We start from the raw sequence: 288,358 nt of genomic DNA on the forward strand, positions 1-288,358 counted from the left end.
AACGATAGGAAAAAAAAAATAAAGCACGCACTTTCTGTTCTCCATTTGTTTTCCGACTAACAAAAGTGTGGCATCAATGTCCTCCCACAACTTCGCTGTGCATGAGGATGATACTGATAATTATATTCTCCTAGAAGAAGTGGAAAAAAGACCAGCACTTTTTGAAAAAAAAATTGGAGTGTTCAGAAATAAGTCTGAAAGTTAGAGAATAGGTACAAATCATTATAACCATTCTAATAATATTTTCAAGTTTTTATGTCAGTGCAGGTAAAATGCAAAGTAGTTCATCAAAACTTTCAACATTTATTCGAAAATATTGAAAAAATTATTTTCATTTTGTCTAAGTTCATGAAACATTCTTTAAAACTTAGCCTGAAACTCCGAAGGTGGATGTACCATAGTCCACTTGCGAATTTGACTATGAGTTTACCCAATACTCTTCTTTATGATACTTTCTTTTACGTTTCATGAGTTCGCAAATAATGGCCGTCTCTTCAAAATCCATATCAACAAATGACACTTATATTTAAAAAAAAAGTTTAGTGACTGTTATCCTTAGTGAGCGCATTCCGCTTTTATGACAAGTCGTGACGGTGAGGGAAACTTTTTTATCACGGTGACAAAATTCACCTTTGTGCGCTAGCCCACTACGCTGAGGGGTATTCGTGGAATCAAGTTCCGCCAAAGATGCTAACACGGATAAACAAACTGTCTAAGTGTTAGTAAATAGTGAGAAGGGGAGCGTGTTGCTGTATGTATTTACGTGTGCTACCCCCGGTAACAAGGACAAATGGCAGGTAAACTCGACGAAGTGTTGGTTTCATCTGCAAAATTATTGGAAATCCTCGCAGGTACCACAGATGGCGAAGAAGAAGAAAAGTTGGTCGCAGACTATATAAGGACATTAAACAATCATGTTCGACTGGAAGATTTTAAAAATAGTGAGTCTTTATCTGTAATAAAATTTAATCGACAGTCACATATTTGGACAAACATTTTATTGTTTAATTTTGAAGATATTTTGTTGCAGTATATCATCAGAACATCTTCCATCATTTATAGTTTTTCCGCGCTTTTCTTTTAGATAAGTTTTGTTTATTATCCAGTTTCATCATTAAAAAAATTCAGTTGATGGCGTCTTTTGTGTCATAAACAATTACGCAAATAACGTGGACGATGTAAAAGATATTTCAGATCTTTATTGTCGATCAATATACAAAACTGCCCATCATGCAGCACGTGATATAGTCATTATTGTCTCACACATAAATTTAATCAAAATCGAACTATATTTGTAATTACGATCATCGTTAGGACGCTTTTGAACTCTATATTGTAAAAAAAATCTTTTCTCTAAGGCATTTCTCTGTGGTGCTTGTAAATGGACTCGGTGACCCAATGTGTGCCTGTACTGTCAACATGTTAAATAGCTTTATCCCCTGCATCTGTAACTATCTTGTGTTTAGCAACTGTGTTGTCAATCTGCTGTTTTAGGCATTTGTTATGTTGATGAACAGAGTGTCGTAGTTTGTGACTGTGTTTGTTTTCTTTTGTATGTATTAGACAGCTTAGTATAAAGAGACATGTAACTCTCAGTGTGTTTAGTTTTTTGAAATATGGTCTACAAGACTATTTCTGACTCCACAGATGCATCTGATTGCCTTCTTTTACCAAGTCAGAACTCTTTTGATGCAGAGGAATTCCCCTATAACAAAACTGTACATGTCCAATGGGATTGGAAAAATGCATTGAGCAGTAAATTATTACTAATACAGGATCTTAATTTACCTAAAAATTTGTCACATGTATAACTTAGTGCCGGTGTAATTGGTATGACTCTTCCAGTTTCTTTGTGACGGATCCCAAGAAGTTTAACTAATTGCTGTCGTCTTTAGTACATAAACTAAACAGGATAACTGTGGGCACAATTTATTTCATGATTGATATGCAATTCGTTGATTTGGTACCACTTAATTGTTCGAATAATTTTTAAAAAAGTTTTTATTAGGCTACTAATTTAATCTAAATCAGTTAAATAAAGCAACAAAATACTTTTCAAATTTTTCTGGTCAACATATTGTTCAGAACATGGTGTTGCCATATGGCAGCATTAGGTCATTACACTAATTGTTCAGTAATATTCAGTTTTTGAGGGGAATATACATGAAGAATACACACACAAAATATCAGTTTGTGTGTGAAGAAGTAAAAATATTTTCTCAAATCTACTACGTAATGTTTGTGTCCTCATTGCAGTTGAAGGAAACGCAGAAAACATTGCACACATAGCCCAACATTACACTTTGACTATGTATGGTTGACTGAGTTGCATCCTTGCCCTGCACACCTCTTCTTTTTTTCATTTTCTGTTTCTTTATAAGATGATCTGTTCTGTCACATCAAATTTCATCCAAGACACAGTGGTTGTTTGAAAGCGATGGGGGGTGTGCAGGACATATTTATTTTGACCCGTAACCAGTAAGATGTTTCAAACCAATTCTCCAGAATTCTAGTTGTGCCATATCATGTCCTGAGTTCTTGTGTAGTATCCAAGCATTGTGGATTATCCAAGCATTGTGGGTGCAGACATCTAATAGCCACAAGAAAATAGGCCAGTACCACTTATTGTTATGTATTCTAATTCTATACTTAGCTGTATCTTCATTCATTTGCCCAGTTCCACCCATGTACTTGTTGTAAAACCCAGTCAGATATGGACATTATACAGTGATTACTTTCTTGTGTCTCTGTGAATAATGCTTCACTGAATGTGAAGGTTCCTCACTATGAATGTGTAAGGCTACAGTAGTGACTGAATTGTCCATCCACGCACTTAGGAACACACCATCTTCCTTTGAAATTACTTTTTTCATAATGCTACTTGTAGCTAGAAGAGTGCAATCTTTGGCAGTTTTATTTTACATAATGGTTTCTGTTGCTCCAAACCCCTGTTCTCTAAAATAACTCAAAAGGTCAAGGCTCTTGAATAAATTGTCAAAATAAAAGTGGAAAGGGGTTTGTCTACCATTTGTACTAGGGAAGCAGCAGCTTTTCTGAAATAAGACTCATAATACTTGGAGTTTTCAATACCTTTCCCTTGATATACTTCAGAATCGACAAGATATCCTTGTACAGAGTCCAAACACCAAGCTTTATAACCAAGTCTAATCAGTTTTCCGTGAATAAACTGTTTATAAGAATGTCTGCCATAATATTTTACTATACATTCATCGTATGATAGCTCACGTTCTGGTTTGAAGTATTTTCAACAGTCAATTTGGACACAGGATAGAAAAGGCCCTATTTTCCACAACTTGTCATTGTGGTCAATATCGTAATTTTCCTTGCAATGTATGAATCTGAGAGTTTGTTCAAATATATTTCTCCTTATGGATTTTACAACTGACTTGTTTCTTGTGTCTTCGTGGTGTCCCAGAACAACTGTTCTGTGGCAGTTCATTGTGCCTGCTCAAAATGAGAATCACAGGAAAACAACAAATCTCCTCCTTCATTATTTCAGGATTAGGACATATACAGAGAAATACATGCCTCTTTGTTTTCTCCACCAGCAGTTGAAAAATATTGTTGTCTATAAATAGTTCAAAGATTTCAGCTGGTGTCAAGTGTGAAATATCAGAATAATTTGGTTTGCAAAATGAGTTGCTTAGGAAAGTTGTAAATTCCTCCTCAACCTATGTTCTCTCACTTGAATGTTTCTCTGGCAATGTGCATTCTTCTTGAGTGTCTACTGAAGTAGTGAATCTTTTTTCTGCAGGAGCCAAAAGTTGATTCCTGTCATTATTGTCCAGAATTCTCCGAAATCTTCATCTGTAGGAGTGCCAAGCTCCAGAGGCTCTATGAATATACCCTCAACAGAGAGAGCAGTGTGCTCCACAGTTTGTCCACTCACATCACTGAACAGTATATCAAGAGCTTCTGCTAGCATTATGTTGTAGCTAACATGCTTCACAAAATCTCTTAAAAAACAGAAAAGAAAAAAGGGTCCCTGAAAATAGCGTATACTGTACGTAACAGATAAAGAAATGTCTCAGCATTGCCAGGTGGCAACACAGAAATACTGAAAGCAGTGTAGACTAAATTTTATCCTGAAATAAGTTTTTTTATTGTTGGCACAAAATAATAGAATTTAATCGAACAGTATACAGCATCATGGAATTGCATGTAAAATTTTAGGCTATATAACATTAAAAAATTATCTTACATTGTTATCAAGTCTGACATATCCATTTATTCTTTGAAGAGTATTTACATCTTAACTCTGAGACATAGGAGTGCAGACTTAGAGTCAAGTGAAAACTACATTACCAATTGTTCTTAGTGAAACGAGTGAAACAATGTCTTGAAATGTGTGCAAATGAGAGTTAAAGCCAGTATTGGCCTACAGCAACAGTAGGTTATAAAGTGTTAATAGCTGCTCTGAGAAGATCCCTACTTTTATGCTGTAATGTTCTAAGTCTTTCTCAGCTCTGTCATCTGCTGCATAGAGAGTGGATTTACACAGCACAATGCTGGGGAAGTCATTTACATTTATTATGAAGAGTAAATGTCCAAACACAGAATGTTGTATCGTGTCCTGTGTGATATCTAAGACATTTGACCTCATGTTGTTGGACTGCACAATTTGTTTTCTGTCACACACATAGGATCTGATCACATATTGTTCTGACCCTCATAGAGCTTTTTAGTAGTATTCAATGGCTGACAGAGTCAAATACCTTTTTGGGTTCCACAATGATAGCAGTAACGGATAATCTTGATTCAAATGACGATAGTGTAAATGAAACAAAATTTTCAACTGCATTTACTGTTGATAAGCCAGGCATGGAGCGATATTGAGAGTCACTAAGGATATTATTCGTAGACAGATGGTGACTGATTTTTTACTGTTATGTTGCACTACATTTGATAAATCATGAATAGAGTATTTGATTCAGAGAGTAAGCTCACTCTAAAAACTGATAGTTGCTGTGGTATTTTCGTACAGAAACGTTGCTTGGAGTAGACACTAAGTTTAAGATGGTTGTTATCAGCTCTAATAATATGTGTAAATACCTTAATGCTTTCCAGCTGTTGTCATAAATGACATAGTTGCTTATGTCTACCTCCAGTTAGTGAACTTGATTTGATTTATTTATTAATCCAGGGATCCTTTCACAATGACATAGGTTTGTCATAATACAATTGTAATAAATGGTTCAAAATGCAGACACACGCACACACACACACACACACACACACACACACACACACACACACACACAGAGAGAGAGAGAGAGAGAGAGAGAGAGAGAGAATATATAAATATGTTTTTATGCGAATAGGACATTTGTACTTTATACAGGTGGAATACCTACAATTAATTTTGAATGTGGCCAGCATTATGACTTGCTACCTTGCCAGAAGGGTAGCTCACATTAAGTGCCAAATAAAATTTTGAGACATTTAGTGGTCTTATTTAAATGGATTTCATAAGCTTTCATTTCTAGTTCCACCACAGTTATATGCAGCATGCACTGTTACTGTAATTAAGCTTCTACTGAAATACGGAAGTCTTTATATGTTCACTCTGTGCTTTCCTGCAATTTATGTATTTTGATGTAATTAATTCCCAAAAGATGTCTGTGATCGTGAAAAGATAGTCTATCACCACAGGTTATTTCTACTAGAGCAAGTCCCCTACAATGTTACTCCTTTAATAGGAATTTAAACCTGGCCATGTTTGTGTGTTAATGGAAACTTATCAGACTAAGTTTCGTCACCAGAAGGGTTATGTTTGATAGGGAGGAGTAATTATTTTAGTGGGAATCAAACAAACAGTATTGAAGTTGGGATATATATATATCAGTGATCATGCAAATGGATACACTCACCAGCCTTATTAGGAAAAGTAATTCCAATTAAATATATGGGTAACAAAGTAAACTAGCTGCTGTTTTAACTTTGCTTGGAACAGAAATCTGTTTGGTAAATTCGACACGAAAACAGCAGCACATCTTAGCATGTAATAGGAAAGTAAATAGTCATGACCAACACAGATAAGTTTAAATTCCCAGAGGATTTTGAAATTAAGAAGGTTATTTACACATACAGTGAGACTGTAATTAATTTGCTAGGCAACAAATTACAGGCTAATGGTATAATCTGTGATCTGCCAAGGATGTTTGGCTGTATAAATCAGAATATCTTTTCAGCAAATAAGGATATTATGATGTAGCAAGCCAGTGCTGCAAAATGGTTCAAATAATCTCTCTTTCTGGATTGTCAGTAGGAAAAAGTCCTATAATAAGCCATCAGTCATCCAACTAGAAAGCAATTACAATGGTTTCTCACAAATTTTAGAAAGACTGGTTAGTGAAATTTTCATTGGCATTGATAAATGTTTCCTAGGCAATTCTTTGTCACTAAACTATGAAAAGGCTGACTATTTGGGGCCGAGAACTTGTAAGAGGTTCACTCCCAGTACAAGTCTAAAATTTGATAACAGGTAGATAGAAGAGGTTGATGATGTTACATTTTTGGGATTACAACTTGAATTTACTATCAAGTGAGGGAAGCATACCATAGAACTGCTGAAGCATCTAAACAGATCTTCATTTGCAATGCTGATGTTGTCAGATGTAGGTAATATAAAAATAAAAAAGCTGACATACCTCACTTACTTTCATTTCATAAGGTCATACAGGATCGCTTTTGAGGGAACTCATCAAGACGACATAATTTTTTTAAAATCCAAAAGCATGTAATGTGAATAATCTGTAGTGTGAACTTAAAATGTCCTCTAGGGGTGTATTCAAGGAACTAGGGATAATATATTTATTCTTAAATGAAACTTCCTGGCAGATTAAAACTGTGTACCGGACCGAGACTCAGACTCGGTCCTGAGATTAGTTTAGTTTACAAGGAATCTAAAGGATTTATTGGTACGTAGCTCCTACTCCACTGACAAATTTATTAATAGAACCAGTTAATGTGTGTATGTTTTTAATATCAAATAACATGTGTGTTGCATAAATCTTGTATGTGGGGTGTTCCACAGCTTGTATGTGTTTGATAAAACACATCTTCTTGTAACTGTGAGCTGCATTTCAAAAGCGTGTATGTGACACTTGACAGACACGTTGTTCAATGTAGACATGCACAATATATGCCAATATGATGGGCTATACGTCCAAATACTGGTCTTGCAAATAAATACTTTTGAAGTGCAGGTCTTAGTGTACAACACATCTTTTATGAAGTGTGGGTGTTGTGTAAAATCTGTCTTCCACACATCTTCAGTGCAGTAATGTAATCATTGTAAATAGGTACTACAAACAGTTTTTCCGTTTAATTCTGCATTACTACAGTGACCTAAAACTTGTCATCTGCATCACAGTGTATTACATGTGTAGTGAAAATGTATGTAACATTTTATTATTTCACATCCATGAGGACCATTCCACTTTGGATCAGTTCCACATCTTTGAGGATATCACTATGAATTTGTGTAATATTGGCCTTGTAGGTTTCTACTGGCACATGAACACCATTTGAGCATCAGGAGAGTTGCCCCATAGTTTTAATGTATGTTGCAGATGAATCTGAAAGAAGGTGTAGTAAGAAGATAGTGGTTGTTGTTTGCTAGGCCTATATAACGTTTTTAATTTGCTTAACAAATGACTACTACAGATAAGTTGGTACATAATTGTGGGTGTGGCTGTTCCAAGTCAGTTTGGGCCAGGTGGATACCGAGAAGTCTAACAGTCACATTCATTTACTTTTTCATTTAGAGTGTGCAGGAAGAAATACATAGTTTCAGTCTTGCTATTGTTTTGGATAAGCTTGTTATTGTGGAGCCATATGCCAAAGTTTTCAATCATTGCTTTTGTTTTTTTCCTCATGTCTTTCATGGTAATCATCGGGTAGTGTCATTAATAGATATTATGGACTTGTGAGACAAGAACATAGGCAAGTCATTCATGTACACCAAGAAAAGGAAGGGTCTAAGCACCAAGCTTTGTCGCACATCTCTAAAAATTGGTAGACGTTTGATCGACAGCTATTTACCATAACCACTTGAGTTAGTTAGTCAGCTATGCTCTAATTAGTGCCAGTTCATTGTTCTTAAAACCATAGCGCTGTAGCTTATTGATTAGTTTTTAGTTTGACACGATGTCAGATGCTTTGCTCAGATCGACTTTATGACTGTCATGCCCCAAGAAGTCATACCAAAATTATAAATACAGAAGCATTAAATTCTTTGCCTATCCTTGCTGCCAATAGAATTTAATTATGCTTCCAAATGGGCAGTCATCCAGAAACAAAATAGATTAAATACTTGTATTCCTGCACTCACACATGTCACTTTTTTTGTGTACGTGAACACTGGCTCACACCTGCTGAGGCTGCTCTGTATATCCTAGAAAAATTTCGTTTAGCAAATTCATACTGTAGACTCAAAATAAGACATGGAGTATTTGCTATTTTTGTAAACAAAAAGTCTAAACTCTGAATATGTAACACAAGAAATTGATCAGTTTTGCAAGGAACACCTTTTTGAAATGTTTGCGATGTTATTTCCTAAACCGAAGTTAGTGTTTATCTCTGTTTATTGCATCCCAGTCTGTGATATTAATTGGTTTATTGATCAAATTGAAACGCCAAGTACTGCTGGCAAAATACGGCACCACAAGATAACATATATTCATCATTTTAATAGTGACATCACACATAAAATATCAGCTGTCACCCATTTTCAAAACCTGCTAAGATTCAACAACTTGTACTGTGTGGGTGACAAGCCAACCTGATTAGATATGTGCTCAGACAACATAATCTCCAACATGATGAAAGATGAATACCAGTATGGAGTATTCTGACCAGAATGGCTGGAGATAACAGTCATGTGTGCTTGTTTATGTGAATGTGTATATTTTTTCTTTTCTGATAAAGGCTTTGGCCAAAAGCTAAATGTGTAACAGTTGTTTTGTTGTGCCTGTTTGCAGCTCAGTGTGTCATATTTACAGCGAGCACCAATCTATCCTTTTCAGAATATTGGTGATAAGAGTGTGGGATGATAGATCCAGTGTTATCTGACGACCACAACCTGTGGCTGAGGGTCAAGTGTGTAAACTACCCTATTCAGCATCCCACACACATTAAGAGGATCAGATTTTTGTATCCACACAACATTACACAGTTAACAGTGAGACAAATTGTATCAGAACTCAAGGGGAATAGGGTATGTGATTGTGATAACAATGATAACACTTTTACAAGCTTAGTTCAAAGCTGTTGTCCTTAACTAAAAGGATGATTGGAGAGGGTGCACCAAACAAACTTCTGAACTCCATGACCTGAGAAACACTGTTATTGCCCTACTTAAAGTGTCTAAAACTTGTAACCTAGAATTGAAGCAGAGGCACAAAAAAGCCGGAAGAAGTACAGGACAGAATACAGACAGCAAAAGCAGAGAGTCACTGATGCTTCCATTGAAACTTGCAGCAACAAATGCAAAGATGCTTAAAAGATAATATACATAATACCAGGAAAACATAAAAACAAACAAGAAACTCCAATATTTCCAAAAGCAGTAAATGAATTCTTTATAAACAGCTTTATGTGTGAAGCTCCTACCACCTCCACACCAGATAATGCAACTTCTGGAAGTACTTTCCATAACATAAAACTAAAAAACTTAACTCCGCCTGACCAGACCATGAAGGCCCAATGGCACCGACTGGCTGCCGCGTCATCCTCAGCCCACAGGTGTCACTGGATGCGGATATGGAGGAGCATTTGGTCCCCACACCACTTTCAGTTTACGATACTGGAACCGCTACTTCTCAATCAAGTAACTTCTCAGTTTGCATTACAAGAGCTGAGTACATTCTGCTTGCCAACAGTGCTCGGCAGACCAGATGGTTACCCATCCAAGTGCTAGCCCAGCCCAACAATGGTCAACTTCTGTGATCTGATGAGAACTGGTGTTACCACTGCAGCAAGGCTGTTTTCCATAACATACTGGATCTAAATAAATATTTTTTAAATGGAAACATGTTACCTGTCAAACTGTATACAAAGTGGTCACAAGCCTATGTAGCTCTTACAGTGCAGATCTGTGTGGCATCTCAAACACAATCCTGAAACAAACAGTACCCATTATTGTTGCCCCTCTTACCTTTATGATCAGTAATACTTTTTAAGTCTGGAAAATTTCCTGAAGTCCTAAAGGCTGCAATAGTTATACCTACCTATAAGAAGGGAGATAAAAACAGACTGAAAATTGATGCTCTTCACGAGTATGCAATAGTTTAACTGGCCACCAGGTGAGATTGTAGGTGCAAAATCATGCTGGAACTGAGGCAACATCAGATGTGGTGGCTCCTTTATACCCTTGGAACAGTTTGGTGTACATGTGCAAGAAACAAAGAGAAGAATTGCAGCACCATCATTGGTAGAAGCTAACAAAAGTGATGAATCGCAAATTAAGATGCAGCTGGTTGAAAACCAGATCATAGTTGTTTTAAATGTGGTAAAACAGGAAGCCACATGTTGCTTAAAGGAAAACCTTTATCTCTATTAATAACATCATCAGATAATCTTAGTTCAGTGGATTCCTTAAATACACAATCCTAGTAACAGGAAGCTGCGGCAATAATTTCTGTCTCTTTAAATGACATATTTTGCCCTTCATTGAGACATGTTCAGTGACAGCAGATATTTCAGGTTGGAGCAAACATGTGTGATGCTGATGTTCCTCACATTGTTCGTGAACCATGCATATAGTCTGTCCAATATTAGCCTTTCTGCAGTGACAGGGAATTTTATGTACCCCAGGCTGCATCAGTCCCAAATCATCTTTAACAGATCCAAGAAGGGCTCTAGTTTTGGGCAAAGGCAAAAGGACACTTATGCTGGACAGACTTTGTCGAGTTCGTAAGCGATATGTGGAACATCAACATTATGCCTGTTTGCTCTAGTCTGAAAAATCTGCCATCGCTGAACATCGTCTCAGTGGAGGGCATAATATGTCATTTAAAGAGATGCAAATTATTGCTCCAGCTTCCCGTTACTGGGATTATTTATTTAAGGAATCCATTGAAATAATGTTATCTGATTACTAAGAGAGGCAAAGGTTTTTCTTTAAGCAAGATGTGGCATCCTGTTTTATCAGATATAAAACAACAGTCCAGTTGCATCTTAATTTGTGATTCATCACTTTTGTTACTTACTACCGCCGGCAATGATGCAATTCTTCACTTTGCAGAGGGCAAACATTTCACTTCTCGCACATGCATGCTGACCTGTTCCTGGGGTATAGATGAGCCACCGAATCTGATGTTACCTCAGTTCCTGTATGACTGTGTAACTGCAAGCTCACTTGGAGATGGCAGCTAGTTAGATTGTCAAAATGTCATACCATCAGAATGATAAAATACGCCTGCATCCCCATGAAGAGCATCAAGAAGCATTACACTGAAAAAATCTATGTAATCACAGACCAGGTAGTTACTGTCAAATATCCCTCATACCTCTAATTTCCAGAGTAATAGAAAGTTGCACTAAATTGCAACTTTGCTTCTATTTTTGAGGATCACAATCTGGTTTCCTCTTTGTTCTTTGGCCAGGTTTGTCTACAATAAATGTGTTAGAAACTCTTGTTGCAGATATTGTTGATGATTTTGAGAATAATTCCTTCACTTGTGCCTTATTACTGGATCTAATAATTGATTACCCCATAATTCAGTAAAATCAGAATCACAACTTTGAACATATTCAGAAATGCTTATTTCAGGTACTGACAGAATAGGTAATGAAAGAAAAATGTGCGTTTTGAACTTATGATGTGGTTTCCTTGAACTTGTCACAACTGTAGACCGATGTCTTTTCTTCTCATGTTCACAAAAATTCTTGAAGTGGTAGCTTTTTCAGAACATTAAACTACATTTCTAAGAATAGCCTTGTGGTAGCTCAGTTTGGATTCTTAAAAATCTTCTGTGCTGATAAACCAATATGATACTAACTCAGTTCTGGTAGAAGTAAAGAAAACCAGTTGCTATTTCCTGTAGTCTTGCAAAGGCCTTTGATTGTGTAGGTTATAAGATTTCAGTATTGAAACTGAAAATTCGTGCTGTTCACTGCTTTCTGCTTGCATAGAAGGAGTCATATATTTACAGTAGAAAATAGAAAGTTGCATTAATAAATGATATGAAAGAAACTAGTGTTAATTCAAATTGCATAAACAGTAAATATGGTATGTCACAGGTGATTTGCCCTTGATTCCCCCGGCACACTGGAGAGCACTTCAAAAACTGTGTTTGCTGATAAGATTGATTATTTTCAGCTATTGGACTAAGTCTTGCATCAAACCTTTCCCAGTGACCAGCTGACTCCAACCTAAAACCTCCTTCCTGCCTACCATGATCACTCACCCACAATATTTCTCCTTTGAAGGTATCACCTGCAAACAAATATAGGGTACTGCAATGGCCACCTACATGGCACCATCCTATGCTAAACTATTGATGGAATATGGTGAGGAACACTTCCTACCACCCCATAATTCCTAATCTGTCACCTGGTTCAGATTCATTGATAACACCTTCATAATATGGACTTAGAGTAAGGACACATCATCCACATTCGTCCAGAGCTCAACAGCTTCTCCCTTACCTGGTTCTCCTCAACCCAATAATCCGCCCCGTAAGAACCCTGCTGCTCTCTATTGTCTCTAAATTTTGTGAACTCTGTGAGTGATTAGTCTCATCTGCTAAGCTTTGTGACCTTCCTATAACGTGTATCTGTTATCATGGTATAATCTAAGCACTGAGAAAGGTTAGCAAAAATTACATTCCAACACCTTCGAAAACTTCTTTTACTGAAACTGAAATTTTTAGATAAAAGCTCACTATATGTAAAACCTGTTTGACTGTTATTAAAGCTATTGTTAATATTCCATTGTTTTAGTACAAATGAAGGGGGGGGGGGGTGTCCTTGGGCACAGAAACAAACATTTATCATAATTATCATTTTGATAACTCGGTATTCACCAGTAAACCAATATGCCTATTTTTATAAGTGGGTCAAGGACCAGTAGAAACTCATCTTGAATATTTTCTTCTGGGAAAACAATGCTGCCTACAGAAATGATTCACCAGTCCTTAAGGGACAAATATTGAAAAGTGTTCTTTTAAATAAACTTTAAATAAGTATTGAAATTTGTCATAAAAGAAAGCAGCTTAAATTTTAATACCACAATGAAACTAGCAAAGTATTTAGTGTCTATTACTTTCCCCTGGTTCAATGGTTGATGACCTCAGGAGAGGAACAGACATTTACCATTTGGATTATTGACAATCATTATACATAGTAAGTTATAATGCAATGCATTGTTAACATGAAAATACTTATACAGTAACCTAATGTCAGCACAGAGGCAAACTATTAATATAATCAATATTAGGTTGTGACTGTTACAAATAACATGTTACAGAAAAGTAAACATAATGCTTTTCCATTACAACTTTCCGCTCAAGGATGGCTACATCAGTAACCTGTTTGCATCAAACCTACCACCCACAATCAATACCTCCACTTCAACAGTTCACACCTTCCACACCAAGAAGTCCCTTCCACATAACCTAGCCACCCATGATCTCACTGAGGCCTTCAAAGACTGAAATTACCCTCCGCACATTGTTCAGAAAAAGAACTCCCATGTCTTGCCTGCCCAGTCATCTACCATTCCCCATATACCCCCTGTCCAGCCACAAAGGAGCACCCCAGTATCACCCACGACTGGAACAGTTGAATCACATTTACTACCTGTTGTCATGCCCTGAAGTGAGAAATACTTCTCCATTATCCTCCTCCCCTCTCTGTGACAAAGCAAGCTGGGATATTTTTAATTTCCCTCTTGTTTTGCCATCTGCCTCCTTAAAATTCATTTTTTCACTTTTAACTATTTACCATTAGCATACGCGAATACAATCTAGATTTTCATAAAAGAGAAAGGTCCACAGTTTTAAAGAATATAACACCAGATCTAATTTTGTGCTTAGTTTTATGTGTGTAATTGATTTTCTGATTTATTTTGACTATTCCTAGTTAGTATCTTTTGTTATAGAACAAAATCAGTAATTGTTTCGTAACTTAAATTCTGTTATCAACACATAAACAAATATAAATTCTGCACTAATTATAAACATTTGGAAGACAAAATGCTAGTAATCTCAAAGTATTTATTTGGCTCTATCCGAAAACATGTTAGCAAAACCAGCCCGTAGTTAATTCCAGAGTAATTAACAGTTTTGTCAAAAGTATTGTTTGTGTAATGATAGTTGTTAATTTCATGATTTAAACAAATAATTTGGCCTAACTCTTGCAGTAGAAGAAACTGTTATAAAGACGCAATTTTTTGATGTATTCAGTTAATTTAATGAGTTAAGTTTTAATTGTAATTTCTGTAAATTTAGCTTTGAACAATGTGTAGTTTTAGCACCTATTATTGTGATTATATATAAGGGGCCAATTTTTGGTCACGAGACAAGTCAGTCAATGGCCAAGTTTCAGATGAGAAACTTGTGTTGGTTAGAACAACAACAATGCCTCAACTTAACTGTGGAATAAGTGTTAAACAATTAGGCCATGTGTAAAAACAATGACAGTGTCTGCTCCATACGTACCTGATTATTCTTCAAGAACTGTGAACTTTGTGGTTATAGGAACCGATGGCGTCACCAGTTTAGTCCCATAAGACCTTATGACAAATTTTCTTTGTGGTTAGGTTTTACTGCTCGTGGATGTTCAACAGTAAACTATTGTAGCAGTATGTGGAGGTTTGCCTGCAAACTATTAATGAGGCTTATGGAAAGTTTAAACAATAGTGCCATGGCCATACACATATAAATGTCAATATGGGGGGTTGTGAAAAAGTGATATTAAAGTACTTTGAAATGCAACTGTGCATTTGTCGGCTACATTATTTACTGTAAAAATCCTTATCCATCCCTACTCAACCCATGCCCCATATCCCTGAAGTAGATCTAAATGTAAGATCTGTCCTATATCTGCCCTGTACCACCTACTCCAGTTCTGTCACAGGCATATCCTACCCCATTAAAGGAAGGGTCACCTGTGAAAGTAGCCATGGGATCTACCAAGTCTGCTGCATCCACTGTGCAGAATCCTACCTGGCATGACTACTAATAAGCTGTCCATCCATATAATTGACCTTGCCAAACTGTGGCCAAAAGACAACTGGACTACCCAGTTGCCCAACATGAAGCGATTGATTTCAATGACTGCTTCACAGCATGTGCCATCTGAATTCTTCCCACCAGCACCAGCTTTTCTAAACTGTGCAGGTAGTAATTCACCCTGCAACACATCCATAATTCCTGTAACCAGCCTGGCCTCAACCTTTGCTAGTCCGTTTGCTCCCCCTGCCTATCCCCTTACCTGCTCGCTCTCAATCCAGTACTTTACGTGCCTTCTGTCACCAGCACACCTGCATATGGCTTTCCCCACTTGCATATTGCTTTTCCCTTCTCTATTTCTCTCCTCTTCCCTTTGCCCCAGCCCCCCCCCCCCCCCTCTCTCACTCATCCCATCACAGCCTCCCAATGCTGTACCTAGTAGTCCTATCCTGTCCCCACCACAACCCTGCGTGCTCCCACAGCAGAGCATCAGCATCTTCCTTCAAGCCTACCCTGCTATCCATCCCTACACCACTCTTCTTCTGTACTTTCACTAAGTACCCCAACCAAGATTACTGTTTGTCACAGACACAGTCACAGTTGGACTTTATTGCCCAGAGACAACAGTGGCCATGTGATTTGGTATGGGACTTATGTGGTTTTTGGTTATGATGATGTCCACTCTATATACGATCTGTTAACTTTCAGACTTGTGTGTCATCTTTGGTTACCATTCTTGAAATTTCTCATTGTAGTGGACTTGTATGCAGTGCCACTGAATCCCGCCATTGGACTTCGTGACCTTGTGATTTTTGGGTGCTAGAAGAAAGCTCTAAACTATTCAGGCTACTAAATAATAAACTCACTTCTGCATGAACTCTTCTGTATCTACAACAGAATCTTAATACTGTACAATCTTGATTATAATTGGCAGTGAACAGATCTTTCGTAATGTTTAGCTATCAATAGATCACAACAAGTATATGTATCAACATGAGATGTCAAAGTGAGAGACAGATCTCCTCCCCATCTTCAACTGTTTGGGCATTTACATTGTCAACTGCACACTTTACTCTGTGACCTCCAAGGCAACACCAAGGCACGGTGCCCAAAGAATAGGCACTCTGCTACTGCAGGTGGAGAGGTTTATTTGCTGTCACGTCTCGTCAATATGCTGAGACGACTTCTGTTAGACGCAGTCTGCACTTATAACAAAACAGATCCTACAAGTCTTTCGTCAGCCTGAGTGCTCAGACTTGGAAAATGTTATCCTGTTGGATAGACGCATTACATGACAGTGTGTGAGTTGTGCTCCTGTGAGTGTGTGTGTTTTTTCTATGTTTGGTGTAGGTCTTAGTCCAACAGCTGAATATACCTTGCATTTGTTTTCATTGTGCCTGTCTGCCATTGAATGCCTCCTGTATGTGGTGAGTAGCAATCTATCCTTTTCATATTTTTGTACAGATAACAGAAGCAGAGATCAATGGCCACATATTGGGTGAGTGTACATATGAGGTTCCATGCCGTACAAGTGAATAATAAACTGAAGTGGCACCAGCGTGTGGCTGAGTTACCAAAAAAAGCTCAGTTCTGACTGCATTGTACTTGCATACCTCTCTCATTGCATTAAAATACAGAGGAGATTAATAGCATTCTTGGCATACTTTCATTCAATACTGTTATGTGGCACAATCTTCTGAGACAATGCAGCTGAAGTCAGAGAGGTATTTATTCCACAGAAGGGTGCAGTAATAGTATTGTGTAGAATTGATAACTAAACATACTGCAGTGACCATTTCATGGACCTTCACGAGTTCTTGTACTTAATGTGTCAATGTATAGACTCCCTAAAAGTATTTCAGTTTGTAACAAGAGTGAATTTAGGTTTGAACTGTGCAATTAGCAACTGCAATACTAGAAGTAAAAATAATATCCATGTAGACTCCCTATCTGGAGTTGAGAATGGGATTTTATATCCTGGTTGTAGGATGAATCAGACAGGAAACTGGATATCCTGAGGTATTCAAAAACAAAATAATTATTAGTCATGCCTATGAGGTATGAAAATACTTGGACATGGAGATAAAAACAGCCAGCTGTAATGTTTATGTAAAACAGATGTCCACTTTGCTAGAATATAGACAGCTGGCAGTTTCATGTGGAGCCACATAATTGCTTTATTTGAAATAATAGGAAAAAGAGCAGCAGAATATTTTAAGATAAGGAACAGTGGCCAATTTCTCTCCTAATATTCATGTAAGTCAACCAGAAGTAATTCCCAAAATTAACATTCTGAGTAGATAATCACTTGTCATGATTTGTTGTCAGTATACTTTAGAGAAGCAGCCTGCAGTTGCTGCTTATGCCTTTTATTACATAACTTGACTCAGATAAACTGTAGTTTGCATCTGTTACTAATGTGTCACTTATAATTTGTCTCAGTCCATGTCCTTGAAGACTCTGCTTCATTATACAATTTACAAAACAAGATGTGTTAATGAATGAAAGGATGAATGAATGAACAAAGAAATGAGAGACTGTGGGGAATAGGGTGTGAGTGCGGGATGAGAGAAGTTAACATCCTGGGGCTGGGGCAGAGTTCGTTCTGGGACAGTAACTAGCAGAGATTGTGAGGGCAGGAGGATTACAGGATTAAATGATGTGTTGAAGGACAACTTCCATCTACCTAATGTCGCGTCCCATGCGTGGGTATTGCAAGGGATTGAGCGACACAGTTCGTGAAAGGGATTTAGCCGGTTGACCTTAATGAGAGGGAGACTTTTTGATCTGGCTAAGATGTAGAAATCCCCAGTGTGAAGGTACTAGGCTAGGAAGTGGGTAGAATTAAAGTCTTGCTAACTTTAACAAATTGCAGTTTATTCCGAATAATTACAACTCACCCTAACTGCGTGGTGATTGCATTCACAGGAAGGCCAAGTCTAATACAGAGAAGGTGACTGATTCCACCGTTCCGACTGCTTACCAGAAGCTCTGCAATACTTCCTAGCACCCTACGTTCGAGTCCCGCAGCTACGCCCTAACGCTCTTCAGTGACTATCTCCGGCTGCCTGCCTACAGCCCGTTCCTCAGCCCAAGTTGGCTGCTGCTATCACGCTGACTAACTACTCGACCAGACAACACTCCCAGAGTGGCATGCTCTCGGATTTTGTTAGTATTCCCCCTTCGACCCCGCCAGTGCTTGACATGACGTAGCGTCGAAGGCAACTTGTCCTTATTTGGTATCGTTAAAGCATTGTTGTTGCTATTGTTCTTCAGAGGCTGAGTTGAGGGATAGAGGCGCCTCTCCCTATATGGTCACGCACTGCGTCCTGAGCCCTTCATTGGCTCCTCATGACGTAGCACTGTCCCCACCAAGGGCCCTCTTTCTTTCTCTCTCCACTCCCAGACCTCTCTAGCCAGGAATGCTTTCTGTTGATACTCTTAATTGATTGCTTATCATGAGTCCCTACACAGAGCTTCGTTTGTATCTGCTGGCTGTTTGCTTTCTTATCAAGTGCCGCTGCCCAACAGTTTGACTTCCGCCTCAGCTGACCCTTCGGCCACGCCAGGCGTCCAGCACTACAATTTTAACTTCTTCCTACGTACTATTCTTGGCGTACTGCCTGAAACGATTGTAATTAGACTTGGCTTGTTCCTGCGGTTACAACACCTCCCCCGCCAGGGAAATTGGCGTTACTCCTCAGAGTAGCGTCAATTGTGATTCTCTCATTTTATTTGGGTTATTTGCTTACATTTTCTTTGTTACATCAACACTTCACATGCTTTTTTTCTTTCGTATACATTCGGTACACTTATTTCCATTAAGTTCTCTTGTTAGATTGGCTAAAATTTACAGACGTGCGAAATTTGCCACGGACTTCAATGCGAGATGCCTTTAATAGGTTCCACAACGAAACATTGTCTCGAAATTTGGTAGAAAATCCGAAGAAATTCTGGTCGTATGTAAAGTACACAAGCGGCAAGACGCAGTCAATACCTTCGCTGCACAGTGCCGATGGTACTGTTACCGACGACTGTGCCGCTAAAGCGGAGTTATTGAACGCAGTTTTCCGAAATTCCTTCACCAGGGAAGACGACTGGAATATTCCAGAATTTGAAATATGAACAGCTGCTAGCATGAGTTTCTTAGAAATAGATACCTTAGGGGTTGCGAAGCAACTCAAATCGCTTGATACTTGCAAGTCTTCAGGTCCAGATTGTATACCGGTTAGATTCCTTTCGGATTACGCTGATACAATAGCTCCCTACTTAGCAATCATATACAACCGCTCGCTCATCGATAGATCTGTACCTACAGATTGGAAAATTGCGCAGGTCGCACCAGTGTTTAAGAAGGGTAGTAGGAGTAATCCATCGAACTACAGACCTATGTCATTGACGTCGGTTTGCAGTAGGGTTTTGGAGCATATACTGTATTCAAACATTATGAATCACCTCGAAGGGAATGATCTATTGATACGTAATCAGCATGGTTTCAGAAAACATCGTTCTTGTGCAACGCAGCTAGCTCTTTATTCGCACGAAGTAATGGCTGCTATCGACAGGGGATCTCAGGTTGATTCCGTATTTCTGGAAAGCTTTTGACACCGTTCCTCATAAGCGACTTCTAATCAAGCTGCGGGCCTATGGGGTATCGTCTCAGTTGTGCGACTGGATTCGTGATTTCCTGTCAGGAAGGTCGCAGTTCGTAGTAATAGATGGCAAATCATTGAGTAAAACTGAAGTGATATCAGGTGTTCCCCAAGGAAGCGTCCTGGGACCTCTGCTGTTCCTGATCTATATAAACGACCTGGGTGACAATCTGAGCAGTTCTCTTAGGTTGTTCGCAGATGATGCTGTAATTTACTGTCTAGTAAGGTCATCCGAAGACCAGTATAAGTTGCAAAGCGATTTAGAAAAGATTGCTATATGGTGTGGCAGGTGGCAGTTGACGCTAAATAACGAAAAGTGTGAGGTGATCCACACGAGTTCCAAAAGAAATCCGTTGGAATTCGATTACTCGATAAATAGTACAATTCTCAAGGCTGTCAATTCAACTAAGTACCTGGGTGTTAAAATCACGAACAACTTCAGTTGGAAAGACCACATAGATAATATTGTGGGGAAGGCGAGCCAAAGGTTGCGTTTCGTTGGCAGGACACTTAGAAGATGCAACAAGTCCACTAAAGAGACAGCTTACACTACACTCGTTCGTCCTGTGTTAGAATATTGCTGCGCGGTGTGGGATCCTTACCAGGTGGGATTGACGGAGGACATCGAAAGGGTGCAAAAAAAGGGCAGCTCGTTTTGTATTATCACGTAATAGGGGAGAGAGTGTGGCAGATATGATACGCGAGTTGGGATGGAAGTCGTTAAAGCAAAGATGTTTTTTGTCGCGGCAAGATCTATTTACGAAATTTCAGTCACCAACTTTCTCTTCCGAATGCGAAAATATTTTGTTGAGCCCAACCTACATAGGTAAGAATGATCATCAAAATAAAATAAGAGAAATCGGAGCTCGAACAGAAAGGTTTAGGTGTTCGTTTTTCCCGCGCACTGTTCGGGAGTGGAATGGTAGAGAGATAGTACGATTGTGGTTCGATGAACCCTCTGCCAGGCACTTAAATGTGAATTGCTGAGTAGTCGTGTAGATGTAGATGTAGAATACATTGATCAAGATACAATTTTTACAAATCATTGATACAACAACTATTTATCAAACATATATTTATCAAGGTACATTTTTAAAAGCATTGATACAACTAACATTTTCATTCAACGTTAGTCATTACAATTACATTGTAGGTACAGTTTCATAAATCATGGACAAAACACTATAATTGATTACACCTTTTTTATAAGACACTTTTAATATATTTTATCTTTTGATTTTACTTAATACCTGTTTTTGAACAGAACTGACTCTTCTTGGTTTTTCCCACATCCTTCATATATTACTACATTTTACTATAGTGTTTCTTATACATACTTTACCACAACAGTCTCTATTGTCAAAGTACTTCCATAAGCTTTTGAAGCATTCTTTACAGCATCTACAGTTTTTACAACAACATGTTATTACAATAAAAATGACTATCGCTATAGCCACGTATGTAGTTATTGAGTAATTCTCTGGACATCATTCAGTCTTTTCCCAGCGACTTTCAAATCGTCTAATTGTGTTACTACCTGATCCAAAGGTAATTCTAATGTTAGCATTGAGACATTTTTCTTTTCTTCGTTTACAACACAACAGTCAAATTCTGAATTAATCTGAGGTATTATATCTTTCTTTGTTACATTACTATGAATTACTCTATCTGTTTGTATGAACACTCTCTTTACATACCCTTTACATTTACTATAAAAACTTATGTTTCCTACCCTTTTCATTAATAAGTCCTTTGGGGGTTCCTTTCCACATAATACTGTTAGTCCTTCTTCCTTAGGAGCTACATATAGCCATTCGTTACTGTTTAGATGGGTCCAAAGGCTCTGGTTCAGTGCGACCATTTTTCGCACACAATCTTCCGGAATTTCTCTTACCGGTTGTAACAATTTGGCTTCACATTCCTCATGGTAGAATGTCGATAGCAATGCGAATGACTGTCTGCACAGTCGCCTATTCTTACTGAGTTCTTTACACTTTAGGTCATCCGCAGAAAGTTTCGCGTACTGCCTTTTGGATTCATCCATCAGTAGAAATTCTTTCTCTGGCTGAATGTATACGTACCTTCCTTTCATATCTGGGATCTCTTTTGGTAATGGTAGAACTCTGTACAGATTAAAATTAATATTATCTATTAAAGGAGTGTTAATTACGTACCCTAGTATGCTACCGGAAATGAAAACATCTAAATCAATTATTCTTAACAAGAGGTAGCCTGAAGACTCCGCGAGAGGAACAGGAAACTTCACGTCTTTTAGTTCGTCTCGTATTAAACTTAGATACTTCACAATTTGGACTGGATTAATGATGTGAGGCTGCAGTATTCCCTTTTGAGCATTTACAATGGCATTTATCATCTACTCATATTCCTCTTCAATTTGGCCAAACACTGCCGCTAATTGTAATACTTGTTCCGTTACCGTGGCAATAGATGCTACTCGTTTAAAACCCATATCTGTTTCCTTCACGTATTCCTTCATGAACCTTTCTAGTCTCTGCATGCCTGTCCTTAGAATGTGTTCATTTGATTCTAGTGTATATACTGTTCTGTTTATTCCTGCTAATGTGGCCCTTACTACTGCCACCTGTTCCTTAGTTAAACTCAGCAGCCCTTCCGAGTTCCTCTCCATAGCGTCTATTCTTTCTTTATAGTACGCTGCATCCGCTTCGTCCAATGTTCCAAACAGTATCTTACTTACCTGTCCGATGAAGTTGAATATTCCTCTCTTTCTTCTGGTTTCGTGTTTTATGAGTTGTTGTACGAGTTGCTGCAGACCTGTAATCTTTTCCACGTGATGTGTAACTTGCTGATCTAATACTCTACATTCTATTAATCCTACATTTAATTGTTTCAATGTTTCTCAGCACCTCTGTATTGCTGCCTTACCGTACCTCTCTGCTTTCTGAAATCTTTCAGTTATTACATCTAAGTTAACATATGTGACTATTCTCCATGTGGTACTGTATATTTCTACTTGTCCTAAGTTATCGTAATATAGTCCTGATGAGCTTGGAATTGGGGTCACTTTGAACTCGTTCGTTTCATACCCTGATGTAACGAAGCTGTATGTTGTTACCACTATGATGAGTTGCACAACTTGCCACTTGAGTGCCATACCTGAAATTTAAAAGAACTGTTTCAGCCTGTTGGCATTTACTTTGGTTTCCTTATTTCTCTTAACTCTTATGACTACGTTAGGACCTTCCACTTTTAACACTTCAAATGGACCTCTCCATTGTGAATCTAGTTTCCGAGATCTACCACGTCTCACTGACTCATCGTGCAATAACACCTTGTCTCCTACATGAATTCTTTTGGGTTCTGTTTCAGATCATACTGTCCTTTACTGATTACCTTATTCCTTATAATCGAATCCCTAGCCACTCTGTGGGCTTCCTGCATTCTTGCTCTTAGCTTATTGACATACGAATCATAATCGTAACTTACCTGCGGTGTTTCTTGCTGCAGTACTCCTGGTATGTTAACCTTCCTTCCGTAAATTAACTCGAATGGTGTATAACCTGTGCTGATGTGTGGTGTAGTGTTGAATACAAAAATTGCATACGGCACCCATTTGTCCCATGAACTTTGATCTCCTGTTACAAAGTGTCTGAGATATTCTACAATTGTTCTATGACTCCTTTCTAGAGCACCATTTGACTCAGGGTGGTATGCTGTGGTATTTATACATTTTACCTTCAACAATTTACATACACTTTTAAACACGTCACTCAGAAAATTCGATCCTTGGTCTGTTAACAAAACTGATGGAATCCCATATCTTAGTACTATGTTTTCTACAAATGCTTCCGCTACAGTTTCAGCATCTTGCTTGTCAATCGTGACTGCTACGGTGAATTTGCTCAGGTCGTCTTGGAATGTTAACATGTATCTTTTTCCTGTACTAGATACATCTAATGGACCCACTATATCCATTGCGCATTTTGCAAATACTGTTTCAGCTGTGTCCGTAATTTCTAAGGGCATCCTGGTTTTCACCTGTGTGTTTTTGTTCTTTTGACATGATGGACACTTCCTAATGTAATTTTCAATGTCCCGCTTCATTCCGCGCCACTGCTTTCTTCAGGGCTAATTTCCTCACTGCTATTAGTTTCCTGGTCTATCTCACCTGACCCTTGTGCTTGCCGCACGTTTACAGAACTTTGTTCCGCCTTTGCTTGTGCTACGGAGGTCCTTTCTGCCTCCACATTTCACTTTGAACCTATCTCTTCCTTTCCTTCATGCCTTATCCTGCTTAACGTGTCCGCATTACTGTTTAGCTTTCCTGACTTATATACTACCTTGTAGTTGTACTCTTCGAGCTTCAGTCTCCACTTTAGGAGCCTCGAACTTGGATCCTTCACACTAAATATCCATGTTAGTGGCTTATGGTCTGTCATTACTGTGAATTTTCGCTCATACACGTATGGTCTAAACTGCTTTACCGCGTACACTATAGCCAACAACTCTTTTTCCGTTGTACTGTAGTTCAGTTCTGCTTTGTTCAGTGCTCTGGATGCATATGCAGTAGGCAAGTCTTCGACAATCTTCTTCCCTTGCGATAACACAGCGCCCAATGCTGTGTGACTCGCATCCGTTGTGATTATAAACGGTTTCGTAAAGTCAGGGTACTGAAGTAACCAAGGATTCGCTAATTTCTCTTTCAGTTCTTCGAACACATTGTTCTGTCATTCTCTCCATTGGTACTCTACTCCTTTCTTTAAGAGCTCATGGAGAGGTTTTGCAATTTTGCTGAAATTTGCAATGAAACGTCGGTAATACCCTATCAATCCTAGAAACCCTTTTAGTTCTTTCATTGTTCTCGGCTGTGGGAAGAACTTCACCTTCTCCACCTTTGCCATATCCGGTGCTATTCCCTGGTCAGTGATACAATGACCTAGGAAGATTACCTCCTTCCTCAGGAATTCACACTTGTCTGGTTGCAGCTTCAAATTGTGCTCTCGCAACCTGTCAAATATTTCCCGGAGTTTATCATTATGCTCCTGCAGGTTTTTCCCATAACATACTATGTCGTCCAAATAGACAAAACATTTCACACCTTGCAAACCTGCCAAAACTGTGTTCGTCAGTCTCTGGAAACATCCTGGGGCTCCCTTCAGTCCCATCGGCATTCTTTTGTATTCGTAGTGTTGATAATTTGAGCTGAATGCCGTTTTCTTTCTATCCTTCTCGTCCGTCAATATTTGATGGTACCCGATTGCGAGGTCAAGTGTCGAGAAGTACTTGGTTTGCCCTAATTGATCCAGGATATCGGAGATATTCAGTAGTGGAAATGCATCGCCTACCGTGATGTCATTTAATTGTTGGTAGTCCACTACGATTCTCCATTTCTGCTTGCCACTGGCATGTAGCTTCTTTGGAACTAACAGTAACGGTGCGTTCCATGCGCTCTTGCTTTCGACAATTATGTCGTCCTTAAGCATCTGTTCTATTTGCTCTTTTAGCACTTCCTTTTGCGCTTCAGGGATCCTGTATGGTCTAGCGTTCACTACCTTCCCCGCGTGTTCCGGCGCAATCGGTATTCTGTGTTTCACTGCAGAAGTATAGGACAGTTTGTCCCCTGGTAAATTAAATACATCTCCATATTCCGTGCAGACCTCTGCTAGAGCACTCTTTTCTTCGACGTTCAAATGATCCGTTCTGAGTTGCCTTCACAACACACTAGCACGACTTTCCGTCTTACCCACTACATCAGTGCTACATTTTACTTCACGTACTTTCGCTATTCTTTCTAATTCTTCCGTTATTAACCTGACGTTTCCTAGTCGAACTCTGTCCTCTGACACGTTCAATGCACTTACTATGCATTTCCCATTTCGCACTTTTACTAAGGACTCAGGTACATGCACCCCTTGTGCAAGCTCCTGCCTTGGTATGATCATTTCTTTTTCGATTCCCCGTGGTACCTTTCCGTCCACTTTCAACAACATTATTCTTTCTTCACGGGACCCTATCTCCCCGCCTATTTCTGAATCTGCTTCTATCTCTTGTCCCTTTGGTTCTTCCTCTACTACTAAGGGTATATCTCGCCCTTTTAGCCGTATTACTTTACCTGCATAGTCCAGCTTGACTCTATGCTCTGTTAAGAAATTTCTTCCTATCAGTCCGTCGTACGGAATGTCTAGTCCTCTACCGTACACGTGAAATTTCTGTCTCACCTTTTCGGATCCGTCTATACTTAAATGTATCTGTACTGTGCCTATTGTGCTAACGGCTTCACTGGTAACACCTTTTAACCGAAACCTTTCTGCTTCATTGATTCCAAGCATACTCGTTCTCTTGAGCAAACACAATTGTGCTCCTGTGTATATTAGTAGCTTCAAATATTTCTTTAACTCTACGCAGTACAATATTAGCATGTCGTTTTCTGTTGCAGAGTCGATTATCCTCACTGTGGGTTTACCTATCGCAACAAGGCCCGACTGCGCGGCCTAGCCGCCTCTTAGTTTCCCTGTACCACCTTGCCTGTTTTACTCGATACTGGCACCCTGCCTTTTCTCCAGGCGTGCCATGGTCCTTCGTGGCAATCTTTCGCGTAGTGGCCCTGCCGCTTACACTTAAAATACGCTACATCCTTTACTCTCGTACACGGAACTCTGCAGTTCCCTGGTAGATTACACTGTGGGCATCTCCACTCTCGTAACCCTCCATTGGTTTCTCTGTGATTTCCTCTGAATTTACTTACATCTATCGGATGAACTTTTCTTAACCGCACCCGGCATTCCATATCCGTGTGTCCCGGCGTGTCGCACCCTTAGCAAAAGTTTGTAAACTCTTTGCCCGTCATTGCCCGTACCTTATGCTCTGACCTGTTTTTTCTACACTTGCTTGCTATGTGGCCTCTCAACCCACAATTGAAACATTTCAATTCTTTAATTTCTCTCGAGCTTTTTACCGCTTCCTTACTTCGAGTGTGCATTACCCTCGGGGCTAGTCCCTGCTCTTTCATGGACAATATTGCACTCTCTTCCTGCAGTGCCAACTCCACTGCTGCTGCCAACGTAATTTCGTCGCCTCTGCTTCTCACTATTGTTTGTATTCTATCATTGCTTAATCCCTGTATAAAGCAGGCTCTTTCTAACGTATCAACCAGTTCCATCGCACCCTTCAAGTTTTCTCTGGCCGTAACTCTGTTTACTGCTTCTCGAAAATCTCTCTGCATTTAGTCTATTCGGCTTGCCCACATTGCAATTAGTTCTCCCTGTCCCTGTCTTGCTTGGAAAATCTTACATGCGTAGTAGTCTATTGTATGCTTACTCACGTAGTTTTCTTCTAAAACGCATTTCACCTCTTGCCACGTCCCGGTGTGCTCACGCACTTGCAGTCTCGACCTGGCCTCACTGGTTATCTTTGCTTTAACGAAATTCAGTAACGTTTCGTGTTCCTCTGGCATTTACTAATTCAAATGCCGCATCTACATTTTTGATAAATTCCCTTAAATCCTTTTTATTCCCTTCGAACACTTTCGAAACAATACATAAGGCATCCTTCACTGATATCTTACCATTAGTGGAGGATGATGCAACTTCATTAGTTTGGGGCATCTTAACTATGTTAACACTTTACACAACAAAGATACAGTATTCTTAAGACAATTTTATAAGTAACGCTTCTCTTGTGGTGCGCCGTCTGCTCTGTTGATCCGCGTCGTCCCGCGCTGCTGCGATGCGTCGGCCGCCACTCTACTGGGCTGTGCCGACCCCGTCGCTCTCCTTGGCTGCTGCTGCTGCTACGGCTGCTGCTGCGTCTGCCGCTGCTCGGCCCGGACCCTCGGTCTCGAACGCTGGCTGCTTAGACACCTCTGTGCCTCGTCGCTCTGCGTCACGCTGCCGCTGTCCTGCGTTGCCCTGCACCCGCGAGGACTACCTTTCTGGACTCTGACGTAGTGGGGCTATTAATGCTGAAAGTTGCGAGTTGCCACAACTTCCTGCCAATTGCCACAGTCGCTGTAGCAAAATCTAATGGCTCCTACCTCCTATTTGCCTATGCGCCTTTGTGATACCCCACACCTGGCACCAAAAGTTTTATTTATGTCGCGTCCCAAGTGTGGGTATTGCGAGGGACTGAGCGACACGGTTCGTGAAAGGGATTTAGCCGATTGACCTTAGTGAGAGGGAGACTTTTTGACCTGGCTAAGATGTAGAAATCCCCGGTGTGAAGGTACAAGGCTAGGAAGCGGGTAGAATTAAAGTCTTGCTAACTTAAACAAATTGCAGTTTATTCCGAATAATTACAACTCACCCTAACTGCGTGGTGATTGCATTCACAGGAAGGCCAAGTCTAATACAGAGACGGTGACTGATTCCACCGTTCCGACTGCTTACCAGAAGCTCTGCAATACCTCCTAGCACCCTAAGTTAGAGTCCTACGCCTACATCCTAATGCTCTTCAGCGACTATCTCGGGCTGCCTCCCTACAGCCCGTTCCTCAGCCCAAGTTGGCTGCTGCTATCACACTGACTAACTACTCGACCAGACAACACTCCCAGAGTGGCGTGCTCTCGGGTTTTGTTAGCATTCCCCCTTCGACCCCGCCAGTGCTTGGCATGACGTAGCGTCGAAGGCAACTTGTCCTTATTTGGTATCGTTAAAGTATTGTTGTTGCTATTGTTCTTCAGAGGCTGCGTTGAGGGATAGAGGCGCCTCTCCCTATATGGTCACGCACTGCGTCCTGAGCCCTTCATTGGCTCCTCATGACGTAGCACTCTCCCCACCAAGGGCCCTCTTTCTTTCTCTCTCCACTCCCAGACCTCTCTAGCCAGGAATGCTTTCTGTTGATACTCTTAATTGATTGCTTATCATGAGTCCCTACACAGAGCTTCGTTTGTATCTGCTGGCTGTTTGCTTTCTTATCAAGCGCCGCTGCCCAACAGTTTGACTTCCGCCTCGGCTGACCCTTCGGCCACGCCAGGCGTCCAGCACTACAATTTTAACTTCTTCCTATGTACTATTCTCAGCGTACTGCCTGAAACGATTGTAATTAGACTTGGCTTGTTCCTGCGGTTACAACACTAATTCGGAGAAGTTGGTATTGGGAGGAAACATCCAGATGGTACAGGTTGTGAAGCAACCATTGAAATTGAGGATATTGTGCTCAGCAGTGTGTTCTACCAATGGTGGTCAACTCTGCTCTCAGTCACAGTTTGGCAGTGGCCATTCATATGCATGGACAGTTGGTTCGTAGTCATACCCATGTTATATGCTGTGTAGAAATTATAGTGGAACTAGTAAATGACATAAACCTTAATACAATACTGCAGTCCCTGTGTTATTAAGAAGAATGATGCAATGTTACCTTGGGCATGCATGCATGTCCCTTTAACAGGCACTGTGGTGAGTACAGCCATTATGAAATACATTAAATGTATTTGCATTTGTAAATACGAGCAACCATCAGATGTATGAGGGAATGGTGTTGATGAAAATTTGTGCCAGGCAGGATTTGAACCCAGATTCCCTGTTTTACATGAACAGTAATTTTACCTGCTTTGTCTATAGCCACATGAGTCACGGCCAGACCCAAACTTCCATATGTCATTGTTTCACCGTTACAGCCTGTACTCATACATGTATTATGCAGTTATACAAAATTTCAGTGCCATTGGTGAATGGCAGTGTTCCTTCGGAGGAATGACATATGGACATTTGGGTCTGGTGGCCATGAGTTGGCACATGCATGGATAGCTGTAGTGGATAAGGGGACCCTCCCTGCCCCCCCCCCCCCCCCACACCACCACCCCCACATAGAGTGGGGAAATCTGGGTTCAAGTCTTGGTCCAGCACAAATTTTCATTTATTTATTTGTGTACAGCTGATGGTTGTTTGTATTCACAACTGCAGATACGTTTCATGTATTAACTTTTCCTTCAGACTATATGGGAATGGTTTCTTAGTGTGAAAGGCGTTGGTAGCTATCAAAACAGCAGATTCTGTTGATTCTCAGTGGGCTTGATTTGAACAGAGTTTTGGATGGAACCATCAGTCAGGTGGAACTCAGTGCCCAGAAGGCGGCAGAGTACTTGGAGAAGCAAAAGGGGGAGAAAGTGTTGAGACCATGAAAGAATGAGGATAGGGTGTCTTGCCCCTGGGCATAACTGCCAACAACCTGTCCATGTGAATGAATGGCCATTGTCAAACTGTGACCAAGACCATTATTACCTCCTGTGGTAGAACATGCTGCTGAGAATGATGTAATCAATTTCAATGTCTGTTCCACACCCTTGCTATCTAGATCCTCCCCCCCCCACCCCCCACCACCCCCTACCCCTCCTCCAGTAACACCAGCTTCTTTGAATTATATATATGGAAGTTGTCCTTACAACACATCCTTTGATCCTCCTGGCCCAGCCCCCCCCCCCTTCCCCCCATTCCATTCCTGCCCAGGATCCTAATGCTGCTTCTCCTGAACCCACAACCTCATTCCTGCAGTCTCCTGCTCCTTTGTTCTGCCTCATCCCCCCCCCCCCCCCAATCAATCTCATTGTGCACTGTGCATACTCCGTCTGCCTCCAGTTGGAATGAACTCACTCTTGCCATATTGATATCTGATGCCCAGCTTTCTCTCTCTCTCTCTCTCTCTCTCTCTCTCTCTCTCTCCCCCCCTCCCCCCCCCCCATTTCCCCCCCTCTCCCAGGCTTCAGCTGCCTTTAGAAACCCCTCTCCCTCCTCACAACCTTCGTTTTCCGCTTCATCCACTTCACCTGACACAAACTATCACCTCAGTTGATCTGTAGTGCCGGCATAATGTAGTCAGCTGGGGTTAGGTAGCCGTGCAGACATATATATATTTGTGTGTGTATCCTGCAGCTCTAAAGAAAGATTAGTCCAATAGCTAGCAAAATTCTCTTAATTTTCTATGCTGTCTCATTGTTGCACATTGTATTATCTTCCAGGTATAATAAAAACCACAGTTACATAGCTATATTCATCAGGTTTAATGTTTAAAAAGCAAAAATCTGGAGTGAATAACAAATTATGCAATTAGCATGTGCATGATCTGTTTACTATTCTGACAATTGGAAGCACTGATTAAAATATAGTTATTCTTGTGTATAATGTTTACTGTAATGGCACTCTGTTGCTCCTCAAATGGTTTTCAATGGATATGGTTTGTGTCAAATTAAATCAGTTGTTGCTGAGGGAACTAGATTAGAAAACAAGACACCAAAAATAGTAGATGAGCTTTGCAATTTAGGCAGTGAAATAACTGATGAAATCTGAAGCAGAGAGGATAAAAATGTAGACTGGCAATGGTAAGAAAAGCAAATATGGATTTAAGTGTTGGGAAGTCTTTTCTGAAGGTATTTGTCTGGAGTGTAGCCTTGTTTGGAAGTGAAATGTGGATGATAAACAGTTCAGACAATAAGAGAATAGATTTTGAAATGTGGTTCTACAGAAGAATGCTGAAGATTAGATGGGTAGATCATGTAACTAATGAGAAGGTACTGAATGGAATTGGAGAGAAAAGAAATTTATGGCACCCCAAAGGTGGGATCACTTGCCAGGACACATTCTGAGACATCAAGAGATCATCAGTTTGTTGAGAGAGATGAATACAATAAGCAGGATCAGATGGATGTTGGTTATGGTAGTTATTCAGAGATGAAGAGTCTTGCACAGGATAGAGTAGATAGAGCTGCATCAAACCAGTCTTCGGACTGAGCACCGAAAGAACAACAACAGCAGCAACAAAAACATTGTTTGTGCCTAATACATATTATGGTGTTCTTTTTCAGACCTTGAGTGGTTCAATACCAGCAAGTCACTATCATTGTATGATGACCTGAAGGGAAAAGTAGTTGTACTTGACTTCTTCACATATTGTTGTATTAACTGTTTGCACATACTTCCTTATTTGAAGACCCTGGAAGATACATGTTCTGTAAAGGATGGCCTGGTGATTGTAAGTAAATGCACTACCTATAGTAATGATTAAAAAATCTTAATTTCCTTAGATCATATGTGTGCAGTTAGATTTTGTTTACTTGTTTGTTTAGTTATTTAACTTGAGGAAATGCCTATGTTATTCTTTGTATATATTCCAGTTATTTAAATTTCATAAATAACTCTCAATCATTTCTGAAGATATTGTTGGATTTATTGACATCTTAATAAATGGGAATACCACTACATACCGAAATCAATATAATCACCAATAGCATCCCGTGTCAGCTGTTCATGACCTGTATACCCTTCTATTCCCAGCTGTTTTGCCCACCACAGACACAGAAATCCCTGCTCTTATTCTGTGTTGCTCCACTGAACTTATTAAAATTCTCCTTTCTTTCAGTTGCTCTTTATAACAGGAATATCCCTTCCCGCAACTAAAAGCGTACAAAAGCAAACTCTAAAACTACCCATATCCTGTTTATACCTTTATCTAAGAAGTGAAATTAAATTGTAAAAACTTCTCTGTAAAAATTGTTATTAATTGTATATTTAATGTCTAAACCTGTTCCTCTGTAAGTGCTCAATGGTGAATAAAGAACTGAATTGAATTAATCTAACTGAGTGCTCTCCATCCCACTTATCTACTATCTGATAATCTTCAAGGAATCTCTTGACTCTCACATTCCTTCGCTAAACCTGAATATTTGCAGACTTGCATATTTCCAGCATTGTATGTCCATTTTGTTGTGTCTTTCCTTCCAGTGTTCCAACAATTCCAGTAATACTGAAGCTATAATTTTGAGATTTAATTTATCCATGAAAAAAGTAAGCATTAACATTTCTGTATTAAATTTAAACATAATACAAGCAACTTTATAGTTCTCTCTTTTATAACTACCATTCACAGCTATTGATTAGTCACCACTTACTGTGTACTCAGAAATTTTACATGGTGTAATTATTGATGTGATGTGCATCAGACCCTGGTGCTTAAAACATCTATCAGGATTAACCGAAAGAATTTAATTAAAGTAACCGGACAAAAGATGAGAAGCAAATAAATTCCATTTGTCTTGCTTTCTGCAATTCAGTATATCACATCCATCAATAGAATACGAACAGATATGAAAGGAAAAAAAAAACACAGTCAGACTTTTTATAATGCTCACCAGACCATAATTCTCTTGTTGTACATGTAATGCCTTTCAAGTTAAAAGTTGCCTGTCATCTGGATTCTGAGCTCATTATGGATGATTCCAGCTACTCGCAGAAAAAGATTTTTAGCAGAGTTCACTAACTGCAGCATTGTCCCCAGAATTGATCATGTTCCCCTGGTTCTGAACCTGTGTGACTTAAAAGGTTTTGCGAGAAGCTAGGCTGTGACTTCCTAGATGTGTACTATAGGCTTAACAGGTGCACTGAAAAACACAGGTACTAGTGCTGACACTAACAAACTCCATTTGTATAGCAGCACGGTTTTCTGAACTGGCTGTTTAAGAACTGAAGCAAAGAAGGTAGGACGATGGTTCAATCCTGTGTCCGGCCATCCTGATATAGGTTTTCCGTGATTTCCCTAAATCGCTCCAGACAAATGCTGGGATGGTTCCTTTGAAAGGGCACGGCTGACTTCCTTCCCCATCCTTCCCTAATCCTATGAGACCAATAACCTCGCTGTTTGGTCTCATCCCCCAAACAACCAACCAACCGAAGCAGGTAGCAAATGTAGGAGTTGTCTGGCCTTATAGATCTTTTTTTCCTCATGATACAAGATGCACCATGTTGTTTTAATCTCCTGCATCTTCCTTTCCTCTTGGGACACACTGCAGTCCCTAATTCAAACAAGGTGATCCCAGAGCAATTTAACACTTTAGAAGAGATGAACAACTGACTCCTTTGCATGTGGCTTCATCACATTTGCCCCAAGTGGCTTCTGCCTTACATCCTACAGTGGTGTGCCCACAGCATTGGCATTTAAAACGGCACGTTGGGATGAGGGACATTGGATCACAAGTTTAATTTAAGAAAACATGCCTTGACATGCTCTGGGAGTTTTGTGTTATTGAAGGTAAGGATAAAGAAGTCAGATTTTACCAGATCCAAATCCATCCTTTTCACAATATTTTGCACATCCACAACACCTTCCAGAGCCCACCCACTTTTCAATTCTTCCTTCAGAATATTGACAAGACCTCTACATGACACTACACCTTTACTGTAGTTCAATGCATTGTATAGCTGTGTTTTGATTCCATATTCCCTGAGGCATTTAGCTTTCTGAAGGTTCTTCACTTGCTGGAAACTGGAAGTTTCAAGCAACAGTGTTCCTTTACACAATCTCTTGACAGATTTTAATATGCCAGCAATGCCCTCTAAATGATTTTGAGTATAGAGTGGCGAAACTTTGTCAAGGCTGTCCTTTGTTTTCTTAACTATTTAAACGCCATTGCTGTGGGCACACCTCTGTAGGGTGTAAGGAAGAAGTCACTTGTGGCAAATGCGGTGAAGCCACACGCAAGTGTTAAGTTGCTCTGGGGATCACACTGTCTGGATTAGGGACTGCGGTGTGTTCCAAGAGGAAAGGAAGATGCAGGAGATTAAAACAACATGGTGCATCCAAGAGGAAAGGAAAATGCAGGAGATTAAAACAACATGGTGCATCCTGTATGATGAGGCCAAAAAGATCTATAAGGCCAGGCTACCTCCTTTGCTTCAGTTCTTAAACAGCCAGTTCAGAAAACCGTGCTGCTACACAAATGGACTTTGTTAGTGTCAGCACTAGTACCTGTGTTTTTCAGTGCACCTGTGCGGTTGCTGTTATTTCGAAGAACATCAGAAAAGAGTGGAGCTCCCTGTCCCTCCTAATGTTCAGTCTCGTCCACCATCCACAGCTGCCACTACCACTGTCACATTTGTGGCTCCCAAACCTCCCCAAACCAAAAAAACAAAGGTAAAGTGTCAACTGCTGATGGATATGGGCAATAAGCAGTGTGATGACGTCAACGTCACTCTCTCTGACATCCCTCACAATTTGTCCAGAGCGCCAGTGGACCTTGACGTCAGCCTGGGGCACTCATCTCACCCCAAGACTTGGCCTCCATCCATTGCGGGCTCCCCTCCCCAGCAGAAAGATGGGGTGAAAGTACTATCCCCTTGACCCCTTGATAAATGGCCCTCATTCTACAGTGGAACGGGAATGGGCTCAGGACACATGTGGACAACTAAAACTCCTAGCACTGAAACTCCCCATGTGCTTGTGTTTGTAGTAAATGCATTTTAAAGCATCTGATGCCTCTGTACTACAGTACTAAAACCTTCTTCACCAGGGTGACCTGACTGGAGAAATGGCCAAGGGAGGGGTTGCTGTGTTTGTCAATAAAGCCCACCACTCCTCTTCTCTCCCACTGGCTACTGACCTGCAAACAGTTGCAACTGAAATTCATGTGTGTTAGAGGAACACCGTTTGGTCACTTTATTTGCCTACACAAGATGCGATAGACTCTTCAGCTCTCACAGACCTTACAAAACAACTCCCCTGACCATTTCTCCTGCTGGGAGACTTCAATGACAAACGTGTATCATGGGACTCAACCCCTACTTGCCCCCAGTATTAGGTTTTGGAAAGTGTTATGACATCTCACGAGCTGTCGATCCTCAACACACATTTCTTTGCTGCTACTGGATCATCCTTCTGCATATTCTCTCCTTCCTGCTTTTGCTCATAGGTCAACTTTATCAGGGAACGGTACTGCTAGGGTAGTGGAGGGGGAAGTGCCAGTTTGGAACACAAACCAGCAGTCCTCTGTGTGCTTTCAACAGTGACCTTGGGGTGCTGCTGTTGTAGAGGAGGCACATGCACATCTACTTAGTTTGATCTTAAGTGCTCAACTGCCATGACATTAGCAAATCTTATCACAGATTGCCATCATGCTTTGAGCATGCTCAGGGTTCGGTACCAAGCATTACTTAGTTGGAAACTACAGCATTTATTTATAACTCTCTATAGATTCTTTTAAGAGGCAATCCCAGAATATGTTAGCTTGTGAAACAAACTTGTTGCCTTCATAATTTGTGGTACTTCCTATAGATATGCTGTGCACTGCAACAGCTGACTTTGTCAGTTGGTCTTTATCCAAGTGACTCTGATGTTCCATGCATCTTCCCTATACCATCCAAATGGTCTGGCCTACTTATCTTTTCCCTCATTGGCATGGGATATGATAGGCATTCAGTTCCCGAAGTTGTAGCTCATCCTTAACAAACCGCGCAAGACTTTGGCTTAGGTTGTGGGTGAAATTCACACTAGATATTATGTTTCTAGAATGTTCTTTTCATTTTAATTGATGTGTTCCTGATATAAGAAATAAATGCCATTGCAACAGGTTTCTCTTCTTCCTCTGAAAATTGTGGGCTATGGTTCTTTAGTTTTGGACACATTGGATTTCGTGGCTGCCGTAACCATTTTTACCAAAAATGTCTATAGATGCCTCAGCCCCACTGCTAAATACTCTTGGTTTGAGATTTTGCAAGCACTGTGCATTAATGTGCTTATGAAGGCTTCTTGTTATGAGGGTGCATGACAGCTGGTGGCATGTAGGTGTACATCTGTATATACTTGTTTACGGTAAAACTTGTGTCCTATGTGTCATCTGACCTTTGCTTGATGAGCACATCTGGAAATGGAATTTCATAATTTTCTTCTGCTTGTATATCCATCATGTATCTGATGCTTTGGTGCAACTAGTCCAGGTAATGAAAACATCTTGTAGACGGAGTAGTGTGCGTGGCTAGATGTCAAATGTATTGTCTTCATATTGGAAGAATCATGAGTACTTGGAGGCCATTGACTTCAGCCCCTTTTCTTCAAATGCCTCCATAAACTGTCTTGTGAAACAAAATTGGTTCTTTATTCACAAAGATTAAGTGCTGTCAACAGAATATATCAGGTTGATTCCACATTTTGAGATTCCTAAAAGGATTTAAAACACATTCCACACAAGCACTTCTAATCAAGTTTCATATCTGTGGAGTATTATCTCAGCTGTGCAACTGGATTTGTGATTCCTGTCAGAGAAATCATAGTTTGTAATAAATGATGGGAAGTCGTGTAGCGTAACTGGAGTTATGTCTCCCACAAGAAAGTCTAAAGATCCTCTGCCGTTCTTAGCCTGCATAAATGATTTAAGAGACAATCTGTGCAGCCATCTTAGATTGTTTGTAGATGATGTTGTCATTTACCATCTATGTGGTTAGTAGCAATTATCCTTTTCATAATATTGTCCCGTAAATCTCTGTTATGTGATAAATCAGACAAATGTAAAGGCTGTTGATTCAACTAAATACCTAGAGATTACAATTACATATAACTTAAGTTGAAACCCTCACATAGAGTGTGTTATGGTGAAGATGAACTAAAGACGGTGGTTTAGTAGTAGAAGACTTAGAAGACGCAATAAATCTGTTGACGAGACTGCCTCTGTTGTGTTCTTCTGTACTCTTCTGGTGTATTGCTGTGTTGTATGGGATCCTTACCAGATAGTATTGACAGAGGACATTGAAAAAGTTCAGAGAAGGGCAGCTCATTTCCTATTGTCATGAAATAGGAGAGATGATGTCCGGATATAAGTTGGAGCGGCAATCATTAGAGAAAGTCTTCCATTGTAGAGAAATTACTATCACCAATTTTCTCTACTGAATGCCAAAGCATTTTATTGACTACCACCTGCATTGGAACAAGAGACCATTGTGATGAAATATGAGAAATCAGAGCTTGCATGGAGAGATTAAGATGCTCATTTTCTCCACTTGCTATTTGAGTGTGGAACAGCCAAGAAATAGTCTGAAAGTGGTTGTACAAACCCTCTGCCAAACATTAAGTGTGAATTGCAGAATAATTATGCAGATGTAGGTTTTTTTTCTTATTTTACTTTTAGATGATCAGAAAGGAGTATTTTTGGTACCTCTGTGATCAACGGAGTTTACTGAACACACTAGCCCTATAGAAATCGATATATAATGTAATTTGCTGTTAAACCTATAAAACTTGAATATATTTGCTGGGACTAACTATTGTGTTTAATGGACTGCTTAGTAAAATCATGTCATCTTAACTGAAGAGAATGAATAATAATTGTCTCTGTGGACTAACAATGCTTTGAACATAGCTCATTCCATTCATATTCCTCTGTATGTGCGGTTTGGATGTTTCCTCTACCATGACACACACTATAATATATTTTCTTCATACAACAATTTAAATCAAGTTAAATGGCATTCATAGTAATTATCATTTTTTAACAATAACTAGTTGACAAATCAATTTTCTTTTCATATAGCAATGGTTGTGTCATCATGATTTGTCACAGGCCATACTTCATCAGGAAAGGTACATGATGACAATTATTGAACTGTATGAAACAAAATCATCATAACTTCTGAATAGTTTGTGTTAAGATGTTCAAACTGCACGGTTGGTACAGGGCATGACAAGAATTAGTATGTACATGCTTTTGATGTAGTGACACAGTCCACTTTCATTTGGATGAGTTCATCAATAAACAAAATTGGTGCATTTGGGGGACTGAGAATCTGCATTTTGTGATCAAGAAGTCTCTTCACCCACAACAGATGACTGTGTGGTGTGCATTGTCCAGTCGCAGAATAATTGGTGCAATATTTATCAACGACACAGTGACTACTGAATGGTACAGTGAAGGTTTTGGAAGATGATTTCATCCCCATTATCCAAAGTGACCCACAAGATGTGGTTCATGCAGGACAGAGCTCGACTCCATCGAAGCAGGAGAGTGTTTGATGTCCTGGAGGAGCACTTTGGGGACCGCATTCTGGCTCTGGGATAACCAGAGGCACTGGCATGCACCTCGATTGACCGCTATATTCTCCGGATCTGAACACATGTGTCTTCTTCTGGTGGGGCTATATTAAAGGCGTGGTGTACAGCAATAATCCCAAAACCATTGCTGAGCTGAAAACAGCCATTCAGGAGGTCATCGAAAGCATCAATGTTTTGACACTTCAGAATGTCAAGCAGAATTTTGCTATTTGTTTGTGCCACATCATCACCAATGATGGCAGACATATTGAACATGTCATCATCTAAATCCGAATATCTGTAGTGATATCTACATGCTGAATAAAGTGTGTGTACAATGTAGTTTGTACCTAATTTCTGTTTTCTTTTGAGATAGTCCAACAATTGTCACCCTGCATGTTGGTATAAGGAACACATGTACCTCAGCAGCTAGAGACACTGGCCATGTGCGTGTGAGTTGCATTTGCGTGAAAGTAAGTGTGTGTGTGTGTGTGTGTGTGTGTGTGTGTGTGTGTGTGTGGTCTAATTCAGAAGAAGATGTCTGCAGCTCGTGGTCTAGTGGTTAGCATTGCCGCCTCTGGATCACAGGGTTCCGGCTTTGATTCCCAGCCGAGTCAGGGATTTTTCTCCATGCGGGGACTGGGTCTTTGTGTTGTCCTCCTCATTTCATCATCATTCAGGAAAAGTCACATGACTGGACTGTGAAAAGATTGGGAATTTGTACGGATGCTGATAACCATACAGTTGAGCACCCTGCAAACCAAATATCATCATCTCCATTGGAAGAAGGCCCATTTGCCGAAAGCTTGCTTGTTAAGTCTTTTTCTTGTGCCTGTCTGCGACTCAGCTACACCATTATATGGTGAGTAGCAGACTATTCTTTTCATAATATTGTCATTACCATTGTCTGGATTTTCCATTGTTTGAACACTTATCCAATATTGATAAATTTAAATCATTTTATGTGTGTTAGTTTGTGATGGCAGTTGAGTGGTCACATCTTATGCAGCCCTTCCTTTTGCAAAAATGTTTTTAACCAATGTTCTAATCTATCGTACTATAGCAAAATAAGAGAAAAATTCTATTTCTCTTTGCATGCAAATATTTTGAACAGTACAAAGTATTTTGATATTTTTATTGTATTTCAGGTTGGTGTACACAGTGCAAAATTTAATAATGAAAAAGATTCGGCAAATATTCTTTCCGCCTTGCAACGTTATGAAGTGCATCATCCTGTCGTTAATGATTCTGAAGGTATAATGTGGAATGACATTGCCATTCCATGCTGGCCTACACTACTTGTGTTGGGTAAGACTTTGGGAAAATAAATTTAAAAGCTAATCCTTTGATGTTTTATAAGTGTGCATGATTACCACTAAAATCGTAACTACTCTGCAATCTAAATACTTAGTTTCTGACTGAAGTTGAAGTCATGCTTAGGAACTAAAGAGAAAAGCAAACTAGAAAATTATGGAGAAGGTTATGTTCATTGCATTTTACTTCTAGAAATACATAAGTGGAAAGTGAACACTGTAGTTTAGGACATCGAATGCAGCAGGCACAGTGAATACCTGTGAATTAATAATTCACTGCATAAGATTAATATAGTAATGGAAGGTCATGAAAGGTGTACAGACTAGGAAGTAACTACAGACAACTGCATACATTATAAATGAACTATTTATCTTTTGGAAGTGTTGAGAAAAATTGAGCTGACTTATGAGAGTAATGGCCACTATTTCCAGTAGACTGCAGAACAATTCCACTACCTCCAATGATCACCTCACGTAACAACCCTAAAGACAAAATGAGGGAGATTTTGGCTTGTTTTCTGCATACCATTTGAAAGTGGAACACGGAAGGGAATAATTAGCATCGGTACAAAGTACACTTCATTATGCATTTTAAAGTGATATACTGAATATGTATCTAAATGTAGGCCTAGATTTGGAATGCTGTCTGCCAGCAATGACACAGTAGTTTATCAACATCATTGTTTTTGTGGTTTCTAAATAAAAATGACAAATATATTTTTAATGAAACATAATATTTTAAAGGTGATCAAACTTTTTTGTTATTATTAATATAAGGTACTGCTTGTCATTAAAGAATCCAGCTAACATTTCTCCCTGTAATAAAAGTTGTGCTCTTTAATATTTCACTCTTTTCATATATTTTTTCATGAATTAATGGTTTGTTTATGTGCACTCATCCTCACAACTGGCGAATCTCTCTCAGCTTGGAGTCTGAGCGACCTGCCTCTCTTGTCTAGCCTTCCCCAATGTACTCTCTTTGCTCCCTGAGGAACTGGTAGCTCTGAAACCTAGATATAGTTTTTCCTGCTTTTACAAGATTATCTATCAGCTCCAAAAGATACGTATATGCCTTTCTTTCTCTACTTTCAAATACATTTCAGCAATACTTGGAGTTCAGCCTCCAGAAGATAAATAATGGCAAGCCATTCTGTCTCCTTAAGCCATTCTGTCTCCTTATAATTTTATAACTTTAAGAAATATATTTTTTATGTTTTTATAAATAAAACTATAGATGTCATGAACCTGAAGGTCGGTTTGAACATCACAGTGCTTTACCAGGTCTGGTTGTATTGGAGGGATTAAAACAAGTGACAGGTGACAGATACAGTTTTAGGACTGATTGGGGATTATATCCTAGACCTTCACAATCATAGTGTGGGACGTACCCCTGGAGCCCTCAACAGAAAACTATTTTAGGTTGGTTGGTTGGTTTGGGGAAGGAGACCAGAAACTATTTTAGGTATCCCCTTAATCATCCCAGTTACTTTCCTTGTAATTGCATTCCCCGATAAAAATATCCAGTTTGGTGTTATTATTTTAGTCATAGTTTTATAGCTTTTATTTCATCGTCACAAGTAGAACTGGTTGTATAATGCTGAGGAATATTTTTCAAGTGTAGACTATAGTCTGGCAGATATGGTTACATGGTGCAGTAAGGGTAGACAACTTTTTGAACACATGCTTCCAGACCTTTTCTGTAGTGAATATGACATGGTGACTGCTACTTATTCAGTGAACTAAATGAAAATTGACAGTAATCTATGAACAATCAATGCATTACACTGTCATCCAGCCTCTCTTTGAGTGACATATATTGAGAATAACAGTTTTCATCATATTTTGTGTAATGTCATCTTTCAAAACCTTAAATGGTTTGCGATTAAGCATTTATTAAGTCTGTTATCTGTTGTAATTGTGCCACATTGTTTGTAAGCAGCATTTGCAACTTTCATTTACAGGTCCATCAGGTGAGCCCATTTTGCTGCAGGTTGGAGAGAGTGGTGTCGCAGTAGCACTGAAATTTGTAAAAAATGCGTTGAAATACTTCAGAGAGAAAGGATATCTATCAGAACACACCCTGCCTGTGACACCAGCGGCACATTTACGCCCAAAGTGTAACAACTCACTATTGTTCCCAGGAAAGATCACTGTCTGTCACTGCTGCAAGGAAAAACCATGTGGCACCATTGCAATTTCAGACACTGGCAACCATCGTGTTGTTATCATGTCAGACTGTGGTAAAGTTGAGGTGAGAGACAGTTCTGTCGGTTAAGATACTTTTTTTATTTAAATATTTTTCCCCGTACTTTTATTGCCAATATGATATATATCATTACATCTAGCATTAGAACCCTTACAAAAACTGAAGACAAGCGAGCACTCATATACAGGTATCATGGAAAGCACATCAGCACACTTGCAGCTTTTGAACTTTTGTTCTCCTTGCTATATACATTTTTATGTATATCAGTGTATGTGCACAGAAACACACACACAAATGAGATGTTTTACCTTCATGGCTTTAAGGAAAGTGAAAGAAAAAGAGAGTGAGGGTTTGTATTGTGGAAAAAGAATTAAACTTTGAAAATTACAGTTGATTATCTACTCTTTCTGTTAGCCTTTGTGCCTCCCAAAAATCATTTGTAGGTGGATGGTCAGCTGATGTCGTTTTTTTTGTATGATGTTTCCTTCCAAGAATTTTCATTGTATGAAAACAATATAAAAAGTGGCCCTTATTAAACTAAGAAATGTGTGTTTTTGCATAGTATATGCTATATTGATGTTTATTAACAATGTCATTTAAATGTAAAAAAAATGTTAGAGCTATTGATGTGAAGTAGTACTTCCCTCCCTCCTGCTCCTAGTGAAAACTGTATCAAAATCCTTACAGTAGTTCCTGAGATTAGCCTTCATGTATAGACAGAGAAACATAATGGGAGACTTTAATTTGCAATACATATAGAAGATGAAGATGTGTAAAGATTCTTTTAATAATAATTTCAGGTGGTTCAATTATCTGATACAATTTTTCAGTTGAGCACCACCTTGGTAGCTTATGTGTCCTTAATCTACCCCAGCTATCCAATGAGGGAAAGGGGACGTACAGTTAACATGAAATCCAATGTGTCATTTCTGACAAAACTCTATATCAAAAAACAAAGATGATGTGACTTACCAAATGAAAGCGCTGGCAGGTCAATAGACACACAAACAAACACAAACATACACACAAAATTCTACCTTTCGCAACCAACGGTTGCTTTGTCAGGAAAGAGGGAAGGAGAGGGAAAGACGAAAGGATGTGGGTTTTAAGGGAGAGGGTAAGGAGTCATTCCAATCCCGGGAGCGGAAAGACTTACCTTAGGGGGAAAAAAGGATGGGTATACACTCGCACACACACACACATATCCATCCACACATATACAGACACAAGCAGACGTATTTAAAGACAAAGAGTTTGGGCAGAGATGTCAGTCGTGGCGGAAGTGCAGAGGCAAAGATGTTGTTGAATGACAGGTGAGGTATGAGTGGCGGCAACTTGAAATTAGCGGAGATTGAGGCCTGGTGGGTAACGGGAAGAGAGGATATATTGATGAGAGATGACTGCTAGGTAAGCAGACTAAAAAATCTGTGGTCCAACTGGGGTTCAATTCCATGATCTTCTGGCTTCCAGGCACATGTCTTACCAGTAGACCAACAGGCCAACATAGATTTCAAACAAGATTTATTGCTCTCTTGAGTTGCCACAGCTGTCTACTTTACCGCTTTTCCCACCAGATACTGCCTACTCTGTAGTGACCAGCTTGTACCTCCCATTGTTGATATGAGATGTCACTCCAAATGTCAATTAAATATGAAACTGATAACAATACATACATTACACACTTGTAATTACTTTGCAGGAATAAATTAAATACGCAAACCTTCCTTATGAGTCAGCTTATATATTAGTGAAAACCATGTCAAAATCCCTATATCAGGTCCTGAGATTATCCTGAACATAAAGACAGAAATCCAACAGTGAATTAAATTTATAACATTTAGAAATAAATATACACTGATGGGAAAAAATATACACTGATGGGAAAAAAATCACAACCAAGAACGAGTTGTGGGACATAAACGAAAGATTACAGGTGTGGTTCTGCATCTGAAAGATGATAGCTATTCAAATTTTGTGCCAGGCGCATAAGAGTGGCACTAGTAGCACCACTAGGAGGTTGCAAATCAGGTTTGCTCTAAGTACATGCCATAACAGTCACGAAAAGTACATGCCATAACAGTCACGAACATTAGTTACCTTTGGCATTGGATGTAGTGAGTTGGTGTTAGACAAGAATGCCTTTAAGGTGACAAAGATGCTATTATCAGCACCTCACACAATTTGAACGAGATCATGTAATAGGGCTATGAGAAGCTGGATGTTCCTTCTGTGATACTGGAGAAAGGCTTGGCAAGAATGTAGCCACTGTACATGATTGCTGGCAGTGGTGGTCACAAGAATTTATGGTCACCAGAAGACTGGGCTCCAGACGGCCAAGCGTCACTACCTATAGGAAAGGCCACCGTGTTCAGCAACGCATTGTACTGCATCTGCGTCAGCATTTGAGTAGCAGCTGACACCGCAGTGGCACAGTGAACTGTTACAAATTGGTTACTTCAAGGACAGCTCAGACCAGAGGCCCTGTAGTGTGCATTCCATTGACCCCAAACCACCTCCATCTGTGACTTCAGTGGTACCATATGAGAGCTCATTGAATGGCAGTGTGGAGGTCTGTTCTGTTTTCTGATGAAAAGAGGTTCTCTCTCGGTGCGGTTCGGGGAATGATTTTGTATAACAGCAGGAACACTCTCATGGTCATCCCACGCGCTGACTGCAAATCTGTATGTCAGTCTGGTGATTCGATATATTTTGCTGCCTTTCATGAACAGCATTCCAGGGGGTATTTTCCAATAGGATAACACTCAGCCACATACTGATGTTGTAACCCAAGATGCTCTACAGAGTGTTGCTATGTACCTTGGCTTGCTCAATCACCAGATCTGTCTCCAATCAAGCACATATGGGACATCGTTGGACGACAACCCCAGCGTCATCCCAAACAGCTTAACAATCCCTGTATTGAACGACCAAGTGCAACAGGACTGGAACTCCTTTCCACAAACTGACATCTGACAGTTGTAAAACACAGTGAATGGACTTTTGCATGGTTGCTTTCAACCAGTTGTTAATGTACCAGAATTTCACATTTATAAAGGCTTATCTTGCACTTACATAACCTGTTAATCACTTAAATATGTTATATATCTAAAAACAAAGATGATGTGACTTACCAAACGAAAGTGCTGGCACGTCGATAGACACACAGACAAACACAAACATACACACAAAATTCAAGCTTTCGCAACAAACTGTTGCCTCATCAGGAAAGAGGGAAGGAGAGGGAAAGACGAAAGGATGTGGGTTTTAAGGGAGAGGGTAAGGAGTCATTCCAATCCCGGGAGCGGAAAGACTTACCTTAGGGGGAAAAAAGGACGGGTATACACTCGCACACACACACATATCCATCCACACATATACAGACACAAGCAGACATATTTAAAGACAAAGAGTTTGGGCAGAGATGTCAGTCGAGGCAGAAGTGCAGAGGCAGAGATGTTGTTGAATGACAGGTGAGGTATGAGTGGCGGCAACTTGAAATTAGCGGAGATTGAGGCCTGGTGGATAACGGGAAGAGAGGATATATTGAAGAGCAAGTTCCCATCTCCGGAGTTCGGATAGGTTGGTGTTAGTGGGAAGTATCCAGATAACCCGGACGGTGTAACACTGCGCCAAGATGTGCTGGCCGTGCACCAAGGCATGTTTAGCCACAGGGTGATCCTCATTACCAACAAACACTGTCTGCCTGTGTCCATTCATGCGAATGGACAGTTTGTTGCTGGTCATTCCCACATAGAATGCATCACAGTGCAGGCAGGTCAGTTGGTAGATCACGTGGGTGCTTTCACACGTGGCTCTGCCTTTGATCGTGTACACCTTCCGGGTTACTGGACTGGAGTAGGTGGTGGTGGGAGGGTGCATGGGACAGGTTTTACACCGGGGGCGGTTACAAGGGTAGGAGCCAGAGGGTAGGGACGGTGGTTTGGGGATTTCATTGGGATGAACTAAGAGGTTACGAAGGTTAGGTGGACGGCGGAAAGACACTCTTGGTGGAGTGGGGAGGATTTCATGAAGGATGGATCTCATTTCAGGGCAGGATTTGAGGAAGTCGTATTCCTGCTGGAGAGCCACATTCAGAATCTGATCCAGTCCCGGAAAGTATCCTGTCACAAGTGGGGCACTTTTGTGGTACTTCTGTGGGAGGTTCTGTGTTTGAGAGGATGAGGAAGTGGCTCTGGTTATTTGCTTCTGTACCAGGTCGGGAGGGTAGTTGCGGGATGCGAAAGCTGTTGTCAGGTTGTTGGTGTAATGCTTCAGGGATTCCGGACTGGAGCAGATTCGTTTGCCACGAAGACCTAGACTGTAGGGAAGGGACCGTTTGATGTGGAATGGATGGCAGCTGTCGTAATGGAGGTACTGTTGCTTGTTGGTGGGTTTGATGTGGACGGACGTGTGAAGCTGGCCATTGGACAGGTGGAGGTCAACATCAAGGAAAGTGGCATGGGATTTGGAGTAGGACCAGGTGAATCTGATGGAACCAAAGGAGTTGAGGTTGGAGAGGAAATTCTGGAGTTCTTCTTCACTGTGAGTCCAGATCATGAAGATGTCATCAATAAATCTGTACCAAACTTTGGGTTGGCAGGCTTGGGTAACCAAGAAGGCTTCCTCTAAGCGACCCATGAATAGGTTGGCGTATGAGGGGGCCATCCTGGTACCCATGGCTGTTCCCTTTAATTGTTGGTATGTCTGGCCTTCAAAAGTGAAGAAGTTATGGGTCAGGATGAAGCTGGCTAAGGTAATGAGGAAAGAGGTTTTAGGTAGGGTGGCAGGTGATCGGCGTGAAAGGAAGTGCTCCATCGCAGCGAGGCCCTGGACGTGCGGGATATTTGTGTATAAGGAAGTGGCATCAATGGTTACAAGGATGGTTTCCGGGGGTAACAGATTGGGTAAGGATTCCAGGCGTTCGAGGAAGTGGTTGGTGTCTTTGATGAAGGATGGGAGACTGCATGTAATGGGTTGAAGGTGTTGATCTACGTAGGCGGAGATACGTTCGGTGGGGGCTTGGTAACCAGCTACAATGGGGCGGCCGGGATGATTGGGTTTGTGAATTTTAGGAAGAAGGTAGGGGTGCGGGGTGTCGGTGGGGTCAGGAGGTTGATGGAGTCAGGTGAAAGGTTTTGTAGGGGGCCTAAGGTTCTGAGGATTCCTTGAAGCTCTGCCTGTACATCAGGAATGGGATTACCTTGGCAAACTTTGTATGTGGTGTTGTCTGAAAGCTGACGCAGTCCCTCAGCCGCATACTCCTGACGATCAAGTACCACGGTCGTGGAACCCTTGTCCGCCGGAAGGATGACGATGGACCGGTCAGCCTTCAGATCACGGATAGCCTGGGCTTCAGCAGTGGTGATGTTGGGAGTAGGATTAAGGTTTTTTAAGAAGGATTGAGAGGCAAGGCTGGAAGTCAGAAATTCCTGGAAGGTTTGGAGAGGGTGATTTTGAGGAAGAGGAGGTGGGTCCCGCTGTGACGGAGGGCGGAACTGTTCCAGGCAGTATCTCCGCCTACGTAGATCAACACCTTCAACCCATTACATGCAGTCTCCCATCCTTCATCAAAGACACTAACCACTTCCTCGAACGCCTGGAATCCTTACCCAATCTGTTACCCCCGGAAACCATCCTTGTAACCATTGATGCCACTTCCTTATACACAAATATCCCGCACGTCCAGGGCCTCGCTGCGATGGAGCACTTCCTTTCACGCCGATCACCTGCCACCCTACCTAAAACCTCTTTCCTCATTACCTTAGCCAGCTTCATCCTGACCCATAACTTCTTCACTTTTGAAGGCCAGACATACCAACAATTAAAGGGAACAGCCATGGGTACCAGGATGGCCCCCTCATACGCCAACCTATTCATGGGTCGCTTAGAGGAAGCCTTCTTGGTTACCCAAGCCTGCCAACCCAAAGTTTGGTACAGATTTATTGATGACATCCTCATGATCTGGACTCACAGTGAAGAAGAACTCCAGAATTTCCTCTCCAACCTCAACTCCTTTGGTTCCATCAGATTCACCTTGTCCTACTCCAAATCCCATGCCACTTTCCTTGATGTTGACCTCCACCTGTCCAATGGCCAGCTTCACACGTCCGTCCACATCAAACCCACCAACAAGCAACAGTACCTCCATTACGACAGCTGCCATCCATTCCACATCAAACGGTCCCTTCCCTACAGTCTAGGTCTTCGTGGCAAACGAATCTGCTCCAGTCCGGAATCCCTGAAGCATTACACCAACAACCTGACAACAGCTTTTGCATCCCGCAACTACCCTCCCGACCTGGTACAGAAGCAAATAACCAGAGCCACTTCCTCATCCTCTCAAACACAGAACCTCCCACAGAAGAACCACAAAAGTGCCCCACTTGTGACAGGATACTTTCCGGGACTGGATCAGATTCTGAATGTGGCTCTCCAGCAGGGATACGACTTCCTCAAATCCTGCCCTGAAATGAGATCCATCCTTCATGAAATCCTCCCCACTCCACCAAGAGTGTCTTTCCGCCGTCCACCCAACCTTCGTAACCTCTTAGTTCATCCCAATGAAATCCCCAAACCACCGTCCCTACCCTCTGGCTCCTACCCTTGTAACCGCCCCCGGTGTAAAACCTGTCCCATGCACCCTCCCACCACCACCTACTCCAGTCCAGTAACCCGGAAGGTGTACACGATCAAAGGCAGAGCCACGTGTGAAAGCACCCACGTGATCTACCAACTGACCTGCCTGCACTGTGATGCATTCTATGTGGGAATGACCAGCAACAAACTGTCCATTCGCATGAATGGACACAGGCAGACAGTGTTTGTTGGTAATGAGGATCACCCTGTGGCTAAACATGCCTTGGTGCACGGCCAGCACATCTTGGCGCAGTGTTACACCGTCCGGGTTATCTGGATACTTCCCACTAACACCAACCTATCCGAACTCCGGAGATGGGAACTTGCTCTTCAATATATCCTCTCTTCCCGTTATCCACCAGGCCTCAATCTCCGCTAATTTCAAGTTGCCGCCACTCATACCTCACCTGTCATTCAACAACATCTCTGCCTCTGCACTTCTGCCTCGACTGACATCTCTGCCCAAACTCTTTGTCTTTAAATATGTCTGCTTGTGTCTGTATATGTGTGGATGGATATGTGTGTGTGTGCGAGTGTATACCCGTCCTTTTTTCCCCCTAAGGTAAGTCTTTCCGCTCCCGGGATTGGAATGACTCCTTACCCTCTCCCTTAAAACCCACATCCTTTCGTCTTTCCCTCTCCTTCCCTCTTTCCTGATGAGGCAACAGTTTGTTGCGAAAGCTTGAATTTTGTGTGTATGTTTGTGTTTGTCTGTGTGTCTATCGACGTGCCAGCGCTTTCGTTTGGTAATTCACATCATCTTTGTTTTTAGATATATTTTTCCCACGTGGAATGTTTCCCTCTATTAACTTAAATATGTTATCTAGACAAATATATTCCCAAAAAATCATTCTCTACATTAATTATTTTTTGAGATTGCAATTTTTCCTGACAATGTAGAAGAAGATATAGGTGGCATATATGACTTATTTTAATCATTATTGCATGGACATTGCTTGGTATTAACTAATAGCATGTGCTTTCTAAACTTCTTCTAATCAATTTATTGCATATTTATAATCTGTTACTTGACCTGGTGCCTAATCACTGTAGCAGGTTGTGTTATTTCTATCATTACATTGTAATTTTTAAATGATTACTCCAAACAAGGAAAACACCCAGCTATGTTATGTTTATTCACAGTACGACACGTATCATCCATCACCTTTGCGACTGGGATATGGGTTGGAATGGAAGAAAGGACAGATTGTCTGAAAGAAAAGAAAAATATGAATTTATGTTAAAATAAACAATCTCTGAACTATAAAATGACTGCTGTACATATGTATATTGTTCTCTACAGTAAAAACATTGCAGTAGACTGCATAGAAGCTGTTATTATTATATATAGCAATACTTTATAGTATGTATATACTGTACTGTGCATACAGTACATATCTATGGATCTATGGTACTTTAAAAATCAGAGGAAATTCTAGACTTAGCTGCAGTGTTCTTCCATTTCTTGATCCACAAAATGTCCGTAGATTTGTGGTTAAGTTCTGCTCAATGTACTGAAGGGTAATATCAAAAGGGTTCTGGCATCAGTGTGTGAATCTGGTTAGGCGGTTCTTCATTATCACCATCCATGTCCTCATTCACAGTTTCTTCACCAGTTTTTTTCCAAAACAAGGACAATAATCTGGTTGTCATTGAGCTCTTCACTGGTTTCACAGTCTTTGTCATATTGGATAGTTCACTCCTCAATTTCACTGGCACAGATGTTCGGTAGTCATTGTTTTGTTCATTTTTGATCTGGTCACTTTCGGTCATAACTTTCAGCATATGCAAAGATTTTCACAGCGTGTCTGGTTTTAGTTCCTCCCATGATTCTGCAACCATATAGACAACATCTTTGACATTTCATAGCTTCAAGTATGTTACAACCTTCATGAGAATTTTCTAAAATTGAGATTATGTTCTCTCTGTGATACCGCCTCTTTAACCATTCTACCACTCCTTGATCCACTAGTTAGATAAGTGATGTGACATTTGGTGCAAGGAAGATAGCTTTGATGTCACCTACACTAAATCTCCTCAGATAGATATGATGGTGCGTTATCGAGCAGCAGTAGAACATGAACAGGGAGCTTCTTTTGTTTCAAGTCTGTTTCAACAGATAGAATGAACTCACCAAAAACCAAGATTTGAAAAGATTACAGTCAGTTCCAGCAGATTTTTGATTGCAGTAATAAACCGGCATGGAAGATAAGTTAGTAATATTTTCAAATGCCCTTGGCTTCTTACATTTGCCAATAATGAAGAGGGGAAGCTTATGTGTACCATCAGCATCGCTGCAAGGACCATTGCGTAGCCTATCTTTGTTCAGTTTCATTTAATGCAGTGAGTGTTTTGATTGGCAGCGTTTTATAGTTTAGGTCTGTCTCATCTGTATTATAGACTTGGCAAGGTAACAGTTCATTTTCTTTGACAATTTCTTGAGGCTTCGCAGAGAACTCTTTAGCTGCCTTAGCATCAGCAGAAATTGAAACAAATCTAACAGCATAAAAGATTTTCCAGTGATGACTCCAGCCTGCACTAGCTGCGAACTCACTTTTTGTGCAAAGCTATTTTTTCTGTTATAATGGGACCAGATATTGGGGGTTCCATTCCTTCTTTCATGGTTTAGCCACATCCACAATGTGTTATCAGGCAGTTCAAGTTTAGGCTTTTTGAATGTTTTGTGATTCGTAAGAGCATTTTTACCATCTGTCATCATTATATGTGATTCATTGTCTTTCTGATTTCTTCTCCAATCTTTTATTGTTGTAATGCCTACACTGAATTTCTAAGCAATTTTTTGGAATGATTCCCAGTCTTCATGGTACTGCTAGTTTGCCATTTAATGAAAGAGTAACATGTTTACGTTTCACTCCTGACATATAGAAAAAAAACATACATACAACTGTGTAGTGCCCACAACGTAAAACAAATACATACAATACTGTGGCGAGCACAGAAGAACATTGTCGTAAAACTGCCGAAAGTGAGCACTAAAAACTTCACTGTGCAGTACTGTACAATAAAATGCAGACAACACAGAAACAGTACAAGAGATGACGGAGCAAGCAATAACAACAGTTACCTGTAAACCACAATGGTGTGACAGGTGGTAAGTCACAGCCACAACTCAGGCCGAGTTAAACTCGTGCACAGTCGGATCAACAGGGGCAATGGACCAGCCGAGGGCAGATGAGAGAGGTTCTCTGTAACAGTATGCTACAGTTGTGGCATCCATCTCATCAGGCATTAGGGACAGGATTAATTGAATGGTCCTTCAGCAGATATCCTCGATCATCAAGGGTCAGCGCATGAGATGACACAGAAAGGACACATTTCAATTGACATTTTGTGGTACTACTCACTCAAAAGCTTTATCATTACTGTCTTTTGGGAACTAAGTGCTTTGTTTACTTTGTTGTTCAACAGGAGGGCAGAAATGAATCCACTTTATGGCCAGTACATATATTTACCCAAATTTGTTACCATTCATTGCCCACCTTTCATTGTAATGCATCTCTAATATCCAATAAATTTCCAATTTCCACCTGCATTTTCTCTGTACTTCCTCTTTGAAGTCGGTGCAGAGTTCTTATCCTTCATATAAGCATATCTATAGTGTAGCCATGTATGGAAGTGAAACATGGACGGTAAATAGTTTGGACAAGAAGAGAATAGAAGCTTTCGAAATGTGGTGCTACAGAAGAATGCTGAAGATTAGATGGGTAGATCACATAACTAATGAGGAAGTATTGAATAGGATTGGGGAGAAGAGAAGTTTGTGGCACAACTTGACCAGAAGAAGGGATCGGTTGGTAGGACATGTTCTGAGGCATCAAGGGATCACCAATTTAGTATTGGAGGGCAGTGTGGAGGGTAAAAATCGTAGGGGGAGACCAAGAGATGAATACACTAAGCAGATTCAGAAAGATGTAGGTTGCAGTAGGTACTGGGAGATGAAGAAGCTTGCACAGGATAGAGTAGCATGGAGAGCTGCATCAAACCAGTCTCAGGACTGAAGACCACAACAACAACAACAATTTTAAGGCTTGTTCAGAGACTGCTTTTATGTGTCCTTTAAATGTCGATCCCTTGTCAAGATAGAGGCCAAGATACTAACAAACATGTTGCCTCTTGATTGACATGTTTTTGTCCTTATGGTATAGTCACAATGGTACAGGACAAGTTGGTTGTTTTAAGAAATGTCACAGTAAAGTTTCAGTAAAAACTCACAAGTAAGATATCTCAAAAACATTGATTGTGATTTATTTATTTGAATAAGTCACCATTTTCAAATGTTTCTGAAATGATGACTGATTATATCAACAATAGGAAAAGAATAGATTGCTACTCGCCACATAGAGAAGACGTTGAGTTGCTGACAGACACAATGAAAACAATGCTAAACATTTAGCTTTCAGACAAGAAAAGTCCCCCATTAGAAGTAGAGAACACACACACATTCACATAAGCATGACTCCCACACCTGCTTCTGACGTGAGCAGCAGTCTGAAGTGGGTGGTGAGGGTAAGGAGCAGGCATGGCATGGGGTAGGGAGGGATACCTGGTAGGGGTTGGGGAAAATTTTGTGCTGCTGTTGAAGCAAGCAGGAAAATGGTGGAGACAGAATGATGCCACTAGATGCAGAGATGGATGCTATGCTAGGGTAGGGGAGAGGAGAGGTATGCAGAGTCCACCAGAAAAATGTATACACTCTTTGTCAGGCTCTATTGAGATATCAATATTGTCATTCAATTTGAGTTATGAGTGTCTTGTAGTATGGTCTTTGGCTCAACAGATGTTTTCATTCCTTAAAGTTTGTATACATTTTTCTGGTGGACTATGTAGAGAAGGGGAAAAGACTAGTAGATGCATTGGTGCATAAAAGGCATGCATAGTTCTGGAGTGGGACAGGGAACTGGGTAGAGGTCAGGGATTAGCAAAGGTTGAGGACAGGGTGGTTACAAGAATGAAGGATCTGTTTTAGGGAGAGTTGACACGTAAGCAACTCAGAGAAGCTGGTGTTGTTTTAGGGATCCATATATAATGATCCAAATGGTGCAGACTGTGAAGCAGGCACTGAAGTGGGTAGTGAGGATAAGGAGGAGACATGGCATGGGGGCAGTGTATTCAGGAACTGGATGGTCCAACTTGGCCGTGGTTTGGAGGTGGCCATTCGTGTGGACCGACAGCTGGTTAGTTGTCATGCCCATGCAGAAAGCAGCACAGTGGTTACAGCTTAGTTTGTACATCACATGGCTGTTTTCATGGGTGACCCTGCTTTTTATGGGATAGGGGATGCATGTGACAGGACTGGAGTAGTAGTGGGAGGATGTGTGGCACAGGTCTTGCATCTAGATCTGTCGCAGGGCTATGAACCATGAGGCAAGAGGCAGGGAGCAGAGGTGAAATATGGATGAAAGATACGCCACAATCTGTGAACAGTTTTGTCCACAGACAACACACGGCTATGTGGATTATTGGTGTGGCATCTCATGTCCCACGTTCTTCCCACCGATATAGTTATTCCTAGACCTCCAAATTCGTCCCGTGTCCTCCCTTACCCTTGCATATTTTCATGTGTTATTTTCTGTACCCTCCTGTGCTACAGTTACTCCATTGAAACCCTTACCCAACCTCCCTCTCCCCCCTCCCCCCCTCCCCACTCTCTCTCTCTCTCTCTCTCTCTCTCTCTCTCTCTCTCTCTCTCTCACACACACACACACACACACACACACACACACTGATTGTCTTTTATTTTTATTTATTTTTATTTTTTATCTCATTGGGTTTTCATATTTATTTTAGTTTGTTTCATCTTTCATTATCAGCCCTACTTCCTCAGGTCTCATGTTTTCCTCATATCTCACTTGTTTCGTTGTTTTTGTGATTTTTTTTCCCCCCACATATTTTGTACAAGTTTTCTTTATACCCCACTATGGGTCCTTGTTTCTTCAATGTGCTCCACTACAGAAAAGTTTCCGTATCCCTAGCCAGAACTCAGTCCCACATAACTGTTCCTGTGTTGTTGCCCAGCTCATGGAATCCCCCAAATGGCTTGACAGTCAGATTACCAATCTCCAGCTGCAACCCCCTCCTTCCACAGTAACCCCTATCTGGTCAAATTCTGTTGGTCCATAGCAGTCACCAATCTTGTCCTACAAAACCATGTAAATCAGGCCAAAACATCCATGCAATACCTCCTATCTGTCCTTAAAATTCTCCTGCTCTGCAATCCCAGACTCCTACACCCCGTCTCCCATAGTGAAGCTCTTTCTCTCCAGGAGCTAGAGCAGCATGTGCGATGCCACCTCAAAAAACTCTCCAACCTGTTTACCTCCTACTCCCACCTTGAGCTACCACTACCTGTGCAGGAGCTTCCATCAAACCTTCCCTGGATTCTGTCATAGCTGACAAACCCTATTTTGGAGACCTACTACATGTACTACATCCTATGAAATGCTCTTCCACCACAATGCAGTATCTGAAATCCAAACAGAACTGAAACTCTTGTCATAAACCTGTCCTCCAAAAGTCCCAATCTACCAGAAGCACCAGTCACTTCCAAAGGCCTTACTTTTTGTCCCACTCCCAAATTCAGTCATGCTGGACGTGTTAAAGATTTTCTCTCCTTCCCCACATTCCTACAGTGGAAACAGTTTTGCACCACCAATCCTACCAATCAGAATCAACCCAAAACCAAACTGTACCGTGCCTAAGTCAGTTCTCTCCTCCATCCAACTGTGATCCACCTTCGCTGCCCCTATATCACCCCTCGTTAACTTTCCAGAATTTCCTAACCTTGAACCTTGCCTCACCAGCACTCCCCAAATCCCTAAACGTGGAAACCAACCTTACATACACAGGAAGAACCACTCTTCACCACCTAAATACTGATCTCGACCTTGTAATCCTACCTGCTGATAAATACACCACCACTGTGTTTATGAACTGTAGGGATTACCTCGCGTGGGGTCTCTGCACCGTGTGTGTGTGTGTGTGTGTGTGTGTGTGTGTGTGTGCGCGCGTGCGCGCGCTGCTGTGGCCAGTTAGTATGCTCTTATGGATTAACTATTACCTTATTACCTACAGCCTGCCCTCCTATTTAAAAGGTCTCATAGACTCTCCATAATTCTTGTTCGTTTACCACTTGGCATCCTACTCACCACAGTCAATTCCACCTCTCTCTACACTGACATCAGTGCTCATGTACTTGCCGCTGTTGAACACTAACTTTCCCAGTGCCTGACTGATTCCAAACCTATAAACTCCTTCCTAGTAAATGTGACCAAATATGTCCTCACTCACAACTACTTCTCCTTTGAAGGCATCAACTAGAAATAAATTTGTGGTACAGCATGGGTGTCAGCATGGCAACATCCTATGGGAAATGGGGAGGAATCCCATACCCCTCAGTTGTTTCAGATTCATTGATAGCATCTTCGTGATCTGGACCGAGGGTGAGGACACCCTACCCACAATCCTCCAGAACCTCAACACCTTCCCCCTCATTTGCTTTAGCTGGTCCTCCTCAATCCAACAACCCACCTTCCTTGATGTTGACCTCCACCTCAAACATGCTACCCACTCCATACTAAGAAGTCCATTCCACAAAGTAGATCTCCCATGCCTTATCTCTCTGCAACTCCCACATGCCCCCTCTCTGACCACAAAGGAGAACTCCTCCTGTCATGACTCACTACCACAAAGGTCTGGAGCACTTGAATGGCATTCTCTGCCAGAGTTTAGACTACCCTGTCATACCTTGAAATGAAGAACATCCTACCCACTCTTTTCCCCATCCCTCCCACAGTGGTATTCAATGCCCACCAAAACCACACAATATCCTTGCCCATCCCTACTCCGCCTCAGCTCCCATCCCCTTGCCTTGCCTCATGGCTCATATCCATATGGTAAACCTAAATGCACCATTTGTCCCATACATTCTTCCACTACCACCTATTGCAGTCCTGTCACAGGCATCTCCTATCCCATCAAAGACAGGGTTACCTGTGAAAGCAGTCATGTGATCTACAAACTAAGTTGCAACCATTGTACTACTTTATATGTGGGTGGGGCAACTAACAAGTTGTCTGTCTGCGTGAATGGCCACCCCTAAGCTGAGGCCAAGAGAAGTTGGGCCACCCAGTTGCTGAACTAGCTATCCAACATGATGTGCTTCACTTTAATATCTGCTTCACAGCCTGCACCAACTGGATCCTTCCTACCAACACTGGTTTTTCTGAAACTGTGCAGGTGGCATTTCTCTCCCTATGACACATCCTTCATTCTCACCCCCCCCCCCTCACCCCCCCCCCCCCGACCTCAACCTTCCCTAGTCCCTGTCCACAATCCCCTTCCCAGCTCCCACTCCAGCACTAAACACCCACCTACTAGTCTTTTCCACCTCTCCCAGCACAGCCTCCCGACTCTGCATCTAGCACCCCTATCTTGTGCCCACTATGTTCCTGCTTGCTCCGACAGCAAAACACAGATTCCTTCACTCCTACACTGCTATCTGTCCCCCTCCCCACCCTGAGCCACCTCCTTACACTCACAACCCATTCTGGATTCCTGCTCATGTCAGATGCAGGAGTAAGTCCTGGAAAGAAAAACTTACAAGTTTTCACCTCCTAAATACATGTGCTATATCACCATAAACCTGTCCATCACTGCCTTGAATCATGGGAAAGCATTATTCATTCAACCAAAGATCTATCTGAGCCAGCTCAGCAGACCAGACATTGATTAAGGTCAGCATGCTACAGTAATCTGCTAAACTACTTGTTGGTGTCTTCTGAAGAATTTCCACCCGGACAATAAGAGACAAGGTCAACACGGATCTCACTGAATAGATTTCACACAGGAATGGTTAGATCTAGGGCTGGAAGTATAAGGTAGAGCTTTCCATGGGAATCAGCAGTGTTTGAACATAGAAAAGAACAAACAGCAATGAATCTTCGCGTGGTGATTGTAACTTACATAAAATGGGAAAAGAACTGCAGGTATATATAAAAGAAAAAACATCTCCATGATAGTCATCAAAGATAGTAAAATACTTCTTGGTGACATAGAGAAGAAAGAGATATGAAAAGACTATTTGAGGAACCTCTTTTCAAATGAACGACCAGGTGTTGAGATTTCTAGGAATGATAATCTAACCCAACCTTCAATTACGAAAGAAGAAACTGAGAAAGCCATACTTAACTCAAAAACCAATAAAGTAGCAGGACCTGATGAAATTACAGTGTAACTCATTAAACTTCTCATTGGAGAAGATATCAGAGTCTTACACAGAGTCTTTGTAACAAAATATATGATACAAATCATTACTCTGCCCAACTACTATTATCAACTTACCAAAAAGGAAGAGAGTGAGAAAATGTGAAAATCATAGACTCATTAGAATTATGAGCCATTTGTTGAAAAGATATCTGAAAGCCATCCCTCAAAGGTTATAGGAAAAATTTGATGAGGAATTAATTGGTGAGACATAGTTTGGATTTAGGAAATGTGTATAGATACAAGAGAAGCAATAGTTGCACTACAATTTCTAGAGCAAAACTGCCGTGATCAGGATAAAAGTGGAGGCTTTCATTTTATTTATTTTGAAAAAGCCTTTGGTAAAGTACAACATCGTGTTTTTACAGAAAATCTCAAGAGAGTAGATATAGATCAGAAAGACATCCATTGTGTAGAGAATTTATATTGGAATCATAGAGCACATGTTAAGTTTGATAATGAGGTCACCAACTTGTTAATACCTGTAGAGAAGTCTGACAAGTATGCAGCCTGATACCGCCACTATTCAATTTGTATTCTGAGAGTATTTTTGAAGAAGCACTTGGTGGTGTAGAAAAAGGCTTAAAGGTTAACGGAGTCTTCATCAACGACATTCACTATGCTATGCTAATTTAGGAGATCTTCAACAACATGTCAACATAGTTGGAGTTTACAGCAGTAAGATAGGTCTGAATATGAATGTCAAAAAGATACATTTTATGACTGTCACGCGACAGCCTGACCTTTTTGCGAATGTATTGGGTGGTTATAATTAAACTTTCACTACTCGAGAGGGCTTCCATGAAAAGCAAGTGGTCATAATGCAATGAAAATTTGTGGAAACATGTGTAAGAACATACGGAAGAGAAATAGTGAATAAACCATTGAAAGAAACATTTTAATATCCATAAGAGAGGATAAAAATTTTTAATTGCAGATCATGTTTACATTCCAACTTTCAAACATTGCTCAATGTGATAACAGCCTGGAACTGCACTATAGGTTGCTCTACTGAGGCTGAAACATCTCAGGTGGAATATTGGTTATCTTTCTTGCTATGATCATTTTCAACACACAACATGTGTTAGTGTCTTGTTGATAAAACCTGTTCTCCTGTTAACCCCACCCCTAGAAATCACAAGGGTTCAAATCTAGTGATCTTTGTGGCCACACAGTTTTTAATCATCAGCCAATGATTCAGTTTTCTCAAAACATGCTATAGATTAACTGAGTGACCTCACGAGCATTGTGAGCTGGAGCTCCATCACTCATCAAAACATCTGAGTCAAAAGCACCTACCTCCTCTGGAGCAGGGATCACATGTTGATGAAGCAGATCACAGTAGTGTGTGCTGTTCAAGCTGCATGTCCTCAGTCCTTGGATCTGAATTCCTCAAAGAAAAATGGACCAATCATGAACTGTGCTGTGAATTCACACCACACAGTGACATGGTCACTATGCAGGAGAACTTCATGAATGTTAATTGGTAGTGCTGATTCCCAAATGCAACAGTCCTGACTGTTGAATGCCGCAATGAGGATAAAGTGTGCTTCATCATTCCACAAAATGTTCCTAGGCCATTTGTCATCAACTTCAACTCTTGCAAGAACCATAAGAGCAAAGTCTACTCAAATGTCTGTGTCACGTGGCACAAGGTGGTGAGTAGGGGCGAAGTTTGTAAGGATATGATTTCACTATTGTTCACTCACTTTTCGACTGGTAGATCATGGAATGTTCAGCTGTTGTGTCACAGCTCGTACACTGCTTTAAGATCACGCATTGCGTCCGGCAATCTCAACCAAGGCAACAGTAACTCCTACAATAATTTGTGGTGCAGTTGGCCATCAGCCTCCTCCAGGAGCAATTTCCAAATCACCTGTTAATTCAAATGACCAAATCATGTTCTTCAGTCTCTCCATATTTCTTTACTATGTTGATACTCGTAAAGATCAGCAGCACTAATGCCAGTGTAGTGTCTTTCAGTGTGGCTTTGTGAAGATTGGAGAACAGTCATAGAGGTAAAACGTCACGTAGAGAATGCTCATAATGCCTTCATAAAATTTAAGAAAATTCTCACAAGTACAGACATAGGCCTAAAACTTTGAGGTTGATTTGTAAGAAGCTGTATCTGATCTGTATTTTTACATGCTTCTGAAGGATGAACGCTAAATATAACAACAGTAAGGAAGATAGAAGCCTTTGAAATGTGGATTTACCACAGAATGCCTAAGATACCATGGACAGCAAGAGTAAATAACAACAAAGTATTGCAGGGAATACACAAACAGCAAGAAATATTAACAATATTCAAAAGAAGAAAAACATCATACCTGGCACATATATTACAAAACTCCAAATAAATGCTCCTACAGTGGATAACAGAAGGAGAGATTGAGGGAAGAAGATGAATATCCTGGTTAGAGAATATAAAGCAGTGTACAATTTTACAAAATGCAAATCAACTATTACACACTGTGTTTCTTAGAATAAAGATGCATTGTGTGGTTGCCAATATCCATTAGTGGATAAGAAGAAGAAGAAGAAGAAGAAGAAGAAGTCCAATAATATGCTCATTTGAAGACCTGCTGCTAGCAATGCCAAATATTGTTGACATAGCTAACTTCATGTTGAAAAGAATATAGTTATATAAATATATACAATATTTCATTATGTCTTTCCATTATTGCTTGCAAGCGATGTAATATGTTTCACTTCTACGTGTGCTGTATGTACTTACAGTTTCATAGTATGTAATGAATATGTATAGCTTTCGTGGTACTTCTGAACTTTTCATCCTGTGATCTCTGTTATTGCAGTTATAAATACTCTTCCCATTATTAGTCACTATATATTTGTACATTAGAAACTTTGAAAACTTTGTCTCTGTTTTCTAAATATTTCTTTATATTTGCAGTCTCTGTCTTGCAAATATTTCTGTATACCTGTAGTCACAACTGAAACAAGTAATATCTAGGTCATAACATTTGCAGCTGTAGTATATTTAATTTGACCCAATACCTTCATGGATTTGGAACAATATTCTGTGTACGAAATGATTTTCTATTCACAAAAACATCTTTTGAAGGAGTTGATGAAACATTATGCTATCTGTGAAATACAAACGGTTCAACTTGTCACTAATTAGCTGTAATTCACTAACTAATGACAAAGGCGATGGAGTGAAGAATAAATTCCATGAAAACTTGTTGACAATTCTGCAGATTGAATCTTATGCACAAGTCTGGTCTGCTTCTCTTTCAGTTGCTGGAATGACCCAAGAATGACCTCAAAGCCCATACAACAGCCATCATTTGTACCAACGTGCGCCACCGTCTGCAGTTGGTTGCACCTTGTTCCTCATTGGCTGCTGGAATAGCTTCTTCAACATGTTAACTGAGGCCCCCAGGCATATGCACTGAGTGCACCGGTATCCTTTCCTGTCCTTTGCTGCCATTTCCCTAAGGGGTAGCATCATTCGCCATACATTTGAACTGCTGATGATTAATAGACTCCTACCCTTTTGCATTTGCCTCCTCTTGACATTAGACAAAACTTGTTTCCCCAAAACAGGAGAAGTGAGTCTCACTGGCTCAGTTCCAGTTTCAGTGAGAGACAGCACCTCAAACTTATTGGTTAATGTGTTGGTACAACAACCTGAGTCCTCCTTGGTCCACACCCACCGTGTACAGGATGCTTAGATCTACCATTGACATGGCATTCACACTCACATAGACAAGTGGTGACATCCTGAACTTTCTGCAGAGGATAGAACATCCGCTGGAGAGGACAGTACTTGAGGGACCTCTGGTACAGGTAACACAGGTACACGAGTCTCAGGAGCTCTTTCAACACATTGATTCACAGGAGCTGCCAATTGTTTGGTAGTAGTCAGTGTGATTTCCAGTTGCTTACGAATGTCAGCTGATTCATCCCATGTTCAAGAACAGCATTCACAATGGGGCTGCATTTTGGCTAGTGCAGTGTATTACAAGACAGTGAACAAGTAACTTTAAATTAAGACCACTGATTATATTTTAATCTGTTGAGTTAAAAAGTTACTAATTCCCAATAAGAATTGAGACAAATATACAAAACAAGATTTCTGTTAAGGCAGTACAAAAACCTGTGGTAAAAATTACTGGTTTTCTAAAATGTTTTGAGGTTAATTACAGTTTTTAGCAAATTTGAAAACAGAGTTAATTTACAATAAATGCAAATAATATGTAGGGCTACTTCTCTTTATGGGAAAACTAGATGTAACACGATACATTAGTTAGAATATCTGCTACAGTAACCAAATCACAAACACTAATTTATTACAGATTGCTTGTTGATTATGCAAAGGACAATGGTAGCTTCCAAATATTCTAAAAAATGGATGTTTATTTGTGTTGATATACAATTTGCTACAAAATAAATTATGTATCCAAAACACTTGTACTGGTAACTTACAAAAATATAGTTTTTTTAAGTGTCCAAAAATTCTCAAAAATAACCTATGTTTCATGTAATTTTACAGTGAAACTAGAGAACTATTGTTTTATGGACTAAAATATCAAAACATGATGTCAGTGTAGTAATAGGGAATTTTAATGAAAAAATAGGAAAAGAGGATGTTTTCAAACCTACTATTGGAAATGAAAGTTTACATGAGGAAGCCAATGACAGTGCCATTGGGGTGTATCAATGGGCATGATTATTACCAGTACTACCTTCCATCATAAAAGTGTGGATAAATAAAACTGGAATTTGAGTGATAGACCAGTAAATCAAGTAGACCCTGATATCATAAATAACAGACACAGAAAGGCAGGTAGAGATGTATTATCCTTCTGAGGAGTGGATCTGCGATCAGACTGCAATCTAGTAAAAAATACAATGAAAATTAGGTTGAAGGCAGCACTTAAATGAAAATGAGACTTGGAACATGTAACAGTTTTCTTGCTGTGTTTACTGCATGGTTATCTCTTACAGTTTGACAACAGTTAGGTAACTGTTGTTTTGTTCACTTTGTTGTAATTTACTGCTTTTGACTGGCTTTCACATCAACACATATGACATCTTCCCCTTCCTCCTTCAGCTTGCTTTGCAGCAAATTTTTGCTTGATATTCCGTCCCAGAATACCTCCCATGTCTGAAATCACACACTTCTGGAGTCCTCTAATATTTGTAGCCCTTTCTTCAATGTATAGTTTCATGAGTAGTAGTCCCAGTTATGTTGCTTATTAGATTTTCTCTTATTCCCACTTGGAATGTATAACTATTTAATGCTGCTATGTCCACAACAGCATAGAAAATAGATAGTGGCCAACTTCTTGTAGTTCTCTTAGTTGAAAATTTACTCACTGATTGATTGCGTGAATGCCTTTTTTCCATGGGAGATACAAGAAACAATTGTGATTGTGATATTTCCAGCACTAGACACACAGAAAGTGAATTTACTGGAATATACTTCTCTTCTTGAGACGTCTTTTAGTTCTTGAGGTATCTGCTCACCATTAGCTTGTAATATTCTCATGGGAGTTACCTTGCCTAAGTCCTCCACAAATCTTCAGCCAGATCAACTGAAGTGTAATATCCATCTGTGGTGACATTGCGACATGAATTTTGTATAGGAACAACCAAGCAGTTCACTATGGCTGCGGCCGTGCGGTTAAAGGCGCTGCAGTCTGGAACCGCAAGACCGCTACGGTCGCAGGTTCGAATCCTGCCTCGGGCATGGATGTTTGTGATGTCCTTAGGTTAGTTAGGTTTAACTAGTTCTAAGTTCTAGGGGACTAATGACCTCAGCAGTTGAGTCCCATAGTGCTCAGAGCCATTTGAGCCACTATGGCTGCAACTGAATTGGATTGTTGTGCTTACGCTCTATACTGAGAACATAACTGGTTTTAGAGCCTGTGAGCATCCATGTAAGTATACCATACTTTCCAGGTGTTTTCTTCACAAAGACCTTGAAGATACACCTGCCATGGAACAATGACAACATTTCATCAGTAACAGTGTACATCCCAGCAGAATTATGTTTTGGCAATAATTCACTAATTTTATCAAATACTTCTTGTATTGCAGAAAACTTGTCATGTTTCCTGCACTCATTTCATGTCTCTCTATTATCACATCTCACTATTTTAATAAGATGACAGAATCTAATTTTATGCATACTAGCATTATAAAAAAACATTTCTGGAATTTTGGATGATACATCGGGAATAGGTGACTTACTATCACCCTCCTTCCCCATAATAATAACTAATCCTATATATGCCATGAATTCAAGTCTGTCTTTTAAGGCTAAAATCTGTCTCAATGCTTCTTCATTGGCATGCTTTATTATGATGTTAATAATTTCTTAAGAAAAACCTCTTCAAATGATTCTCTTATTGTTCTTATTTTACCTCCATTTCTTATGTCTTCTCGCTCTTTCAATATGTTTTGTGCTACTTGCCTTGTGATATGGGGGGGTTTATATGTAAGAACTTTTCCAGTGATTGTAAAATACTTCTCACAGACCTCACCAGCTGTCAGCATCTGCTGCAAGACCCAGAGTCCATCTTCAGAGTCTGTCTGCACTGTCCACATTCTTGCACACAATTCATTCCTCTTCAGTTTCACTCATCACTATAACCAAATTCAATTTCAGAATCTGTAGATTCTTCTACGGTATCTAATACTTCTCTTTCAGTAAGAGAGCGACAATACATCAATCACAGTTGTCTCGAACACTGGACAAAGTGGCACTGAATAAGAAGGAACTCAAAACAATCAGAAACCAACGAGAAATGAATCATTTTTAAGATCATTGTTGCTACCCACACAGAGAAATTTAATGCCAAGAGGGTCTACACTGCCGAAATGTTATAATTTATGAAATAAGACATTCATTGTCAAGTCACATCTACTATTAAGGTGGTAGACTTTATGACGACTGCCATTAGACTTAAATTAACAGATTAAGTTTAGCTGAAAAAAGTTATATATGTATAAAACCTGGTAGAGGAAATAATAAAAAACAATAAATATTTTTATCAGACTTTTAAAATATGAAATGCCAATCTAAATTACAGTATCTATATAAGATGGGCTCAAAGTACCCCCACCTCCTCCTCCTGGTGCTGTGAGGGTTAATACGAGGATAATCCCAAAAGTACGGTCTTCTATTTTTTTATGAGTACATAGACCTGTTTATTTCTACATCGGTTTACAGTTTGAACATTTAGCTATTTTTCGACATAATCACCATTTCTTTCGATGCATTTTTGTAGACGCTGTGGCAGTTTTTGTATGCCCATGTCATACCAGCTTGCCACCATGCTGTTCAGAAAGTTATGAACCTCTTCTTTCACTTCGTCATCGGAGCTGAATCACTTTCTGGCTAAATGTTCTTTTAACCTAGGGAACAGGTGATAGTCACTGGGCGCCAAGTCAGGAGTATAGGGTGGGTGAGTGATTATGTTCTGCTGAAACTGTTGCAGGAGAGCAAGGGTTTGTGGAGTGATGTGTGGGCGACCGTTGTCATGGAGAATGTGTACGCCCTTGCTCAACATTCCTCTTCTCCGTTTTTGAATTGCGCGTTTGAGTTTTTTCAGAGTCTCACAGTACCTGTCAGCATTAATTGTGGCCCCAGTGGGCATAAAGCCAACCAACAATACCCCTTTCCAATCCCAAAAAACGGTTGCCATGACTTTACCGGCAGACTGTGTTTGTTTGAATTTCCACGGCTTTGGCGAAGAAGGATGCTGCCACTGGTGTGATTGTTGTTTGGTCTCAGGTGTAAAGTGGTATGCCCAGGTTTCGTCGCCTGTGATAATTGAGTCCAGAAAGTTGTCCTGTTCGGCTGCAAGGTTGTGAAGAAATGCGCAGGAAGCATCAACTTACAGCATGTGGTCCTCAGTCAGCATGCGTGGCACCCATCTTGCTCACATCTTCCGGTAGTTCAGTGTTTCCGTTAAAATTCTGTGAGCGGTGCTTCTGGAAACATCAGGAACCAACATGCAGAGATCATCCAGGATGATCCACCGACCTTCACGCATGCTTTGCTCAATCTTCAAAACTGTCTCCTCAGAAAGTGACAGTCTCCGGCTCCTTTGTTCATCGTGAATTTTGGTCCGACCAGTTGCAAACTCTCTACACCACTTACAAACATTTTTGACATCCATGCACAACTCACCATACACTTCCGTCAATTGGCAATGGATTTCAATCTGCACAGTGCCCTTTGCGTTCGAAAACTGAATAACTGCACGCAATTTGCATTTGGCGGTAACATACAATGGGAGCTCCATTCTCAATGGCTGCCAAGCCAAGACTGAGCACCTCAGCGTGGCGTGCGCATATTTACACACGGCGCATGAAACATTCTTCATAACAGTGTGACCAACTGCCACACCAACAGAGTTCTGTGCTTATAAAAAAATAGGAGACCTTACTTTTGGGATTACCCTCATAAATAGCCCTAGTGGCAAAAAGAGATAGACATCTCACTCCTAGGCAGATCACTGCAGACCTTGCAACTGCTACCGATACAAGTGTCTCTTGCCAGAACCATTTGTCAGTGATAAAATCAGGCTTGTTTGTATGCTCAGAAGCCTGTTAAATGCACCCTACTTCAACAACGCCATCGTCAAGAAAGAGTTTGATGGTGTAGGAGCACATTATTTGGGATCAGCAACAGTGGTCTTGAATGATATTCTCTGATGAACCCTGCTTCACTGTGCCAGGTGATTCTGGCAACCTGTTAGTGTAGAGAGAGAGAGGGGGGGGGGGGGGACACATTACACACCACACAATGTTCGTGAAGTCATCGGTATTGCATAAGCATTATGGTGTGTGCAGGCATTGTACACAATGGCCAAACACCTCTGCGTATCTTTGCATGCTGCACCATAACAGCACAGTGGTATTGCAGGGAGGTTATTCTGGATCAAGTCCATTTGTTTTGGGGTGCAGTAGGTCACAACTTTCTGTTTATAGATGACAATGCCCACCCACACAGGACCACTGAGCTGTTGGAGACACTGGAAAGTGAAGACATTGAACGCATGGAAACCCTATAGAAAATGCCTTGGATGCTCTTGGCAGATGTGTTTCTCAAAGGACACCCCTTTCCAAACCATGCAAGAACTGAAAACTGTCTTGAAACAGGAGTGAGAGAATATCCCTCAAGGACTCCTCAACAGTTTGATAGCCAGCATGAGTAACAGATGCAAAATGTGCATTAGTGCCCAAGGAAGGCACATTCCTTACTGAGAGTCTGGTATCTACCTTTATGTTGGGAGTCTGACATGGGTCAGACATTAAAGTTATTTATGTCTGTTATCCTGCTTTCTCATGTGGTGAAATCTGTACCAATTTTTTATTATAAATGTACCAGTCCACCTCTATTATATATGTACTGTTTCATGTAGCCAATCATTGCCTGCGATTATTCTTGTCCAGCAATGCAACGGTGTCCCTTTTCCTTAGCAGTTGTTAAGCAGTGTATTTCTAATGATGTGAATTGACATATTTATTGAATGTAAATTCCTGTTCATTTGTGAAAACATTGCTTCAGTCTAGAATGCTGTGTCAGTAATACTTTAGTTTCTTACAGCGCTTTGTGACTGAAATACGAATAATAATGTTAATATTTACAGTCTGTAATTGGTGGAACAGAGAAAGGCTGTTCTGATGGCACCTTTACAGAAGCCCGATTCAACGGCCCTCAAGGATTGGCATTTCAAAGCTGTAAACTTCTGTTTGTTGCAGATACAGAAAACCACTGCATCAGAAAAGTGAGTAGAAAATCCAACTATATATATCCACAGCTTGAAAGAGTGATGAATGACTTAATCTGTGCAACCAGTTTCAATCATAAGAGGTCATTATCAGGCAACTGTGCCTTTTTGTTTGTATTACTAAGATGCCTGATGGTTAAGTGTTAAATTGAAAGTGGTTGCATAAATAGGTTAATTCAGCATAGTAGCTGATAGTGTCTCGATATGACTTTCACTATGTTTTTTGTGTTTTATGATTTTTGATGTTTTCACCAGGATAATTAACACTCATGTACGGGAAAGTATCATCTCTTTCTTTACTAACAAAGGAAAAAGAGCAAGAGAACATACATCACCTGAATACACGAATTCAATTTAATAAATGGGATAATTAACTCTTGTATATGGGAAAGTATCATCTCTTTCTTTACTAATGAAGGAAAAGAACAAGAGAACACACATCATCTGAATTCACGAATTCAATTTAGTAAATAGTAATATAATAATAATAAAGATGGGTGAAGTAAATCTGTCATCAGCCTGAAGATTGGTTCGAATTCCGCTGTGCTTTATTAAGCACAGTCCTGTCGGAAGTGGTATGCCCTTGCTTGTCTTCCTAGAATCTTTGAGTTGCCTTACTCGAACAGTTATAGGGGGACATATAGCTTAACGTGGACTCTGAACCATGATACAACTCAGCATTTTTCAAATTAAATAACATTGAGAGAGGTGAAAAAAGCAATAAGTGACACATAAAAATCTTACGGCTGGCCAGCGATCAAATCCCAGACAATTGGGTTTATTGCACTGAGCCACCAAGCTGGATGATAAAGAATGAGAATGATCTTTTTATCTACATTCTTTTCATGCATTAGGGGACATCCATTAACTATGTAAGCTCAAAATGGGGATGGAGGGGAGGGTTCTAGCAAAATCTCACCAAATCTCATTTAAGGTGGGGGGGGGGGGGGGCTCTCAATGAAAATCTCATGTCAGCTTCTTAATGCAGAGAATATACATTAATGTTTTGTTGTGTATAATTAATAATGAGCATAGGAGTTATTAAAGTACCCACCAATACTTATGGCCTCTCTGAATTGAACTGAATGTTATACATGTGTGGTTGATTTGAAACAAGTGCTGCACAAGTATTAGATTTCATTTGGGGAGTTCTCTGCTGTGCCGGTCGAAATCACTGTATGTCAATCAGTCGGTCATTCGTGCTATCCTGCAAAGCATGTAAAGCTTCTGTTATTGTGTTCAACATGAATTTGCATAAAAACTTTTACAATACATATGTTAAGCGACATGCAGGCAAGTCAACGCATATATGTGAGCAAGAAGTTAATAATTTGTGGAAGAAAACCAAGCTGAAGTTCATTGACAAGAATTCTCTTAGCGATCACATAAATCAAAAGATTCATAAACTACATAATCATATGGCTCAAACGAAGGTATGAACAATGTTTTGTTTCATCTGCAAAGTAAACAAAGGTTCAGTGAAATTAAATTTATATAATATACCAACATAAGGCCATTTCTTTAGGGATCTATCAAAATGGTTAATATTATTTTCATGTAGCCTTCTTGTCCATCTTTTGTGTCTGTACATCCTTATACTACCAAGTGTTGACATACTTCAAGTGTTTTTAATCATGTTTTAAAAAATACTGTTTAATACATTTTATAAATACAACATGGTTTTATTTCAGCATTTTAATCAGTGTTTTAAAAAAATAAAAAAGAACTCATTTTTACCTGACTATGGGCTAAATCTCACATGAGGGGGATGGGATGGGAAGGGAGGGTGGTGGTCCTTCCACATCTCACCAAATGTTTCCAAGGGGGAGGGGGGATCCAAAGAAGAAAGAAGGAAACCCCCTCATGTAATTTAATGCGCATCCCCTTACCGGGGGTGAGTTGTTTGGAAAACCTGGCAAAGCATGAATTTTCAGGGTAAATGAGTTACCTAGAAAATTCAGGGAAATCTCAGAGAGGGACTGTAAAGAGAGTTGACTTTTTGTTGACAGAAAGAAATGTGCTAAGTATTTTTTATCACAAATTACTTTGAGATTATGCTGTGGAAATAGTTGTTTTTGAAGCTGTGTAAGGAAAGGGGGAAGAAATGTATTGAACTGATATAATGTTTTTTGCTCGATGAATCCTCAAGTTCCAGGTCTTGTAACTGTGAATTCGTCATTGGCCCAAAGCAAGGTAAATTTTTTCAGGTTTTAAAAAAAATTGAAACACAGATCCATATTTGAACACACATTTTGTAGATCAACAATGAATATTCATGCTTCAGTTCCATCTTTATTAGATTGGTGCATAAGTTTGCACCATATTTGTTTTACATGTTGGTCTTCCATTTGCTATGGGTTTATTTATTGACTGTCTTTTTTTATTTGTAGTACACTGTTCGTATTTGATTTTCATATTTTCATTTTGCCATTAGGATATAGTGAGTGGAGCTATGGACATTAGAAAGTGGAGTGCCAAGTGGAGAAATCAGAACTCCAACTCATTCTTCTGTGTGAGTTCAGTAGAGGGGTGACAGCAGCGGAGGCAGCCAGAAACATTTGCGTCACATATGTGGTTAATGTCATAGGGAAGAGCACAGCAAGAAAATGATTTTCTCATTTTAAAGAGGATTGTTTTGATGTTAGTGACCATCCACGTTCAAGAAGACCTTTGGAGTTTGATGAAGATCACTTAAATGCATTAATCCACAATTATCCATGTCATTGTACTTGAGAATTGGCAAATATGATGAACTGTGTGACGTTTGCATGCAGTGAGGAAGGTTCAAAAACTAGACATATAGGTACCAAATGCTGTAAGCGAAAATCACACAAATCAGCTGGTGGCCATATGTGCATTTCTGTGCTGGCTTGTCATCAGTTGGCTTGTGAACAACACCAACCATTCCTATCCCGTATCATTATTTGTGATGAGAAAGGGTATCTTTATGGTAACACAAGAAAAAGACAGGAATGATTGAGCCCAAACAAAGTTGCCATTCCTTGTACAAAGGCCTTGCGCATCCATAAAAGATAATGTTACGCATGCGGTGGAACAGTGACGGTGTGTTGTACTATGAATTGCTTCCCCAATGTGCAGCCATCATGCTGACATTTATTGTCAACAGCTGATATGTCTTGCAGATGCACTTTGAGAACAATGACCAGAAAGACTGCGTGAAGTGATACTGCTCCATGATAATGTCTGCCTACATTCTGCTAGACTGACAAAAAAACACTGTACAGGAGTTGAGTTGGGAAGTTATTCCACACCCACCTCATTCACATAATATTGCGCCCTTAGATTTTTGCCTTTTCTGCTCTCAATCGAAGAACCTTCAAGGAACTTCCTTTCTGGATGAAAATGCACTCCTAACATGGCTTGATGAGTTCTTCCCCTCAAAACCAAATGATTTTTGCTGTCACAGAATCAAAAGGTTACCCCAGTGTTGGCAGACTTGTAAATAGTGAAGGAGAATATATTATTGATGATTAAATTCACAGTCAGGTGTATTGTTGTGTTTATTAAACTCAGGCAGAAACACTTCTAATTTATCCACCAGCCCAATACTAAGTTCAGTCATATTAGTACTTTTCTGTCTTTCTCACAATGTCATGCTTCAAATTACAAATGACTACAGTTTGAAGAGAGTCTGATTTTAAACATGATGCATCTTTGCTACCAAAATCTGTTGATGTCACATTCCACTGACAAGGTTTCAAAGCATCTTCCTACAAAGACTTCTCATGTACTTGAGGTTATCACACAGTGACATGGCATGGCACAGGGGTGGTAAAACCTTGTAACTGATAGAATAGTTGCTATAATTCTAAATTGTAGCTGAACTAATAAGTCATGTGGCAGCTCATTTAATTTCATTTATGGCCAGAAAAGGTTGTTGTTGTTGTGGTCTTCAGTCCTGAGACTGGTTTGATGCAGCTCTCGTAAAGCTGCATGCCCTAGGGAAAAATTACGGCCGTAGTTTCCCCTTGCTTTCAGCCGTTCACAGTACCAGCACAGCAAGGCCGTTTTGGTTATGTTACAAGGCCAGATCAGTCAATCATCCTGACTGTTTCCCCTGCAACTACTGAAAAGGCTGCTGCCCCTCTTCAGGAACCACAAGTTTGTCTGGCCTCTCAACAGATACCCCTCCGTTGTGGTTGCACCTATGGTACGGCTATCTGTATCACTGAGGCACGCAAGCCTCCCCACCAACGGCAAGGTCCATGGTTCATGGGGGGGTAGTAAAGTAAAATAAAACCTAACATGCAACAAAACTGGATCCAGGAAAACTTGGCTTTATCTTCTTCTTCTTCTATAATAATAATAATAATAATAATAATAATAATAATAATGGAGGCCCGGGAAAAGAATAGGCCTCCGGTATGTTCTGCCAGTCGTAAAAGGCGACGAAAAGAACAAACCACTAATAGGGCTAACCCCCCTTTTAGTGTGATTAGTTGGTTCAGGACAGAACTAAAGAAGCCTCGGACAAGCGCCGTCATGGTCGGGGACGACGCTTGAACCCTATGCGGTAACGACACTGCTAGCCAACTGGAAAATGATTTAAATCCAAATAGAGGTGTTTTGCAGGATATGCTTCCTGCAACCACCCTAGAAGGAAAACAAAGACAGAGGATGAGATGGTCAGATGAAGTTAATCGACACCTCATGTTCTGTTATTACCAAGCAACAAACCTAGGAACCAACACAACTGGATACAGATCACAAGTATACACAACATTTATTACCAGATACCCAGAATTAAAATTTTTAACAGAACAACGACTAGCTGATCAGATCCGTGTAATAATAAAAAATAACAGGATACCCCAGTCAGAATTGGAAAACATCAAACAACAAGTACAACAAATACTGGAACAAAATAATGTGCTATCAGAAGAAGAAGAAAATACAGTAATGGACTCAAACATCCCAGAGCAAACAAACAAAGAACACCACGCATCAATTAAACAATCAGAGGAAAATGAAATCTTAAGACAACCACCAGAACAAGCACAAATAGAACACAAAGTGACACACATGTTAGATATAGAAGAAAAATTTCAGCTGACATATATAGAATACAAAGACACAAATACAGACATTAGACCATTCTTGCGTAGACCACCAAATAACCCACAAGTCGAAACAACAATAAAAACTATCAACACAATCATACACAACAAAATAAATGAAAACACAATTATGGAAGAGTTACAACTACTGGTTTATATAGGAGCACTCACTACACTAAATATACACACTAGGCAGAGATCAGAACCAACCAACACACAGAAGAAACCCACAAAACCAGCATGGCAACACAGGCTACAGATCAGAATAGAAAAACTGAGAAAAGACATCGGGCAGCTAACACAATTTATAAGAAATGAAATGTCAGGGGGGGGGAGGGGGGGGGGGAACCGAAAAAGGTTAGGTAAAATCTCACAAGAAGAAGATAGTTAAATATACTCGTAAGAAACCTTGTAACAAACCATGGCTTACTAAGGGTATAAAAATATCTTGTAACCGGAAAAGGGAAATGTATCTGACAGCAAGAAAGAGTAGTGACCCAGAAACTATCAAAAATTATAAAAACTACTGTGTTATATTAAGAAAAGTTATTAAAAAATCCAGGAGTACGTGTATCTGAAATCAGCAACTCTGATAATAAAATTAAAACAATTTGGAATATTATTAAACGAGAAACAGGTCAACCAAGAGCAGAGGAAGACAGTATTACCATCAAATTGAATGAAAACTTTACGAACAAAAAGTCAGAAGTGGAAAATATTTTTAATAATCATTTTCTAAATGTTGTGGATATAGTAGGATCCAGGTGTTCATTAGAAGATGCTAGGCTGTTAATGGAAGAGGCCATAGCTATGCAATTTGATACAATTGAAATCTCACCCACTTCTCCCTCTGAAATTAGGAAAATAATAAACTTGCTTAAAAGCAAAAACTCACATGGAATTGATGGCATTTCCAGCAAAATACTAAAAGCTTGTTCTCAACAGATAAGTAAGATTCTCAGCCACCTGTGTAATAGCTCTCTGCAACAGGGCATTTTCCCTGATTGACTGAAATATGCTATTGTTATACCTTTGCATAAAAAGGGGGATAGATCTGATGTCAACAATTACCATCCAATCTCCCTTCTAACAGCTTTATCCAAAATTTTTTAGAAAGTAATGTATTCAAGAGTAGCTTCATATATCTGTAAAAATGAAGTACTAACAAAATGTCAGTTTGGTTTCCAGAAAGGTTTTTCAACAGAAAATGCCATATATGCTTTCACCAGTCAAATTTTGAATGATATGAATAACTGAACACCACCCATTGGGATTTTTTGTGATCTCTCAAAGGCTTTTGATTGTGTAAATCATGAAATTCTGCTAGACAAGCTCAAGTATTGTGGCATGAGTGGGACAGTGCACAAATGGTTTAATTCGTACCTAACTGGAAGAGTGCAGAAAGTTGAAATAAGTAGTTCTCATAACATGCAAAGATCAGCACATTCCTCAAACTGGGGAACTATCAAGAATGGGGTTCCACAAGGGTCAGTCTTGGGTCCTTTGTTGTTCTTATTATATATTAATGACTTGCCATTCTATATTCATGAAGAGGCAAAGTTAGTTCTCTTTGCTGATGATACAAGTATAGTAATCACACCTGACAAACAAGAATTAACTGGTGAAATTGTCAATACTGTCTTTCAGAAAATTACTAAGTGGTTCCTTGTAAACGGACTCTCACTGAATTTTGATAAGACACAGTACATACAGTTCCGTACAGTGAATGGTATGACGCCATTAATAAATATAGACCTTAATCAGAAGCATATAGCTAAGGTAGAATATTCCAAATTTTTAGGTGTGTCCATTGATGAGAGATTAAATTGGAAGAAACACATTGATGATCTGCTGAAACGTTTGAGTTCAGCTACTTATGCAATAAGGGTCATTGCAAATTTTGGTGATAAACATCTTAGTAAATTAGCTTATTACGCCTATTTTCACTCATTGCTTTCATATGGCATGATATTTTGGGGTAATTCATCACTGAGGAATAAAGTATTTATTGCACAAAAGCGTGTAATCAGAATAATAGCTGGAGTCCACCCAAGATCATCCTGCAGACATTTATTTAAGGATCTAGGGATATTCACAGTAGCTTCTCAGTATATATACTCTCTTATGAAATTTGTTACTAACAACCAAACCCAATTCAAAAGTAATAGCAGTGTGCATAACTACAATACTAGGAGAAAGGATGATCTTCACTATTCAAGATTAAATCTAACTTTGGCACAGAAAGGGGTGAATTATACTGGCACTAAAGTCTTTGGTCACTTACCAAATAGTATCAAACGTCTGACAGATAACCAACAAGTATTTAAGAAGAAATTAAAAGAATTTCTGAATGACAACTCCTTCTACTCCATAGAGGAATTTTTAGATATAAATTAAGAAAAAAAATAAATAAAAAAATAAAGAAAAATAAAAAACACAAAAAAAAATAAAGTTGTTATATTAACTTAAGTATGTTGTTAAATTAACCTAATTATGTCATGTATTGGAAAATTCGATGCGTTCCACATCATTACGAAATATCGTATTCATGATCCATGGAACTTGTATTAATCTAATCTAATCTAATCTAATTAGATGAAAAGAAGCAGAAATTACAAGCATTGGCCAAACGACTTAGAAGATACAAAAAAAGTGAAAATAGAAGGAAACAAAACCAAACATTCAACACAAACCAAAAGAAATTTTACCAGACAATAGATAACACACAGATTAAAATAGACAATCCACCAAACATAACAGACATGGAACACTTCTGGAGCAACATATGGTCAAACCCAGTACAACATAACAGGCATGCACGGTGGATACAAGCAGAAACACACACATACAAGATGATACCACAAATGCCTGAAGTGATAATTTTGCAACATGAAGTCACCCAGGCAATTAATTCTACTCACAATTGGAAAGCCCCTGGAAAAGATAAAATAGCAAATTTCTGGCTAAAGAAGTTCACCTCAACACATTCACATCTAACTAAATTATTTAACAGTTACATTGCAGACCCATACACATTCCCTGATACACTTACACAAGGAATAACTTATCTGAAATCTAAAGATCAAGCAGACACAGCAAACCCAGCTAAATATCACCCCATAACATGCCTACCAACAATATACAAAATATTAACTTCAGTCATTACACAGAAATTAATGACACATACAACACAGAACAAAATTATAAATGAAGAACAAAAAGGCTGTTGCAAAGGAGCACGAGGATGTAAAGAGCAACTGATAATAGATGCAGAGGTGGCATATCAAGCTAAAACTAAACAAAGGTCGCCACACTACGCATACATTGATTACCAAAAATCTTGTGATAGCGTACCCCACTCATGGTTACTACAAATATTGGAAATATACAAAGTAGATCCTAAATGGATACAGTTCCTAAACATAGTAATGAAAAATTGGAAAACCACACTTAATATCCAAACAAATTCAAATAATATCACATCACAGCCAATACAGATTAAGCGTGGAATATACCAAGGAGACTCATGAAGTCCTTTCTGGTTCCGCCTTGCTCTGAACCCACTATCCAACATGCTAAATAATACAAATTATGGATACAATATTACTGGAACATACCCACACAAAATCACACATTTGCTATACATGGATGATCTAAAACTACTGACAGCAGCAAATCAGCAACCCAACCAATTACTAAAGATAACAGAAGTATTCAGCAATGATATAAATATGGCTTTTGGAACACACAAATGTAAGAAAAATAGCATAGTCAAGGGAAAACACACTAAACAGGAAGATTACATGTTGGATAACCACAGCGACTGCATAGAAGCGAAGGAAAAAACATATGCCTATAAATATCTAGGATACAGACAAAAAATAAAAATAGATAATACAAATATTAAAGAAGAACTAAAAGAAAAATATAGACAAAGACTAACAAAAATTCTGAAAACAGAATTGACAGCAAGAAACAAGACAAAAGCTATAAATACTTACGCTATACCAATATTGACCTACTCATTTGGAGTAGTGAAATGGAGTAACACAGACCTAGAAGCACTCAATACACTTACACGATCACAATGCCACAAACATAGAGTACATAACATACATTCAGCAACAGAAAGATTCACATTAAGCAGAAAGGAAGGAGGAAGGGGATTTATCGAGATAAAAAACCTACATTATGGACAGGTAGACAATTTAAGAAAATTCTTTCTAGAACGAGCAGAAACTATCAAAATACACAAAGCAATCACTCATATAAATACATCGGCTACACCACTACAACTTCATAACCACCTCTACAACCCTTTAGATCACATAACATCAATAGATACGAAGAAAGTAAATTGGAAAAAGAAAACACTACATAGCAAGCACCCGTATCATCTAACACAGCCACACATCGATCAAGATGCATCCAACACATGGCTAAGAAAAGGCAATATATACAGTGAGACGTTAGGATTCATGATTGCAATACAGGATCAAACAATAAACACCAGATATTACAGCAGGCATATTATTAAAGATCCCAATACCACAACAGATAAATGCAGACTTTGCAAACAACAAATAGAAACAGTAGATCACATCACAAGCAGATGTACAATACTAGCAAATACAGAATACCCCAGAAGACATGACAATGTAGCAAAAATAATACATCAACAGCTTGCCTTACAACATAAACTTATAAAACAACACGTTCCCACATACAAGTATGCACCACAAAATGTACTGGAGAATGATGAATACAAATTATACTGGAACAGAACCATTATAACAGATAAAACAACACCACATAACAAACCTGACATCATACTCACCAATAAAAAGAAGAAATTAACACAACTAATCGAAATATCCATACCCAATACAACAAATATACAAAAGAAAACAGGAGAAAAAATTGAAAAATACATCCAACTGGCTGAGGAAGTCAAGGACATGTGGCATCAGGATAAAGTTGACATTATACCAATTATACTATCAACTACAGGAGTATACCACACAATATCCACCAGTACATCAATGCAATACAGCTACATCCAAACTTATATATACAACTACAGAAATCCGTAATTATTGATACATGTTCAATTACCCGAAAGTTCCCTAATGCAATATAACATATACCGTACAGTTAAAAGGAAGTCACACTTGATCAAGGTCCGCGTCACTTTCCGTTTTTGACCAGACATAACGTCTGAGAAAAGAAAGAAAGAAATAATAATAATAATAATAATAATAATATATCACTCTTCACTGTTATATCCTACTCCTCCAAAGACAGCAACCAGTATTTAGACAGGTCATGCACTTACAGAATTATTTTTGCTGTTTGTAATATACTCTGCTCCAGCAATGAGAATTTACTTCTCTATGATGAATGAGACTCCATAGCAGTGAACATTGGCTTATTAATGACTCTGTCAGCCTGATCTTAACTTAGGACTGGCTCCAAATGTTACCTATTTTTCCGCCGTAGTGAGGTTCCTTTTACTAGTGGAATCAAATGTAGTGGGATGTTGCTCAGTACAAAACAACTGCATGGCTCCTTGTCCAATGTACTTCTTACCCATTCAACTGGTTGTGTACCATCACCTAACATCCAGGAGCCCCTGAAACATATGTAAAATCACAACAAGTACCAAGTTTGTACCATACCGAAATATTAAGATATTATATCAAGCCACACTCGATCATATACTGTGACACCGTAAGTGCCAATCCTCATGATATATATATGAAACGTGATTATTGTTCTGTAACAACATGACTATGTATACCATAGTTTTGTCATTGCTGGTAATAAAAATTATACTTATAAAAAAGAAATGAATGAGAAATTATGAAACTGAGAATATAAAAATCACCCTACTAAATTTGGTCAAGCTTTTCAACAATCATGTCACACACCACACAGCTGGATGTTAATAACTTCTATTAACATAACTAGTTTCATTTAGATTACAGATAATCTTTAGGTACATAAAATTAGCCCTTCAACCAGGAGTCGTATATTCATACATAATTGTCGTACTAAGTGACTGTTATTTACTATACCATCTTTGGTAAAGCAACTCCTTGCAGTCCATGAAAATTTGCTACTTTTTGTTTTTCAGGGTCCTGATTACAAATTTCAACTTTGCAATCTCAAATTTTTCATGGATATAAACAGTGCATTTATCAGGTAACTTCATTCAAAATTAGATTCCCTGCAATTTTGATCCTTTTTTCCAGCTCATTGTTTTTTAACAAGCAAGCATGAAAATACTAAGCTGTAAAACACTCATTGCAGTCTGCCTTGTTGGTTTTACTGTTTTGCACTCTCACTCACTCCCTTCACTTTCTTTCACTTTGTTTCTGTTGGTAGCCTGTGTATTCGAAGCCCTTACTAGACCAGCAAGTGGAATTCCTTTCTTTGACTCTCCTTTCTCCCACTATCTACCAGCCCCATCTTGTTTCAAGAGGCTTTGTCAGTTATTCTTATCCTCTCACTCTCCATTTCAGTTGTTTTGGAAAAAAAGTGTAAGTTGAAAAGTTTAATTTGTGATAGTGCAGGGGATGATGGAGAAGTGCAGTGACAGAAAATGGCTTAGAAATAGTGCGTATAACAAGTCAGAAACGAAGGATTGAAAAGCTGGCCGATCAAGTGGAAGATGTCAGTAACAGTTGACGGAAGTGCCAGAAATGATATATCAATGATTAGTTGATGTAAAGAATGTTCAACAAGAACGTCAGGCCCACAATCCATCTATACCTGCCTTCTCAGTCAAAGCTAGTTGTTTTTTGTTAAGACTGACAATAACACCACAGTTTCTGGCCGACCAAAGCTGACTTGCCAAGACTAAATGTGTTTCATGTAGAATGTTCAAAAAATACAAGTGCTAGAAAATCGTAAAAGTAACTCAGAACATTGTTGAGTCTGGACCAATTTTAATACAATATGTTCAATCCTAGGTCCAGCTTTATAGGAGGAGTTGGGTGACATTACCTTTTTTGCATGGAAAACGATGCAAGGTGAAGTAAGGAAAGAACTGGTTTTGAGAATGCTGTCCATATACTGGATGGTGCACTAAAACCAACCCCAAGTTCTAAGGTGCTCATTGTCACCAGCCAATTGTCATGTATTGTTTCGAAGCTGTTGTGTATTGAAATGAGTGAAAGCCATTACAACTTGGTTAAATATGTGAAGTAAATATCTCAGCAAGATGTACCCTTGTCAAAAAGGAATTACAATACATGTTTAGCAATTCATTTAAGGAAACTTGGGACATTTTTGCAAAGAAGTTTCGTGTAATTTCCATGCCAGAAAAGAGCAGTACACAGTATATGGTGACAAAGTGGCGTACTACAGGATAAGTTGCAAACACTAAAAGGAATCAAGCAACCTACTGTGATTGAGGATATTCAAGCACAAATGATGCAGAGTCCAAATGAGTGGACACATGAATTGTTGCAACAAGTGAATGTTTTGTGTAGGTCTCATCAGCAAGTTTTGCACCATGTATGGATTAAACCTGACAAAATGACATGTGTCCAGGAAGGAGGAGGATAAAGAAAAACATGTGAATTTCTGTTAAGTGGCCCTGTCAAACAATTGAGAGCAGAATGTTGGTTCTGCTGCTGTATGTCACGACTGATGAAGCCTGGTTTCATCTAACAGCATGTGCGCCAACTATGTTGGTACACTGGGGCTCGAGCACTACATAAATAATCTTAGGGGGCACCGTATCCACAGAATTTTTAGTTTGATAAAAACAAAATAAAATAAATGTTACTCATTTGCCTTTATCAGCAAGTAATGAACTATTAAAACACTGAGATGAAAGTTAAAATTTCTGAATCCAAAACACATGTTTGTTTCAGACGTCTTTGTACAAAGGCAACCATGCAACACACTCCCCCATTCCTTGCCTTTCTGTGACCAAGTCAAAGGCAGTCCCCAGAACAACAGTTGCACTATACTGTGAACGGAATCCCGTCTTTTCGGCTTACTTTCGTGTTTCCGTACAAGTGACATGCTACAGTACCCCCACTCTATTCATCAACAATTGTTTTAAGACATCTTATTGCTAATATTGAGCAATAACAAAGAATAATCTGAGATACAAATAAGCCAATTGTTACAGACTACCTCAGTAGTTAGTTAATGATAGGTTATATGTTTTAGGTTGGGGGGATCAGGATTTTTATTTTTACAGGGGAGCATGTATCACATATCTTACACCTCTGGACTTTTGGGTTCGTCCAAGTATAACTGAATCTGAGTTTGATCTCATTTCTGTTGCTTTTAAGTCAGCTGTGTTCCTGACTCAACATATGCTTATAGTACCGATATATTTTATTTTATCACAGCGCAGATCTTTATGACACAGGGAGTGTTCATAAACGATTGTAAATGAAAGGTAATCATTTTTAAAAAATAATGAAACTCCACAAAATAACATACACCACATTTCGCCGTTGATATGCACCCACAGAAATTTTGGATAGTCGGCGTCCTTGTCTGACAGGACATGTTAATTCCCAGAACACCAAATACTGATTGATGAACAGTCACTATAAAATTAATAAAGAACCTCTTGAGGGTAAAAAAATCTAAGTGTGTTGTGTAGTGTCAGCAAATCAGATTGTGGATTTCCATATTTTTAGAAACAACAGAGCTTCTATGTATATGCAAATCTGTAAAGAATTTTATGCACAGTTGATTCCCATGAACGTACATATGCTGTCTTTCAACAGGATGGGGTGAACTGTCATACTTCATGTCAGTAATATTACAAATTCATGAAAGATTGTCAGAAGAAAGGACTGTCAGAAAAATAAGGTGCCCGCCACATTCCTTGGACCTATCCACTTGTGACTTTTATCTGTGGGGTAGTCTAAAGAGAAAAGTGTATGCAACTAACCCAGTAATATGAGAAGACTTGAAGGACAATATTTGTGATGAAACTTTGAGGACTGATGCGGCAGAGTTGCACAAAGTGTATATTAATGCAGTAGGACATGTGCAAAAGTGAACTGAGACACAAGGAGGCCATTTGCAGCATCTAATGCAGTGTGATGTGAAAGACAAGATTAATTCAGTAAATATAGACCTTTGCATTAGCTTATCTGTTATTTCTTTATTATCTAATTATTACATGTTTAACTACTTTTTATTGCATCTGTTAGGGCAGGCAACAATTTATGCCTAATTAGTGAGCAGTCTGTACTCTGGGACAGTTTTTCGTGCACCACCCTGTATATCTGCTACCAGTTTCATTTGAATTCTGTGTTTCCAGAGAGATTCTACTGGCCTTTTATGTCTTTATTTTGTTGGTAACAGCATTGCATTCCCAGATGACTTGTTCATTTCCAGAGTAATGAATGACTGATGCCAATAATATTGTACATCAGGTAACCTAGTGCTTGTTTTGTCACTAACTAGAAACAGTTTTGTTATGAATGTAGAGGTGTTTTTAGCTTTCCCTTTTGCTGTCATCATAACATGAATTCATGGTTAGAATTTCATCAGTATGGGAATTTACATCCATTGTATGCTCCCATCCTTTTACTTATTTCTGTGGTTAATTATTTAGAAATGGCACTGATTGTGTTAATAGAATTTGAAGGAAATGGTGGGATGAGATAGCCATAGCAGTTTAGAATCAGGTCATAACCTGATGTACCTCCACTGATGATGTGCGCGATTTCAGAGATTGCGCGTCCATACAGTTCACAGGCCTGCTTATAGAGGCGACCTGGGTCATACTCCTGGCGTGCTCTGGTGAGCTGCGAAAGAAATAGTGTTATTTGCAATCACAAACAGGTGCTCAGCCTTTTCTGTAACCTGTATTACTGTTGTTCAGTCAATGCGTTCAGTGCTATGCGTAGCCTGTACTTCAGTGTATCTTAGGTGTTTCTCTGTAAAGCACTATGTTCCATAAATCACATTTTTTCTTGCTGTAGCGAACTTGATCCCATGCTCGTTGCCAAGTTTGCTATAGTAAGAACAAATGTGATTTCTTTATAGAGAAATACGAAAGACACAGTGAAGTACAGGTTTGTAAGCTCTTAAATAATACTGTTTCTTTGGCATCTCATAAGAGCATCCAGGGGGCCAACCCAGGTTGCTCCTATAAGTGGACCTGTGAACTGTATGGCTGCACAAGCTCTGAAAACACACGTCATGGGTGAAGGTACGTCATAACCAGTATTTATTTCCTCCTCTAAAACATATTTCTTGATGATATACACTGTGTGATCCAGACTGCTTGAACTCTTCTGGGGATACGTTCAGTGAGATGTCTGAATGTCTGTGTAGGAATGTCAGCTCATTCTTCCTCAAGATCCAAAACCAGAGAAGGTAGTGATTTGCACTTTGGGGTGTGAAATGAGATGACATTCTAACTCATCCTGAAGGTGTTTAATTGGATTCAAGTTAGGACTCTGGGCAGGCCAGTCCATTTCAAGAATGCTTTTAATGCCCACGAACCATTACCTCACAGATGTTTCATCACATTTCTGCAATACTTACAGTGACCGAATGAACAGAGAAGCTATAAAATTGACTCGAACAATGAGATTACTTCCTCTAAAATGATAACTCAGTTTTGATTGTGGTAAATTGTGTTATAACATTAAATAATACTTGGCATTCAAGATTAAATTGAAACTAGTGGGATTATCAATTACATAGACTGTTACTGACAGAGAAGTGCTTTCAGAATGTGAGTACTGCTTACATGGCCGAGTTACAGTCCGACAACGCATTTAGTAACAGGCCTACTTCATATGAATAAAATGGGTAAAGTGTTCCATTTTATCAGAACTTATCAAATCAGCAGTTGTTAATAATTCAGTGTGCAGGTTGTGCTGAATTACCAGTTTTGTTCCATCCATAATTTGGTTTCCTTATTTCTTTAGACATTTTCATACAATATTCTCTGTGCTTTCTTAGTTAATTTCCACTGGATACACACACACACACACACACACACACAGTGCATGTGTGCACTCTGTGCTTTCTTAGTTAATTTCCACTGGATACCCACACACACACACACACACACGCACACAGTGCATGTGTGCACACAAGCACTGTGTTACTCATACAGTGATGGTTTCATGGCTGTATGTCTTAGCTGCTGGTGAGTCTTCCATGTTGTATGGTCATGTTCATGAAACTTTTACATTTAGCGGAGATGCTGAGACACAGATAAGCCCAAGAAAAAGACTGTCACAAATAAAGCTTTTGGCCATTAAGGCCTTCGTCAACAATAGATGACACACACACACACACAGACAGACACATACACACAACTGCAGTCTCAGGCAACTGAAACCACCAGGTTCAGTTGCCTGAGACTGCAGTCGCATGCATGAGTTGCATTTTTGTGTGTGTGTGTGTCATCTGTTGTTGACAAAGGCCTTAATGGCTGAAAGCCATGTTCCTATTTGTAATATTGTTACATTGCATCCTGGATTTTCCATTGTTTGATTTGAACTTTTACATTTCTAATATTTTGTCCAGAACTACGCTGGACATCTTCTGAAGTATTCCTGTTTCCACTAAGTCTTGGTGATTGATGGGTGGGATGTTTGACAGTGACATAAATACTGTGAAAAAGGTTACAGTGAAAGTTTATACATGATCAGCAGAGGTAAGCATGTGTTACTGTTTATGCATGTGTTTGGAGGTTTTTGTGCTCCCATTTGTGGTTTACCGTATTTTTATTAGTCCTTCATACTTAAGCTACATCTTTTTCCATTGTTTCTACCTCCAGGCTTATTTCTGCCCGCTACACTTACTTGGGACTAAATTTTCTCTGTTTTCAGGCCCTGATCGTGATTTCTTGTTCAACATTGTTAATCCATTTTTCCTGTATTGTTATACCTTATCACATTTGTCTATTAATTTTTTTCACTTAATTTTGTGCTTTTAGTTTAATTCTTCCATCACTTTTTGGTGTGATTCTTCAACCCTTTCTGCCTTTCCCAACTAGGTTCTTAAAATTTCTTGGTTTCTTATTGGACCTGGTTAAGATTTGTGTCATGAGTTGCTATAATATATCATTCATATTTTGTGCGAAAATTTCTCATTTTTCTTCAGTTTCTTCATTCACTGTTTTTCCATCTTGTACACTAAATGTGCTACACTCAACCACATCTGCAGTATATTCCAGCATGCTAGTTTCAGCAAATCCTGATTCTCCTAACTCATCTTAGCTGCTGTGTTCAATTTGAACATATTAAGAGTTTTCCCTTTGACTAATTCACCTTATTCTGTGATACTCAGCACGAGGTTGATCATTGACACAGTAATTCAGTGTTGAAACAAATACTAACAAAGAGATAGAGGGGCTGGCCAGTACTTACCTCAGCTCAGTACAGCCGATAGATACACAAAAAACAGAACCGAAAATTTACGTTCCTAGCTTTCGGAACAAATGTTCCTTCATCAGGGAGGAGAGAGGGGAAAGAAAGGGAAGAAGGGAAAGTAGATTCAGTTACTCACAACCCGGGTTATGAAGTAACAGGGAAAGGAAAACAGGGAGTGTAGCAAGGATAGAGGCATGGTTGTCAGAGGGAAGCCAAAGATATTCTACTGTAAGTACTGTGCCAGCTTCAAACCAAAGAGGATGCATACAGAAGTAAAGAGGTATATAGTATAAAGATAAACACAACTATGTAGGATGAAAAGATGCGTGATTGGCTAAAGAGGAAAGGGAAAGAGGAGAAGACTGAAGAGTAAATGGGAGTGAGGTTATTTAACGTAGGTTCAGACCAGGGGGATGGCGGGATGAAAGGATGTGTTGGAGTGCAAGTTCCCATCTCCGCAGTTCAGAGGGACTGGTGTTGGGTGGGAGAAGCCAAATGGCACATACGGTGTAGCAGGTTCCTAGGTCCCTAGAATTATGCTGGAGGGCATCCTCCGCTACTGGGTATTGGACATCTCCTAGGCGGACAGTTCGTCTGTGTCCGTTCATGCGCTCAGCCAGTTTAGTTGTTGTCATACCGATGTAAAAGGCTGTGCAGTGCAGGTATGTCAGTTGATAAATGACGTGTAGTTTCACACGTGGCCCTGCCTTGAATTGTGTATGTTTTACCAGTAGTGGGGCTGGAGCAGGTGGTTGTGGGGGGATGCATGGGGCAGGTTTTGCAGTGGGGTCGGTTACAGGGGTAGAAACCACTGGGTAGAGAAGGTAGTCTGGGAATATTGTAGGGTTTAACAAGGATGTTACGGAGGTTTAGGGGGGCGATGAAAGGCAGCTCTAGGTGGTGTGGGGAGAATTCTGTCAAGGGATGATCTCATTTCAGGGGTTGACTTGTCCCTGGTGGAGTAATTTGTTGATATTTTCGAGGCCAGGATAATATTGGGTGACAAGGGGGATGCTTCTGTGTGGTCTGGGGGTAGGAACATTGTTGTTGGATGGGGAGGAATGTATTGCTCAGGAGATCTGTTTGTGGACAAGGCCTGCAGGATATTTGTGGGAGAGGAAAGCACTGGTCAGGTTATTGGTGTAATTGTTGAGGGATTCGTCACTGGAGCAGATACGTTTGACACGAATACCTAGGCTGTAGGGAAGGGAGCGTTTGATGTGGAATGGATGGCAGCTATCAAAGTGAAGGTACTGTTGTTTGTTTGTGGGTTTGATATGGACAGAGGTGTGGATGTGAGCTTCAACAAGATGAAGGTCAACATCCAGGAAGGTGGCTTGGGTTTTGGAGAAGGACCAGGTGAAATTCAGATTCGAAAAGGAGTTGAGGTTATGGAGGAAATTAAGGAGTGTTTCTTCACCATGAGTCGAGACCACAAAGATGGCATCTATAAACCTATACCAGGCCAGGGGAAGCAGCTGTTGGGTCTTCAGGAAAGCCTCCTCCATGCGGCCCATGAAGAGGTTGGCAAAGGTCGGAGCCATCCTGGATCCCATGGCCGTTCCCCTGATTTGTTTGTAGGTCTGGCCTTCAAAAGTGAAGTAATTATGGGTGAGGATGAAGTTGGTAAGTGTGATTAGGAACGAGGTTTTTGGAAGATCTTCAGGTGGGTGTTGGGAGAGGTAGTGCTCAAGGGCAGAGAGACCATGGGTATGTGGGATGTTTGTGTAAAGGGATGTAGCATCTATGGTGACAAGAAAGGTTTCAGGTGGGAGAGGAGTGGGAATGGATTTGAGGCGTTCTAGGAAGTGGCTTGTGTCTTTGATGTAGGATGGGAGTCTGCGGGTGATAGGTTGGAGGTGTTGGTTTTGTTTTCCTTTCCCTGTTGCTTTATAACCTGGGTTGTGAGTAACTGAATCTACTTTCCTTTCTTCCCCCTCTCTCCTCCCTGATGAAGGAACATTTGTTCCGAAAGCTAGAACGTAAATTTTGAGTTCTGTTTTTTGTGTATCTATCGGCTGTACTGAGCTGAGGTAAGTACTGGCGAACACCTCTATCTCTTTGTTAGTATTTGTTTCACATCTTTATATGAGATTTTCCATTAATCATTTAGATCACCTGTATGGTCCACATCCTTCATTGTTTTGTCCCTTTTGTTAGCTATCACTTACATCTGTCATCTTAACACTTTCTCTTCTTCAGTGTTTTATATATACATAAATAAATGTTTTCGTCACCAACTGTGCTAGTTTCATCTTCCTCCTATTATCTTGTTCCGTTTATAGTCCGCTTCTCTTTTTTATTTATTTATTTAACATTCCATAGTTTTAACGTTCGTTATTCGCTGTTTTCCAGCCAACAGTCACTGCCAACAATCTCTTCCACACCTACCAGTATCATCCATTTCCGTCGATTTCGTGTTGGTGGCGATATTTTTGTGTCATTGGCTATCTTTCTCTGCCCCAGGAAAATTTTTTTGGGACATTTCTGCGCCACCCGTGATCTTTTTTGCGGCACGCGTGATCTCTTTTGCGGCACGCGCGACCTTTTTTTCACCACTCGCTATCTCTGTTTTTGAGCAACGTGTGTTCTTTTCCCCTGATCTGGACATACTTGCTTGGTCTGGTCAACTTTTTCCGTATTTTTCTTATTTAGTGGTCTTCCTTTGGTATTGAACATTACCAACACAATTTCTTTCTTTCTCGTCCTTCCCTCTGTGTTTCATTCCTTCTTATGATTACTATTTTAACTTTAGTTATTTAATTTCCCTACCCACCAGTTACCCACTATGTACCCTAATCCTATACCACATTATTTACATTCATTCCGGAAACATGCATTCACCGTAGCCAAACTGCAATCCCACATACTTTTCCTCCGGTCCTGCTTAACCTTTGGAACTACCCCTAAAGGACTTACCTTCAAAGTTCCCATCTCTGGGTGCAATTCCTCCTTCCACCAGTCTCTCCTGGACTTCCAGAACCTTCAATCCTTAGCCCTTACCCAACTTGTCCTGAATCTCTACGCTACTTCATGTAACCACCACTCCCAACAGCTCCTATCTTTCTTCAAAGTCCTCCACCTCTCAAACCCTTGCTTGGAGAGCACACTCAGGAACATCATCCTAGAAGCCAGCTGCAAACTTGAGTTCCATGCCACACACCACTTGAAAAAACTATCCACAGGGCTAGTGCAACAACTAAGAAGTGGGGTCCCTCTCCCTATCCCTCACAAATACCAACCACAACAGAACCTTCAACAAACCCCCCTCATAGCCAACAAACCTAGCCTAGCCACCCTACTCAATCTCCCCATCCCAGCACATACCCCACACAGACTAAATCTCAACTATAACCACAGTCAAATGCCATATATCACCAGTCCCAATTCAGTTCTAAACCTCTCATCCAGATCCCTCTCTCCTCCAGTGACATCTGTTCTATCAAAAGGCTTAACCTTTAGCCCCACGCCTAAATTCAACCACACTGCCCTGGTTAAAGATCTCCTCTCATTCACCCGGAACCTCAACTGGAAATATCACTTCTCTACCCAAACACAGCCCCCAAATACTAGACCCAGTGTTGAACCCTGTCTAGAACAGTTCCGACCGCCTTCTCAAAGGGACCCTCCTCCCCTCCCCCAAAACCATCCCTTGCAGGCATTTCAGGAATTCCTGACATCCAGTGTTGCCTCCCAGTCCTTCTTGAAGAACATCCCGACAACCCCCAACATCACCCCAGCTGAATCCCGTGCCATTACGGAGCTGAAAATATACCGCTCTATTGTCATCCTCCCGGCGGATAAAGGCCCCACAACTGTCATACTTGACCGTGTGGAGTATGTGGCAGAAGGACTGCGTCAACTCTCTGACACCTCAACCTACAAAGCTGTTACCCAGGATCCCATTCCCTCCATCCAGACTGAGCTGCAGAAAATCCTAAAAATCCAAGGTCCCTCACAAGGCCTCACAACGGCTTCCATAGACTTACTCACTCCACCTGAGCCACGTACCCCTACCTTCTACCTATTACCCAAAATCCACAAAGAGAACCATCCTGGCCGTCCCATTGTAGCAGGCTTCAAAGCTCCAACAGAACGTATCTCAGCTCTGGTAGACCAACACCTCCAACCTATCACCCGCAGACTCCCATCCTACATCAAAGACACAAGCCACTTCCTAGAACGCCTCAAATCCATTCCCACTCCTCTCCCACCTGAAACCTTTCTTGTCACCATAGATGCTACATCCCTTTACACAAACATCCCACATACTCATGGTCTCTCTGCCCTTGAGCACTACCTCTCCCAACACCCACCCGAAGATCTTCCAAAAACCTCGTTCCTAATCACACTTACCAACTTCATCCTCACCCATAATTACTTCACTTTTGAAGGCCAGACCTACAAACAAATCAGGGGAACGGCCATGGGAACCAGGATGGCTCCGTCCTTTGCCAACCTCTTCATGGGCCGCATGGAGGAGGCTTTCCTGAAGACCCAACAGCTGCTTCCCCTGGCCTGGTATAGGTTTATAGATGACATCTTTGTGGTCTCGACTCATGGTGAAGAAACACTTCTTAATTTCCTCCATAACCTTAACTCCTTTTCGAATCTGAATTTCACCTGGTCCTTCTCCAAAACCCAAGCCACCTTCCTGGATGTTGACCTTCATCTTGTTGAAGCTCACATCCACACCTCTGTCCATATCAAACCCACAAACAAACAACAGTACCTTCACTTTGATAGCTGCCATCCATTCCACATCAAACGCTCCCTTCCCTACAGCCTAGGTATTCGTGGCAAACGTATCTGCTCCAGTGACGAATCCCTCAACAATTACACCAATAACCTGACCAGTGCTTTCCTCTCCCACAAATATCCTGCAGGCCTTGTCCACAAACAGATCTCCCGAGCAATACATTCCTCCCCATCCAACAACAATGTTCCTACCCCCAGACCACACAGAAGCATCCCCCTTGTCACCCAATATTATCCTGGCCTCGAAAACATCAACAAATTACTCCACCAGGGACAAGTCAACCCCTGAAATGAGATCATCCCTTGACAGAATTCTCCCCACACCACCTAGAGCTGCCTTTCATCGCCCCCCTAAACCTCCGTAACATCCTTGTTAAACCCTACAATATTCCCAGACTACCTTCTCTACCCAGTGGTTTCTACCCCTGTAACCCATCCCGCTGCAAAACCTGCCCCATGCATCCCCCCACAACCACCTACTCCAGCCCCACTACTGGTAAAACATACACAATTCAAGGCAGGGCCACGTGTGAAACTACACATGTCATTTATCAACTGACATGCCTGCACTGCACAACCTTTTACATTGGTATGACAACAACTAAACTGGCTGAGCGCATGAACGGACACAGACGAACTGTCCGCCTAGGAGATGTCCAATACCCAGTAGCAGAGCATGCCCTCCAGCATAATTCTAGGGACCTAGGAACATGCTACACCGTATGTGCCATTTGGCTTCTCCCACCCAACACCAGTCCCTCTGAACTGCGGAGATGGGAACTTGCACTCCAACACATCCTTTCATCCCGCCATCCCCCTGGACTGAACCTACGTTAAACAACCTCACTCCCATTTACTCTTCAGTCTTCTCCTCTTTCCCTTTCCTCTTTAGCCAATCACGCATCTTTTCATCCTACATAGTTGTGTTTATCTTTATACTATATACCTCTTTACTACTGTATGCACCCTCTTTGGTTTGAAGCTGGCACAGTACTTTCAGTAGAATATCTTTGGCTTCCCTCTGACAACCGTGCCTCTATCCTTGCTACCCTCCCTGTTTTCCTTTCCCTGTTGCTTCATAACCTGGGTTGTGAGTAACTGAATCTACTTTCCCTTCTTCCCTTTCTTTTCCCTCTCTCCTCCCTGATGAAGGAACATTTGTTCCGAAAGCTAGGAACGTAAATTTTCGGTTCTGTTTTTTGTGTACCTATCGGCTGTACTGAGCTGAGGTAAGTACTGGCGAGCCCCTCTATCTCTTTATTAGTATTTGTTTCACATCTTTATATGAGATTTTCCATTAATCATTTAATTCAGTGTTGAGTATTACTGTTATACTCAATAATAAGTACAGTGTCCTGTATCAGTACAGTCATATTTGAACTCCTCAAAACATGTGCAAATTAATATGCTAATTTTTGTGAAACTTTTTTTTTTTGTGTTCAGCATCAAGGGGCCTAGATACTGGGTGATCTGATGCTGGTGCATGGTGAATCATATCTACTGTGAAGTCGATGATTGGAAGTTCCACAGAACTGCAAACCATTTATTGGCATTTATCTGTCTTGCCATCACATGGTTTATTTTCATCCTGTAATATTCGTCCCATACGCAATTCACATTTGCAGACACATACATGTGACTCTTTTTCTCACTGCTGACATTCATAATTGCCTTCCAATATCTTATATATAATTGTGTGTATATTTTTTTCTAATTTGAATGTGAAAATTATTACAGTGGATTATTATTTAGTTAAGACATTAGTTGTGTTCACAGTATTTGTATTGGGTGCACAACTTATCCAAGGTTATAATAAATTATAAATCAATTTAGATTTTACTGTCAAGGCTAGTTTAACTGATGTGGCAGTTATTCAGTTTTAAACATTCACTTCCAAGTGTGGGATTAATTTGTGTTCTCTTCTTGAAATATGAAACATTATAGTCTTGCATGCTAACGCCATGAGATTGTGGCAGGTATTCACAGTTATTAATATTCAATTCCCAGCAAGCCACCATTTTAATTGGTGTCCTCCTCTTGAATTAATAAATATTACAGTCACATGACTTAAGAGCGTGTTCAACAATGGTTGAGCTTTTGTTGGGGTATCACTGAAATATTGATGAATCACTCAGATAAATTCTATCCTCAATAACCTTACATGTTTCTCATTCTTTAATCGATACATTCTCTAGTTAAGTTTATCCTTCACTAATAAATCACTTAGATGCAGCCGCAGCACCAACTAGTGAGTGTATAAATTAATGCATCAATAAAACTTGACCACTCTCATGATATTCCTCTCCCACATACTTCAAAACCTGTTAATTCACCCACATCATTGTTCAGCAGCTCAACAGTACCTTAAATCAAATAAGTGTTCATCAGCATTATCCAAATACCTCAAATGTACACTGATGCTATAACCAAAGAATATTGTGGTATGTGACACTATACTCAGCTTGTGCATAATTACAAACTGTTCCAACCTCATCCTCATCTTCCTCATCTTTTTCCTCCTCCCTTTTTCCTCCCTCCTCCATTTTTCCTCCCTCCTCCCTCCCCCTCACACCTTACCTACGGACCATGCAGCTTCTGTGATCTGATATGACTTGTACATGTTTTAGATAGATCTCACTGCATGCCAAGTGACAACTGTGGCAGGAACAGGCAAGCAGGGACACGATACAGTTGGAGGTGGCCTGTGGACACAGCAGTCCCTATCATCTCCCTGGGACCTTTGTCTTGTTCCTGGAAGAGAGGCAGATGCAGAAAATGATCTCAGCGTACTTCTTATAGCAATGGCAGGCACTCACCAGTTATGGGCTCTGTTTCTGAGGGACACTGTGTGGTGGAAGCAGCGGTGAGTACTCTAGCATTTTCACTGATTTACAGTCATATTAATATTGTTAAACACAAAACAGGTTTTCATTTGTTAAGTGTGGGAGAATTGTGGAGATTCTCATCCAGCTCCAGAGTTAGATGCTGTGAGGTAGCTATGTATCAGAGATATTTGCTGTTAATTTTATGGAAGCATCATTTTAAAGAAGAATCAAGTAATCTCTTATTCCCCTCACATGTATACTGCGAAATGACCATGACAGTAAAATCAGAGAAATTCAAACATATATGGAAGTTTATTGATAATAGTTCTTTCCACGAAACATATGAAAATGGAACAGGAAAAGATAGGATGATAATGTATGTGAGGTGCTTTTTACTGCTCACAGGAAGGAGCATGTGGAGTGTAGATGTAGATGTGCTTACACTTCCTGCGCAAATCCTACACTACTACTGCAAAAACTCTGAAATTTATCCCAAGTTCAGTACTATGTAATGCAGTTATCTCCACTATAAAATTCCATACAGACAAGAAATACTTTGTAATTTCTCACCAAGGAGAAAAATACCTTGAACTTATCATGTCATTACAAAGTTTTGTTGCCTTTAGTGTAGTTGCTCACAAGAAGCCAGAGCTAAGTAATAAATCATAAAACAATGTGCTACTGATTAACAAAAATTTAAATCTCCAGTAATAAAGCAAATATGTTGTTTTATTAACTATATACCATAGAAGTAAATACAGTTATATTCATCTCTCTCTTTTCTGGCACTAATCTTGTGTTTCTGCTCTGCACCTTATGGACAATTACCCATCCTGAATTTATTAATTATTTTATTTCTGTGGTTGGGTGCCAATCTTTTTGTCACATCCTTGGCCTCTTTGAGATGGGAGGGGAGTCATATACGTGAATAATGTAAGCTGTGTTCTGTGTATTTTTCTGTCTTAACTGTTTTATGTTGTGTTTCTGTCTGAAGGAGTGATGAGGACTCAGCCTGACATATACCTCTATGAGTGTGGGGAATCTGCATCAAAACCACATTCGGGCTGATTGGTGCACCAGACCAGTAGACATTGATCCAGTTGGCTGACCCTCTGTCATGCAAGATAGTGCACTATTTGTTAAACTACATGAGTATATCTCATCATCTTGTCTAACAAAGTATGGAAATCCTGATATTCATTCTCCATTTCTTTATTTACTCTTGTAAAAAATAACAGCATTGTTGTTGTCTTCTGAAGCAGCCATTTTTTAAAAGAATCATTCAATCTTTTTTATATGTTTTGCATGCAGTTATAAGTCCCTGATGGTATGGCTGGAAAAGTAATGTATTTTTTGGCCAAGTACATGAGACAGTAGTTACATTTTGAGCTCCTTTCATTTATGTCTCTTAATAAATAAACAATTACTTCCTCTGTTTATGGAAGATTTCTCACATCAAAAATTTTGATAGTTTCTATGACTCATAATGCTGCACTGTTAAAGCACTAGCCTAGATTCTACCTCTGTTCTAAAAGAAATTAATATTTCAGTCAATTCCTCCAACATGTAGAACCTATTGTTGACTGTTCATAATATTATAAAGAGACAAAATATCTGGTGAGTACTGGCCTTCACAAAGTGAAATTCCTGTATCCATGACAGACACATTTAAAAGCAGGTAAAAAATTATTTTTAGTTTTTGGAACTGGCAGTTCATTTCTTAGGGAGGAAAGAGCAGTGGGTGACTCAGAATCTAGGATGAGAGGGACCACCTGTCTTCATAGCTGAACTTTTCTGCCATTAGTACACTTACTTTTTTTCTCTATTTGGCCCAATTAGGGGTACACTTCCTCTTTCTGTACAGAAATATTGTTACGGGTTTGACACATTCCCTGGTTTGTATGGGAGAGTTTAATCATTGTATTTTCTATCTCAATTCCTTCCTCACCACTTTCTCTTCAGTGGTAACATCATTCAGTTTTTCTCATACCGACTCTACTTTGTCCTCTGTGACTTCTAATCAGTTGTTGATCTCTAGCTCTTCCTGAACCTCACTGACAATATGCTGTTCCAACTGGTCCATACTGCCGTTTTCTTATTATCCTGCCTGATCCATTTTCTTATCCAAAATGCATTTACCTATTTAAATTATAAATTCACTTATCTACATGTTCAGTGACAATAACATGCACAGTAGTTCCAATGCTCAGACCTATTGCAATGTTACAAATACTAATGGAAATACTTATGTCAGGGTGGTATCAGGTAAATATTTATAATGTTATAGTTTAATGCATTTATGCTAAATTTATGTCAATATATTCACACAAATTTATTTCACTTTATGTTTTGGGTGGGATTTATAAGATTTGTATTGTTTTTCTTAACTGACATGGGGGTTTCCAGCACTTATCAGTGCTTCGTTTAGCCGATAGACAGTGACCACAAGAACATGGGATCCATATCATCAAGAAGCTTGTTATACTTTTATTATAAGAATTGAAAATAAATGAATGAGAACATGTTGTAATTTCACCGTCTAATTCATTTTAAAACAACATTTAGTTATTGTGTGGCTGTTGATAAATGGAGTTGTCATCTGGCTGTCAAAATAGGTTATTAAGTGCAATAGCACAAAGTCGCAGGACAACCAACATCTGTATCCCGCATTCAATAAACTGTGGTACAAAATTTTTATTGGGAAGAAATATTGTGGGATTGAATTGTTTCATTTAAAGTGCAATTATTTATTTGCAGCCGTGAGCTGTAAGTAATTTGTAAATAAAACAAAATAAAAACATAAAGAGAGGATCTAAAAGTAAATATTTGAAATTTCAGTATTCAGAACACGTAATGCAAATCCTTTTATTATAGTCGTGAGTGGTAGTCACATGTGGCTTCCTAACTATACTACAATTAAATTGACTTTATGACTGACAAAATGAAGTATCAGGGGACAGTGTTGCTGGTATGCAGTCTGCCATGCTAAACAATGCTCAACATGTACTTGTAAAAAGGGACAAAAATGCAAGCTCGTGGCAGTCGAGACAGAACTGTGATTGTCTGGCCGCTGGCCCCTACCAATCGACTCACTGAAACATCAGTCACAAAGTTATATTTATTGAAGTAAATGGACATTTTTATTAAGTGCAAAAAATTTAGCATTGGAGTTGTATTCCATTTTTGATGGAAATTGAGAAAAGGTTTAAATTAAGTAAGGAGAAATATTACAAACCTCTGTTTTTTGTATCTTTGCTATGAAAAGGAAATATAATAATGGAAATTCTTGATTGGAAAAATGCCTAAAGTAAGGGAAAGGTAACCACTTAGCTATGGAGTATTGGTGTGGTAAACAGAAACACTTATTAGAAAACAGTTAACACTAGCTTTTGAACTCTTCCACTTTTTGTAGTGAGAGTGCGCACACAACCACACAGACGCCCAGTGCTTACAGTAGCAGCAAGACTGATTAGTTAGTGAATGTTGATTATTGAAAGCAGTTGTCTGGGTAGATGGAGGTGGGGAGGAGGTAAGGGAGGACACACTTGGCAAGGAGATGGTACAGGGAAGTGTGAGGCAGGTCTTTCGCCATATGACTCAGAAGCTGCACAACTAAATGAAACGAGTTCAGAGGGTAGAGCATATAAGGGTTAGAGAAACGGATGGGGGGGGGGGGGGGGGGGGGGGAAGGAGAGGTGGTATTGAAGAGGGAGACAATGAGCAGAGAGAGTAAGGAAGGGTGGCAATAACCGAACAAAGCTTGACAGAAATGAGTCCGAAATACTAAATTCAGTCTTCTGAAATTGTTTCACTGCAGATTGTAATATACTTCCTTTGTTCAATCACCGCATGAAGATATTCAGATAAGCGATCACAGAATAGAAAATCAGGTCAATAGTGGAAAGGCAGCTGGATTCAATGAGACATCTGTGAATTTTTATAGAGATTATAGAAAAGAACTTGTTCTTCTTCATGGAGTCATTGGTCACTGGCGCAAACAAGGGTACCTAGGAATTGGAAAAAAGCGCAGGTCATTCAAGAACGGTTGTCAGACAGATGCATTTAATTACAGGTCTATATTGCTAACATCAGTCTGTTGTAGAATTATGGAACATGTTTTATGTACACACATTATGACATTTTTGGAGACCAGAAAATATGTTCAATAAAAATCAACATGGATTCTGCAGATACACTCCTGGAAATTGAAATAAGAACACCGTGAATTCATTGTCCCAGGAAGGGGAAACTTTATTGACACATTCCTGGGGTCAGATACATCACATGATCACACTGACAGAACCACAGGCACATAGACACAGGCAACAGAGCATGCACAATGTCGGCACTAGTACAGTGTATATCCACCTTTCGCAGCAATACAGGCTGCTATTCCCCCATGGAGACGATCGTAGAGATGCTGGATGTAGTCCTGTGGAACGGCTTGCCATGCCATTTCCACCTGGCGCCTCAGTTGGACCAGCGTTCGTGCTGGACGTGCAGACCGCGTGAGACGACGCTTCATCCAGTCCCAAACATGCTCAATGGGGGACAGATCCGGAGATCTTGCTGGCCAGGGTAGTTGACTTACACCTTCTAGAGCACGTTGGGTGGCACGGGATACATGCGGACGTGCATTGTCCTGTTGGAACAGCAAGTTCCCTTGCCGGTCTAGGAATGGTAGAACGATGGGTTCGATGACGGTTTGGATGTACCGTGCACTATTCAGTGTCCCCTCGACGATCACCAGTGGTGTACGGCCAGTGTAGGAGATCGCTCCCCACACCATGATGCCGGGTGTTGGCCCTGTGTGCCTCGGTCGTATGCAGTCCTGATTGTGGTGCTCACCTGCACGGCGCCAAACACGCATACGACCATCATTGGCACCAAGGCAGAAGCGACTCTCATCGCTGAAGACGACACGTCTCCATTCGTCCCTCCATTCACGCCTGTCGCGACACCACTGGAGGCGGGCTGCACGATGTTGGGGCGTGAGCGGAAGACGGCCTAACGGTGTGCGGGACCGTAGCCCAGCTTCATGGATACGGTTGCGAATGGTCCTCGCCGATACCCCAGGAGCAACAGTGTCCCTAATTTGCTGGGAAGTGGCGGTGCGGTCCCCTACGGCACTGCGTAGGATCCTACGGTCTTGGGGTGCATCCGTGCGTCGCTGCGGTCCGGTCCCAGGTCGACGGGCACGTGCACCTTCTGCCGACCACTGGCGACAACATCGATGTACTGTGGAGACCTCATGCCCCACGTGTTGAGCAATTCGGCAGTACGTCCACCCGGCCTCCCGCATGCCCACTATACGCCCTCGCTCAAAGTCCGTCAACTGCACATACGGTTCACGTTCACGCTGTCGCGGCATGCTACCAGTGTTAAAGACTGCGATGGAGCTCCGTATGCCACGGCAAACTGGCTGACACTGACGGCGGCGGTGCACAAATGCTGCGCAGCTAGCGCCATTCGACGGCCAACACCGCGGTTCCTGGTGTGTCCGCTGTGCCGTGCGTGTGATCATTGCTTGTACAGCCCTCTCGCATTGTCCGGAGCAAGTATGGTGGGTCTGACACACCGGTGTCAATGTGTTCTTTTTTCCATTTCCAGGAGTGTATATCTTCTGAAACTGAGCTTGCTCCATTTACCCTTGAGATCCAGAATACCATAGACAAAGGTGCCCAGGTTGATGCAGTGTTCTTGGACTATTGGAAACTATTTGATACAACTCCACATTGTCATTTAGTGGATAAAAAATGAGCCCACCAAATGTCAGAGCAGACTTGTAATTGCATTGGTAACTTTCTTGCAGACAGAGCTTAACACATCATTAAGCTACATTAATGAGCTATAGAATAATGTTGAAGGCTCCATGAGGCTATTCACGGATGATGCTGGTGTCTAAAAGAAGGTTTCAATACCAAAAGACTGTAGCAAAATGCAGGAAGGTCTGCATAGGATTGACATTTGGTTCAGGAACTGACAGTTGTTCACAAACTTGTGTTGTAATTACAATTGGTGCAAAATAAAAATGTTTAAAATTTAAGTTTAGAATCCTTCAAGATTCTTAAGAAGTTAGTTATAATTCAGATCCATGTAACATGCCATTTGTTACAGTTACAGAGTAACCTGTCGAATGTGGAACTGAAAGTTCTGTGTCATAACTGTAGTTGAGGTGGGGTAAGAAGATCTCTGACAGCTAGTAGTATTGTTGCCAGCTTTCAGCTGTGTAGCTGTCCTTTGAGCTGTGACAACACTGAGGCATTGCCACAGAGATGTTTGCAAAATCGTTACGTTGTTTGAGGTAGGCCCACAAAGCTGTCATGCCCAGCCCACTGAAACTGTCAGGAATCAACTTATGCCTACTCAACCATACCATAAACTAGTCTGCTGCAGCTTCTTCTTCTTCTTCTTCTTCTTCTTCTTCTCTCTCTCTCTCTCTCTCTCTCTCTCCCTCTCTCTCTCTCTCTCTCTCTCTCTCTCTCTCTCTGTTTCTCTTAGGAAACCTGATTAATGCAATACCTACAGCTCTGAAAAGCACTCTTTGCTTGTAGAGTGTGGATTGATGTAATTCATGAGAAATGCTGCTAAGTATAGCATAAAACATTAAGCAGATTCTAAAAGTGCTAAAACATTTTTAAAAAAGCTTTATCAATCAATTATCAAAAAGAGAAATTTAAGACATTTGATAGGGATCCTAACTGGTGCCAAGTTTGTACCACTCAAAAGTGCCATCTGTAGACTGACGTAATACATAAAAGGTGTTACTGAATGAAACATCAGTGAGGACATTATTATCATTAACAGCTTTACACAAGCTTTAAAATGCACCAAAAACATCTTCTCCTCCTTCTGTTTGGCAGTGGCCCTCTGCGGACTGAAATAATTCATACATAAGAAAATTTCCTAAACATCACTTACAAAATTTAGGGCTTTGATATCTTTAAACTTTAAAAGACACATAGAAAATTATGAAGTTCACTTCTCTTCCTCTTATTTGGTGGTTGTAAAGCTGCTACAGTACTGTGCCAGGCTGAACACCAAACCACACTGAAGTTTTCTCTGCCATGTCCAATTCGTCACCACTGGTTTGCTGAGGGCTACTGCAGCTGATGTTTGGTAGAGCATCCCACCTCATCCCAAAGCAAGTCATTAAAAATTTTGTAATAGTTACTACGCATGAAGTCATTTTGCTTGTTAAATAGTTTCTCTCGGTCTTTCACTTGGTGGGCATAAATTTCTAGTTTCTCCAGCACATTCAAATTAAAACTTTTTGAGCTGTGTTGCGTTTCCATTTGCTCGCTTATTGCAGTAAACCTTATGTTTGCTATCTTTCACACACATTCCAAATACTGTCATTACTGTTACTGAATTGGACACAGCAGAGGAGACTTCAGCACGGTGCGGTTTTCAGCCTGGTGTGTTTGGTCTGGTACGCTAGTAAAAAGATCCTCCTAATCCCCCGGATTGATTTCAACCAAAGTTAGTACACATATACTTACTATCTGGAAATAAATCCTGTAGGTGTAAGAACCAGCAACTTCCTCTTGGGGTGAAGTTGACAAGGTGGAGAGAGAAGGGGAGGAGAGATGGACAGAGAGAGAGGCACGTGGAGATGGACCAAGAGAGGGAGGACATGGACAAGTAGAGTGGGGAGGAGAAGATGGACAGAGGGGGAACAAGCAGATAGGCAGCAGAGGGAAGGAGCAGATGAAAAGAGAGATGGGGAGGAGAAGATGGACAGAGAATGGGCAGGAGGAGATGGGCAGAGAGAGGGGCAGGAGGATAGGCAAGGGGAAGAGAGAGAGAGGGGAGAGGAGAAGATGGACAGAGAAAAGAAAGAGGATGAGGAGGTGGACAGAGAAAGGAAGGAGGAGGAGATGAACAGTACAAGGGAGAATAGGGAGTGGACAGGGAGAGGGGAGAGGAGGAGATGGACGGGGAGAGGTTGAGGAGTAGATGGAAAGAGAGAGGGGGAGAAGGAGATGGGCAAAGTGAAAGGGGAGCAGGGGATAGAATTAGAGGGTGAGAGGAGATGGACAGAGGGGTGAGGAGCAGGTGGACAGGGTGTAAGGTATGGATCAGAGGGACAGTGAGGGAGGGGGGAGGAGAAGATGGACTGAGAGAGGGGCAGGAGGATATGGACAGGAAGTGGGGAGTGGAGGAGGTGGACAGAGAGAGGGGGTGGACATTTTGGGCTAATAGAAGATTGAAATAAATATATACCTGAGCAACACTGGGTAACCAGCTAGTTGTTTTATGAAGTTTATTTAAAATATTTTAGTGATATTAAATTCCACATTAGTGTTTTCTGCTATATTTAGGAGCATTTGTTATGAATCATGTCAGCTCCTCTCGCTACATGTAGATGACACTTTTCATAACTGTAGATGCTGCACCAGTCTGGTTTCTTAATAATATTTGTATAAAATCGCAGCAGGCTAGTGTGTGGCTAGTTATGACAGTGAACTTTCAATTCCACATCCAAAAGGCTGCGCTGTAACTATAACATATGGTGCACTGCCCCAAATTGTATTATAATTAATTTCTTAAGAACCTTTGAGCTTTATAAACTTAAATTTGAAACCATTTTTAATTTTCACCAATTATATTTATAAGACAATTTTTGGTAATAGATATGAAGATGGGCAGCTTGCCCAAAATTGGTCATGTGGAAATAAAGGAAACCATGCTGGAGACTGAATTTGGACAATTTTTTATAAGTAACTATTGCAGTAACTACACGAAGATGAATGCATCTAATTTTGATGTCTTGTGTAAGCCTCTTCATCTTGCCAAAAAATGAGGTTGACAGTTACTTTGTGTCTCACAGTGTGTCCTATCAACCAATACCTTCTTTTAGTCATGTTGTGCCATAATTTTCTTTACTCTCCAATTCCATTGCGTACCTCCTTGTTAGTTATGCGATATACCCATTTAATCTTTATCACCCATTTATAGCAACACCTTTTAAAAGCTTCTCTACTCTTCTTCTCTGAACTGCTTATTGTCCATGTTTCCCTTCTGTTCAAAGCTACACTCCAGACAAAAATCTTGAGAAAAGACTTCCTAATGCGTAAATTTATATTAGATGTTAAAAACTCCTCTTTTTTCAGAAAGCCTTTACTCGCTATTGCCAGTCTACATTTTATATCTTCCTTATTACAATTATCATCATCAGTTATTTTGCTGTTCAAAGAGCAAAATCCATCTACTATTTTTAGTATCTCTCTTCCTAATCTAATTCATTCAGCATTGCCTGATTTACTTCGACAGCATTCCATTACCGTTTTTTACTTGTGTCGATACTCATATTGTAAACCACTTTACAAGATACTATCCATTCCATTCAACAATTGTTCGTAGTCCTTAACAATGTCATTGGCAATCTGCAAAGTGCTTACTAGTTCTCCCCAAACTGTAATACCATTTCTAAATTTCACCTTGGTTTCCTTCGCAGCTAGCACTTTGTACTGATTGAAGAACATCGGGTAAGCTACAACCCTATCCCATTCGTTTCTCAATTATGGCTCCCCTTTCACTTTCTTCGACTCTTTATAACTGCAGTGTGGTTTCTGTAAAAATTGTAAATAACATTTCGCTCCCTGTATTTTACCCTTGCTACCTCCAGTGTTTTGAAGAGACTATTCCGGTCAACATTGCCAAAGGTTTCTCTAATCACAGGTGGGCGACTGGCAGCCTGCAGGCAATATTCAACCCATGATGGGTTTGAATCTGGCCTGTGGAAGATATTCATGTATGAGAGACCGAGGTGCTGCAGAATTTTACAGTGAAAGTTCTTAGGACAGCTATTGTAAAATGTCATAAGTAAAGAAACAATGTTCATGATGCATAAGTAAATGTAAACATCTGAAGGTGAGGTGAACATAAAATGAATGTGCTCTCTAAAATGCTTGTTTTAAGGTATGCTTTGTTGGCATGGTAGGTGGGGAAAGGGGTGCCATTCATATCAGTGCATTACTCCATAAACATTAACACCACTGATGCTATAGTTTTGACTTAAAGTGCTAAGTGTGCTACTGCGCGTCATGTGATGAAGTGGCCTGCGAGCTTAAGTAAGTATGTGAATCATGCCCACAGGTCACCAAAGGTTGGCCATACCTGCTCTAAATCTATCAATGCAATGAATTTAGGTTTGCCTTTCTTCAGTCTGTCTTCTAAAGTAAATCATAGGATCAGTATTGCCTTACATGGTCCTACAATTCTCTGGAACCTGATCTGATGTTCACCAAAGTTGGTCTCTACCACTTTTTCCATTCTTCTGTAAATACGTTGTGTCAATATTTTGCAACCATGACTTATTAAACTGATAGTTGGTAGTATTCACATCTGTCAGCACCTGTTTTCTTTGGAACTGGAATTATTACATTCTTCTTGAATTCTGAGGGTGTTTTGCCCCTCTCATATACCTTGCACACCAGGTGTAATAATTTTGTCATGGCTGGCTCTCTTAAGGATCTCAATAATTCAGAGGCAGTGTCACCTACTCCAGGGTCCTTGTTTCACTTAGGTCTTTCAGTGCTCTGTGAGAGTTGTCTCGCAGTGTCATGGCTCTCGTCTCTGCTTCACCTATTTTTTCTTCTCTTTTATAATATTGCTCTAAGTTTGTTCCCCTTGTATAGAACCTCTATATATTCCTTTCAGCTTTCCCTTCTTTGTTTAATATTGGCTTGCCACTTGAGCTATTGATATTAATACTGTTGCTTCTCTTTTCTCTGAAGTACTCTTTAATTTTCTTGTAGACAGCATGTATCTTTCCTCTAGTTACGAATGCTTCTACAATCTTGCATTTGTCCTCAAGCCATTTCTGCCTAGAGTTTTTGCACTTTCTGTCAGTCACATTTTTAAACATATGTGTTGCCTTTCCCCTGCTACATTTTTTTCTTTTCTTTTCATTGGTTAATTTCAGTGTATCATGAGTTATCCAAATATTTCTACTGGACCTATGCAATGCTCTGTTGCCTTCCATATTTCATTCCTCAGTGCTAGTCACACACACACACACACACACACACACACACACACACACACACACACCTCTGAAGCTCTAAACAACCTCTGGTTCAATCAGTGTATCCCGATCCCATCTCCTTGATTGCCTACCTTTTTGCAATTTCTTTAGTTTTAGTCTGCAGTTCATAACCAACAAGTTTTGCTCTGAGTTATCCACAGCTTCCTCCAGAAATGTTCTACGGTTTAAAATTTGGTTTTAAAATCTCTGTTTTACCAATGTATAATCAGTCTGAAAACTTTCAATGCCCCCAGATCTCTTCCATGTATACAACCTTCTTTCATGACTCTTAAACCAAATGTTAGCAATGATTAAATTATGGTCTGTGCAAAATTCCACTGGATGACTTCCTCTTTCATTCCTTTTCCTTAGTCCATGTTCTATTATTTTTCCTTCTCTTCCTCTTCCTACTATTGAGTTCCTTTCATTCATCACAATTAAATTTTCATCTCCTTTAACTATCTGAATAATTTTGTTTATTTCACAATACATTCTTTCAGTATCTTCATAATTTTGCAGGGTTAGTTGGCATATAAACTTGTACTAGTGTGACAGGTGTTGGCTTAGTGTGTATCCTGGCCACGGTAATGCATGTACTACACTGTTAATAGTAGCTTATCCCCATTTCTGTTCTTTTATTCATTGTTAGGCCTGCTTCCTCACAACCCCTGTTGGATTTCATGTTGATAACTCTGTATGACTTGACCAAAAGTCCTATTCTTCATGCCACCATATTCTGCTAATTCCGACTATATCTAACTTAAACCTGACCATTTCCATATATCTCTAAGGGATGTAACATACCATGGTCTGACTTGTACAAGGCCAGTTTTGTTTTTCTTGATGACAACATCCTCCTAAGTAGCCTCACCCAGAGATCCGAATGGGGTCTGTTTTACCCAAGAAAAAGCCACCATCATTTAACCATCCAGCAGGCTGCATGCCTTGTAGTTTCCCCTTGCTTTCAGCCATTTGCAGTATCAGCACAAAATTGCACTACATCCCTTCTCCCAGCAATGCTAGTCCTGCAAGTTTTGCAGGAGAACTACTGGGAAGTTTGGAAGGAAGGTAGGAGGTGAGGTTCTGGTGAAAGTAAAGCTGTGACGAGGTTGTGTGGTGCTTGGGTAGCTCAATTGGTGGAGCACTTGCCCAAGAAAGGCAAAGGTTCCAGGTTCAAGTCCTGGTCTGGCACATGGGTTTAATCTGCGAGAAAGTTTCTTATCTGCACAAACTCCACTACAAAGTGAAAATTCATTTTGGTTTTTGCCATAGTTTTAGCTGATATATCAACTATCGGTGTTGCGCCCGCCCACCTTGTACGTCTGTCACTGGCTGTGAATAAGTCTGTGTATCTTTCTGATAGTCAAGGGTGGGGCACCAGGTCAACATGAACATGGGCCTAGAAAGTTACTGATATCACTCTGTACATTGCTGCCCACTTTATTTTGTTGGCGGCACAGAATGCAGAAACATGTCCATTCATGTGCGTATTTTTCACAGAAGTCCACACAAAATGATCATTAAGTAATCTGATTGTAGTGTTGGTTCTAGGATGAGATAGGTCTTGGATGCTGTCTTTCAGAACTTCTTCAAAAAGCATGGGTGTGGTTTGTCTCGAGAAACTTCACAACACAGCTTCAACTTTGAGTTGGGTACTGGAATTTGTTCTAGTTTTAGTCCTGTAGGTGAGTCACCTAACTGTGGGTCTTTGGCTTGCTCCACAGCAAGTTCTCCGCAGTCTGTTACAATCTTCAACACTCCACAGATATGGTAAAAAGAATCAGCCACTAAATTTTCTGCTCCTTTTATGCAGCTTACAGATTCTGTATATTGAAACTCTTTAGTGAGCATTTGTTGCTGACATTTTTGAATGCAGCGGTAATGGGCTTATGATTTGTAAAAACAGTCACTGGTCAAAGTTCTGTTTGCAGACAGAAGTATCTGACTGTCTCATAAATTGCCAACAGTTCCCTAGTTATGTGCACTCCACTTCTTTTGGGCCAGTTGCAGCATCCTAGAGAAAACCTTCAGTGGTTGCCAGTGTTCTCTACTTGTTGGAGTGCTGCACCGGTTGTTACTGACTTGCATCAACAACAACTGCTGTTTGTGTGTAGAGAATCGGATGACCGAGTAACAGTGCCTTGCTTAAATTCATCTGGAGGTCACTGAATGCCTTGCCCATCTCTGATGTCTACTTAACCACTCAGTATCTTGTGGTGTCGCATGCTGTTAGTGCATCTTTGAGTAGTGTCAGCACATCTGCTGTTGCCAGTAGGTGAAGTCAACAAAACTTTATCATTCCCAGGAAACACCTCAGTTGTTAGTCATTTCCTGGTTTTGGCAGAGATTTTAGTTTTATAACTTCTTTTGCCAATGGGTGGATGCTGTAAGCTGAAATGATATGGCCCAGGAAGGTGACTTGAGTCTTTCCCATGATACTGTTTTTTTCTCTCTTTTTTTGTTTATCACCACACCGTGGTCATGTTGTTTATGCACTTGTGCATTAGGAGAGAACACTAAGTAGGCAAAACAAAGTGAAAGTCAGTAATTCTACGATTGTTTGGGAACATGGTCATTTAATACTATTTAAATGAAAGTTCTGCTATTTGACTGTATAGACCATGTATTCTGCTGTACAATCATGATTCCAGGCTTTGGCCACTTTCAAGTACCACAATTTTGGGCATTATCAGACTTCTGTAAAAGAAGTTGTTGTATATTAAACAAATGTAAACCAATTTTAATATATTTGACAGTGACTTCATTTATAGAAGTGTGATCATGCCCAAAACTGTGGTGCCTGAAAATGGCCAAAGACTGAAATCATGACTGTACAGTAGAATAAATTATCAATGCAGTCAAATAGTGGAACATTCATTTTAAAACAAACTAAAAGTTCATTAAGTACCTCATTGATAAAACATTGCCATGTCTGGATAGCATTATTTAGGTTTAAAGGCATGAACAAAAATTCAAATAAATCAAATGTAGTACGGTAATCACCACCCTCTTTAAAATGTTGCTAGTGGCTGATGGTATCTGTTTGTATATCTTTTTACAATTGAGAACATTAAAAACATTTGTGCCAGCCAGTGCCCACATGAAGTCTTGTATAGTGGTGCAGTCTTCCTTTGGAAAACTTTTTATTTGTCAAGATCTAGTTCCGATAAGTTAAAAACGCCAGCTTCAAATCTGAGAATATAAAAAATGCTACTGGCCAGTATTCATAATGTAAAGAATAGACCAAATTAATTGTTCTATTATAGATGTGAGGGTACATACCACGTAATAAAAAGCAGTGTCCACATTGGTTATTAAAGTGAGATGCTCTGTCACAATCATGTTTACAATTCCAGACTGTAAATAAAGTCCTTTAAAGTACATAGGAATAATACACAGTCGTCGGTAAGAAGTTATACATAGAAGATTTTTAGAATACATCTACCTCAAAATTTGTAGTTACAATATATACAGGGTGTTCAGAAACAGTCTTGAAAGCTTGTAAGGATGTTGCAAGGTAGGTTGTGCTGGGAAATAATTGTTAAGAAAAAATTCAATATTTTGCACCATTTCCGAGTTAATTAGAATTGAAGTTAGTCGGTCAGCTGTTGCACGTGCAAATTCAAGCAGCCCACCAGAAACAATATTGCTGGACATGTTCTTCATTTGATTTCCTAAAACTGAACAAGACAGTGAACATGGGATGGTAGTAAGGATCGAACCTGAGCCAAAGTCTGAGCAGTCGTGTGCAATATCATCTACGCATGAGAAAAACTGAAACTAATTGCATCTAGGAGACCACTTGAAGTTGCCCGCATGATGGTCTGATCGGTTAAATTTAATGCTAATCAACTCAGAAATGACACAACATATAAAATTTTTTCTTAACTATTATTTCTCATTGCAACCTACCCTACAACACCCTTACAAGCTTTTCAGATGTTTTCTGACCACCCTGTTGCACTATGCTCTATTTTGTTGTACGGTAGCCTACAACAGATAAATCGTAATGATATAATGAGGCAACATAAGGAGCCATCTTGTCTGTTGACAGTATCAGAAGAAGCTATCCAGCTGACAGCAATATGCAGACTGACCAGCACTGTGTATACTTACTTTCGATTCACTGAAGCTGCCACCAAAAGGTAGTTCAATAAATATACACAGTAAAACAATAAAAAACATGCAGTAGTTTAAAAAATGTATGTAGAGTACATTACAATATTTTGTATGTAAAAAATATGAAAGCTGCACAATTAGTTAGAACCAATGGATGATAAAGATTTGACATTCCAATAACAGTGCAGTACATCTGACTATACGTATACAATTTAACATAAAATGCCAGACACTGCGTCCTTCAGTAGTACGTTTAAAATTATAAATCTGATATAAAGTATGCTTGTACAAAAATTTTAAGTATAGTTTATCATGGACAGTCCTATGCAAGTAGTGGACCATCATCATAGTTGTGATGTAAACTATATAAAAAAAACTAATTTTGACTGATGTTCAGGATACCTAAGAGAACATTCAGTTATCGGCTGCTCTTAAAAACGTGTCAATGATTTTGCCTGAAAAACAGCAGAAAATATACAATACTAAAGGTTCCAACTTCTTCTATGTTGGCGACCAGGTACCTCTCTGGATTGTTCTTGCATTTAAGGCCAGCTAATCGTCTTATGGCGTCCACAAGCCATCTTGCTTGAGAACTAGGCATAGGGGCGAAGACCATTAGCTGTTCTGGCTGTAACGGCTCAAAATTTTTCTTCATCTTTATCAGCCTTTCGTGTGTGATTCTGCATGTTCACAGTGTCCTGGTGTGGTATGGATGTATTGTGCTGCATTGTGTTTGATTTCATCACAGTGAACCTGCTCTTTCAGCACCTTCATTAATTCTCCTGAATGGTCCTCTGAAGGCTTCCATGTTTCAGCTACATCTACATCTGCCGATGGCCGTGCACAGTGGTAACACTGGTTCCCATCAAATCACCCCAGTTAAGTGATATTGGGCTTGGCTAGCACTTGTATGGGTACCATCAGGGTCTGCCAAGCGCTGTTGGCAAGGAGGTTCCACTCATCACTTGTGAGGCCAGTTGAGGAGCTACTTGACTGACAGTTAGCAGCTCCAGTCACGAAAAATAACAATGGCCAGGAGAGTGATGTGCTTTGACCACATGCCCCTCCATATCCATATCCAGTGAAGCCTACCGGCTGAGGACGACATAGCAGTCAGTCAGTAACGCTGAACTGTCCGAGGCCTGTTCATAAGGAGTAGAGTGGTATATCTATATCTGCATGGATACTCCGCAAGCCATTGTACAGTACAAGACAGAGGATATTCTGTACCACTAATAGTTGTTTCCTTTTCTGTTCCAATCACAAATAAAGTGAGGGAAAAATGACGGTCTATAAGCCTCCACATGAACACTAATTTCTCATGTCTTATCTTCATGGTCCTTATGGGAAATTGATGTTGGAGGCATTAGAATCGTTCTGGAGTCAACTTCGAATGCTAGTTCTCTTAATTCTCTCGGGAGTGTTCATCGAAAAGAATATCGCCTTCCCTCCAGGGACTCCCATTTGCGTTTCTGAAGCATCACCGTAATGCTTGTGTGTCATTCAAGGCTACTGGTAACAAATCTAGCTGCCCACCTCCTAATTGCTTGGATGTCTTTCTTTAATCCAACCTGGTGCAGATCCCAAACACTCAAGCAGTACTCAAGATCAGGTTGCATTAGCATCCTACATATCGTCTCCTTTACAGAGGAACCACACTTTCCCAAAATTCTCCCAATAAACTCAAGTTGACTCTTCACCTTCCCTACCACAGTCCTCACATACTCATTCCATTTCATATCGTTTTGCAACATTATGCCCACATATTAGAACAGTGTGACTATATCAAGCAGGACACTACTAATGCTGTATTGGAACATTACAGGTTTGATTTTCATACTCATCTGCACTAACTTACATTTTTCTACATATTGAGCCAGCTGCCATTCATCACAGCAACTAGAAATTTTGTCTAAACCATCTTATCCTCCTACAGTCACTTAACTTTGACACCTTCCCGCTATGCTATGTTCCTTCAAGGGGAACACATTGTCAGTTCTCTGCAGCACACTGTAAGTCGGATGACCTTTAGTCCCTGACATTACACTGTTGTCTACTGAGCTTAACTATGTACCCAAAATGTGTCAGGAAATCAGCGCCTAATATTGTTTCTGAGATATCAGCGATCAGAAAAGTCTACATAACTTTTGGAAAAACCCACATCAACAGTGCATACTTTCTGTCTATGAGTATTGATCAATGAGTTATTAACTGCCTTCAAGGCTTGGATGAAAATCCTGCTTGTTGCATGGTGCATGATTAACAGGGAGTGTCTACTAGAAATGTTGTACCAGTATGTTTGCCTGACACCTGCAGTCTTTTCAATGTGGTAGAGTATGCACATAGGGATGGCTGTTGCCAATGGCATGTAGATACTGCACTGTTACCGTAGACACCTTGGTCCTTTAAGTAAGTGCATGCTGACATGCATTTAAGTGCATGGTGACATGCATTTTGCATCATCTCTGCCAAAATGTTTATGATACCAGCACACTTTGTGTAAGTCCTTCCACTGGCATCACGTTTCATATGGTGGTGGTGCCAGCTTGAACTGATCTTGATTTTGGTTACTGACGCTATGTCATAACCGCTGGATGCACAGCTGCATAGTCAGTGCTTCCACTGAGGCTCGTAGGTTCTTGATCTCATCTGAAAAGCTGAGTTGTCATCATGGCACACACCCACACAGTCCGGAGTTGTAGTTTCTGTTGAGTTCAGCTGACCATAGACGATTTCACTCAACAGGTCTGACAATGCCATTTCAGCTGTCGCAGTTGACTCGGGTGTCACATAAACCTTATCTGCAGCCTGCAATAATTTGTTGGTGATCTCTCCTCATATACGGCCAAAGCCATCTGCTCTTCAACCGGAAGTTGTTGCTGCTAATCATGTGACAACAAATTGTCAGATACTGCTGAGCTGTTTACTAAGTTGTGTCGGTGCCACCAGAACTCCAACATGTCCTGTCACCTAGATTCTTCTAATATAGTACCTGCTTGACTGTAAGTTCAATAGATTTTGTGCGGGCTTGCTGTAATCTCCATGTGTCAACGAGTTCATTATAATGTTCAGTATCGCATTGTAGTTTGATGGTCTAAGTTACTTATCACCAAGGTGAATCACTCATGATTGTTGACCATCTTCTGTTGTCAGAACATGTTTTGCATCACCACAAAGCACTTGTGCAGTTGAGAAAGGATGAATGGCAGCACCTACTATTGCAAGTTCTGTGGGGCTGAACTGCTGAATACCTCATTGCCTAACTAGATACCTTGTTGGCTCTGACTGTTTCTATGGATTCGCTAGAGTATTCGCCGTTGCACCTGGTTGTGATGCAGGATGTTTCTCTTGAGTCAGCAGATACTTTAAATCTTGCTTAACATCAGTCTACACCCCACTGACAATATCCACTGTGTAGCGATATATGTGCATTGTTGAATTAATGCTGTTTTCGTTCTCCTATAGGGGTTTCATGCTCATATTTTTTGGAATGGCAAACTCCAAAGTCTTTATTTCATTCTAGAGGGTGGTAATTTCACCAGCAATGGCATGGAATAGCTTGCCATTGTTACTCATTATCCTACGAATATCTCATCTGCGTACTACTTATTGCCATTTGCCGCAGTCTACAAAAATTCTTGGATAGGGACACAATTACAGTGGCCTGGCATTAGCTATCCACATAAATGATAATACATAATTACAGAATGTACATAATTAGTTTTTATTACCAGTAGCATAAGTTACAGATTGATAAGAATATATGACACTAAAAATTAACTCACAGAATTATTAATAAAACGGCAAAGATCACAACACAAAATGTGTCAGAGAATTTACTTGAGCAACCTGTTATTCTTACAATGCACAAGTACACAATAAGGTATCATTGCCACAAGTTGATTGGATCTGATGTTGTTGTTGTTATTGTCTTCAGTCCTGAGACTGGTTTGATGCAGCTCTCCGTGATACTCTATCCTGTGCAAGCTTCTTCATCTCCCAGTAGCTACTGCAGCCTACATCCTACTGAATCTGCTTATTTTATTCATCTCTTGGTCTCCCTCTTCGATTTTTACCCTCCACGCTGCCCTCCAATACTAAATGGGTGATCCCTCAATGTCTCAGAACATGTCCTACCAACCGATCCCTTCTTCTAGTTAAGTTGTGCCACAAGCTCCTCTTCTCCCCAATTCTATTCAATACCTCCTCATTAGTTCTTCTGTAGCACCACATTTCGAAAGCTTCTATTCTCTTCTTGTCTAAACTATTTATCGTCCACGTTTCACTTCCATACATGGCTACACTCCATACAAACACTTTCAGAAACGACTTCCTGACATTTAAATATATACTCGATGTTAACAAATTTCTCTTCTTTAGAAACGCTTTCCTTGCCATTGCCAGTCTACATTTTATATCCTCTCTACTTCGACCAACATCAGTTATTTTGCTCCCCAAATAGCAAAACTCCTTTACTACTTTAAGCATCTCATTTCCTAATCTAATTCCCTCAGCATCACCCGATCTAATTCGACTACATTCCATTATCCTCATTTTGCTTTTGTTGATGTTCATCTTATACCCTCCTTTCAGGACACTGTCCATTCCGTTCAACGGCTCTTCCAAGTGCTTTGCTGTCTCTGACAGAATTACAATGTAATCAGCGAACCTCAAAGTTTTTATTTCTTCTCCATGGATTTTAATACCTACCCTGAACTTCTCATTTGTTTCCTTTTCTGCTTGCTCAATATACAGATTGAATAATATGGGGGAGAGGCTACAACCATGCCTCACTCCCTTCCCAACCACTGCTTCCCTTTCATGCCCCTCGACTCTTATAACTGCCATCTGGTTTCTGTACAAATTGTAAATAGCCTTTCGCTCCCTGTATTTTACCCCTGCCACCTTCAGAATTTGTAAGAGAGTATTCCAGTCAACATTGTCAAAAGCTTTCTCTAAGTCTACAAATGCTAGAAATGTAGGTTTGCCTTTCCTTAATCTGTTTTCCAAGGTAAGTCGTAGGGTCAGTATTGCCTCACGTGTTCCAATATTTCTACGGAATCCAAACTGATCTTCCCCGAGGTCGGCTTCTATCAGTTTTTCCATTCGTCTGTAAAGAATTCACGTTAGTATTTTGCAGCTGTGACTTATTAAACTGATAGTTCAGTAATTTTCACATCTGTCAACACCTGCTCTCTTTGGGATTGGAATTATTATATTTTTCTTGAAGTCTGATGGTATTTCGCCTGTCTCATAGATCTTGCTCACCAGATGGTAGAGTTTTGTCAGAACTGGCTCTCCCAAGGCTGTCAGTAGTTCTAATGGAATGTTGTCTACTCAAGGGGCCTTGTTTTGACTCAGGTCTTTCAGTGCTCTGTCAAACTCTTCACGCCGTATCATCTCTCCCATTTCATCTTCATCTACATCCTCTTCCATTTCCATAATATTGTCTTCAAGTACATCGCCCTTGTATAGACCCTCTATATACTCATTCCACCTTTCTGCTTTCCCTTCTTTGCTTAGAACTGGGTTTCCATCAAAGCTCTTGATATCCATACAAGTGGTTCTCCTTTCTCCAAAGGTCTCTTTAATTTTGCTGTAGGCAGTATCTATCTTACCCCTAGTGAGATAAGCCTCCACATCCTTACATTTGTGCTCTAGTCATCCCTGCTTACCCATTTTGCACTTCCTGTCAATCTCATTTTTGAGACATTTGTATTTCTTTTTGCCTGCTTCACTTACTTCATTTTTGTTTTCAGTATTTCTTGTTACCCGAGGGTTTCTACTAGCCCTCGTCTTTTTACCTATTTGATCCTCTGCTGCGCTACCTTCACTATTTCATCCCTCAAAGCTACCCATTCTTCTTCTACTGTATTTCTTTCCCCCATTCCTGTCAATTGTCCCCTTATGCTCTCCCTGAAACCCTGTACAACCTCTGGTTCTTTCTGTTTATCCAGGTCCCATCTCCTTAAATTCCCACCTTTTTGCAGTTTCTTCAGTTTTAATCTACATTTCATAACCAATAGGTTGTGGTCAGAGTCCACATCTGCCCCTGGAAATGTCTTAAAATATAATCTGATATATTACCTCATAATCATACAGGTCCCTGTTACTTAGCTTTTCTTGAAAACAAGGTTCCTGCATTGTTGGATGAGGTTCCTTTGGCCACAAGGATGTGTGTGTTCTTCCAGCATGATGAGGCCCCTGTGCTTTCTAATTGTCAGGCTACAAATCATCTAAACATAACATTTCCTGGAAGATTGTTCAACAGAAATGGTCACATTTCTTGGCCACCAAAATTTGCGGGTTTTACCTTTTTAGATTTTTGCCTCTGGGCTGGTTGAAAGGCAAAAGCTGCAAAAACAGTAAACACAAGAGATGAATTGATCATTCAGTTTATGAATAGTGCTGCCCTTATAAAAGAATGAAAAGATGGCCTCAGAAGAACTACACTTGGTGTTGTCAAGATAAATAAAAGTGCATTGGACATGTAAGCATATTTAGGTTATTCAACATTGAACATAGCCATTACCTTTGCTTAACACCCTCTGTGAGTATTTGTTTGGGTTACTTTCTAACAGCTGTTCCTCATAACCAGTAAAAACTGGACACATGTTATACGGAATGTTTTATTCAAAGTACACTGAAGAACCAAAGAAACTGGTATAGGCACGCACTTTCAAATACAGAGATATGTAAATAGGCCGAATACAGCACTGCAGTCGGTAACACCCATATAAGACAACAAGTGTCTGGCGCAGTTGTTAGCAGTTACTGCTGCCACAGTGACAGCTTATCAAGATTTAAGTGAGTTTGAACGAGGTGTTATATTCGGCATATGAACAATGGAACACAACATCTCCGAGGTAGCAATGAAGTGGAGATTTTCTCGTACAACCATTTCACGAGTGTACCGTGAATATCAGGAATCCAGTAAAGCATCAAATCTCTGACATCGCTGTGGCCAGGAAAAAATCCTGCAAGAACGGGACCAACGATGATTGAAGAGAGTTGTTCAGTGTGACAGAAGTGCAACCCTTCCGCAAATTGCTGCTGATTTCAGTGCTGGGCCATCAACAAGTGTCAGTGTGTGAACCATTCAATGAAACATTATTGATAAAGACATTTGGAGCTGAAGGCCCACTCGTGTACCCTTGATGATTGCACAATATGAAGCTTTACACCTTGTCTGGGCTCTCAACACTGATATTGGACTGTTGGTGAGTGGAAACATTTTGCCTGGTCAGATGAGTCTCGTTTCAAATTGTATCGAGCAGATGGACATGTACGGGCATGGAGACAGCCTCATGAATCCATAGACCCTGCATGTCAGCAGGGGACTGTCCAAGCTGGTGGAGACTCTGTAATGGTGTGGGGCACATGCAGTTGGAGTGATATGGGATCCCTGATATGTCCAGATATGACTCTGACAGGTGAAACACACATAAGCATCCTGTCTGATCACCTGCATCCATTCACGTCCATTGTGCACTCCGACAGACTTAGGCAATTCCAGCAGGACAATGCAACATGCCACATGTCCAGAATTGCTGCAGAGTGGCTCCAGGAAGACTCCTCTGAGTTTAAACACTTCCACTGGCCACAAAACTCCCCAGACATGAACATTATTGATCATATCTGGGATGCCTTGCGATGTCCTGTTCAGAAGAGATCTCCACCCCATCATATTCTTACAGATTTATGGACAGCCCTGCAGGATTCGTAGTGTCAGTTCCCTCCAGCACTACTTTAGTCATTAGTCGAGTCCATGCCATGTCATGTTGTGGTACTTGTGTGTGCTTGCGGGGGCCTTACACAATTTTAGGCAGGTATACCAGTTTCTTTGGCTTTTCAGTGTAGTTAGCGCTACCACCTCACAAAATATTTACCCTGTATATCATGGTCTGCCACTAAACATGGCAGCTGATTAAAAAATCCTTCTACTTCAAGATTACTCTAATGGTTTAGCAAACAATGGATAAAATTAGTTCATGGTTTTTAGAAAGCAGATTCACACTAACTGTAACAAAACAAAAAGTGGATACAGTTTCTGACATGAAACTCTTGTAGAAGTGATATTTTGCTCTCACAGTGTCATCAAGTAATCAGTGAAGTTGATAATTTTAAATTCTCATTGTTAATAACAGATGAAAAATTCCCTTGGAGCTATTCCATCATGATATCTTGTAGAATTATAAAACTACTATAAGAATAATCACCCCCCAAGAACCATGGACCTTGCCGTTGGTGGGGAGGCTTGCGTGCCTCAGCGATACAGATAGCCATACCGTAGGTGCAACCACAACGGAGGGGTATCTGTTGAGAGGCCAGACAAACGTGTGGTTCCTGAAGAGGGGCAGCAGCCTTTTCAGTAGTTGCAGGGGCAACAGTCTGGATGATTGACTGATCTGGCCTTGTAACACTAACCAAAACTGCCTTGATGTTTTGGCACTGCGAACGGCTGAAAGCAAGGGGAAACTACAGCCGTAATTTTTCCCGAGGGCATACAGCTTTACTGTATGGTTAAATGATGATGGCGTCCTCTTGGGTAAAATATTCCGGAGGTAAAATAGTCCCCCATTCGGATCTCCTGGCGGGGACTACTCAGGAGGACGTCGTTATCAGGAGAAAGAAAACTGGCGTTCTACGGATAGGAGTGTGGAATGTCAGATCCCTTAATCGGGCAGGTAGGTTAGAAAATTTTAAAAGGGAAATGGATAGGTTAAAGTTAGATGTAGTAGGAATTAGTGAAGTTCGCTGGCAGGAGGAATAAGACTTTTGCTCAGGTGAATACAGGATTATAAATACAAAATCAAAGAGGGGTAATGCAGGAGTTGGTTTAATAATGAATAAAAAAATAGGATTGCGGATAAGCTACTACAAACAGCATAGTGAACGCATTATTGTGGCCAAGATAGACACAAAGCCCATGCCTACTACAGTAGTACAAGTTTATATGCCAACTAGCTCTGTAGATGACGAAGAAATTGAAGAAATGTGTGATGAAGTAAAAGAAATTATTCAGATAGTGAAAGGAGACGAAAACTTAATAGTCATGGGTGACTGGAATTCGGTAGTAGGAAAAGGGAGAGAAGGAAACGTAGTAGGTGAATATGGATTGGGGCTAAGAAATGAAAGAGGAAGCCGCCTGATAGAATTTTGCACAGAGCACAACTTAATCATAGATAACACTTGGTTCAAGAATCATAAAAGAAGGTTGTATACGTGGAAGAAGCCTGGGGATACTGACAGGTTTCAGATAGATTATATAATGGTAAGACAGAGATTTAGGAACCAGGTTTTAAATTGTAAGACGTTTCCAGGGGCAGATGTGGACTCTGACCACAATCTATTGGTTATGAGCTGTAGATTAAAACTGAAGAAACTGCAAAAAGGTGGGAATTTAAGGAGATGGGACCTGGATAAACTGAAAGAACCAGAGGTTGTACAGAGTTTCAGGGAGAGCATAAGGGAACAATTGGCAGGAATGGGGGAAAGAAATATTGTAGAAGAAGAATGGGTAGCTTTGAGAGATGAAGTAGTGAAGGCAGCAGAGGATCTAGTAGGCAAAAAGACGAGGGCTAATAGAAATCCTTGGGTAACAGAAGAAATATAGAATTTAATTGATGAAAGGAGAAAATATAAAAATGCAGTAAATGAAGCAGGCAAAATGGAATACAAAAGTCTCAAAAATGAGATCGACAGGAGGTGCAAAATGGGTAAGCAGGGATGGCTAGAGGACAAATGTAAGGATGTAGAGGCTTATCTCACTAGGGGTAAGATAGATACTGCATACAGGAAAATTAAATAGACCTTTGGAGAAAAGAGAACCACTTGTATGAATATCAAGAGCTCAGATGGAAACCCAGTTCTAAGCAAAGAAGGGAAAGCAGAAAGGTGGAATGAGTATATAGAGGGTCTATACAAGGGCAGTATACTTGAGGACAATATTATGGAAATGGAAGAGGATGTAGATGAAGATGAAATGGGAGATACGATACTGCATGAAGAGTTTGACAGAGCACTGAAAGACCTGAGTCGAAACAAGGCCCCGGGAGTAGACAACATTCCATTAGAACTGCTGACGACCTTGGGAGAGCCAGTTCTGACAAAACTCTACCATCTGGTGAGCAAGATGTATGAGACAGGCGAAATACCGTCAGACTTCAAGAAGAATATAATAATTCCAATCCCAAAAAAAGCAGGTGCTGACAGATGTGAAAATTACCGAACAATCAGTTTAATAAGTCACGGATGCAAAATACTAACGCGAATTCTTTACAGACGAATGGAAAAACTGGTAGAAGCTGACCTCGGGGAAGATCAGTTAGGATTCCGTAGAAATATTGGAACACGTGAGGCAATACTGACCCTTCGACTTATCTTAGAAAATATATTAAGGAAAGGCAAACCTACATTTCTAGCATTTGTAGACTTAGAGAAAGCTTTAGACAATGTTGACTGGAATACTCTCTTTCAAATTCTGAAGGTGGCAGGGGTAAAATACAGCGAGTGAAAGGCTATTTAAAATTTGTACAGAAACCAGATGGCAGTTATAAGAGTCGAGGGGCATGAAAGGGAAGCAGTGGTTGGGAAGGGAGTGAGACAGGGTTGTAGCCTATCCCCGGTGTTATTCAATCTGTATATTGAGCAAGCAGTAAAGGAAACAAAAGAAAAATTCGGAGTAGGTATTAAAATCCATGGAGAAGAAATAAAAACTTTGAGGTTCACCGATTACATTGTAATTCTGTCAGAAACAGCAAAGGACTTGGAAGAGCAGTTGAACGGAATGGACAGTTTTATTGATTGGCGACTCCATGTTGTCTTGTGCACTACGACCAGATAACAGGTATACTTGAAAAAAGAGACAGCATTGGTCGTATATTTTTTACTATTGCAAAATCGATTTTCTGTCACTGAGTGACCATCTTCAGTGCTATATTGTATAACTTAAATTGGGATGCACTGTTGTCACTAAGCTTACGGCGATCACATAGATCTATGTGATCGCTGTAAGCTTAGTGACAACAGTGCATCCCAATTTAAGTTATACAATATAGCACTGAAGATGGTCACTCAGTGACAGAAAATCGATTTTGCAATAGTAAAAAATATACGACCAATGCTGTCTCTTTTTTCAGGAATGGACAGTGTCTTGAAAGGAGGATATGAGATGAACATCAACAAAAGCAAAACGAGGATAGTGGAATGTAGTCGAATTATGTCGGGTGATGCTGAGGGAATTAGATTAGGAAATGAGATGCTTAAAGTAGTAAAGGAGTTTTGCTATTTGGGGAGCAAAATAACTGATGATGGTCGACGTAGAGAGGATATAAAATGTAGACTGGCAATGGCAAGGAAAGCGTTTCTGAAGAAGAGAAATTTGTTAACATCAAGTATAGATTTAAGTGTTAGGAAGTCGTTTCTGAAAGTATTTGTATAGAGCGTAGCCATGTGTGGAAGTGAAACATGGACGATAACTAGTTTGGACAAGAAAAGAATAGAAGCTTTCGAAATGTGGTGCTACAGAAGAATGCTGAATATTAGATGGGTAGATCATATAACTAATGAGGAGGTATTGAATAGGATTGGCACAACTTGACTAGAAGAAGGGATCGGTTGGTAGGACATGTTCTGAGGCATAGGGGATCACCAATTTAGTATTGGAGGGCAGCGTGGAGGGTAAAAATCGTAGAGGGAGACCAAGAGATGAATACACTAAACAGATTCAGAAGGATGTAGGTTGCTTTAGGTACTGGGAGATGAAGAAGCTTGCACAGGATAGAGTAGCATGGAGAGCTGCATCAAACCAGTCTCAGAACTGAAGACCACAACAACAACAACAAAGAATAATCTTCCCTGTCTCTGCCACTGAAATATTGTTTACTTGGCTTACCTTCACTCTATTACATTCTATGGTATCATTTTCAGGTACCAAACTCCGTGCATTCTTACAGAGTCTTCTTCATAAAAGGGTGATCCGAATGATATGCCATTTACGTTTGCGAATTTTGTGCATGCCGTTGTTCAACCATCACACAAATATAACTCCACCATTCCCATACAGATACTCCTCCATGGGATTTTTGGTTATAATATGAACCAATTCAAAACGAACTGTCACATTCCGTCAGTAAAGACTAGAAGGAAAAACAGTTTGTTTTTGGATAACACTTCCTTAATGTAGTATGAAAAGGTATGCACTATTCAGCAGGTTTGTGGCAGGACTAAAAAATTTGAGTGATAATCCCCAGATTTTCAAAAGTAAGTTGAAAGGCTTTCTTGTTGTACACTTCTTTTATTCTGTAAGCAAGTTCCTAGCAAAAGCTTAGATCTTAGTACTGTGACATATTGCTTTACTTTACACAATCAGGTGCAGCTGTACGTGGCTACAAGGGTTCTCTTCCTGCTTTCTGTTGCCAGTCACACTCTAAGCTGATCTGAGGCAAGTCCTTATGGACTACATCTCTCCATTTTTTCTTTGGTCTTCCGCAGGGAGTGAAACCCCTGGATTACAAAGGCCATTGGTGTTTATCCATATGAGTGACATGTCCTGCCCATACCAGGTGTTTGCTTCTCAATAGGACTTCAATGTTTGGTCTGTTGTAGATTTCATCCAGTTCACTGTTATGCCAGATCCTCTATTCTCCAGATACTCTTATTTTTGCCATCATACAGCCTTATGGGTTCCTTGAAAGACTGTTTCATTTAAAAAACTGACTCAGACTGAAGTACGATCAGTTTGCGCCTTGTATCCTCATTTTGATTCTGTCTCACAAGATGCAACCTTTGTAAAGATTACCCCCTGATATTTAAAATTATGAATCATTTTGTATGGTTGGGTTCTGACTGTCAGAGGCTGGAGTGGATCTCTTGAATAGACATGAGTCCTACTCATCACTAGGTACTCAGTCTTTGATGCTTTCACAATTCTGATCACTGCCATCTCTAGGCTGTCGCTCATCCACATAAGTTTTTACTTATATCTGGACAACAGGGCCACATCGTCTGCAAATGTGTCATGTGTGATTTTCTCACCCTCTATCTTGATCCCCCTGAAGTTCTTATGGAAAGTGTCCCACATTATCTTTTTGACTGCCACATTAAACAATATCTGTGACACACCATCTCATTGTCTCAACCCTTTGTTTATGCAGAAGCTCTTGGTGACTTGGTTCCCAAGCTTCACTTTGCCTTTTGAATCAGTGAGACAACCTCTGACTAGGCTGATGAGTTTCTTGGGTATTCCAGAATTGGTTAGGTAATTCAGCAGGCTTTCCATGTGGATGCAGTCATATGCCTTCCTAAAATCTATGAAGATCACATGCAGCTCTTTACCACACTCTTTACCCACTCTGAGTGAGCTGGCTCTGCACATAGATGTTGTTAACGTTCGATTAGCACTTTCTAAGCCCTCCTGGTTTTCACCATTCACTTCTCCTGCAAAAGGTCGGTTTCTATCAAGTATTCAGTTGGACAAGGTCTTATAGCAAATATTCAGGAGGGTGATTCCTCCGTAGTTTGTGCAGTCCATTTTGTCACCTTACTTCCAATCTTCTAGGAAGTCCAGATCCTCTTGATTAGTGGCTAATTTTCTTGTGGAGTTTCTCTCCACCAGCTTGAATGACTTCTGCCTGGATTCCTTCTTCTCCTGTACTTTTCTTCTTCTTGAGCTTCGTTACCTGATTCTTTATTTCCTCTAGTGTAGATAGCAGATAATCGAAATCTACAATAACAGGAGCCGGCCGGAGTGGCCGAGCGGTTCTAGGCGCTACAGTCTGGAACCGCATGACCGCTACGGTCGCAGGTTCAAATCCTGCCTCGGGCATGGATGTGTGTGATGTCCTTAGGTTAGTTAGGTTTAAGTAGTTTTAAGTTCTAGGGGACTGATGACCTCAGCAGTTAAGTCCCATAATGCTCAGAGCCATTTTTACAATAACAGGAGTCTGAAATTCAAACAGATCTTTAAGTTCATCACAGTTGAGGAGCTCCCTGAAGCATTGTTTCTGTCTCTCACCAATGTTGAACTCATTGGTGAGTATGGTCTCATTATTGTGCTTGACAAATTTTTGGTAGCTCTGGTATACCATCTTAAAGAAGTTAACTTTATGGTACATATTTTGTGCCTCTTTTCCTGAAGCAATCTTGTTTAGGCTCCTCTATTGTTCCTTTGCTGTACATTCTCTTTGCTCTCCTCAGGGTCGCTTGGGTAGTACTTCTTCAAACAGTGCTTTGCCCTGTGCAAAATCTGTGCCTTGTAGCCAGATTTTATTGGCTTCTCTTATCTTGGCTAATGCCTACTGCATTCATCCATGTAACAAATCTTCTTGCCCCCATTTCATTTCTTGATTACTGCATTTGCAACCTTATTTATTGTAGCCTTGACTTCTTTCAACTCTTCTGGGTTCTGTTGTGAATCCTCTTTCTGCAGAATTTCAAAGCAGTTACTGAGCTGGAGCTGAAATTTGTCTTTCTTTCTGGTATCTGTGAGTAAAATGATGTAGTGCACCACCTTTTTCTATCAGTGGGTTGTACTTGTAGCCAGCTTTTTACAAGGACGTGCTTGCTCCTGGACTCTACACCCCATGCTGTCGTTACATCCATCACCCACTTCTTTGCTTTGATGTCAGTTGCAATGTGATCTAATCTGATTAACCATGTGACAGCACCGAAGTTCCCTTATGTATGTCCTTCCATTGGAAATTTTCGCTGCTGATGAACACCACTTCCGATGTTACTAAGCTTATGAGCCTGACACTGTTTCTATTGCTGACTTCATGCAAACTATATTGTCCAGCTGTTGAACAGAATGTCTTGCTATTGTGGATGGCATCCACGACTCTGTCCAACTCCGCACAGAATTAATCCTTTGCTTGGGATGTATATACTTCTGTGATCATATGGCAGTTCACAAATGACATTTTACACATCTTCATGTCTGTTGTTAATGCTATTCTAGGGGGCACTGACGAAATCCCAGAGACATTGGCAGCGAGAGCCCTGCTTTCACAAAATCTCATACCCAATTTGTGTCCTGTCCCACAGGTTCCTTAAAAGGAAAGCAACTAAATCCTTCCTGTATTTTTCAATCTCCTTGACTAGGCTAGTTGAGGCACTTGTTTTATATAAACTACAAATGTTTCATATCCCAAATCGTATGCGTTCTTCTCACACTTTTTGTCTATTTTGTATTAGCGAATTCCAAGGCTCCCTTGTAATCTGTTTACTGTTATGTTAACAAGATTTCTGTAAAGGTATGATAGCCCATTGCCAACCCACAATCTGGAGAACCAAGTTTTTTGATTTTCGGGTAACCCTTCCCTAAATGAATTGCTTTCTCTACAGCTGTCGAAGTTCATCTCCCGTTTTCTTAAAATTGTGAAAGGATGAAGGACAGGGAGTGGGAAGATAGGATGTTGTGAGACGTGCGTCGTCTGATTCAAGATCTGACTGGTTTTGGGAGATCCTGCCAGTAGCTCTGCCATTGCCGGCATAGCCGTTAGTAGTATACCAACATGCAAACTTCTCCATCCACATGGACAGAGCTGCTTTAAAATGGTATCTTTTTGGAGACAAACTGTGACATATTATTTATTATATATTGTATTGTACATTTTTCTGTGTATCTTTTAATTGTTACAGCCTTCTATTTTGGTTTTTAAATTTTCTCACCAGGTATCTGTGAAATATGCAGTGACTCGTTCCATGAGAAAGGCATTGACTCACAGGGTCCTACGGAACCTGATGTATTAAAATTACTCTGATTTTCTTCTGTTTTTAATTGACTTTGAGATCCATATCTTGTGTTTTAGGAACATAAATATATCAGTTAAATCAGTTTGGTTTTCGTTGTTAAAAAGTGTGGATATTATTGATCCTGTATTCTAGGTTGGTGCATGAGGTCATAGCATTTTTGTTTCATATGTTAGTATTCCAGTTGCTGTGGGTTTATTTATTGATTGTCATTTTTTATTTGTAGTTCACTGTTACTGTTTGAGTTTACATATTGTTACTTTGTCATTTGAAGATGTGATTGGAGCTGTGGATACTAGAAAATGGATTGCCAAGTGGAGAAATCAAAATATTTCTGACATATTCTTATCTTTGAAATCAGTTGAGGGGTGGCGGCAGTGGAACCAGCCATAAACATTTGCTCCACATATGGGATGATTCCATTGGACAGAGTATTGCATAAAATGGGTTTTTCATTTTAAGGAGTATTGTTTTAACATTAGTGGTTCTCCACATTCATGAAGACCTTTGGAGTTTGATGAAGATCATTTAAAGTACATTAATCCAGAATGGTTCACTTCAGTGTACTTGAGAACTGGCAAATGTGATGAACTGTGACATTCGACCATTGTGCGACATGTGCATGCAATGAGGAAGGTTCAAAAATCGTATATATGGGTACCGCATGCTCTGGGCCAAAATCACAAAAGTCAGTGGGTGGCCATATGTCCGTCTTTGCTTGCTCATTATAAAATAGACTTGTGAACAGCATCGACCGTTCCTATCAAATATCATTATTGGTGATGAGAAATGGTCTCTTTCTGCAAATATAAGGGAAATAAATGACAGCATGTCCCTGGACAAGGACCTATGCGCATCCACAAAAGTTTATGCATCTGGTGGAACAGTGACAATGTGGTGTACTACAGATTGCTTCCCTGAGCACTGCTTACATTTATAGTCAACAACTGAGATGTCTTGGAGAGACATCCCAAGAACATTAACCAGGGAACCGGAATGAAGTGATGTTACTCGACGATAACACCCACCTGCTAGGATTACAAAAAACACTATTGGGGTGGAAAGTAATTCCACACCCATCTTATTCACTTGATCTCGCTCCCTCATATATTCACCTTTGCCACTCTGTATCGCACAGCCCTCAACAAACTTCATTTCCTGATGAAAATGCACTCTGAACATGACCTGATGAGTTCTCTGCTTCCCGCATTGGCATACTGTTGTAAATAGTGAAGGAGAATACATTATTGATGACTGAAGTATCTGTGATGTGTATCTGTAGTGTTCATTAAACTTATGGAGAAACATGATGAACTTATGCACCAACTCAATAATAATAGGTAATATTACAGAAGCAGAAATGTTCCATCATTCTTATTAATAACCTATTCTTCCACATTTGTATCACATGCTTACAGGTTTTATAAGGAGGGAACTTGTGTTGCCATTGTGGGTACTGGGAAAGAAGAAAATCGTAACAACTTATATCCTCATGCAGCAGCTTTTGCACAGCCTTCTGGCGTGACACTCTCTCCTGAACTGCAAGCTGTCTTTGTGGCAGATAGTGAGAGCTCAAGTATTCGGAGAGTATCGTTGGTCGATGGAAAAGTCAGTGCTGTTGCTGGTGGCAGTAGAAGTCCTTTTGTAAGTCTTACAAAATTTAGGCACTAATATTTACGTAAAATTAAAGATTGTTACTAATATACTATCAGTATAGAGACATGTTGAGTTGTACACTTAATAAAGTATAGAAATGTAGTAGCTGTTGACTGATGAGTCACAATATTCACATCATACAAACACCTGGGAATATCAGTATGCAGGGCTGTGCAGTTTTAACTGAAGCAATTGACAGGCTTTGATTTGTTTATGTAGGACTGGCAGATTGCAGTTTGTCTGTAAAAGAGATTTTTATATAAGAGAATGTTACAAAATATACACAAAAAGTAAGAAATAAATGTCAGTTGAAGTATTAAGACACACTGAGCATTTACAGAGAAGGGTGATACAAATGGCCACATACGTGTGTGACTTGTAGAAGAATATATTTGAAGTGCTACAAAGTCTAAATTTGATGACACTCAAAGAAAGTCGAAGAGCTACTTATAAAATTCAAGGAACTGGTTTCAGAGTTAATAATAGTAATTACACTCAAAGAAAGTCAAAGAGCTACTTACAAAATTCAAGGAACTGGTTTCAGAGTAAATAATAGTAATTACACGGGCCAACAATGGAAAATCTTTTTTGATGAAAATACATTATTCTTATGTTTTTTAGGGTGGGAAATCCTAACATGATACTTAAAAAACTGTATCACCCACCATTTCTTCATGTTTTACAGTTAAATTTATTAAATTAAGCGATTTTTTAAAGAATTTAACAGCTTTTATATAGTTAAAATAATTTAAAAAGGAGGTGTAATGAATGTAGATGATGTTTGTAGCACTGCTGAAAAACATTTGTTGGCAAAAAAAAGGCCAATTTTATTTTTGTGTTAACAGATGGTGTTTTGTTTACTGTTAGCCTAATGTCATTTTTCCTGTACATGTGCTCAGTACAATGTCTAATCGTGATTGTAAAAATTTTGCTGACAGTTTTTTTTTTCTATTTGTGGTGAATTTGTGATTAAAAAACACCAAAGAAACATTACAGACTTTGTGAAAAAGGATTAGCTATCATACTTTGGATCTAAACTTGATCAAGATAAATCTTGGGCCCCACATAAGGTATGCTATGTGTGTGTTGAAGATCTGAGAAAATGGTCCAAAAAGGAGAAAAAAGCCTTTATATTTGCTGTTCCTATGATATGGAGGGAACCAAGAAATCATTCTGATGTTTGCTACTTTTGTAGTGTAGATATTACTGGTCATAATTCGAAAAACAAGAAGGTAATAAGCTACCCTAACCTTCCGTCAGCCATCCGACCAGTAGGGCATGGTGTAGATTTGCCGGTTCCTAAACCACCAGATGATTTAAATTCTATTCCAACAGAAGTATTTTCTGATGTGCAATCTGATTTAGATGAACCAGATGATGAATTCCATTGTAATGTAATACAGAAAGTCTAGAGCCCAAATTGTTTACTCAGATGCCCAAATTATTTACTTAGACTGAGCTTAACGATTTGGTTAGAGATCTGTGCTTAACGAAAGGCTCAATTGCTTTGCTCTAGATTAAAAAAAGAACTTATTGCAGTTGGAACCAGCATATACATGTATAAAAAGAGAGAGCAGCAATTTTCCAAGTTTTTTCAACAAGAAGATGATTTAGTGTACTGATCAGACATTCCCGGTCTAATTAATGAGTTTGGTATTGAATACGAAAAGGAAGACTGGAGGCTGTTTATTGATTCATCCAAAACTAGTGATGGAAAAACACTACCAAGGCCGCTGGAACACCAACATGATGGGGGCTACTGTTGATCACTTCACTGAGAAGTTCAGCAAGTGACTCTAGAAAAAGCTACACAAGAAGCTTCAGAGAAAAAAGAGAAAGAAAATACAAACCAATTCCAGCTGACAAGGGAAACCTCTATTTAACACACATCATTGTTTTAAGTAGCTTACAGTAAATACAAACCATGCTTATGTTGTAATGAAGCATTTAATTAATTTCCCCATTTATGGTATAGCATAAGATTTTTATACTATATAATAAAAAGCATATTGTTCAAAAACTATGGGTGATACAAAAAAACTAAGGCTAGATTTGGATTCAGCTCATAAAAATCTATAAAGATCAGCTATCAAAGTAAAAAAAGTTAAAATTTTTTTTTTTTCATTGGCCAGTTATCTGGCACCTCAAGTGGAAGACGTACCGTGCTGCTGTTCTTCTATTGTTACTATTTTGAGTGTGACAAAACAGTGTTTTAGTGTCAATCTGGGCATGCTAGTGTAAAAAGTGTCTCAAATTCAGCTAAGTAAAAAATCCATCCATTTTGCATGTTTATGTACATATGTAAGTGGACTTCCATATTTTCCTTGTGTGAGGTTGTGTACTAGGTTGGTTTTATTAGAAACTATAGATGTTAATATATTACAGGTCATGTAATTTTCCAAAATTTTTCATTATTTGTGTCAAGGCTTATGTGTTTAGTGATATATCAAGTATTTCTGAACATTTGTAACTACCACGCAAAATGTTTACTATATCATCAACTGCAAACTAAATTTGTGTTCTTTAGAAGTTTGTGGCAACAATGTCCTTGTTGAAACACACATCTCTAGTTTTATTGTATATTTGATTGATAAACTGTTTGTGTTTAGTAATTTTTGGATGCTCATGAGTGTAGTGAATAACATATTTTGTAATCAGTTATGAGCTACAATTGTTTAGCCAGTCTCTTTGCAGGAAATCATTTCCCTTCCTACTGCAGTGTAGGTACTTACATGATCAGTGCAGTATTTCCAGTTTTTTTTAACTGCTTGTTCTAAGTCAGTGTTTGAACTATTACAATCATGATGTCAGTGAATCTAATTTAAAGTTATTTGCTTAGTGTTCAGATAAAGGATTGAAGAATTTTTGTAGGGAGAATGCATCATGTTATCTTGGATGGAGAGTCATCAGCAGAAGTAGAAGTAATTGCTGGAGTGTGAGTAATTATTTGTGTTTTATTGTCCATGTTAATACACATCAATAAAATGAACATTGAACTACACTAATTTGGGACCATTCTATTGAATGGGCATGGAAAATTGTGCATTAAAAATCATTTAGTTTGTCACTGGAAACAACTTTCTGTTGTCAATGGACACTGTGTGAAAAATGTGGTTAGCAGTATTTGTCTGGACTGACTCCAGCTACTTTTAGGAAACATACACAGTATTGTCTGTTCACTGCGGGATTTTCACAAAGAAGTATGTGCACTCGGTATGTCTGCTTGGGGGGGCCCTCATCCAAGATGTGGAGGTGGCCTTGCCTGCGGCTATCGAGCGTGCAGGATGCAGTGGTCTGCATGTAGTGGTTCACATCAGCACCAACTATGCCTGTTACTTGGGTTCTGAGGTGATCTTCAGTTCATACAGGCAGCTGGCAGAGGTGGTAAAGACTGCTGGCCTCTAATGGGGGAGGAGGAGGGGGGGGGGTACAATGTTCCCAGAGTTGATTGGGGTCCTTTGATTTGAAGCTGAGTGGAGGGTTTCAACCGAAAGCACCATCGACTCTATGACGGTCTTGGGTGCAGATTATTTCTAGACCAGCGTTGTGTGGGAATTACTAGGACTCCCCTTTGATAGGTCAGGGATGCACTACACAAAGGAAGCAGCTACTCAGGTAGCAAGAGTACTTGTGGAGTGCACAAGAGGGTTTTTCAGGCTACGCAGGAGCTTGAGGTGCTCTGATGAACACTTGTCAGTTGATATGCAGCAAGGGAAGTCAAACCCAATTTAGAATAAAGACACTTCAACTGTCACAATTTTATCAGTAAACTGTTGAAGTATTTGTAATAAAGTTCCTGTATTTACTGCTCTCCAGGAAAGTTATCACACTCAGATTATTCTTGGGACCGAGTGTTGGCTGAAACCCGATGTGGAAAGCTCTGTGATATTTAGCGAGTCGTGGAACGTAAATCAGAAAGACAGATTAGAGGCAATAGGAGGGGGAGTGTTCAGTGCAGTTGATAAAAATATTGTCACTGTTGAGATCAAAGTTGAGTGTAACATTGAAGTCATCTTGTTGCGTATAACAGGTGTAGGTGAAACCAAGTTAATTGTTGGATGTTTTTACTGGCCACCCGGTTCTGCTGTGACAGGTCTAGAGTCATTCAAAGAAAGTCTACGGTCAGTAGCGTGTAAATACCCAGGTCATGCAATACTGGTTGGAGGCAACTTTAACCTGCCAAGTATAGACTGGGATGTCTATGGATTCATTGTGGAGGGTACAGATAGACAGTCATGCGAAATACTTTTGATCATATTTTCTGAAAATTGTCTTGATCAGCTAGCTCAGCAGCCCATACACAATGGAAATATCTTAGACCTTGTTGCTACAAATAGGCCGGACCTTATCAACAATGTCAGTATAGAGTTGGGGATTAGCGATCTTGACATCGTTATAGCAGCTATGATTATGAAAGTTAATAAATCAGTGAAGAAGGCTAGGAGAGTGTTTCTGCTAGATAGAGCAGATAAGTGGTTATTAACTTCTCACTTAGACATTGAATTGTCACTTAGTGCCAGTAAGATGGGTTAGAGGAATAATGGGCAAAGTTTAAGCAGAATATAACTCGTGTTCTGGAGAGTTATGTGCCTAGGAAGTGGATAAAGGATCAAAAAGACCCATCATGGTTTAATAACAAAATTCAGTGGCTGCTGAGGAGGTAGAGGCTGTTGCACTCTCAGTTCAAAAGGGAATGCATAAATGATGGCAAGCGAAAGTTAGTAGAGATTCATGCATCTGTGGAAAGATCTATATGCAAAAGCATGCAGCAACTACCACCGTCACACTAAGCAAAAGATCTAGCAGAGAACCCAAGAGAATTCTGGCCATATGTAAAATCGCTAAGCGTGTTGAAGGCTTCCATTCAGTCCCTTGTTGACCAGTCTGATGTGGCCGTTGAAGACAGCAAACCAAAAGTGAAGTTTTAAATGTCACCTTCTGCAAACTGTTCACACAGGAGAATCATACAAACATACTGTCATTTGACCATCAGACAGACTGCCGTAGGGATAACATAGTAATAAGCATACCTGACATAGAGAAACAATTGAATGATTTGAAAGCAAGTAAATCACCAGGTCCGTATGGACTCCCAGTTCTATTTTACAAAGAGTACTTTATGGCATTGGCCCCTTACTTAGCTTGCATTTATCATGACTCTCTTGCCCTGCGCAACGTCCCAAGCGAATAGAAAAAAGTGGAGGTGATTCCAGTTTATAAGAAAGGTAAAAGATCAGACACACAAAATTGCAGTCCAATATCCTAACTTCTGTTTGCTGCAGAATCCTTGGACATATTCTCAGTTCAAATATAATAAACTTTCTTGAGACGGAGAAGCTTATGTGCACGAATCAGTATGGTTTTAGAAAGCACTATTCATGCAAAACTCAGATTGCGCTTTTCTCACATGATATACTGAGAATTACAGACGAAGGGCAACAGGCAGATTCCATATTTCCAGAAGCATTTGACATGGGGCCCCATTGCAGGCTGTTAACAAAGGTACGAGCATATGAAATAAGTTCACAGATATGTGAGAGGCCAGAAGACTCCTTAAATGATAGAACCCAGTATGTTGTCCTCGATGGCAAGTGTTCTCCTCAATGGCACATGTTCATCAGAGATAAGGGTATCATCAGGAGTGCCCCAGCGAAGTGCGCTATGACCGCTGTTGTTCTCTATATAAATAAATTATTTGATTGACAGGGTGGGCAGCAATCTGTGGTTGTTTGCTAATAATGCCATGTTGTATGGTAAGGTGCCGTAGTTGAGTGACTGTAGGAAGACACAAGATGACTTGGATAAAATTTCCAGTTGATGTGATGACTGGCAGCTAGCCCTAAAAGTTGAAAAATGTAAGTTAATGTGGACGAGTAGGAAGATCAAATCCGTAATGTTCGGATGCAGTATTACTAGTGTCCTGCTCGACACAGTCAAGTCATTTAAATATTTGGGCATAATGTTGCAGAGTTATATGAGGTGAAACAAGCATGTTAGAACTGTGGTAGGGAAGTTAAATGATCAACTTTGGTTTATTGGCAGAATTATAGAAGAGAGTGGTTCATCTGTAAAGGAGACCGCATATAGGATGCTGGTTCAAACTATTCTTCAGTACTGCTCGAGTGTTTTGGATCCATACCAGCTGGGATTGAGGGAAGCCATCAAAGCAGTTAAGAGGCGTTCTTCCAGATTTGTTACCAGTAAGTTCGAGCAACATGCAAGTGTTATGGAGTTGCTTCAGGAACCCAAATGGAAATCCCTGCAGGGAAGGCAACATTCTTTGTGCGACACACTACTGACAAAATTTAAAGATCCATCATATTGATAATTTTTACCATTGGACCAACTAACTACAACAGAATGAAACATAATTTTCATTCCATACACATTTTGCCTTTATTCTCTGCAAAGGCATCTCGAATGGCAGGTTGCGTGATCGATTTTCTACTTGTTATGTTTCTGTTCCAATTTTGGTACTGTGCCTCTTCTTACAATTGGAACTTGGGGTTTTTGTTTTCCACATTTCACAAGCACTAGGAAGTGAACACTTGTTTTGGCACAATGTTGATGCCATCCCAAGTTCATTCTGTAGTCTTCAATTTTGGTCTGTAAAGTCTGTTTTGTATTTCAACCTTTTTAAAAAAAATATTTCTGTGATTTGAAAAATGGTGTGTGGCTGATAAAGTAATTTTTTTGTGCCAGATGGATTGAAAAATTAGTAAATGGCATTGAGAAAGCTCTGAATTAGACCTTTTTTAACAACCTTATGCACCAGAGAGTCAATCTTGATCTCCGTTTTGCGAATTTTATCCAAGTGATGTGAAATTACTGAAAAAAAATGAAGACATTTGACAAAGCTAAAGACAAGTTAGAAATTTTCAGTTTCTTGGGACTTTAGTGCTATAGAAGAGACACTTCTACCCAGAAGCACAGAGAGTAATGTAAAGTGAAACTCAGTTCTTCCCAACTACATTTGTCTTCCGTCCATCGTGGATGTAGTAGCGACAATGTAATTTCATCTCCTGGGACTACATCATCAATTCAGCTTTATTCTGCCAGACAAGCTGCTTCAATGCAGAGTTAATCTGGTGGGACTGGAGGGAAGTCTGCTAATTCTGCTGTTCAGCCAGCTTGTGAACATGTCAAAGAAACCTTTGAGACAATGTTTGCTGTAAGTGTTCCTGTTGAGTTTATCCTTTCAAGGACAAAGGAAGATATTTAGTATATGATGCTTTAGCTCCATGTTTTGAAAAGCAGTTGGTCACTAGCAGAAGGGCACATTTCTCTCTGTTTTGATGAAACTGTGAATGTAGCTTCAAAGAAAGAGCTTCAAACTGTAGTTAATAGTGGATTCCAAAAAAGGATTGCAAGATATTTCTGAAAATGCTTTTTTCTCTATAATATTTTTGATGGCTGAACATCTTGCTGGAAAATTTTTTGAAAAAGTACAATCAGATATGAAACTTCTTGGTCATCGGTTTATGAAACATGTTTCCTCTAGATGCTGACATTAGAGAATGACTTTTAGAACAATGGTCAGATGTTGAAAAATATTTTCTTCCGTTCATACACCAGGCACAAAAGCAAATTGACAAGTTCTTATAAAATACAAGAATTTTGTTAAACTCTTAAAAGATAAAACTATCAAAACAGAAATTTTGTTTGCTAGTGCAAGTGCTTGTACATGTTCAATATTCACTGGTTCCATTCAGAAGAGAGATACTTTAATGCATCTAATGTATAATAAGCATTCTGCAAAGAGAGTGTAAGAAGGATCATACAAAAACATTGTGAAATTCACCGCAGTTCTTCCTATTGAGTACAGTGAACATACAATAGTTGATGAATGGAAGAAAGTATGTACATTAGAAGAAGAAAAAGTGGATGTAGAAAGGGGATTCTAATTGTCAAGGAACCTCTTGAATGAGAACACAACAAATACGTGTGAAACCTGTTTCACTGCTGATATCATTTTCCAAACATTTTGTGAATGAGGTGTACTCTACAATAATATCTCACCTGAGCAACAATAATATCCTCAATAAATCACAGTTTGGATTTCAGACGAGTTGTTCTATTGAGAATGTCATTTACACATGCACTAACCAAATTTTATAAGCATTAAATAACAAAATCCCACCAGTTGGTATTTTCTACAACCTATCTAAGCCATTGAACTATTTGAACCACAATATCCTCCCAGATAAACTGAGGTTTAATGGAAGTGATGGTTGTTGTTGTTGTGGTCTTCAGTCCTGAGACTGGTTTGATGCAGCTCTCCATGGTAAAGCCAATAAATGGATAATGTCGTATCTAACCAAAAGAATGCAGAAATTGGTACTTAGTAATTCAATCAATGTAATCAGAGAAGATTCCTCTGACTGGGGATAAATCACATATGGAGTTCCCCAAGGCTTGATCTCAAGCCCGCTGTTGTTCCTTATATATGTAAATGGTCTTCCATTTAATGTACAATAATTGTAATTAAATCCTTTTTCTGTTGACACTAGTATTGTAATCAATCCAAGCATACATACAGCAACAGAATAAAAGGTAAACAATGTTCTTAACAGTGTCATTAACTGGTATTCGACTGATGACCATAGATGTTAAGTCCCATAGTGCTCAGAGACATTTGAACCATTTTTTTGAACTGGTATTCTGCTAATGGTCACCCTCTTAATTTTAAGATGACACAACATATTCACTTCTGCACCTCTAGAGGTACTACTCCAGTGATAATTGTAACACACAGTGAGGAAGTAATAAATAGGGTGGAAACTTCAAAATTTTTAGATGCCCATATTGATAGGCATTTGAACTGGAAATGCACATTTTAGAACACCTAAAACAACTTAGGTCAGCTGCATCTCCACCTAGAATCATTGCATATCTAGGGGTCAGACAAATCAGAATATTTGTTCCCTTATGATGCTTGTTGTAAATAATCCACTTCAGTTCAAAAACAACAATAATGTACACAATTGCAGTACCAGGAGGAAAAGTGACTTTATTTGTTTATTTCCTGTTTATTTAGTCTGACTAGATTAGAGCCTTAAGGTCCTCACTTACATTTGACCAGGAACAACACATACAAAGAAATATTATGTAACAGTCACAATAAAAAAGAATAGTTGGCAATAATAATAACAGTAGTAATAATACTAATTATAAAATGATAAAATAACAGAGACATTAGGAATGATGTTGAATAGTTATTACATGACAAACTCAGTATTAATAAAATGTATGATGAGGCAAACATCTGCAACTGGAACGTATTTATTGAATACAGTGGATTTTTTATTCTATCAATACTGATAATTTGCATTATTAATAAAAAGTAATAATTGGCAACAATAATAATAGCAATACTAAAATGATGATGATAAAACAATGTAGGCATTCAAATTATATTGATTAGTTTAGCACTTTTGAAGCCTTGTTTGGTTTTAGAAAACATGTAAGGGATAATAAAAGAGGAGAAGACGGAAATGAAATGACAGTGGCTGTTAGGAAGGGAGAGAATTCCAAGGGGAGGCAAAAATGGTGGGGTAGGGAGAGTTGATGAGAGTGAGCTGCAAACAAGTATATGGAAGGGATAGCTATTGTGATAGAAGCTGAGCCATTAACCACCTTTCTAAGTTTTAAAGAGCTTTAATTGCTCTGATATTTTGAGGAAAAACTTGCCAGAGTCAAGATCCTGACATATAAAATGTTTTAGACAACATGGCAGTGTTGTGTTGTGATAAAGAGAAGACTTTTTCTCTCCTGAGAATGAGTATTTCTGCTGTGTTGTTCAGATAGTAGTGTAAGGATTGAAGGTAAGGACTACAGTGGTTGAGAAGGTGATACAGCAAACATACAGCCTGATAGTCTCTACACTTATCAGCACCTAGCCATGATAATTGTTTATAGGTAGGAGTGATGTGCTCAAAATAATGTATGTCACAAACGTATCACACTCAAACATTCATTGCCAACATCAGCTGTCATACGAAAATCTTCGGGTCATCCGAAAGTCTTCGGAGAATAGGATCACCATAATGAACGATGGGGAGTATTAGTGACTCTATGAGTTTCTGTTTAAGCTCTAGAGGAAATACTTTTTTTATATTTCTGTAGTGAATGAAGTGAGGCTGACCCCTCTTACAGACGGCAGTTGTGTGTTCATTAGAGTCTAAGTGATAGTTCAGAATTATCTCCAAGATCTTTGAAGAAGAAGAAAGTTATTTCTGTGCTGTTTAGGATTAGTGGTGGAAGAGATTCTCTAAACTGACAGATAATAAGTCTCTTGTGAGCAACTAAGGTTGCTTGCATTTTAGATGGCTTAAGTTTCAAGCCTATCTGCGCGCACTTCGATGAAACATGTGAGTCAATGTCTGTGTGCTGGATGGCTGTACACAGGTTAAATGGGTGTGTGCTTAGTTATAACTAAAGGTCATCAGTCTGTTACTGAGCACCGTGGGCTTCAGATCCATGCCAGATGGCATGGACCTCGATTACCACTAGAGGTCTTTGCAGCCATTGCGCTGTAAGCCGTGGCTGCGGGCGCTCCTAGCTCGCATATAATGTGAGGGTGCCACGGTGGAGCATGTGGTCCCAGCGGCCAATAGCGACGTACCCTATCATGTATTTAAGCGCCTGCCTCTAGCTCAACGAGGCAGTCTGGTATTCACATGAGTCTATCGACATCTCACCTACAGACAGCACATTTACTTTGCTTGTTTCCATATACGAGTGGACATTGTTGATTTGTGAGGTTTTTCGCTTGTGACCCTGTTGCTTCCTGTGAGTTGTTGTTCATAGGGTCTTGCTTGGTCGTCAGTCATTGTTTGTGTCCGTCCTTTCCTGTTCATCTGTTTTGTTTGTTTGCAGGCCTCTCCCGTTCAGTCCCGCCACACTTTCTTTTTCAGCAACCCCGCAACCGGAACAGTCGTGGTTACAACATTTTGGCAACAAGATAAACGGTGGTAGTTGTTAGCATGGACGTGAAGTTGGTCTGTCTTCTGGAGCAACAGCAGCAGCTCATGCTGCAGCAACAGCTCCAGTTAGACATCTTACAGCAGTCACTGCAGTTACTAATGGACAAAGTTGATGCAAGGGACGCACTACAACAACAGCTTCCGAGTCCTTGGGTGTCCGATGATTTCCCGCATCCACCGTCATTCCCCCCATTTAATGATGCTAAAGAAGACTGAGAAACATACTTACATCTGCTGAAACAACATTTCATGGCTTTTCAAGTCATGGATGACTCCTTGCAGTGGTAATTGTTTTTGTCTTGGACCTCCCCAGACACGTTCTTTCTCCTCCACAAGTTGGCACCGTTGTCTGCTACTGTGGCTCTCTCTTTCCAGGAGATATGCCTTTTGCTGACAAACTATTATTCCCAACGCTACCATGTGGGCGCCTCTCAGCTGGAGTTCCAGCCTGGTCAATCGTATGGTTCCTGGGTCACGGACTTGCAGGGTCTCAGCTGTCGAAGCGATTTTACGTGCGTCAGTCACCAGTATAAGGCCTCGTGGGATGTGGTGGTTCAGCTGGCTCCCAATCCTGAGGTCCGCACTGTGGCATTGAAACTTGATAACCCCTCCTTGGAAGAGATTCTCCGCATTGCCTACTTATTTGAAATTGCTTAGGAAGCTAACAAGTGTCTCATGGCGCGGCTGCAAGTGGCGGTGATCGATGCATCTTTGCAGGTTCCGCCCTCACGATGTAGATGTGGCACAGCTGACAGAGGCCAGCCCCCTCGGGACTCCTCTTTGTCTGACATCTCTATGGCATCAGCGCCTCCAGTCGCCCCTCATCGCTGGTCGCACGGCCCACTTCCATCTTGCCCACAGTGCTTTACTGCACGTTCTCAAGCTGATTGTCCCCACCGCTGGAAAACATGCACTCTGTGTGACAAGGAGGGCCACATCCGATCGGTTTGTCATAGTCACTTGACTTGCTCCAGTCCTGCCCCTCCTGGGCCTCAAGATACCGTACGTGCTCTACAATCGGTCGTTCCACTGGGTGACCCACCAGCGCAGAAGCTTTTCCTCATGCTCCGCCTTTTCACTGAGGACGTCAGTTTTCAGTTGACACTAGGGCCACCATCTCCCTGATTAATAGGGCGACATATGCCCGCCTGGGATCTCCTGAGTTGTCAGCTCCCTCTCAGCGTTTCTTCGCCTACGGAGGTGGTTCCATTCCCCTTCGTGGGCAGTTCGTCGTCCAGGTGACGTACAAATGTGTTCCCCAGCTCCTTACCCTATTTGTTGTTGACCATCCATTGGCTTCGAATATTTTTGGCCTGGATGCATTTCAACTGTTTGGCTTTTCAATTTACGGTGAAGTTAAGGTCGTTTCCATGGCTGTTCCTTTTGCAGGACATGGACGATCTGTGCTCAGCTTTTGCATCGTTGTTTGCTACTGATCTCAGATGTGCTTCAGATTTTCAGGCGCACATCACACTTCGGCCAGATGCGCAGCCTCACTTTTTCAGGGCCCGACCCTTTCCGGTGGCCTTAAGGCCGGCAGTCTAGCAGGAACTTGATTGGCTCCAGGCTGCTGGCGTTCTGGAGCCTGTGACATACAGTGCCTGGGTGACACCATGCGGTCATATAGAAACCCAGTGGGTCCCTTCAGCTGTGTGGGGACTTCAGCACTACTTTCAATGCTGAGTCCCTCGTAGACACTTACCCCATTCCCCAACAGGAAGACCTTCTCACCAAGCTTGCCGGGGGAGAGTACTTTTCAAACATCAACTTGGCTGAGACATACCCCAAGTTACCCTTGGATGCCGATTCCCAGAACATCTTGGTTATCAATACGCCTTTTGGATTGTGCAAGTACAAGCTCCTTACATTTGGTGTCTCTTTGGTGCCAGCCATTTTCCAGCGCTTCCTGGAGCAGCTTACGCAGCCTATCCTCGCCTGCTTGAGTATCTGGATGACATCTTGATCACTGGATGTTCCCACCAGGAACATTTGCGCAACCTCAGCATCTTATTTCATGCTCTGCAATCTGTGGGTTTACGCTGTCAGCTGGACAAGTGTTGTTTTTTTTTCAGCCAGAAGTGGAATACTTAGGCCACTGGCTTAGCAAAGAAGGCATTTGCCCTTTGGGTCATAATGTCGCGGTCATTGAGCCCCTTCCTCGTCCCAAGGACTTATCTGAACTCCAGGTGTTTTTGGGCAAGGTTACTTATTACTTAAAGTTCTTACCCCGGGCTACCTCCGTTGCATAGCAAAGGGGTGCCTTTTGATTGGACTCCTACCTGTGACCAGGCTTCTCTCTGTTTAAAGGCGATGCTGAAGTCTGCCCCTTGCCTTACTCCCTTCTCTCCGGACCGCCCCTCGCTTGTGGCGGCTAATGCGTTGGCATACGGCATTGGGGCCATCGTCGCGCATCGGACTGCTGAAGGCTTAGAACAGCCCATCATTTATGCATCTAAGACGTTGACCCCAGCACAACGGAACTACTCCCGGATTGAAAAGGAGGCCCTTGCGATAGTGCTCACCATCCAAAAATTTCACACCTATCTCTTTGGGACAAAGTTCATCCTCCTGACGGACCATAAACCCTTAGTTACGTTATTCAGACCCCACTCTCATCTTCCAGAGTGGACAGCTCAACCTCTCCAGCACTGGGCGTTATTTTTACGAAATTATGCTACACCATCCAGTATAAGCCCACCTCCCACCATGTTAACGCGGATGCTTTGTCACATCTCTCAGCAGGCCCCGATCCTGTGTTTGACCAACAGGAGGTCCTCTGCTTTCACATTGATTCCACCCGCCAGGATGCGCTGGATGGTTTGCCTCTTATGGCTGCTCATATTGCCACGGCAACATGCCGAGACCCTATCTTGCGGTAGGTTCTCCGCTACATGGTCCACAGGTGGCCCTCCTATATTACTCACCGGATGCGGACCGACTTCAACCCCTGGCTCTCCGTGGTTGATGATGTCCTTCTGCTGGCCACGGAGTCGGATGCCCATCGGGTTGTCATTCCTCCAGAGTTGCGGCATCAAAATGCTCAGTTTGTTCCACTGCGGGCACTGGGGTAAGTCCCGCATGAAAGTTTTGGCTCACCGGCACGTTTATTGGCCCGTCATTGATGGCGATATTGAATGCCTGGGCCGCGGATGCATTGTGTGAGCGCTTCATCCCCTTAGTCATTTGCACCCTCGCCTGTGCCTCGCTGGCCCTGGGATCACATCCATCTAGATTTTCCGGGCCCATTTTTGGGGTCCATGTGGTTACTTATCTTTGATGTCTACTCCAAATACCCATATGTTGTCCGCATGGTGTCCACCACCATGGAGGCCAAACTCATGGCCCTGGCCCAGGTTCTCGCCATTGAGGGCCTGCCTCTCACATTGGTCTCCGATAATGGCCCCCAGTTCACGCCATCCTCCTTCCATGACTTCTGTCAGGTCAACAATATCAAACATATCCGTAGCCCGCCTTTCCACCCTTCCTCCAATGGCGCGGCAGGGAGGTTTGTCCGCACATTTAAACAACAGCTGATGAAGGTGGATGAAACATCTCCAACCACGTCGGCCCTCACCCTGTTTTTGAGCACCTATCGCACACACCAATTGACGGACGTAGTCTGGCGGAGCTCCTCCATCGGTGACAGCTGTGGACCTGCTCCATTTGCTGATGCCGTCCCTTTCCCACCCCCACTCCCGGCCCTCTCAGCGTTAAGCCCCTGGCCCAGCCGTGTGGGCCCACATGTACGGGAGCAAGGCAGGTTGGGCGCCCGCCATGGATGTTGCAGCCCATGGGTGGCATGTGACGTTGGTGCAGATGTCGAATGGGTTGGAGCGCTGCCATCATAAGCGGCTCCGCCTGCGTACCCCCGCGGGACTCCCACTGCCGTCTCCTCCTCCGCTACCTCCTTTGGGTACAGACATGGTCCTTGAGTCGCCACCACTGCCCCCGTTTGCTGCCTCCCTGCGGGCCTGCTGCTGGCCCTCCCCTCCCCCAGGTGAATCGGCGGCTCCCTCTGCTGCCCTGGCCTCTGGGTTGGCCATCATGGATACCTTGGATGTCCCTTCCTCCCCACCAGTGGCGGTTAACAAGCCTGGGTCTTTTCCCACCTGCTGACCACCGCAGCACTGTCCAGGGCATTTCTGCCCCTATGCGCAAGTTTCAGGGGGGAGGGATGTGGTGCTGAGCACCACAGGGTTTCGAATCCGCGCCAGACAGCATGGACCTCAATTACCACTAGAAGTCTCTGCAGCCATCACGCTGTAAGCCGTGGCTGCATGCGCTCCCGGCCCACGCATAATGTGAGGACGCCACGGTGGAGCATGTGGTCCCAGTGGCCAATAGCGACATACCCTATCATGTGTTTAAGCGCCTGCATCTCTCTTAGCGAGGCAGTCTGATATTCGCGTGAATCTATCGACATATCGCCTACAGACAGCACGTTTACTTTGCTCGTTTCCGTGTACGAGTGGATGTTGTTGATTCGTGAGGTTTTTCGCTTGTGACCCCGTTGCTTCTTGCATGTTGTTGTTCGTAGGGTCTTGCTCAGTCTTCAGTCATTGTTCGTGTCCGTCCTTTCCCGTTCATCCATTGTGTTTGTTCGTGGGCTGCTCCTGTTCGGTCCCGCCGCGCTTTCGTTCTCAGCAACCCCATGACTGGAATTGTCGCGGTTACAACAATCAGCATAAAAGTGATGACAGGGTGTATACGATCCGGGAAAAACCCGGGAACTTTTTCATCCGGAAGAAAACCAGGAAAAACCTGGGAATTGTTTAGAATTCCGGGAATTTTTCATTGTTTTAGTTTTCAGTTAAATTTTTGTGATTTTGACTGATAAGAACCAATACTCTAACAAAGGATATTACTGTATCCTGGTATTGCAGGGTAATACTGCGACAACAAAACATGAACGAGAGGAAAAAGAAGGAAAGTAAAACTTAAGTTGCAAAGGAAATGCGCCGAATACAACAACAACACAGTGCTCATACAAGTGTCTGCCAACAGCAAAGTGTGTCAATGGCTTTAGGAAGACTATGCAATGCTTCATAACAACAAATTGCCTCCGATCAATCAGGTGTATGAACAACAGGTCGTTGCCTCCGATGAGCATGACGTGACAACTGTTTACATTAGATTCATTTGAACAGTTGCGGGCCACGTGACATGTGTTTAAAGTTCAGTGATTTTGTTGTTTCCACTTCGTTTATTGCTCTCACATTAAATGATAACAAACGGATTTTTGTGGTCAGGAGTTATCAAATGAATTAAATTACGTTCACATAATTACAGAAGGCTAAAACATGTTATTAGTTTTAGATTTTATTTACACCTTCCTGACAGTCAAGAATTAATCGCCTTGCAGAACAATGAAGTTATTTTTGTCGGTTTTCTAAAGAGATTTGGCTTTCATTAATCTTTTCTGCTTTATTTGAAACGTTTAATTTCACACTATTGGCTAGTTTCAACTGTTCGCTGCATTTCAAGTGCACGCATGGCATTATGCCATAATAAAGAACCAAACATGAGATAATACAGTACTAGTACTCCAAGAAAATTTACATATGAATCTGGAGATATGAACGTGGAATTTAAGTCGAATTATGCATTTTAGTATGGTCCACAAAATCCCGATGCTCTTGAAGTAACCTCTGATGTCTTGTTTCTTTTATGACGTAATGTAAGATCTTTTAATGTTTTACATGTATGAACATATGGGCTTGCTGCGTCATCGTAGCTGCGTAAGCGCGGTGACGCCTATTATCTGGCGCTCTCTTCCAACTGCTGAAACGAACCTATTTCTAACAGGTCGCAGGAAAATATTGCGAATGGTGGTTTGAAAAGCGTTACATTCAAACCAAATTTCCTTTTACGAAAGATGAACTGTGTGCGACAATGTACGATGAATTTCTTAAATCACAAAGCGTTTGACTCTCATTTAAAAATTAATTCTTAGAGGACGACCATTTAGAAGGATTTTGAGCCCAGAAGATCTGACATTTACGTCGTTATTAAAAATTTTACTGGCACATTTGTGTGATGTATCTTAAAGTGTAACACGCGCAAAAAAGATCAGCATTATATGTGGAAGCTTAGCTTCTCTTCCAGCTTATTAATCTTCGAGACCAGTATTATACATGAATGCTATGTATGTTAATTTAAACCACTAACTTTTCTTATTTGTATGTTCGCGCTACTTAAGAGTGATCTTGCTATTGGTTGACTATATCACGTGTCCTATGCTGTCATCAGCTGGCTAGACCACGTGACATGATCTTATAAAAGCGCATCGCAATCTTGATTTCAATGCTTCGAAAAGTGACATGCGGTGTTTGGTGGAATTCAAATTTATACCTTCGTAATACAGAAATACGCTGCTGCACATCAAAGGTCTTTCAAAACGTGTTTCACCGCCCCCCCTGAGTTTCGTTTTCTAAAGTGCCAGGAAATTCTACGTTGGTATATAAAACCGTAAACATTCAAAGAATTGATGAGTTTTACAGTGCCAAGGAAGAGTATACTGTCACTTAACATGGAAAAAGTGTATTTTCACCCGGGAGAAAGTGTATTTTTAACCGGGAAATTTGGGAAAAATCCGGGATTTTTTTTTTTTTTTTCCTTGACCACGTATACACCCTGTGATGTGTGCAGTGGGAGCTAATAGTTGACACACCATTAACATATAATGAGAAAAGTAATGAGCCCAATACAGATCCTTGTGGGACCACCAATACTACATTCCTACACTGTAACCTGTTTGTTCCAATCATTACACACTGTTGGTTGGGTGTTCAAATATTCAGACTTGTTCATCAGTGCTGGTTAACATCCATGCTTGACATCCGTAATTAACCACTGGCCTAATGATAACTTTATATATATTGTCATTTTGAACTGTTGCTATATCATCCCAGATGTCTTCAGCTTTTTAAATGTATGATAACGTCTATGGCCACTGAAAGTACAGACTATTATTTCAATGGATATGGAGTTTACTTTATTAATATTTGCCTCTAGGTAGTCAAATTCCTCTACATGCTGAAAATTAAAACCTGCAGCTGACCAGACCATCCAGGTTATTTTTCCCTGTTGTATAGAGTTTCATGTATTTAGTTCTCGAGTCTTTAATTTCCTGTCTATGCTTTGCAACTTTTTTCAGTTCCACCATTACTTTCTCCAATGACATCCCTCATTTATAAATAACTGCAATGTCATTAAGTTCAAGGTCCTTATACCTTTGTGCCCAGATATTTGTGGTTTTCATATAACTGCTTCTAAGCTCAAATTGAAAAGCATTGTTGAAAAGCCTCATATATTATTTACTGATATTGAAACAGTCTGTTAACTCCTCATCCAATCTCACCATTACCTTAGTACCAACCAAGGTTTCCTTAGTAACCAATATATATTTGGATGGTATACTAAGCAGTTTTCTATCTTCCCTATAGTCATCAAAGGCCTGACTGAAGTCAATGAAGGTGTTGTTGAGTTCTATATTATATTCACATGCTTTTTTCCTGTGTTTGTCTCAGTACAGATACCTGGTCCACACTCTCTCTATTAGCTCTAAAGCCACTCTGATATCTATTAGCTCTAAAGCCACTCTGATGATCACCCAATATATCTTCCACATATGGTACTAATCTGTTGTATAGAACTGCGGATTAAACCTTGTACGCCACATTCGACAGAGTGATCTCTCTGGAGTTAGAGAAACATGCCTTGTTACCTTGCTTATGTATGGGCTATATTGCATCTGTAGTTCATTCTTTTGGAGTTCTTTCCTGATTCCAGATTAAAGAATAAGTTTGTGTATCTATTTGTGTAAAGTAATGCCTTCTCTCTTTAACAACTCAACAATGCAAGAGTAGGCTCTTCTAGTTTTGGTCCTACTATATTGGGATATCAGGCACTCCCCATCAGTGCCATCAACTTCCTGCCTTTCTTGAAAATATTCTCTCCATCTGTCCATCACTTTCCCCTTTTATGTCAACAGGTTTCGATCTGTATCCTTGCAGCCTATTAGTTTAGGTCTATACCCTCATGTTTCTTCTTTTAACTTCCTATAAAACTTTCTACTCTCATTCCTTTTATAATGTTCTTTCACATCTTCTATCTTCCTTGTTAAGGCTTCTTTTTTCTGCATACCCTTGCCACTCTTGTATTATACAAAGCCCGGTTAATTTTCATATTTTATTGGAGAGATTTTAATCTTGCTTCTTCTTTCTGTTGCACCACCTGTCTACACCATCATCATACCCTCCTCATTTCTAGCTCTTCTGGATTGCCCTGTTACATCCTTTGCCACAGTTATGATAATATTTTTGATACATTCCCATTCCTTATCTATGATGTTATTGTTCTCAATTACCTGTAATTTTTGCTTCAGTTTAATCTGATATTCAAAAGCTGATCTCTATCTGCCATTTTTTCTACATTCCAGTTCAGAATTCATATAGTTTCTCCTTCATATGCCATAGCAATTCTTTGTCTAATTTTTGCAGCTACAAGGTAGTGGTCCGAGTCTGAGTTTGCTCCCTAAAACATGTATACAGTTTTATTGTTACTTGCCCATCCTGTGGATACAAATAGTTGGTCAGTATGATTGTATCGTCCATTCCTGGAATTTTCCATATCCATTTGTGAACATTTTTTCTCAGGAAATGTGCTTGATGCTTTAAAACCATTGCCAGCCATAGACTGCGCCACTCTCAGCCCACTACTACTCTTTCCCTATGCAAACTTTCCTTACCTAAAAGGGACTGGAAAGGGTTCTTCTTTTCCAGGCTTTGCAATATAATCTGCCAGGACTTGAGACATGTGAAGGTATCCTTCCGATGACTTCATGCAACTGATCATAAAAGCTATCCACCAGGTCCTCATCTGATCCTTTTGGTGGAGTTTATATGTTTACAGAAGTCGTATTGTGGAATCCTCCTTTTATTCTGATGGTGCATGTTCTGTCATTATATGGCATAAAGACAAGGATAGATTTTTGTAAATTTCTTTCTACACTGTACCCAACACCATGATCTTTTTGTCTATCATCCCTCTCCGAATAATGTAACATAAAATTTTGCTTCCATATCTCTCCTTCATCCTTCCATCTGCTCTTTTGGAGGGCAACTAATTCCGATCCATATTTCAACACTTCTTCGGCTATGCGTTTCATTGCTCCTGCTTGCAGCGAGTACCTGTATTCCATGTTTGAAATTTAAGAGTCCTACTCATATCCTTGTTCCTTAACTTATTTTGTCTGTGGGGCAGCAGTTTGACTTTCTCTGTTAAGTTAATCACAACAATAATTTTTTTTCCATGGCATTGGTGTTGACTCTGCTCATCTCCCTATTCTTTGGATCTCCTACTCTCATCTGCTCAGTTTTGACTTTTGAGTTTAGCAAGTAGCGTATCTAATTTGACAATGTCAGAAGCTTTGCTGAAATACAAAAAGTACATAACAGCTACCTCTTGTCTGTCCATAGCTTGTTTTAGTTTGTCCTGAGGATCGTCCTCTCTCTGACTTCCAATTTCTCCATTAGACCTCTGCGGTTCATGGAAAGACATTCCGTGGCACAGGGTTCCTGGTCATATGACTGATGTGTAATGCTTAAGTTTCAGGTTGTGTGATAGGTATTTTTTGTTGTAGGTGTTCATAGTCAGTCAATAGGCTAGTTCCAACTTGTTGACTCTCATGGATGAAGACGTTTTTTCTGATAAGTTGTGTTCAATCCGTTCACCAAAATACTTAAACTTCTCAGTCCTTTTGATGTTCCCCTTGTCTAGTAACATCTCTCTGTTAGCTTCTTTGATGTTGGTGAAAAACTCTGTTTTCTCCAGCGACACTTGAGGACCCACTTTGGCTGCCTGTTTTCTGAGGCGGTTTACCTGCATTGTTGCCAGTTCAAGACAATCAGCAATCAGTGTCATGTCATCAGCTAAAACCAAGCAATCTACAATCAGTCCTTCGTTCTTACGGCCCAGGTAGACATCACTCTGAACACCCAAATTGGTTTGTTCCTTGCACCATTCTCTCACAACCTTTTCGAGGGCAGTTGAAGAAAAGTGGGGACAGTCCATCCCCTTCTCTCACTCCACTTTTTATCTTGAAGCTTTCTAAGATCTCACCTCTAAATTTGACCTTGGAATGGGTGTTGGTCAATGTTTCTAGAATGAGTGTGCGGGTTTTGTTGTCTAGATCTAGTTCCTGGAGTATTTTGTTAAGCACTTCTCTTTGAACGGAGTAGGACTTCAAGAAACCAACAAAGGTGACGACCAGCTTGTGGTTTCTCATCTTGGATTTTGCCAGTACAGTCTTAAGGTTGAAGATCTGTTCAGCACAGGATCGGGTCTTCCTGAAGCCTCCCTGATATTTTCCGAGTTGACTATCCAGTTGATCTTCTGCTCATGTTGGTAATGCCTTGGAGAGAATTTTGTATGTTACCAGGACAAGAGACATTCCATGGTACTTGTTCAGATCAGTAAAACCTCCCATTTTGTGAAGCAATTGGATCAGAGACATGTTCCAGTCATATGGTAATTTCTCTGTTTCCCAGATGTCCTGGATTATCTTGGTGAGCTTGCCCATGGCAATGCTTCCAGCACATTTCCAGAGTTCAACAACGATAGAGTCCTCTTCAGCTGTCTTATTATTCTTTAGAAGTTGAATGATTTGCCCAACTTCTTCGAGTGAAGGAGGCAGTGAGTCCGGGTTTGGTGTGGTTTGTTTGTAGTCGAAGTCTTCGCTGGGTGGATCACAGTTGAGTAGGTTTATAAAGTACTGAGCTAAGAAGTGGCAGTTGTTAAAAGCCAGTTTGCCCTGTGAGTCTCTGAAGTGGAGGCTTTGCGGATTGTATTTTTGAGTGTCTGCTTGAAGATTCTGTTGAAATCTCTGGAGCTATTCTTAGCGAAACTGTGATTGATTTGGGTTAGTTGGTTTTGTGTGAAGGTCTGTTTTGTTCCTTCCTTGAATTTTCTTAACTGTAAGCCTTCTTTGCTCCAAAAAGTTCTTCCAATTTTTCTTGGTTTTCTTACAATCCCACTACCCCCACCCCCCTCCCAGCGAGTGTCTGTGTTTGGGCTATTGCATTGTCACAGTCTCCATTCCGCCACGGATGCTTCCCCTCTTCTCTTGAGAGGGGCCAGTTCATTGGCCATCTTCACAAGAGTCTCCTTCAGTTGGTCCCAGCTGTTGATATCTGTACTGTTCAGTCTCTGGCTTACTTCTTGTCCGTTCTTAATTTGCTCTATATCAAATCTTACCATATTGGAGGTTCTGTGTAGTCTAGTGTTTCCAGGCTGGAGTCTCATTTCGATCTTTGAGAGGTAGTGGTCTGAGCCCAGACTGACACTTTTTAATACCTTCACATTTTGTATTTCTTTTCAAGATTTCTTTGAAATGGCCACATGATCTGTCTGGAATTCACCCAAGTTGGTGTTAGGTGAAATCCAAGTCTTCTGCTGTGTCTGAAGCTGTAGACTTCACGACCAAGCACGGAGCATTTTTATTGTATAAATAATTGAGTCTCTCATTGAAGTTAGATACTGTATGCTTTATGTCAAAGTTATTTCCTGTGATTGCCTATCAAGATAGTCAGAAGCGTCAGCTGGAAGCTCAGACATATTCAAGCAATTCAGATGTATAGAAGTGGTCAGTTACTATTTGTTCTTACTCTGCATTAAGGTTGTCTTTAGCACAAAAGGGACGCACAATGCTGCAGCTAAAATTTTTGATCACTTACCTGGCAATATAAAATAAATGTCTCACAGAGAGCAAGTAAAACTTGAAAACAAACTGAAAAAGTTTCTCCTTGACAGCTCCTCCTATTCCGTAGAAGGATTTCTTTATTGTTTTGTGTAAAACTTGGTGAATAGAAATTACTAACTCACAACTGTGTGTTTCATAATAATAATAATAATAATAATAATAATAATAATAATAATCAACAAGAAAACATAAATGTTCAGCACGAGGCCATATTTACAATTTAATTTCCCAAGTGACTCATTTCGCAGCATTATGATTTATCGTGCATATGACCCAGGGAACATAAAACTAACTAAAGACTATTGGTCACTCATTTGAAAGTAAAATATGCTGTGATGACTGTGCTTGAGGGGAAGAATCATTTTGTTATTATCTCTCTGGAACTACTTCTGCTGACACACAGACACACATAGCTTATGTCAGATACAGGCAATACTGTGAAGATGAGGAGAGAGTGGCTGAGGAAGAACTGAGGAAACGGCAAGAACAGGAAAAAGAAAAACTGTTGCAAGCAAGCATAAAGTGTAAGTGCATAAAAAAGTAAATATGGAACACGGTGAACAGGAATTGAAGAAAATGAAAGAAGAATAAAAGGAGCAAAGATTGACTGTTGAAAGGGTAATGGACAATGCAAAAAAGTGCTTAACAGAAGAGGTAAATGACTTGGTTGGAATTAGTGTGGCCCAATCAATCTTGGAGAGTGAACACTCTTCGCAACACTGCAAAAGTTACAAACAAGAATTAAAGAAAATTAAAGATGTGAAAAGATACAAAAGCAGTTGATAAGTGAAAAAGCAGTGTTAAAAACTTTTTTTTGCAAAGAAGTAAAAGCAAAGTGAGACGAATGACGTAATTTTGTAAAAAAAAAATGCTTGATGGTTTTCCACGTTACATTTAATAATTAAAATTTTTAAACATTGTGTCCGTATTACTCAGAAAATAGTACTATACAGGTGCACTTTAAAGCTTTTTCTTGTTGTAGGTATATTAGTGCTGAATAGTTCAATGATTTTCCTGGTTATTATTATTATATTACACTGTTTGCAATTTTGTTATAAAACATTAAATATGTGTGAGTTGGCTGGCTGTGAGGACGGTGCAGGTCAGATTAAAGAAAAATGCTTTTGACCCTTCATTCACAATGAGTAATTTGAGTCAGTATTTAGTTTGCTTTTATGTCTAAATCAGTAAAATCAGTTTTTGTAATCAAAATGGTCATTAAGTCAGTAATTTTAGTCTTCAGTTTGGTTTCCATCCCTCTCATTGCTGAAAGTATGTAACATCATCACGGAAACACCTTACATATATTAAGGTAGAAGACCTATTGATCCAGTCTTATTGTTGCTATCACATTATATTTGTACCACATTATGACCTTTGGCAACTGCTTGAATTTACTGGTCCTTTGAGTTATGTATTGATTGAAACTATCTTTCATGGGTGAGTCTGAGACTGTAGCAGACATTTTGAAGACAGTGCTCATTTACCACAACTGACAGAGCAGGAGTTCTTCCAATGAAACTTACAATTCCGTACATCCAATGAGGGATTTATCACATATGTTACATATTTCTTTGTTATACAATAATATACCATCAGTTGATATTACATTTGTGCTCTGTGGGTATAATTTCTTTGTGTTGAATCATTCTATGTGCATATTTAATTACATGTTAACAGTTAACAATACTAAAGCTGTTTTAATTATGTAAGGAACATTTAAACAAAGCTGGTGGATTTGGAGGTCATGTACAGTTAGTTAAATGCAGCCTTGTCTTTGTTCTTCCAGGATCTGTTCCAGTTTGGAGATGTAGATGGGAAGTTATATGATGCTAAATTACAGCATCCTTTAGGAGTTGCTTGGTGTCCAAGGAATGAAACACTCTATGTGGCAGACTCTTACAACCACAAGATAAAAGCTATTTCAATTTCAACTAATCTCTGTAAAACCTTTGCTGGTAGTGGAAAATCTGGTGACTCAGTTGGACCCATAGGTGATAATTCAGTTCAGGTAATGCGAGGCTGTCATTTGTTTAACTTTACCATTAACATTCAACAGATAACCTGAAAATTCAGTCTTATGAATTAGCTCCTCTGCTTAAATTGCAGAAGGTTATCTATGAAAATATTCTTAGAATATCTACAAATTAAATTATTCTTTCTTCAAATGCAATCTGCAGTGAAATTCATGGAAGAACATTCAAAACTGTAATTCTTATATTAATATTAATGAAGTGGCTGAGCCAATAACCATTCAAACTACTTACATGCCTTTGTTCAGGTAAATCCATTTTAATAACACACAAATTATGGCACTCTTGTAACTCTGAATAACAAACCATTTTGCATGATATCCAGTACTTGTTCTTATTTTTGAGCACCCAATGTGAGTCTGTTTACAGAGTTTGTAGAGATGGTTTGACACTGTGTGTATTCAACATAACATATTTATAGGTTGCAGTGTATGATAGTAGACACCATTCTGTGTCTGCCAGTTTGATGGAGTGAATGCATGCAATATGTTTCATGGTCCAGCAGATGTATGAATCTCAGGTTGATCAATTTGCCAAGCAGTCAAAGTGTTTCGCCATATACAAGCTATGCTAATAATGAGTCCAAGTCCCTTTTGTAAGTAGTGTCAAGGCCAAGCAAGGTTGCATGTATTTCAGTTGTCCAGCTGGTGGTGTGACACATTAATACATACTTTAAAAACAGTGTCTTCATTAGCCATGATGGAGCACGCCACAGAATTTGCTGAATTGGTTAAATAACTCCAATATGAATTGTCAGCTGCAGTCCATAGTAATATGCAGCAGACAACAGAAGCAAGAAACCCAGTTTGGAATGAAAGCAAAGACTAACATATTCACAACAGGTATAGCTTCTGACCAGCGGATAAAACACCCAGAAAAAATGTTTTGATACCAGACAAGTTGGTGCTGTAACACAAGGGTGTAAGCACAGACGCTAAGATATAGAGGCTGTCGAAAGCACATCTGTAGGAAGCGGGTGGCAGACCTTCCACTGAAAATGTCACAATATATGACTTCAGAACCAACAACATCGAAAAGTTGTAATTGAAGGCTGGACAATAAATTGTGTAGTAGCTTCTGAAGTTCCGCATGTTCCTGTGCCTTTGCAAGCTGAACATAATCAGTAAAATTTGTCACACTATTAATACATGACATTCAGTCGGCAAGTATGGTGCTTATACCTGAAATGTGGCAGAGTCTTTGCTGAACAGTAAAATTCAGGTGGTTGTACTGCCATGGTGGATTTATCTGAAGGCATAGATAATTGGCTTGTGATTGGTAAATATTGTATCATCTCTGGTCACTAACTGTTATTGAAAGTACCTAATTGGTTTATACACCAACAGAAGCTCACGATCATAAGCATCATATTTCCCTTGAGAACTCGAGAACTTGCATGTGAAGGCAAGTGGTTGCCACATGCCATTAGCTTGGTACGACAACACTGTGCCAGGAGCTGTCTGACTGGCTTCAACTACTAATGCAAGCGGTGTACCCAATGCAGGATGTGTCAGGAGAGCAGAATTTTCAAGGATTTACTTCACTGCATTAAAAGCAAAACTCATCTCATCTGTCCAGTGAATTGATAAATTTCCCCTAGTTTCAATACAGTAAGTGTTGCAGTTAGTGGTTGTTACTACTTGGATGAGTGGGGAAATGTCACTGGTAAAAATTCAGTATTCCCAAGAAACATTGTAGCTCCTTTGTGGTTTCTGGCCATGTGTTCTTCACGATAGCTTCCACTTTCTCTGGTAGCTGCAGTGACACCGCAGGCAAAATTAAATGTCCCAAAAAAGTGATCTGAGGTTTACCAGAAATGCACTTAACAGGACTCAACAGCACACTGCAATGGTCTAGGCATTTAAAAATCTCCATCAGCTGTTGCTGATGCTACGCTGTTGTGACTGAAAAGATGAGAGTATCATGTAAGTATGCAATGCAGATTGACAGTCCCTGCAGCACTGAGTCAGTGAACTTCTCCATGGTTGAGTGGCATTCCACAAACAGAGGGTCATTTGACTTTCAAATAAGCTGAGTGGAGTGATTATAGCAGTTGTTGGAATGTCTTTGTTTGCTATAGGATTTTTTTTGTAAAAGCCTTTGCACAGTTCAGTGCACTAAACACTGTTGCACCATTAAGAGTATAATTGTAGACCCTTAATACCGACATTGCATATCTGTTTGGAATTGTTATTGCATTCAGCATATAGTAATCACCACACGAGTGCCACACGCCAGCATGTATGAGTACCAAATGCAGAGGTGAACAAGAAGAATGAATTTCTTAAACTCCGCCTTTGTGATCACAAAACGATTGGGAGCTAAACGTCTAGGATAGCAGGAAACTGGCAGGCCATTAGTAGTTTTTGATGAAATGCACAGTGTTGTAAGGTAACTTCCTTGGCAGACGAGGTGGCTGGATTACAGCTGAAAACTGGTCAAGCAACTCAGTGTATCTGCTTCCTGCTGCCTCCACTAGCTTAGCACTTTGAGCCACTGTACTGCTTCAGGATCCAGCAGTAGACACTCCAGTGACACTGTCAACAATCCGTGCATTTGCTACATCTGATCTAGACAAAGGTGCAATGCAACTCCAAGTCCAACTCAATAAGTCCCATACTATAACTGGCCATTGATGAGATATTAGTGGCAGAAAGGCAGAACGAAGTTAGTGACACCAATTATACAGGAAAATGTGTAAATCTGAGACTGCATCCAAAAGGAATTTTCACCCAATCTCTTGGTCACTAGTATAGAGACACTGAGAGACTGTCCAGCAATCAGATGCGCCCCTCCATCTGACTCCCACGGTCATTTCAGTAGGTGTGATGTGAGGTGCACTTGCATGCTTGGTTCCCAAATTTCTGGTGATAACAACATGTTGTAGGTGACTGCTCTGCATCTTTTAGAACCAAGAAGTTCATTCTGAAATGACTGTGTGACCTTCTATGGTAATGATGTCTATCATTGATGTGACTCCATTGAGCCACCAGTTCACTCATTTCACTATCCAGAACATCCCTTTGTCTGAGAGATAATTGTAATCTGTCCATGTCACTGCCGATGATGTGGCACTGTTGCACAGTGTCACTACAGTAGTGATTGATGATGCTGTTATTTCGTTCTGAATCCTGTCAGTCAGATCAGTGGTGATGTCCAAGGGCATTTCTGTCTGAGATACCACTATGGCTTTAACCTGAGATAGAAGATAGCTACTTCAGTTTGAATTAAGTAGTATGTGTGGTATAGTTCCTACATTGAATTTACTATGCAGTTGCCTCAGGTATTGTGCTGACTTCCTGCCTCCAATGTCTTCTTGCATTAACCCATGATGCAAGCACTCCTCTTTGATGCAGACACTTGGTGAACCAACTCTGTTTTCAGTTTATTGTATGAATTGTGTGCAGAAGCTAATGTGATTATGTTTTCAACTTTGGCCAAATAGTGGTGGTTGTGCTGACTGATCACTAGAGCAAACTTAATAAACTCTGTGATTAATCCTCCATAATTAAAATTTTGTTCCACCTGTGCAAACCAAAGCACCAGATTGTGAGGCCAGAATGGCGGTAGTCATACAGCAAGTGATGACATTGTAGGACCTTCAGTGCCCATTCATATAACTCTGAGTAACAACCATTTATTTACAGATACATGTTGAGGATAAATAATATTTTGAGACATGTAAATTACAGTAAATTAACACTATGAAAGACGTGTGTCTATTAAATGAAGAAGTTCTCACTGTCTGCTCCCACGGAACATCACTAAACGAAACAGCCACTACTGCCGAATCAAGAGGTCTCTGGCAGCTGGCCTGCAAATTCATTGACAAATATGAAACACTGTAGGTGACTGTCTTATGTGCAGCAGATATTATCTGTGTTAATTTGAAATGGTACATAAAAATAAATGTTATGTAACTTGTGCAGTGTTTAAAGCTGTGCTCAGGATTCACATCGGAATATTACCGTGAAGTGACGACCGAAAACAGACCAATTTTCCGTGTGAAAGTTTATGTTAGAAGATATCAAGGAAATTATTCAATTACATTGTAGGAAGCAACTTTGCATAACTTTAATATTACGACCACTTTGTTTGAGGCTTATTCATTTAATAGAAACTTATAGACTTAATAGAGATACAGACTTAATAGAACTTCTTCATTTAATAGACACACATCTTTCCTAGTGTTAATTTACTGCAATTTACATGTCTCAAAGTCTTGCTCATCCTCAACATGTATCTGTAAATAAATGGTTGTTACTCAGAGTTATACGAGTGGGCACTGAAGGTCCAACAATGTCACCACTTGCCGTATGATTAGTGCCATTCTGGCCTCACAATCTGGTGCAATGTCTACTCATTGTTTTTAGTTTTGTGTTATCTGTGGCATGTTAGCTCCGTAGGTGCCAGACTACTAATGCAGTGGTCTCAGGTTCAGTCCGCAGTTGGTCCTAGGAATTTTTTTGTCCCTTACCACTTCTTTCACCTTGCCTAGTCAAACTGGTGTTAGCATGAAGGTTGATTTAAAACCACAGGGTGTCAAATCAACCTTCATGCTGACACCAGTTTTACTTTTTTCTGTAAACACCATATAGAGAATGCTGCTTTTCTGTCTTAAAATTTCCTGTGTGCTGTAAAACTACTATAATGTTTGATTTTGATGAAGCGTTATTATACTACATTTGGAGAAAATTGGAGGTATTACAGAAATTAAAACACTGTTTGTGGCATTTAATGTAGAAGAACCAGAAAAAGGGGTTGGTATCCTGTTGCATACTGTTTTCTCCACGTCCACACTTATCTGAGGTTAGATGGAAATTTTAAATAATATGGAATATTGTACAGTGTCCCAGGGATATGACAGGAACAATCATTTGAAGCAAAAAAGTCAGTGGACATATGCCCTATTCCAATTGATTTCCAAAATAGAACACATTTAATGTTCTGTATTATTCAATACAGGAAAATGATATTGAAATTGACCTTTACATGCCCACACGGTAGTATGGTCTCGAGGTTAGTCTAGTGTGATATCTGTTGTGTCAGTATCTATTAGCAGTGACAGAAAACACGAAGAATTAACTGCTACTGCATGGCAGTAGTAGTCAGCATGGGACCGGGACGATCCTGTCACTGCTGGAGTACTGGTTATTCTTCATGTTTTACTCTCCTTGCTAACACATATTGATAAAACAAATACCACATTAGACAAGTTTGAGGCTATTCTATCAAATGGGCATGTAAAAATCCACTTAAAAACCTTTTTTTGTATTGAATAATATAGAAAGTTGTAGTGGACTGTTAAGGCAGCCAGTCCACAGAGACGGGTAGCCGAAAGGGCACACGTACACACACGCCGACTGGCGCGAAGTCTGGAACAGGATACGTGATGAATGTGATAAAGAAAAGAACGTAGCTACTAGAACACTTAACTTTTATATCGTCCTTTGGTATACAGCATTCTTGATGATACAAGTGAGACTATCTTGAGATACACGCAATGGTACAAATGGCGCCTTGCTAGGTCGTAGCCATTAACTTAGCTGAAGGCTATTCTAACTGTCTCTCGGCAATTGAGAGAAAGGCTTCGTCAGTGTAGTCGCTAGCAACGTCATCGTACAACTGGGGCGAGTGCTAGTACGTCTCTCGAGACCTGCCTTGTGGTGGCGCTCGGTCTGCGATCCTGACAGTGGCGACACGCGGGTCCGACATGTACTAATGGACCGCGGCCGATTTAAGCTACCACCTAGCAAGTGTGGTGTCTAGCGGTGACACCGCAAAAGTAACTAACAATGTGCTTTAAATGTGTTCTATGTTGGAAAGCATTCAGAATAAGGCATTTATGCGTTTGAAGTTTTTTGCTTCAAATGATAGTCCCTGTCATATCGCTGAAATTTCGCCATCCCCCCTGGGACACCATGGGTATGAAAAATGGAAGGTAGGAGTGGAGGGGGAACTTCTTTTCCAATCTGACCACATGCTCCTCTAGTCGAAGTATATCAAGCTGGTCTGAACATGGAGAAGGAGGGTAAAGAAGCAGCAGAGTTTGAAGAAATGTAGAGATCAAAACAAAGAAGCTGGAAATTTGACGGTATTATTCACAGTATGTAAACTGAAGATGAAAAGGGGAAGAAAAGAAAGGATAGGGAGGGGGTCGCTGCAGTCAGCTGCACTGGAACGTTACGTGGAATCAGTGGCAATGAGTGAAAATGTATACTGGACTGGGATTCAAACCAGGTATCTCCTGCTTACTAGGCAAATGCGTTAACCGTTGCGCCATCCAGGACACAGTGTTACTGCAGCTGCGTGGACTATCTCAGCATGCCTCACACACTACAAATATTGTTAAGGAGGAATGAGTGTGAGTGTTCCAAAATAATTAAAGCAACCAGTGCACGAGTTGATATTGTCTGCTGTACACAACATTCATATTGCCACTTGTGCTGACTAATACTTTATTTGCTATAACTGGATTACCTCATAAAATAATTCTAAAAGACGAACCTAAACTTTTCAATTAAGGTAGCACCTTGTTCTTCAAATCAATGGATTGTGAGATTCTTCCTTGTGCAAAATGTGCTGAACTAAGCTTTCTAATCAGTTTATGTGGTGGCTGAAGTTTAGTTCATAACTGGACAGTGTGCAGGGTGAGTCAGGAGGAAAGGTACATGCTTTGAAGGGTGACAGTATTAGTGATTCTGAACAAAAAACTTCATATGAATATATGCCATACTCCAAATGGTTTCCGAGATTACACATTTAATGTACATTGCTATTTATTATTTGTGCTATTCATTTTCTGTATTATTCAAGCATTGTCATTGTTTACAATATATGACAGTAATGCAGAGAAAGTTCAAATGAACAATTTGGTACAGTGCACTTGTGGTCTATCAAGTCAGAAAACTACCTCAAATTGGCCTACAAAATCTTCCTGAAAAACAGCCCATGAATGTCACGTGTGATTTTCAGTATTCTCATACCCTCTTTGTATAAACTATTAATCCTATGGAAAAAATGAATAGGACTTTTTTTGTAGGAAATTTAATATAGTTTAATATTGTCCTGTAGCACATTTTCGGTGGAGGGTGCAGTTTTTGAGTTATTCAAGAAAAATGTACAAAAGTTATATAAAATATGTTGTATCTCAGAAACCATTTGGAGTGGGGCATATATTCATATGACGTTTTTTGTTCATAATCACTAATACTATCACCTCTAAAAGCATGTACCATTCCTCCTGACTCACCTTGCCATGGAATATTACCAGACCAACATAAAAATTTAACATTTCTATTACATTATCAGTTACCTTGATTGTAATACAATTAATGTAAATTTTGACTAGTGAAAATTTATGTTTTACTTATTGCTTTTAATTTTGTATCATTATTGTTTTGCAGTTCAGTGAGCCAGGTGGGTTATGTGTGAGTTCTGATGCATCAAGAATTTACATTGCTGACACAAACAATCACAGTATAAAAGTGATTCACTTGGAATCGGAATTGCTTGAAAGAGTAAGTTAAAATATTTATTAAAAACTATCTCATAAAAATTCAAAAAGAAATACGACATTGAATTTTCAATTTGAGCCAATGATAAAATGAATCATTTATCACATACATTGTTACAACTATTGCTAAAGAAATTACATTGCGGACTGTTACTTACTGAAAATTGTAGTAGATCAACTGTAAGGGCACATGGGACGTAGTATGAAGCAAAAAAGTTATCTATAATCCCCCTAAATCATGCCAAGCAAATTTAGGGGTGTTTCCTTCAGAAAGGTCATGGCTAATTTACATACCCATCCTTGATGGGGGAAAACTTATGCTGTAATAAATTTTGACAGAAATGAGCAATGAATATTTGAGTATAGAGTAAAATGAGAGTGGTGTTTTCTGTGTCATAATGAATCGTATAAGTAAGGAAAATGTTATAAATATGACAGAAGTAGCCAAGCCGCACTAAATTTGAACCCTCTCTAAATCAGCAATATTGATTTAATGTTCCTCATTTTCTGCAGGGGTAAACTAAAGAAAAAAAAGCTGCATACATTTTTAAGGAACTGACAATCATGGCACAGTTGTGTTTGAGTTTTTTCTCTCAGGAACTGTGTGCTTACAATGTGATAAATTTCAATTTTCTGTACCAAATCAGTGGCAGTATATAAGCACTTAACTATGGAAATTTTCTTTCAGTCTGCCAGGAAATGTGTTGTTTGAGACTGATGATGCTAGAAAATTATGTACTTACCATATGAGTTGAGTTAGTGTTGGTTGCCTTAAGGGGGAAACCACATTAGGAGGCTGTTTGACACAGATTTTTTGGATTTTTTATGTGGGAAGAATTAATTTGAATTTTATCAAATTTTGACATAATTTCATTCATATTTTGAACAGTTTTTGTGAATTGTTTTGATTAATTTCAGCCAAAAATAACAAAGTTATGCTGTGATGTCCGCTGAAGGTTGTTCTCCAATTGCGTGCAGTGTAGCCATTCTGATTTTCATCTGAAATCACAAAGGTTTTGATTTTACATTAATAACTTATTTTTTAAGAATAAGAACCTCAATGAAGTGAAATAATGAAAATTAAAAATTTTGCAGGTGTTGGAACAACGGCTTCAATTTTAATGATTTTTTTTCTCTAATTATGCAAAGAAAAATGCCCTTAAAATTATGATATCATCTCACAAGTTGCTTCATATAATTTTTAATTTTATAAAGAATCATGATATTAATTTTCATAATGATTAGTACTATACTTTTGAGTTAGACTGCAAGAAAATGTGAAAAAAGTCATTTCGAGATAAACGTGTTTGGAAAATAAATTATCGGAAACTAGAAATTCAAGGAAGTTAACAAAATGTAAAATGCTTACCAATTAATCTGTGATTCCAGCACCATGTAGTAATCCTTCTTTCTCATAGGCTTCATTTTGCGCCTGCATCAGTGCTTTCCGAGCTTTCGGACCTTTCTTCGATTCCATTGAACTACATTGATTCTGCTGCCTCATGCACTGGTTATCCATTTGTTTGGCATAATTGAAGCTTTGCGTGCCTACTACAATTCCTGCCTCATTCATGACTATCAGAAGGGATGAATTTCGTTCCTTGAATAAGCATGCTGCTAAATATGATGCCAATTCAATGGCTTTTAGTCTGGAGTGCAAGTGTTTAGGACCTAATCACCAAATAGTGGAATTAAAACTTTCATTCGCATTTTGTGTGTGGCCACCTAAACATCTCTCCAGAAATTCATCCCTTGACAAATCTTCATATATTGGAAGATGTACACTCGGTTCTATGTTCATAAAATCTAAATGAATGCGAGTTTCGCTTTGAAATTTTAACAGCGTATTCTTGGATAGTTAAGATAACAATTTATGCAATGAGCAAATTGGATTTTTTGAACCTAATGTGGTTTCCCCCCCTTAAAAGTAGCATCCATTTTAGACCAAATATCTTCATTCATTCACTTCTAGCCGGCCGAAGTGTCCGTGCGGTTAAAGGCGCTGCAGTCTGGAACCGCAAGACCGCTACGGTCGCAGGTTCGAATCCTGCCTCGGGCATGGATGTTTGTGATGTCCTTAGGTTAGTTAGGTTTAACTAGTTCTAAGTTCTAGGGGACTAATGACCTCAGCAGTTGAGTCCCATAGTGCTCAGAGCCATTTGAACCATCATTCACTATCATTCACTTCTGCTGCTCAAAATATTCCTATGTATCATTTTATGTGAGGTTGTGCAGGAGCTGCAACATTTTTGCCTTCCAGATGAGTACAAGAAAAGGGTATGTAGTTAACTGCTACAGTGACAAATGTGGAACACATTTTACGTTGGAAAATTCATTATGTAACCTTGTCTTGGTTTCAGTGTTTATTGGGTTCAGTTCCTTCTTTATCCAATATCATTCTCACATGAGCCCCAGTTACCCATAAGCTGTTGGGATAGTCTTGTTTTAACTGACAACATATTTTTCAGTATTGTCACTGTAACACACAATAAAATACATTGTGGCTGTGTGTCTCCAAGACGTCATCATCAGCAACAGTGGAGAGATTATAATCAGTTGTTTCTTTCTAGAAAATGGGGCAAGTGCACAGATAAACCTTACAATGAAGTGAATATTCTGAAATTGCCCATGTATGTTGTTTACTGGTTTTAGCATATGGCAAACATGGTATTATAAACTATTTAAAGACAGATTAATATGTAAGATATAGATTTTATTAGGTCTGGCTGCCTCATTTTATGTCATTGGGGTATACACATGGAAATGAGCGAGATTTACACCGCTTGTATTTTTTATGAATAAATAACATCTACAAAGTGCAGCCTGGGCATGGGTGTTCGCAGAAATTTTTCCAAGAGTGTGTAAGATTAAAGAAATACCAATTTTGATATAGCTGATTTAGTGAGTTTGAAAATGAGCGATGGCCCAAAAATTAAACTAGACAAAAATATGCGAGATCTCTTGAATCTAAAATGATTGACATTTTTCCAGTAATTATTTTTAAGCTAGATTAGATTGATATTTAAACTGCAAGTGTAGTTAGAGCATACAAAGTAAATCTAGTTATGTTAGTAAAATGATGTGCACCTTTTTGATTCAATGATCGGAAATTACAACCTGAAATGAGTTGTCTAATGTAATTACAAAGAACTAAATATTGATATTTTTAGGACTTACTTCAATATTGTGCAGAAGGAATATTGTCTGAGTTGTAAAAAATCGAGAAATATAATTGAGAAGGAAAGTATTAAAGATATGAAGAGAGTTTGAGTTTGTAGAGTAGAAATAGCAGAAGTCTAAAAGGCAAAGGCATTGTGACATAAAAATCATAAGAAAGTTTAAGATTTCCAAGTACTCGGAAGTTAACTCCACCTAAATTGTTGTTAAGACAAAACTTTAAAAAAAAGGTAGCCAGAATGTATTGTTTTCCCATGAAAACTACTTGTTTAAAAATTCTTTCTTGTAATTATGCCTTGAAAAAATATTATTACAAATTTCCTGCAGTGCCATCAACAGTCAAATAATGTAACAATAAAGCAGTATTAGGTTGAAAAGTATAGGCAGGTTAAACCAAGTACACTATAGTGGAGATTAGGGTTCAAATATTTATCATATTGAGAAAATGTTATGTGCAAGGCACAGTCCTTCAGTTGCAATTGAGTCACCATTACTATTGTATTGTCAGTTGAGATGAAACAATGAAATGTGCGAATAAGAAACACCTTGCTCTCTCCATTCGGTATTTGTTACTAACTTTATAAGATATCAGTAATTGGAGAAATTTATCAAAGGAGTGATATGTATCCCTGGATATTCTTACCAACAGATTATATTCGTAAATGAAAAAAAATTAAATAAGTTATTATAGAAGAGCACACAATCTGTTATTTTATTTGCACATGGAGAATATGCCAACCCTCCCAGATAGCCATGCACGTTCAAGCAGTTCTTCCAGGATGGGGAGGTGCACCAACCCCAAGGCAAGCATCAATGTGCCACCAGTGTGGATATGGTTTTTAGGCAGTTCCCCACATCCAAGTAGGTGAATACCAAGCTGGTACCTGACTCGTGCCTCAGTTACACGGTTAACAAACATTTAGAAAACTTTTGCTCACTTTTACATGAACAATACTACACACAGTAAGTTGGGGTACCTATATTGTGCCCAGGGAGGTAAGGGGGTGGCAATAAGAAGGGCATCTGGCCATCCTTTGAATTAACCATGCCTCGTCCATTTAATAACCATGCCAACTTTGCATTGTTGCAGGACAGAGGGACAAGAAAATGATGATGATGATGTTGATGACTATGAGGAGAAGGAGGAGAATATTATTATTATTATTATTATTATTATGCCAAGGGGCAATGCATGTGAGCAAGATGGGTCAGCGACTGCAGTAACTTTGCAAGAGGAAGCACCTACACGTATGCAAGTGTAGAAGTTGTGGCCGAACTATTTTCAGGAAGAACCAAGTGCTCAGAGAATATATAATTTTGACAGTAGTTGTGATGTCGATTCAGTCATATGAAATGTTACATTCAAATTCATTCATTTTTAATGAAATATCTGTTCATGGGCAATATATGGGTTATAAATATAGATGTTTTTTGTACCGTTCAATAACAGTTACATAAGTGGTAGTGAACCAATCATTGAAGAAGTCCATTGTAGCATTTCTAGAGAGCATGGTTGAAAAATATAAAATGATATTAAAGAATCTTATACAATAACATGTGCAATGAAGTAAAATACCACTAAGTGTTAGCCCTAGAAACACATCAGGGAAGAAAATAAAAGCTACTGACACAGGTAATCTTGTGGAAACTATGATCCTTAATCTTAGAATTCAACTTGGCTAACTTTAGACTAGGTACCTCACAATGGAAAAAGACACCAGGAAGAGGAATTCACATTTGATTGTCCTAAATATGTTTCCTGAAAATTGTGTTAAGCAGTTAGTTAGATAACTGACTTGTCAAGAAGTGTCTGAGATCTCATAAATAACAGACATATACAGTGTTATTCAAATAAAGGGTAACAGGAACTCTATGAACATAAGGCTGTTGTAGCATTAAAGGAATGAAAAGAAAAGAAGGAAAATATTTCTGCTAAACAAGTGTGATAGGAATCAAATTGCTGATTATCTAAGCAGTCCTCAACAGACAGCCATCCCTGGGGAAGTAAGTTTGGAGTCTCACTGGTTAAAATTCAACAGTATTGTAGACATGTATGTGCTAAGCAAGGCTGCGTGGGATGGGAAACATACACCTTGGTTCAGTAACCATTTTAGAAAGTTTTTCCATCACACACTTAATTGAAGGTGTAGCTATGTTGACAGACAAAAGATGCATTGATGCAAAATGAACATAAGGATAGCAAAGTGAAAAATGTTCTGTGAATATGTTAATAAAATTTTACCTTCTAATGTAATAAAAAATGGGTGCACACGAGGATGTAAACCTTATTTTGTGATTTTGTTCGGTGATTATTACCATTGAGCCAACAGATCTGTCGAAAAGCATTAAGTTTACTTGCCCTTATGTAAAGTCAACGTAAACACCAAAGTCACTCTTGATTATACTGGCACCAATACAGAAGATTGTAGAGAGGAGGCCAAAATACTTATTCCATCTTCCCAAATTTCAAATCTTTACTTCTGGAAAGCATTGCAGACAATTAAGCATAGTTAGTGAACACATTATAAACTTGCATTATACAGAACCAGCTTTGTGTTTCAATGGAATACTTTCTGACAGGCAGAGCTCAACACTTTGTTCTTAACATGGGGAAGTAAGTGATGACCTACCCTAAGGGGCTCTTATATTGTCTTTACTGTCACAGCATATATAAATAATCAAGTGAATAAAGCCAGAAGTTCTGCAAGACTGTTCACAGATGCTGTTGCATGTAGGAAAGTCTGAGTGTCATATGGTCTGATGAATCCCAGTCCTTCTTCGTCACGCCACTGTAAAGATGACACATCGAGTTTCAGAGAGGCACAGTGAAAAGACTGTTACACATTAAGCTTTTGGCCAAAAAACACACACGCATTCACGCAAGCAAGCACACATCACACGCACATGACCGCTATCGCTGGCTGGTCAGACCAAACTGAAACACGTCTAATGGGAGCAACAGTCTGTAGTGGAGTGAGGAAGGGGGAGGGATAGCAGTGTATGGGTGAGGGAAGAGGTAATAGTACTGGTTGGTGGAGTGTGCAGGGACTAAATATGCAGGCAAGGCTACCTTGTGCTACATCAGGAAACTGTGGGGGAGGGAGGGAAAGGAAAAAAGGGAACAGTAGGAAGAACTGCAGAGAAGGGGAAAACATCTGTGGATGCATTGGCAGAGAGCAGTGCAACATGAGAGTGATCTGAGGTGAGTTGGGAAGAGCTAATAGAGCAGAGGAGGCATAAACTGTTGGGTGAAAGGTGTGGGACAGTACATTACCGTAGGTTGAGGCCAGGATGATTTCATGAGTGGAGAATGTTTCAAGAAAGCTGGTGGTGGAGGGGAGGATCCAGATGGCCTGGATTGTGAAACAGCCATTTAAATCAAGCATTGATTATCTATCATGATGCCCTGAAACGAAGGTCATCCTATCCAAGGTCCTTCCCACCCCTCCTAAAGTGGTGTTATGTCACCTACCCAACCTCCACAACATCTTAGTCCATCCTAATGCCGCCGGCCGGTGTGGCCAAGCGGTTAAAGGCGCTACAGTCTGGAACTGCGTGGCCGCTACGGTCGCAGGTTCGAATCCTGCCTCGGGCATGGATGTGTGTGATGTCCTTAGGTTAGTTAGGTTTAAGTAGTTCTAAGTTCTAGGGGACTGATGACCTTAGAAGTTAAGTCCCATAGTGCTCAGAGCCATTTGAACCATCCCCATGCCACACCCAATCCCAACTCTTTGCCATAGGGATAACATCCTGTGGAAGACTCAGGTGCAAGACCTGCCCACTCCACCACCCACCCAGCAGTTCCTTTTCTGGTCCTGTCACAGAGTTATCCCACCTCATCAGAAGTCAAGCCACCTGTAAATGCAGCCATGTTGTGTACCACTCTGTTGCAAACATTGCTCAGCTTTGTATGTTGATATGACTACCAAGTGGCTAACCACCAGGATGAATGGCCACTGTCAAACTACGACCAAAAGAAAAGTGGACCACTCTGTTGTACAACATGCAATTGAACATAACATGCTTGATTTAAATGGTTGTTTCACAACCCAGGCCATCTGGATCCTTCCCTCCACCACCAGCTTTTCTGAGTTGTGCAGGTGGTAGTTATCCTTACAATATATTCTCTGCTCCAGAAACTATCCCACCCCTAACCTATGGTAACATCTGTGCCCACACTCTCTCGGTTGCATCACCTCCTCCCAACTTACGTCACCACAACCTCATTTTGCAATGCTCCCTGCCAATGCACCCCTTCTCTGCTCCTCTCCTGTTTTTTTTTTCCCTTCCCTCCTGATCCCACAGCCTCTTGATGCTGCACCAGGTAGCCTTGTCTGCAACCTCTAATCCCTGCATGTTCCTCCAGGCAGCACTGTTTCCTCTTCCCCCATCCATATTCTGCTATCCATCTCCCTTCCCCACCCCTCTATGGATTGTTGCTCCTGTTCATTCAGTTTGGCCTGAACAGCCAGAGATAGGGGTCATGTGTGATGAAGGCTTTGGCCAAAGACTTAATGTGCAACAGTCTCTTCATTGTGCATGTCTGCCACTCAGTGTCATCTTTACAATGAGTAGCGATCTATCATTACCATAATTCCATAATTGTCAGTTACTTCTTCACATATAATCCATGTGAAAAGTTATGAAGATGGAAAAGCAGAGAAACTGGAGTTCATACAGTGTGTTACCAAATGCCATTGCCTCTGCAAACCATTCACAAATTGAACCGAAAAGGGGGGGGGGGGGGGGCAGTGTCAGAAGTTCCATGCAGCTTTTTGCGGATGATGCTGTAGTATACAGAGAAGTTGCAGCATTAGAAAATTGCAGCAAAATGCAGGAAGATCTGCAGTGGATATGCACTTGATGCAGGGAGTGGCAACTGACCCTTAACATAGACAAATGTAATGTATTGCAAATATGTAGAAAGAAGGATCCTTTATTGTATGATTATATGATAGCGGAACAAACACTGGTAGCAGTTACTTCTGTAAAATATCTGGGAGTATGCATATGGAACGATTTGAAATGGAATGATCATACAAAATTAATTGTTGGTAAGGCGAGTGCCAGGTTGGGATTCATTGGGAGAGTTCTTAGAAAATGTAGTCCATCAACAAAGGAGTTGGCTTACAAAACACTCGTTCGACCTATACTTGAGTATTGCTCTTCAGTGTGGGATCCGTACCAGGTCGGATTGACAGAGGAGATAGAGAAGATCCAAAGAAGAGCGGCGCGTTTCATCACAGGGTTATTTGGTAAGCGTGATAGCGTTATGGAGATGTTTAGCAAACTCCAGTGGCAGACTCTGCAAGAGAGGTGCTCTGCAATGTGGTGTAACTTGCTGTCCAGGTTTTGAGAGGGTGCATTTCTGGATGAGGTATCGACTCCTGAGGAGATCACGAATGTAAAATTAGAGAGATTCGAGCATGCACGGAGGCTTTCCAGCAGTCATTCTTCCCGCGAACCATACGCAACTGGAACAGGAAAAGGAGGTAATGACAGTGGCACGTAAAGTGCCCTCTGCCACACACCGTTGGGTGGCTTGCAGAGTAAAAATGTAGATGTACCCTATGCTCCCTCTCACAGTCTCCCTCTCTCATTCCTCCTCCCTGACACTCACACCACCCTACTTCTCTCCCCAAGCCTCCCACCTCGATAACTAAAATGTTGGATGTTAACATTCAGCCAGAAGAAAAGTGCACCCCATATATTTGCTTTAAGAGTGACGTGTGGCCTTAGATAGTAGATCGACACTCCCATCAGAAGTGTGCTGAGCACTACTGTTTCTACTCAATGTAATTGCTCCCATTTCATTTCCTATTTAAAACTTTGTTTCTGTTTCTGTGTTATATATTGTCATCATCAGAAGTACAGATGTAGAGGTATTGGACTCTTCTGCTCAGTCATAGAACTGTTTTACTAGAATTTCTATTGTTCTCTTTCAGTTATTTAGTGATTCACATAGTCATTCTCTAAGAGTTAATGTTTAATCTCACTGATTTTTTCTGTTGTAGGTGGATGTTCATATTTCTAATATGTATAAGAAGAAGACAAGAGCACCAAGAAATTGTGTCCAGACTAAAATTGCTAAAATACATCCTAATGGAGGAAAAGCCAAACTGAAATTTATTGTTGGTCTTGATGAAGGCTTATCATTGACTCCAGATGCTCCCCAAAAATGGGCACTTGAGTTTCCTGGTAAATCACTGCCAACACTTTTATTAAACCATTTTAGAGTAGTTCTATTAACATGATGTATTGACTTCTTATTAATACACTACTGGCCATTAAAATTGCTACACCACGAAGATGACATGCTACAGATGCGAAATTTAACCGACAGGAAGAAGATGCTGTAATATGCAAATGATTAGCTTTACAGAGCATTCACACAAGATTGCCGCCGGTGGCGACACCTACAACGTGCTAACTTGAGGAAAGTTTCCAACTGATTTCTCATACACAAACAGCAGTTGACCGGCGTTTCCTGGTGAAACATTGTTGTGATGCCTCGTGTAAGGAGGAGAAATGCGTACTATCACGTTTCCGACTTTGATAAAGGTCGGATTGTAGCCTATCGCGATTGCTGTTTATTGTATTGTGATATTGCTGCTCACGTTGGTCGAGATCCAATGGCTGTTCGCAGAATATGGAATCGGTGGGTTCAGGAGGGTAATATGGAACGCCGTATTGGATCCCACTGGCCTCGTATCACTAGCAGTCGAGATGACAGGCATCTTATCCACATAGCTGTAACGATTGTGCAGCCACGTCTCAATCCCTGAGTCAGCAGATGGGGACATTTGCAGGACAACAACCATCTGCATGAACAGTTCGACGACATTTGCAGCAGCATGGACTATCAGCTCGGAGACCATGGCTGTGGTTACCCTTGACACTGCATCACAGACAGGAGCGCCTGCGATGGTGTACTCAGTGACAAACCTGGGTGCATGAATGATAAAACTTCATTTTTTCGGATGAATCCACGTTCTTTTTACAGCATCATGATGGTCACATCCGTGTTTGGCGACATTGCTGTGAACGCACATTGGAAGCGTGTATTCGTCATCGCCATACTGGCGTATCACCAGGCATGATGGTATGGGGTGCCATTGGTCACACCTCTTGGTCACCTCTTGTTCGCATTGACGGCACTTTGAACAGTGGACGTTACATTTCAGATGTGTTACGACCCGTGGCTCTACCCTTCGTTCGATCCCTGCGAAACCCTACATTTCAGCAGGATAATGCATGACCGCATGTTGCAGGTCCTGTACGGGCCTTTCTGGATACAGAAAATGTTTGACTGCTGCCCTGGCTAGCACATTCTCCAGATCTCTCACCAATTGAAACGTCTGGTCAATAGTGGCCGAGCAACTGACTCGTCACAATACGCAAGACGCCAGTCACTACTCCTGATGGACTGTGGCATCGTGTTGAAGCTGCTTGGGAGCTGTATCTGTACACGCCATCCAAGCTCTGTCTGACTCAATGCCCAGGTGTATCAAGGCCGTTATTACGGCCAGAGGTGGTTGTTCTGGGTACTGATTTCTCAGGATCTATGCACCCAAATTGCGTGAAAATGTTATCACATGTCAGTTCTAGTATAATATATTTGTCCAATGAATACCCGTTTATCATCTGCATTTATTCTTGGTGTAGCAATTTTAATGGCCAGTAGTGTATCTTCTCAAGCTCCAGGACATTCAAAGATCTGAGACTGCCCACTGTCAAAACTTCAGACTTCTGCTAATATGGTTATTACCTGTGATTTACTTTTTTGTTACCATGCGTTGAATACATATTGAGCTGACAACAGCCAAAAATTTTGAACAGTTTAATATATACTGATCAGCCAGAACATTATGACCACCTACCTGATAGCCGGTATGTGCACCTTTGGCACAGATAACAGTGGTGACGCATTATGGCATAGAAGCAATAAGGCCTTGTTAGGTTGCTGGAAGGAGTTGGTACCACATCTGCACACGAGTCATCTAACTCCCATAAATTCTGGGGAGGGGGACGATGAGCTCTGATGTCACGTCCAATCACGTCCCAGTTGTGTCTGATAGGGTGTAGATCTGGAAAGTTGGGGGATGGGGGGCAGCACATCAATTGGAACTTGCCACACTCTTCCTGAAACCATTCCATCACACTCCTGGCCTTGTGACATGGTGCATTATCTTGTTGAAAAATGCCACAGCCATTGGGAAACATGATCATCATGAAGGGTTATAAATGGTCTGCAATCAGTGTACGATACTCCTTGTTTGTCATGCCGCTGTGCAGAAGCTCCACTGGACACACGGATGCCACTACCAGCTTTTCTCTGTCCCACACTACAGGTGTCAAGGAGGTGTTCCCCTGGAAGATGACAGATTCGCACTGTAAAGACTACACCAACATCCAGTACCAGTGGTCACATGCCCATTTCAGTCGTAGTTGCCGACGTCATATTGTTAACATAGGAACATGTATGTGTCAGCAGTAGCGGAGGTGCTTCATTAGGCATGCTCAGTGTACTGTGTGTTCAGACATTAAAGTCTATAATTAGTTCCAATACATTTCACTGCTTGTCCAACATCTGTAATGAGGGGTGGCCGCCCAGTTCTACAATGTCTGGATGAGGTTTCACCACATGTTGAAGGCACTCACAATAGCACTCCTCCAACACCCAGCAAGTCATGCAGTTCCCAAAATGCTCATGCCAAGCCTCTGATCCATCAGTCTGCCCTCTGTCAGACTCGGATAGATTGCATGCCTTCCTCATTCTACATGTGGACAGAATGCTCACTGATACTACATACACTGCACATGTGTGTGTCTAGCAGTCATTCCTCACCAGGTGATTCTGCTATCACCTGATAGGTTTATATCAGTAGTAGGTCATAATGTTCTGTCTGATCATTGTATATTTTGCCTTGTTTTCCATTCCTGGAGGTTCTCCTTAATCATGATAAATTTCTTTTGCAATGCATCCCATATAATAAGGCTTCAAGCAAAGAGTAAGCCTCATTGCAGTGTACAGTTTTTCAGCTTTCCGATTTATATATACAGGGTGGTCCATTGATAGTAACCGGGCCAAATATCTCATGAAATAAGCATCAAATGAAAAAACTACAAAGCACAAAACATGTCTAACTTGAAGGGGGAAACCAGATGGCACTATGGTTGGCTCGCTAGATGGCGTGCCATAGGTCAAACGGATATCAACTGTGTTTTTTTTAAATAGGAACCCCCATTTTTTATTACATATTCATGTAGTAGTAAAGAATTATGAATGTTTTAGTTGGACCACTTTTTTCGCTTTGTGATAGATGGTGCTGTAATAGTCACAAACGTATAAGTATGTGGTATCACGTAACATTCCGCCAGTTCGGACGGTATTTACTACGTGATACATTACCTGTGTTAAAATGGAACGTTTACCAATTGCGGAAAAGGTCGATATCGTGTTGATGTATGGCTATTGTGATCAAAATGCCCAACGGGTGTGTGCTATGTATGCTGCTCGGTATACTGGATGACATCATCCAAGAGTCTGGACCATTCGCTGCATAGTTAAGTTATTTAAGGAAACAGGAAGTGTTCAGCCACATGTGAAATGTCAACCACGACCTGCAACAAATGATGACACCCAAGTAGGTGTTTTAGCTGCTGTCGCGGCTAATCCACACATCAGTAGCAGACAAATTGCATGAGAGTTAGGGAATCTCAAAAATGTCGGTGTTGAGAATGCTACATCAACATTGATTGCACCCGTACCATATTTCTATACAACAGGAATTGCATAGCAACGACTGTGAACGTCGTGTACAGTTCAGCCACTGGGCACCAGAGAAATTACGGGACGATGACAGATTTTTTTGCATGCATTCTATTTAGTGACGAAGTGCCATTCACCAACAGCGGTAACGAAAACTGGCAAATATGCATCATTGGCCAACGGAAAATCCACGATGACTGTGACAAGTGAAACATCAGCGACCTTGGTGGGTTAATGTATGGTGCGGCACTATGGGAGGAAGGATAATTGGCCCCCATTTTATCGGTGGCAATCTAAATGGTGCAATGTATGCTGATTTCCTTCGTAATGTTCTACCGACGTTACTACAAGATGTTTCACTGCACGACAGAATGATAATGTACTTCCAACATGATGGATGTTTGGCACATAGCTTGCGTGCTGTTGAAGCAGTATTGAATAGCATATTTCATGACAGGTGGATTGGTCGTCGAAGCACCACATTCCATGGCCCTCACATTCACCGGATCTGACGTCCCCGGATTTCTTTCTGTGGGTAAAGTTGAAGGATATTTGCTATTGTGATCCACCGACAACGCTTGACAACATGCATCAGCGCATTGTCAATTCATGTGCGAATATTACGGAAGGTGAAAGACGAACTACTCGCTGTTGAGAGGAATGTCGTTACATGTATTGCCACATGCATTGAGGTTGACGGACATCATTTTGAGGATTTATTGCATTAATGTGGTATTTACAGGTAATCACGCTGTAACAGCATGTGTTCTCAGGAATGATAAGTTCACAAGGGTACATGTATCACATTGGAACAACCGAAATAAAATGTTCAAACGTACCTATGTTCTGTACTTTAATTTAAAAAACCTACCTGTTACCAACTGTTCGTCTAAAATTGTGAGCCATATGTTTGTGACTATTACAGCGCCATCTATCACAAAGCGAAAAAAGTGGTCCAACTAAAACATTCATATTTCTTTACGTACTACATGAATATGTAATAAAAATGGGAGGTCCTATTTTAAAAAATGCAGTTGATATCCGTTTGACCTATGGCAGCACCATCTAGCGGGCCAACCACAGTGCCATCTGGTTTCCCCATTCAAGCTAGACAAGTTTCGTTCGCGTGGAGGAAAGCAACCAGTTTTCTGGCTAATAATGCAGAGGGAGAGCAGCTGGTAGGTATCCAGGCTTGGCAAATGGGTATCACAGCCAGTGGGAAGTGGTATATGATGAAGGTGAAGCATATGCATGTATTGCGAAGGAGTGAGAGAACAGAGCAAGAGGAAACTGCTGGGTGGAGGGTGTCAGCACTGTGAGTTAATTATGATTGAGGCCAGTAGGGTTATGGGAATGCAGGATGTATTGCTAGGATAATTCCCATGTGTGTAGTTCAGAAAAGCTGGTGGTGGAGGGATGGGTCCAGATGACCCACGTTGTGAAGCAACCATTGAAATCAAACATGTGCTCAGCTCCATGTTGTGCCACTGTGTGGTCAACTTTGTTCTTGGCCATAGTTGGCAGGGACCATTAGATCTGGCTGATGGCTGGTTGGTTGTCAGTCACATAAGAAGCTGTGCAGGTATTGCAGCAGAGTTGGCATATGACATGCCTGTTTCCACTGATGGCCCTGCCTCTGATGAATAACACTGTGACAGGACAGGAGAAGGAATTAATTGCTGGGTTGATTAGGCACATGTCTTCCATTTGGGTCTTCCACAGAGATATGATCCTTGTGCAAGGGGTTTGGAGTAGGAGTGGCATAGGGATGGACTAGGAGGTTGTGTAGGTTGGCTGGGCAATGGAACGCCATTTTAAGAAGGATGGGAAGGATCTTGGGTAGGATGTCCTTCATTTCAGGGCACGATGATAGATAATCAAAGCTGCGGTGAAGGATATGATTCTGTTATTGCAGTCCAGGAGAGAGGAAGGGGAAACTGTTGGATGAAGGGTGTGAGGACGGTGAGTTAATGAAGACTGAGGCCATGAGGGTTATGGGAGCAAAGAATATGTTGCAGGGATAACTTTCATTTGCATAGTTCAGGGAAATTGGTGGTGGAGGGAAAGATCCAGATGTCTGAGCTGGGAAGTAGGCATTGACTTGGCTGCATGGTTTACAAGGTGGGTTCTCCTTTATGGCTATTTCTTGGGGGTGATGGGAGGTTAGTGGTGTGTGAGGACATGGCATGGGAAATCTGTTTGTAGGCTATGTTGGGAGAGGGGGGGGGGGGGTTCATGCATGTCTGTAAAGGCACTTATGAGACCTTCAGCATACTGGTCAAGGGAGTTCTTGTCACTGCAGATACACTGTCCATGGATGGCCAGACTGTACAGGAGTGTTTTCTTCATGTGTACAGGAGTGTTTTCTTGGTGTGGAAGAGATGACATCCATTGAAATGCAGGTAATGTTGGTGATTAGTGGGTTTAATATGGACAAAGGTTTGGATGAAACCATTAGAGAGGCGGAAGGTGGCACATTGGGTGGAGGAGAACGACATGAAGTGGTTGGGAGGGAAGATGTTGAGGCTGTGATGGAATGAGGATAGGGTGTCTGTGTCCTGAGTCAACATCATGAAGATATTGTCAGTGAACCTGAACCAGACAAGGGTTTGTGGCTTTCAGAGGCTAGGAAGGTTTCCTGTAGATGGCATATAAGAAGGTCGGCACAGGAGGGTGCCATGCAGATGCCCATGTCCCTTCCATGGATTTGTTTATACACCTTCCCCTCAAAGGAGAAGTAGTTATGTGTCAGTATATAATTGGTAAGGTGTTTGAGGAATGAGGTAGTGGTTTGGAGTCCAAAAGATGTTGGAGAGGTAGTGTTCAGCAGTGGCATGTCTCCCTTTCCTTATCTCCATCCCAACATTCACCAGAACCGAAAACAGTTGTTAATGTATCCAATCCCACAGAAGTTTCAGTCCTATTCAAAGGCCTCGTCTTCAGCCCCACACCTAAGTTTAATCATGTTGCATTTGTCAAAGATCTACTTTCTTGTCCCAATTCTTTCAGTGGAAACATATTTTTGCCACCAGTGCCTCCAACCAAAGACAACCTTATACAACATTGAACTTACCTCTCCAAGTTTACATCACCATCCAACTGTGATCTTGCGCCCTCCCACCTAACCACCCACTCATCACCTTCCAGGAATTCCGTACCTCCAACTTGGCTACACCATCCTTCCCCAGGTACCTTTCTAAGAACACTAGCCTTTCAGCAGAAGTAAAGACAGCTATTCACAATCTCAAAATGGAGCCTAACCTAATCATCTCCCTCCATGCAGGCAGTGGTTCCACCACTGTCATGATGAATCACAGTGATTACCTAACAAAATGCTTCTGCCAACTGTCTGACTCCTCCACCTACAAGCTTTACCATAGTTATCCCATCCCAGAAGTCCAAAACAACTTCCATTCCGTACTGAAATCTTTAGTCCCATCCCAGAACATCTCTCCTGAGTCTGATTCCCTCCTCACCCCAATGACACCCCACACATCACCCTTCTGCTTATTTCCCATAATCCATAAACCCAACAATCCTAGACAATCCAACGTAGCTGGTTATTGTCCTCCTATTGAAAGAATTTCTGCTCTTGTTGTCCAACACCTTCAACCAATTGCCCAAAATCTAGCTTTTCACATCAAAGATACAACTACTTCCTTCACAGAATCTCCACCCCTTTACCCCCTGGACCCCTATTTGTCACTGTTGATGCCACCTTCTTATTCACCAACATCCCTCATGCCAAAGGCCTTACCTCTCTTGTCTGGTTCAGGTTCATTGACAATTTCTTTATAATCGGGACTCAGGACCAAGACACTCTATCCTCATTCCTTCACAACCTAAACATCTTCTCCCCCATTTGCTTCACCTGGTCCTCATCAATCCAACATGCCACCTTTCTGGACATTCACCTCTGTTTATCTGATAGTGCAGTCCACACTTCTGTCCATATTAAACCCACCAATCACCAACAGTATCTGTATTTTGACAGCTATCGTCCCTTCCGCACCAAAAAATCCCTCCCCTAAATCCTGGCCACCCATGGACTGCGTATTTGCAGTGACGAGAAGCCCTTTGCGCAGTGTGCTGAAGGTCTCATGAGGACTCTTACAGACATGTACTTCTCCCCCCTCCCCCCCAAACATAGTCTGCTAGCAGATTTCCAGTGCCACATCCTCACACACTCCTAATCTTCCCCCCATTTCCAAGAATCAACTACAAAGGAGTGGCCCAATATCACCCTGGACTGGAAAAAACTGAACCATATCCTTTGTCATGGCTCTGATTATCTATCATATTGCCCTAAAATCCCACCCATGATTTTTCCCACCCTTCCTAAACACCCTGGACTGGAACAACTGAGCCATATCCTTTGCCATGACTCTGATTATCTCTTATCACACCCTAAAATGAGGGACATCCTACCCAAGATCCGTTCCACCTTTCCTAAAGTGGTGTTCCGTCACCCACTCAACCTACACAACATCCTACTCCATCACTATGTGACTCCCACTCCCAACCACTTGCCACAGGTATGTGGAAGACACAGTTGCAAGACCTGCCCAGTCCACCCACCCAACACTTCCTACTCTAGTTCTGTCAGAGGCTTGCCCTACCCCACCAGAGGCAAGGCCACCAGTGTGAAGCAGACACATCATATACCAACTGCCGGCCGGTGTGGCCGAGCGGTTCTAGGCGCTTCAGTCTGGAACCGCGCGACTGCTATGGTCGCAGGTTCGAATCCTGCCTTGGGCATGGATGTGTGTGATGTCCCTAGGTTAGTTAGGTTTAAGTAGGTCTAAGTTCTAGGGGACTGATGACCTCAGATGTTAAGTCCCATATACCAACTCTGCTGCAGTCACTGCACAACTTTTTATGTTGGTATGAAAACTGATCAGCTGCCCACCAGAATGAATGGCCACTGCCAAACTGTGGCTGAGAACAAAGTTGACCACCTGGTGGCCCAACATGCGGTTTAGCACAACATGCTCAATTTCGGTGGCTGCTTCACAACCCGGGCCATCTGGATCCTTCCCTCCACCACCAGCTTTTCTGAACCATGCAGATCGGACTTATCCTTGCAATACAGCCTTTGCTCCCGTAAACCTCATAGCCTCAATCTCAATTAACCCACTATCCCCACAACCTCCACCCAGCAGTTTCCCCTTCCTCTGTCCTGTCACACCCTCCCAATTCACATATCCAACTCACCATCATGCACTGGTCCCCATCAGCTGCAACACCCATTCATCCCATGCCTAGCCTGTGCACCTGCTACCCCTTACTCCTGTAATCATAGCCAGTATATCAGCCACCTCCCTTTAAGCCACTTGCCACTCACCCCTAACCCCTGTCTCTGCCTCCTACCCCTTTCTCCGTCTACCCATCCCACCGCAGTCTATGTGCAGATCTGCATTCCTGGCATTGCACATCCAGCTGTTACCATGTAGGAGCACAGGCATGTGTGTGCTTGCCCGTGTTTGTGTATGTATTTGTATTCTAGCTCAAGAAAGGATACTTCAGAGAGCTAGCAAGTTTTCTTTCTCTTTTGTGTGTGCCTGTCGAGGACTCAGTGCTTCTGCTTTTCAGTGAATGATCTCCTTTATGCATAAAGTTTTTACATTCTACCAGAACTTTTGTACTATAGTTATTTGCTACAGGTTTGTTGCAAGTATGTGTTTACACTACAGTAGGAGCTGATCATATACATTTGAACTCTGCATCCTTAAAGGAAGACAATTTTTTTAAAATTCCTTTTATCTGTGCCGAGAGTTTGTCGTTGTTGGTGCCATGTAGGTTCTCATTGCTGTACCACAGATTTGTTTGTAGTTGAAGCCTTCAAAGGAGAAGTAATTATTGGTGATGATATAGCTGGTCATGGTAACCAGGAAGGAGGTTGTAGGTTTAGAGTCAGTCGGGCATTGGGAAAGATAGTGTGCAATAGTGGCGAGGCTGTGAGCATTGGAGATGTTAGTGCAGATCGAGGTTGCATCGACAGTGATGAGCAGTGTGTTGGAGGGAAACAAACAGGAACTGTGGAGAGTAGGTGGAGGAAATGATTGGTGTCTCTTAGAGGATGGTATATAATGGGTAAAAGGTTGAATATGTTGGTCCACAAGAGCAGAGATTCTCACAGAGGGGGTACAGTAATTGGCCACAATGAAGTGTCCTGAGTGGTTGGATTTATAGACTTGAGGAAGTATGAAGAAGGTAAGAATGGGGGAGTGGTGGTTATGAGGAGAGAGAGACTCAGGGGAGAGATCCTTGGATGGACCTAAAGATTTGAGGAGGGACTGGTGATCCTGTTGGATTTCTGGAATGTGGTTACTGCACAAGGTTTGTAAGTGACAGCTGACAGGGACTCTCTGCAACATAATCCCTGCAGTTCATAACCACAGTGGTGGAGTCAGTGTCAGCAGGTATGATGATAAGGTCTGGATCTGTTTGTAGGTGGTGGAATGTGGTTCTCTCTGTGAATATAAGGTTGGTTTCCATGTTGAGGGATTTGGAGAATGATGGTGAGGCGAGGTTTAAGGTTAGTAAATTCTGGAAAGTTGACAAGGGATGATTGAGGGATTGAGTCGGGCAAGGTTCAGTATTGCTTGTGGATTGAGTCTGACTGATAGGGTTAGTGGTGAAAAAGAGTTTCCACTGTAAGAACTGGGAGAAGATCTTTAACAAGTCCAGCATGATTGAATTTGGGAGCGGGTTAAAAGGTGAGGCGTTTGGAAAGGACTGATACTAAAGTGAGACTGAGGATTTTGGAGGACAGCTTCATGGCAGTATTTTGTGTGTCGTTCTGGATTCTGTGTGGTGGTAGGAGGGAGTTCCTGAAGATGTAAATATAGTAGGTCTGTGAGGCATTGTTTGTCAGCTGTGAGTGAATGCGGGGGACATTTGATGGAGGTTCTTGTAAAAGTGATGAATAGCAGTAGTCCAAGGTGGCAGTAGGTGGTGAAAAGGTAGGAGAGTTTGTTGAGGAAGTATTGTGCATGCTGCTCTAGTTTCTGGAAGGCAGGAGTTTGTCTGGGAGAGGGGATGAAGAAATATTCAGATAGAGAGTGGGTATTGCAAGGAGGTTTGGGCCTCATTTATATGGTTTTACATGGCTACGTTGGTGAGGGCTACGGACTGATGCAATCTGAACAGATGGCAATCATTATGGAAGGAAGGGTTGCAACCGGAGACTGGTAATTTGTTTGTCAGGCCATCCATAAGTGAGGCAACAACATTTGGGGCTGGGTTCTAGATAGGGATAAGGAAACGTTTCTGTATTGGGCCATATGAAAAGAACAACGATCCAGAGTCGAGGTTAAAGAAAAAAACGCCAAAAAATATGTGGAAAAAAAATCACAAAGAGGTGAAACGGTTGAGATGCAAATAAAAAAAGGTGCGACCTGAGGTAGTAGGACCAATAGTGGAAGACAAAAGCAAACTAAAATTGACATAAAAGCTTAATGAGATCCAAAAGAAAAATAAATAAAAATACTATAGTTGTCGGGTACAGGTTGGTGGGTGGATATGTGTGACGAAAGGGGCAGCAGTTGTAACTGGATTATGTAGTTCAGTATGTGCATGCTGGAATATAGGAAGAGAGAGAGTGGGGCGGTGGTAGTTAGATATGAGTTTCAACAAAGTATGTGTGGCACAAGAAGGTACGGACTTTCCATTGTTTCATCTTGATTTTTAACGTTTTCTTTTACAACATTCCATATTGATTTCAATTTGTTCAATGTTCCTAAAATTTTGTACCTTCTTAGCTTTTTTAATCACAACCATATAGATTTTCTTATATATCTGAACAATTCTGTGAAGTGTTGCTCTTTTCTTTGTTTAGTTAATATACATGGTTCCAGAATTTGACCAGGTACTGTGATAGCAACTGATATACACTGGTATTTGTTTTGAAAATACATTTTCTTAGGTTTCTTTTGTTAACACTTGAATAAAAAATTCACCTTTTCTGTGTAGACTGCCACTTTCATTCCGTTATTTTTTGCTACCTGCTGTATACAAGAATTTATACATGTTACGAGTGTTCTGTGATCTGAAATACCTAAGTTTACATTTAGAGCCTCAATGATGCCATTTTCAATATTTGTGTAGATATTAATCTAATATATCTAAAAACATGATGTGACTTACTGAACGAAAGCGCTGGCAGGTCGATAGGCACACACCACATAGACACACACCACATAGACAGACACCTGCCAGCGGTTTCGTTCGGTAAGTCACATCATCTTTGTTTTTAGATATATTTTTCCCACGTGGAATGTTTCCCTCTATTATATTATTAATCTAATATGGAAGATGAAGACTTTTTTATTCTAGTGGTGTCCTAAAAGAGTGGTTTCATGTGAAAACTGTTTAGTGAAAGTCCTTTTTCTTCACTTTCAACTAAACACTTAATATCAAAATCCCCACATAATAATAATTTCACTTCGTTATTATAAAAAATATTTACACTGCCTCCATTTAAAAAAGTACATTTTTATCTTATTGACAAGACACTGGGCAGTAGACTTCAAAGATCTTGTGCACTTTAGCATGAGTTGACCCAAATGCTTGTGCCACTCTGTGAGTGCCAGTGGATGGGTCCTCTTCAAAGGCAGCCATTTGATACTAATGGACAAAAATGAAGAACAATTGAAATGCTTTTCATATGGCTTACCATACATACAGTAAATTCCCCTCCCCCCCCCCCCCCCCGCCCCCCCCCCCCCCAATACCTCACATTTCTACAGTCTCACAGGAAAATGTAACGATCACAGAAAGTTCACTTTGTTGTATGTACACTCTGCAATTGCAGAAATAGTAAATGTGGAGAATACAGTACCATACCTGCCTGCAACTTTTTGGTCTCTGTCAATTGTGACAGTACCATATCTACCTGCAACTTTCTGGTCTCTATCAGTTGCTACAAACATTAAATGATGCAGAGCATTTCTGTTGGGAACCCATTCTGATACAATTATACAGCTGCCCTGCCATTCCCACAATATTCACTGTAGGCAGGTAGCACATCAGTCATCTTGTTACTTGGCTGCTAGTACATGTCATAATGCTGTTGACAACATTATTGGATTAGTATGTGACACAATTAGCCAGTTATAGTGAGAACATGGAACTATAGTACACTGATGGCTATATTTTGCGTGACTAATAAGCTAACAAATGCAATACAGAGTAAGTGAACTAATACTCTCAAACTTCAATGCTCCGCAGTACTTAAGCCAACACTTTCAGGCTTAGGTTCCCCACTTAAAAAGACCAGTTTCCTGTCCTGCACAACATATTAGGCTTTATGCCCTATAGTTTTTTATCTCCCAAATAGATTTTGATAAACTTGTCATATTTTTGTTGCAGATGAGGAATGGCAGTCCAATAATTTAAGTGGAGAGTACAAAAAAGAATTAGATGTTGAACTAACAGTACCAAAAGCCAAAGAAAATCAATCAACGTCTGCAGTAATGGTTTTTCGGATGTACCTGTGTAGAGCTAACAATGAGTGTCTTATGAAGAATCTACAGTTTCTGTGTACTGTTCATTATGATACTGCTGCACCCACAGTAATTAGTGACAGTTTCAAATACATAGTATCATAACACTGTTATATAGGTAATCAATGTGCACTTATTTCGTTGCTTATTAACAGTGCAATTCAGTTATGGAAATCCTGAAGACATTATTCCTTTTGAGGGAAACACACACAGAAAATATTTTCAGGTACTTGTAACTCACAATTGAAGTAACTGTACTGTTCTACAGTACACCTGATAATAATGTAGAAAGCAAAAACATAAAATAATATATTTTTAATCTGTACAAATGAATTTGTTAAAAAATAGCAAATTAGGTCATGTCACAAATTATCAGTCTGTACAATACTATTTGTATCTAGCACATGTCATTTATGTACTCTGTTTATTATACTTTTCATTGGCTGCCAAAGATTGTACAGCCAGTGTCACATATTAACTGATTAATTTTAAACTAATTACTTCAGTTAAGGTGTGATTTATACAAAATGAAACAAAAATAAATGCCTCACATCAGTTGCAAGCAGAGAAAGAGAACGAAAAAACGAGGAGTTAAATAACATTTCTTGCAGCTGGAACTAAACATGTATTAATTTCTTTAGGTGGCTTTGAATAAAAGCATAATATATTTAATAATAATCTCATTATTTTATGAGATCTAAGGACAAATGCTTATTCAATAACTGTTGAGAACCTGGACACTATCAAAAGATTTTCCTTTGGCTTAATTAGAGTGTGTGCAGTTGATGTAACAGGAACATAAAGTTAGTTTAGTATTTAAGTCACATATTATGATTTTAAGTTAATTTGAAATGGAATTCCTTCATGTATTACCAAGAATGGAATGGGTAAAGACTACCACTCATCTGTGGAGTTATAGAGTGAGTGGAAAGCACATAAAGTACACTACAGTGCAAACTTAAGCATGAAAATGATTTTTGCTTAATGTGTCACTGCAAGTAAGACAGCTCAATGAAACTTAGACAGTATATCTAAAAACAAAGATGATGTAACTTACCAAACGAAGGCGTTGGTATGTTGATACACACACAAATAAACACAAACACACACACAAAATTCAGGGTTGCTTCATCAGGAAAGAGGGAGGGAGAGGGTAAGGAGTCATTCCAATCCCGGGAGCGGAAAGACTTACCTTAGGGGGAAATTTTGAATTTTGTGTGTGTGTTTGTGTTTATTTGTGTGTCTATCAACATACCAACGCTTTCGTTTGGTAAGTTACATCATCTTTGTTTTTAGACATATTTTTCCCACGTGGAATGTTTCCCTCTATTATATTCAAACTTAGACAGTATTTAGAAATAACTGCTACAGTACAACACAGTACAGAACATAACTGACAGAAATACGCATTGGGATGAATAGAAATGACACTTTTATTCAAAGACAATAATTACACTGAATTCACCACCTTTTATGACCATCCCATGGATATTACAAAAGACAGAATATGGTTTTTTAACAGGGTGCATGATCAACACGGGTGGCAATGCATGCTGTGGAATTTGCTCCTATGCCAGTAACAAGGTTGGTAAGGAGTTCTTGTGGTAGGGAGTTCCACTCCTCCTCCACCGCAGTTGGCAACTGCTGGATGGTTGTTGGTGCATGTGAACATGCTGCAATATGTCTCCCCAATTCATCCAATGCATACTTGATGGGATTCAAGTCTGGGGAATGGGCAGACCAGTCGATTCACCGAATATCCTCTCATTCCAAGAGCTCGTTCATCTGCACTGTCCAACGCATTGCACATTGTTATCCATAAAAAAGACATCAGGGCCGAATGCACCCCTGAAACGATGCACATGGGAATGGAGTGCAGTGTCACAATAACGTTGATCAGTGAGTGTACCGTGTTCAGAGATTTACAATCGTGCCCAGAGCATAGGGACTGGACCCAAGAGGAGTGAGGCATGCTCTTTTCAGATTAGAGCAATTTCAGTGTTGAAAATGATTCTGAACATACCACCATATGCCAAGATGTAGAAACATGTAATGTGCCCAGGAACGTTGTCAAACATGATCATTTTGGTGGCCCAGTTGTTATGGTGTGGGAATACATAATGTTGCGTGGACACACTAACTCCTAAATATTTGAACACAGTCCATTCAGCAGTCACTATTATTTTAACACTGTACTCCTTACCCAAGTGTATCTTTTGAGCAGTGCTTTTGACCCTGACATTATTTTTATTTGTGACAGTGTGCAACCACATCAAACAGCAAAGGTGGAGCAGCTCTTGGAATGAGTGGACTTTCAGCGGATTGACTAGCCTGCCTGTTCCCAATTTAAATACTATCAAGCATGTGTACCTGTCCATATGCACTAATGACTATCTGGCAGTTGTCAGCCATGCTGCTGGAGGAATGGACCTGCCTACCACAAGAACTCACACACCCTATTAAGAACCATATCTCGCCTTTTGTAATATCCAGGGGAACATCAGAAATTGTGGTGATTTCAGTGTAAATATTGTCTTTGAATAAAAATTTCATTTCTGTTCATCTCATTCCATATTTCTTCCTCCTACCTTCTGTACTATAGTGTAGCAGTTCTTTCCATATATGGCCCAAGTTTCATCAAGGTATGTTACTTGGCAGTGACACATCAAGCAGAAGACATTTTCGACTTTAAGTTTTGCGCACCAGTCAACACACATGTGCTTCAATTTTTTGAGTATATTAAACAGTGAGTTTGACAGCAGGTGACCAAAACACTGACAATGTATGTATAGTATTCATTCTCTTAAGCAACAAATGATAATGAGATGAAAAAGAAATGTAGGAAGCTAAGGCAAGAAAAAATCTTAAAGAGACCTAAATGAAACCTTGCTGATGATCACAACAAAAAAGTGGAGTAAAGTCATGAATAAGAGAGAAAGAAAATAACACTGGAATCAAAAAGGTAGCAGGAAGAAAAAGATTACAAAACTACCTCATTTCTCAGCAGAAAGGAAAAGCTCCAATTTTCAACCAAATAATGGGAATGATGTTCTATTTCCATTTGGTAAATGTTATGCATACCGTAAGGTACTAGCAGTGATTCTTAACCTATCACCATGTAAGTTACAGGTTCCACTACATGCAGCACACTTCTTTGAAACTCTTCCAACCTATCCTTTTTCGTAGTGTCTTTTGGATGTAGTCATCATTTCATACTTACAAGACTTGTTCATCCATAATCACTGTCTTTTCATTCAGTTTTTCACTAGTAAAGAAAGCAGTTGTGTGATGTAAGGCCACAGCTATACAGATAATGTGATCAAGCATTATCATGAAAGAACACTTTCTTCTTGGATAGGTTGTTTTAAGCAGCTGTGCGAGTTGAGCTCAGTCTGTGTCAGAGTAGCCAAATCATTGACAAACGTGTACAGAAGGGGGAAAAGTTACTTCACCATTACATGCGCATGCAGCATACCTATATCAACAACAGTTGTTTATTCCATACCTGACACATTCACACCTATTAATATGTAATATTGAGTTTGGTTATAGGATCACAATAGCCAAGCTTTAGACATTCTTTTGTGTAAAATAAAAATGCAGCACAAAGAAAAAAATCACATAACAAAAAGGAATTACAGTAGTTCCATCAATGCTTCCTGCCATAGTAGAATGATATGACAACAGGGAAATGAGCAGGAGATTAAGCTCATGCCCTGGTTAGTGTGTGTTATGCAGGTAGAATCAGCTTGTGAATGGTTGCATTTACCTGGCTGGAATATTCTCTGAAAATGGTCAAGACATAGGCACATCCACATGGGAAAGAAACTGAAAGTTATTCTGTATTAAACATACGAGGTGGATTCCAATATTTTCGGGACTGGTGCTGTCATCTGGAAAGTAGGAGTAGTAGATCTTTGCACCGCTAGGTGGCGAGTGCTGCATATCTGATGAGTCAGTGTGCGGAGTGGTATTCAGCTGGGAGGACATGTTATGTGTCCACAGTGATTTCCGCAATACTCTATGTTTGGTGTGTGGCAATTTTATGATGGATCCACAAACAGAACAGCGCGTGTGTATCAAATTTTGTGCGAATCACGGGAAAAGTGTTATGGAGAGCCTTCCAATGATTCAATAAGTGTTTGGGGGACAGCGCATGAGCCGTATGCGTGTCTTTGAGTGGCATGCTCGGTTCAGCGCTGGCTGCACAGACGTCGAAGATGATGCTCACACTGGAAGAGATGATGCTCACACTGGAAGGCCCGTTAGCCGCACAATGCCAGACATTGTTGCCAAACTTCAACAATTGGTTCGTGCGGATCGACGTCGAACCATTCAATACCTTGCAGATGAAGTGGGTATTGGTTATGGGACATATTAACAAATGTTGACTGATGAATTGGGCATGCATCGTGTCACCGCAAAATTTGTGCCAAGGATCTTGACTGCTGATTAGAAGGCACAGTGTGTTGAAGTGTGCACGGACCTTCATCAGACCCCATCTGATGATCCAACCTTCTTGTCACGGTTTATCACCAGCGACGAGAGCTGAATTTATGATTATGACCCAGAGACAAAGCAACAATCGTCCCAGTGGAATATCCCGGGCTCTCCAACATCAAAAAAAGTGAGACAGGTGAAGGGCAAATCATTATTTTCTTTGATACCAAGGGAACTGTGCACAAAGAATTCATTCCACCCAATGGCTCCATGAAAATGTGTGGCAATGACGGCCCAAACTTGGGCATCAAGTGAACTGACTGCTGCATCACAAAAACACGCCCTGTCACACGTCCTTGCTCACCAGAACCTTTTTGGCAAAAAACGACATGGCAGTTGTACCCCACCCACCGTACTCATCAGATTTGGCACCTTGCGACTTCGCGTTATTCCCAAAACAGAAACTCAAATTGATAGGCCGTTGCTTCAACACTCTAGAGAGAATCCAAGAAGCATAGCTGGCAGTGATAATCACCCTCAAAGAACAGGACTTCCACAAAACGTTTGACCAGTGGCAGAAGCACTGGGACCAGTGTGTATGTGCAGATGGGATCTACTTCGAGGATGATGGTGACCATTAGGTTTTAAACAGAATGAGATTTTCACTCTGCAGCGGAGTGTGCGCTGATATGAAACTTCCTGGCAGATTAAAACTGTGTGCCCGACCGAGACTCGAACTCGGGACCTTTGCCTTTCGCGGGCAAGTGCTCTACCAAGTTTCATATCAGCGCACACTCCACTGCAGAGTGAAAATCTCATTCTGGAAACATCCCCCAGGCTGTGGCTAAGTCATGTCTCCGCAATATCCTTTCTTTCAGGAGTGCTAGTTCTGCATGGTTCGCAGGAGAGCTTCTGTAAAGTTTGGAAGGTAGGAGACGAGGTACTGGCAGAAGTAAAGCTGTGAGTACCGGGCGTGAGTCGTGCTTCGGTAGCTCAGTTGGTAGAGCACTTGCCCGTGAAAGGCAAAGGTCCCGAGTTCGAGTCTCGGTCGGGCACACAGTTTTAATCTGCCAGGAAGTTTCAGGTTTTAAACAGATGGCAGCACCAGTCCTGAAAATTTTGGATAGTGCCTCATAGCTTGTAATTTTGTAGAATTCCTTGCCATTTCAATACACTTCATTTTCATATTACTTTATTGTCCAAAACTAATCTGAGAAATTTAGAAATTGATATATGTAAAAATATTAAAGCTCTTACTGTAATGTCTTTCATCTTTCAAGAGAGGTTGGGGGCAGAGGTGTCATAAGCCACCCCCCACCTTTAGAGCCACGCTGACCTCCATCTGCATCAAGGTGGCCAAAATAAGAGTTAGTAAAGTGTCGATTTCCCTCCTACTTTCTACACTCTAGTAATCTCGTCAATAAGTAATAAAACTGCATGACATTAATGATGGGTGATCTTGAGGTCTAACATTATCTCTCTGAAGCACTATGACACAGATGTTGACAGTCTTTTATCTACAACATTTTTTCCCCAACACTTGAGGCTTTCATGAAACAAATTGGTTACACATGTGTCATTCAAAGTATTTTCCATCGCTGGCCACTACTTTCTCCCATCTTTCGGGCAGTGTACAAATCCCGCGTTGAAAAAATTGTTCATCTTTTGAAGCGATCCACGAATTGATCCAATTTGTGACTTCTTCGTGAGATCGGAAGTGTTGATTAGCCAGGCGATGCACTATTGATCTAAACAGGTGATAGTCAGAGAGAGCAATGTATGGAGAATATGACGGGTGGGGTAGGACTTCCCATTTTAATGTTTCCGAGGATGTTTTGACCTCTTTTTGCAGTGTGGGGTCGAAGCATTGTCTGCAAAATCACTTTATCGTGCCTCACTGAATTGCGGCCATTTGTCTTTTAATGCTCTGCTTAAACGCAATAATTGTGTTCAATAACGAGCACCTGTGATTGTTTCACTTGGTTTTAACACCTCATAGTACACGACGCTGAGCTGGTCCCACCAAATGCAGAGTATGATCTTGGAGCTGTGAATATTCGGTTCGGCCATCGACGTGGAAGCATGGCTGGGATATCCCCAGACATTTTGCATTTAGGGTTATCGTAATGAACCCATATTCCATACCTGGTCACAATGCAATGCAGAAATCCCTTCCGTCTTTGCCTCTGAAGCAACTATTCACAAACACACAAATGCCGTACAACGCCTCTTGGTTTCAGCTTTCATGGGACCCAAGTTCCTTCTTTCTGAATCATGCCCATTGCCTTGAGATGTTTTGAAATGGCTTGCTGTGTCACTCCCACTAACTGTGCCAATTCTTCTCGAGTTTGACACGAGTCTTCACTCAGCAATGTCTCCAATTCTGCATCTTCAAAAACATTCTCTCTTCCATCACTATGCCAGTTTACAACATTAAAATCACTGTTCTTGAAGCGTTGAAACCACTCACGACACGTTCTTTCACTAACAGCGTCCTTACCATACGTACTCGAGAGCATTCAATGAGACTCTGCCACTATTTTCTTCATATTGAAACAAAACAGTAACACCTCCCGCAAGTGACGATAATTTGGCTCGTAAACTGACATTTTCAATCAAGAACAACTTTATTATGCAGACACAAATCGACCAAGTTTGAATGAGGTTATGTTGACCGAGGTCCAAGCTAACTGCCTGACGTCTGCGATCTGTTTCTTTCAACCGCTGTCGCCACCTATCAGCAAACGGCGGAAGCAAAGTTTCCAGAATGAGATTTTCACTCTGCAGCGGAGTGTGCGCTGATATGAAGTTTCGGAAGCAAACTTTGCTTGCACAGTATAAAACAACTGTTCAACACAACTGTCCTTTCCAGTGTGACATTCACAGGCTGTCAACTGATGAAAGTTGTATGAATAGTTAAGTCTCTGCTTACACTGCATATATAGAGTATGCACAGATCTAATCACAAAAACTTTCGCATTGCCTGCTGTGTGAGGTGTACATGAAGAAATTCACTTTGATATTCATTAAAACATTATGAAATATTGGCTTCCCTAATGTATTTCCTGGTGTACAGGAGTGATAAGACCTGCATTTCACTGGCACTGCTTAACACAATAGCAAAACCTCAATAACGTTTTCACCTTTGCCATGAAGAGGTATATCAATGCCCAAATTATCACTGTCCATTATTCACACCTTTCTGTGACATTTGTCATTTTTCTTCCTGGACGTAGGCCATTGTTTTTAAAATACATTCAACAGATTTTATTTCACTTAAGTTCTCCTAGTCACACTCCTTCTCCCATTACATTGTGTCTGACCCCCTTTTTTAACCCTTAACTGCAGTTATGGCATCGACACCTGTGCATCATATTTCACAAGGCAAATTTAAATTAATTTAAAGAGTGACCTACTACACTTGAGAACTTGCTGTAAGCACAATTTGGTACATCGCATCCTTTCCACATGAAATATTGCTTGCCAAGCTGCCCATTTCCCTGGAGCAGATGCATACTATTTTTGCTGAGTAGTACTTGTCAATCACAACAATATTTTTCGAGCCTAGTTATGTGTGCGTATATTACCATACCTAATTTTCAGAAAAAAACGCTAGGATGATCCTTTGTGTTCTAAGCAGGTTCACATCACAAAATCAAGCACAATTTCTGTAATACTGTTAAAAATGTGATATCAGGTAGCTACAATGCTGGACACTAAAACTGGAGCACCATGAAGGGGCCTGCAACAAACAACTTGGTACTAAGTGCTTAGATACACAAATTATTAGCATATCAGCACTGTCAAACCCAAGCCTCGCCATCCTGGTATAATTTTTCTGTGATTTCCCTAAATCACTTCAGGCAAATGCTGGGTTGGTTCCTTTGAAAGGGCATGCCCAACTTCCATCCCTATCTGATGGGACCGATGACCTCACTGCTTGGTCCCCTCCACCCAACCAACCAAGCACTGGCGCCCATACTAGATAGGAGTAACACAATCTATGTTCTGTATATAAGGAAGGATTGCATCACAATTTTCTCATTCAGAAATCCCATTGAGAGTTGATTTTCTGTGAGATTATGTTAGACCTCATGTGGAAAAGGAGAAATGTCTAATGGTACGTTTCAGAATTTGACAATGGCAGGACTGTGGACACCCAAGACTGGTTTACCATTATGGGATATTGCTGAACACATCGGTCGTGATCCCAGATTGTCATGTGAATATGGAATTTATGGGGTACAGACGGAGTAAACAGCATGGAAGATCTCAATAGCCCCTTGCAACCTGCACCGAAGAAGACATTGTTTGCTTGGGTGCATAGCATTATAGAGCCACATTGCATTACAGCCACAGTGTAACAATGTCTCAAGTATCGTGGGCAGTCAGCAAAGCAACACTGTTTTGGCTATCCCTTAATGGCTCTAGAGAGTGGTGCACTTGTTGACAACTCAACACAGGAGTGGCACCTCGCAGCTGCACAAGAGGTGCAACTGTGTGGAGGGTCCAAGGAGAATGAACATTGCTCCAGTGCATCCACCATCATGTGCCCTGCACATTGTGTGATGGTATCGGATGCCATTGGATACACAACTCATATCCGGTAATTTGGACAGTAGGTACTACATTTCTGACATGTTAATGGCTGTTGGATGTGCCACACCTTCAAGGCGCCCCAAAATTATCTTTCAGCAAGATAACATAAAACCCATGGTATCCTGACTAACATAGTACAAAGGGTGTTCCACTGGTCCTCTGGCCAGCATTTTTCCACTTGCCAGGAGATCGATATACCTCCACTCGCTAGCACCTATAACTGATGAACTCTAGAAGCAACAGGGAATGAGATACACATTATCTTTCATCGTAGTTCAGTTGAACTCAATGCCCACCTAGTTTAGACTCACCAAATTTTACACCCCGTATAAATTTAATGATTTATTTTTTCCAGTAAACTGTATATGCACAATAATTTACAATTCCTTTCATACAAGTGATATGCATCACACTTTGAGTTGTGGCTATTTAGAAGTCTCACAAACAGTGAACTTGTTTTAAGTCGATATGCTGTCGAGAAATGTACACTTTTTATGACATGCATACCATAACAGTGATAGACACTACTGCTTTGGAAGTCGCTATCCCCTCTTTCATTTTTCTTCATCACTGTAGCTAAATTCTCAGAAGATATTGTCATACCTTTAGTTCTGTCTGATTGAATATAACATTTACTTGTACATTTATTAGATGCCATTGTACTGCATGAACGTAAGTGTGAACAACTCAAAGATTCAGTTCCAGAGTCTGAAAATAGTTTCCATCCAGTAACTTATGTAGGACCACTATCATCACCCAACACAGTTGCATTTATCCATATGCTTAGTGTCCAAATAAATCTCTCACTCTTGCAGCCTAGTGTGAACTGTCAAATTTTCTGGCAGACTAGAACTGTGTGCCAGCCTGGGACTCAAATCCAGAATCTTGGATAATACAACAGCTACTGGCAGAAGTGAAATTGTATGGACTGTGAGTCGCACTTTGTAAGAGTACTGTCCACAATAAGCAAGGTTCCACGTAAAAATCCCACTGAAAAACAGCAGTTTTGATGGGCCAGAAAGTTTTCAAACACCCACTGATATTTTCATCCTCACGGAGAAAATAGGAAAGGCTCCAAAGGAGGGACACATTTCCCCAACTCCAGTTTGAGAGGAGCTGTCGCATGACAGGCTGCAATGTGAACTTTCGTATGTTCCAGCAACAGCAATCTTGGACAGTCACAGGCATGCACAGAGTGAAAACCACATTCAAACAGGGCCACTGACTATTTCCAGTTGTTCCTGTCTAGACAGTGGACCCAAACCAGTCACAGACAATTGGTAACTGTCAAAATTAGTCTAAGGATTTTCCTCAAACTGATAGTCTTGCATATGTTCAAAGCAGCTTTTCAACCTGCAGCAAGTCATTCCTCACTTATCAACTGTAGGCCACTTCAGCTTAATTCCTTTTCCAAATATTTTTGTCAGCTTAAGGTGTGTGTGTGTGTGTGTGTGTGTGTGTGTATATATATATATATATATATATATATATATATATATATATATATATATATTTGGGGGAGGGGGGAGATTTTCCTCATAATTAAGGAAAGTTCTTCCATAAAGTCCATTCCAAGATGTTAACTTTAAGGAAGTAGTTACTTCCACAACAAAGAGAAAAAAATTTCACATATTTAATTGATGATAAATATGCCTGCAAAAAACTGGCAGTTTGCATCGGAAATCACCTACAACCAGTGTTTGGCTACACAAACTATACCCACACTTAATGAATATTTTTAATCCTAGCAGTTCGTTTTACTGTTTCTAAAGGGACAATTGAATACAGACATTTACACTGTCCTTTTTCAATTTCTTTGAGACTTGTCACAAAGTGGGTGAAAATTAACACAACACTTTTTGATGGCAATTCTGTGCAGAAGATAGCAACTGAATACACCGATCATTATGTGGAAATGGGCTCGTCACTGCCTCACAGATTAATGCACTAACAACTAATTCTTTTATGACAAGGGCAAATTATAAGTTGTAAGCAGGTTGCTATTAAATTCACATTCAGTGACAATATATATCATGCATACACCACACGTGTGTGTGTGTTTTATTCAAGTTTCTGAACAGTGATGCAAAGAATGAGTAAGTCATAGGGATTCTTCCAGTTGATCATGGTAATGCCTCTCAGTTTAGTCAGTGCATAAGCAAAAATATTTGCACTGCACTGCTGCCTCCAACTCTCATGGCAGGCACTAAGCTCTAGGAAAATACAAGACATCAGTTCATTACTTGCACTCACATTGCACAGATGCTACAGTCAAGTTCATAGCAAGCCAAGTATAACAATGCTGTTATTTGAATCTTCATTTCTACTTTGATAATAGGCACTGTAATACACTTTCACAAATGCCCGTTACTACTGCGTTGTCCATGTAAATTCCTGTTAAGCTACTAAAGGTCGTACCATAATTTTTATTTGTAATATTGTTGCTTTTAGTTCAGGACCCAAAGAAGTTCTGAAAAAATTTCAGTGTATTTAAATCAGGGCACTTATCTTCTGCTGCTTTGAAATGACAAAATTTGTGGCAGTATTGTTTTGGTTGTACTACCAAGAAACTTTACTGTTTTATTTTCATATAAAACAATACTTGTCTAGCCATTATATGGTGTGGTAGAGAGAAGTTCTCCCCTCCCCCCCCCCCCCCCCCCCAACACAAACATGGCATGTTTGCCTACAGTTTATAATTTGTTATGTACTTCATTGCTGGATATCTGGGCTGCAGCTCCATGTAGTAGGTATATAAAGTGAAAACAAAACTAAAAATCTTTGACAACAATTACATTGCTTTCACTGGCAAACTTTTTCCTTGTCTTTCACTGCTGTAGCAACTGGCACCCGCAGCAGAGCTGCACACCTCACACCCTGGGGCCATCAGCAGCAACAGCAAAGCCATGTGCCTAGCCCGGCGGTGAAACAAATCACTAAGTGCACTACATTCATTCAGTGTTAAATATATACATAGCAACCTGCACAGCTTAAAGCAGGCGTGCTATTTGTCCAAATAAAGAATGTAGGTTTGTTTCCTCAGCCATGACCTGCATATAAATCATTTATAACAAATTTTAAATTTAGAGCAAGGAAGTCCATAGGGTATCAACGATTCTTATTGAGCCTCTTGATATACAGGCAATTATCACATTAAGTTTATTTAGGAATGAGTACAACACCTGCACTCATTAAAATTACTACTTAATTTGGCACTGCCCTACCATTACGTCTTGTGCAATAATCCCACATAATGGACATTCATTTATGAGACATTTGATATATTTTCCATGTTACAAAATTTTAACCTGCATAGCAAAATTGAATGGTTACGATTAGGATCTGTATTACTGAATCAAATAGCAAAAAATAAACTCACAATTAAAATAAATCCTGAAGACTGAAAGCCAACTAGAAGTAAATTTTGATTTAGGCATGTGCTTGGCACATATTCACACCCAGAATTTGAAGAAAGGATGCTCAGGTACCCAATCATCCTAAGGGCAAATTATTCAAACTTGTTTCAGTGTTTCAATAATGCAAAAGCTAGACAATGTTACTAATTCTATAAATATGCATTTTCTCACTCTTCTTAGAATGAGCCAAAAATTAAATTGCAGAATTATTTTAGATCTCAGCTGTAAATATTAAGGGACTGGAAGTATTACTGCACATCAAGCATTGTATGTTATGCACTAGATTGGCATTAGTTGACAGTTCCATGATAAGAGGTAGACTTTAAGTCACTTGGTTTATTTCAGATTCTCACTAACAGCAACTGTCAGGATGTGTATACAGACACACACACACACACACACACACACACACACACACACACACACACACACACACACACACACACACACACACACACTGGTAAATGCCAGAAACATGGCTGGCAGTAGCAGCAGCAGCAGAGTGTGCAGTGTTTAGCCCATAAGAGTACTTTCCAGATACGATTTACACGAATCTTAATTATGTGGATACATTAATTACTACAAACACAAATCTTGTTTTTGAACAAATGCACTTAAAAGTCATTGCTAATTTTGTAAATTGATATTTAAGCTATGTTTTATTCCTTACCAGGGATTACTTGAATTTATGTGACAAGGTGAAGTTACCCATGTTAAGAGTGACCCCTTTACATTTTATTTATGCTGTAGTGTGTGGTTCTACCTAAAAATCTTTACACTAACAATTCAGTTTTTTTTAATCAAATTGCTAAAATTTTTTACTGAAAATCTTAGAAACAAACAAATTCAGACCAAATTTTTTTTTCTGAGGTTTCACTAATTCGTCATGCAAATAGGCAGTGAGACATCTGTGATAACCCATGTTACATGCACCCAGTTTGCAAGTAAACAATGGTTAAGTACCCATCAACAAATTTTCGGTAGAATTAATTTCAAAAACTGTTACAGTACACATTTCTGGAGCACGACTTGCCTGAATATTAAAAAACCACAATTTTGCATGTAACACCAGATTGCTTCGAAACGTAACCATGCAGTTTAAAAAACCTAATATTCATTCAATTACAGCAAGATTATAGGTGCTATCTAATGTTTCACTGTTGACCATTTGTATTTCCTGTTTGCATGTGTAAATGTGTTATGACCCGTACTTTAAAGAAGAGCACTTAGCACTTTTAAAAAAGTGGGTTCCTTTCATGTGAAAATTTGCTTTAAAAAATGTAGGGGTTAAAACTGATTACCTAGGCCAGGAACCGATTACAACTGTTATTCAGATTGTTTAGTTTTACTGTCTACTTCAAACTGAGCATGTTTATGAATGTGGCACTTTCAGGAAATATAATCAATGAATACACAGAAATATGCTTCAATATAATTCATTCAGTTCTGAAAATGATACATTTACCAAAACTTGGAATGATCTGGCATACAAAAGTATAAATACAATTCAAATGACATTTTAAGCACTCAGTACTCCTCAGCACCTTCACCTTCTCCTTCAACTGAATCCATTCCCACCTCCTCATAATCTTTTTCAAGAGCAGCCAAATCTTCTCTGGCCTCTGAGAACTCCCCTTCCTCCATACCCTCACCAACATACCAATGGACAAATGCACGTTTGGCATACATGAGATCAAACTTGTGATCAAGTCGGGCCCAAGCTTCAGCAATAGCAGTTGTGTTCGATAACATGCACACAGCTCTCTGAACCTTTGCTAAATCGCCTCCAGGAACAACAGTAGGAGGCTGGTAATTTATTCCGACCTGTAAACAGAGGAATAAACCTGTTTTAATGGTAGCTTGTGAAGAAAGATCTATTTGCATACAAAATAATTTGTCAAATATGCAATCTAAAAACATTTTAGAGTCCCTATTTCCCAGTGGGCAAGTCTGCAATATACTAGAAGATATATTTGTTTTTGTAATATTTAACTGAATTATAAAAAGCTAGAGATTAGCTTTGTGGCATATCAGTGCTATTATATTTAACTCACCTTGAAACCTGTGGGACACCAATCAACAAACTGAATTGTTCGCTTTGTCTTAATGGTAGCAATGGCAGCATTAACATCCTTAGGAACGACATCACCTCTGTAAAGCATGCAGCAAGCCATGTACTTTCCATGCCTTGGGTCACATTTTACCATCTGATTGGCTGGCTCAAAGCAAGCATTTGTAATCTCTGCAACTGATAGTTGTTCATGGTATGCCTTTTCTGCCGATATGACAGGAGCATATGTGACAAGTGGAAAATGGATACGGGGGTAGGGCACAAGGTTGGTTTGGAACTCAGTCAGGTCAACATTGAGTGCACCATCAAAACGCAGAGATGCTGTGATTGAGGACACAATCTGACCAATTAACCTGTTAAGGTTTGTGTATGTAGGGCGTTCAATGTCCAGGTTTCGGCGACAGATGTCATAGATGGCCTCATTGTCAACCATGAAAGCACAATCTGAATGTTCGAGGGTAGTGTGAGTTGTAAGGATGGAATTATATGGTTCTACAACAGCAGTAGAAACTTGGGGTGCTGGATAAATTGCAAATTCCAGTTTGCTCTTCTTGCCATAGTCTACCGATAATCGTTCCATAAGCAATGATGTGAAGCCAGATCCAGTGCCACCGCCGAAAGAGTGGAAAATAAGGAACCCTTGTAACCCAGTACACTGATCCGCTAACTTCCTGATGCGATCCAACACCAAGTCCACAATCTCTTTTCCAATTGTATAGTGGCCACGTGCATAATTGTTTGCAGCATCCTCCTTGCCAGTGATGAGCTGCTCGGGGTGAAACAGCTGCCGATAGGTGCCAGTGCGTACCTCATCTGCAACAAGATAATTACCATTTAAAGTTTAAAAATGGTATTGAAGAGTAATTTATTGAAAGAAACTCATTGCAGTAAATATAAAATTTCAGCATCCATTATTTTCCCAGCTAAGTGCAAATGTTATGTTTAGTATGACTAATACAATGGAACAACTGTCAAAGAGCTGGATAATTTAAGCCCTGGGGCTCTTAAACATTTGTCTGAGGCAGTTCAGATGCACCAAAAATGATTTAGCTTGCTCCATACAGGGTTAGTCAGGCAGAATGAAACATTCAAGGGTTATAGTTTCTGAGGTTCTGAACAAATCACTACATGGACACATTCCAAATGGCTTCAGAGATAAAACAAAATGCACATTGTTATTTTTGGTATAATTCAGTACACCTCATTGATTACAATGCACCACAACAGTTTAGAGCAACTCTAGACAAACGGTTGGAGACAGGACACTTGGGTTTATCAAACTGGGAAGCTACCTCAAACTGACCTACAAAACTAAGCTGTAGCTTATGTGTGTCACCCAATAGTTGCACTATTTTTCCACTCTCTCCAAGCAAACTATCAGCTCTAGATAAAAAAAAATAGCATCTTCAGTAGGTAATGTAAGTAGTTAATTAGTTAATTTTATACTGTTCTAGAGGCCACAGTTTTTTTAAGTTATTCAAGAAAAAGGTACCAATCTCAAACCATTCAGAATATGGCATATGTTCTTATGAAGGGTTTTTGTACTGAATCATCAACATTATGTTCCAAAGCATGTACCTTTCTCCTTGACCGAGTCCATATGTAGCTCTTGTCACATGCAAATGCTGCTGTTTCAGTGTAGTATGATTATTTTACTGAACATTATCATTATGTATTAATGTTAAGCGTTCTTACCCAGATTTTCCACATTGACTTCAGTAAAATCGTTAGAAATAAGCTTTATCAAAACTTCCTACAATTCAGTGACTATCTCTAACCCCCCCCCCCCAAATAAATTTGTTTTTTGTTGCAATACAAGTGTGAATGTTCAGTAGTTTCTTCACGAAACTAAACTGCACATACTCCACTAACATGCCTCCAATATTGTGCCATTTTAACACTCAACTTTCATTTAAGTTATTATATACCACACAAGATATTTTTATAACTAAGTAAATTCATTGGCCATAGCATCAGACAAAATTTATGAAGGATCACATTAGCTTACATTAATAATGGTCACATTATGCTAACAGAAAGGGCACTTGCTGTCATTCATAGTAACCAGACACATTTATATAGGTCCTACTTACATAAATTACCTGCAGTAAGTTTGCTGCAGTACTAAAAGTTAAACAGTTAACTATCGTGATGATTGCTTACCCAAAACTCTCCTTACAACAATTTTAAGAGACCGGAGGTATGCCAGACAAAAACTGCATTAAGTTATTTTTTCTGGGTGTTTCAGTGCTGTCTCTTAACAGCAGAAACTAGACAACACAACCCCCCCGGCCAAAAAAACTTGGTGTATCCGTACTTTTCGTCCATTGCGATCCCTCTTTCAAAGACGCAGACATCACAACGAAAAACATGCAGCAGCGTTTATTGTTACAACATTAAATATAACGGACTACTTTTCAGATACAACGTTATGAAGTCCTAAACTTTAAGAAAGTATGTCTCAGCTGCAAAATAGGCCTATATTGTGATCAGTGTAGTAGAAAAAGTACTACATAGAACCTTTATGTTAACAACGGTGAAGACTACGGCAGATACAGCAAATCTAGCAGCAATACTTTCTATCAATCTACCAGTAATATTTTCTATCAGCCGTTTAGAATTTACATTCTTACAACAGCGATCACATTTCACGTGTTTTAGATAGCACCATAATACATGCCCTTTCTATGGCTACTTTTTACCTTGAACACAGTTATTATGAAACACACATTCGATACCCCGCCGCCGCCCCCTCCTCCCCCCAACCCTTTTTTTAAATTGAGTGTAGACCGAGGTGTTTGTTAAGATGTAAGATGAAAGGCGATCGTGTGGTTTAAGCTGGCGTCGACGCCAACGAATGTGAATGCGGAATAAACATTCACAGATTGCCCCGGCCTAATGCTTACGTCAACGTTTTACTTTTCATAACTGCACAAAGATCTGAAAACATTACACAGAAAAGTCTCCGATGATTATGTGGAGGCTTACTGTGGACACGCGTGTGCCATACATTAACTATGGAAAATGCACGGAAAGCCACTACGTACGGCATCAACGCATATACTAATCTTGCGCGTCTTTACAGACGTATTCATAGCAAATGGGCTAATGCACGCAGTATACTATTTGCATATTTACAAAGTCATAAATTAGCTTGCTAGCATTCATGTAACGTGCATTGCACATCGCCGATTTGGAGAGCTGCATCAAACTAGTCTCAGGACTGAAGACCACAACAACAAACTTTAACATGCGTACTTACCCACAACGGTGGGTTCAAGGTCTACGAAAACTGCCCTAGGTACATGTTTTCCTGCGCCCGTTTCGCTAAAGAATGTGTTGAAACTATCGTCTCCTCCGCCAATTGTTTTGTCTGAGGGCATCTGGCCATCAGGCTGAATTCCATGTTCCAGGCAGTACAATTCCCAGCATGCGTTCCCGATCTGTACACCGGCTTGGCCAACATGAATGGAGATGCATTCACGCTGTCAAAAAACACAGAAATTAGTAAACCACTCTTTTAACGTTTTACCTAACGCTAATAATTGACTCTGAGTACTTACCATGGTAAATAATCAACACACTAGTCACACACAGAAAAACCGTTACAACAACCCAGTCGTTCAGGAGCAGCAACCACGACGCTTTTCCCAAACGGACAGTGAAGCTAGCTGGAACACGCCGGTACTTATACCCTCTATGACGTCAGCTAGGCAGGCACCCTGATTGGTTGCTGGAAGTAGCCTGACGTCATGGGCAGCACGGCCACCGTATCTTCGCTCCGCATTGGTCCTTTCAATTTTTCAAATAGAGATACAAATTCAAGTGAATCATTCATTTTATTCATTAGTTTCGTCTTTATTTTTGCATTGTGCTCCAATTTCTCATATTTTTAAAATAAGAGATCGTAATATCACGTCGTGACTATAAGACCGCCCTTTCGCTGGCACCAGACGGCTAAAAAAGTAATCAATATCCACAAAAAATTAAGCCTGTAATTTGTATTGTCCTTATAATGAAGTATTTCTCTTACATTACGCGCTTATAACTAACGTCATCGTGTTGATTTATTTTCCATAGCACGTGTGTGTATGCTGCTCATTACAAAGTTTCACTTTTACAGCGACGACTCACACAGAAATAAAAACAGTATAAGGAACACTTAAAGCGTGACTGAATGGTGGCAACATCCGCAATTGTAGGGCGTTCGAAGGAAGCGCATCAACTTGGTGTCAGTTTCTAATTGCATTTGTGCTACGTTGTATAACTGAGGGACAATTACCACCGCGTCTTGTAAATAACATTAGACACTGATACAATTATGCCTCTGTAAGTTTAAAGTTTTCACCACTACACGTAACTACCGGAAGCAGAGTGCAAAATTGCGCGTCGTCAGAAACAGGCGGTATTCAAACCATCGACACTTCAGAAATCGTCTGCCGGCCGAAGTGGCCGTGCGGTTAAAGGCGCTGCAGTCTGGAACCGCAGGACCGCTACGGTCGCAGGTTCGAATCCTGCCTCGGGCATGGATGTTTGTGATGTCCTTAGGTTAGTTAGGTTTAACTAGTTCTAAGTTCTAGGGGACTAATGACCTCAGCAGTTGAGTCCCATAGTGCTCAGAGCCATTTGAACCATTCAGAAATCGTCTGTCTTTGCAGTGGTTACTATATGATTCATGCTGATTTTGATTTTTATAACTACGGTCAGGGGCCCAGGTACATCGCAGAGTTTTATTTCCTTTAAGTTGCAAGCCATGCTCATGTTCCTTTTTTAAGTCTTGCATTTACGTGTCTGCTTGCTGAACTAATTAGAATGATGTGAACCTCCTATGGATGCCCATGCATTAAATTGTTTGGCGCGGGGGGAGGGGGGGGGGGCTAGACCTGGGGTATGGAATATTTTTAATGCCTTGGAAGACGAATTGCGACTTGTAAGTAGCCATAAAAAAAAGTTCCCGTTCCGACTCAAAATCGCTTTTAAGCCATTTTCTTGACAGGAAAACACCTGGCTGCACTGTATTTCACCGAGCATAGGCGCCCTTGATACCTCCTCCACTCTTTTACCATACGATGATAATTCCTTCGTTAAACATAATCATTATTACGTGTGTTATGCGAACAGGTAACTGCAAGCATACTTGCTCATTTATGTGATTGGATTAGGGGGATGAACAACTTTGGCGCTATAAAGCAATACACCCTTCCCACTTTTTCTCTATGAATTATCTGATGACAAGGAATGACAAAAGCAAGTATCTGCTTATAAGGATAACACCTTTTGCATGATGCAATGTTGATATTTATTACGCCCAACTCGTTTAACCTTTTGTGTTAAATATATCGTCAGTGAGCTTACCTCAGCAACATACAGCAAAAGGTCATTTATTCACAATGTTGAAATTGGCTGTGATGTGGGGTCTGAGTGCGGTACAGTTAAATGGCGGGTGCCCCAGGGATCAGTGTTGGGGCCACTCTTGTTCCTTATTTATATAAATGATATGCCCTCTAGTATTATGGGTAACTCTAAAATATTTCTGTTTCCTGACGACACTAGCTTGATAGTAAATGATGTTATGTGCAACATTGGCCTGGTTTCAAATAGTGCATTTCATGACATAAGTTCATGGCTTTTATAAAATAAACTAACGCTAAATCACAGTAAGACTCAGTTTTTACAGTTTATAACACACAATTGAACAAAACCTGACGTTTTAATTTCACAGAATGGGCATAATATTAGTAAAACTGAACCGTTCAAATTTCTAAGTGATCGGGTAGGTAATAAACTGTTGTGGAAAGTCTACGTTCAGGATCTTGTTTAAAGAGTTAATGCTGCCATTTTTACTATTCGAACGGTATCTGGAGTGAGTGATCATTCGACACGAAGATTAGTCTACTTCGCTTATTTTCATTCGCTTATGTCGTGTGGTATTATATTTTGAAGTAACTCGTCCCATTTTAAAAGGATATTTTTGGCTCAGAAACGGGCTGTTCAGAAAATAAGTAGTGTAAGTTCACGAACCTCTTGTCGACCCTGTTCACGAGTCGGGGTATTTTGACATTGGCCTCTCAATATACATATTCCTTACTGTCATTTCCTGTTAACAATATTAGCTTATTCCCAAGAAAAAGCAGCTGTCACTCAGTACTCAGCAGAAATCAAACCTGCAGTTGGATCAGACTTTCTTAACTCTTGTCCAGAAAGGTGTACAGTATACTGCTGCATCCCTTTTCCGTAAGCTACCGCTCGAATTCAAAAATCTTAGCAGTAATCCACGCGCTTTCAAATCGAAACTGAAGAGTTTCCTCATGGGTCACATTTTCTACTCTGTCGAGGAGTTCCTTGAAAAATTAAGATGATTCTAGTTGTATTATTGATTGCGTTTGCTTAAACTTATGGACTGACTTTTTCAGATTCATAAACATATATTTTTGTCTGTTATTACCTTTATGTTGTAATTTCATGTACTGACATATTCCATGACCTTGGACATTTGCTCCTCAATTTGGTCCTACGGAACTTGACGTGTAAATAAATAAAACATTACACAGTGTCGGTTTTACATATATTAATCATATATTTAAAGTCTAGTGAGCAAGTTGTATGAGACAGGCGAAAAGCTTCACACTTCGAGAATATTATAGTAATTCCAATCCCAAAGAGAGCAGGTGTTGACAGGTGTGAAAAATTACCGACCTGTCAGTTTCATAACTCATGGCTGCAAAATACTAACACGAATTCTTTACAGATTAATGGAAAAACAGGTAAGCCGACCTCGGGAAGATCAGTTTGCTATGGTATGACTACACTCTTATATTATTATAGCTTTATTTTTAGAGCTTTCATTTCGCCACATTTATAATGTACCTTTAGCTATCAAAGACTGTTTTTTAATACTTTAACAACAGTGTAGTTATTAATGAAGTTTCTAACAATTGCGTCATGTCATTAATGTATATCTCGACCTTTTCTACATCCCTGAAGGTTCTCTTCCATGATGGCATCTATGAAACACGATAGAGAGATAAATGAATGAAAACTCAAAGCCTAATACTCTCTACCCCCTTTCAGAGGCAGTGCATTGCAATGCTAATTTCTTTTGATCGTAACGTATTATAACTTTAATACGGGAAATAATTTTTGTCTCTCGGTACGAAAACATACGCACTGTTTCTCCACAAAAGTTGCGAAAGATTTGGCAGCCATCTCGGACAGTACTTTCTGCTACACAGAGACTAGGAAATGGAGCCTGCAGTTACGCCAGTGACCCCGAATTAGTGAGGAGCGGGGTTCGTATACTTCTCAGACCATTTTGATTTTCCTTTTCCACAGTTTCTCTACATTACTTCAGGCGAATGCCGAGTCTTTATAAAGATCACACCCAGCTGCGTGTCGCGTCGTTGGTTTATCCGAGCTTGTGCTCTGTTCTTACGAACCATGTCGCCAGTGAGATATTAAATCCAGACTTCCATCTTTCCTACAGTGAACTAAAAAATCGTACTTCAGTCCTTTTCTGCTAAAGATTTGATGCTCTGACGAGTAAGTATGTTAAAGTGGTATTGTGTTCGTTTGTCCTGCGATAAACTTCCAGTTTGCTATTTGAGCAGCAGAATAACTATCATCGGGCACAGTAATGAGGATATAAAATTTAGATAGTCAGTTGCAAGAAATTGTTTCTGAAAATAGAAATTCATAAATGCTGAATAAAAATTTAAGTATTAGGAAGTCTCTCTTGGAAGTATTGGTCCTTGTACGAAAGTGAAACGTGAGCGATAGCAGTACAGGTTTTCAGTAATAGTTGCGGAAGATTTGGCAGTAGCTTTGGGCAAGTCAGTGCACTCGAATTCGGGAGGCCCTAAAGTCATTATTCAGGGCTTTAGGAGGAGCAGGGATCGTATCCTTCTGGGACCATTCTGACTTCGCTTTTCCGTAATGTATCTAAATAATTTGAGAGCTCGAAGCCTCATGGTCTCGATCGATTGCCGAGCATTTGAGCTTTTGACACAAAATAACTGGAAAAAGGGATAGGCTGGCAGGGCACGCCCTAAAGCAGTGGTGTACAGACTTGATGGTATCTCAGGCCGCAAATCCCTCACTGTGACTACGTAAGGGCCGTAGGTAAATAAATAAAAAGGAGTTTACATAATTTATTTCACAAATATTCATTATATTTAGCAAATATAATTACAAAACTGTATTTTTACATAAATAATATTTACCTAACTTGATTTGAAACATGACACTCCACTGATTTCTAAATTGTTTCGGTGTTTGGCTCAATTTTTGTCGTAGACAAGCTCAGAATTGGCTGTAAATCGTCACTCGTCATGCTTTTCCTATTTTTTTGATTTGTTAATGTTCATTATGTAGGAAGTTTGTTCATACAAATGAGTTGACCTAAATAGGGTAGCGCATTTTAATGCATTATCTATCAATAAATTATAATTGTTTCTGCGACACATTTAAAGATAGAAATTTAACAGATTTAGTTCATCGAATTTAATCCGCAGTGTGTCGTCGTTTTGCATGTCGATGCGTTACACCTGCACCGCTTTGATGTATTTTCAGACAAAATGGCAAAACGACTGCTAAGTAAATCTAGCAGTGGCTTTCTTCTTCTTTTCTTCGGCCGTTATCCCATATCCATACGGGCTCTGCCTGTTACATCTTGAATTGGCATTTTAATGGTAAGGGGTGGTCGGATACCCTTCCCACATTCACTCCTTCCTCACTCCCCCTCTCCTTGTTTCCTGTTCTACACTGCCTCGAAAAGTTCAAGCCTTGTTAGTCACCAGGAGACCTAATTTGTTGCCTTCAAGAGTCTATTCTCTGATTAGCAACTCAAGGTAATTTTCAGAGAAGGCACTTAGAACAATTTCACATGATTGTCTGTACCTACTACCCACCTTAATAATTCGAGTCTATAGCTGGTAAGTTGAAATCTACAACTAATACTATAAGATGAGCAAGAAATTTACGCGAAATCTTCTCCCAGCTTCCCTCGAATGTTCCGCTACTACCGTTCCTGAGGCAGGGTGTCTATAAAAGCATCCGATGACTATGTTTGTTCCTCTTTTAACATTTACCTTCAACGTCCTCTCTGAGAAGAAATGCTTCCCTTAAATGTATTTTCATGTACATGAGAAGTGTAGCACTTTAAAGCGATCTAACAATACGGTGAATAAATGTACATTTGAAAATCGAACTAATGACTAACATTTAACAAAATGTAGAACGTGACGATAACTTATAACACGACATCGTTTCAGTAATTACGAAGGAGGTTATAACTTAAGAAACATATCAATTATGGACTACTTCAGTGATTGTCTCCTATTTGTTTGAAACAGAAAGCACGTCGTTAGCTAACTATGCCATACTGTCATTTCTGTCGGAAATGAAAACAGTCGCTGGCCCGACAACTGAGCACTAGCGCGGGGTGGGGGGCTTGGCTGTCCGTGCCTACGCCCCGGCATCCTTGTCTCCTTGTACGGGGCGTGACGTCACAGCACAGGTTCGCCGCACCTACAGTATCTGCACGTGACCTAAACAGGCCATCGACAGAGGTCTGCGCGGGATCAGCAGACATATCCGTGGCTATCCAAATAATATTTACTTTGTGAATAAAAGCCTGCACCGGTGTTAATTTCTGCAGCTATTTATGGGGTTATCTAAATAATATTACGTTGTGGTTAAAAATTAAGACAGTGTTAATATTAACACTTGGTCTACTTACATTACGAGCAATCGATAACAATAACAAGTATTGCTTAAGTCTCTATTATTATTCATTTTGGTGGAAGTGCCATTATATTAGCTAGAATGCGCAGTGTCCTGGTCATCGCAGACGTGTTGTTCACATCTGCAAGGGTTAAAACTGGCGACATGTCAATCTTCCTGCTTCCCACAGAATTACACGTACACTCTGCATCTTTGGTATTAGCAGCTGCCTTACGTCTGAATCATTCCTGTTGCGTCTCCATTAACATGGGTCATTTACGTTATTATCGAAAGCTGCCAGAGGACAACATGAAGTTGTTCTAGGAAACACCATGTACTGAAATCTTCACTTCATGGTCCGACTCCTGTTTGTGTATCACACATATATAAATAATGTTCGTATAAAATCACTGAACCGATCAACGTTCCCCTTAAATATATTTACAAATACACAATGCGAAGCTTATGACATCGAGAAGTTTAGCACGTTAATGTGATTCAATAATATGGTGAATTAATGTATATTTGAAAATAGAATTAATGACTAACATTTAACAAAATGTAGGATGTGGTGATAAATTACAATACGACTTCATTTGATTTCCCGAGGTTCTGCAGAACATTTCAGGAAATTCGTTTCAGTAGTTACGACACGAGGTTGTAACTTACGGACCTTACCAACAACAGGACCGACTATGTTGTTTTAAAATGTGTTCGCGATCGCAACCTACGTTTTTAGTATGTGGAGGTCCGATTTGAACATATGAAAATTCAGATCAGGCGCAAGCCTAGCATTAGAACTCCAACGTACTGGACGGGATAAATGGTTTATGATACGAGGGTCGGTCAAAAAGTAATGCCTCCCATTTTTTTTCTACTTAAAGAAATTAAGTTAAGTGAAAAATTTGAATTTGGCGCCATTCCTCAAACCTTCTTCTGCAATCCACTGCAGTAGTAACTTTCTGTGTCAACAGGTGGCAGCACAGCAGAAGTTTGTAAGATGGCCGACATCGATGTTCGTTTGAGACAGCGTTGTGTGATTGAATTCTTGAATGCAGAAGGTGAAACGCCCATACGCATTCATGAAAGACTGAAGAAGGTGTATGGTGTTGTGACAGTGGATGTCAGCACTGTTAGACGATGGGTTCGTCGTTGTAAGGAAGCTGAAGGGCAAACACCGTTGACTGACGAAAAGCGGAGCGGCAGGCCGGTGAGTGCAGTGACTCCACACAACATTCAGCAAGTTGATGACATCATTCGTGGTGACCGTCGGGTGACTGCAGATGAAGTGTGTCGCATTATTTCTCTTAGTAAAGGCAGTGTGATCACGATTATTAAACAATTGGGGTACTCAAAAGTTTGTGCACGGTGGGTTCCAAGAATGTTAACCGATCAGAATAAAGAGGCAAGGAAAACAATAGCCTCCCAACACTTGCAGCGCTTCCGTTTGGAGGGAGATGAGTTTCTGAAAAAAATTGTGACCGGGGACGAAACATGGGTGCATTTTTTTGAACCCGAATCAAAGAGGCAGTCAATGGAGTGGCGTCACACAAGCTCGCCGAGGAAGAAAAAATTCAAAACTGTGCGATCGGCAGGGAAAGTTATGGCAACAGTTTTCTGGGATACAGAGGGTGTGATTCTGGTTGATTTTTTGGAGCAGGGATGCACAATAAATTCTGTTCAATACGTCACAACCCTCAAAAAACTTAAAGCACGTCTTCAGCGAGTTCGCCCAACAAAATCAATGGCAGATGTTCTTCTTTTGCATGACAATGCAAGACCACACACCAGTCGTCACACCTCTGACGAGATTGTCAAAATTGGATGGGAAGTTTTGCCTCATCCCCCATACAGCCCTGACCTGGCACCATCAGACTTCCATCTGTTCGGGCCACTAAAAGAAGCTCATCGTGGGATTCATTTTGAAGATGAGGAGGCCGTCAAAACATCCGTGCGTCAATGGCTTAGGAAGCAGAGCTGTGATTTTTACCGTGCTGGGATACATGCCCTTGTTCAAAGATGGACCAAAACTGTAGAGATGGGCGGAGATTACATTGAAAAATGACAAAATGATCCTCAATGTTGTGGTTTTCAACCTATGTAATTGCATTTAAATTTCCTGACAATTAAATGTAGAAAAAAAAATAGGAGGCATTACTTTTTGACCGACCCTCGTATTTTAATTTCTGTGAATGGGAATAACAGATTTGGAGATAATGGACATCAGGATGCGGTGCAGATAGAATTTCTCTTATCCGTGCAGACCTGTAGCCATTAACAAGGAATTGGGGTAAATAGGATCAGAGACACGTTTCAACAGGAAGAGTGATTTGTGATAAAAGAACGCAGGGAAACAGAAACAGCAATAGGAAAGCTGAAGTTTTAAATTTCACTTTTAAGAAATATTTCGCACAGAAGAATCGTACAAACGTGCCGTCGTTTGACCATCGCAGAGACTCCCATATGGAGGACACAATAGCAAGCACCCGTGGCGTAGAGAGACAACTCAATGAGTTGAAAAAAAAAAAAAAGTCGCCATGTCCGAATAGAATCCCAATTCGATTTTACAAAGAGGCATCTGCTCCTTACTTAGCTTGCATTTATCACGAATCTCTCGCACAGCGGAAAGTCCCAAGCGAATGGAAAAAAAGCGCAAGTGGCTCTTGTGTATAAGAAGACTAAAAGAACGAACCTGTAAAATTACAGATCGATATCCTCAACATCGGTTTGCTGCAGAATTCTTTAACATATTCTCAGTTCAAATATTATAAATTTCCTTGTGACAGAAAAGTTTCTGTCCACGAGTCAGCACAGTTTTAGAAAGCAGAACTCGTGCAAAACCCAGCTTGTCCTTTTCGGATGTGATATCCTGCGAACTATGTATGAAGGGCAACAGGCAGCTTCCATATTCCTAGATTTCCGAAGAAGCATTTGAAACAGTGCCTCAGTGCTGACTGTTACGAATGTAGGGGTATACGGAATAGATTCCCAGATATGTGAGTGGCTCAAAGACTTGTTAATAGGACCCAGTTGTCCTCGAAGGCGAGCGTTCATCAGAGACAGGGCTAACGTCAGGAGTGTCCGAGGGAAGTTTGATAGGACCGCTATTTTTTTGTGTATTCATAAATGATCGGGGGGGGGGGGGGGCAGTAACCTGCGGTTGTCTGCTGAGGTGTTTGGGAAGGTGTCATCGTTGAGTGACTGTAGGAGTAAGTTCGAACAACACGCAGATATTGAAGAGATGCTTCGGAAAATCAAATGGAAATCTCTGGAGGGAAGGCGACGTTCTTTTCGAGGGGCGCTACTGTGAAGATTTAGAGAAGAAGCATTTGAAGTTGACTGCAGAATGATTCTATTGACACCAATGTACATTTCGAGTAAAGACTACGAATATAGATAAGAGTTACCAGTACTCATACGGTGGCACATAGTCGTCGTTTTTACCTCGTGCTGTTCGCGAGTGGAACAGGAAAGGAAGTGACTGTTCAAAAAATGTTCAAATGTGTGTGAAATCTTATGGGACTTAACTGCTAAGGTCATCAGTCTCTAAGCTTACACACTACTTAACCTAAATTATCCTAAGGACAAACACACACACCCATGCCCGAGGAAGGACTCGAACCTCCGCCGGGATCAGCCGCACAGTCCATGACTGCAGCGCCTTAGACCGCTCGGCTAATCCCGCGTGGCGAAAGGAAGTGACTAATAACCGTAGAGGGTTTCAGTGGCTTGTGTAATATGTTTGTTGATGTAGATGATTATTAGATGATGCAATTACCCACAACGAAGTATAGTCTGAACGAAGCTGTACAAATATTCAGTTAGACCTTGATAAGATTTCAAAGTGGTGCAAACTACCTGTTTGCTTTAAATGTTCAAAAATGTAAAATTATGCACTTCACAAAACGAAAGTGACAACTAGAATGTGTAAACTCATATTAATACTTGGGTGTGGCACTTAGTAGGGACAGAAGTGAACCATCACATAGGCTCACTCGTGGGTAAAGGACGTAGAAGACTTCGGTTTATTGGTAGAACACTTGGAAAATGCAATCAGTCTACAAAGGAGATTACCTACAAATCACTCGTGTGACCCATCCTAGAATACAGTTCAAGTGTGTGGGACCCGTACCAAATAGGACTAGCGGAGGATATTGACCGTGTACTGAGGAGGGCGTACGAATGGTCACAGATATGTTTGATCGGCAGGAGTCACTGAGATGTTGAAAGAACTGAACTGGCAAACTCTTGAAGATAGATGGAAACCGTCCCGAGAAAGTCTACTAACAAAATTTCAGGAACTGTTATTAAATGTTGACTCTGGTAATATACAACCCCCTACATATCGCTCCCATAGGGATCGTGAGGATAAAATTAGATTAATTACAGCACGCAGAGAAACATTTAAACAACCATTTTTCCCGCGCTTCATACGTGAGCTGAACGCGAAACTGGCACAGTGGGACGTACCCTTTGCAATGCACTTCATAGTGGTTTGCAGAATATAGATTACTCATGAATTAAGATTACTCATGAATTACTAGGATTTGTCGATGGATCATGAATATAATCTTCACACAACCAAGTGTATTCTATGTGTTTCCAAACATAATTCCGACTCAGTGTCCGTAGACTGTAAAGGAACTGGTGCAGCTCGGGGCAGCCGGTGCAAGTTACTGGAGGTGCGACGCACCGACGCACCCTACGCACAAGAGTAGCTGCCGTTTATTTGTGTCTGGGCGCGGCTGCGGCTGCGATGCTGCCCCTGTTCTGAGACATCCCAGAATCCTATTTTCAATTCAGCACTCATTTCATTCCACGAATATCAGTTTACGAAGGGGCGCGAACTGAAGACCGGATTCCGTAATCGAAGACCACTCATCATGGCCGTGAATTGCGCACATGACGAATTTCGATTCCGCAAAATCCTGCCATCGTCAACGACACATGCGATTCATCGAGATTTTCCCACCTAGAGTGTGTCGTTTGGAGTCCGGTACGTACATGTTTTCATAGTACCAGTTGCTCATTTCATTATCTAAATAATCGAATCGTAGCAAGTACCTCAGTGCCTTTACTTGAGTCTTATATTTCGACCTACTAATTGCGAAATTACTGCGTTTCAGTATATTCCCTGCCGTTTTTTTGTGACATTAGGAGAAGCTGACTCATGGGGCGAGAGACAGTGGTGAGTGTTAAATGGCTCCCGGCGGCCAGTCAGCAACGGGGAGAAGCGAGCGAGGAATGCGTGGCATGCAGGGGCCTGAGTGCAGATCTACATCTACATATACTTGGATACTCTGCAAATCACATTAAAGTGCCTGGCAGAAGGTTCTTCGAACCACCTTCACAATTCACTATTATTCCAATCTCGTATAGCGGGTGGAAAGAGTGAACACCTATATCTTTCCGTGTGAGCTCTGATTTCCCTTATTTTATGGTGGTGATCGTTCCTCCCTATGTAGATCGGTGTCAACAAAATATTTTCTCATTCGGAGGAGAAAGTTGGTGATTGGAATTTCGTCAGGAGATTCAGTCGCAACGAAAAAGTCTTTCTTTTAATGATTTCCAGCCCAAATCCTGTCTCATTTCTGTGACACTCTCTCCCATATTTCGTGATAATATAAAACGTGCTGCCTTTCTTTGAACTTTTTCGATGTACTCCGTCAGTCCTATCTGGTAAGGATCCCACACCGCGCAGCAGTATTCTAAAAGAGGACGGACAAGCGTAGAGTAGGCAGTCTCCTTAGTAGGTCTGTTACATTTTCTAAGTGTCCTGCCAATAAAACGCAGTCTTTGGTTAGCCTTCCCCACAACATTTTCTATGTGTTCCTTTCAATTTAAGTTGTTCGTAATTGTAATACCTAGGTATTTAGTGTGGTACAAACCGTGCTATCCAGGGACCGTTCTTTGACTCAAAATTTTAACCTGGTGTAGGACTCAATATTTCATACCTGCTTTACGACTGTGATGTATTTCATAGAGCTTTGGATCATTTTTGTTGATACAGGTCTTTACCATAAAACTGTTCTTGACTCGTGTTGTAATACACTCCAAATACACTCAAGAAAAAAAATAGGAGAAAGCAGAGAAACAAATGATCACAATTTAAGAAAAAAATGGATCATTTATTCAAGAGAATGAAAATCACATATTAAGTCCACCTCTGACTCTTATGTAAGCAGTCACTCGGCCTGTCATTGAGTAACAGAGATGCTGGATGTCAGCCTGGGGGATATGGTGCCAAATTCTGTCATTTGTCCAACTGGTGTGTAGGATCGTCAAAATCCCAAGCTGCCCGGAAGACGCCACTCACAATAACCCAAACGTTCCCGATCGGGGAGAGATCCACCGACTTTTCTAGACAAGATAGTGTTCGACAAGCACGGAGGCTGGTGTTAGAAATTCTCGTCAGATGCAGGTGTTCCCCGAGGGCTGAAGCGTGCACGCCAGCTGAAGCGTGCAGACGGATGAAGGGTGGAGATGGACGAAAATAAAGATGATACAAGCTGATTGCAACTTCAGGCACGACTTTAGGCTGATTAAGCTCACTGGACAAGAAATTAGTCATCCCCAGAGAAATCGTGTAACTCCGCCCCTGGACTTGATAACCACCTGGACTCGGCTAGGCAGTGAGTCCACAAGGCTGTGGAGGTACGACGCATCCAGGTTGTCACTCGATGAGGATTTGATCGCGCAGTTCCACCATACTGCGGGCATGCTGACGTCGGCGTTTTACCTGCTGTTCCAAAATGCCCTACAGATTTTTTTATGGGCTTCAAGTCAGGTGTTTTTGCAGCCCAGTCAAGATTTAATAGCGTGGGGGAGTGTTCAGAGAACCAGTAAATATTCTTCCTACCCGATGAACTTTTCTGTTAAGTCTTTATGTGCCTGTGTGATCAATGGCCTCTTGCGTGGTGATCGACTCCAAACGTTCACTGCATACAGTTCCCGTCGCATTCTGACTCTTAAATTTCTGTAACGACCTTCATCAGAAAAAGAGGATCTGCTGCATTCTATAACGATCACAATAATGACAAACAGGAAGACAGGATAATGCTCTTAAGGAACAAGTTTAGGATTTATGTGTCAGTCAATTGATATTCTTGCTTGTCGACGAAACTTTTTTTTTTTTATCGACATAGAAATATTCTGCTTAAGTCGACATAACTATAGCCAGTTAGTTTTCCATTCCGATTTAGACGGTGTTCAGGTCGAACTCCCTAGTCTGAGACAATGTTTTTCTAAGAAAATAATTTCGTTAAACAACTGTCATAACTAGAGTAATTCGTTGTTATGTGGAAGAAATGTCGAATTTCGAGAAAAGTCGTATTTATATTTCGCTAGCTATTAATGTTTGTTTCACTGCTAAACAAATCTGAATACGCATTAAGTAAGTTGAAGCTGCAGTATTCTGTAACATTAATCTAATTTTAATTTATACATTCTGCGCTTCATAAGTGTTAGTGTGTAATTTGTGAAGGTAGCAGAAACAAGATGTTATGCAGCAACAAGCGTAATAACTGAATGACACGACCCAATTTGGCAGTTCTTCCACATCATCATACGAATGCAACCTGAGTTGCTAAATCCGAAGTACGACATTTACAACACTCACGCAGTGGATACCCTCTGATTAATTGTAGTAATTATGACTTAACGCGACTTAGACAGTTTCTATGTCGATTTATCAATAGCTACTTCCGTCGAGCTAAAAGCCGAAAATAAGTGTAGATATCCCAAAAAACATTGTGTCGAGGTAAGAGCCGAAACTTTCCTCTTTTTTTCCAATAATTAACGTTTTTATGAAATTTCATTCGAGCTTGAAGTTGCATTTTATCTCAACAAGCTTTGCGATGTCCATTCAAAGTACTGAAAATGACGTCTGATGGGAAACATCCACTTGGGTCTTGCCGAGGCGGAATTCATTTTTTACCAATCACTACGCCTGCGTAGCTTGGCTAATACAGTTCTAAAGTCCGTGTGCACTATTCTTATTTTCTGCTGTCACCATCTGACTTTGCAAGTTGAATAGCATCTTCACATAATTCGTTATGTAGAGCGGTCGTAGTTCGGGTGCAAAACTCGTAAACTGTAATAACAATAATGAAAGAATCGATAGGACGAGACGTCAATCCCAAAAGACATTAAATGCATTTATTCGACGGAAAGGAACTCGATGTGAGAAGCAAGGGCGCTCATACAAGAGTTTGAGGGGGTATCAGAGGCGTAGCCTTGGGGGTATGTAGTATTTTTAATACTTTGGAAACAATGGCGACTTAAAAAATAAAAATTTCCAGTTCCGACCCAGTTAAAAATCTGCGTAATGCCGAATTTCAAATAATTTTCTTGAAAGAAAAACACCATTACGCCATATTTTTTCCTTTCCCAGAGAGCTGGAGGGGAGGTGGCCCCTCCTTGGCCCGCGGAAGGGTGCCCTTGCCTGGAAGCAACTTTGTCCGCCTCATCCCTGTAAAGAAATGAACTCGAACCTTCGTAGACGTACTATTTCCAGACGGGAATCCAGCAGTCTGGCGTCCGACGAGTGGAATGCTCGAAAGCGAGAAAAAGAAAAGGATGTAGCTTCTTTTAACAAGAGCAGCTCGTGAGGCAGACACTCCTGGAAATCGTCCAACTATGCGTCTGGAGAAACTTGCGGGAGACTAAATGGTTCACATAAATTTAGACTTCCATGCTGGTGGGGTAAAGTACGACAAGAGCTAACAAGGTTGGATTAACACACTGTTACCATCGTTGTTATCATAATTTTCCTTGACTTTGCTAAATGTGTTCGTTACCGGCATTGTGCGAAATCCCTATATTCTACAGAATGCCTAGGTAATGTATAGCATGCCTGATGGTTTCAGGTAAACTAAGAAATATAAGCTTTTGTGAAAATGTTACTTCCTTTTAGGCAAAGTATTAAAAGAACACAAGATGAGAAGCCTTTATTAATTAATATGTATTTGAAACTGAAAGAACAAAACTACGAAATAAAGCACAACAATGAAAGTAGAACTAAGATTAAAGTACTTGTTACAGTAAGTACTCAATTTTCTTTTTCCCAAAAAAATACTTCATATTTTGACAATTTGATTTTGTACATATATTTCACAACTTAAAGAAGAATGCAAACAAAATACTGGTAATGATAAAATACAAGGCAGAACTGACATGACCTATTTGTTGCAGTAGGGAAGGCTAGAGTGACATTTTGAATTGCACTTAATTTTATTTTTCCGTCAAAGGCACTCCATATTTTGGCATTTCGTGTTGCACTTGCAGCTGACGAATCTGTCGTCTGGCAGGCTGAGAAGTAGCTGCAGATCGGGGAGGTATTTCATGGTCAGGTACGTCTTCAATTCTCATTAAGTTCTTTGGACATACGGTGAATTCTTATCTCGCGTAGAGCCGCTTCAATATTCCTTCTGCAGTTCCAAGCCGGTAAAAGCCATTTTCCGTCACGTTCATAGCAACTGCCGGCAGACTGCGTGAGTCACCCCGTCCTTTGACGACGTCGGGAATCGGAACTCGCACAGTGGCACTCAGTTGGACAGGAGGAACTTTTTGTCAGAATCTCTTTTCATTTACTTGGTCTGAATCTCAAGATTCAATTTCGATTCCTTTTCACTTTGGATAGTTTTCTTAATATTGAAACACTGCGCAAAACGCTAACCCCATTCACTTTTACTTCGTCGCCGTCATTGTCCTTAGTATGTCCATAGATGGCATGTACGTTTCGGCCACACTTTTGACATGTATGACCACCTCCGGCTTCTTTTAAGCAGACACAACAGATATCAGAAAAAGGATTGTCAGTAACCACAGAAATGGAACGTTCTCCGACAACCATGGCTTCTTTACTGTTTTGGTTTCCTCCGTCATTCTCATCTATGTCTTCTGCAGGAAGCTGTGCCTCTTGTGTTGATTCATCTCGCTGTTGTGTTGTTTTTACGCTCTCTATTATTTTTTCCAGCTCTTCCTCACTCTCCACGTCTTGTACAACGTCGTCAGGCAGGAACGACGTCGAGAGACCTACTCTAGCTTTGCAGCCGAACAGAGCTTCTTATGGTGACCTGTCAGTCCCAGAGTGAAAAGCTCTGTTTTTCGTAAGTTGGACGAACTCCAGTAGCTAGTTTTTTCATCTTGCGTCCAAACACACAACATATTTTCAATTTCGACGCTCCCCTGACTCTGTGAGTGGGGCGGCTTACCATGGACGATCTTCAAGGGAGGCCAGTACTCCTTTAGGCGGCTTACCACATTGTTTGCAAGTTCACTGCCGCTAGAGGACTATAGAATCGTTGGAGTACCAAACAACGTAAATATGCCGATGAAGTTGTAGGCTACTTATTCCGCCCTGAGAACTACAAACTTAGAGAGATGATCTTGATAGATCATTATAAACTTGTACTCTCTATCACGACGACACTGAAAGTTGGTGAGATTCACCTGACAAAGGAAACTGAATTCCGAAAAAAACATTGGCTTGATCACAACCTCTTTTTTAACGCCTTCTTGCTTCTTCTGGCAAGGGTCACAAAGGTGAACCTACAGCCCAGTATCGTGACGGGTAATGTCCTTATATTGGGTGAAACCTCTCAGTATTTTGTGACTCCCTTCATGACCAATAATCAAATGGGCCTTTCGGAGTATTTCAAATAGCTCGAAGTCCGCGACGTAAAATTGAATAGCACTTGTACCTTCTTTAACAGGATAGATCAACGTAGTCTTATTCTCGAAATCATTACGTCATAGTGTCTGAGCATCAATAGTCCCGTTGTTCCTTCTTTACTGTCGTCTTAGCCTTTTTCATATCTTTGACTAACTTTTGACAACTAATTTCGGTTAGGAGAGCACAGTGTTTAGCAGAACTGGCTTTTACCTGAGGTAATTCATCCCAGAACCGTCGTTGCTCGTCAACATCGCTTGATTCCCGCTTTGCACTACACTACCTTCCAACTCGGTGATACAACAACGGGAAAGGACGACGGGAAAGCGTCTGTGGGTCTTCAGCCAAATGCTTTACGAGGTCTGTTCAAAAAATTCCGGAATATTCGTCATTTCTCGCCAGCAGTATGTTGAAGCGACGTGCGGGTGGCACCCCTGCACACGCCTGTGTTAAATGTGTAACAGCCGGAAGTTTCTTTGTTGCATGTCTGTTAGTTATTATTCAGTGCTGTATTGAGTAGAACTTTCTGTCGCACAGTTTGCGAATTTCGAAATGGCAGAGTTAGGGGAGCAACGCGTCCGCATAAAATTTTGTGTGACACTCGAGAAAATCTTTGCAAAGACATACCAAATAATGCAGAAAGCCAACGGTGATGAGAGCTTAAGCCGTACTCGGCGTTACAAATGGTTCATACTGTTTAAAAATGGCCTGACGGAAGTTAGAGATGACCCTCGTTCTGGACGCCCTTCGACGTCTACCGACGGCGTTCATGTCAGGAACGTCAACGAAATTGTGCGTGCCAATCGAAGATTGACTGTCAGAGAGATCGCCGAAGAATTTAACATTTCAGTTGGATCGTGTCATGAAATTCTGACACAGCATCTTGGAATGCATCGTGTTGCCGCCAAGTTCGTCCCACGGCTCATGAATCAAGACCAGAAAGACCTTCGCCTCGCAATCTATAAAGAGCTTTTGGATCACGCAAATGAGAACGAGATGTTCCTTAAGAGAATCGTAACTGATGATCCTACGTGCGTCCACAGTTGTGATGTTCAGAGCAAGGTTCCATATTCATAGTGGGCCGGAAAAGGTTCTCCAAGACCAAAAGAAACTCATCATGTCAGGTCTACATCTACATCTACATCCATACTCCGCAAGCCACCTGACGGTGTGTGGCGGAGGGTACTTTGCGTACCTCTAACGGTTCTCCCTTCTATCCCAGTCTCGTATTGCTCGTGGAAAGAAAGATTGTCGGTATGCCTCTGTGTGGGCTCTAATCTCTCAGATTTTACCCTCATGGTCTCTTCGCGAGATATACGTAGGAGGGAGTAATATACTGCTAGACTCCTCGTTGAAGGTATGTTCTCGAAACTTCAACAAAAGCCCGTACCGAGCTACTGAGCGTCTCTCCTGCAAAGTTTATCTATCATCTCTGTAGCGCTTTCGCGATTACTAAATGATCCTGTAACGAAGCGCGCTGCTCTTCGTTGGATCTTCTCTATCTCTTCTATCATCCCTATCTGGTACGGATCCCACACGGATGAGCAATATTCAAGCAGTGGGCGAACAAGTGTATTGCAACCTACTTCCTTTGTTTTCGCATTGCATTTCCTTAGGATTCTTCCAATGAATCTCAGTCTGGCATCTGCTTTACCGACGATCAACTTTATATGATCATTCCATTTTCAATCACTCCTAATGCCTACTCCCAGATAATTTATGGAATTAACGGCTTCCAGTTGCTGACCTGCTATATTGTAGGATAAAGGATCTTTCTTTCTATGAATTCACAGCACATTACACTTGTCTACATTGAGATTCAATTGCCATTCCCTGCACCATGCGTCAATTCGTTGCAGATCCTCCTGCATTTCAGTACAATTTTCCATTGTTACAACCTCTCGATATACCACAACATCATCCGCAAAAAGCCTAAATGAACTTCCGATATTATCCACAAGGTCATTTATGTATGTTGTGAATAGCAACGGTCTTACGACACTGCCCTGCGGCACACCTGAAATCACTCTTATTTCGGAAGACTTCTCTCCATTGAGAATGACGTGCTGCGTTCTGTTATCTAGGAACTCTTCAACCCAATAACACAATTGGTCTGATAGGCCATATGCTCTTACTTTGATCATTAAACGACTGTGGGGAACAGTATCGAACGCCTTGCGGGAGTCAAGAAACACGGCATCTGCCTGGGAACCCGTGTTTATGGCCCTCTGAGTCTCGTGGACGAATAGCGCGATCTGGGTTTCACACGATCGTCTTTTTCGAAACCCATGCTGATTCCTACAGAGTAGATTTCTAGTCTCCAGAAAAGTCATTATACTCGAACATAATACGTGTTCCAAAATTCTATAACTGATCGACGTTAGAGATATAGGTCTATAGTTCTACACATCTGTTCAACGTCCCTTCTTAAAAACGGGGATGACCTGTGCCCTTTTCCAATCATTTGGAACGCTACGCTCTTCTAGAGACCAACAGTACACCGCTGCAAGAAGGGGGGCTGGGGGCAAGTTCCTTCGCGTACTCTGTGTAAAATCGAACTGGTATCCCATCAGGTCCAGCGGCCTTTCCTCTTTGGAGCGTCAAATGTCAAAGCCATGCTGATAGTTTTCTTTGACTTCGAAGGATTAGTTCATCATGAATTCGTGCCACAGGGACAAACTGTTAATCGATGGTGCGACGTCTGTGAGAAAATGTGAGAAGGAAACGGCGTGGAATGTGGTGAGACAATTCACGGCTCTCGCGTCACTATAACGCACCAGCAGATTCATCCATGTTGGTGCGTGACTATTGCAAAAATGGTTCAAATGGCTCTGAGCGCTATGGGATTTAACTTCTGTGGTCATCAGTCCCCTAGAACTTAGAACTACTTAAACCTAACTAACCTAAGGACATCACACACATCCATGCCGGAGGCAGGATTCGAACCTGCGACCGTAGCAGTCGCCGCACGGTTCCGGACTGCGCGCCTAGAACCGCGAGACCACCGCGGCCGGCGACTATTTTACAAAAAAACCAAATCACTGTGCTACCTCATTCTTCGTACAGTCCAAACTTGGCCCATGAGGACTTGTTTCATTTCCAAACATGAAAATCCCGTTTCAAGGACGAAGATTTGCAAAGATAGACGAGATAAAAGAAAAGTCAGAGACAGTGCTTCGCGCGATCCAGCAAGGAGCGTACCAAGACTGTTTTCGGAAGTGGAGACGGTGTTTAGTGCGGTGTGCCAATTGTGGAGGAGAGTATTACGAAGGAGACCATGCACAATAAGTAAAAGATAAGCGCAGAAAAAAATTGTGGACGAAATTCCGGAATTTTTTGAACAGACCTCGTACACTGGAGAACTGTTAAGGCGCGATAGTTGAACGTCGTACAACAACACACTGCCTTCGCAACCATGAAGTAAACGGCAAACAGTGGTGGCAGGAAAGAAGATGGCTGTTTAGGCGTATCATATACTTTGCCAGCAGACAAACTGGGAAAGTATACAATGCCTAGACAATGTATGAAATATTGATCTTTTCATACTTTGCCGATCGATTTTAGGTATTCTGTACATTACCCAGACATGCTATAAAATGGCGTATTTCACACAATGCCTGTAACATATATGCTGCGTTTACCGGGACACTGCAGGGTAGTTTATTCAGGTTCAGACGTATCTAAATTCAGGCAAATTCACTGCTTCTGTAAACGACGGCACCAACGCGCGCTTGTGACAGACTTCAGCGATAGCTAGTCCGAATCCTGGTGGTGGGAAAAATTAGCACCTCCAGAGGAGAAGCGCAGCCTAGGAGAGCAGCGACGGCTCCGTTGGCGCAGCTGTGCTGGTTAACTCGGGGCCGTGCCGCAGAAACTCGGCGCAGGCATCTTGTGATCAATACCTGCAGAGAGCTTTATCCGCAGTCTGGTAATCCTGGATTGCGCAGTCCACTTCTTTCTTAATTTCTGCTCTTTCTTCTTTTACAACTCTAACTGCAGCTGACGGGAAGTAGGAATAGCGTTGCAACGAATCATTGTTAAACTGAAAGCGAAATCGCTCACGTTGTCAGACATCGTTGCACTCTGCATTCCAGTGAACTACCGTGATGGTTATCAAAAAGCCATTGTGTCCTGAGACAAACTAGTCCACAACTGGCACAGGGACGGGGTTGACGTTCGAGCCTTCATGGTTTTCCCGTTTTCGATTCATAAACGCTTTACAGATGAATGTACACGCTTGTTAACGGGAAAGAAAGACGAATAATCTGTATCTGTTTAATTCAGAAAGTTTATTCATCAAGATAACAGAAAATAATTAGAAAGTTGTGAGCATTACGCCCTTATGAGGTTACGTGTAACATTTGTTTCGCAAGCCATTTAAAGCGCTTTTTAAATTACTCGGTATCTGACGTTTATGTTCCAAGGTCACGACGTTGTCACACCACGGTGCTACGTTCTCCGCGGCAATAGGAATTCTAGTAAAGGTCTCAGTGCGCTCTGGTGCGCAAATGGGCGATCCTCCCTGGTGGTGCTCAGATGTCGTCGATTGGAAACTCGACGATAAGTATATCTTTCTCACATTGCCATGCAGATCAACGTTGGGCCACTGTCGCATCCGAATACCTCACAAATTCAGATATTGCACGATTCGACATTGACACACAATGAGGCCCCCTTGAAACAACGTTAGACGCTGATAACGCTGTCTCATACGAGTACGTGGCATCTCCGAGTCCTCCACAGTGATCAATCAACACCCAACTCTGTCCGAGCCCGTTATATACACTACCTGGTCTGGTAACAACACTAAACACGACGAACGCTAATGTACTCTGGTGGCCGGTCTACATGTCACAGAGGATTGCAACGCTAATCGTTCACGTACCCGCCGATGGTGGGTATTTGTAGGAAGTTACATTGACATCCGCCCATTTCTTCTTCTTTTTGAGAGACAGTATATAACAAATTCAATGTGCGACTATATGAGAAACAGCTGCCATGCTGAAATGAGATCACTCCTGTCACCACAGCGGAAGGAATAGTCGTACGTACCACGTGACGTGGAAGTCATCACATCTTGCACTGGCCGTCGGAGTTACACTTGAGCGCATAATAGGTAAGATGGGATTGGGGCCGCATTGTCAACTATATATAGTTTTACCAGAACCTTATAAATGTTCAATGTGAGCACCATTTGTCACACGGCACACATCAAGTCTATAGCCGAGTTCTTCCCAAACGTTGATAAGTGTGTCTTCAGTGATTGTAGCAACAGCTGCTTCAATCCGGTTTCTTAATTCAGGGAGGTCTGCTGGTAGCGGAGGCACGTACACACGATCCTTGATGAAGCCCCAAAGGAAAAAATCGCATGGCGTTATGTCGGGTGAACGTGCAGGCCATGCAAAGCAAGCCCTTCCGTTGGGCCCCTTGCAGCCTATACAGCGCTTGGGTACAGTGAAGTTCAACCAATCGCGTGTGACAAATGGTGCTCACATTGAACATTTATAAGGTTCTTGGTAAAAACATTTTGAGTTGCACTTTCATTTGACATATCATTTATAACTGTAAGTTTAATGTGATAAATATTATAAAGCGTTAAAACCCCGATATTCATTTATAAACACCCTTTATATACATATACAGTATGTCATCTGTTTATTTAGTACGTTGCTATTTTTTGAAATTTTTACTGTCGACCTATTTATGCCAGTTACAGTCCTTAACTTTTTCACTTTCACAAATTTTCATAATATACTTTGTGACAATGTTTTGAAGTTTGCATGTAGATCTTTGTAAATCGTCTTCGTCTTCAGTCATTATTATTTGGTCGTTTGTAAATAGTGTTCACAACAATGAGTTTCAATCATCCACGAAAACAGAGATCTTTTCTTATCTTTTTCCAGAGCTGGACGACACTGTAAATATACTGGCGAATTAAATCAGTAAAAAACAGACGTATGCACGTGGTTATTGCAACATCGCTACGTTTGGCAGAACCGTACGGAAGAAGTGAGATGCGTTCATTGGCGCGGAACGCTGACGGCGAGGTGCGTGTGGCAGCGCACCGCCAGCTTTGGAGAAACATCCCGGCAGCTCTCCTACCGCTACACGAACCCTCTTCCTTACGCTTGCAAAATGTAAGCACTGGTTTCTCAATAACGTTACTTCCCACCTTCGAAACACGCTCTGTAGGAACGAAAAGTACCCAATCCCCTTATTATTCGCTGTGTCACTCACTTCAGTCCGCAAATCAAATATCTGCTTGTCCAATGAGATTTTGTAGGCTTGCGCTTCACGTTCACCATCCACGATAGACTAAGAGATTTTATCCGACGTTGGATCACCTGATTTTCAGCTTGGGTGAGAATACGTTGATAATCAGTTTCCCTTAAAGATTTCCAAGATGACGAGTACTCAATGACGTCCATTACAGACGCCATGAATTCCCTCTTAAAAGAAGGCAAACCCACACACATCGCGTCAATCCAAGTAGTGGTTCTACATCTACAACTACATCTATACTCTGCAAACAAGAGGGCAGAGGGTACGTCGATTTGTACGAGTTATTAAGGTTTCTTACCGTTCCATTCACATTTGGAGCACGAGAAGAACGATTGTTTGAATTCCTCAGTGCGTGCTTTAATTATTCTAATCTTTTCCTCACTATTCCTATATGAGTGACACGTAGGCGACTGTAATGTATTCCTAGAGTCATCATTTAAAGCCGTTTCATGAAACTGTGTTAACAGACTTTCTCCGGTTAGTTTATGTGTATCTTCAAGAACCTTCCAGTTCCGTTCCTTCACTATCTCTGTGACACTCTCCCACGAATCAAACAAACCTGCCCTTTCCAGCATACGTTCAATATACCCTGTTAGTCCTATTTGGTACGGATTCCGACACACCTGAGAAATATTCTAGAACCCGTCGCACGAGTGATTTGTAAGCAATCTCCTTTGTAGACTGACTGCACTTCCCCAGTACTCAGCCAATAAACCGAAGTATAACACCTGCTTTACCCACGACTGAGCTTATGTGATCGTTTCATTTCATATCCCTACAAACTGTTACACCTAGGTATTTGTATGAGTTGACCGATTCCAGCAGTGACTCATTGATATTATAGTCAAAGGATACTGCTTTCTTTCGTTATGTGAAGTGCAAAATTTTACATTTTTGAACATTTAAAGCAAAATGCTAATCTTTGCACCACTTTGAAATCTTATATCTGATTGAATATTTATGCAGCTTCTTTCAGATAGTGCTTCATTATAGGTAAAAAGTCTGAGCTTACTATTAATATTGTCTGCAAGGTCGTTAATATACGACATGAAAAGCAAGGGACCCAACACACTTCCCTAAGGCACACCTGAAGTTACTATACATCTGATGATGACTCTCCATCCAAGATTACGTGCTGCGTCCTCCGTACCAAAAAGTCCTCAGTCCACTCTAAATTTCACACGATACCCTATATGATCGTACTTTTGACAATAAGCGTAGTTGTGGTACTGAGTCAAATGCTTTTCGGTAATCAAGAAATATTGCATCTACCTGACTGGCTTGATCCAAAGCTTTCAGTACGTCATGTGAAAAAGTGCTATGCCGTTTCTGCAGAATACTTGGGTGTTCTAGCATAAGTTTGAGCTTGACTCAGTATGTTCCCAGATTCGCTGCACGAAAATGTGAGGTTAGTGATGGCCTTTAAATTAATACAAACTCAGTACCCTTGGGAGCTTAACAGGCCATGGAACACCGGTGGCCGAGCGGTTCTAGGCGCTTCAGTCCGGAACCGCGCGACTGCCGCAGCGGTCGCAGGTTCGAATCCTGCCTCGGGCATGCATGTGTGTGATGTCCTGAGGTTAGTTAGGTTTAAGTGGTTCTAAGTTCTAGGGCTCAGAGCCATTTGAACCATTTTTCATACATAATACGAACGGTAATACACTCTAAGAAAAAAAAAAAAAGACACACCAAGAAAGAATAATCCGAATGGGATGGAAACCGATATATATGATTTACATGTACAGACAGACATATGCCGCAGCTCGTGGTCTTGCGGTAGCGTTCTCGCACGGTGTCCCGGGTTCGATTCCCGGCATGGTCAGGGATTTTTCCCTGCCTCGAGATGAATGGGTGTTGTTGTGTTGTCTTCATCATCATCATTCATCCGCATACGGTCGGAGGAAGCCAATGACAAACCACCTCCGCTAGGACCTTGCCTAGTCGGCGGTGCGGGTCTCCCGCATCGTTCCCTACGTTCCTCGGAGTATGGGACATCATCATCATCATCACAGACATATGAGTACAATTTCATAAAAATCGGATGATATATTCAAGAGAAAGCGCTTAACAAATTGAGCAAGTTAATAATGCGTTGGCCCAACTTTGGTCCTCATGCAAGCAGTTCTTCGGCTTGCATTGATTGATACCGCGCCAAATTATGTACAATTAGCGTGTTAGATCAGTTATTTTATTTGTTTATTTATTCTTCATAATTGCAGCCTGTTGCCTGAAAAGCTAAAATACTCCATACAAATCACATTTTCTTGGATAGCAACAAATTTATATATTACCTATTTATTTCTGATACTTAATTGTATTTAATAATACTACTACTTCTTCTATTACACAACTACAATAAAATCCTAAACCAGCTACCGAACTATTAATCCACTCTAAGCACTAAAGCATCTGTTGTGTGTTTGTTCATTTATTTTGGTGTGCTTTATCTGTAGGTAGTTGTTTCCCTGTTAGATCGCCAAAATCCCGATCTGGTTGGAGTTCCCTGCCCATAATGCCCCAAACGCTCTCAGCTGGAGTGAGATCCGGCGACGTTGCTCGCCAAGGTGTGGAACGGCAAGAACGAAGTCAAGCAGCAGAAACTCTAGCCGTGTGCAGGCGGGCATTTTCTTGCTGAAATGTAAGCCAAGGATGGCTTGCCACGAAGAGCAACAAAATGGGGCGTAGCATATCGTCGACTTGTCACTGAGCTGCAAGGGCGCTGCAGATGACAACCAAAGGGGTCCAGTTATGAACAGAAACGGCACCCAAGACCTTCACTCCTGTTTGTCGGGCCGAAAGGCGGGCGACAGTAGGGTTGGAATCCCACCGCTGTCGGTTTCGTTTCCAGACGCGTCTTCAGCTGGTACCTCACTGACCGGAGCAGAACTGTCTTCAGTGGTGAGTCCCTTTTCGAACTGAGCTGCAGTGACCGGCGAAGACGTCTGGAGACGCCCCAGCCAGCAGTGGGAAACCAAACCTGAGTGTTGCCCGCCATAAGGCCCAACAGACACGAATGATGGCCTGGGGTGCCATTCTTTCCACAGCAGGACCCCTTTCGATGCCATCCGCGACACCCTTACTGCACAGTGGTACGTCGATGATATTATATTCCCCGTTTTGTTGTCCTTCATGGCAAGCATCCTGGGCTTACATTTCAGCAAGATAATGCCCGTTCACGGCGGAAGTTTCTTTCTACTACTTGCCTTCGTGCTTGACAAACCCTCCCTCGGTAGGAAAGGTCGCCGGTTCTCTACCCATTATATTGCAGGGCCCTCCAACCAGCTCGGGATTTTGACGATCTTACGCGCCAATTGAACAGAATTTATAACGATATCCCTCAGGAGGACATCCAACAACTCTGTTAATCAATACCAACCCGAATGATTGCTTTCATAAAAATGTTCAAATGTGTGTATAATCTTATGGGACTTAACTGCTAAGGTCATCAGTCCCTAGGCTTACATACTACTTAACCTAAATTATCCTAAGGACAAACACACACACCCAGGCCCGAGGGAGGACTCGAACCTCCGCCGGGACCATCCGCACAGTCCATGACTGCAGCGCCATAGACCACTCGGCTAATCCCGCGCGGCGATTGCTTACATAAGGACCAGGGTATTTATGTATGTAAAGATAAAATTTCATGCCTTTATATGACAGCGCTGCAGTGGTGTTACCAAAGCGAGACTGCGATTTAAACTAAACAAACATTACATTTAAGATGTTTACCGTAATGAAATTCAATCGAAAACAAAATTATGACCTAAAGCACGTCGCACATGAATTGTCTTAAAGTCGTGATGCGCAGCAGCAATTTTTTAATACGAAATTATTGTTTTTACGCTCACAAATTTCCTACATCCATAAATATAAACGATAAAATAAAAACAAAAATTATAAAAAGTGCATTGAAGTTATCAAGGAAGGACAGAACAACAGATTTTAATGCTCCCGTAGACGACAATGTCATTACTGACGAAGCACACAATGAGAGAAACATTGGGGATGAAATAGGCCATCTCCTTTTTCAGTGGAACGATTCGTCATTTACCTTAAGCAAGCCAGGGGGATCATGGAACACTTATACCTAAATGCCCTGGCAGGAATCTGTTCCGCCGTCCTCCTGAGTGCGAGCCAGTGTCTTTACCACTTGTGTCACTTTGCTCGATGTTATGAAGATGTTGTAGAGGAACCCATATTCGGAAATGTACTATTTTGAATCTCCCACTTTACAGTACCCACACAAACTGAGAAGAGGGCGCCTTCGTCAGTCCTTGTTGTAATTATGACTTCACATTCCATTTTCGCGGTACATACGAAAAATATATACCCCACAATGACCTTGTGACGCTACACGAGTTGGCCTGCCTGACACATCGCGAGTACTCGACTACGTGCGGTGCGGTGGTGGTGGTGGGGGGGGGGGGGGGAGGAGGAGGGGGAGACAGCGGCTTTAAATGTGGATTATTAAATAAAAAAATTTGAAAGTAAAACTTTTAATGCATAGACCCCAATTTTCCTAGCATAATTAATGTTAACTAGTTTCGGTTGCTGTCTGCAACCATCTTCTTTCTAGGCGCGCAGTCCGGAACCGCGCGACTGCTACGGTCGCAGGTTCGAATCCTGCCTCGGGCATGGATGTGTGTGATGTCCTTAGGTTAGTTAGGTTTAACTAGTTCTAAGTTCTAGGGGACTAATGACCTCAGCAGTTGAGTCCCATAGTGCTCAGAGCCATTTTGCAACCATCTTCAGATCGATCAAAATATGAAAAGGCGCTGAATAAGCATTGGAAAGCATAGTTAGCTGTAGTCAAGCAACAACATGCATTCGTAAGTACCAGAACAATAACAGTACGCAGTTGAAAACGTCACCGTGAGCAAGCCAGGTTGTAGATGGAAATTTCTCAGGTTAACGGTCATACAGGAAATTGTCCAGCTATATGAGCTGCAACTATCGATCCAAATTCTGCTCACACAACTGGACAATTTCCTATATGACCGTCAACCTGCGAAATTACCGTCTACAACTTGGCTAGCTCACAGCGACATTTTCAAGGACGTACTGTTGTTGTTTTGGTACTTACAAATGCATATTGTTGTATTACTACAGCTAACGACGCTTCCCAATGCTTATTCACCGCCTTTTCATATTTTGAACTATATGAAGATGGCTGCAGATAGCAACCGAAACTAGTTATCGAACCTTAATTGTGATACGTGGTGGTGGTGGTAAGTTCCTATGGGACCGAACTGATGAGGTCATCGGTCCCTAGGCTTACACACTACGTAATCTAACTTAAAGTAACTTACGCTAAGGACAACATAAACACCCATGCCCAAGGGAGGACTCCAACCTCCGACGGAGGGAACCGCGCGAACCGTGGCAAGGCGCCCTAGACCATCGGCTACACCACGCGGTAATTGTGATATGAAAATTGCGGATTATCCATTAATAGCTTTTTAAATCAATTTTTTTATTTAACGAACTTTGTTATGTGTTATAGAGAGCTTTCATGCGTTTAAACGCGCGGTTAGGAATCAGTAAACTGTTCTGAAATAGTAACTTGCTCCCTGCCAGAGACGTCGCTGGAACTCCTAAAATCTGCAGTTTCACGTTCTGTGATGCATGCCATGAGGCCCGTGTATCTCGTGGATCTCGTTGACCACGCCATTTTCGTCCGACTACAACAACGGCTGCGAGAAACTGGTACGTTCGTCACTAGGGAGATTGATTGTGGTGCTTCACGGACACACCGCACTCTCAGCTTTGAACAGGACGTCCTTCGTCACGCAGAGGAGAACGCGACAAGCACTCGAACCATTGTGCGTGTCATGGGTTCCTGTAGAACATAGGTCAGAGCTCATTATCCCCACTATGTGCATACCTTGAAGCTGTTGTTGTTGTTGTGGTCTTCAGTCCTGAGACTGGTTTGATGCAGCTCTCCATGCTACTCTATGCCGTGCAAGCTTCTTCATCTCCCAGTACTTACTGCAACCTATATCCTTCTGAATCTGCTTAGTGTATTCATCTCTTTGTCTCCCTCTACGATTTTTACCCTTCACGCTTCCTTCCAATGCTAAATTTGTGATCCCTTATTGCCTCCGAACATGTCCTACCAACCGATCCTTTCTTCTGGTCAAGTTGTGCCACAAACTCCTCTTCTCCCCAATTCTATTCAATACTTCCTCATTAGTTATGTGATCTACCCATCTAATCTTCAGGATTCTTCTGTACCACCACATTTCGAAAGCTTCTATTCTCTTCTTGTCCAAACTATTTATCGTCAATGTTTCACTTCCATACATGGCTACACTCCATACAAATACTTTCAGAAACGACTTCCTGACATTTAAATCTATACTCGATGTTACCAAATTTCTCTTCTTCAGAAATATTTCCTTGCCATTGCCAGTCTACATTTTATATCCTCTCTACTTCGACCATCATCAGTTATTTTTCTCCCCAAATAGCAAATCTCTTTTACTACTTTAAGTGTCTCATTTCCTAATCTAATTCCCTCAGAATCACCCGACTTAATTCGACTACATTCCATTATCCTCGTCTTGCTTTTGTTGATGTTCCTCTTATATCCTCCTTTCAAGACACTATCCATTCCGTTCAACTGCTCTTCCAAGTCCTTTGCTGTCTCTGACAGAATTATAATGTAATCAGCGAACCTCAAAGATTTTATTTCTTCTCCATGGATTTTAATACCTACTCCGAACTTTTCTTTTATTTCCTTTACTACTTGTTCAATATACAGATTGAATAACATCGGGGAGAGGCTACAACCCTGTCTCACTCCCTTCCCAACCACTGCTTCCCTTTCATGTCCCTCGACTCTTATGACTGCCATCTAGTTTCTGTAAAAATTGTAAATAGCCTTTCGCTCCCTGTATTTTACCCCTGCCACCTTTAGAATTTGAAAGAGCGCATTCCAGTCAACATTGTCAAAAGCATTTCTCTAAGTCTACAAATGCTAGAATCGTAGTGTAGTGTTAGCAGTTAGCCAACACTACGCACACTACTTGGTTGAGGAGGCCGAATGTACGCGTTAAACTCGCGCAGGCTAGAGAGAGGTCTGAAACAGGATACGTAATGAATGCTATAAAGAAAAGTACGTAGCTGCTGGAATACTTAACTTTAATCCATCATTGTTGTACATCGCTCTTGACGATACAAGTGAGACTCTGTAGATACATGCAATGTAATGCTAATGGCGCCTTGCTAGGTCGTAGCCATTGACTTAGCTGAAGGCTATTCTAACTATCTGCTCTGCAAATGAGCGAGGCTTCGTCAGTGTGCATCGCTAGCTAAGTCGTCCGTACAACTGGGCGAGTGCTAGTCCGTCTCTCGAGACCTGCCGTGTGGTGGTGCTCGGTCTACTATCACTGACAGTGGCGACACGCGGGTCCGACATGTACTAATGGACCGCGGCCGATTTAAAGCTACCACCTAGCAAGTGTGGTGTCTGGCGGTGACACCACACGTAGGTTTGCCTTTTCTTAATCTTTCTTCTAAGATAAGTCGTAAGGTCAGTATTGCCTCACGTGTTCCAACATTTCTACGGAATCCAAACTGATCATCCCCGACGTCGGCTTCTACCAGTTTTTCCATTCGTCTGTAAAGAATTCGCGTTAGTATTTTGCAGCTGTGACTTCTTAAACTGATAGTTCGGTAATTTTCACATCTGTCAACACCTGCTTTCTTTGGGATTGGAATTATTATATTCTTCTTGAAGACTGAGGGTATTTCGCCTGTCTCATACATCTTGCTCACCAGATGGTAGAGTTTTGTCAGGACTGGCTCTCCCAAGGCCGTCAGTAGTTCTAATGGAATGTTGTCTACTCCCGGGGCCTTGTTTCGACTCTGGTCTTTCAGTGCTCTGTCAAACTCTTCACGCAATATCGTATCTCCCATTTCATCTTCATCTATGTCCTCTTCGATTTCGATAATATTATCCTCAAGTGCATCGCCCCTGTATAGACCCTCTGTATACTCCTTCCACCTTTCTGCTTTCCCTTCTTTGCTTAGAACTGGGTTTCCATCTGAGCTCTTGATATTCATACAAGTGGTTCTCTTTTCCCCAAAGGTCTCTTTAATTTTCCTGTAGGCAGTATCTACAGGGTGTTTCAAAAATGACCGGTATATTTGAAACGGCAATAAAAACTAAACGAGCAGCGATAGAAATACACCGTTTGTTGCAATATGCTTGGGACAACAGTACATTTTCAGGCAGACAAACTTTCGAAATTACAGTAGTTACAATTTTCAACAACAGATGGCGCTGCAAGTGATGTGAAAGATATAGAAGACAACGCAGTCTGTGGGTGCGCCATTCTGTACGTCGTCTTTCTGCTGTAAGCGTGTGCTGCTCACAACGTGCAAGTGTGCTGTAGACAACATGGTTTATTCCTTAGAACAGAGGATTTTTCTGGTGTTGGAATTCCACCGCCTAGAACACAGTGTTGTTGCAACAAGACGAAGTTTTGAACGGAGGTTTAATGTAACCAAAGGACCGAAAAGCGATACAATAAAGGATCTGTTTGAAAAATTTCAACGGACTGGGAACGTGACGGATGAACGTGCTGGAAAGGTAGGGCGACCGCGTACGGCAACCACAGAGGGCAACGCGCAGCTAGTGCAGCAGGTGATCCAACAGCGGCCTCGGGTTTCTGTTCGCCGTGTTGCAGCTGCGGTCCAAATGACGCCAACGTCCACGTATCGTCTCATGCGCCAGAGTTTACACCTCTATCCATACAAAATTCAAACGCGGCAACCCCTCAGCGCCGCTACCATTGCTGCACGAAAGACATTCGCTAACGATATAGTGCACAGGATTGATGACGGCGATATGCATGTGGGCAGCATTTGGTTTACTGACGAAGCTTATTTTTACCTGGACGGTTTCGTCAATAAACAGAACTGGCGCATATGGGGAACCGAAAAGCCCCATGTTGCAGTCCCATCGTCCCTGCATCCTCAAAAAGTACTGGTCTGCGCCGCCATTTCTTCCAAAGGAATCATTGGCCCATTTTTCAGATCCGAAACGATTACTGCATCACGCTATCTGGACATTCTTCGTGAATTTGTGGCGGTACAAACTGCCTTAGACGACACTGCGAACACCTCGTGGTTTATGCAAGATGGTGCCCGGCCACATCGCACGGCCGACGTCTTTAATTTCCTGAATGAATATTTCGATGATCGTGTGATTGCTTTGGGCTATCCGAAACATACAGGAGGTGGCGTGGATTGGCCTCCCTATTCGCCAGACATGAGCCCCTGTGACTTCTTTCTGTGGGGACACTTGAAAGACCAGGTGTACCGCCAGAATCCAGAAACAATTGAACAGCTGAAGCAGTACATCTCATCTGCATGTGAAGCCATTCCGCCAGACACGTTGTCAAAGATTTCGGGTAATTTCATTCAGAGACTACGCCATATTATTGCTACACATGGTGGATATGTGGAAAATATCGTACTATAGAGTTTCCCAGACCGCAGCGCCATCTGTTGTTGAAAATTGTAACTACTGTAATTTCGAAAGTTTGTCTGCCTGAAAATGTACTGTTGTCCCAAGCATATTGCAACAAACGGTGTATTTCTATCGCTGCTCGTTTCGTTTTTATTGCCGTTTCAAATATACCGGTCATTTTTGAAACACCCTGTATCTTATCCGTAGTGAGATTAGCCTTTATATCCTTACATTTGTCCTCTAGCCACCCCTGCTTAGCCATTTTGCACTTCCTGTCGATCTCATTTTTGAGACATTTATATTCCTTTTTGCCTGCTTCATTTACTGCATTTTTATATTTTCTTCTTTAATGAATTAATTTCAATATTTCTTCTGTTACCCAAGGGTTTCTACTAGCCCTCGTCTTTTTACCTATTTGATCCTCTGCTGCCTTCACTGCTTCATCTCTCAAAGCTACCCATTCTTCTTCTACAATATTTCTTTCCCCATTCCTGTCAATTGTTCCCTTATGCTCTCCCTGAAACTCTGTACAACCTCTGGTTCTTTCAGTTTATCCAGGTCCCATCTCCTTAAATTCCCACCTTTTTGCAGTTTCTTCAGTTTTAATCTACAGCTCATAACCAATAGATTGTGGTCAGAGTCCATATCTGCCCCTGGAAATGTCTTACAATTTAAAACCTGGTTGCTAAAACTCTGTTGAACCATGTGTTAGCTATGATTAAGTTATGCTCTGCGCAAAATTCTACCAGGCGGCTTCCTCTTTCATTTCTTAGCCCCAATCCACATTCACCTACTATGTTACCTTCTCTACCTTTTCCTACTCTTGAATTCGTCACCCATGACTATCAAATTTTCGTCTCCCTTCACTACCTGAATAATTTCTTTTATCTCCTCATACATTTCATCAATTTCTTCATCTGCAGAGCTAGTTGTCAAATAAACTTGTACTACTGTAGTAGACGTGCGCTTCGTGTCTATCTTGGCCACAATAATGCGTTCACTATGCTGTTTGTAGTAGCTTACCCGTACTTCTATTTTTTATTCACTATTAAACCTACTCCTGCATTACCCCTAATTGATTTTGTATTTATAACCCTGTATCCACCTGACCAAAAGTCTTCTTCCCCCTGCCACCGAACTTCACTAATTCCCACTAATCTAACTTTAACCTATCCGTTTCTCTTTTTAAATTTTCTAACCTACCTACCCGATTAAGGGATATGACATTCCTTGAAGCAGGTTAGTTGAAAGTGATATTCCCTGTCATGCGTTCTTCATGAAATCTTTGTCTACAAAGTATCCCCTACAACTCCTAGAAGCCTGTAATAAGAATTATGAAGCACCCTGTACAGCGCCTTTCTACTATGAGGCACCAGTGACTTCAAGGCTATCAAGTGACACTCTGTTGACCAAAAGTTCCTTAGCTAATCCTCGTTTCATCCTATGATTGGAAGCGTGGCGTTCAGCTCTGGCTACGTGTATGGGACACAGTTAAGTTTTACCGTTAAACTGTAGGCTCACTGTCACTGACTTGTTCCATGGCGCAGGGTGGAAAGCCACTTCGCTTCCCATCAACCCTACCCCGTACAGCAACATAGTGTCCAAAACAACTAAAGAGTTGAAATCAACTTTACGGAAGACGTATTACGAGGGTAATCCGAAAAGTAAGGTCTCCTATTTTTTGTATAAGTACAGAACTCTGTTTGTGTGGCAGTTGGTCACACTGTTATGAAGAGTGCTCCACGCGCTGTGTGTGAACATGCGCACGCCGCGCTGAGGCGCTCAGTCTTGGCTTGGCAACCGTTGAGAATGGAGCTCCCGTTGGATGTTACTGCCAAGTGCGAATTGCGCGCAGTTATTCGGTTTTTGAACGCAACGGGCACTGCGCCGATTGAAATCCATCGCCAATTGACGGAAGTGTATGGTGAGTCGTGCATGGATGTCAAAAATGTTCGTAAGTGGTGTAGAGAGTTTGCAGCTGGTCGGACCGAAATTCACGACGAACAAAGGAGCGACAGACCGTCAGTTTCTGAGGAGACAGTGTTGAAGGTTGAGCAAAGTATGCGTGAAGATCGGCGGATCACCCTGGATGATCTCTGCACGTTGGTTCCTTAGGTTTTCCGAAGCACCGCTCACAGAATTTGAACGGCTAACCTAACCTAACCATTGAAATACCGGAAGGTGTGCGCAAGATGGGTGCCACGCATGCTGACTGAGAACCACATGCGGCAACGAGTTGATGCTTCCCGCGCATTTCTTTACCGCCTTGCAGCCGAACAGGACAACTTTCTGGACTCAATTGTCACGAGTGACGGACCTGGGCATACCTCTTTACACTTGAGACCAAGCAACAATCACGCCAGTGGCGGCATTCTTCTTCGCCAAAGCCGCAGAAATTCAAACAAACTCAGTCTGCCGGTAAAATCATGACAACCGTTTTTTGGGATCGGAAAGGGGTATTGTTGGTCGACTTTATGCCCACTGGGACCAAAATTAACGCTGACAGGTACTGTGAGACTCTGAAAAAACTTAAACGGGCAATTCAGAACCTGGAAAGAGGAATGTTGCATAAGGACGTACACATTCTCCATGACTACGCTAGCCCACACATCGCTCGGCAAACCGTTGCACTCCTGCAACAGTTGCAGTGGAACATAATCACCCACCCACCCTATAGTCCTAACTTGGTGCCCAGTGACTATCACCTGTTCCCTAGGTTAAAAGAACATTTGGCCGGAAAGTGATTCAGCTCCGACGACGAGGTGAAAGAAGAGGTTCATAACTTTCTGAACAGCATGGCGGCGAGCTGGTATGACATGGGCATACGCCACAGCGTTTACAAAAATGCATTGACAGAAATGGTGATTCTGTCGAAAAATAGCTAAATGTTCAAGCTGTAAACTGATGTAAGCCATTGTATAAATAAACAGGTCTATGTACCTATGAAAAAAAGGAGACCGGACTTTTCGGATTACTCTCGTATTTGTCGAATCTCAGAATCTGCTGTTTACATACAAGGTTAACATTAATAAAACCGACGAACTGCAGAGACGGGTTCCTGACTGGAAATAGAGGAAAAAAATGGTCCTTGAAGATGTGTTCGGAAATGCGTCATTGCCACAGTAAATGGCCCTGACTAATGAAAGTTCGTCTGCCCGCATGCCGTGCTTTCCTTGGGTGTTGCCAAGTTGTGTGACTGACGGAGCGTAATGTAAGCAGCGGCATGGTCTGGTATTCATGTTGGGAACAAGCCAAGATAGTGTTAGTGTACGGCCAAACAGTTCGAAACGGTCGAGAAGTAGCAAGGTCCTCAAAATCTGGTGTACGCACAGTCCGCTGCCTCCCTGCACGTTCGTCTGTCTGAAAGGACCCATGGTCACACAAACGCCCAAAAAGGGCTTGAAATGTGTGACGTGGTTGGTGTCTGTGAGGGTACTTGTTTTGATATAGCCATGCTACCTCTCGACCGTTTCAGTTTGCTTGGCCGTACACAGACACCATCTCGGCTTGTTCCCGACACGATTACCAGGCCATTCTGCTGCTTACAATACGCTGCGTCAGTCTTACAGCCTGCAACACACGAGGAACACACGCCACGTGGTCGGAGGAACTTCCATTCGTCAGCACCATCTACCGTGACAACGATGCATTTCAGGACACATGTTCATAGGACTTTTTTCCTCCATTTCCAGTCAGAAATCCGTCCCTGCAGCATGTCGGTTTTATTAATGTTCACCATGTTGTTGTTGTTGTTGTTGTTGTTGTCTTCAGTCCTGAGACTGGTTTGATGCAGCTCTCCATGCTACTCTATCCTGTGCAAGCTTCTTCATCTCCCGGTACCTACTGCAATCTACATCATTCTGAATCTTAGTGTATTCATCTCTTGGTCTCCCTCTACGATTTTTACCCTCCACGCTGCCCTCAAATACTAAACTGGTGATCCCTTGATGCCTCAGAACATGTCCTACCAACCGATCCCTTCTTCTAGTCAAGTTGTCCCTTCTTCTAGTCAAGTTGTCCCTTCTTCTAGTCAAGTTGTGCCACAAACTCCTCTTCTCCCCAATCCTATTCAATACTTGCTCAATAGTTATGTGACCTACCCATCTAATCTTCGGCATTCTTCTGTAGCACCACATTTCGAAAGCTTCTATTCTCTTCTTGTCCAAACGATTTATCGTCCATGTTTCACTTCCATACATGGCTACACTCCATACAAATACTTTCAGAAACGACTTCCTGACACTTAAATCTATACTCGATGTTAACAAATTTCTCTTCTTCAGAAACGCTTTCCTTCCCATTGCCAGTCTACATTTTATATCCTCTCTACTTCGACCATCATCAGTTATTTTACTCCCCAAATAGCAAAACTCCTTTACTAGTTTAAGTATCTCATTTCCTAATCTAATACCCTCAGCATCACCCGACTTAATTCGACTACATTCCATTATCCTCCTCTTGCATTTGTTGATGTTCATCTTATATCCTTCTTTCAAGACACTATCCATTCCGTTCAACTGCTCTTCCGAGTCCTTTGCTGTCTCTGACAGAATTACAATGTCATCGGTGAACCTCAAAGTTTTTATTTCTTCTCCATGGATTTTAATACCTACTCGTAATTTTTCTTTTCTTTCCTTCACTGCTTGCTCAATATAGAGAATAAATAACATCGGGGAGAGGCTACAACCCTGTCTCACTCCCTTCCCAACCACTGCTTCCCTTTAATGTCCCTCGACTCTTATAACTGCCATCTGGTTTCTGTACAAATTGTAAATAGCTTTTCGCTCCCTGTATTTTACCCCTGCCACCTTCAGAATTTGAAAGAGTGTTCCAGTCAACATTGTCAAAAGCTTTCTCTAAGTCTACAAATGCTAGAAACGTAGGTTTGCCTTTCCTTAATCTAGCTTCTAAGATAAGTCGTAGGGTCAGTATTGCCTCACGTGTTCCGGTATTTCTGCGGAATCCAAACTGATCTTCCCCAAGGTTGGCTTCTACTAGTTTTTCCATTCGTCTGTATAGCGTGTTAAAGAAAATATACAGCTTACAACAACCTTGTGACCAAAAGAACAGCAGAAAATGAGGCATTATGTCTCACAAAAAGCAACCAAAACGAAAGTCTAATAAAAATTTTTACGAAAAGAGTTGGAGAAAGAAACTTGGCTGGTACTGTAACAGATGCATGTGGTCACCAAAAATAGACTTTTAAGAGTCTGGAGCATATAAGCAGAAAAAAAAAGGTGAGAGACTGAAGGCTGGTTACAAAAATGTATAAGTAAGCACTACAAAAAAGTGACAATAGGAATTAGTAAAACACCATAGATAAAATAACAATGAAAGAAGAGAATGATACGTAATAAAGCCGCTGGCGCAAATAACATAAATAAACTAGCTGACCTGGCGAACTCTGTTCCGCCTTAAAGCCAATAAATAATCAGATTTTGGATGTTAAGTTCAATTTTTTATTAGGAAATACAAATAAAAAAATTAAGTATTTTAATGATTCTTTATTCTTTATGTGTTTTGGTGCATAGCTTCCACTCTTCAATTAAGTACCTTGTGATACACGACATTTTTTGTTTTATTAGCAGGTGCAAGAACAAACAACACAGATGGTCTTCCGACCCGTGAACATGCCACATATGATTGACCCTGTGAAGAACATGGATATTCCAGATTTAAACCACAAGCTTTCAAGGATTGACCTTGTGATTTGTTAATGGTCATGGCGAATGCAAGACGGATCGGAAATTGAAGTCTTTTAAATTCAAACGGCATATCGGTTGGGATCATCGGGATCCTCGGGATGTGAACTTCCTCACCTTCGAATTTTCCTTTGAGTATGGTCGCGTAAATAACATTGTTCATTAATTTACTTACAACCAAAAGCGTACCGTTGCACAGTTTTGGTTGGTTTATGTTTCGAAGCATGATTACTACGCAGCCAACTTTTAGGCGTAAATTGTGCGGTGGTAAGCCAGGCGCATCCGAGGAGCTTAAAAATTCAATTGGATAGTTGGTGGCTTCATCTTCATTTGTTACACAGTCAATAGATCTGAATAAATGAATTTTACCAATAATCTCATTCTGAATTATGTAATTTAGATCATCTACATCTTTATTTTTAGCCGCTAAAATTGCTCGCTCACTCAACCATTCATTACTTTTATAGTTAGTAATGATGTTTGGGAATACTTTGTTGATAAGTTCGTCTTTCGATGAGACAAGGTTACAGAAATTATGAGGAAATGGAATCAATCCGCTCGATTCTTCGACAGGTACTCGACCATTACCGATAGTCAGCAATTGCTCGGAGAAATTTTCAGCGAATGTATCATTAAGAAATGCAACTCTCATGTTTATTGTCAGCTGAAGTTTCTTCACATAGCGCCAATTCGATGAATTGAGGCAAGCATTTATTTCGTCTGCAGCCGTTGAGCTTGGAAGTACTGGCAGTGTTTGGCGGAAATCGCCAGACAGTAAAATCATTGCTCCTCCAAAACATCTCCAGTCATTGCGTAGATCTTTCAATGTTCGGTTAAGTGCCACTAAGGCACGTTTATGCGCCATTGTGCATTTTTAATTAATGATATACACTGATACTTAACCATAGACGTTTAGCTGTCATTTGCGTTTTATTATTCCATTTCAGATGCGTTTTTGTTATACCACGTTTTATAGTGACGTTTAGCTGACATTTGCGTTTTGTTATTCCACGTCAGATGCGTTTTTGTTATATCACGTTTTATAGCGGTCGAACGGGATAAAAAGTATCCTATGTCCGTCTCTTGGTTCTAAGCTACCTCTCCACCAATTTTCAGCCAAATCGGTCCAGCCGTTCTTGAGTTATAAATAGTGTAACTAACACGACTTTCTCTTTATATATATAGGTAAGTGCTGGTATATGGAAATCGTCGCTTAATCTCAGGTTTATTGAGTTTACTAAGCAGTGTTGAAGTAAGAAAAGAAAGATTCCAAAAAAGGAAACAAATCGTTTTTACCATTCTTCAGAAAGTGCGATAGAGAAGACACGAAAAATTTTTGATTAAAATCTATCAGATTTATGTCGAATTAATAATAACAAGATTTAAAGTGACAGCTGAGACCACACATGTACAATGTAGTTGCCTGCAACCTATTTTGTTCAGTTTTTATTTAAAGGATTGAACAGAGAAATCGAAAGGCCAAGACCTCAACGGACGGCGCTACGGTGGTGATGATGATGATGATGATGCTTGGTTTGTGGGGCGCACAACTGCGCGGTCATCAGCTCCCGTACAAAGTCCCAATTCTTACACAGTCGATTTTCTTTTCACAATTCACTCTAGTAACTCTCACAAATGATGATGATGAAATGATGAGGACGATAGAAACACCCAGGCCCCAGGCAGAGAAAATCCCCAACCCGGCCGGGAATCGAACCCGGGACCCCGTGATCCAGAGGCAGCAACGCTAGTCCCTAGACCACGAAAGTGCTACGGTAGTCTGTCAGTTAACACTCCACTTATGATGAGGTCATACTAACACCCTCCGAAAATAGAAAGATCTTTCCAGTCACGATAAGTTAAGAAATTTAAAAAAATTGAAACAAAGTGTTGGAAAGATGTTAGAAGTTGAAAATATGTAGATAATTGTACCCCAGTCCAGCAACATATTTGAAATATGTCAGATGCGATCTAAAATGCAATAATAAAATAGATAATGGAAAGAAAGAAGGTGCAGAGTAATTTGAAGAAGTCTACAATGGCAACGTTAAAAACTAACACACAAAATGAAATTAAATAAAACGCCAGCTGCAGCTATGTATTATTTGCCAATGAAACATCACTGAAAGAAGTCAAACACGAAAGTGTAGCCTATTTCTGGCTCCTCGGAGGCGAGAAGGGGAGATGTAAAGTGATACGTTAGATAAGCTGGCAGAAATAATGACCCAGTATGAGAATAAAAGTAAATACTTAACTTGAACTATAGACAACACATTGTAAATTTAAGACTATCATACACCTGCTGTACATCTCGAGGTATTGGATGACAGAAAAAATTGACCTTGTGAAGGAAACAGTAAATGTAGTCACAGACTACCTTGACTGGCGAGAGACTGTAGCATGAACGTTGAAAAATCTAAACAAAAAGGAAGGAAAGATTAGATCATCATCATCTACGACGACGAGGTCAGTGCAGTGGTAACACAAGCTTGGACTGGTGAAGAATGGGGAAGGAAATCGGCCGTGCCTTTTCAGACCAACCAGCCTGGAATTCACCTTAGTCGATTTAGGGTAACCAAGGAGAAACTAAATCTAACTAGCCGAATACAAGTCCAGTGTCTTATCACCGCGCCACCTCCTTCAGTAAAATCTTTTTAGGCACACACTAAGAACGACTTTGTTAAGGCCAGACATCGATCTGTATTATATATTATAAATTTTAATGATCATGATCAGAATATAACGTGATAACAACTAGACGAGAACAGATTTCGGATTTCGGTCACCAGATCTACGGAAACAAACAGAAAAATTGTCTTCACTGAATGTGAAAACCTCCTAAAAATGTTTAAAAAACACAAATTTTTCTTAAAAGTTTTGAAACATTAAAAATGGTAGGAATCTTACCGTACTTAAACGTAATTGGTACCAAAAAACAGTGTCAAACACCGCAACATCGTTACTAATCGCAACCTGTTAATATCCAAAGATCGGTCAGCGCATGACGGTGTATAAAACCAGGCAATCTACGACGGTCGCGGGCAAACACGCGCAGCGAAAGGTCTCCTACGATTTCATACTCGTCATGCTCCGACCAGCCTTTGGCTATTGACAAGTTATGCTTGGTAACTATGTTGTGGTGGTTAACGCTGCATTTAGGTACCACTTACAGTGCAAGCATGAAAAGTTTTTTTACAATTTTTAATATTTCAATACTCTTATAAACGATGTGTTTTACAAACATTGTTAGCAGGCTTCCACATTAAATGAGAGGCAATTTTCTGTTTGTTTCCGTAGATCTGAGGACGGCTGTTACTCAACCAAAACTGGTCATCATTTAGTTATTACTTTATATTGGGCTCGAGACCATTAAAATTTATAATAACTAGGAACGACGTCATATATGTCGCAAGAACCAGCTTATAAAATACTTATAATCAGCTTTCGGGAAAGTACTCGCCACTATTTGTTCAGCCTCGTACTTCGAGATAGTGAAGATGAAATTAGCTGATATCAGTTCACACACGGATGTAGAAGAAGTTATTTATTCCCCACGTTCCATCCTTGAATGGAGCAAGGAGAAATCTTAAAACAAGTCGGAAGAACCATGTTCTATAGGTTCAAATGAACGGACGTTACTCGCAGATGGAGGGATGTGCACAAGATAGAGCAGCATGGAGAGCTGCAGCAAAGCAGTCTTCGGACTGTAGTATATATAGCACAACAACATAACGATTCACAGAGTACAGAAGTAAAATGCTGTGATGATAATTTTAACGGTTCTCTGAGTTATTTCCTTTAACAAAACAGTGTCAGAAGAACGCCTGTAAATCGTGGTTTCCAGAGTACTCGCACCACTGTAGAGCCCTTCAGTAGCTGTATTGATCGCCGCCGTTGGCCGAACCTGCCCCTGCCATCTGCGCTTGCGCAGGGCCGCGAGTTCCGGCCTACAGCGGCCAGACAACCGCCCTCCCTGTCTGGCGTCTGCGGCTGGGGTGACTCAGCGGACGTTGCTCCCGCTTAGAATCGATAGCTGGCCTCGCGTTAAAGACGACCTGTGAGAGAGTAACTATCGGCCTCGCACTGAAAGGCAAAAAATATTTTAGTAAGTACTTTGAGCAATGTGTCCTACATCTGTATACACATCCGTAATGTGAAGTGCATAGTAAGCGTATTCCCGTTGTGCTATACAGAGGGAATCACTTACAACTTGCACCTCAATTGCGGAAATGGAAAATGCTATTGATGTGTGGTTTTCACAAAATGTATTGGTAGTCATGGGCTGGTATCGTTAGCCATCAACAGATTGTATAATACCTAGAAAGTGTACTTTTTGTGCAAACATAAGTTTTTTAGTGGAAATGGAACAATGCCTGTTGGCGGGAAGAAACTGAAAGTAGGGTAAATTAGACTGTAGAGGTGTTTGGCAGGATTCCAGAGCGAGTCGTTGACAAGATATCGCTCGTTGAAAAGCTCCCACACCTGTGCAATAGCTGTGGTAGCACACACTAAAGAAAAACACAAGTGGGTACACTAGTTATATGGATTGTGACCAGTAAGGAGACAATTGCCCGTCACAGGTTGTGTTCAAAATGACCATAGGTAGCGATAATACACGCTTCCAGTTTGGCATGGAACGACTGCTGCACATGTGCTTTCATTTCAGCGAGACGTTGCAGCAGGCTGCAGTAATACGTCGTTGCATATTATCGAGTGTAGTCGGTATGTCCTCGAAGACAGCGTCTTTCAGCTTTCCCCACAGAAAAAAGTCTACGGGTGTCAAATTCGCGGAAATGGGCTGCTAAGGTACAGGTCTTCTGTGTCTAGTCCAACGATTTGGAAACAATACGTGAAGACATGCTGTAGTTCTTCGTGCACTATGGGCTGGACAGCCATCATGTTGGTACCATAGGTTCCTCCAAGTCTGCAGAGGGGCATCTTCAAGCAACCGTGAAAGATGGTCGGTTAGGACTTGTGCGCTTTCAGTGTTCCGTCTATGAAAATCAGACCCATGAGCTGATGGTTCTCTAACCCACAGCAGACGTTTACACTCCATGGACGCTGACGTTCTTCGTGACGGAGTCAACGGGGATTGTCTGTAGATCTATAGTGCATGTTTCGGGGGTTAGTAAATGTGGCTTCATCACTAAGGTTCAAATGACTCTGAGCACTATGGGACTCAACATCTGTGGTCATAAGTCCCCTAGAACTTAGAACTACTTAAACCTAACTAACCTAAGGACATCACACACATCCATGCCCGAGGCAGGATTCGAACCTGCGACCGTAGCAGTCGCGCGGTTCCTGACTGAGCGCCTAGAACCGCTAGACCACCGTGGCCGGCCCATCACTAAGGAAGATACATGGTACATCTGGAGTATCCTGTCATAATCCCAATGTACAATAATTAACACGATTCTCATAATCGTTTCCATGCAGATCTTGATAGTGGGATTTATTTATTTAGCGTATGGCAAGTGCAAATCACGTTTATAGACAAAAAAGATGCTACAATAACTTTGTAACTTTGGCACTAAAAAACAAGACATAAAGAATTAAATACAGTTATGTCATGAACAACATATATATATAATTACAAATTAACATTTAGGTTTTTAATATATTGAACTGCACTTCGAGTCGCATCCGGGAAGTCCGTTGTTTGACCTGAGTAGGCTCTCAGAGGGCACTCTGCAATGATGTGCCGGATCGTCTGCTTCTCAGCGCCGCAGTCGCACTTTGGGGATGGTGCTCTTCCCCATTTGTGTAGAGTGTCCGCACATCGACCGTGGCCCGTCCTGATCCTGTTGAGGATGGTCCAGGTTTTACGTGGTAAGCCAAAGCGTGGAGGTCTGTTCGACGGTTTCAGTAAGGTGTTTACCTGCGGTGGTGCTGATTCTTCCCATTCCACTTTCCAGCGTTCTTCAAGACAGAAACCATTTTCCTCCAGATCTTTGGCCCTTATAAGAGGTGGATGTCTAGAGCGCAATCTATCTCTGTCAAAGCCATTGCTCAAAGCGTGAATCGGAAGTTGCGGGTTATCTTGTATTTTTTTAAATTCTCTGAGAAGCGCATGTTCTCTTCGTAAGTGAGGTGGCGGTGGTGGTATGTGGCTCAGTACAGGTAGCCAGTGAATGGGGGTTGATTTTATTGTACCTGAAATAATCCTCATAGTTTGGTTCAGTATTGTGTCCACCATCTTGGTGTGAGCGCTCTTTAGCCAAACAGGGGAACAGTACTCTGCCGCAGAGTAGACAAGTCCCAAAGCAGAGCATCGCAAGGTAGAGGCGGAGGAGCCCCAGCTGGTACCACATAGTTTCTGAATGATATTGTTCCTAGTACGGATTTTTGCAGCAGTGTTGATGAGGTGTTGTTTTTTAGCTCAGGGTTCTATCTAATGTCACTCCCAGGTATTTTGGATTTTTATTATAAGGCAGAATATTATCAAAATATATCTTAAGGCGTCTGTTAGCCAATTTATTATTCAGGTGAAAACACATAGCCTCAGTTTTAGTTGGACTAGGTTGTAGTCTCCATTCACGAAAGTACGTTCCCAGCAAGGACAAGTCGCTTGTCAGGACAGTCTCAGTATGCTCCATATCTCGATGTTGTGTAGCTATGGCCCAGTCATCTGCATATCCAAACTTTTCAGATTTAATACTAGGCATATCGGCTATATACATGCTGAAAAGTAGCGGTGCCAGGACTGATCCTTGGGGCAAGCCATTATTGAGCTTCATTGTTTTGCTCCTATAGTTTCCAAGTATCACCTGGAATGGTCTGTTGCAGAGCATCTCGTTGATAAGGTTAGCCATTTTCAAACATGGCACGATGCGGAGTGGTTTGTAAATCAGGCCTTGCCTCCATACAGTATCATAAGCTGCTGTCAGGTCTATAAATATCACGGATGTTTTTTCTTGTCTTTGGAAGCCTGCCTCGATGTAGGAAGTTAGTGAGAGGACTTGATCTGTCCAGCTCCTGTTTGGCCGGAAGCCTGCTTGTTCCACAGGGATACACTTTAGGATATCTGGACTTATTCTGTTACATATAAGTCTCTCCAGTAGTTTGTAGATCATGCTAAGAAGAGCAATTTTGCGGTAGTTGTTTGGTTGGTCATTCGGTTTACCTGGTTTCAGTATCGCTATGATTTTTGCTTTCTTAAGGGTATTTGGTATTCTTCCAGTTTCCATCATGCTGGAGAAGAACTGTGCAAGCCATAATTTTCCAAATTTACCGCAGTGAATCAGAAACTCTGGATTTATTCCATCAAAACCTGGGGCTTTCCGTGGCTTGATGTCTCTCAGAGCCAGTGTTATCTCTTCGATTGAGAAGGGCTGCGAGTGTAGTGAATTGTTTCCTACTAAAGATTTCAACTTTTTAAGTTCCTTTTTAACTTTTATGGTATGAGCTCGATCCCCTGGAGCTCTATAGGTTTTACTGATGTGCGCCGCAACTGTGTTTGGAGAAATAGAGCTGGTTGGTCGTTGGTTCCTGCTACTGCCACCAAGCTTCCGAAGTAGCGACCACGCCTTTCTGCTTGATTTTGTGAAGTCCATTTCAACAGTCTCTATCCATTTAGTGCGCCTGGCAGCGTCCAGACTGTGCAATAAGTCATCTGCAATCTCCCTATCCCCATGCTCTAGGAACTGTTTATAGAGGCGCTCACTCTCTTAGTTCCACCCCGGCACGTATTCTTTTCTAAATCCCCGGGGAATGCTGTTCTTAGCTGAGCTGATGACTGCTCCCACAAATCTTTTGTAATTTTTATAAGTTGGAGGTATCCATCAAAGGCGTTTATCAAGTTTTTCTGAGAAAGTAGCCCAGTCCGCTTTCTCAAAGTTCCATCTGGGCCGAGGATACGAGGAAATTAGGGTGATAGTAAGGCCTATTTCTATGAGCACCGGACGATGTTGGGAGTGAGGGAAGCCCCCAAGTATTCTGCGGGAGGCTGGTATAGGTTTGTTATTAGTTTCAGCCGCAATAAAGCATAGATCAGGGTGGGTTTCAGTTCCCCATGCAGCTGACTTAAATGTACTTTGGTCTTTGGCGTCAAAGATTAGCTGTGTATTGCAATCTTCAGCCCATTTCACCAAGTCTTCACCATTCTGGTCAGATGTGCGGTATTTCCACAGTTCGCGGTGGCTGTTAAAGTCACCCACATATGTTGTGGGGTGAGGCAGGGGTTGTAGAACTCGTGGAGGCCACGAGTGGCCTGGAGGTTTGTAGATGTTGTTTGCTGTTAGTTCACCTACTTTTACAGTAACTTCGTGGATATCACATGTGGTAGATGTAGAAATAAGGACTGCATCCTCTATGTCCTTTCTAACGTACGTTGCTGTACCATAATGCCTGTGTTGTGTAGCACCTATCAGGTCATAGCCCGTTATTTTACCTCTTGATCTTAGCCGCTCATCGTTTTCTGTATGGGTCTCCTGGGTTGCAACTATGTCTGTTGTGTCTAGACCATACAGCCTAGACACAATGCTGTAGCCGATAGGGCACGCAAGGCTAACGCAGACGGGCGTGAAGTCTGGAACATGAGAACTTATAAATGAATAAGAAGAAAAGTACGTAGATGCTTGTTACTTAACTTTTAATTAGTCCTTGGAATACATCTCTCTTGAATATTAGTAAGCTATAGGCACTGATACAAATGGCGCCTTGCTAGGTGGTCGCCATTTAACTTAGCAGAGGGCTATTCTACTGTCTATCTCTCGGCAATTGAGAGCAAGGCTTAGCACGTCCAATCGCTAGCTATGTTGTCCGTACAACTGGGGACGAGGTCTCCTCAGTCTCTCGAGACCTGCCTTGTGGTGGCGCTAGGTTTGCGATCCCACAGTGGCGACACGCGGGTCCGACACGTACTACAGGACCGCGGCCGATTTAAGTTACCACCTAGCAAGTGTGGTGTCTAGCGGTGACACCACAATGTCAATGTTGTACAATGTTGAAATTTTATGCATGTATTGGCATTTGGCTTTAGTTATGCCTTCAATATTAAGTTGGCAGACTCGTACGATCGGTCCGAGCTGTCTAATCAAGTTGCCCTCAGAAGGAGACTCAGCATTCCGTTTTCTGTGAGTCATCATGATTTGATTATGACCAGGAGATCGTTTACCGATCATCTGGTCGCCAGTATGGTGCTAGTTCATTTAGCGTTACCGAGGGTGCACGTGTAGTTTTCAACTACGGACGCGAACTAGCTTTACACCCCTTGATAATGGGAGATGTGAGAGGAATGGAACCTCTGTCGATAGTGGGAGATGTGAGAGGAATGGAACCTCTGTCGACGGAGAATGCGTAGGACACTTGCCTGACACAGGCCACTTCCTCGTGCGATTGTGTGGGAGCTAACGTGAGGATCAGCTGCAACAGCAGCAAGAATATTAATTTCCCTCTCTTCTGTCGTCACTTGTTTCCATCTACATCTACGTGATTACTCTGCTATTCACAATAAAGTGCCTGGCAGAAGGTTCAATGAACCACCTTCAAGCCGTCTCGCTACCGTTCCACTCTCGAACGGCACGCGGGAAAAACGAGCACTTAAATTTTTCTGTGCGAGCCCTGATTTCTCTTATTTTATCGTGATGATCATTTTTCCCTATGTAGGTGAGTGCCAACAGAATGTTTTCGCATTCGGAGGAGAAAACTGGTGATTGAAATTTCATGAGAAGGTCCCGTCGCAACGAAAAACGCCTTTGTTTTAATTATTGCCACTCCAATTCACGTATCATATCTGTGACTCATCTCCACTATTTCGCGATAATACAGAACGAGGTGCCCTTCTTTTTACTTTTCCGTTGTCATCCGTCAGTCCCACCTGATGCGGATCCCACATCGCACAGCAATACTCCGGAATAGGGCGGACGAGTGTGGTGTAAGCAGTGTCTTTAGTAGACCTGTTGCACCTTCTAAGTGTTCTGCCAATGAATCGCAGTCTTCGGTTTGCTCTACCCACAATATTATTTATGTGATCGTTCCAATTTAGGCTACTTGTAATCCCTAAGTATTTAGCTGAATTTACAGCCTTCATATTTGTGTGACTTACCGCATAATCGAAATTTAGCTGATTTCTTTTAGTACTAATGTGAATAACTTCACACTTTTCTTTATTCAGGGTCAATTGCCACTTTTCGCACCATACAGATATCTTATATAAATCATTTTGCAAGTCGTTTTGATCATCTGATAACTTTACAAGACTGTAAATGACAGTATCATCTGCAAACAATCTAAGACGGCTGCTCAGATTGTCTTCTATGTCGTTAATATAGATCAGGAACAATAGAGGGCCTATAACGCTTGCTTGGGGAACGCCGGATATTAATTCTGTTTTACTCGATGACTATTACTACGAACTGTGGTCTTTCTGTCAGGAAATCACGAATCCAGTCGCACAACTGAGGCGATACTCCGTAGGCACGCAATTTTGTTAGAGGGCGCTTGTGAGGAACGGTGTCGAAAGCCTTCTGGAAATCTAAAAATATGAAATCAATTTGACATCCCCTGTCGATAGCACTTATTACTTAATGAGTATAAAGAGCTAGTTGCGTTTCACAAGAACGATATTTTCTGAATCCGTGCTGACTATGTGTCAATAAATCGTTTTCTTCGAGGTACTTCATAATGTTGGACTACAATATATGTTCCAAAACCCTACTGCAAATCGACGTTAGTGATATAGGCCTGTAATTCAGCAGATTACTCCTACTTCCCTTTTTGGGTATTGGTGTGACTTGAGCAATTTTCCAGTCTTTAGGTACGGATCTTTTTGTGAGCGAGTGGTTGTATGTAATTGCTAAATATGGAGCTATTTTATCAGCATACTCTGAGAGGAACCTGACTGGTATACAATCTGGACCGGAGGCCTTGCCTTTATTAAGTTATTTAAGCTGCTTTGTTACACTGAGGATATCTACTTCTATGTTTCTCATCTTGGCAGTTGTTCTTGATTGTAATTCAGGAATATTTACTTCGTCTTCCTTGGTGAAGGAGTTTCGGAAAATCGTGTTTAATAACTGCTTTAGTGGCACTGTCATCAGTGACTTCATCGTTGTTATCGGGCAGTGAAGGTATTGATTGCGTCTTGCCACTGGTTTGCTTTATGTATGACCAGAATCTCTTTGGGTTTTCTGCCAGATTTCGAGACAGAATTTCGTTGTGGAAATTATTAAAAGCATCTCTCATTGAAGTACGCACCATATTTCGAACTTCCGTAAAACTTTGCCAATCTTGGGGATTTTGCGTTCTTTTAAATTTGGCATGCTTTTTTCGTTGCTTCTGCAACAACGACCTGACCCGTTTTGTATATCATGGGGGATCAGTAGCATCACTTATTAATTTATGTGGCATATATCTCTCAATTGCTGTCGATACTGTCTCTCTGAAAACATTCCAGCACTTTTCTACACTTACATGATCAGATTGGAAGCAGTGAAGACTGTCTCTTAAAAAGGCGTTAAGAGCATTTTTATCAGCTTTATTTAAATAGAAATACCTTGCGTTTCATTTTGATGGTTGTGGGTGTTACTGTATTCAGCCTAGCAGCAACTGCCTTGTGGTCGCTAATCCCTGTATTCGTCATGATACTCCATGTTTGTCCTGAATTATTTCTGGCTAATAGGTCAAGTATGCTTTCGCAACCATTTATGTTTCGAGTGGGATCATGAACTAATTGTTCAAAATAATTTTCTGAGAAAGCATTCAGTAAAATTTCGGCTGACGTTTTATGCCTGCCGCCGGCTTTAAACGTATAATTTTTCCAGCATATCGAGGGTAGATTGAAGTTACCACCGATTATAATTGTATGAGCGGGGTATTTATTTGAAATCAGACTCAAGTTTCCTTTGAACTGTTCAGCAACTAGATCTTCTGAGTCGGGGGGTTGGTAAAACGATCCAATTAATAGTTTAGTTCGATTGTCAGATATAACCTCTACCCATTCTATTTCACACGAACTTATCTACTTCAATTTCGCTACAAGGCAAGCTACCTCTGACAGCAATAAATACTCCACCACCAACTGTAATTAATCTATCCTTTCTAACACTGTTAGATCGTATGAAAAAGTTTCGGCTGAACTTATTTCCAGCTTTAGTCAGCTCTCTGTACCTGTAACTATTTGAGCTTCAGTGCTTTCTATTAGGGCTTGGAGCTCTGGTTCTTTCCCAACACAACTACGACAATTTACAACTACAATACCAATTGTTTCTACAACTACTTACTGTGTTTTACCTGCCCACTTTTAGACGGACGCCCCTTCTGTGGTTCCCTGAGACCCTCTAACCTAAAAAGCTGCCCAGTCCCTTCCACACAGTCCCCGCTGCCCGAGTAGCCGCCTGTTGTGTGTAGTGGACTCTCGGCCTACTAAGCGGAACCCGGAAATCCACCACCCGCTGGCGCTTAAGTGAAGGAATCTGCAGCCTACACGGTCACAGAACCGCCTGAGACTGATCCAGACCCTCCACGCGGCTCTGCACCAAAGGACCACAGTCTGTTCTATCGACAATGCTGCAGATGGTGAGCTCCGTCTTAATCTCGGAAGAAAGACTGGCAGTCTTTAACATTTCCGCTAGCCTGCCAAAACCAGACAGAATCTGCTCTGATCCAAAGCGACACACGTCACTGGTACCGACATGAGCCACCACCTGCTGTTGGCTGCACCCTGTACTCTTCATGGCATCCAGAAGCACCCTTTCAGTATCTTGAATGACTCCCCCCCAGAATGCATATGGAGTGCACACTGGCTACCTTTCCCTCCTTGGCAGCCATGTTCCTTAGGGGCCCCATTACGCGCCTAACGTTGGAGCGCCCAGCTACCAACAAACCCACCCTCTGTGAATGCCCCGACCTTGTGGGCCGAGAAGCTTCCTCTGGAACAGGGTGGACGACTGCATCCGGCTCTGAGACATCGTCAGCCACAGATAACTCCCGAAACCTGTTCGTCAAATGAACTGGGGAGGCCCTACGATCGGCCCCTCAGAAAGTTTTTCTCTGCCTGCCAAACTTTGGAATGATCTCCCACTCAACCACAGGTGAGGGGTCAACCTCAGTGCAGGCAGTACCCGGTGCGGTCACAGCAGTGGACCCATCGGAGGACATGTGGGACGTGCTCGACGTCCCTTGCATCCCCACATTCGATCCCCCACAGTGACGCCCCTTGGCAGCAGCCTCAAGCTGTGTGATGGAAGTCAAGGCAACCTGGAGCTGTGAGCGAAGGGTCTCCAACTCATCTCGCATCTGTACACAGCAATCACAGTTCCTATCCATTACTGCAGTCGCTCCTGTTTGAAGCAAAATATATAACAAAGGAATGGTGTACTCGCCTTATTAGCAGCGGGAAAGTGCTCTCTCACTGACAGTCTAACCGACACTGAGCTGTTGTAACCAAACGTACAAAAGCCTGTACAATACGAGGGTCGATACAACGGTCGATAGATACGGCGGTACTGTTCACTACACTGTTATTGAAATAAAAGGTTGTGCCTAGTAAGCCCTCGAACACGCAAGAAATTACAAAAATAAACTAGTAACTACACAGATAACTGAAAATAAGTCGCTCCTGTTTGAAGCCCGTAAAAATGTGTAACAAGCGAATGGTGTACTCGTCTTATTAGTAGCAGGAACTCGCGGTGCACTCTCGCTGACGGTCTGTTACGTTGTCTAGGTGTTACGCTACCACATTCACGTAACTAGATGAATAAGTTGATAAATAATTGTCAAATTGGTTGACGTCTATTAGGATATCTTTCTGCATACACCGTACAAGAACGAACTGCATTCTTCCTACACTCTCTACACACCATAAGCATGTCGGCTTTTTCTGCACTGGTAAATCCCGTCGTCCACTCACGACCTCTGCTTGGACTGTCACAAATTAACTGAATAGCAAGTCGCAGTCACTCAAGGAACACACAAGCGCACTGTAAGCAAACATAACGACATCGTACCTAGCAACTACATAGGTTGAATGGCACAAACAAGTGTCAGTGTGGAAACTTTTCAAAATAGGATATCTCGAAAACGACTCGCACTAGAATCCTGCAACAAAAACCACTGATATTCTAATTTACGCCACTTTTAGTTTTTAGTATCAATAGGCACTTTTGAAGTGCCCCCAGAAGATTACATCATCATCGCTGGTGATCTGAATGGGCACGTAGGGTGCAGAAAGGAAGAACATACTGCCCACGGTGCGCATGGATTCGGAGGAAAGAATGACGACGGTCAGCGCACCCTCAATTTCTCAGAAGCTCATAATCTGGGAATTGCGAACACATGGTTCAAAAAACGTGACTCACATCTAATCACGTATCACAGTGGCACTAATGCCACGCAGATCGTCAACATCCTCGTCAGACACCGTGATCTCAAAGATGTGCTTGATGCAAAGGTCATCCCCTATGAAACAGTTACGACACAACACCGTCCATTGATGTGCAAGCTACGAATCGAGTTGCCAACGAACAAGCACGGAGATCGCACAGGACCTGCGAGAATCAAATGGTGGAAATTCAAGGATAAGGAAGCCGACATCATAGCCCGAATTACTTTGCCACCAATTTCCACAGTTGATGAACGCTGGGAGAAACTGAAAGAGTCTGCTCACGAAGCTGCACATGCACGTGCAATTCTCGGAATAATAAAACCAGAACGATGGAGGATCGATAGAGATACGTGGTTTCGGAACGACGCGGTACACACAAAGAAACGATTGTATCATGAGTTTCTTGTCGATAAAACACCGGAGCGATGGAATGCGTACAGAACAGCCCGAAGAGATGCAATACAGGTTATAGTAGCAACCAAATCCTCACGATATGCTGATCTATACGCAAAACTTGACACACGTGAAGGAGAGCGGGGCATACATCGACTCGCTAAAGCAAGAAATCGCAATTTGGAAGATGTTCATCGGTTCTGCGGAGTCATTAATGAGACCGGTAATCTGATAGTTGACTGGAAGAAGGCCAGAGAACGGTGGCGTAGCTACTTCAAGAAGATCTGAAGGAAAAGGTTCCCCCATCCACTAATACCCACCGGCCATGCTGTTGAAGGGCCCGCAGGAGAAATTGCAGTCAAAGAGGTCAAGCCTGCTTTGAGGAAAATGAAGCCTGGGAGAACCACCGGCCCAGATGACCTTACAGCAGAGTTATGGTGTTCCCATCATTGGAAGGCAGCCGAATGGTTCACGGAACTCTTCACGTAGATCACTGACGAGGGACTAACGCCAACTGTTTGGCAACAGAGCACCACCGTGCCTATCTTTAAGAAGAAGGGAAATCCCCCTGAGTGCACCAACTACCGTCCAATTCGACTTCTCTGCCACGCCATGAAAATCTTTGAACTTGTTCTGGACCAAAGGATCCGTGACATCACTCATATTTCCAGAAACCAAGCTGGATTTGTGAAGAACTGCGACACAACTGATGCGATTCATGCTGCAAGACTCTTAGTAGAGAAACATCATGAGAAAGACAAGCCGCAGCATCTAGCATTCCTGGATCTCGAAAAGACCTTTGGTCGGGTGCCACACAGTCTCATCTGGCTAGCACTTCGACAGCATGATGTGCCAGAGCAGCTCATTAACTGGGTGCAGTTACTTTATGCACAGCCAAAAACTTATGTCCGTACAACCTTAGGACTATCCAAGGACTTCCCCATCACAGTCGACGTCCATCAAGATTCTGCATTATCACCACTTCTGTTCATTTTCGTAATGGACACCGTGACAGCTGACCTGCACCGGCCATTACCATGGACCCTACTTAATGCTGACGACGTGATACTGGCATCAGAAAACAAGCTTGATCTGCAGAACTAAACTCAAAAATGGAGTGACCACTTGGCGCAATACTGTTTGCGCCTTAATTTGAAGAAAACCGAGGATATGAAATGGGAACCATCACGATTAATAGTGAAGATCTGACCCGTGTTTAAGTATCTTGGTTCCACGACCACTGTAGACGGCCGACCCACCGACGAGGTCAACACCAGAACTCGGGGAGCCTGGATGAAGTGGCGAACAACAACCGGAGTCACTTGCGACCGCAGGATGAAAGATAATTTTAAATCAAAAGTCATCCGACCAGTCGCCTTGTATGGTTGTGAGTGCTGGCCGACTACAATTGAGACAGTGTAATGGAAACGAATATGCTAAGGTGGACAGCGGCCCTCACTAAGTTAGATCACGTTTCCAATGACAGCATTAGGAAAGAGTTTGGCGTTGCACCGATCCAAGATAAGATGAGTGAGAGTCGTCTTCGATGGTTTGGGCATGTTTTACGAGCCGGTGACGATTCTATTGCCAAGGCGAGTTACACACTTGAAGTCGTGGGCAAAAGACCCAAACGACGACCTAAGCAACATTGGGCTGATACAATTCATAAAGACCTTAAATGCGTGAACATCCACCCAGATGAAGTCCGTGATAGAGCGAAATGGAGACCACGGACCCATGTAATGGAACCCGCATGCACGCGGGACAAACGCTGAAGGAAAAGAAGAATAGGCACTGTTCCATTTAAAAAAAGTGCAAGTTTGACAAAAAATACACTTTCTAAGTTTTAACGAATTCTGTTTATTGGGTAACAATACCAGCCCCTGACTACCAATCCATTCTTTGAAAATCGTGCATTAATAGCACTTTCCATTTCTGCAATATTTGCGGTGCCAGTTTTAGGTGACTCATCTTGTTTATATCCATACTCTACAAACCACTGTGAAGTGTATTCTCATTGTGCTGTATATTAGATTTCTTCTCCGTTCCATTCGCGGATGTAGTGTTGGGAGGACGAATGCTTAATTGTCTCCATGAGAGCTGCCGTTAGTGTAATCTTGTCCCCGCAGTCAATACAGGAGCAAAACGTAGGAGGCTGTAGTATGTTCCTAGATGCCTTACTGAATGTTCCTAGATTCCTTACTGAATACTGGCGCTTGAAACTCTCTGTTAGTAGCCCTTCGGGAGATATTTGGCGTCTTCCTTAAAACGTCTGCCAGTTCAGAATTGTCATCATTTCAGTTACTCCCTGTCGTGAGTCAAAGCGACCTGTGTCCATTCGTGCTTCCCTTCCTTATATACGTTAGGCCTAACTGATGTGGATCCTGCGTGCTTGAGCAATATTCTATGATAGGTCGTAAGAGAGTTTAGTAAGCATTCTTATTCATAGACTGACTGCATTTTTCGAGCAACCTACCAGTGAACTGAAGACTGCGACCTGCTTTACCTACGATTGAGACTATGTAATCAGTCCATTTCATATCCATAAGAATTTTTAAAACGAAATATTTGTGTGGGTTGATTAACTCCAAGTGTGGCTTATTGTTTTTTTAGTGATAGGATACTACTCTTTGCGTTTTCTTTAAGTCCACAATTTTACACTGCAGAATATTTAAAGTAAATTAGCAATTTCTACTCCATTTTGAAATCTTATCAAGCTCTAACTATCTGTACAGCTTTTTTATCAGGCAGGCCTTCATTGTATATAACTGCACCAAAAGCATAAAAATCGTATGTTATTAATATTATGAGCCAGTTCATTAAGATATAACGTTAGCAGTAAGGCTCCTGTCACATTGGGGAAAGCCTGAAGGTGCTTTTACAAGGTGACAATTACTGAACTATATGAAATAAAAACGTCATAACTTCTGAACGGTTTGCGTTAGGACGTTCAAACAACACGGTTGGCCGCGTGACATGATGGGAATTAATATGCACATGGTTTGGTTTAGCCCACTTGCGAGGTGCTGGGGTGAAGAAGAGTTTTTACCTCTTTAATTCAGACTAATTTTGCATGAGAACGAGACATGCACTCGACCCCCTCCTTATTTACCAACTAACTAATTATGCGCACAACGGTAACGGAAGGATATGATGGTGGAGTCTGCTAGTTGGTAAAATCAGTAGTACACCCTCACAAAAAAATCGTAATCTACTCAAAAAAAAAAGAGAACCTTATCATAATAAACAACAGGATATGGGATTCTGCCTATATCTACTAAATGATATGCGGATTAAATATTACAGTGAGATTTATTATACATCAGAACATAAATGCATATGATTGTCGACACACACAGTAGGTTAAAGGATAGGGAATACTGAAATATTATGGGAATAAGAGTTGGATCGAGAACAGGGGCTCTTACTCTCTGTGATGCAATAGATTGACGACGATGACTGGAGGTCCTAATGAATCAAATATTAATCTCCCGACTATACAGCAGTATCGCAATTAGTAGTGAGAGCTCAAATGGGATCACATGGAGAAACAAGCAAGGTGGACTTATACCAAAGCGAGCGTGCGTGCTGCTGAGGGATTCAGTATAAAATTGATAAGGTCCTACAATGCCGGAGCCGCAAAATACTGTACCAGTACTGAAATCTGCAGCACGTCATCGGTAGGCAGCGTCCTCATGTGGGCGCCGACTTCTGCCGTGCAGCAACTCCGTGTCAACCCCTGGCCTCGAAGGCTGTCGGAGAATTCTAAGTTCTTCCGAAAAACAGCGACCAAGTCGCATGATTGTCCCACTCCGACGAAGATCAGATCCCGAATCCCACTCTCTGATGTGATGCAAGAGCGAAGCCAGAATTGCTCAACTCCCTACTCTCCTCGAAAACCGCGGATCAGCATTCAGTGCTGATTACAAAATTCCCCCACACTATCTCGGAACATCATTCGCGCCAATCGCGACCGTTCCCTCCAATTTAGAGCACGGCTTTATGACGTCAACTAGCCTCAGTTTAAGTTGACCAATTATGCCTCTGTTATTCAGCAGAGGGCACTGAACCTGATGTTTGACCAGCTACGAAAACAACCTGCCTAGACCACCAGCTATCCGGCGCCAGACAGTCGCACCCAGCAAGGCACAGTTCACAAGTATTCTCAGAATCAAGAGGACAATGCAGTCAGTCGGTGCCAGGAATCTTCGTTCCGGACGCGCTGGAACGGTAAACACATAAACTGCACCGACACTCAGACGTCTCGCAGGTCGTTTCGCCCTGCATACAATAGGCCAAACTCGACCGACGTTAGTCGTTCCGCCAGGTGCTCAAGCCTATTGTACGAACCCCTCAGAATTCAGGGAAGTGCAGCCCCCAACCGGAAGTGCCGTGTGCCGCGTCCTCCGATGCTTGCCTCGCACAAGCCACCCAGGGAAGTAACCCAACATGTATAGGAACCCAACATGTATAGGAACCAAGTGAAAAGTATTTTTTGAGCCCTCAGTACAAATAACCTCATTACAATAACCTTATTCGGTCTGTTACTACCGTGCATTGACATATAACATTAATGAAATTATGAAAATGAGAGGAGACATGCAAAAGAGGGCATGGAACCTCTCCCACTTTCATTTGAATGGGTTCGTCAGCAAGCAAATCTGGCACATTTGGGGGATTGAGAATCTGCATTTCGCGATCGAGAAGTCTCTTTTCCCTCAACGGGTGACTGTTTGGTGTGCAATGTCCATTCACGGAATAGTCGGTGCGGTATTTCTTGATGGCACGGTGACTACTGATCTGTACGTGAAGGGTTTGAAAGATGATTTCACCCCATTATCCAAAGTGTGGCACAATTTGATTAAAAGAAGGGATCAGTTGATAAGACACACCCTAGGCATCAAAGAAATGTCGATTTGGCAACGGAAGGAACTGTGTGGAGAGGGAGCGGGGGAAAAATTAAGGAGAGGACCAAGTCTTGAATATAAGAAGCAGGTTCAAATTAATGTAGATTGCGGTAGTTCCGCAAATGTGGATGTGAAGAAGCTGGCACTGGATAGACTAGTATGGAGGCCAGCATCAAACTAGTCCTCGGACTGAACATCACCACCACCACCACCACCACCACCACCACAATGACGACGACGATATGCTTCAGGATCCTCTTGTTATATGATTTAATTTGCAATTATTCCAAAAACTTGAACGACTGGACCACGGAATCCTTAAACTTCCTTTCAATGACTGCTGTGAAAGGTTCTTGAAATGTCACCTTGGTGCCATTACAGACACGTAAAAGACAGTTTTGCAGCACTACGATTTTCAGAACTTAGGTATTTTTCATTTAGACATGTTCGGACAATTCTTTTTGTGTATTTGTGTAGCTGTAACGACGCGAACGGCTTCTTGTGTGTAAGCAACCAGAAAGTCGAATTAATGTATTGACAGGCGAGCAAAATTACGTCATTGGAAACAACGAACCGGCCGCTATAGGTTAATAGTGACAGTTTTAGAATTCATTTGGCCAGCTATCTGTGACGTAATTACGCGCTCACATATTTGGAATATGAACCATGGACCTTGCCGTTGGTGGGGAGGCTTGCGTGCCTCAGCGATACAGATAGCCGTACCGTAGGTACAACCACAACGGAGGGGTATCTGTTGAGAGGCCAGACAAACGTGTGGTTCCTGAAGAGGGGCAGCAGCCTTTTCAGTAGTTGCAAGGGCAACAGTCTGGATGATTGACTGATCTGGCCTTGTAACAATAACCAAAACGGCCTTGCTGTGCTGGTACTGCGAACGGCTGAAAGCAAGGGGAAACTACGGCCGTAATTTTTCCCGAGGGCATGCAGCTTTACTGTATGATTAAATGATGATGGCGTCCTCTTGGGTAAAATATTCCGGAGGTAAAATAGTCCCCCATTCGGATCTCCGGGCGGGGACTACTCAAGAGGATGTCGTTATCAGGAGAAAGAAAACTGGCGTTCTACGGATCGGAGCGTGGAATGTCAGGTCCCTTAATCGGGCAGGTAGGTTAGAAAATTTGAAAAGGGAAATGGATAGGTTAAAGTTAGATATAGTGGGAATTAGTGAAGTTCGGTGGAAGGAGGAACAAGACTTCTGGTCAGGTGACTACAGGGTTATAAACACAAAGTCAAATAGGGGTAATGCAGGAGTAGGTTTAATAATGAATAGGAAAATAGGAACGCGGGTAAGCTACTACAAACAGCTTAGTGAACGCATTATTGTGGCCAAGATAGATACGAAGCCCACACCTACTACAGTAGTACAAGTTTATATGCCAACTAGCTCTGCAGATGACGAAGAAATTGAAGAAATGTATGATGAAATAAAAGAAATTATTCAGATAGTGAAGGGAGACGAAAATTTAATAGTCATGGGTGACTGGAATTCGAGTGTAGGGAAAGGGAGAGAAGGAAACGTAGTAGGTGAATATGGATTGGGGCTAAGAAATGAAAGAGGAAGCCGCCTGGTAGAATTTTGCACAGAGCACAACTTAATCATAGCTAATACCTGGTTTAAGAATCATGATAGAAGGTTGTATACATGGAAGAACCCTGGAGATACTAAAAGGTATCAGATAGATTATATAATGGTAAGACAGAGATTTAGGAACCAGGTTTTAAATTGTAAGACATTTCCAGGGGCAGATGTGGACTCTGACCACAATCTATTGGTTATGACCTGTAGATTAAAACTGAAGAAACTGCTAAAAGGTGGGAATTTAAGGAGATGGGACCTGGATAAACTGAAAGAACCAGAGGTTGTACAGAGTTTCAGGGAGAGCATAAGGGAACAATTGACAGGAATGGGGGAAAGAAATACAGTAGAAGAAGAATGGGTAGCTTTGAGGGATGAAGTAGTGAAGGCAGCAGAGGATCAAGTAGGTAAAAAGACGAGGGCTAGTAGAAATCCTTGGGTAACAGAAGAAATATTGAATTTAATTGATGAAAGGAGAAAATATAAAAATGCAGTAAATGAAGCAGGCAAAAAGGAATACAAACGTCTCAAAAATGAGATCGACAGGAAGTGCAAAATGGCTAAGCAGGGATGGCTAGAGGACAAATGTAAGGATGTAGAGGCTTATCTCACTAGGGGTAAGATAGATACTGCCTACAGGAAAATTAAAGAGACCTTTGGAGATAAGAGAACCACTTGTATGAACATCAAGAGCTCAGATGGAAACCCAGTTCTAAGCAAAGAAGGGAAAGCAGAAAGGTGGAAGGAGTATATAGAGGGTCTATACAAGGGCGATGTACTTGAGGACAATATTATGGAAATGGAAGAGGATGTAGATGAAGATGAAATGGGAGATACGATACTGTGTGAAGAATTTGACAGAGCACTGAAAGAACTGAGTCGAAACAAGGCCCCCGGAGTAGACAACATTCCATTGGAACTACTGACGGCTTTGGGAGAGCCAGCCCTGACGAAACTCTACCATCTGGTAAGCAAGATGTATGAAACAGGCGAAATACCCTCAGACTTCAAGAAGAATATAATAATTCCAATTCCAAAGAAAGCAGGTGTTGACAGATGTGAGAATTACCGGACAATCAGTTTAATAAGCCACAGCTGCAAAATACTAACACGAATTCTTTACAGACGAATGGAAAAACTAGTAGAAGCCGACCTCGGGGAAGATCAGTTTGGATTCCGTAGAAATACTGGAACACGTGAGGCAATACTGACCTTACGACTTATCTTAGAAGAAAGATTAAGGAAAGGCAAACCTACGTTTCTAGCATTTGTAGACTTAGAGAAAGCTTTTGACAATGTTGACTGGAATACTCTCTTTCAAATTCTAAAGGAGGCAGGGGTAAAATACAGGGAGCGAAAGGCTATTTACAATTTGTACAGAAACCAGATGGCAGTTATAAGAGTCGAGGGGCATGAAAGGGAAGCAGTGGTTGGGAAGGGAGTAAGACAGGGTTGTAGCCTCTCCCCGATGTTATTCAATCTGTATATTGAGCAAGCAGTAAAGGAAACAAAAGAAAAATTCGGAGTAGGTATTAAAATCCATGGAGAAGAAATAAAAACTTTGAGGTTCGCCGATGACATTGTAATTCTGTCAGAGACAGCAAAGGACTTGGAAGAGCAGTTGAACGGAATGGACAGTGTCTTGAAAGGAGGGTATAAGATGAACATCAACAAAAGCAAAACGAGGATAATGGAATGTAGTCGAATTAAGTCGGGTGATGCTGAAGGTATTAGATTAGGAAATGAGACACTTAAAGTAGTAAAGGAGTTTTGCTATTTGGGGAGCAAAATAACTGATGATGGTCGAAGTAGAGAGGATATAAAATGTAGACTGGCAATGGCAAGGAAAGCGTTTCTGAAGAAGAGAAATTTTTTAACATCGAGTATAGATTTAAGTGTCAGGAAGTCTTTTCTGAAAGTATTTGTATGGAGTGTAGCCATGTATGGAAGTGAAACATGGACGATAAATAGTTTGGACAAGAAGAGAATAGAAGCTTTCGAAATGTGGTGCTACAGAAGAATGCTGAAGATTAGATGGGTAGATCACATAACTAATGAGGAGGTACTGAATAGGATTGGGGAGAAGAGGAGTTTGTGGCACAACTTGACCAGAAGAAGGGATCGGTTGGTAGGACATGTTCTGAGGCATCAAGGGATCACCAATTTAGTATTGGAGGGCAGCGTGGAGGGTAAAAATCGTAGGGGGAGACCAAGAGATGCATACACTAAGCAGATTCAGAAGGATGTAGGTTGCAGTAGGTACTGGGAGATGAAGAAGCTTGCACAGGATAGAGTAGCATGGAGAGCTGCATCAAACCAGTCTCAGGACTGAAGACCACAACAACAACAACAACAACAATCCAAAGTGACCCTGCTTTCGACGAGATGTGGTACATGAAACAAGGGGCTCGACCCCGTCGAAGCAGGAGAGTGTTTGATGTCCTGGAGGAGCACTCTGGGGACCGCATTCTGGCTCTGGGGTGCCCAGAGGCCACTGGCATGGGCCTCGATTGGCCGCCATACTATCTGGATCCGAACAAATGCGACTCCTTTTTGTGGGGCTGTATTAAAGACAAGGTGTACAACAATAACACCAAAACAATTACTGAGCTGAAAACAGCCATTCAGAAAGTCATCGACAGGATGGATATTCTGACAGTTCAGCGGGTCATACAGAATGTAGCTATTCGTCTGCGCCGCATTATCGCCAATGATGGCAGGCATATCGAACATGTCATAACCTAAATCCGAATGTCTGTAGTGACGTTTACATATTGAATAAAGTGTTATTATGCCGTAGTTTGTAACAAATTTACGTTTTTTCATATAATTCAATAATTGTCACCCTGTACATATGACATATGTTCATGGCTCTCCAGTCAGGATTTCTCCCTGCACAATAAATCCACTCTCAAATTTCGTTTGCTGTCCTACATGATCGAACTTTCATTAGTAAGCGTTGGTGTAGTACTGAGTCAAAAACTTTTCACAAGTCAAGAAATACTGTATCCATCCGTTTGCCTTTATCTATAACTTTCAGTATGTTACGTGGAAAGTATGGTACTTCGCATAATCGGCGTTTTCAGTTTGCTGGTTAGCTTGGAAGAGTTTCCCAAGTGTGTAGGCTGTAAAAGGAGGAGGAGGAGGAGATTAGTGTTTAACGTCCCGTCGACAACGAGGTCATTAGAGACGGAGCGTAAGCTCGGGTTAGGGAAGGAAATCGGCCGTGCCCTTTCAAAGGATCCACCCCGGCATTTGCCTGAAGTGATTTAGGGAAATCACGGAAAACCTAAATCAGGATGGCCGGAGACGGGATTGAACCGTCGTCCTCCCGAATGCGAGTCCAGTGTGCTAACCACTGCGCCACCTCGCTCGGTGTAGGCTGTAAAAGATAACTCCACTAAGAAACAGTTGGACTGTCCTTAATTTCATCCAAGTGAGAGTCAAGGGTTTCAATCACAGTAATTCTTATATCCAGTCTAGGCCTTCACGCTGGGCTGATGTTAGTATCCACAAGGAAAGAATTTTGATAGATCCAATCTGGAGATACTTGATATACGAATTCTGCTATCCTCTAGACTACATTACAAGTGACAGGAAGTGTGTCTGATTATTAAATGATAATAAAACTGGAGACTTCACAACACTCAGACTTAGGCTGTGGCAGGCTGCTGTACCACGGCTAGCATTGTGGGAGCCCTGCTGCTAACCTGGGAGTTCCTGGGACGCCAGTATTCCGATCTGGGTGAAAAAAATATTGAGAACAGCGGACTGAGGAAACTTAGGAAGTGCCTTCAAAGCTAAGCACACGCCCAACTAGTTCTGTCTTACACCTTGCTACATGAATTTCGACTAAATCGATTATAACAATACAATTTATTCTGCTGCTCTTTTTTTAGAAATAGGAAACTATAGAACTGTAGCATCCGAAGATAGGTTAGCAGAGTAGGGAAAGAAGTTAAATAGCATTATAGCAGATGGGCTACAAATCTCCTACGAGAAAACACAGTATATGGAAAACAAACTTGTAGATAATCCCCCCATTACTATTCAATATGGGAAAGTGGCACAAGTAGCCCACTACAGATATCTGGGAGAGATAATCCAACCATCAGGACTGAACTCAATAGCCAATAAAGATAGAATCTCTATATTACAAAAAGCACATAAGCTCACTTGGAATCACTATAATAAGAAATCTATTTCTGTCAGTGCGAAACTAAGGCATTACAACACGGTAGTCCTACCAGAAGCACTTTATGCTGCAGAAACTACAGTGATTCATGGTCATACGAAGATCAGAGAGATTGAAACGCAGGAAAGAAAAATTCTGAGGAAAATATATGGACCAATGTTTCGGGAAGGAATTTGGATGAAGAGGCCAACTAGAGAGATTTACAAAGACATTGAAACAGTAACAGACACCATTAGAAAGAGAAGGATGAAATTTTATGGACATATCAGCAGGATGAATAAAAGCAGGCTCACAAGACAAATCTTTGAGATAGTAAACAAGAGCAAAAACAAGACAAAATGGATCACTGAAGCAGAAGAAGACATTAAAGAGCTGGGGATCACAGAAAACAACATAAACAATAGAGAACAGTTTAGAAACATCATAAAGAAACACACACTTAAACAAGAACATATGGAGAACAGAACGGGAAATCGATGGTCGGAAGAACGCAAGAGAGAACACAGTCAACGTATGAAGAGAATTTGGGAAGAAAGAAGAAAAAATCATGATTACTCAAGTTCAATCGCTCTCTCAAAAGGGAATAATCGAAAATAATAATAATTATTATATCAGATATAGTAGGGTTATCCGAAGTGTGTAGGCTACCCAAAATTTGTCGTAAAAGAGCAGTTAGAATTGAAACAAGCGATACGCTTTAATATAGAAAAACAAAGCAGGAAGTAAACTGAAGTTCAGAATTTAGTTAAAAAACATCATTTCAGGCAGGACAGCAAGTCTTGTTTAAAAAGTCTCACAGAAGGTCACGAACTGCGTGTGGTATCACGTATCGATACCACATTACCGGTGTCTTTAAGCTGGCAACGGAACTGCAGGTATCCGTCAGACGCTGATAGCGCTCGTGTGGTATCCGGCAGATCCAATGGTGCTGAGTCATGCCTCCCTAGTGCCTCTGTCGTCGCAGTATAGGAGGGCCGGCAGCAGACACAGAGGGCGACTCGCCCTCGAACCCTCTTCACTACTTTATGCTACCCAGACGCTGGCTCCGGCACCATCGATCATGCTTTAGTTCAGAGAGCTCATCGTTGTTTGCATTGTGATAGCTGGATTCTATTTCTTGCTGCTTTGTATGTGTAATGAGTCTTCGCGTGTTTGGAGAAATAAAAGTTAAGTAAATCTTCTGTTAACTGCGACGACTTGTTCACTAATCATTTCTGCTTCTGTCCAGCTTTCCTACAACAGCTGCCGGACGACTCTGTAGCCCACCTCTCCTTACCATTGTGAATGACGAACAACGACGATGTTAATCTGCAGACATATGAAAGTGAACTGGCCTGCCTGCATGACATTTAGTAATCTGAAAGAGATATAGAATAACAACAAATATACTTACAGACTTACTCTTTATTATACAGTAAGCTTGATCAACTTTTACACTGTTGTTCATAAAAACTGTAACACCGCGAAGGACGCCCTGGATCTCCCGACAGTCACAGTGTGGTAATGAATTCTACGGTGGTGTTGGTAGCATCGGGGCTGAATTTCAATCCAGCAAGGGTCGCACGAATTAACTCTTTTTCCCTTTTATGGTGAAGTTATGTTTCGTTCCCCAGTTTTCAGCATATTATTGTGCCCTAGGCATATGTAGGTGGTTTTGTTCGTACCAGGCGTCCTTGTACAGATTTTCGGTCTTGCGCTATTTGTTCTTTCGCTTCTGGCAATAAGATCCCCAGCTGGATAACATCTCACTTGTACTTTTCTGCTTTTTTTTTTTTTTGCCATATGGTCTGTCTTCTCAGAACTGTTAACACTCTTGTAAACAGTGAATATAAACATTCAGGAAGTGGTAGTGGAATTCTTGTTAGTAATTCGCACTAAAATATAATCAATTAATGTATGTGTTTTTTTGTTTGTTTCGAAACTTGCTAATTTAAAATCCGACTTTCTAGTCACTTTACTTGAGTTATTGGATGTTAATAAAATATGTCTTTTTAAATTACTGAAAACTTGTGGAAAGGCAGCAACGTAAGTTTGAGCTGGTGTATTGGTTCAACCAAAGGTTAATAAAACAAAATAAAAAAAGGCAACGTAATGGCTACTAGGTAGATGATATAAATACACTGTGACGGAAAAAATCGCAACATCAAGAAGGAGTTGCGCGACGTAAACGAAAGTTGGCAGGCAGGCATGTTTCTGCATCTTACAGATGATGTCTATTCGAATTTCGCGCCAGTCGCATAAGAGTGGCGCTAGTAGCGCCAATATGAGGATGCAAATCAAGTTTGCTTTAAATACGCATTGTAACGCTCGTGAGCTTTAGTTATCTTAGAGATTGGGGGTTGTGAGTTGATGTCAGTCAAAAGTGCATTTAAGAGACGACAAAGACGCCATTACCGACACCTCACTGAGTTTGAACGAGGTCGTGTAAGAGGGCTACGAGAGGCTGGATTTTACTTCAGCGATATTACAAAAAGTCTTGGCAGGAATCTAGTCACTGTACATGAATGTTGGCAGCGATGGTCACGGGAATGTACGGTCGCCTCTTAGGCCGGTATTACACTATCAAATTTCTTTGTCCAATATCTTTGTCAAAGATATTTGATAGTGTAATAGGGATCTTTGACAAATGTCGTCCAATATTTGATCAAATCTAGGCCGAGGCCGTATATTTGATCAAAGAAATCGCTTGTCTTCTGTTCACTGCAATGCGATATGTTACCACGCGGAGCGCTAGCATCGCTGCAGCGTTCTGTCGTCTGTAGTGTTTTTATAACCATTGCCGGTAAATACAATTGATGTGTGCCGACAACTACAGAATTAATAGAGATGTCTGAAGTTTATGAGGTGCTTTACAACGTGAGGCACCCTGAATACAAAAATAGATTAAGAAGATTGGAGATCTAACCTGACCTGACGTAACCTAACATAACCCTCTCTTGTAGTAAGGAATCGGAGTGTTATAGTGAGCCTGTCTTCTGAAGATGTAGCAGTTCTTAAGTGAAAATTGTGCTTTGTGATATGAGGATACACTTCATTGAGCACATACAGAAATGTATGCTCATCCATTCTTAAGTAATTGATGTACGACTTGACGTCTTCCACTGTAAGCTCACGTACCAAGTTTTGTTGAATGCTTTTATCATGTCGTCGTAAAACCCACGGCTTCACCCAGATTAGATTAGTTTTTCGTTCCATAGATCCGTGCTGAGGAGATCCTCGTGGATGTGGAACATGTCGATTTTTTTAAGCTGAAATAAAAATACTAATAGTATGAATAAATACATCATTTGTTTCTATTAAAAATTTCGCCAATGGAGTAGAAGGAGTTGGCCAGTAGTAAGTCTTTCAGGCTCCTTTTAAACTGATCTTTATTTCTAACAAAATTTTTTATGTTTCCTGGCAAATTATTGAAGATGAGTGTTCCTGAGTAGTGGACCCCTTTTTGAACTAAAGTAAGTGCTTTTAAGTCCTTGTGCAGATCATTTTTGTTCGTGGTATTGTATGTATGAACTGAGTTGTTTGTTGGAAAAAGAGATATATTATTTACGACAAATTTTATTAAGAAGTAAATATACTGAGAGGCAGTAGTTAGTATACCCAGTTCTTTGATGAGGTTTCTGCAGGAGGTCCGTGAATTTACTTCACAAATAATACGTATTACACGCTTTTGGACCTTGAAAACTTTTGACTTCAAGATTTACCCCAAAATATTATCCCATATGACATTATGGAATGAAAGTATGCAAGCTTTTTCATTTTTATGTTGCCTATGTCTGCTAACACTCGAATTGCAAATACAGATTTGTTAAGGCGTTTCTGCAGTTCTGTGGTGTGCTCCTCCCAACTGAATTTATTATCAAGTTGTAATCCCAGGACTTTTAAGACTGTCGACCTCGTATGTATGGTTACATTCCCCCCCCCCCCACTTCTTTTCCACATGTGCACACAATGCAATTGGAGTACGTAGAACTGCTGCGGTTAATAACAAGTTGTTGTCAGCCATCTTGAACTTTGACGAAAAATTTGATGACAGTGTAATACCCCTTGTAGCGTTACGTCAAAGATCTTTGTCAAATATATTGGACGGAATATTGGATCACATCTTTGATCAAATCTTTGACAAAGAAATTTGATAGTGTCATACCGGCCTTAGCACTACCGAGTGCGTATGGCTCTGGCGCATCGTACAGCGTCAGCTGCAATTTGAGCAGCAGTTCACACCATTGCGGCACAACGAACTGTTAAAAATCGGTTACTTACAAAACAGCTCCGAGCTAAAAGCCCTTTAGCGTGCATTCCACTGACCCTAAACCACTACCATTTACGACTTCAGTGGTGACAAGCGACAGCTCATTTAACGGCAGGGCTGGCTCTGCCTCGGTGCCACTGATGGTCTTGTGTTGTTTAGTAGGAGGTTAGTTGAGGATCAGCAACCAACCTGTCTGGGTGGTAGACACAATGGACCTACACATGGAGCAATGGTATGAGGCGCGATTTCGTCTGACAACAGGAGCCTTTTCGTGGCTATCCCACGCACTCTGACTGCAAATTTGTACGTCAGTCTGGTGATTCAACCTGTTGCGCCGTCATTCATAAAGAGCATTCCAGGGGGTATTTTCCATCAGGGTACCGCTCGCCCCAAAAAAAAAAAAAAAAAAAAAAAAGAATTTGTTCAAATGTGTGTGAAATCTTATGAGACTTAACTGCTAAGGTCATCAGTCCCTAAGTTTACATACTACTTAACCTAAATTATCCTAAGGACAAACACACACACCCAGGCCCGAGGGAGGACTCGAACCTCCGCTTTGACCAGCCGCACAGGTCATGATTGCAGCGCCCTAGACCGCTCGGCTAATCCCGCCGCTCGCCCACATACCAGAGTTGTAACCCAACGTGCTCTACACAGTTTCGACATGTTGCCTTGGCCTGTTCGATCACCAAAGCTCTCTCCAATGGAGCACATATGGGACATCATCGAACGACATCTCCAGCGTCGTCCACAACCAGCCTTAAGCGTCCCTGTATTGACCGACCACATGGAACTCCATCCCAGAAACTGAGGTCCGGCACATGTACAACACAATGCATGCACGTTTGCAAGCTTGCATCCAGCATTTTGGCGGTTATAGCGGTTATTAATGTACCGGCATTGCACATTTGCAATGGCTTGTCTCAAGCTCACATTAACTAGACTGTGATCACGCAACATTAATCACTTAAATTTAATCACTTAAATATGCTACCTAGTCAAATATATTCCCGATATTTCATTACCATACATTAATTACTTTTCGGTGTTGCGATTTTCTTGCGGCAGTGTATGTACGACCAACTTTCGGTCACACTACATAAAGCTTCTCTAACCAGCAGAGAATCAACAGTGATGATGATAGACAAATTTCCAAACAGTAAATCTGATGCGCCTAGGGAAAACTTTTGACGCTGTCACGAAAAGGAAGAATTTCAGGTTCTTGAGGAAGGTAATATTGCGGTATAGGATCAATCAGTTCCAGAGCTCTCAAAGACGAAAACGCAGTTGTAACAGATATCTAAGGTGTTGGATCCACGAGTTTGTGTGACACTGCGGACGTGGTGTCCTGGTGCTGGAGAGAGGAAGCTGGAGGCAGCAGTGGGCAGACAGGGACGCGTCCATTAAAGGCTGCGACGCAGACCGCGTGTGGCGTGGGAGGGAAGGCCTTGCCGCAGCTCTTGTCAAGGCTCTCCTTACGCCTACGCCTATCATAACAGAGCTTGCTGCTGCTACTGGGAAAATTTTAACAACTGACACCTGCTGCCTCTACTTTTTTTAACAATAAAACCTTGTACAAGAACGCGTAGGAAATTTTGGACGATACTGGACGGTAATCTCCTTAGTTTTTAGAGAAAGTGAAGAAATATGACTACATTTACAAATAGGAAGCAAGATTGCAAGTGTCTCTCGTAATTAGTGGTATGTAGGTAACTTCAGAATGAGATTTTTTTCTCTCCAGCGGAGTGTGCACTGATCTGAAACTTCCTGGCAGATTAAAACTGTGTGCCGGACCGAGACTCGAACTCGGGACCTTTTCCTTTCGCGGACAAGTGCTCTACCGACTGAGCAGCCCAAGCACGACTCACGCCCCGTCCTCACAGCTTTACTTCTGCCAGTACCTCGTCTCCTACCTTCCAAACTTTACAGAAGTACTCCTGTGAACCTTGCAGAACTAGCACTCCTGAAAGAAAGGATATTGCGGAGACATGGCTTAGCCACAGCCTGGGGGATGTTTCCAAGAGGAGAGTTTCACTCTCCTGCGCAGTGTGCGCTGATATGAAACTTGGTAGAGCACTTGCCTACGAAAGGCGAAGGTCCCGTTTTCGACTCTCGGCGCGGCACACAGTTTTAATCTTTCAGGAAGTTTCATATCAGCGCACACTCAGCTGTAGAGCGAAAATCTCATTCTGGAAACATCCTCCAGGCTGTGGCTAAGCCATGTCTCCGCAATATCCTTTCTTTCAGGAGTGCTAGTTCTGCAAGGTTCGCAGGAGAGCTTCTGTAAAGTTTGGAAGGTAGGAGACGGGGTACTGGCAGAAGTAAAGCTGTGAAGACGGGACGTGAGTCGTGCTTGGTAGCTCAGTTGGTTGCCGGCACGGCAGCTCAGCGTGTTTGGTCAGAGAGCTGGTTGGCCTCTGTAATAAAAAAACTGAGTGGAAGGATCAGCAAACGAACTTTAACGGATGTCATGTTACGTCCACAACGACCAAAACACAACGATTAAAAAAAAAAAAAAAAGTTGGTAGAGCACTTGCCCGCGAAAGGCAAAGGTCCCGAGTTCGAGTCTCGGTCCGGCACACAGTTTTTATCTGCCAGGAAGTTTCATGTAGGTAACTGTTTTTTATTATAATATTTGAACACGTTACCGTACATGTTTCGTAAGTAGGGCTGTAGTGCGACCTCCAGCAAGTGACCAGATGACAGGAAGCGCAGATGCTAACCAAAAACGTGAAGAACTGTTAGTAACTACTTGTATACATAAAAGACGAGACGGGAACTGTTTTATAGTATACATACACTCCTGGAAATGGAAAAAAGAACACATTGACACCGGTGTGTCAGACCCACCATACTTGCTCCGGACACTGCGAGAGGGCTGTACAAGCAATGATCACACGCACGGCACAGCGGACACACCAGGACCCGCGGAGTTGGCCGTCGAATGGCGCTAGCTGCGCAGCATTTGTGCACCGCCGCCGTCAGTGTCAGCCAGTTTGCCGTGGCATACGGAGCTCCATCGCAGTCTTTAACACTGGTAGCATGCCGCGACAGCGTGGACGTGAACCGTATGTGCAGCTGACGGACTTTGAGCGAGGGCGTATAGTGGGCATGCGGGAGGCCGGGTGGACGTACCGCCGAATTGCTCAACACATAGGGCGTGAGGTCTCCACAGTACATCGATGTTGTCGCCAGTGGTCGGCGGAAGGTGCACGTGCCCGTCGACCTGGGACCGGACCGCAGCGACGCACGGATGCACGCCAAGACCGTAGGATCCTACGCAGTGCCGTAGGGGACCGCACCGCCACTTCCCAGCAAATTAGGGACACTGTTGCTCCTGGGGTATCGGCGAGGACCATTCGCAACCGTCTCCATGAAGCTGGGCTACGGTCCCGCACACCGTTAGGCCGTCTTCCGCTCACGCCCCAACATCGTGCAGCCCGCCTCCAGTGGTGTCGCGACAGGCGTGAATGGAGGGACGAATGGAGACGTGTCGTCTTCAGCGATGAGAGTCGCTTCTGCCTTGGTACCAATGATGGTCGTATGCGTGTTTGGCGCCGTGCAGTTGAGCGCCACCTGCATACGACCGAGGCACACAGGGCCAACACCCGGCATCATTGTGTGGGGAGCGATCTCCTACACTGGCCGTACACCACTGGTGATCGTCGAGGGGACACTGAATAGTGCACGGTACATCCAAACCGTCATCGAACCCATCGTTCTACCATTCCTAGACCGGCAAGGGAACTTGCTGTTCCAACAGGACAATGCACGTCCGCATGTATCCCGTGCCACCCAACGTGCTCTAGAAGGTGTAAGTCAACTACCCTGGCCAGTAAGATCTCCGGATCTGTCCCCCATTGAGCATGTTTGGGACTGGATGAAGTGTCGTCTCACGCGGTCTGCACGCCCAGCACGAACGCTGGTCCAACTGAGGCGCCAGGTGGAAATGGCATGGCAAGCCGTTCCACAGGACTACATCCAGCATCTCTACGATCGTCTCCATGGGAGAATAGCAGCCTGCATTGCTGCGAAAGGTGGATATACACTGTACTAGTGCCGACATTGTGCATGCTCTGTTGCCTGTGTCTATGTGCCTGTGGTTCTGTCAGTGTGATCATGTGATGTATCTGACCCCAGGAATGTGTCAATAAAGTTTCCCCTTCCTGGGACAATGAATTCACGGTGTTCTTATTTCAATTTCCAGGAGTGTATAACTCATATAAACAAAACTGTTCTCATTTTAGATCCCACTGATGATGCCTTAAAGAGCGTGTGGGAGAAATAAAATACAGTGCAGCAGAGAAGGCGTTTTTTATTTGCAAAACAATAATTTCTGTGTTTACTACAGAAGACGGTCACCCAAACAAATTCGTTCCATGGGAAGTGTTTGATCACCCACCAAACAGCCGGGACTTGGCTCCGTCTGATTTTCATCTCTGCTCACATGAACCGCCGGCTACAAAGACAACATTCTGGCGCAGACAACAAGCTGCAGAGCAGTATAGAAAATTGGTAGAACGCACAGATGATTGCCTTCTATGACGAGGTTATTGGAAAGTTGATCTAATGCTACGACAAGTGCCTCAGTCGGAGCAGCAAGCAGCTGGAACGTGTAGCTAAATTTTGCTAATAAAACGTTTTTGATTTTCTCACTGAATTCCATTTCGCGACCGATCGGACATTACTTTCCCAATAGCCCTCGCAAGCGTGAGTGGTCCATTTGTATGTTCATCTATGTGCAAGCAAAGCACGAAACAATTTGTAACAGTCATGCACCTTTCGCCGGCACGCAGGCTGCAACTAAAGACCGTAGCGGAAAGTGTTAATTACGTAAGTACCAAAACGAGTTCCGAATAAATCTTGCAATGAAGTAACAAATTGCATTGCACAGTACGTATGATAATGGTTAATCACGTGTGTGTGATGAGAAATAATTCTTGATTGTCCGTTATTGTATGAGTAAATTCAGAATATTTCGCGGCCGGCCGAAGTGGCCGTGCGGTTAAAGGCGCTGCAGTCTGGAACCGCAAGACCGCTACGGTCGCAGGTTCGAATCTTGCCTCGGGCATGGATGTTTGTGATGTCCTTAGGTTAGTTAGGTTTAACTAGTTGTAAGTTCTAGGGGACTAATGACCTCAGCAGTTGAGTCCCATAGTGCTCAGAGCCATTTGAACCATTTTGAGTATTTCGCGACTTAGTACTGAAATAAAGGTTATAAGTACTACTGTCTTACTGTCAGTAAACAAGTTTATACACAGGAAGCAGAGTTCAGTTTACTACGGTTATTGGGGTTTCTTCACAAATACTGGGGAGTGCTGAAGTGTAGTATCTCAGAATTTTTAAATAAAACAAACTTTAACATTCTACATCTTTGCTCTTCATGTTTACATATTTGCAGACCCTGCCGCTGCAGGTCAGAGACTTGTAGCGCGCAATCTGGCAGTGTGTGACGTAACTATGTTGATGCTTCAGAACGGCATGCTGTAATCGAGTTTCGAATTCGAAGAGTTCGCCCACGCACAGAGCACCTCTCCTTCAGCGTGACAATGCCGGACTACACACTCGCGCGTTAACCTCGTCCGATTTTCGTCTGTTTCCAAAACTTCGCTTTGATAAGTGATGAGGCGGTGCAAGCTTGGTAAGATTGTGGTTCCGTCAAGAAAGTCAAACTTTCTACAATGACTGTATCAGCAATCTGGTCCTCGATGGGAGAAATTTTTGGTCGGCAGCGTGACTATGTTGAGAAATACAAATGTAGACATGAAGAATAAGGATGTAGAAGGTAATAATGTTTGTTTTGTTTAAGAAGCTCTAAGAGTTTTCACATGAAAAATTCGAAGGCATTACTTTTTAACACGCCTTCGTATCTTGATAATGCTTATGTTCGCGTCTACATAAACGCTTTCCAGATGTTACTGGCCGGTCCCTGTGGCCGAGCGGTTCTAGGCGCTTCAGTCTGGAACCGCGCTGCTGCTACGGTCGCAGGTTCGAATCCTGCCTCAGGCATGGATGTGTGTGATGTCCTTAGGTTAGTTAGGTTTAAGTTCAAATGGTTCAAATGGCTCTGAGCACTATGGGACTCAACTGCTGTGGTCATAAGTCCCCTAGAACTTAGAACTACTTAAACCTAACTAACCTAAGGACATCACACACGCCGGCCGAAGTGGCCATGCGGTTAAAGGCGCTGCAGTCTGGAACCGCAAGACCGCTACGGTCGCAGGTTCGAATCCTGCCTCGGGCGTGGGTGTTTGTGACGTCCTTAGGTTAGTTAGGTTTAACTAGTTCTAAGTTCTAGGGGACTAATGACCTCAGCAGTTGAGTCCCATAGTGCTCAGAGCCATTTGAACCATTTGACATCACACACAGCCATGCCCGAGGCAGGATTCGAACCTGCGACCGTAGCGCTCGCGCGGTTCCAGACTGAAGCGCCTTTAACCGCGCGGCCACTCCGGCCAGCCTTAGGTTTAAGTAGTTCTAAGTCTAAGGGGCTGATGACCTCAGATGTTAAGTCCCTTAGAGACATCTGAATCAGATGTTAGTGAATACAGTTCACTTCTATAAAAATACTTTCGTCAGATTCTTCACAATATTGAAGCCACATTGCAACAGAGAATTGGTAGAAGTTCAAATGGTTCAAATGGCTCTGAGCACTATGGGACTTAACTGCCGAGGTCATCAGTCCCCTAGAACTTAGAACTACTTAAACCTAACTAACCTAAGGACATCACACACATCCATGCCCGAGGCAGGATTCGAACCTGCGACCGTAGCGGTCGCGCGGTTCCGCACTGTAGCGCCTAGAACCGCTCGGCCACTTCGGCCGGTCCATTGGAGAAGTATTATCGTTTTCCGCATAATGCGTTTTGTATATCGACCAGTGAACCCCGATTCTTTAAAGAATCGAATTTCCAAATATAAAACAGCTTCAAACGTGTGATTACTTTACAAATGAGTTAAAGCTTTATATGTATCACTTTACGCATGTAAGCGAGAAAAATTTGGGAAAGGTTTGGAATTATGCTTAAAGTTTGCCAGAAGTCGCTAACTGCTCTCGTTATGAAGCACTGAATGAATATAACCTGGATAATGTACATTACATTTCAAGCAAAAGCTAGCTTTTCACGCAATTAAATTTTATAACGTCATATCTCCTGTAACTAAGTATCGTACAATGATATAATTCTGCAGATAAATTCAGTGGTATATGTGGATACTGTCTGTTAAACTGTATTGCGAATGGATTTAGTGATAAAGAAATAATAAATTAGAGCCCCATACCTGATGCTGACGTATGACTGAATGAACAACGAAAATGTAGTAAGCGATAAACGTTTTTCGTTTTCTCCTTTTGCGAGGTGTCAGCGGGAAAAAGTTTCGTAAAGGTTTGAGATTCTGTGTACCCTTTGTTGGAGGCCGCTAAGTACTCTTTCTCAAATACTGTATGAATTAAGTTCGTGCATTTGCGCGTCGTCAGTTACTCTGCCTCAGGGCAAACATACGGTTTCTAAATGTGGTACTTGTCTTATTGTGATAAACTTTTAACTTAATATTACACCTCTTAATGAGTTAAGTATGACAGCATTTTACATTTATAAATTCGGCCAATAATTACACGAAATAATGAAAATGGTATTTTTGTTGTCCCTGCACTGCAAATGTACCGGATTCCAAGATAGTAATACACAGGATACAGTCACGTTAATGTGAACACTGCCCATGTTCGACGTCAGCGTGCAATAGCCACTCACAGACAGCAGGTGGCTGCACTAGCAGTAGACGGTAAACACTACTGGCCATTAAAATTGCTACACCAAGAAGAAATGCAGGTGATAAACGGGTATTCATTGGACAAATATATTATATTAGAAGTGACATGTGATTACATTTTCACACAATTTGGGTGCATAGATCCTGAGAAATCAGTACCCAGAAGAATCACCTCTGGCCGTAATAACGGCCTTGATACGCCTGGGCATTGAGTCAAACAGAGCTTGGATGGCGTGTACAGGTACAGCTGCCCATGCAGCTTCAACACGATACCACAGTTCATCAACAGTTGTGAATGGCGTATTGTGACGAGCCAGTTGCTCGGCCACCATTGACCAGACGTTTTCAGTTGGTGAGAGATCTGGAGAATGTGCTGGCCAGGGCAGCAGTCGAACATTTTCTGTATCCAGAAAGGCCCGTACAGGACCTGACAACATGCGGTCGTGCATTGTCCTGCTGAAATTTAGGGTTTCGTAGGGATCGAATGAAGGGTAGAGTCACGGGTCGTAACACATCTGAAATGTAATGTCCACTGTTCAAAGTGCCGTCAATGCGAACAAGAGGTCGCCGAGACGTGTAACCAACGTCATCCCATACCATCACGCCGGGTGATACGCCAGTATGGCGATGACGAATACACGCTTCCAAGTGCGTTCGCCGCGATGTCTCCAAACACGGTTGCGACCGTCATGATGCTGTAAACAAACCTGTATTCATCCGAAAAAATGAAGTTTTGCCATTCGTGCACCGCGGTTCGTCGTTGAGCACACCATCGCAGGTGCTCCTGTCTGTGATGCAGCGTCAAGGGTAACCGCAGCCATGGTCTCCGAGCTGATAGTCCATACTGCTGCAAATGTCATCGAACTGTTCGTGCAGATGGTTGTTGTCTTGCAAACGTCCCCATCTGTTGACTCAGGCATCGAGACGTGGCTGCACGATCCGTTACAACCGTGCGGATAAGATGCTTGTCATCTCGACTGCTAGTGATACGAGGCCGTTGAGATCTAGCAATGCGTTCCGTATTACCCTCCTGAACCCACCGATTCCATATTCTGCTAACAGTCATTGGATCTCGACCAACGCGAGCAGCAATGTCGCGATACGATAAACCGCAATCGCGATAGGCTACAATCCGACCTTTATCAAAGTCGGAAACGTGACGATACGCATTTCTCCTCCTTACACGAGGCATTACAACAACGTTTCACCAGGCAACGGCGGTCAACTGCTGTTTGTGTATGAGAAATCAGTTGGAAACTTTCCTCATGTCAGCACGTTGTAGGTGTCGCCACCGGCACCAACCTTGTGTGAATGCTGTGAAAAGCTAATCATTTGCATATCACAGCATCTTCTTCCTGTCGGTTAAATTTCACGTCTGTTGCACGTCATCTTCGTGGTGTAGCGATTTTAATGGGCTGTAGTGTATAAAGTGTGTGCTGTGGACGGGGAAAGCAATGCAGTTCTTGTAATGGGAAAACGGAGCTATTTATCTCTCGTCTAAATGGACATGACCATTGGCTTTCGGGGCAAGCATTTCCGAAACGTCTAAGTTTGTAAACTGTTCTCTGCTGCCGTGGTTAAAGTACATTGCGGATGATAAAAGGCGCTATCCAAAACGGGTGCCAAAGTAACTGTGGAACACCACGGGCCATAGACGACAGGAGTGGACACCGGCTGCAGAGATGTGTGCGGGCGAACAGACGTGCAGCTGTAGAGCAACTGATGGCTTAGATGATCCAAGGGGCTATCAAAAGTGTCTCCTCAACGACCGTTCAGCGAACGTTGCTGCGTATTGGCCCTTGCAGCAGAAGTCTGGTTCACGCACCCAGAGTGCCGTTCATCAGCGACCAAGGCTGGAATTCGCACACCAGTACCGCATCGGGACGTCCACTGAGTGGCGACAGATGGCCTTTCAGACGAACTTCATTTTATGCTCCACTGAACAGATGGTTGTTGGCGTGTGCGGATTGAAACGTCTGAAAGCGAACACCGTGCAACAATAGTCGGAACGGTCTAGGCCCGAGGACGTTCCCTGGGTGATCTCATAAGTCTGGAAGGCAAAATGGATCAATTCAACTTTGTATCTATCCTCGGGGACCGTGTCCGTCCCTACATGCAGTTGATGCTGTAATTTACTGTCTAGTAAGGTCATCCGAAGACCAGTATCAGTTGCAAAGCGATTTAGAAAAGATTGCTGTATGGTGTGGCAGGTGGCAGTTGACGCTAAATAACGAAAAGTGTGAGGTGATCCACAAGAGTTCTAAAAGAAATGCGTTGGAATTGGATTACTCGATAAATAGTACAATTCTCAAGGCTGTCAATTCAACTAAGTACCTGGGTGTTAAAATTACGAATAACTTCAGTTGGAAAGACCACATAGATAATATTGCGGGGAAGGCGAGCCAAAGGTTGCGTTTCATTGGCAGGACACTTAGAAGATGCAACAAGTTCACTAAAGAGACAGCTTACACTACACTCGTTCGTCCTCTGTTAGAATATTGCTGCGCGGTGTGGGATCCTTACCAGGTGGGATTGACGGAGGACATCGAAAGGGTGCAAAAAAGGGCAGCTCGTTTCGTATTATCACGTAATAGGGGAGAGAGTGTGGCAGATATACGCGAGTTGGGATGGAAGTCCTTAAAGCAATGACGTTTTTCGTCGCGGCGAGATCTATTTACGAAATTTCAGTCACCAACTTTCTCTTCCGAATTCGAAAATATATTGTTGAGCCCAACCTTCATAGGTAGGAATGATCATCAAAATAAAATAAGAGAAATCAGAGCTCGAACAGAAAGGTTTAGGTGTTCGTTTTTCCCGCACGCTGTTCGGGAGTGGAATGGTAGAGAGATTGTGGTTCGATGAACCCTCTGCCAAGCACTTAAATGTGAATTGCAGAGTAATCATGTAGATGTAGAGGTAGACATGCAGCTTGTTTTTCCTTGACACCATGGCATTTACAGCGTTTACCAGCAGGACAATGCAACGTACCACACAGTTAGCAGAGTACGTGTGTGGTTCGGAGAGCGAAAAGATGAGTTTACCGATCTCCCTTAGCCAGCAAATCTTCTGGATTTAAACACAGTCGAGAGTCTGTGGGGACATCTCGATCGGGCTGTTCGTGTCATGGATCCTCAACCGAGAAACTTAGCGCAGCTGGCCGTGGCACAAGGGTCGGCGTGGCTCCACATTCCTGTCGGTCTCTTCCAGAACCTCACCGACTCTCTTCCTGTAGCAGCCCGCACTGCAAAAAGTACTTATAAAGGCTTTTGACAAGTGGTAACATTAACGTCACTGACAACGTAGATATTCCACTATCTGGCTGTTTACGCCAGTCCCGAGACACGCTGAGTGCCTCGAGTTCCTGCTGGCGACGATGACCAGCTCAGGTGACAACGCCTCAAATTAAACTACACCACTTACATGTTCAAATACTACGTAAGGGGGGCTGTCAGTATGCTCACAAGGTACGTAATTAACCCTTCTAGTACCAATATGGTCAATATGGCCCCACAAGTATAATGGAAAGTACATATCTTCCTCGTTTTTAAAATCAATACTTTGAAAATTTATGGCTTTCTCTCTGTGAGTCAGTTGTATTCAATGATGTTTTGTTCATTTTTATATTTACAATACATTAAAATTTATTCATATTTTTTGCACTGAGTACCATGGGGGAGGCGGGGGGACAATATGACACCACAGCACACTGGAAATTTGTACCTCCCTTGTTTTCAAAGCTATTGTTTTCAAACTATGTTGCTTTCTCCTTCTAAATCAGGTGTATTCAGACATGTTTTCTTTCACTTTTATATTTACAATACATTAAAAGTTATTCGTGGTTTTTTGCACTGAGTACAACTAGGGTCAATATGACCGCAATCCAAATTTGTTTTTCTTTCTTGAATGTAGTCTTTATGTAAATAGAATGATGACTGTTACGTTGAACAGCTGTAATGTGTTTTTATGTTATTTCATTAAAATACTGCCAATACATCCCGTGCATATTAGTTGGGGATCTTTATGACCCCAGTGGTGATGATCATGATGAGGTCCCATACTCTGTAACAGAGCGTAGGGGACGATGCGGGAGACCCGCACCGCCGTACTAGGCAAGTTACTAGCGGAGGTGGTTTGCCATTGCCTTCCTCGGACCGTAATGGGGATGAATGATGATAATGAGGACGACACAACAACATCTAGTCATCTCGAGGCAGCTGAAAATCCCTGACCCCGCCTGGAATCGAACCCGCAACCACGAGTTGCGGACACGACCCCAGTAGTACTCAGTGAAAAAAAAAAGAAAAAAATCCTGTTAGTAGGAGGGTTAACGTCTCGGCGGTGCTAGGAGCTTTGGAGGTTTAGTTGCACAGTAAAGGGATTGTATATAGACAATGGTAGTTTCCAAAGAACCATCCCATTACTTATCTGAGGTGGTTCAGGAAAATCACAAATAATGTCAATGAGGAAAACCTGAGCAGAATGCGAACTTGCTTCTCGTAAATAGAAGATGACAATCTCAATGCCTCATCACGGTCATGACGCCGTTCCACTGTTGTTACAATTGGAAAAAGTTGCTTTACAGAGTAAAATCAACGTGCTTTAAGTGATAAGGCAGGTGACGGATGGATGACATCCTGTAAGTGCTGATAAGGAATAATAGGAAGATAAAAGCAACTTATTTATCAAAAAATAGATTAGCGAACTGATGTGGCAAGGTCAGAAGATTGAAGTTTAACGTCCCGTCTACTGTGAGATCATTAGAGATGGAGCAGTTAGTCGTGATGACAAAGCAGAGGGGGGGGGGGGGGGGTCATCGTTTAACGAACTATCCCGATATTCGCGTGAAAGGAGTTAAGCAAGTCATGGAATTACTCAAGCCCATCTTTTGCGTCGGCAAACGAACAAAACTGTTGTTTAAGTGCAGAAGATATTTTATGAAAAACGTTGTGCGTTAAATCTCTTTTGAAGGGTGCTTTCTTACGAATAAGGAAAGACCGGGTATGCGGTAAGATTAGCTTCACAGTTTCAAGAATATTTCTTGAAAGTACTTCGCCTGAACGCGATTAAAAGTAGCCTGTCTGTATAGAAAAGTCGGTGTTCTTTGAACACAGCTCACTGATATATTTTTTCTTAGAAATAGCCGTAAATCACTCGTGTTGAAATTTCTCGTTATTGTCATGATGAAGCGGGCGAATAGTGCACTGTACTTCGAATATCAACATTAACTTCATCTACGATAACTCTTTTTACATTTCTGCTGAAATAACTAGAGCGAGCGAGGTGGCGCACTGGTTGGCACACTGGACTCACATTCGGGAGGACGACGGTTCAAAGTCGCGTCCGGCCATCCTGATTTGCGTTTTCCATGATCTCCCTAAATCCCTTCAGGCAAATGCCGGGATGGTTCCTTTGGTAGGACATGGCCGACTTCCTTCCCCATCCTTCTCTAATCTGACGGGACTGAAGGTCTCGCTGCTTGGTCCCCTCCTCGAAATTAACCAACCAACCGACTGAAATAACTTATATTTTCCTACAAATTTGTGTGCTAGTTTCGTGCTCAGCATTTCTAAACTGTTCACACCGTATAATCACAAGCAGAAATGAAAAACGAAGTACCAGTACTTTTTTATAAAAAGTAAACTGGAGTCCTAAGTATTTGTTACAAATTTTAAGAAAGGATCCCTCTGATAAAGTAGATGAATGTGCACCACAAAGTTTTAATAGATATAACTAAATAGATAATTCTAAAACATTCACCACCAGATGGTTCTTGAAAAGTATAAAACTGTTATTTTGGTATTAAGTTGTCTTTATTGGATCAATATTTTTTAGCGTCTTTTCAAGTGTTATAGCTTCACGGTTTCAAATATAAAAGCGATGATTACTATTTGGTAATTTTTTAATTTCAATGTAGCTTACATAGGACTTAAAGATATAGTAAACGACACAATAATTTGCTTTTCCTCCTTTGGGTCCGTATCCATTACTGAATTTTTACATCCACACAACTCGCCTTCAGCCTTCCCATTGTCGTTTATATTAGTGTCCAGCTGATGTTGGCAAAACTGGAGGATATGATCTCCTCTCTCATTTTTCTAGGCCAAAAGAGCCTATTATGTTTTCATAGCTATCATTTCTTACTTTGCATTAAAATCTCCCATGACTGTACTAATGCCTAATTTCTCTGTAAGTTCTGGAAGTTCATTGATCACTCCATAAAATGAGTCGACTTTTTGATCACTTAATTCAGCAGTCCGTACGTACACCTGTCTAACAGGGTTTGACGGCTTACTGTTTAATTGTGTAATCGCTCTTCTGTCAGAATATGAGATAAAATCTGCTACATAGTTGACTCTGATACGATGGTCCTGTCTGATCCACACCATTCTCCAGATTCGAGTCACCGTGTTTTCACAGCACCCGCTATATCCACATTAACCCTTTTCATTTATTGCATTAAATTTGCTAATTTACCCGTTTGAACCACCGTTGGACATTACAAGCGGCTATTTTTATTTTTATTTAGTAGTATTCGTCTTTTCTCCATTCATGACAGTTCCGCCACCCCAGCCGGAGAACTAGAAACTTCCTAATGCTCTGTATCAAATGACTCCAAGTGTCTGAGTGGTTCTCTTGTGAAAAGTATTGAAGAAGGTTTCCCGTTTCCTACAGAAAGTAGATCTCATGGCGATGTAGCTACAAACACATGCACACAGTCGGTCACAGCAAGTAAATATTGCGGAAAATGATGTACAGTTCAAAATTATACAGCCGTTAGAAGGGAAGAAACTTCCACAAATCAATCAGTTTTCGAACTGTTCACACCTAAGTCGCTGAAATTTCAGAATTTTAGCTTTCGCCAGTAAACCATTCTCACTTTTCGTTGACAAGACACGCTGTGATATATTCTTCTGTTTCTGTTCCCTATATGGTATGGTGCTATGAGGGCTATTCGGAAGGTGCGATCCGATCGGTCGCGAAGTGTAAACCACAATGAAAATCAAATTTTTTTTTATTTGAAATAGTTTACTACATCTTTCGGTTACTTCACTACATAGTCGCCGCTCCGACTTAAGACATTTGTCGTAATGTTGTACCAACTTCTGAATACCCTCATCATAAAAGGCAGCCGCTTGCGCTTTTTGCCACTTCTCTACACTGGTCTGCAGTTCGTTGCCTGTGCTAAAATTATCTTCATCGCCCGCTGTTCGTGTGAGCAAAACTGAACACCAGAGGGAGCCAAGTCCGAGCTGTATTGTGGGTGATCGAACACTTTCAATCGAAAACGCTACAGGGGCCTCCTCGTTACCCCTGCAGTGTACGGCCGAGAACTCTCATGAGGACGGAAACGTATGACAGGTATGTTACGTGGGGTTGCATGAAATCGAGCGCAATCTCGAAGCGGGTACTCATACTTGGTGGGAGACACTATTGTGCTATGCATCTTTACGTGCTCATTGTGTGCTTAGGACTGAAAAGAGCGACGTGACGCGATCGACAGTCACGCTAGACATTGCCCAACATATCTGTGCAAAGCTCCATCGGATTTTCATTGTCGTTTCCATTTTTCTAACTATCAGTCCCTATTTTCTGTACAGACCTTGTATTTGTAACTTGTTCTTCACCAGCGAATCGGAAAAGCTTACAACAGCCGTGACGCTTCACTGTTCGTAAACCATTACGTAAAAGGTACGCATTTGTTGCGCCAAGACGTCACAAATTTGAGGGGAATATATGCCGGCCGCTGTGGAGAGCGGTTCTAGGCGCTTCAGTCCGCAACCGCGCTGCTAATACGGTCGCAGGTTCGCATCCTGCCTCGGGCACGGATGTGTGTGATGTCCTTAGGTTAGTTAGGTTTAAGTAGTTCCACGTCTAGGGGACTGATGATCTCAGATGTTAAGTCCATTGTGCTTACAGCCATTTGAACCATTTTTGAGAGGAATATGCACAAGGGTTTATTGGATTTAATGTCCGCCTCATGAAACAGAAAGGGGTTGCTGATGCTCAATATAAGTATTTTAGCACTGATCATACTACGATGAGAAGCATATCTGCTTCAGCATTCTCGTATTCTGTCGTTGAGGTACGAGATGATGAAGAGCAAGTTACAAATACAATATCTATACGGAAGGTAGGGAACGATAGGTCGAGAAATGGAAACTACAGTGAAAATCCGATGGAGCTTTGCACAGATATGTTGGGCAGTGTCTCTGGCGTGCCTGCCGGCGCGTCACGTCGCTCTTTTCAATTCTGAGCACACAATGAGCAAGTAAAGATGCACAGCACAATAGTGTCTCCCACCACGTATGAGTGCCCACTTCGAGATTGCGCTCGATTTCATGCAACCCAACACAGAAACTACTCACTGTGGTCCAGTATGGGTTGTAATTATCGTACGGCTACAAAACTTGGTACATATGCTTATACGTTAACGCGAAACCGATTTACACAGGAAAAAATTTACTTCCAATTTTTGCAGCCAGGTACAAATTCGGCGCTGTGAATGCAAGAAAGACGTATAGGAATGTTTACATTTGTAATGGATTTGGAACGGGATGTGGGCGCAAAAGGTCAAACAAGTGAGAAAGGCATGATGTTGATTTTATTGTTAAACGCCGTTTACACAATTTGTTCAGTATGAGCATCGGAGACGCCGACGAGATACTACATCCATAAAATGACGTGACAACAGTTGCTCGCAGCAGTTTGACGGAATATGAGCAACGAGTTCCTGTATGACTTTCGATAAGGTGGGGACCGAAATGCTCTTGGTAAACGCGGTCTTTTAGATTTCCGCAGAGACAAAAGTCACATGGATTCAGATCAGGTAATGTTGCAGGTCATGCGTCTGATAAACCTTTGGAGGAGTGACATGAGCTGTTACCTCATCTTTTATGAAAACTGTGGTTTGCATACAGTAGCGCTCTTCCAAAAGAGAAATCACATGATGTACAAGGAGGTCTCGATAGCGTGCAGACGTCACAGTACACCTGACTGGCTCTCTGCTTGTATTCTCTTCAAAGAAGAATAGTCCAAGAATAAAGGGGCTTGTGAATCTACACCACACAGTCACATGCGGCGAGTGCAGTGGTTCTACGTGCACAACACACGCTTTAACAGTACCTCAGATTCGGCAGTTCTGTATTTTCTCTGCACCCTGTTGTGTAAATTGTGCCTTGTCACTCCGTAGAATATTGCCCGGCCACATGTCACCAATTTCGATCCGTGCCAGAAACGACGAGCAAATTCAGAATGTAGCTGCGGATCATGAGAGGTTTCAGCATCTACTTCATCTGGACCTTGTACGGGTAACAGTGTAATATAGATCGCTAGAACTTCTGTACTTTTGGCTATAGGAAAGACAATTCTCGTGACGCTGCACAAAATGTAGCATTACTCGGGGTACGCGCTGCATGGTCACTTGCCGCAATAGTAACCTCGTCAATAGCTTCCACTGGCGAAAGATGCCTTCGTCTTCCACATACCATACGAAGCTCACCTTGGTTTTAAAATTTCATTATCATCTTCTCTAAACCATTTAATGACATCGGGTCTCATACCTTCCAGTCAGGGATACTCTCTCAATGGAACACTGTAACTGCTGCCGTTAACATTAAAAAGTTTCACTAACAGTACACAGTCTCTCTTCTTGATAGCCACACTGTTCACTCACGTTACAGCTTGTCAAAAGCCAGCGTGGTCATACAACAGTGCACAGCGCCAGATTTGCACGTGGTGACCAAATTGGAACTCATTTGTTTCCAGAGTAAATCGGTTCCGCCATAACGCACTAGTATGAAAGTTTCGCTGCCATTACAGCCCACACCGCTCCTCGGTGAGTAGCTGCACTTTAATTATAACCACCAATAGCCACTTCAGCAACTTAACATGTCCACCAGTGAACTTGAAAAATATTGTGTAGTTAGAACAACAACAACAAATTAACAACAGGCCTTACCCCAGGAGAAATATTAAGGAACGATTATTTCGAGAAATCTTAAACAGTACAATCAGAGTTTTAATCAACGATGTGGAAAAAGAGGCATCTGGTAAAAACTGTGATAATACCCTAAGGGATATTGACAGAATATTGGGTATGTCTAAAAATGAGCAAGTAGGTAGATATGGAGTAAACGTAGTTGGTCACAAAACCTAAAATGAGCGTAGAATACGTGAATGTACTAACTGGAACGAAACTTTCAATGACCAGTTTTCAGCACAGAATTAATGAAAGTATGAAGTCGCGTTAATGACGTATATTCAGTGTAAAAACAAATAGAACAGCTCGCAACCAAGCGTATAAACAGTCACCCATACCATGCTCCATCTGTGAGTGAAACGGGAAGGAACTACTATGTGGTAGTACAGAAAGTAACCTTTGCCTCGTGGTTTTCACTGGTTTGCAAAATGCAGATGTAGAAATACGTCATACATACAAAAAGAACATGTTTCTTGTTTTCTGGAAGGCGGGAGGATTCGAAGTGGTCGGTTAGTGAGACGTGTGTTTGTTATTGGTACGAGAAAAACGAGAAAATTTCAGTCAAACTGCTCAGTAGTTATGCGGCAGTTTGGTGCAGCGCAAAGTGGACTCAGCTCAGAGCCACACTCCAGTGCCGAGGTAGTCGCGAGGCGTCCTGTGGAGGGGAGACACACGCCAGGAAACTGACTCATCGTCTGTCGCTCGCTCGTAGAACCCCGTACAAGGCTGGCCGTCCGCTGTCATCCTGCTTTGGAACTGTCTGCTGCACACTGCAGTCAATTCTGTAACACCGGAGAGCAGAACCACGGAATTATGAAGCATGTATAAAGTGGACACATTAAACGAGGTTCACATTCATTTGACAGTTGTAAACTTTTCATCCTGTTTCTATGTTTCAAAAAAATTGTTGAGGCTTTCTATGTTTTAACGTTGCAAATGAATGGGTGGTTCCAGATTACTATTTGGCAGTGCAGTATGAGATATCAGAGCCTACAAAGGGTTTTTGCTTTGCCCAGAAATCAATGACGTTTCATTCGCGTTGTAATTGTCTGTACACGAACTAACAACTTAGGAAAGAAAGTGGACAGGAAATATGAAGTTGACAACGCAGCAACTTTTTTCATTTCTTAGACAACTGTACAATGCATAGACGTGGGTAGGATTTCAGTAGTGAATTACATGAAATGTATTCGCAGTTGCGAACATGAACAACCATCAGCTGTGTAAGGGAAACGACCTGAAAATTTGTGCCGGACCGGGTCTCGAACCCGGATTTCCGTCTTTAAAGGGCGGTCGTCCTAGCCGCTTTGGTATCCGTGCACGATTCACAGCCAGACCCAAACTTTCATACGAGGGGCGTTTGGAAATCCGCGCAAAAATAAAAACAACTTACGTGTTTGGGGTAAATCCTTTTTATTTTCCTACATAGTCTCCTTTGAGACTTATATACTTCGTCCAACGCTGTTCTAATTTGTTGATCCCTTCCGAATAATAGGAATTATCCAAGTCTGCAAAATAGCTATTAGTTGCTGCAATCACCTACTCGTTTGAATAAAACCTTTGTCCTGCCAGCCATTTCTTCAAATTGGGGAACAAATAGTAGTCCGAGGCAGCCAAGTCTGGAGAATAGGGAGGATGTGAAATGAGTTGTAATCCTATTTCCATTAATTTTGCGACCACAATTGCTGAGGTGTGGTTCAACTGGCTCTGAGCACTATGGGACTTAACTGCTGTGGTCATCAGTCCCCTAGAACTTAGAACTACTTAAACCTAACTAACCTAAGGACATCACACACATCCATGCCCGAGGCAGGATTCGAACCTGCGACCGTAGCGGTCACGCGGTTCCAGACTGTAGCGCCTAGAACCGCACTCTGAGGTGTGTGCTGGTACATTGTCGTGATGGAAAAGGGCTTTTTTGTGGTCCAATCGCCGGCGTTTATCTTGAAGCTCGGTTTTCAAACGGTCCAATAACGATAAACATTATGCACCTGAAATAGTTTTACCCTTTTCGGGATAGTCGAAGAGGATTATCCCTTCCGGATCCCAAAAGACAGTCGCCATAACCTTTCCGGCCGAAGGACTGGTCTTCGCCTTTTTTGGTGCAGTTTCTCCCTTGGTAACCCATTGTTTGGATGGTTGTTTGGTCTCAGGAGAATAGTAATGTATCCATATTTCATCCACAGTAATGAAACGACGCTTAAAGTACTGCGGATTCTTCCTGAACAGCTGCAAACCATCCTTGCAACACTTCACACGATTCCGTTTTTGGTCAAGCGTAAGCAATCGCGGAATCCATCTTGCGGATGGCTTTCTCATGTCCAAATGTTTATGCAAAATAGTATGTACCCGTTCATTCGAGGTGCCCACAGCTCTAGCAATCTCACGCACCTTAACTCTTCTGTCATCCATCAACATACCATGGAATTTATCAACGATTTCTGGTGTCGTAACCTCCACAGGGCGTCTAGAACGTTCAGCTTCACTTATGCCCATATGGACCCTCCAAAAATTTTGAAACCACTTATAAACTGTTCTAATCGAAGGTGCAGAGTCACCGTAATGTTATCAAGCTTCTCTTTAGTCTCCTCCGCGAGTAGCTGCACTTTAATTATAACCACCAATAGCCGCTTCGGCAACTAAACATGTCCATCAGTGATCTTGAAAAATATTGTGTAGTTAGAACAAAAAATGGTTCAAATGGTTCTGAGCGCTATGGGACTTAACTTCTGAGGTCATCAGTCCCCTAGAACTTAGAACTACTTAAACCTAACTAACCTAAGGACATCACACACATCCATGCTCGAGGCAGGATTCGAACCTGCGACCGTAGCGGTCGCGCGGTTCCAGACTGAAACGCCTAGAACCGCTCGGCTACACCAGCCGGCCCGGCGATAATGCTTTTCGTGTAATAACATCATCTTTCGGATATGCATCTTGAATTCAGTTAGGAACATGTGTGAATTGTTGTGACGCCATTGTTAGATGGTTGAACTTGTGGGGCCTTCCACAACAATTCTTTTCACCAAGCACGCCGAGCACCCGATTTATTCAGTCGTGGATCCAAACGCGGTTCTTCCTTTGATTGTGTTCTGATTTGAAGCAGGTAAGCATTATCTTCGCCACTACTAGCATAGTTGCCAAAACTTTCATTTCATAAACAAGACCGCTCTGGCACTAATTGTAAGTGAAGTGTGTTCAAATGGTTCAAATTGCTCTGAGCACTATGGGACTTAACATCTTAGGTCATCAGTCCCCTAGAACCTAGAACTATTTAAACCTAACTAGCCTAAGGACATCACACACATCCATGCCCGAGGCAGGATTCAAACCTGCGACAGTAGCAGTCCCAGGGTTCAGGACTGAAGCGCCTAGAACCGCACGTCCACCGCGGCCGGCCGTGAAGTGTGTGCTGATGCCTTCGTACAGATAGCCTTTTACGAAATTGGTTTCCCAATCCTGGTTTCTCTAAACTAGTATTGCAGTGTAGTGTCTCAGTGGAAGCAATGCTTAATTCTTCTCGTTGCTAACATCCATCCTTGGGGAATGTCAGTGACTGATTCGCTCAAATATGTAGTATAGTATCTAAGTACTACAACCTGAACCACTTGACACATTTCGTGGTGTGTTCTGAAATGTGCTTTTGTGTGTGTGTAAGGGCGAGGCGGAGAACTGGAGAGGGCATTTGATGGCTTACAAAGTGAATATTAATAGAGTCCTTGCAGTTATACCAGTTACTTTGTGCATTACTTTCTTGTAATATGGATCCACAACTTCTACGTATTTTTTAATTGATGTCGTCTTGCTTTCACCTGTTAATGTTTTATTTTGCCTTTGAAACTTCGGCATTACGTCATTTTCAAGCTTCTACAAAACATAATACAACGTAATGAGAACTTTGTAAAGTGTGAGTAACGATAGGTACAATAAATTTGTGGTTTGTTGATATTTATATACGAAATATAGGCCGGCCGCAGTGGTCGAGCTGTTCTAGGCGCTTCAGTCTGGAACCGCGCTGCTGTTACGGTCGCAGGTTCGAACCCTGCCTCGGGCATGGATGTGTGTGATGTCCTTAGGTTAGTTAGGTTTAAGTAGTTCTAAGTCTAGGAGACTGATGATCTCAGATGTTGAGTCCCATAGTGCTCAGAGCCATTTGAACCATTTTGATGCTAATCAGTATTCCATTTTATGTACTGCAATTTTGAGTGGATTGTGTAGTCGATAACTTTCGTAAAACTAATGTACGTATCGGGTTCCGCACGACAACAAGGTATAGACAATACTCAGACGCACCACCGACAAAGGAAAACTGTTTACAAACTCAGGTACTTATAAAATCAAATGTGGTGAATGTCCAAGTTTATGTAGGGGGCAAATGGGTTGCTGTTTCCAG

The 288,358-nt window shown here is 41.2% G+C and overlaps 2 protein-coding genes, 1 non-coding gene and 1 pseudogene across 4 annotated transcripts; 3 read left to right on the forward strand and 1 right to left on the reverse strand.

Annotated features, from left to right (window-relative positions):
- Window positions 1-688: 688 nt before the first annotated feature.
- LOC126260146 (NHL repeat-containing protein 2) lies at window positions 689-180,877 on the forward strand. Of its 2 annotated transcripts, none has more exons than XR_007546610.1 (11): window positions 689-941; window positions 31,626-31,792; window positions 39,757-39,916; window positions 41,883-42,172; window positions 67,678-67,815; window positions 92,662-92,897; window positions 125,182-125,407; window positions 149,955-150,176; window positions 157,605-157,718; window positions 158,633-158,727; window positions 166,906-167,034. XR_007546610.1 is itself a non-coding variant. In XM_049957401.1 (11 exons), the coding sequence occupies exons 1-11, from the start codon at window positions 791-793 to the stop codon at window positions 180,272-180,274; spliced, it is 2,127 nt and encodes a 708-aa protein (XP_049813358.1). In that variant the 5' UTR covers window positions 689-790; the 3' UTR covers window positions 180,275-180,877. The 2 variants fall into 2 exon arrangements, 1 of the variants encoding a protein (XP_049813358.1); XM_049957401.1 differs by lacking the exon at window positions 158,633-158,727 and adding an exon at window positions 180,036-180,877 and having other exon boundaries at window positions 166,906-167,089.
- Window positions 180,878-185,590: 4,713 nt separating this feature from the next.
- On the forward strand, window positions 185,591-185,665 carry Trnas-uga (transfer RNA serine (anticodon UGA)). Its single transcript has one exon. It is a non-coding gene; the product is annotated as a tRNA-Ser (tRNA).
- Window positions 185,666-194,044: 8,379 nt separating this feature from the next.
- LOC126260147 (tubulin alpha-1 chain) lies at window positions 194,045-198,482 on the reverse strand. Its single transcript, XM_049957402.1, has 4 exons — window positions 198,259-198,482; window positions 197,958-198,180; window positions 194,679-195,508; window positions 194,045-194,448 (listed from the first exon to the last, which is right to left on the reverse strand). The coding sequence occupies exons 1-4, from the start codon at window positions 198,259-198,261 to the stop codon at window positions 194,152-194,154; spliced, it is 1,353 nt and encodes a 450-aa protein (XP_049813359.1). The 5' UTR covers window positions 198,262-198,482; the 3' UTR covers window positions 194,045-194,151.
- A 53,176-nt stretch (window positions 198,483-251,658) lies between these two features.
- On the forward strand, window positions 251,659-253,046 carry LOC126260691 (uncharacterized; annotated as a pseudogene).
- Window positions 253,047-288,358: the final 35,312 nt, after the last annotated feature.

This window comes from Schistocerca nitens, chromosome 5, assembly GCF_023898315.1.
Source record: "Schistocerca nitens isolate TAMUIC-IGC-003100 chromosome 5, iqSchNite1.1, whole genome shotgun sequence".
NCBI lineage: Eukaryota > Metazoa > Arthropoda > Insecta > Orthoptera > Acrididae > Schistocerca > Schistocerca nitens.

Excerpts from the sequence above, each read along its gene's own strand:
- LOC126260147 (XM_049957402.1), bottom strand. Across the intron at positions 195,509-197,957 it reads CCTTGAACCCACCGTTGTGG|ATGAGGTACGCACTGGCACC; the intron begins GTAAGTACGCAT and ends ATCTTGTTGCAG. Across the intron at positions 194,449-194,678 it reads GGTGTCCCACAGGTTTCAAG|GTCGGAATAAATTACCAGCC; the intron begins GTGAGTTAAATA and ends CTCTGTTTACAG.
- LOC126260146 (XM_049957401.1), top strand. The coding sequence starts at position 791 with ATGGCAGGTAAACTCGACGAAGTGTTGGTTTCATCTGCAAAATTATTG. Across the intron at positions 39,917-41,882 it reads GCCTACACTACTTGTGTTGG|GTCCATCAGGTGAGCCCATT; the intron begins GTAAGACTTTGG and ends TTTCATTTACAG. Across the intron at positions 167,090-180,035 it reads ATGGGCACTTGAGTTTCCTG|ATGAGGAATGGCAGTCCAAT; the intron begins GTAAATCACTGC and ends TTTTTGTTGCAG.